Source organism: Temnothorax nylanderi, unplaced genomic scaffold (genome assembly GCF_030848795.1).
Source record: "Temnothorax nylanderi isolate EJ_2023f unplaced genomic scaffold, tnyl_v1.0 TNYL_tig0261_pilon, whole genome shotgun sequence".
NCBI classification, from domain to species: domain Eukaryota; kingdom Metazoa; phylum Arthropoda; class Insecta; order Hymenoptera; family Formicidae; genus Temnothorax; species Temnothorax nylanderi.
The window spans coordinates 1-265,670 of NW_027249323.1; the positions used below are offsets into that span (position 1 = coordinate 1).

General features: G+C 37.2%; 10 protein-coding genes and 4 long non-coding RNA genes across 15 annotated transcripts; 8 read left to right on the forward strand and 6 right to left on the reverse strand.

Moving 5' to 3' along the window:
- Positions 1 to 43,601: 43,601 nt before the first annotated feature.
- Positions 43,602 to 45,785, reverse strand: LOC139780081 (uncharacterized). The gene is made up of 3 exons (XR_011720106.1): positions 44,810 to 45,785; positions 44,126 to 44,347; positions 43,602 to 43,915 (listed from the first exon to the last, which is right to left on the reverse strand). It is a non-coding gene; the product is annotated as an uncharacterized lncRNA (long non-coding RNA).
- Positions 45,786 to 51,968: 6,183 nt separating this feature from the next.
- On the forward strand, positions 51,969 to 54,913 carry LOC139780080 (odorant receptor 4-like). Of its 2 annotated transcripts, XM_071718592.1 has the most exons (9): positions 51,969 to 52,130; positions 52,604 to 52,723; positions 52,792 to 52,909; positions 53,212 to 53,476; positions 53,546 to 53,668; positions 53,780 to 53,870; positions 54,003 to 54,139; positions 54,279 to 54,411; positions 54,492 to 54,913. In XM_071718592.1, the coding sequence occupies exons 1-9, from the start codon at positions 51,975 to 51,977 to the stop codon at positions 54,540 to 54,542; spliced, it is 1,194 nt and encodes a 397-aa protein (XP_071574693.1). In that variant the 5' UTR covers positions 51,969 to 51,974; the 3' UTR covers positions 54,543 to 54,913. The 2 variants fall into 2 exon arrangements, with proteins under 2 accessions (XP_071574693.1, XP_071574692.1); XM_071718591.1 differs by lacking the exon at positions 51,969 to 52,130 and having other exon boundaries at positions 52,169 to 52,723; positions 52,786 to 52,909; positions 53,212 to 53,668.
- Positions 54,914 to 55,016: 103 nt separating this feature from the next.
- On the forward strand, positions 55,017 to 152,777 carry LOC139780078 (odorant receptor Or2-like). Its single transcript, XM_071718590.1, has 9 exons — positions 55,017 to 55,326; positions 58,074 to 58,193; positions 58,324 to 58,441; positions 145,724 to 145,994; positions 146,138 to 146,254; positions 146,344 to 146,434; positions 146,592 to 146,728; positions 146,847 to 146,979; positions 152,730 to 152,777. Exons 1-9 carry the CDS (start codon positions 55,171 to 55,173, stop codon positions 152,775 to 152,777), a joined length of 1,191 nt encoding a protein of 396 aa, XP_071574691.1. The 5' UTR covers positions 55,017 to 55,170.
- LOC139780075 (uncharacterized) lies at positions 61,254 to 114,868 on the reverse strand. Its single transcript, XR_011720105.1, has 2 exons — positions 114,749 to 114,868; positions 61,254 to 62,512 (listed from the first exon to the last, which is right to left on the reverse strand). It is a non-coding gene; the product is annotated as an uncharacterized lncRNA (long non-coding RNA).
- Positions 152,778 to 157,126: 4,349 nt separating the features above from the next.
- LOC139780069 (uncharacterized) lies at positions 157,127 to 158,038 on the reverse strand. The gene has a single exon (XM_071718584.1). It carries the CDS (start codon positions 158,036 to 158,038, stop codon positions 157,127 to 157,129), a length of 912 nt encoding a protein of 303 aa, XP_071574685.1.
- Positions 158,039 to 164,797: 6,759 nt separating this feature from the next.
- Positions 164,798 to 167,597, forward strand: LOC139780073 (odorant receptor 4-like). Its single transcript, XM_071718586.1, has 9 exons — positions 164,798 to 164,953; positions 165,496 to 165,615; positions 165,682 to 165,799; positions 166,027 to 166,291; positions 166,360 to 166,482; positions 166,591 to 166,681; positions 166,925 to 167,061; positions 167,195 to 167,327; positions 167,404 to 167,597. Exons 1-9 carry the CDS (start codon positions 164,798 to 164,800, stop codon positions 167,452 to 167,454), a joined length of 1,194 nt encoding a protein of 397 aa, XP_071574687.1. The 3' UTR covers positions 167,455 to 167,597.
- Positions 167,598 to 168,007: 410 nt separating this feature from the next.
- On the forward strand, positions 168,008 to 172,556 carry LOC139780074 (odorant receptor 9a-like). Its single transcript, XM_071718587.1, has 9 exons — positions 168,008 to 168,234; positions 169,225 to 169,344; positions 169,865 to 169,982; positions 170,955 to 171,228; positions 171,387 to 171,503; positions 171,591 to 171,681; positions 171,861 to 171,997; positions 172,129 to 172,261; positions 172,324 to 172,556. Exons 1-9 carry the CDS (start codon positions 168,079 to 168,081, stop codon positions 172,369 to 172,371), a joined length of 1,194 nt encoding a protein of 397 aa, XP_071574688.1. The 5' UTR covers positions 168,008 to 168,078; the 3' UTR covers positions 172,372 to 172,556.
- Positions 172,557 to 181,774: 9,218 nt separating this feature from the next.
- On the reverse strand, positions 181,775 to 183,754 carry LOC139780070 (E3 SUMO-protein ligase ZBED1-like). The gene is made up of 2 exons (XM_071718585.1): positions 183,496 to 183,754; positions 181,775 to 183,333 (listed from the first exon to the last, which is right to left on the reverse strand). Exons 1-2 carry the CDS (start codon positions 183,752 to 183,754, stop codon positions 181,775 to 181,777), a joined length of 1,818 nt encoding a protein of 605 aa, XP_071574686.1.
- A 12,957-nt stretch (positions 183,755 to 196,711) lies between these two features.
- LOC139780072 (uncharacterized) lies at positions 196,712 to 198,795 on the forward strand. Its single transcript, XR_011720103.1, has 2 exons — positions 196,712 to 198,380; positions 198,568 to 198,795. It is a non-coding gene; the product is annotated as an uncharacterized lncRNA (long non-coding RNA).
- A 4,060-nt stretch (positions 198,796 to 202,855) lies between these two features.
- LOC139780076 (odorant receptor 67a-like) lies at positions 202,856 to 208,386 on the forward strand. Its single transcript, XM_071718588.1, has 9 exons — positions 202,856 to 203,011; positions 205,828 to 205,947; positions 206,034 to 206,151; positions 206,898 to 207,168; positions 207,380 to 207,496; positions 207,574 to 207,664; positions 207,770 to 207,906; positions 208,129 to 208,261; positions 208,331 to 208,386. The coding sequence occupies exons 1-9, from the start codon at positions 202,856 to 202,858 to the stop codon at positions 208,379 to 208,381; spliced, it is 1,194 nt and encodes a 397-aa protein (XP_071574689.1). The 3' UTR covers positions 208,382 to 208,386.
- Positions 208,387 to 209,295: 909 nt separating this feature from the next.
- Positions 209,296 to 213,194, reverse strand: LOC139780077 (odorant receptor 13a). The gene is made up of 9 exons (XM_071718589.1): positions 213,042 to 213,194; positions 212,464 to 212,589; positions 212,265 to 212,385; positions 211,703 to 211,964; positions 211,087 to 211,209; positions 210,673 to 210,763; positions 210,347 to 210,483; positions 209,621 to 209,753; positions 209,296 to 209,550 (listed from the first exon to the last, which is right to left on the reverse strand). Exons 1-9 carry the CDS (start codon positions 213,183 to 213,185, stop codon positions 209,500 to 209,502), a joined length of 1,188 nt encoding a protein of 395 aa, XP_071574690.1. The 5' UTR covers positions 213,186 to 213,194; the 3' UTR covers positions 209,296 to 209,499.
- Positions 213,195 to 233,727: 20,533 nt separating this feature from the next.
- Positions 233,728 to 234,361, forward strand: LOC139780082 (uncharacterized). The gene is made up of 2 exons (XR_011720107.1): positions 233,728 to 233,974; positions 234,051 to 234,361. It is a non-coding gene; the product is annotated as an uncharacterized lncRNA (long non-coding RNA).
- A 19,751-nt stretch (positions 234,362 to 254,112) lies between these two features.
- On the reverse strand, positions 254,113 to 257,332 carry LOC139780068 (odorant receptor 13a-like). Its single transcript, XM_071718583.1, has 9 exons — positions 257,189 to 257,332; positions 256,904 to 257,023; positions 256,570 to 256,687; positions 256,236 to 256,485; positions 256,034 to 256,156; positions 255,768 to 255,858; positions 254,992 to 255,128; positions 254,570 to 254,702; positions 254,113 to 254,353 (listed from the first exon to the last, which is right to left on the reverse strand). The coding sequence occupies exons 1-9, from the start codon at positions 257,330 to 257,332 to the stop codon at positions 254,303 to 254,305; spliced, it is 1,167 nt and encodes a 388-aa protein (XP_071574684.1). The 3' UTR covers positions 254,113 to 254,302.
- Positions 257,333 to 260,933: 3,601 nt separating this feature from the next.
- LOC139780083 (uncharacterized) lies at positions 260,934 to 263,090 on the forward strand. Its single transcript, XM_071718593.1, has 3 exons — positions 260,934 to 261,906; positions 261,995 to 262,199; positions 262,433 to 263,090. The coding sequence occupies exons 1-3, from the start codon at positions 261,605 to 261,607 to the stop codon at positions 262,709 to 262,711; spliced, it is 786 nt and encodes a 261-aa protein (XP_071574694.1). The 5' UTR covers positions 260,934 to 261,604; the 3' UTR covers positions 262,712 to 263,090.
- The last annotated feature ends 2,580 nt before the right edge of the window (positions 263,091 to 265,670 follow it).

Sequence of the window (265,670 nt, forward strand, 5' to 3'; positions counted from 1 at the left end):
ATATTAATGTGACTAATCTTGTCCTATGTACAACCAGATGCACTATATCTGTATAGATATAGATTCGCAAGTCATCTATATGCTGCAGATATTTATCCTAAATTTAAACTTTATTGAATCGTTTTTATATATATATTAAGATATAAATTCAAAATTCGTTACATCAATAGTATATAATTCAGTATTATAAAATAATATTGCAGGTCAGGGTGCGTATGGAACTTGCCCGGAAAAAAAAAATTTCCCATATATAATTATATATAAACTAGCTGGTTACCCGGGCTTCGCCCCGGAGGACAAATGTAATAAGACACGCAAATATTCTCTCTCTCCCTCCCTCTCCCTCTCTCCCTCTCCCTCTCCCTCTCTCTCTCTCTCTCTCTCTCTCTCTCTCCCTCTCTCTCTCTCTCTCTCTCTCTCTCTCTCTCTATCTATCTATCTATCTATCTATCTCCCTCTCCCTCTCCCTCTCCCTCTCCCTCCCCCTCTCTCTTTCTCTCCTCTCTCTCTCCTCTCTCTCTCCTCTCTCTCATCTCTCTCTCTCTCTCTCTCTCTCTCATCTCTCTCTCTCTCTCTCTCTCTCTCTCTCTCTCTCTCTCTCTCTCTCTCTCTCCTCTCTCTCTCTCTCTCGCTCTCTCCTCTCTCTCCCTCTCCCTCTCTCTCTCCCCCTCTCCCTCTTTCTCTCTCTCTCTCTCTCTCTCTCTCTCTCTCTCTCTCTCTCTCTCTCTCTCTCTCCTCTCTCTCTCTCTCTCATCTCTCTCTCGTCTCTCCTCTCGCTCTCTCTCCCTCTCATCCTCTACTCTCTCTCCCTCTCTCCCTCTCTCCCTCTTTCCCTCGCTCCCTCTCTCCCTCTCTCCCTCTTTCCCTCTCCCTCTCCCTCTCCCTCTCTCTCTCTCTCTCATCTCTCTCTCTCTCTCTCTCTCTCTCTCTCTCTCTCTCTCTACCTCTCTCCCCTCTCCCTCCTCTCTCTCCCTCTCTCCCTCTCTCCCTCTCTCCCTCTCTCCCTCTCTTCCTCTTCCTCTCTCCTCTCTCTCTCTCCTATCTCTCTCTCTCTCTCTCTCTCGTCTCTCTCGTGAGTATCTATTGTGTCACGCTGTGTTCTTGCTCCTGCTTTGTTGACAATTGTTGCTGCTGTGATTTGCCTCCGGGCCGTTTTGTTGCAGGCGCATGCAGGCTCTTTCAACTGCTTATGATAGCAGTATAGCAATTCTTCGAGACTTGTCTCCTTTAGATAATTATTCAGGTTGCAAGTAATTGCCTGCTTAACCTCAATTTGAGATCGGCGTGGACCTCTTGCATGTACGCTTTTTACTGTTCCTTCTGCACTCTACTGCCTAGCGGTGCGCGTGGCACGTGTTGATCTGGTCGCGTCTGCGGGAGTTGGTAGGCCTTGCAGTGCTGCTATTGGCTGGGCTGTGTGGCCATTTTTGGACCTTTCCTGTCTCCATCGTGTGACTTTGCCTCTCTGCATGCTGGACATGGAGTCGAATGTGTGTGAGAGATGCAAGAAGCCAATCGTCAACGAATCACGCAGGTGCGAGAAATGTAGGAAGATATTCCACCCTGGCTGCATTAAATCATATGCCGTATACAGGTATGCGGATGCGTGCTGTAGGGCTCTCGCGGCCATACCGAGCGAGCCCATTACACCTGTCGCGGGAGATACTCCCTCCTTCAACTTTGCGAGTGCAGCGTCGGCAACCCTTTCTCCTGTCATTCAGAGAGATAATGTATCTATTGTTGGCGCTGCACACTCTGGTGCGTGTGTGCATCCTGCTGCGAGCGACACTGCGCGCGATGCTGCAAATGACTCAACGAATGAGCTGTTGCGTGGGTTGATTGAGCGGATGACAGGTCAGATGCGAAGCTGACTGCTTTTATGGCAAAATCGGATGCGTTTAATAAGGAAATTACTGCTTTTATGGCAAAATCAGACGCGTTTAATAATGAAATTAGTGATAAACTTAATCACTTGGGTCAGCTTGCGGATACGGTGGCTCAGAATGGTCAGCGCATTGCGCAATTGGAGCTGGACAATGCTAATCTGGTTCGTGAGATCCGTGAATTGAGATCTGCTCAGTCGTCTCACGGCGCTCGTGACGGAAATGAGTTGATTGTAGCGGGCTTGCCATCAGCGACATCCCTTACACCGTTAAGGCTTGCGGAGAACGTGTTGACGGCATTAAATGGCCGGGCTTCACCTGTCATGTTCTCGGCGCTAGATTTGTCAAGAAGGCACCATCTGTGACCCGCGCGCCACTTCGGCTGCTTCATCATCATCCGCGTCATCTTGTTTGATGATCCTCACCATGGCCTCGAGCGCGGTTTGCAATGCGATTATTTCTAAAAAGCGTGAAAAGGGTGCTCTTGGACAGCGTGAAGTGTGTAGCGTCGATTCCGATCGTAATGTATATGTAAACGAACTTCTGCCTAAGTGTGTCTTGACTTACTACAGCAGGTTAAACGCGTTGCTAGGGAGAGGGCGTATAAGTTGTCTGGACCAGGGATGGCCGTATAGTGTTAGACATTCTGATAAGGAGCCTATCATTTACATTGACTCCAATGCTGATCTTGCCAAGCTTGATTGACGTGTCTTGCCGGCCTGTTCCTTGTCCTCGGTCGTTCGGCGTGACTCTGCATGTAGTTCTTCCTTGCTCCGTGTCGCTCAGTTTAATGCGAATTCTCTTGCTGGACATATTGACTTCATTCGTTTACATTTTCATACTTGTTCTCATCACATTATTTCTGTTTCCGAAACGTGGCTTCATGCGGGTGTGCCGGATGATCTTGTGGCTCTGGATGGTTATTTTCTAGTCCGTCATGATCGGGTAGGGCGGATGGGTGGTGGAGTTGCTTGCTACATACATAACTCTATAAAAGTCAAGTTAATTGCTGCTTCCACTGGGGCAGAGTTAAACGCTCCGGAATTTCTTTTAGCTGAGATTCGTCTGCCAAGTAACGAAGTAGTGCTATTTGCGTCAATCTATAGAAGACCTAAGGGCGCCCTTTTAATGACTTCGTTGAATCACTTACCGCTGTTTCTCATCTTTACAATAACATCATCATTGGCGGTGATCTTAACTGCAATCTTTTGAGGAGTGGTTTCGAGGCTAACTACTTACGCGAACTTATGTTAAGCTTATCTTTAAATATAGTCGACTCTGATGCCACTTTTCATACTGCCACGGCTGATTCGTGGTTGGATGTACTGGTTGTGGATGACAGTGACAAAGTCTTATCGTTTACTAAATCCTCGAGTCCATTCATTGCGGGACATGATTTGCTGGAAATGTCATTCTCTCTAATTCGTGCGTTTGACTCTGAGCAGTCTATGCTGCGGCGTAGTTATAGGAACCTTGATACCTCTGCGTTCCTTGAGCATCTTCATTCCATAGCTGTCAATGTTCAAATTTTGAATGTGACTGACGTTGATGAGGCTTGCTCTTGTCTGTCATCTATATTGCTTGATGTGCTAGATGTGTTTGCTCCTGTTCGTAAATCAGTGATTAGGAAGCCTCCTGTTCGTTGGCTCACTGATGAACTTAAATCCCGACTTCGTACACGTAATCAGCTTTATAAGCAAGCCAAACGTTCCAATAGTCTTCTTGGCTATGTTAGATACCGACATTTTCGTAATCAGCTTAACACTGATATCAAGCGCGCCAAGAGTGATTTTCACTTTGCCTCCCTACCAATTTAACCGACTCTGCTAAATTGTGGAGGGAACTTGCTCGTCTTGGGCTTGTCAAGTCTACGTCGGTTTCTCCTCTCCGTTTTTTTCTCACCAGATCAACTGAATTCATATTACGTCTCTGTATCTAACGCTTCATCACGTTGCTCATACATCAACTTTATGTCGGCCATTGCTTAATTTCCAGTCCTTCTCAATGTTCAAGGTTTTCTTCTCTACTATTCAGCCTGATGATGTATACAAGCTTATTATAAATGAACCTCTTCATTCTTTCGCATCTGGCCAAGACGGCATTCCGCTTTACGTTCTCCGCATAGCCTGGCCTGTCATTTCTGAATGGCTCACTTCACTGCTTAATTGTTCACTTCAATCCTCTGTATTTCCTTCACTATGGAAGCGTGCGGTGATCCGTCCTCTCTCGAAAATTCGTACTCCTCTGTCTCCATCTGATACTCGTCCTATTGCTAACCTTCCTGAAATGTCCAAAATCCTTGAACGAATTGTGGCTTCACAGATTACTGACTATTTGAACAAGCATAATCTTTTGAATCCGAGACAGTCTGCGTATCGCTCAGGCTACAGCACGCAGTCTGCACTTTTACGCGTCTGTGATGACATAAAAAAGGGAATTGATGATAGGCTTATCACAATTATGATTCTCTTCGACTTTAGTAAAGCCTTTGATACTGTTCCACATCTTCGTTTACTTATGAAGTTGAAAGAATTGGGATTCTCTGATGAGGTCCTTGTGTGGATATTCTCCTATCTCACTGGCCGCTCTCAGGCTGTAATTGATGATGAAGGTAATTTCTCGGAATGGTTGTTCACTTCGTCTGGTGTCCCTCAAGGTTCTGTGCTTGGTCCTCTTCTGTTTGCTTTATATATTAACGACATAGGCGGTTTTCTGTCGTTTGTGTATCATATGCTTTTTGCTGACGATATACAAATATATCTTCAATGTTCTCGTGCTGACATTCTCCATGGTCTTAAAATGATTTCTACTGATGCGAACGCTATTTTTAACTATGCAAACTTGAACGGTCTCAAACTTAATCCTGCGAAATCTAAGGTGATAATTTTCGGCAGTCATTCTTATGTTAATGATATTGACTGCCATGGCTTACCACCTGTCATTGTTGGCCAAACACCTTTACCCTTTGTTAATGAAGTCAGGAATTTGGGTGTAATTTTTACGTCCAACCTGTCCTGGAGGAAACACATCCTGCACATCTCACAAAAAGTTCATTTTTCTTTGCATAAACTCAAGTTTAATAGAAATTCTCTTTCTACGAGGTTAAGGATGAGGCTGGTATTAGCCCTAATTATGCCACACATCGATTATTGTTGTTTGGTCTATCATGGTTTAAGTGGTGAGTTAAATACCTTATTACAGAGACTTGTAAATTGTTGCATCCGCTTCATCTTCGATCTCAAGAGAGATGAACATATTACTCCGTATAGACGCCAATTAGGTTGGCTCTCAGTTGAAAACAGAAGACTATATTTTCTTGGTTGTCAAATGTATCGCATACTTCATATGTGCTCCCCTTCTTACTTGCGAGAAAATTTCACGTTGCTTGATCCGCTCTTGAGGAGATCTGACCGCCTTCCTCATGCATCACATACATTTCATATTCCTTCACATAGAACAACTACCTACAGAAACTCATTTTATCTTTCTACTATTTATTTCTGGCACTCACTTCCTGTTAATATCACCTCTACTTCATCATTCCCTACCTTTAAAAATCTTCTCAAGACATTTCTGCTTGCTCGAGAAACTGGGTAACTATTCTTACCTATGTCTTCTGTTTTCTCCTGTACTCCTGTTTGTTGGTTCTTTGTTATAACTATACTGCGTATATAACTGGTAGTTGCGTTGGTTATTATCGTATTGTACAAATTGCACTCTATAGTTAAGTTGTCTGTCTCCTATGCGAGCGAGAGCATGCGTATTTCTTTGTACTGCATTACTGTATCATTTTTTATGTTGGTTCTTTGTTATAACTATACTGCGTATATAACTGGAAGTTGCGTTAGTTATTATCGCATTGTACATATTACACTCCATAGTTAAGTTGTTAGTCTCCTATGCGAGCGAGAGCATGCGTATTTCTTTGTACTGCATTACTGTATCATTTTTTGCCCTTTAGCCTTGCTTGGGCATATTATTAAATCAAATCAAAAATCTCTCCCTCTCCCTCTCTCTCTCTCTCTCCCTCTCTCTCTCTCCCCCTCTCCCTCTCTCCCCCCTCTCCCTCTCTCCCCCTCTCCCTCTCTCTCTCTCTCTCTCTCTCTCTCTCTCTCTCTCTCTCTCTCTCTCTCTCTCCCGGCTCCGTACTCGCAATCAGTTGTACAAGCAGGCCAGGCGTTCAAGCAGTCTACTGGGCTATGCTAGATACCGTCATTTTCGCAACCAGCTTAACAATGACATAAAACGTGCTAAAAGTGAGTTTCACTTGGCTTCCCTTGCCAATATTACTGATTCTGCTAAAATGTGGAGAGAACTTGCTCGTTTGGGACTGGTTAAATCTACGTCTGTTTCTCCTCTCCGCTTTTTCACACCTGATCAACTTAACTCTTACTATGTCTCTGTGTCTGGTACGTTATTGCCTTGCACATATGCTGACTTTATCTCTGCCATCACCTCGGTTTCTTGTACTTCTCAACGTCCTGAATTTGTTTTCTCTACTATACAGCTTGACTCGGTTTATAAGCTCATCTTTAATGGACCTCTTCACTCCTACGCGTCTGGCTATGATGGCATCCCGCTTTATGTTCTTCGCATTGCTTGGCCCGTTATTTCTCAGTGGCTCATTCCTCTTTTTAATCGTTCACTTGAAGCTTCCATATTTCCTTCATCATGGAAACGTGCGTTGATTCGCCCACTCTCAAAGATTCGCACTCCACTGTCACCGTCTGATACGCGACCTATTGCTAACCTTCCTGAAATGTCAAAAATTCTTGAACGCATGGTGGCCTCACAAATCACTGACTATTTGAATGAACATAACCTGCTTAATCCTAGACAGTCTGCGTATCGTTCCGGTTTCAATACGCAATCTGCTCTTTTACGTGTCTGTGATGACATTAGAATGGGAATTGATAAAAGACTCATTACAATCATGATTCTGTTCGACTTTAGTAAAGCGTTTGACACGGTCCCACATCTTCGTTTGCTTATCAAACTGAAAGAAATCGGTTTTTCTGATGAGGTTCTCGCGTGGATTTTTTCTTACCTGACTGGCCGCTCTCAAGCTGTGTTTGATAATGAGGGTAACTTTTCTGAGTGGCTTTTCACGTCGACTGGTGTCCCTCAGGGCTCTGTACTTGGCCCACTTTTATTTGCTCTTTATATCAATGATATAGGTGGATTCCTGTCTTTTGTTTATCATATGATATTCGCTGATGATGTACAAATATATCTACAATGTACTCGCGCCGACATTCTTCATGGTCTTGAGTTGATTTCAAGGGATGCGAATGCTATTTTTGATTATGCTACGTTGAATGGTCTTAAGCTCAATCCTGCAAAATCAAAGGTACTTATTTTTGGTAGTCAGGCTTATGTCAATGATATTGACCTCCATTGTCTACCTCCTATTATTGTAAACCATACGCCTTTACCCTTTGTTAACGAAGCTAAGAATTTGGGCGTAATTTTTACGACTAACCTATCTTGGAAAAAACATATCTTGCATGTCTCTCAAAAAGTGCATTATTCTTTGTACAAGCTTAAGTTTAACAAAAACTCCTTGTCCACTAGGTTAAGGATAAGGCTGGTATTAGCTTTAATTATGCCGCACATTGACTACTGCTGCCTAGTCTATCACGGTTTGACTGGAGAATTGAACACCATATTACAGAGACTTGTGAATTGTTGCATTCGCTTTATATTTGATCTCAAGCGTGACGAACATATTGCTCCGTTCAGGCGACAATTGGGGTGGCTTACAGTCGAAAACAGGAGGTTATACTTTCTTGGCTGTCAAATGTTTCGCATTCTTCGCATGCACTCTCCCTCGTATCTGCGTGACAATTTCGCTTTGCTTGATCCGCTATTGAGGAGATCTGATCGTCGTCTTGATGCATCCCAAACCTTTCATATTCCTTCCCATAGAACTACCACCTATAGAAACTCTTTTCATCTTTCATCTATTTACTTTTGGCATTCTCTTCCAGGCAATATTACCTCTGCTTCCTCAATTGTCTCCTTCAAGGGTCTTCTCAGGGCGTATTTGTTGGCAGGTGAGGGTGCATGATATCGATTGCTGGTGCGGGGCTTTTGATGGCGTTTTCCCTGTTATCGGCTTGTAAGTTGTGCAGCGTCTTATTATTCTTAGTATTAGTTTTAGTTTTATTCTACTTACGTTGTTCCTATTTTTAAGTTGCGTTAGTTCTAGTCCTTTTACAGCGTATACTGTTATAATAAGCTACTGGTTGTGCTCTACACTTAACCGATTTGTGTAAGAGAGAGCATGCACATTTTGCTTTCTTTTTGTATTGTTAATATTTGCCCTATAGTTTTTCTTGGGCATAATAAATTTAATCTATCTATATCTCTCTCTCTCTCTCTCTCTCTCTCTCTCTCTCTCTCTCTCTCTCTCTCCTCTCTCTCTCTCTCTCTCTCTCTCTCTCTCTCTCTCTCTCTCTCTCTCTCTCTCTCTCTCTCTCTCTCTCTCTCTCTCTCTCCCTCTCTCCCTCTCTCCCTCTCTCCCTCTCTCCCTCTCTCCCTCTCTCCCTCTCTCCCTCTCTCCCTCTCTCCCTCTCTCCCTCTCTCCCTCTCTCCCTCTCTCCCTCTCTCCCTCTCTCCCTCTCTCCCTCTCTCTCTCTCTCTCTCTCTCTCTCTCTCTCTCTCTCTCTCTCTCTCTCTCTCTCTCTCTCTCTCCCTCTCTCCGGTAACGAAAAATCGGTAACGAAAAATTATACACTTTATAGCACTCCCCGGAAAATTCTACCCCTGTTTGGTCTATAATTCTTTGAGATTCAATCAATTATTTCCCGAAAAATTAAAAAAATTAGAAAACAAAAATTAGAAAAATTAGAAAAATTAAAAAAACCGGTTTCCAGAAAATCAGTAACAAAAAACTATACACATAGTGGCACTCCCCGGAAAATTCTACCCCTATTTCATATACTCTTGATAAAAATTCGGTTCAGGGGTTTAGGCTGAGCGATATTAAAGAATCCGTGAAAACACGTTTTACTCCTTTTCACCCCGTTAGGCCTCGAATTTCTAAAAATCTCTTCTTAGTGGCACTCCCCGGATAATTCTATCCCTATTTCATATACTTTTGGTAAAAATTCGGTTCAGGGGTTTGGGCTGGGCGTTGATGAGTGAGTGAGTGAGTGAGTGAGTGAGTGAGTGAGTCAGGACATCTTCCTTTATATATATAGATATATATGATTATATATAATGCAATTATATATGAATTTTGTCTCTATATGATTATATATAATTATATATAATCATATATAATCATATATGACCATATATAGTCAATATATATTGGAAAAGAACTGTTAACTTCGATAATAAAGCATTGATAAATTAAGATGTATATTTTTTCAAAGGCTATAGAATCAAAAGTAAAATAATTTATTCCATATATTACAACTTGGCACTGCTTGACATGAGACAGTGCCGTGTCTCTTGATACCGTTTTTATACCACCGTCAAATTTTAAATACGAGAAACGAATCCTATCGAATATATATATTATATAAAAAGTTTCACATACATTTTGACATGATTATATATAAGTTCATATAATTTATATATAAAGTATATATATAAGAATTAAGCATTTATCCATGTAGATTATATATGATTATATATAACCATATATAAACTTAAATTCGGATTATCCGATAGATGGCATCCGATAGGATTTATTTCTCGTATTTAAAATTTGACAAACAATGGTATAAGAATGATATCAAGAGACACGGCAGTATCTCACGCCAAGCAGCGCCAAGTTATATGTAAATCATTTCACTTTTGATTCTAGCTTTTGAAAAAATATACACTAAATTTATCAATGCTTTATTCCTTAATCGAAGTTAACAAAATTCTTTTTTAATATATATAAAATATTTATTATGTTAGATACAATCACATCTGATTATATATAAAATCGACATTAGATATAATTAGATATAAAAAATGGCCCGATATAATTGTATATAATTACATATAACCACATACAATTATATATAACCATATATGGTTATATAATTATATGTGGTTATATATAATTATATACAATTATATACAATTATATCGGGCCATTTTTTATATCTAATTATATCTAATGTCGATTTTATATAATCATATGTGATTATATCTAATCATTTTTTCTCGGGTTCTTATAAGAATTCTGAAAAAATAATGAAATTTTCAAAGAAATTCTGATAAATAATATGAAAAATTCTGAGACTTTTTTCCACCAGGGTCATGAATATAAGCTTTTAAATAATAATCCATTTTGTAAGATGTATTTTTCCTAAAATGTTAAGAATTTAATATCTTTTAAAAGATCCATATTTCGACGATCTTATCAAATAAATATTCCGGTATAAAAAGATAGTACTCTGTTAGTCAAATAAAATTTTTTAAAGTTATAGTATCGCTGGTTTCCAACGGCAATCAGAGTTCATTATAAATTCAATTTTAATTATAAATATAAATAAATGACCTAGAAAAAAATCATTAATAATTATATATATAATAATTAAAAGATAAAGATTATAAATTGAATTAAGATTATTATAAATTTCACAATACAATTAGAATTAGAAGAATAAAGATCGAGTTTTATGATATATTCCTCGATAAAATTTAAAATACCTCTAACAAGATGGTCCATCGACACATAATGCTCAAATTTTGATAAGATATTTGACGCATTTTATGAAGAAAAATGGTTTAGAATTCGCAATCCTACATCTTGGCCATCTTGTTCGCCAGATTTGATTTTTTCTCATGTTTTCGAAGAATAACGTATATTCGCAGGAATTTTAATAAGTATCTTGAAAAAACGAATTACAACAATTCTAATGTTCTAATATAACTAATGACAATGTCAATGTTATGAAAACCGTTTAGTGTTTATAGTGTCACAGTGATATATTTGAGCATGTAGTTGAGCACTTAATGCAATAAAGTAATTTTATGAGAAAATGAAATATGTAATATCTAGCAATGTACCGACTATTACCATAATACTTTTATACGCAGAATAATGGGAAGAATCAATTATGCTAAGAAAAGTATAAAAGTATATTCCATTACAAATAAAGTGCAGTTGCATCCTGCAAGTGTATTGGTGTATTATTCGAAAAAATATATAATAATCAGTATAGTAGATTATACTAAACAGAAAGATTTTCCTCTACCACTTTTTTCTATCTCGACTTAGAAAAGAGTTACAACTCAGCTCAATTACTATAATATAATAGATACGCTCTGTATATTTAATTGATTAATATTACATGTAAAAATGCTAAATATCATAGAGCCAATTTCTCGGACGATCTGTTAGCTTTAATCAAACAAAAGAAATAAATCGTCTTAATGTTAATCATAAAGCTTACATGTTTCATACTACTCTTTATCTTATAGTTTTGCTTGATTTATAGCGCAAAGGGTATAGGATGTCAGCCGCAGTCATCGGTTACAAAGGGTTGCGTCAAAGAAAAATACGGCTCGTTACTTAAAATACCCAAGGAGCGCCAATGCGCGTATAATGCGCTTTAAATGTACATTAAACTTTGCATTAAATGCGGGTCGTAAATGCACATTTAAAGCGCATATTTGTCCCGCATTATATGCGCATTTAACGCATATTATGGCAGCGCATACCAAAAAGTGCACCTACGCTCATTGATCGAGAGGCCCAATCGGACAACTAGTGAACTCTGTACTATATTAGAATGCTCACTACAATGTTTAGAGGCCGGACACGAAGAAAAAAGGGATAGGTTGCTCAGTGTCCACTGTGTCCAGACAGAGAAAGAAATGGACGTTGAGAGCAACCTACACTGAGAAAAAACTGTTTCTTCAATTAAAGTGCTATCAAGAGGGGTCCAAAAACATAAGTAGTTTATTCAATTGTATTATTATTAGACCCAATATCTGGATTATTAAACCAATAATTTAATTATTCTAAGCATTGCTGTAAGCATATTCCAGTACAGCTATCACAGAAGAAAAGAACATTCTTATTTAGAGAATATTTTTATTTTTGACATGTAAATCTTGAAATGAGATTATATAACGTATAATCTCGTTTTAAGAATTACATGTCAAAGATAAAGATATTCTCTAAATAAGAATGTCCTTTTATCTGTGTAGAGTTCACTATGAACAACCGAAGCTCCACCAACTTGCTTACCCTATAGGGGATCTAAGAGTCTACACGTGCATCTACACGTTGATGCTTTAAACGCAGAAATAAGAACAAAGATAGTTAGTGGAACTATTTATTTAAAATTCAATTTATATAAAATTTAAAAACTTAAATAAAATGTTTCATAATGAGTAAGAAGCTACTTATTTAAATATAATATAAAACGGTAATTATACAGTTTAGGGGCCTCACCTCAAATCTCGATGAAATTATGCTCAATCGACGCGTTTTTGTACGAAACGAAAGAATCTGGCAGAAAAAAGTGTCGCTCTGCCCCGCGACGCGAGATATTAAACGTTAAAGTTGACAGGAATCAGGTTATGATTCCTGTCATACCGACGCCATGTAGCAACACTGAACATGCCCTGCGGCCACATACGCATGCTCAGTGGCCGCACGCGCATGCAAAACTGCGCCAATTTTAAATATGATGACTGGTCAATCATGCGGAATAATCAAGCGTCTTAATTCAAGCAGTTAGGTATCACGCTGGGAGTTTGTTTAGTTTTATTATGCGGGGGGAACGTGTATAAACAGTACACAAATAATCAAGCGTCTTCATTCAAGCAGTTAGGTTTCACGCTGGAAGTTTTGTTTAGTTTTATTATGCGGGGGAAGGGGTTCCGCCGCAGGCTACTTCTATGTAAAAATCACAACTTCTATAAAGCAGGGCATATACACACGTGTGTGTGCCCTGCTTTAACGAAAATCACAACTTCTATAAAGCAGGGCATACACACGTGTGTGTGTGTGTGTGTGTGTGTGTGTGTGTGTGTGTGTGTGTGTGTGTGTGTGTGTGTGTGTGTGTGTGTGTGTGCCCAGTACATGCGTGGGCGGGGAAATTTTGCTCCCCTGCACCCCCCCTCCCCATGCATGTATTTATAATTTCGCTTTACAACTTAGCATGTACTTTAAGTTGTAAAGCGAGTTCCACGCTTTCAACCACGGGGGGGTGCGGGGGGGGCCGAAGGCCCCCCCCTCGCACCGCCTCGTCTGTGTGTGTGTGTGTGTGTGTGTGTGTGTGTGTGTGTGTCCACGCGAAACGAGGTGCCACATGGGTTCATGACGCTCTTTACAAGCTCGTTTAAGTACATGCGTGGGCGAAGGGATTTTGCTCCCCTGCACCCCCCTTTCCATGCATGTACTTTATAATTTCGCTTTACAACTTAGCATGTACTTTAAGTTGTAAAGCGCGTCATGAACCCATGTGGCACCTCGTTTCGCGTGGACACACACACACACACAGACGAGGCGGTGCGAGGGGGGGCCTTCGGCCCCTCCCCCCCGCACCCCCCCCCCCCCGTGGTTAAAAGCGTGGAACTCGCTTTACAACTTAAAGTACATGCTAAGTTGTAAAGCGAAATTATAAAGTACATGCATGGGGAGGGGGGTGCAGGGGAGCAAAATTTCCCCGCCCACGCATGTACTGGGCACACACACACACACACACACACACACACACACACACACGTGTGTATGCCCTGCTTTATAGAAGTTGTGATTTTCGTTAAAGCAGGGCACACACACGTGTGTATATGCCCTGCTTTATAGAAGTTGTGATTTTTACATAGAAGTAGCCTGCGGCGGAACCCCTTCCCCCGCATAATAAAACTAAACAAACTCCCAGCGTGATACCTAACTGCTTGAATCAAGACGCTTGGTTATTCCGCACGATTGACCAGTCAATAGTCATCATATTTAAAATTGGCGCAGTTTTGCATGCGCGTGCGGCCACTGAGCATGCGCGTGCGGCCACTGAGCATGCGTATGTGGCCGCAGGGCATGTTCAGTGTTGCTACATGGCGTCGGTATAACAGGAATCATAACCTGATTCCTGTCAACTTTAACGTTTAATATCTCGCGTCGCGGGGCAGAGCGACACTTTTTTCTGCCAGATTCTTTCGTTTCGTACAAAAACGCGTCGATTGAGCATAATTTCATCGAGATTTGAGGTGAGGCCCCTAAACTGTATAATTACCTATAAAACCTGTCATTTATAAATCAAATGCTCAATTTGCATTAATTACGCATTTAAATTCACGCATTTTGAACACACAATTAATGTAGTTTTGAAGCCAATGCAATTGTACGCGCATTAAAAGCACGTTATACGCGCATTGGCGCTCCTTGGGTATGTAATGCTTTGTTACGCGGAATCGCGGAATATTACCTCAGAGATGTTTTTTCATGTTACATTCAGTTTCTTTTTAGAAACTGTCTCCAAGGAAATACGAAATAAGCTCTGCGATTAAACGTGAATATTGGACGAGTTATGTGATTGTCTCGTAGAGTATTTCTTTGCTAGCTTGCTAAAACAAAATGTCTTTTTACGACAATCACTACTATCATTTCAACAAAACATCCCTATGCATTATCGGTCAATGGCCGTTTCAATCGCGACTGAGGAACAACGCGATGTTAGCCATTACGATATTTTTTGTTTCTAGTTTGACGGCCTTAGAGGTAGTTAAAGATAGCTTGCGACAGCAAACGTTAGAGTCTGAAGCTGACGGTCTGTTGCTGATTTTCTGCAGCTCTGGGGTTTGCTAGCTGGGATTACGGATTTGAGCATCATCATCGAGAATATTTCGCCGTTGTTAGTGAATACTCTCATCATTACGAAATTAGTCAACTGTTTCATTAATAATTATAAAGTTTGTATATTATGTTCTTACTGTGCGGGAAATTAATCAATTTGTTTAATAATTGTAAACCGTACGATTTCTCCGAGCTGCAGATAAAAGAGCTTCTGGAGAATGTCGAAGAGACTTGGAAAGTAATGCACGTGGGACCAGAGAATGAAATATTACGACAATATGCGGAGGAAAGCAAAATCTTCACAATACTATACGCGAGTAAGTTGCCTTTGTTTGAGTAATTAAGAATTTTTGTCACATAGACTTAGTATCGAAAATCCTTCTCTGGGAAAAATTTGGGGCTCACGATTATAGTAATCAAATTATTTAAATATCGTAACCCTAATTTTACGTATTTGGACTAGAAATAACACCGCGTAACTAAAAATCGTAATTAGCTATTCTATCTATTTCAAAGATTTTTAAGTTATACTAGTCAATTCTCTCAATTTCTGTCGATATTCAGTTACGCCGCTCAAAGATAATTTTCACTTAAGGGGATGCTGGAGTGACGGCCGAACTTCCTCGGTGTCGATAATGTCAACATTTCTAATTTTGTTTTCTCTATATCTGTCTTTGTCTAACGAAATGACATCTGTCCTTTGTTCGATTGCTGCGCCATCTCTCGCTACACGCAATACTACTCCGCACGCATACATACATATGAGATTTTCAGACAAATTTTTCTCTTATACTAAAGCTTCTAGGTTCATTTCTGAAAGCACAACATTGTTCTTTTTTGTAATCCCGAGTGCGCTGCATTCTTATTTTATACGTACAAAGTCGAAATTTTCATGTGCAGCGAATGTTGTCACAACAAAACTATATTTTTTTTATTTTTTTCGTTTTTGATGTAAAATCGACTGCAGCGCACTTCGTTTTTGTGCGTACTTTAATTCTGTAAAAAAGTTTTTTCAATTCCGTAAAGCCAATTCAAAGTTTAGTCTGTTCAAAAAAATGTCGGTAATTCTTGCCACTCCAGCAGCCCCTTAAGGGGCACTAACCAAAATGTTAAAGTGCTTAACTGTGGGTCTAAATCGGTAAAAAATTTTATATTTGAGTGGATTTCTATCCGTGTAAAATTTTTGTGTTAAACTATTAACATCCCTTATGAAAAAGTAGTACTGGATTTAATACTGGAAAAAGTATTGGTGAAAGTACTGGAGACATAAGTACTCAAAGTACTACTAAATTCGACCATACTGACTTCGTCAGTACTCCTTTCCAGTACTCATCCAATACTCATTCAGTACTCCCTTCAGTACTTCCTCTAGTACTCCCTCCAGTACTCCCTCTAGTACTCCCTCCAGTACTCCCACCAGTACTCCCTCCAGTACTCTTTTAGTACTTATTGAATAATCGTGGAATACTAACGTGTGGTACAGGCGCAGTAGGGGAGAGTGGGCACCCTTGAACCACGTTTTTTCAAATCACATTAAAAATAATTTTTAATAACTTCATTATAATATAAATGAGACTATTCGATGTTTAATATAATAAACTTTGTTTGTAAATGATTTAAGAAGTAAATTTTCAGAAATATTTTGCAAAAATAATGATATTTCGAAATGCTGCGTTTGCCACAGTGCGTTTGTCAATTGAGCCATAGCGTAGGGTACACTGTGACATGTAATGTAAAAGGTAGGGTACCCTGCGACACGTAGAAGAGATCTGTTTAAATCCTGTTTATTACAAATTTTTGGTCAAATGAAAAACCAAGACTGTGCTAGAGAACCAATTTATCAATAATCGTGTCATATTTGTTTCATCAGATGACCTAAGAAATTGAAAACTGAAAACAAAGTCCTATAACCTCACTTTTTGTCGTAACCTAGCAGAGATCAACGAATATTGCCTCACAGCGACTCGATTACATGTGATCTGTAACTAAAGGGTGAAAAAAAGAGAAAATGAAAGTGTGGATATGATTATCGATGGAAATTATTTTATTTTATAGGAAAATTTAGGCACTAACATTTACTATTCCGCGATCGAAACACACTACGGACACTCGCGCTGTCACGTAGGTAGGTTAGATAGTTCTGTAAGCGTGGCACAGAGGACCCCATCAACCTGCGTCACATTGGACCCCACTGAACATCGATATTATTTATCGTAAATATTTCAGATACAGAACAATTAAACGTTTTTGTGCGCACGTTGGTATTGAACCTAGATCCCGACGAACGTCTTATGAATTTTTTTTTAACTGTAGAATCCCTAGAAATCCATACATATCAAAAAGTTATGACAAGTAAAAATTTACTTTGCAAGGCTCCAATTACATATATCTGCCTTTAACTAAAGTATATATGCTTATTTCGGCATAATTTTTTGATGGAAGTTATATGTTTTGAAAACGAAAGTTTTCATACCCACCGTCACTATTTTGCAGAACGTTAATACAGAAAACTCGCACTGTCACATTGGACCCCGTGGCTCAAGGGAGCCCACTCTCCCCTACTTACGCAGTACTATCCATGTAGAACAAAAAGTCAAGATGATATCAAAATAACGTCATATTGATAGTTTAGTGTGTTAATTTAGTATTTTATTAATTTAGTATTTTCAAGATACGTTACGAAAAAGTAGTACTAGCAATCAGTACTCAGTACTGACAAGGGAACGGTCGGAAGTGTCCTTACCCGATTTGGATGCGCTTTGGATATGTTGTTGAGCATCAAAAAACATTAGACACGTATTTTTATTTGCGGCGTATCTCGACGTTTAGGGGTTGAAACAACCCCTCAAAAATAACGGATTTTATAGTTTTTTGCGAATATCTTCGAAAATATAAGGCGTAACGACAAAAAATTGTACAAAATGTTTATGGCTTTTTGTGCTCTTTACAATGGCGTAATCAGATTTTTCAAATTTGTCACATTTTTTAATTTTACCCCACCCCCACCTATTATTTTTGCCAAATATAACAATTTTTCCAAAGCAAATTTAAGAGCGTCAAATGCCAATACATCCATGTGTATTTTTATTATGATACCATTATTCGATTTTTGGCAAGACGAGATGATATGTGGTATAGGCGTCGCGCGCTGTAGGTAGGTGTTGCGTTATATCTGTTCAGTTGCGCCGTACGCTTAAAAATTTCCATTTCAACTCCGGGATGACCGAAAGCGTTGATGCGAAGGCCAGCGCAAGGCGCTGACAGCGAGAGGTTAACGCTATTTCGAGAGTCCTGGACTAGCAACGGAATGTTGACTCCGACATTATAAATACCGCCGAATTGTAAGATCGGGCGGGCAGTCGCAAATCATAATCTGAACGAACACGTGCGTCACATTAACCGCTACAATAATATACTATCCCGGTTACGGCACAACAAAATCAACAACCAAATTCACGCATTTGAATATCATTTGCTTGTGTCATAATTCCGAAAAGCAAGCATTTTAGATCATAAGTCTGAAGTGTAAAGAACTGTGTTGTACGCTGTCGTTTTGTGAACATGTAAGTGCATTTTTATTGTTAACTTTTATTGGTTTCTTACGCTTGTTACTTTTTCCTTTGATATTGAATATTTAATATAATTTTTTATTCAGCTCTTACTCAATTCTTTGCCAGTTTTGCCAGTGACTATATAATCTTTTGGGAAAGATGCACTTGGACACGGTCATTTGAACACGATCAATCGGACACCGTTTATTTGGCCACGGTTCATTTGGACACCGTTCATTTGGACACGGTTCATTTGGACACGGTTCATTTGGACACCGTTCATTTGGACACGGGGCATTCGGACACCGTTCATTTAGACACGGTTCATTTGGACACGGTTCATTTGGACACGGTTCAATTGGACACGGTTCAATTGGACACGGTTCGTTTGGACACGGTTCGTTTGGACACCGTGTATTTGGACACGGTTTATTTGGACACGGATTATCTGGACACCGTAAAAAATACGGCCTGTGCAGTTGGACACCGTAAAAAATGCGGCCTGTGTCCAAATGAACCGTGTCCAAATGAACGGTGTCCAAATGAACCGTGGCCAAATAAACGGTGTCCGATTGATCGTGTTCAAATGACCGTGTCCAAATGTACCGTGTCCAAGTGCATCTCTCCCAAAAGATTATATAGTCACTGGCAAAGAATTGAGTAAGAGCTGAATAAAAAATTATATTAAATATTCAATATCAAAGGAAAAAGTAACAAGCGTAAGAAACCAATAAGAGTTAACAATAAAAATACACTTACATGTTCACAAAACGACAGCGTACAGCACACACTTCTTTACACTTTAAACTTACGATCTGAAATGCTTGCTTTCCGGAATTATGACACGAGCAAATGATATTCAAATGCGTGAATTTGGTTGTTGATTTTGTTATGCCGTAACCGGGATAGTATATTATTGTAGCGGTTAATGTGACGCACGTGTTCGTTCAGATTATGATTTGCGACTGCCCGCCCGATCTTACAATTTGTCGGAGTCGACATCCCGTTGCTAGTCTAGGACTCTCGAAATAGCGTTAACCTCTCGCTGTTAGTGCCTTGCGCTGGCCTTTGCATCAGCGCTTTCGGTCATCCCGGAGTTGAAATGGAAATTTTTAAGCGTACGGCGCAACTGAACAGAAATAACGCAACACCTACCTACAGCGCGACGCCTCTACCACATATCATCTCGTCTTGCCAAAAATCGAATAATGGTGTCATAATAAAAACACACATGGATGTATTTAGTATTTGACGCTCTTAAATTTGCGTTGGAAAAATTGTATTTGGCAAAAATAATAGGTGGGGGTGGGGTTAAATTAAAAAATGTGACCAATTTGAAAAATCTGATTACGCCATTGTAAAGAGCACAAAAAGCCATAAACATTTCGTACAAATTTTTTGTCGTTACGCCTTATATTTTCGAAGATATTCGCAAAAAAATATAAAATTCGTTATTTTCGAGGGGTTGTTTCAACCCCTAAACGTCGAGATACGCAGCAAAAAAAATACGTGTCTAATGTTTTTTTATGCTCAACAACATATCCAAAGCGCATCCAAATCGGGTAGGTTCCAAATCGGGTTTTTTCAACCAATAAACGTCGAGATACGCCGCAAAAAAAAAATACGTGTCTAATGTTTTTTGATGCTCAACAACATATCCAAAGCGCATCCAAATCGGGTAGGGACACTTCCGACCGTTCCCTTGAGTGATCAGTACTCGTAGTATTGACAGTATTAGTGTGTTAATACTCATGAATATTGCATAATGGTCAGTACTGTGCCTATTAGTTTCTTACAGTACTGGCAGCACTATCATGATAGTACTCCAAATATTAATCTGATAAAGTACTGACCACTTCAATACTTTGAAGTACTAATGAGTATTATTGCTTGTAGTACTGCCAGTACTGTAAGCACTGACAGACACAGTACTGACCATTCTGCAGTATTCATGAGTATTAACATACTAATACTCTCAATACTACGAGTACTGATCACTCAGTACTGAGTACTGATTGCTAGTACTACTTTTTCGTAAGGGATATACTGGTGTTAATGTAACATATTGTCATTGTGTTATTTTAACTTTTCGGCGTTAAGTTAATATTCAACGTTTCTAAGAGTTAAAATAACATAATTCATATGTAAATGCACGAATTTCTTGGTAACATGTTTTGTATGTTAAAATGAGCACCTAAGTCGTGTTACTTTTCTCTCTATAAAAGTTTCCATCTGTTAAGTCGACATTTTCTTATGTTATATGTTATAAAGAGATATCGCTGTCTTCTATTTTTTGTAAAAAAAAGAGAAGAAAAAATAACATTTAATGTAAAAATGACATTTTATTTTAATTAAATTTAACGTTATAAATATGTTAATTTAACATAAACTTTGCTTCCAGATGACCAGATAGCGTCCAGGTGTTACAATTTTGTGTTAATAATTTTTTATTTTTTTTACATATGTCGTGCCGCGCCGTGAGGTCTGTCTCAGGGCCGGCACCGGGTTGTTGGTTCCGCCGGGTTGGAAAGGAGAACAACACTCGCGAGATTGTGGTTGCAAAGGCGTTTAATTAAACAGATAGTTCTGAGATACACGTGGTTTACTTTAATTCACTACCCTGTCTTGCGGGCGTAATAAGAATACGGACTAACGCGGTTTGTGCTTGAATTGTCGACTGCCCGCCGCTTATCGGAAGAGCGGGCCTTTTATCGCTCGGAGGTACTTCCTCGTTGCCGACTCAGCTGTCAGCGCTTTTGCTTCCGGGCTCGGGTCAGTAGCCTAGCGACCTGGTGAAGTTCGGAATGCCACCTCAGGTGTATTTGGCAATTGCCGGAACTTGCGCTGACAGCTCGATGTTGCAACCATGTCAACTCGTCTTCCGTCTTACAACATCCCTTCCCCCGTGAAAAAAGAAAAACTGAGGTATAAAGTTTTTCGTTAATATTTGTTTTCTACAAAAAAATTTTTTTTTTCTTTTTCCATGGAGGTCACATTCTTTTATAATCTATTTTCCCAGTTGCATGCGGAAGTCGCGTCGCGTTTCCTTATTCGTTTTCCTTTTTACTAACCATATGACCGTGATTACGATCCCTATTATAATTACACCTATGGACACGGAGCCCATGGGATATATTACATATTTGTTAGATAGGAGGCTGACTTGGTTGTTTTCTAGTTCCTCGTTTATTTCTTCTAGGTTCAGGCTTAATTTCGTTAGCTCCGCGGGATCATTAATCACCGGTTCCAATCGTAGTTCTGTTCCTGATTTTTCGTTATTTCCAATATTTTTAGTTATCCTAGCGAGAAATGACCCATCGAATCGACGTCTAATTGACGTCAAAAACGTATATCGAAAAGTAATTGAAATATATCGTCGACTTCGATTGATTTATGGCACAACTTTCGATGACTTTTCGACTCAGAATAAATCGATTTCGACTCGATATTGATTATTATTTCCTCACTGCAGATATGGGCCGATTCACCGTCTCCGATTAACATGATCCTCCGATTAAACTCTTCGGCTCTTTCTAAGGGGGGGAGATCCATAGACTTGCAAGTTGCGAGGAGAAGACGGATGAATTGATGAAGGGGATTATTTAAAAATGGGAGAATATCTCTTGGAGATTGAGGAAAGGTTTCCTCAATGTATTTGACTAAATAAGAAGCTTTACTACAGTACAATCCCTTAGGAAAATTTACTTAAAAAAACTTAAAATAAACTAGAAAGTTTACCAAAGAAATTACTATTGATAAACTATTGATAAACTAGAAGTGATTTCGAACCAAACTTTAAGTATTTCTATAATATACTTTAAAGGTTACTTTAAGTTAACTCATGCAATTACTATTAATCACCCCAAAAAAAATATTCTGTCATTTAGTGGCTCCCGCTTGATTTTAGAGGATTTTCCTCTGAAATACGGTCTCAAGAAGATATTTTAAAATCTAGAGGAATATCCTCTAACCATGAGACACTAGACTTAAGATTACAGTCCTCTTAATACTAGAGGACACTGATTTCCGATATTCACCCGGAATAAAAAAAAATTATTTATTTCGAAATTTTATTACTATTTTATAACTAAATTTGTTTCTTAAGATGCAGTCTATGATTATAAATATTTTGTTGTATTTGAAAAACACACTTACCTTGGTGGGATTCGAACTCGGGACCTCTGGATCGTGAGCCAACTGCCTTACGTGGTAGACTACTTCTTAATTTGATGTAAGTGTTATATATAGTCTACATATGTCATAACCAGCGCAAATATATAATTTTCCAAAAATCATCTTAAGAAACAAATTCAGTTTAAAAAGAGTAATAAAATTTTGAATTGGATATATGATATAATATTTCTTAATGTCTCGTGTGGTGCAAGTGTGGTGAAAAAGGGAACTTGTCTTTTTAAGTATACTGTTGAAACAACACGCATAAGTTAAAATCAGCTTTAAGTATTACCTTTATAAAAAGTAAAGTTAAACTATATTTATAAGTATTACGTTTGTTAAAAGTAAATTTAAAGTATATTTGCGACTTGCTTATAAAGTTTTTATTGAGGTTAATAACTTAAAGAAAACTTTACGCTCGGCTGTCAGTATACTATTAGTCTACTATTATACTATTAGTATACTATTATTACGGCTAGTATACTTTATAATACTTTAAAATACTTTAAGTAACTTTAAAAAACTTTAAGTAAATTTTCCTAAGGGATCCGCAATTAAATATTACATAGTTAATATTTTGCATTGGGTTGCCGCAAGGGCAGCGTTCGGCTGATGACAAAGAACGAGACGTCTGTCGTAGCGTGGACATAAAGTAAAGCATACATAGAAAAACGTAAGACGTAAAAGACTGTAAAATATATAGCCTTTCGCGACTTACGTTATTCTCCACCTTATTTTAGTCTATTAACAACCTTCCGAAGTTCTAATCACGGACTTATATCCAATTGCAGCACTGCTGTTTGGCGCCGTCGGTGCTCAACGAAATATTCAAGTCGTTGCTCGGTTGCCGGGTTGTTTGCGCAGGCGCAGCAAATGGCGGCTCATACATATAACGCAAGTAATAAAAAGCTGTGTTCTCAGCAGAGAAAACTACTTTGCAATTGTTGTAAAATTTGTGAATGTGATTGGTGTATACTTTTAATTTTGGCCGAAACTAAGAGTAATACACCAATCAAATTCACGAATTTTACAACTGCAGTTGCAAAGCAGCTTTCTGCTGAATACAATTATAATTAGTATAATGCCTGTACTTATATATATAGGTGCTTATATATAAAAACTTTTTTACTTTCTGTCTTTAATATTTATTTTTAATTATTTAATTTTTTTATTTAATTTAATTATGTTTAAAAAGTAATGGCAAACACGGCAGGTTTGTCTAGAATTCTTAGATAGGTGAGCGACAGAAAGAGAGTTCCTTTGAAGTCAATTTTGTCTTTATTATGTGTAGTTATCTTTACAAAAAAAGAAAATATGTTGACGTGAAAAAAATTGAGAGTAACTAAAAAGTTTTTACATTAGTTGAAATAAAAGCAAACGAAATCAGTAATCTGTCCTGAAGATAGAATAGAAAATAAATAAACTGAAATAAAAAAACAGATCTTACAGGACGGAATTAAGATGTCTGGATTACTGATTAAAAAATGTGAGTCCGAATGTTTACTGAAACGTAATACCGATTATGAAAAAAAGAAGAAAGAAAAATGAAAAGAGAGGGGGGCCTCTGCATTAATGTCTATAAGATCGGTTCTTGGGCTAGAATTTCAAGCCAGAGCCATAAGAATGAAAGTAATTCTCAGATCTCAAGACGAATATAAACTCTAGCAGAGGCCCTTGTACTTTTTTGACTAATGTCTGTCTTCAAATATGGCGTCCCTATGAGAATCTCTTAAGGGCCCCGCTCGCTGGACCGGACTCCTCGCCTCGATCCTCCCTCTCGGACGCTAGCTGCCGCAGCTCTCCCTTTCCTGGCGGTGAGCTCTCCCTGGTGATCCGACTCTCGCTCGGTTGGTCTCCAGAACACGCGCCGCAACGATCAATCCGTCAAAAAAGAGGTAACGGACTCGACACGTTCGAAGAAACGCAAGCAAGTGCGGCCTTGACACCTAACGAGTAAGGAAGGAGGCGGGGGCTTTTTGAGAGTGGCGACTCGCGCGTCGCGCCATCTAATGTGAAACGATCGGGCGTTGTAAAACGCGAAAAGAATTCGAGCGCAATATCTAAACAAATTATTTAATTTTTGATAAGTCCAATTATTAACATTTATTTTCATAATTGAACTTATTTTTTATTTTGATAAATGTAAATACAAATATCTTATTGTATTAATATTTAATATTAATAATTTAATTAGTTGCTTAATTTAACTTCTTGTTTAATAAATGAGCGGATGTAGTACGGAAAATGTACCTATTATATAATAATTTAATTTTTAAAATTGTCAAATTACAAACAGGAATTTTGTTGTGACTTTTACAGTTATAAAGTAACTAAATGGAAATGGAAGCCTAAAAAAATTAATATTGTAACGCAATTATTATAATGCTCAAATCATAAAATATTTACATTATCCATGTCTGCCAATACAATATAATTTTTTATTCATATTGCATTCTATATATAATGGCAATGTTATTATATATTTGACAGGCAAATCAAAATAGCTTCGAATCGATATCGAAATGATGAAATATCGATGTCTTTACAGAAAATACATAATTTGCCTGTTTACAGTCTGGCGCGATGAATGTATGTCACAAATAATCTCTTTTTTTAAAAAAATGTCATATAGCACAAACATCGAAATAAGCTTCAAATTTCGAGCATTATTTCGATATGATGTAATATCGATGATTTCGACGTCAATTAGACGTCGATTCGATGGGTCATTTCTCGCTGGGATTGTTTTGAAGGTTAAGTTAAACTGTGGTGAATGCATTTGTACGTATTTGATGTATTCTAGTTTTTTTTGTTCGTAGTGTTAAGTCCGTCGTAGTCAGTCTACAGTTTTCATTTAGCTTAATTTTTCCTGTTCTATGTATTTCAATTTTATTTTCAGCCTGATCATTGCATTGTATGGTTACTTGTTGTTTATACGGGGTAGAAAACAGCCATGTCTGCGATTCCGCTAGAGTTATCCAGAACGTCAAGTTCGAGAGAATGTGACGTCGCTCGCAACTATCTCTTTGCGCTCTTATATAGATCTGCACTTCGCATGGTGCATGCGCTGTTACAAAGTACACGGGGTAGTTTATATCGCATACAAATGTCGTGTCAGAATGCGTACATTTGTCTAAATCGTTTTCTTTTAATGTTAGGTAATTTCGATTTTCTTTATTAATAGCCAATAGAGTATGCGAGGTTTTGGGAATTACGAATACATTTTTATTGTCGTACACCGGCAGGGGGGTTACTCGCACGATTTCGTAATTGGGGTATGCGATAATCGGGAAGGTTAGGATCGTGTAGACGTTGGGGTTGTCGTAATATGCGTTTATTTCTACTTTTTGGATGGTATTCCAATTTTCTACTTGTAACTTGAACGGGAAGTGTGCCCCTCGGGATAGGTGGGTCGTCGCTTCTCTTAATTCCGCTACCATGGTTTCGAGTGGCAGTAGTCGTACGAGTATTATACCGTTTTTTGTATAGGTAAGATATTCCAAGGTATCTTCTACGTCGCTTACTAGTTTGGCTATTATCGTGCTTATTACTAAAAGGTGCTCGTCTAATTCTTCGCGGCGTACTAGTTTTGCTACTTGTTGTTGTACTCGTCTCGTGACATTCACTATTAAGTTTTCGTTTTTACTTATTGTTAGTGTCTGCTCTAATGTCTCTATGTGTCCTAACGTGGCGTTTATAATTTTTATTTGGTGCTTCGCCGCGTGCTGTATTGTTTTCTGCTGATTGTGTATTGTTTCTAGCTGTTCTTGTATTCGTTGTGCGTCGTCGGCGTCCATTGTCCCAAATAGGGTTTTACCTATGGTGCCTATTGCGTCTATCAGTCCGCGTCGACTCGTCGTTACTTTATATACGGTCTGTAATCGTAAGAGCAGTTGCGTCAGTTTTGCATTACTGTCTTCTGTTACGCGGAGGATATTGTTACATGCGTCTCGGTTGTCGTCGTCTACGTTATTGCATAGCCCTTTGATCTGTTTGAGGTAATTTTGGAGTAGATGATATCTCACTTCAAATGCCGCGACATCAATTCTGATGACTAGTTTCCACGTTGCTTCCTTTAGTTGCATGCATGGTTCCGATTTTCTCGAAGTAGATTCCAGGTTCGTCGCTAAATGATGTCACCTCGTACGGTGGCATCGGTTCGGGTGTCATCTCTCTCACGAGGTGTAAGATGATGATAGGTATCCTGTAATAGGAATACTTTCTTGGAATTGGTTTTATTTTTATCATATCTTTTGCTGACCACGGCTGTCCGCGGATTGCTACTTTTATATTGCTTGACGAGTCGCTTCAATCTGAGTCTGTTACTGGTCTCGTAAGGTCTTAGCAGACAGTTGTGGGAATTTTTTATAATGTCTCCTCTTAATTTTGTGCCGGTTCGGGCCGCCGTGTTGGGCCCGGAGGAAATTCTGGCTGGCGAGAAGGAGGACGGCCCTACCCTTCCGGCCTTAGTTGTACCGGTGGTGATTTCCGATCCTCCGGTCCATGGTCGGGGTCGCGCTCGCTTTTTTGCCGACTGGCGAGCCTATTTGATCGAGCGTGGACTACCTCTCCCTGCTCCCTTGATTGATGCTCGGTCTTTGCTCGGGCGGGGTCAGGATCTGGCCATGCGTGGAATAGGCCGTGGGCGAGCCCTTATCGGTCCTCCGGTTGAGATCCTCGGATATTGTTTTATCGCTCTCTGGGTCGTGGCCTCCCTCCGGTTGCAGGGGGGCGCGCGCAGTTTGCGGCCACCGTGCGGGCACTTCGGATGGCAGGTCGGGGGCATGGTGCTCCCCTTCGTGAGTAAGGTAAATTTTTGTGTATTTCCGTCTATTCGATAAGTGCTTTAAGTTTAGATGCTTTCGCTTTTCCCGCTTTTATTGTTATCTAAAAGGGCTTTATTCTGCGATAAATGCTTTTAAACGATTGGCGTGGACGCGTAACGTCTTTCGTTTTATTTTGATTGTGTAGTTTACGTCGCTGTGTTTCTCAAGGATTACGTATGGTCCGATCCATTGAGACTTGAGTTTTTTCGATCGTCCGCGTCGCACTGTCTCGTCGTGTAACAGTACTTTGTCACCTACTCTGAACGTTTCCTTGTTACATTTTTTGTCGAATTGTTGTTTTGCTTTTGCTTTTTCATGCTTGGTATGCTCTCTCGCGACTTGATTCGTTGCGCGAATTCGTTCTCGGAGTTCCTGCACGTAATCCTCGTATGAATACGTTAATTTTGGAGGCTTTGTTAATGCTGTCGGCAGGTTAGCTCGGTGTCCATAGACTAGTTCAAACGGCGTAAACCCTGTCGTCGTATGCGGCGTTGTATTGTAAGTAAACATCGCGTAGCGTAACCACTCGTCCCAATCAGTTTGGTCCTCGTTTATGTAGTGCCTCAGGTATTCGGCTAGGGTGTGATGCGATCTTTCTAACGCTCCGTTACTTTCGGGGTGATACGTTGTCGTCTGAATCTTCTCGATTTTTAGCAATTTGCACATATTCTTAAACATCTCACTCTTGAAATTCGTGCCTTGATCCGTGAGAATCTTCTCCGGTATTCCGTGTTCTAATACTACTTTCGTGACGAAAGCTTTGGCGACTGTACCGGCTTCCTGGTTTTCTACGGGTATCGTCTTGCTGAATTTCGTTAGGTTGTCTTGGAATGTGAGGATGTATTTATTTCCGCTATTCGTGACAGTTAACGGACCTACAATATTGAGCGCGCATTTCTCGAATGGTCGCTCGGGTGTATCTGTAATAATCAATAGCATTTTCGTTTTCCGGCTTAGTTTATTTTTCTGGCAGTGTTCGCATTTACTTATGTATGCCTCTACATCTTTCGTCATCCCGCTCCAGTTGTGCTGTAACCAGATCCGGTTCAATACGCGTGACTCCTTGGTGTCCTCCTGTAGGTGAGTCGTGATACTCATAAAGTATCTGCTGTTTTTCTTCTTCCGAATATTCCCTCGAAGTGTCATCTTCTAGCTGCGTCATATGTACAGCTGATGCCTCCGCTATCGGGTTTCGGCTTAACGCATCGGCGTTCACATTATTTTTTCCGGCCTTATGTATGATCTCGTAATCGTATTCCTCCAGCTTGAGTCTTCATCTGATTAATCTCGAGCCGGGGTCGGTTACATTAAATAACCAGATCAGGGGCTTGTGGTCGGTTATTATCCCGGGAAAAAATGGAAGAGATCTGAACAAACTTGATCAGATCTCATCAGATCCGATCCACTCAGATCTGGTTTGATCAAAATATTGGCCCTATCTGATCAGATCCAATCAGACATGAGTAGATCTGATCCGATCCTAGCGGATAGAGTCAGATATGTAACGAGAATAATCTATTATATCTGCTCAGATCCAATCAGACATGAGTAGATCTGATCCGATCCGGTGTCCATCTACTGCAGAAAATTGTTGTTTTTAAATGTTATTTTTTAAATGTGCCACTTTATTATAAAAGTGGACTCCACGATACAAAAGTTGTGCCGTTCCACGATTTACATAACTTGGCGCAACTTAGCACGACACTGCCGTGTCTGATACCGTTCTTATACCACTGTCCATCAAATTTTAAATACGAGAATCAGGTTCCGTCGGATGCCATCTATCGGATACTTTGAGATGCAACATTATGATCTGATCATATATAATCTTATATGACTATATAAGTTTATATGTGATTATATTATTTTATCAGTTTAAATTATTAGGTATGTTTGCAAAATAATTTAAAAGATTTATGTTTTATATATACATATACACATTAATCTTTTATATTTACCTATTATTAATTAATTTTGCATGGTACTTTTTTAATAAAATAATTATAATAAATTCTAAATATGGTGTCGAAATTAACAATTATTATCAAATTGGCAGAGACTATATTTATTATATATGTTAATGTTTCAAAATTGAGAAAACTGTTTTTAATATAAAAATTAATTGATTTTTTGACCAAAAATCATTTAAGCTTCCCCTTTACAGAGTTAATATTATATTTGATATAATGTCCAACATTGGATGTAAAAATTAATAATGGACGATTTGAGAACGAAATTTTTATAAGTTCTATACTGACGAGATCTGCTCAGATCCGGCAAGATCGGAAGAGATCTGATTAGATCAGCAACACAACTTTGTAAGCCAAGATTGGTCTTATCTGGTGAGATCAAGATATGTCTGACTAGGTCTGCTCAGATCCGGCAAGATCGGAAGAGATCTGATTGAATCAGCAACACAACTTTGTAAGCCAAGATTGGTCTTATCTGGTGAGATCAAGATATGTCTGGCTAGGTCTGCTCAGATCCGACAAGATCTGAGGCGTAATGTCTGCTCGTACTTCAGGAGATCTGAAGCAATCAGATAATGTCCGATTAGATCGGAAGAGATCCGATTGGATCTGCGATTCAATATCGAACGGCAGCAATGGTCAGATCTGGTGAGATCGGATTATAGTTCAGCATATCTGGCTGCATGTGATCAGATATGGCCATGCAGATCTGGCGAGATAAAATTGTATCCAATCAGATCTGACTTTACTTGAATTTCAGATCTCGTTGTATCTCATTTTATCAAATCAGACATGGTCAGATCTCCTCCATTTTTTCCCGGGATTTTAAATTTAACGCCGTATAGGTAGGGACGGAAATGTTTTACCGCCCATACGATAGCTAGTAACTCCTTTTCGGTCGTGTTATAATTTTGTTCCGCCTTGCATAACACTCTGCTGGCGTAAGCGATCGGTCGGTCCTGACCTACTGGCCCCTGTGAAAGTACGGCTCCGATGGCGAAATCTGATGCGTCTGTCGTCACCAAGAATTCCTTATCGAAATCCGGGTAATTCAATACGGGTGCCGTCGTTAACTTTTCTTTCAGCAGGTCGAACGCATTTTGCTGTTCTACTGACCAACTTCTCGCCCTTCTTCGGGAGCCTTGTCAAGGGTTTAGCTATTTTTGAGAAATTCTCTATAAACTTGCGGTAGTATCCGGCTAGGCCGATGAAAGATTGAATATCTTTCACTTTTCTCGGGGTCGGAAATTCTCTTACCGCTTGTAGTTTGGACGGGTCCGGCGATATCCCTCCTTCGGAAATCACGTGTCCTAAATAGACGACTTCTTTTCGCAGAAACGCGCATTTATTTGGCTGTAGCTTTAGATTAAATTTCCGGAGTTTGATTAGCACCGCGATTAATCGTTTGAGGTGCTCCTTTAGAGATGCTCCGTAGATTACGATGTCGTTGATGTATACAAAGCATTTTAAGCCTAATAATCCGGCTAGTACTGCGTACATCAGCCGTTGAAATGCTGCTGGCGCGTTTTTTAATCCGAACGGCATTCGGTTAAACTCGAAATGTCCGTCCGGGGTGGAGAATGCCGTCTTACTCTTATGGTCTTCGTGCATCGGGATTTGATGGTATCCCAATGCTAGATCTAACACCGTAAAATATTTCGCGTTGCCTAGTTGGTCGAGTATATTCGGTGATATTCGGCATGGGGAAAGAATCTCCCATTGTTAGGTCGTTTACCTTTCAAAAATCTATCACGACTCGAAATTTTACTTTACCGGACGCGTCAGGTTTTTTAGGAACAACTATTATAGGCGCGTTCCACTGGCTTGCGCTAGGGCGAATTATTCCGTCGTCTAGCATTTTCTGTATCTGCTTTTTTACTTCGGCTTTATGCTTCTCCGGTAACCGATATGGTTTCACGTTCACCGGCGCGCTATCGGGTCGCGTATTTATTTCTTGCTCTATTGCCGTAGTCGCGCTCAGTTTATCACCGTCTAAGTAAAATACGTCGCAAAAATCATCGCAGATTTGTTCTACCGCTTCGCGCTCTTCATTGTTTAAATGATCGAGTTGTATTTGCTCGCGTAATTTTTCGCGTCGCGCGAAATATGGGCTCGCTTTCCTCGGTCGCGTGTAACGTGAGAACATCGGCGGAGTCATTCACTGGCATATCTTCTAGCGTTAGATGTGGTGTGAGTATCTCGACCGGCTTGTCCGTAACGTTTAATATACTTATCGGACATTTAAATTCGACAGGTTTCACCAGACAATGTCCGATGAAAACTCCTGGTGCAGGCTCGCCGCTTTTCACGATACCTACTCTATTGTGATCGGTGACTGCTTCTACAATGGTTTCACTGCGGGGTGGTAAAGTCACTTTCCGATATGGTCGGAGTTTAAATGTGGCCTTACCTATTTTCAATTGCTTAGAAGTGTTCGAGATATCGGCCTTGTGCTTCGTCAGGAAATCGTTTTCAAGTATCCCCTCATACTCGATCGGGAAATCGTCTTTTACCACATACATTGTGTGGCGTATCTTTTTGCTCCCAAGATCCACTGTTGCTTTTATTTTTCCGAGCGTGTGGATCTGGTGTCCGGTTACGCCTATCAGCGCTAATTTTTCTTCTTGCACCATTGTTTTTCCTTTCAGGTTACCTACTTTAATTAACGTCAGGGTCGCTCCTGAGTCTAGTAGTAGATCCATTTTTCCTCTCTCCGCCTCTTGAATGGGCAGAGTTATCATGTCCAACGGGCCTACCTTATGTTTCCCTGTTATCTGCGTCACTCGATACTCCTCGGCGTTGCGTGCCTTATTCTTCCTGGGCCGCTCTTCCTTTTTGCTGCTACTGCCGGATGAAGTTTCGTCGCTCGTTTCTCGCGGACTTATTTTGCTTACAGTGCTTACGGGCGCCTGTTTTGTGGCGTGCGTCTTCGGTCGGTGCGATCGCTCTGGTTTAGGTCGTCCGTTCAGCGACCAACATTCGTCTCGCTTGTGCTCTGCCTTCTTGCAGTAAGTGCACTCGATCGTGTTTATGCCGCCGGGCTTGTCCGCTCTCGGCAGCGAGAATTTATTTGCTTGCCGGCTCGTACGGCAATCTCGCCCGTAATGGCCGGTTTTTCCACATTCGTGGCATCGTACTGCCGCGTTTTCCGCATTTCGCGCGTTTTCTGTGTTGAATTTGTTTTTGTTTACCGGTTGTCCGTTCCGCGAGGAGGGGCCTTTTGCCTTTTCCTCGGCGCTGGCGCCGGTTATTGCCTCCTGTAGGCTTTGATATCGTTGCGCTCGGACTAGCATTTTGATTTCGTCGTGCAACCCTATTTGGAAATTATGTAGGGCTTGCATCTTAATGCTGTCGAAAATCGTTTTTTGCTGCTCTTGCGAGTGCCCTTGGCCTTCCTCCATGGCCTCGTACAATTCTCGTGCTAACTTTTCGACGCGCTGCCCGAATTCCTGCGCGCTTTCTCCCGGTTTTTGTTTCAGGGAGTTAAATTCCAATTGCAGATGAGTCATGCCGCGCTTTCCCAGATATTCCGTTTCTAGCTCGCGCTTTAGCTGCTCAAAATCACGAATATCGCGCGTGTCAAAGTCTGTCATGGCTTTTCCTTTAAATTTCGTGCATAAAATGGCCTCTAAGAGCATCGATTCGTCCGCGGGCTAAATGTTTTTCATTGCGTAGGTACTCGCACTTAGAAATTCGCGGACGCGCTCTCGGGACTCTCCGTTTATTTCGGGTATCATATTTCGGGCTTCCTTTAAGCTGAGGAACCCGATATGGTGTCCCGGTTAATTACGGACGTCGCTATGCGTTCGCCCGTATGTGACGTCTAAGGGGCCGTGGCTGCGTACGCAGCGGACCCTTTCCTCGGAGTGATCGTACATCGCGATTTCTACTCGCGAATCGCGCGTGGAATTTCGTCTAACACGGCGTTTTGTGCGCCTGGGCATGCTCTAGGCGGCTCTGGGGCTCGGTTTCGGTTAATCGCGGGCGGTCGTCTGTTTATAGAGGACCTGAGTCTCGTTATCTCGGCGTCGACCTGCTCTGGGGTCACCGGCTGTCCCTGAGTTTCGTCGCGGGGCGTAATTGCCTGAGCCGCTCTTCCTTGCTGGCTCATATTTTCGTCACATATATGGTTATATATAATTGTATGTGGTTATATGTAATTATATACAATTATATCGGGCCATTTTTTATATCTAATTATATCTAATGTCGATTTTATATATAATCAGATGTGATTATATCTAACATAATAAATATTTTATATATATTAAAAAAGAATTTTGTTAACTTCGATTAAGGAATAAAGCATTGATAAATTTAGTGTATATTTTTTCAAAAGCTAGAATCAAAAGTGAAATGATTTACATATAACTTGGCGCTGCTTGGCGTGAGATACTGCCGTGTCTCTTGATATCATTCTTATACCATTGTTTGTCAAATTTTAAATACGAGAAATAAATCCTATCGGATGCCATCTATCGGATAATCCGAATTTAAGTTTATATATGGTTATATATAATCATATATAATCTACATGGATAAATGCTTAATTCTTATATATATACTTTATATATAAATTATATGAACTTATATATAATCATGTCAAAATGTATGTGAAACTTTTTATATAATATATATATTCGATAGGATTCGTTTCTCGTATTTAAAATTTGACGGACAGTGGTATAAAAACGGTATCAAGAGACACGGCACTGTCTCATGTCAAGCAGTGTCAAGTTGTAATATATGGAATAAATTATTTTACTTTTGATTCTATAGCCTTTGAAAAAATATACATCTTAATTTATCAATGCTTTATTATCGAAGTTAACAGTTCTTTTCCAATATATATTGACTATATATGGTCATATATGATTATATATGATTATATATAATTATATATAATTATATAGAGACAAAATTCATATATAATTGCATTATATATAATCATATATATTTATATATAATTATATATAATTTTTTTTTCCCGGGCAAGTTCCATACCCGAGAAAAAATAATTTTGACTAATCATATATAATTGTATATGATTATGTATAGAATCATAAATGAATATATATGGGTATATTTATGGTCATGTATATTTACATCTTGCTCCTTGTATGATTATATATGGATCCATATATGATTAGATCTGACCATTCCTATGCTGATATGACTAATTTATTCTAATTCGTATGAGTAGGTACAGATTCATATATGATTAGACCTAATCAAGCCTGACTCATACCAGACTGTATATGAATTCATATATGACTATATTTAAATCTATGTATGATTCTATCTAATCATGACTGGCTAATATAAACTCGCACCTGACTATATGTAAATTTATATATAACTAGATATATATCCATATATAATTGTGCGTATTTAGATCTGACCATTTCTATGCTGATATGACTAATATATTCTAATTCGTATGAGTAGGTACAGATTCATATATGATTAGACCTAATCAAGCCTGACTCATACCTGACTGTATATATGAATTCATGTATGACTATATAATATATATATCTTTAGGGTATCATGTACATATATCACATATATACATATACATACACACACACACACACACACACATACACACACGCGGCGCTCATATTTATATTTATATATATATTCAATAAACAACGAAGTTATATATTATATATATATATATATATATATATATACGAGAAAATAAAAACACTTTTACTATATATAAAATTGGTCCAATTAGCTATACGATAAGCCTATTATAGTTAGAACTTGATCCGTTCCATGCCGTACAGTTTTTCAAATTGTTTTACAAATAATTTAAGTAAAATATCTGATTGTTTAAGATCAAACTGTGTAATTTGATTTTGAAGTAAATTAAACAATGCTATAACTAACATCATCCAGTGCTGAAAATATTCATTAGGCAAATGATCAATAAGAGCTATAAGAGAATAAAATAACAAAAGTTGTAATTTTCGGATGCATTATGAAATTGATAATATGTTAAAGGTCTTGGTAATCGACAAAATGATTGAAGTGGTCGTATACTTGTGATAAAATTATCAATATCTTTACTCTTTTTTTTATATTCCAAGGACCTTTTTTATCAAACCACAATTTAATAAGTTGTTTTACTATCCTAAGAAGAACCGAGTGCATGAACTCAGGTAAAACACATGTTCCAATATCAATCAGCGGCACACAAAACAATCTACTACTACGGAAAAAACTACGGAAAAATATAATTTTTAATCCAATTATTTGTTACATTTTTGTGGAATTAAATTATATTGTTAGATAACTATACAATATCTATGTCTGACACCTTCCGTACATCTGCTAACAATAAGTGTAACATATGTAGTACAATACGAAACGTCTTTATTAATTAACGTTGTAGCACAGTACGTAAGGTGACTGACTCAAGATCCAGGGGTTCCAGGTTCAAATCCAGCGGTGGTCAGCAAATTTTTCAAGTACAATATAAATTTAATTAATTAAGCTTGCACATAATAAAGATTTTCGGCAATAAAATAATGTTTAACGAAAAAAATAAATTTTATATTTTTATATTTTAATGGTCAAATATGAATAGATATGACCGTCTATATGATTTTGTATGAGCATGCATGGTCAGACCTGGCCAATTTTCGGATCTGATCATATAAACAATAATGTATGATCATATATAATTAGTCAAAATTATTTTTTCTCGGGTACGCACACATGACCTGCAATATTATTTTATAATACTGAATTATATAATATTATGTAACGAATTTTTGAATTTAATATCTATAATATATATAAAAACGATTCAAATAAATTTTTAAATTTAGGATTAAATATCTGCAGCATATATGATGACTTGCGAATCTATATCTATACAGATATAGTGCTATATCTGGTTGTACATAGGACAAGATTAGTCACATTAATATATCTGGCTATATATGACTTCATATATAGTTGCATATAATGCTATATCTAGTTATATGTAGGGTGCACTACTCATATATCATTATATATCATTATATCTGGCTTCACATACATTTATATACGATTAGATATGGTGCTATATCTGGTTGTATATAGCGCCAAATTAGTCACATTAATATATCTGGCTATATATGACTGCATATATAGTTGTATATAATGCTATATCTAGTTATATGTAGGGTGCACTACTCATATATCATTTTATCTGGCTTCACATACATTTATATACGATTAGATATGGTGCTATATCTGGTTGTACATAGGACAAGATTAGTCATATTAATATATCCGGCTATATATGACTGCATATATAGTTGTATATAATACTATATCTAGTTATATGTCGGGTGCAGTACTCACATATCAACATATCTGGCTTCACATACATTTATATACGATTAGATATGGTGCTATATCTGGTTGTATATAGCGCCAGATTAGTCATATTAATATATCTGGCAATATATGACTGCATATATAGTTGTATATAATACTATATCTAATTATATGTAGAGTGCACTACTCACATATCATTATATCTGGCTTCACATAAAATTATATACATTTATATACAAGTAGATATTGTGCTATATCTGGTTGTATATGGGACCACTGATTGCACATGTGGCCATGTATAATTAGATATGACCCCATATAAAAACATATATAATTATATATAATTATATATATACCAGATATAATTATATATGATTATATCTAATCATTTTTTCCCGGGTTACTGGACCTTTAGATTCGAAAATTCCTTTGAGACAATCTCAGGCTCCTTTTGCGGTCTCAGCTTTTTTTACGTAATTCAGTTGACTGTGTGAAATGCTCAGATTTATTAACGCTAGAGCCTTCGAGTCTTTTCTCATCCATTCGTGTGCATTTTCTGGCGACTTAACCTTTGTGCCGTCAACGTATTGCCACAAATCGTTATATACGAGTACACTTTTTATTTGTACTTTCCACAGTTCGTAATTATTCTCCGTTAATTTTTCGATGTTGGAGAAATCGCGCGCAGTGGAAACGTGCTGTGCCCATAACCTGTTAGAGGTGGGATTGAATTATAACTGCAGTGTAAAGTATTTATTGAGTCTGACACTGCCCGCGTCACGTACAAACACGAAAAATAAAAATGAAAATGTGGCTTGAACAATAAACTTGCATTGTATGCACACGCGGAAGCTTCTTCTTCTTCTTATAATTTGGCCGTCAAGCAATACTGCTCTAAATAAGGCCAGGGCGATCCACTCGTCGTATAAGCCGCAAGCGGCGTAATTACAAAGGTATTAGGCCCCGAAAGGCGTCGATACAAGGTACTGATAGTTAAACAATGCGGACAGTAACAGTCGCAATACTTTCAAAAAAATTTTTCTTCCGGACAAAACACCACACGCGGAAGCTACTGGAAGAAGAAGGAAGTTACATAGAGAAAAATAGGATATATAGAAAGTAAACTCAAAAAGGAAACTAACCCTTCATCTGGCGTTACTAAATTTCATCTAAAGTAACTAGGACCTACTCAGATATATAGCAACGTGTCTGGATTGTTGCTGGCATGTTGCCGACAACATAGTATGTGTTGCTATCAGAATTGTGGCAACTGAGTTTGCATTTGTCGGCAAGTTGATGCCTTCACGATATAACAATTTTGTATAGCAACTTGCCAGCAACTTGTTGGCAACTTATGCTGCGATCTAAAATCGATCGTCTCACTGAGAGAAATTTCTGGTGACGCTATCCAAAATTCAGAATCGGTTTACCAAACAGTATAGTGAATAATCGTGTAACAAGACATTTAGTTAATAATACCAAACTATCTGGTAAGCGCATTGTCTGATTAGAATTACAGCAATGTTTAAATATGTTTACCAAACTGTCTAGTATAACGTACGATTCATTTGATGAGCGTTACGAATAGAGGTATAGAGTATAATAGTAAGACGGAAAAGATTTCATTTACCTAATAATAAGAACCATATTCACCCGACATAAAAAAAATTATTTATTTTGAAATTACTATTTTTTAACTAAATTTGTTTCTTAAGATGCAGTCCTTGGTGGGATTCGAACTCGGGACCCTCGGGACCTCTGGATCGTGAGCCAACTGCCTTACGTGGTAGACTACTTCTTAATTTGATGTAAGTGTTATATATAATTTACATATGTCATAACCAGCGCAAATATACAATTTTTCAAAAATTATCTTAAGAAACAAATTCAGTTTAAAAAGAGTAATAAAATTTTGAGTTGGATATATGATATATATTTTAATATTATATATAATGAAAGAAGACGAATTAGCGAGAAACAAATGACTCGCGGCATCACACGGGTACCACACGTCTAGAGAAGATTACCAAATCTAGATACCTGTCTAGATACCTATGACTAAATGTCTCTGTATCGACTACTATGACGCGTTAAGGCGCCGTTATCAGAATTTTGGATGTATGAACATATCGCATACAAGTTCACTATGCTACGTCCCACAAAACGAGTATAGTTTTAATCACCAAAAAATTTCTCTCTGCAGTGGCTGATTCAAAATTCGAGCTGTTGCTGTCATGTTGCTGTAATAATTCATAGGATCACACAATGCTGTCATATTGTTAGCAACGTAAAGTAAATTTGATGCTGCTCTCTTGCCGACAAATTGCTGGCAATACATATATCCAATGTTGTCTGCGTGTTGCTTCAAATATACTCGAAATCAATTAAAGCAAAATGTACGGCAAGTTGCCAGCATCATAAGCAATCACAGGTTTGCGCGATTTTGCTCAGACACGCTTTGCTATCTGGGTAGGCACAAGCACACATAGATCTACCATATTCTAATATATATAAGCAACCTAACTTTTAGTTGGGAAAATATACCTGTAACGCCTAAACATCCTTAATTTTTAAAAGAATAATATTAGGAAAAAGATGTGAAAGATCAAAAACCTTTCGCGATAATGTATTTTGTAATTTATTTATTTTATGTGTGTAAGGTAACTGGTAAGTACCTGATGAGTAAAGCCCACTTAATTTATTGTATTTTTTCAAAACTGTATTTATAAAATATTTAAGTATACTAAAAGTAAGAATAAAATGTTTACTTCAATCAGTAACAAAGATAAAATATGTGCTTTGCATAGAATAATTATAAAGAACCCAAAAAAATTTTTTTAAACTCTGTCATTGGGCCTTGTATGCTTATGTATATTATAAAATCCAAATCAAAAATAAATTGCAAATGACAAAGAAACTAAACATTATTATCTTCCATATCAATTTTAAAATAATTATTAATCACAAAAAAATTCTTTAGGGTTTACTCTACTCTTAAATATCACAATTATCTTAAATTTGGATTTGGATAATTATTTTTGGAAATATCTAGCCACTTACAATTAGACTCAATTGTTCTAAGCACGTTTTTCTACTTCTTTCTTCTTATTATTAGTTTTGACCATGTATAAATGTTATCTGCAACAGATAAATTGCAAAAGATAAATTGTAATGTGACAATAATTTTAATAAATCCTAATGGCCATATAAGTGGGCCTTATTTGATGAATGCATTGTTAAAAGTATACATATTATATATTCCAAAAAATCGATATATGAATTTGTTATTTTCTACAACTAGGAAGTTAAATAATATTATAATATTGTATAATAAACCATAAAATAAAGTACATTTAAACTATACAAGCACACAAACTATTTAAAATACTTAAGCCCCTTGCACAATAGGCGATAGCGATAGCGATAGCGACAGCGACAAAGTTGCCGACAAAGGTATAGGTTTGTCGGCAAACTTGTCGCTGTCGCTATCGCTATCGCTATCGCCTATTGTGCAAGGGGCTTTACGATCTATGCAATATGGATTTTTATAAAAACGGCACGCACACTCATATTGTCACAAAGTTTTTGTCGCATTGAACAGACGCGTTGTTGCCGGTTTTAATTCTTTTTGTTTTTCTTCACCAGTCTCCATAAAGGTGCGATTTCACGATGACGCTCGACGCTGGATTCGAGCGTCAAATCTGGTCACGTGATAGATTCAGAGGGACGCGAAATATAACCTAACCACTGGATTGGCTGGAATCTATCACGTGACCAGATTTGACGCTCGAATCCAGCGTCGAGCGTCATCGTGAAATCGCACCTTAACAGATCTTTTGAGCATATACTCAAGGTTTCAAGTGCATTTTTAACCGGTAAATTCAAAAGTGGGCCTTATTCAATGGTGGATTTTATTCAGCTCAGGTACCTCTCTTTATTAACGTTTGGAGTATTTAACGATTTAGAAGTCAGTGTCACATATTTGATAGACTGATAAATAAAACTATATAAAAAAATGTATGTATCGAATTTATCAGTTACACCTGCAACTGGTACAAGATTTCATTGAGATCCAGACGTCTCTTGATATTCACATTGATGCATACTGCTAAACCGTGCCAAATAAAAGCTGGAAAAATGTTCTTAATGTCAATGGAGAACTTTAGCGCGGTATGTATGAACGTGATATTACTTCGATGATAATTTCATGAGAGAAAACGTCTTTATAACATTATTTTCAGCTTTTAAAAATGACTATGTCTTATTTCACGATTCTCACGTCATTACAGTAACAATCGTGTATGATGGATAAGTAAAAACGTATTAAATAAATAAGTTATATAATAATTATTATACGTGTTGTATAATAATTGGTATCTTATTTATTTAGCATATCAAATGTAATAATTAAAGCATTTTTCTAGCGCACCAATTAAATGTGTTCTTAAAAATACCTTTCGTTATATGAGTTACTACTTCTTCATACAAAATATAATTTATGTATATAAGATAAATACGTTTATTGACTCCCCTCAGGGTTGCAAGGCGTTTTGTAGGGACGTTCCCAACCCTTTATTCAATTCTCATCCAATACTACCCTTCTCCTCTCACTTAACCCTTTGGACCAACGGCTTAACGTCTCTTTCCGAAAGACGGAGCCCAGTTTGCTCCGCACAAGAGCCTATCTTGCACGGAGGGCGCAGCTTTCGGAAAAAACTTTCCATGTTTACATGGCTCTAGTGGACTCGAACCTGGTTCCTCAGATTACGAGTCTGGCGCTCTACCACCAGACCACACTGCCGCCCATAATTTATGTATATATAACTAGTAAATATATATATATGTATCATTATGTTGTAGTAAGAATTAATAATTTCTTCGAACTTATTTAGTAAACTGGATATACTGTATGTTAATATTTATTTCTTAAAAATAATTATTAATTATTAAGAAAACTATTAACAATTAAAAACTAAAATACTTTAACATTTTTAAAAATATAAAACTACATATTTGTATTGTTTGTATTGTGTTTATCTTTTAGCTGAAAGATATACTGTATATACATTAAAGAGAAAGGCACGTCAAACTGTCAATGTGAGAAAGATTTGCGGATATGGATCTTACAACCCCTTTTACAATAAAGTTTTAAATCGAAATAAAATAGAGGTAGTGGATTAAATTTCTTCTTTGTGCTTCATAGTGATGTAGTTGGTGTATACGTTCCATGAAATCGATCACACTTCTTTTAACACACCGTCATCAGCCATGCAAATTTCCGTCTACCGTTATACGCGGATATTCACCAAGGGAATACGAGATAGACGGAAGAGCTGATCCTTGCCATGAAAGGTTTACTACCTGCCACAGACGCATTCTAGTTTTCGAAAGCGAGTCGGGATGGACGCGCAGCATTATAAAATCAATCAGCTCTTTATGTCGTGGATCGGTCAATGGCCGGAACAGTCTGCCTTCAAGAGATTCTGTCTCTCCTTTCATCTCATCTTCGTCGTTTGCAGCCAATTTTGTTTGCTGGTTTGCGCGTTGACAAATCGCTGATTAATAAAATTAATTTCATAATCATTAATCCAATTACACGATCAGTAGAGAATAAAAGTGTGCAATTAAAGATATTATCTTTATTTTTATATTTTACATATTTTCCAACCTTGACTCCGCGCTGACTAAATTTGTCAGACTTGAAACACAGCTCCGGTTGGAGTAGTAAAATCCCTCTACCCCTAATTAAATCGATTAACTGTAAAGAAGTCGGCGCGCAGTCAAGGTTGGAAAATATGTAAAATAAAAATAAAAATAAAAATAAAAACGTTCGTGCATCATTTACCGCGCTTGGTTCTTAGTTACCTAGCTCGTTTTCTATATTCGTGGATTTCCATTGGAGCCTATACTTTGGATTTTAAAGATATTATTTTTGAATTATCATTAATTTTCATGACAAACCGACATAAAGATCTTTTTACTTATTAAGTATTATTAATTAACAGATTAAATTATTTCTAAATAGTTTCTTATTATAATTCCAGAAAATCATGCAAATATTATTTTTTCTCTTTTTTAATAAAAAATGCTTTTTCTTCTTTCGATAATATTTTACTTTTTAACAAACAAAAACATTTTTTTTTATTTTGTGTCAGATACTCAGCTTAGTGGCGGCATGGCAGGATTGGGATCTCGTCATCGAATGCTCATCCCCTCTTATCATCCACTTATTATGCATCATAAAGTATCTAAATTATTTCCTCAATAATCGCAAGGTACGTGAATCGAAATCTTTATGCACGTATTGCTAAAAGTACATTGTATCATATAAATCTGAACAGTTTAAGATCCTTTTCGCTCAAATGAAGAACAGCTGGAGATTAGCGACGTTTGATGCGCAAATACAAATTTTAACAGCCTACACTAACGAGGGCAAAAAATTGACTAAGACGTACGCAGGTGAGACATCTTGAAAGACGTATCATTTTCATCGATATTTCTCTATATTCGCGTCTAAATTTTCAAGCGCACGCTAAGGCAAACGAGATTAAAGGAATCACACATTCGCACTTTTATAGTTGTAATGTACAGTTCCACATTCATGTATATGACATTGCCTGTCATGCCGTCCATCGTGGCGAGGTTCACGAGCGGGAACCAAACGCAAGTTCACGGGTTGCTGTACAACGTGGGGGCTGTCCTTGACACGGAGAAATATTATTACTTCGTCTTACTGCATTCCTATTACACCACCTTCTTTCTGATGACCATCCCGATCGCAGCGGATTCCATTGCTGATAGCTTACGTGCAACACGCTTGTGGTCTTTTTCAGGCGATAGGGTACGCTTCGCGAAAACGACGCAAAATAATTTAATAGCGACAGCCCGCGTAAAATTCCGGATACGAATATTATTGCAACTCGATTTTACGCTGATGTCTATTTTCGAAACTTTTTGACGGATTCTGATGCTTTTTCGCAGATATCAACTGGAGAATGTGAATGGTGATCTCGATATTAACATTTGCCCACTGCGCGAAGACGATGAACATTATCGCACGATTAGTGATAGTGCCGCAAAGCACAAAGAGGTTTTACAGTAGGTATTACAATTAAGGATATCTCGAGCGGATCGATTTTAATAAGCGAAATACAAATTGCTACGTAATATGGAATTGAATTAAAATATTAAATTGATGAAGCTTTTAATCTTGAATGAAAGAGGAGAAAGGTTCGATACAAAACAAATAAACTGCGATGAGTATGCTCTGCCATCAGGTTTGTCAAATTATTGGCATCTTCATACAGCATCTCCTTTCTTATGCTCACAGTACTGAACGTGGCGGTTATGGCATTCAGCGGAGTGCAGGTTTGTGTGCAAATTATTATTATGAATTGCAACCCAATTGGATACCGAACTGAAATGCACGTTCATTGAGAATTCTAAAGTATTATTTCAAAATTACATAAAAATTTACAAATTTTGTTATAAATATATTGCAGTAAATGTCAATTTTTCAAAAGTCAGTCATTTACTTGAGAAGTATAGATTGAACTTTTCCGTCATTCTATAATTTTTCTATATTGTTGATTATTTTAAAGAGATTGCATTTACCAGAACAACTTACTAGTTTTATTCGACTCCTAATTAGGCACTGAACAATCGTAATCAGCCTGCGGAAGCGTTCAGATTCATAGTGACGGGCTTATGTCTGACAACGCACTTTCTCTTCCTGAGCCTGCCGGGACAGAAATTGATAGATCACAGTTCCAACATGCATGAATCCATGTAAGTGTACAGGTACATATTCTTTGACATACACTCGAAATATCGAACTCTTTTTCTGAAACTGAAAACGGAATCGATATTAGAGATGTGCAAATTATTCGATTCGAATTTCTTTGATTCGAATCTACTTGATCCGAACTACTCGAAAATTTCAAATCCAGATGAATTGAATACGAATTGAATACAAATCATATACAATTGTCAATTTTATAAAATTATATTTTCCGTTAATAAGCAAAAGCACGATCATGTTAATAGGTGCATTCAGTACTGTTAGCCGTTCACTGAGCACACACGCACACACAAAAGAGAGGGTTTGGAGTCGCTAAATACCGTGGAAGTGACGAACCATGGGGTCCTGATCTCTGCTGTGACACACACACACACACACACACACACACACACACACACACACACACACACACAAACACACAAACACACACACGCACGCGCGCACACACACACACACACACACACACACACACGCACACACACGCACGTGAGAGGCAAGGGGATTACTCACTTTAAACCAACACCCCGAAGGGATCAGCTTCCTGCTACGTCCACGTCGTTGATCCTGGATGATGCCGAGAGCAGGACACGCGCACATGGAAAAGTTATGCTACATGAAAATTTATGATTGATTTAGGGTCTTTTCGATTTGATTCTTTTAGCTGAAGGTTCAAGCTTCAATTTAAGCCTAGTTAGAGACTTCTAGCACCTCAGCTTCACTTTCTACATGTCATCAAAAACGGGCAAAAACAGGGTTTTTCGAGTCTTTGAGTCCGTTTTCCTCAAAATCTCGACGTGATGGGCAATTTTCGAGGCCAGATTCGTGTTCAGCGATGAAAAATCTATAAGATAAGCTTATTCCGATGCTTGAATCATTTTGCGTGTCGACTTGTGTTACTTACGCACATAGTATGGATGAGCATGGATAGCGTATATACGGAGGCGTTTGTAATTAATTCTTGAAAATGGTTTATCGTAACATAACTTTATCATATATGGTTGAATTTGTAAAAAAATAACCTCTTATTTGGTGATAAAAAATTTTTAAAATTTCGAAAAAATGTATTGGTGGCGGGGGTATATTTAAAAATAAAAGAAATAAAAAAATTATTTTGTCATTATTTCAAAGTACTTTTGAAGCCATTTAATTTCCATTTTGGAAAAGTTTTCTATCTCGTATAGTTTCGGAGATATTCGGCCCGAAAGAGAAAAACCGATTTTTTCGAAGGGGTGTTTCACCCCCTAAAGATGAATTAGGGCCCCTATAAAAAAATACGTGTCTGTTGGATTTTTGTGTTTAACAACATACTTAAAGGAAATTCAAATCGGAGCCGGACAGTTGTGGTAGTTCCCTTGTCAGTATGTATTTGTCAGGCTTTCGAACGGTGATGTGGCTCTGTAGGTTTAAGAATTCTAATTAATTTTAGTTATGAATATTTGTAATTTAACCTAAACATGATACTTTCTATTTATACTACGGCTGAAGAAGACTCGGTGAAGTCGAAACGTTCCGTTTTTACATATATGTTAATTTAATAATTATATAATTTAACATCCATTACTGCTCGATTACGAGGTCAAATCTTGTCCGATTTGACGTGGAATCGCCCATATATGGTATAACCCTTATGAAAAAGTAGTACTGGTTTTAATACTGGAAAAAGTATTGGTGAAAGTACTGGAGACATAAGTACTCAAAGTACTACTAAATTCGACCCTACTGACTTCGTCAGTACTCCTTCCCAGTACTCATCCAATACTCACTCAGTACTCCCTTCAGTACTTCCTCTATTGTACTCCCTCCAGTACTCCCGCCAGTACTATCTCCAGTACTTTCTCCCCAGTACTTCCCCCAGTACTCCCACCAGTACTCTTTTAGTACTTATCGAATACTCGTGGGATACTAACGTGTGGTACAAGCGCAGTAGGGGAGAGTGGGCACCCTTGAACCACGTTTTTTCAAATCACATTAAAAATGGTTTTTAATAACTTCATTATAATATAAATGTGACTATTCGATGTTTAATATAATAAACTTTGTTTGTAAATGATTTAAAAAGTAAATTTTCAGAAATATTTTGCAAAAATAATGATATTTCGAAATGCTGCGTTTGTCACAGTGGACCCCACGCGTGGGGTCGATTGAGCCATAGCGTAGGGTACACTGTGACATGTAATGTGAAAGGTAGGGTACCCTGTGACACGTAGTCTATTAACTCTTCTCTCTACAAAAAGGAAAAACCAAGACTGTGCTAGAGAACCAATTTATCAATAATCGTGTCATATTTGTTTTATCAGATGACCTAAGAAATTGAAAACTGAAAACAAAGTCCTATAACCTCACTTTTTGTCGTAACCTAGCAGAGATCAACGAATATTGCCTCACAGCGACTCAATTACATGTGATCTGTAACTAAAGGGTGAAAAAAACAGAAAATAAAAGTGTGGATATGATTATCGATGGAAATTAATTCATTTTATAGGAAAATTTAGGCACTAACATTTACTATTCCGCGATCGAAACACACTACGAAAACTCGCGCTGTCACGTAGGTAGGTTAGGTAGTTCTGTAAGCGTGGCACCCCTTAGGAAAAAGTAGTACTAGCAATCAGTACTCAGTACTGAGTGATTAGTACTCGTAGTATTGAGAGTATTAGTATGTTAATACTCATGAATACTGCAGAATGGTCAGTACTGTGTCTGTCAATGCTTACAGTACTGGCAGTACTACAAGCAATAATACTCATTAGTACTTCAAAGTATTGAAGTGGTCAGTACTTTATCAGATTAATATTCGGAGTACTATCATGATAGTACTGCCAGCACTGTAAGAACTAATAGGCACAGTACTGACCATTCTGCAATATTCAGGAGTATTAACATACTAATACTGTCAATACTACGAGTACTGATTGCTAGTACTACTTTTTCGTAACGTATCTTGGGAATATTAAATTAATAAAATACTAAATTAACACACTAAACTATCAATATGACGTTATTTTGTTATCATCTTGACTTTTTGTTCTACTTGGATAGTACTGCGCAATTAGGGGAGAGTGGGCTCCCTTGAGCCACGGGGTCCAATGTGACAGTGCAAGTTTTCTGTATTAACGTTCTGCAAAATAGTGATGGTGGGTATGAAAACTTTCGTTTTCAAAACATATAACTTCCATCAAAAAATTATGCCGAAATAAGCACATACACTTTAGTTAAAGGCAGATATGTAATTGGAGCCTTGCAAAGTAAATTTTTACTTGTCATAACTTTTTGATATGTATAATATGAATTTCTAGGGATTCTACAGTTAAAAAAAAATTCATAAGACGTTCGTCGGGATCTAGGTTCAATACCAACGTGCGCACAAAAACGTTTAATTGTTCTGTATCTGAAATATTTACGATAAATAATATCGATGTTCAGTGGGGTCCAATGTGACGCAGGTTGATGGGGTCCTCTGTGCCACGCTTACAAAACTATCTAACCTACCTACGTGACAGCGCGAGTTTCCGTAGTGTGTTTCGATCGCGGAATAGTAAATGTTAGTGCCTAAATTTTCCTATAAAATGAAATAATTTCCATCGATAATCATATCCACATTTTCATTTTCTCTTTTTTTCACCCTTTAGTAGATCACATGTAATCGAGTCGCTGTGAGGCAATATTCGTTGATCTCTGCTAGGTTACGACAAAAAGTGAGGTTATAGGACTTTGTTTTCAGTTTTCAATTTCTTAGGTCATCTGATGAAACAAATATGACACGATTATTGATAAATTGGTTCTCTAGCACAGTCTTGGTTTTTCAATTGACCAAAGATTTGTAATAAACAGGATTTAAACAGATCTCTTCTACGTGTCACAGGGTACCCTACCTTTCACATTACATGTCACAGTGTACCCTACGCTATGGCTCAATCGACCCCACGCGTGGGGTCCACTGACAAACGCAGCATTTCGAAATATCATTATTTTTGCAAAATATTTCTGAAAATTTACTTCTTAAATTATTTACAAACAAAGTTTATTATATTAAACATCGAATAGTTTTATTTATATTATAATGAAGTTATTAAAATTTTTAAATTCACATTTTTAATGTAATTTGAAAAAACGTGGTTCAAGGGTGCCCACTCTCCCCTACTGCGCCTGTACCACACGTTAGTATCCCACGATTATTCGATAAGTACTAAAAGAGTACTGGAGGGAGTACCGGAGGGAGTACCGGAGGGAGTACTGGAGGGAGTACTGGGGTGGGAGTACTGGAGGGAGTACTGGGGGGAGTACTGGGGGGAATACTGAAGAAAGTACTGGAGGGAATACTGGAGGGAGTACACTAGAGGAAGTACTAAAGGGAGTACTGAATGAGTATTGGATGAGTACTGGGAAGGAGTACTGACGAAGTCAGTATGGTCGAATTTAGTAGTACTTTGAGTACTTATGTCTCCAGTACTTTCACCAATACTTTTTCATAAGGGACAGAGGACTCCATCAACCTGCGTCACATTGGACCCCACTGAACATTGATATTATTTATCGTAAATATTTCAGATACAGAACAATTAAACGTTTTTGTGTGCACGTTGGTATTGAACCTAGATCCCGACAAACGTCTTATGAATTTTTTTTAACTGTAGAATCCCTAGAAATCCATATTATACATATCAAAAAGTTATGACAAGTAAAAATTTACTTTGCAAGGCTCCAATTACATATCTGCCTTTAACTAAAGTATATATGCTTATTTCGGCATAATTTTTTAATGGAAGTTATATGTTTTGAAAACGAAAGTTTTCATACCCACCGTCACTATTTTGCAGAACGTTAATACAGAAAACTCGCACTGTCACATTGGACCCCGTGGCTCAAGGGAGCCCACTCTTCCCTACTTGCGCAGTACTATCCAAGTAGAACAAAAAGTCAAGATGATATCAAAATAACGTCATATTGATAGTTTAGTGTGTTAATTTAGTATTTTATTAATTTAATATTTCCAAGATACGTTACGAAAAAGTAGTACTAGCAATCAGTACTCAGTACTGAGTGATCAGTACTCGTAGTTTTGACAGTATTAGTATGTTAATACTCATAAATATTGCAGAATGGTCAGTACTGTGCCTATTAGTTCTTACAGTACTGGTAGTACTATCATGATAGTACTCCGAATATTAATCTGATAAAGCACTGACCACTTCAATACTTTGAAGTACTAATGAGTATTATTGCTTGTAGTACTGCCAGTACTGTAAGCACTGACAGACACAGTACTGACCATTCTGCAGTATTCATGAGTATTAACATACTAATACTCTCGATACTACGAGTACTAATCACTCAGTACTGAGTACTGATTGCTAGTACTATTTTTTCGTAAGGGAAGTCAAATTAAGGAAACGCCGTTAAACAATCAGGACTAGATCTTGGTTGTCTAATAATATTATTTGCGTGAATTTTACGTGCAATTCTTTGCCTTAGCAAACCACACGCCGTTACTATCGGACTTAAAATGCAGCTTTGGTCTCAACCAAAGCTACAAAAGCACTATCACATAATTAAATTGATAATCAAGGATGAATATCACCACATGCCTCAATGGTCGAATTGGTGAGACGCCCGTCACGGAATGAAAGAGGGCCAGGTTCGAATCCTGGCTGGGGTGTTATTTTTCGCAACAAATTCTATATATCCTGTGTCCTATTATAGGGTAAGTCGGGGGAAGATGCCATGTATAGTTAAGAATTATTATAGAAATATTAACAAACTAATAGTCATAACTGCTTCGGAATTTTTGCAAAATGATATTTAAGCTTTCACATAGCAGTGCTGAAAATAGCCACCCTAAAAGTTATCGTTAAAATACTGTAATTTGATTATATGTTTATCCCTGCAAAACTGGCATCTTACCCCAATGCCTGAGTAAGATGCTATCTGTAATGGGGGAAGAATGCAAGTACTGTGAGAAACATGAATGATGAAACTGTGAGAAAGCATTCAATAAATGTAGTGTAATATATGTACAAAAACATAGATTTATTTTTAACAATAAACTTTAACTATTAACAATTGATAAACACAATGAAATAAATTTATAAACACAATGAACTTTCAATGAAAAGGAATTATGAAAAATCTTAACAAAGAAGAGTACAATATTATAACTGTTATAAGAAGCCTACTCATCATCACTCGGTTTGAAAAGATCTTTCCAGATTCTTCCGATTTAACACAATAAAATTGGAGAATGCATGTGTCACTCGTTGTATAAACAATCTCACGTTAACAAATAGAAAACATTGCAATCTGTCAGATAATAAACAAAGTGGCATCTTTGACTTGCTGGCATCTTCCTTCCCCCGATTTACCCTACACATCGCAAACTTTTCTAATATACTAATGTGATATTAAATTGATTATTAATTTAATTATGTAATAGTGCACTTTTCTAGCTTCGGTTGTGAGATTGCGTTTTAAGTCCGAAAATAACGGCGCGTGATTTGCGAAGAACTGTACGTAAAATTCACGCGAATAATATTATTAGGACCAACCAGTCCTGACTGCGTTTAACAGCGTTTTCCTTAATATGCATAAAATTAATATACTATAAACGTGTAATAACGGTAACGCACAATTGTTTATGTAATAGTCATTTGTGTGTAAATAAATTGTTTTTGTTCAGGTCGTGCAAGCGTCCATGTCTTACTTCACTGTACTAACTTCTGTGCAATAATCCTGATTATGTGCAAAACTATCTCGATGTTGACGACATGGCTATTATATCTGACTACGAGGCTTCTACGCACTACCACACATATACTTCAACACTGACTAGTCTGCCACAGATAATGTTGATTCATAATTAACTTCATAAAATACCGCAGATCAATAACAATAATCAACGATAATATCGCGTTTAGATTTACGAGAGAAACTTGTCATTCATTTTGTATGCGTTATTGCACGTACATAAAAGTGATGATGCATCTATGTTGTTAATTACTTTTCGACCCAATTTTTTTCGTTCAAAACAAATTTTTTTCACATTTTTTTAACAATTTTACTTTCTAAAAAGCCTCAATCTGGATGTGTTTTCATCAATCATTAATCAATTATTAATCAAGATATTTAATCAAGATATAATTTATTATTATTAATTAATTATTAATAAAGATATAATTTATTCCTAGAATATGATTCATGAACAAGTACCTTATATACGTTAATTTTGTTTATAATAATATTTACTACATATTTGTAAACCAAATACGATTTGACAAGCTGCCAAGAAATTAGTTTCAAGTTTGAAAGAGATCCATCACTGACTTCCACGAACAAAAATGTGATGCGAAGAAACTCGTGGCAGACACGATACTATTATCATGATGCGCCGTTAAACTTGACAATATTCCAATAATAACAAAGTTTGTAAGGTATAAGCGCCGACTATAAGATGCACCGGGATAAAATCAAGCGTAAAAGAACAGAGATCTTTCTAAGATAAGTGTTTGGTCGTCCAAGCCTTTCATCATTCTAGTGGGATAATCAGTCACGTAAATATTCGCAATTTCTCGTGACTTACTGCACCTATTACGTTCTCACTCTCTAAGAGAATTTATTATTAGACTGAAAATTGTGAGAGACGATATCGATGCAGTACAGTAGTTGAAACCGAGTGTTGAAGATGGATACATCTAATGATATCTTTCAGTCTCGATTATATAGACTCAATCGTACGCTACTTTCGTTGCTGGGGCAATGGCCCTTCCAAAAGGACAGAGACAGGCGAGTTATACTTGTGACGCTGTCACTCATCGGTCTAACACAAGCCATCGCACAGGTATCACTTCGATATTGTGATTCTTACTATTTTCATCAATCTCTCTCTCTCTATATATATATATATATATATATATATATATAATTCAATGTTATGGCTGACTCATCAACGCCCAGCCCAAACCTCTAAACCTAGAAACATGAAATTTGAAGAGTATATTCCTTCCACGTAAGCACCCTCTAAGAAGGGATTTTTAGAAATTCGACTCCTAACAGGGTGAAAAGGGGAAAAATGTGTGTTACCGTAGCGAAGCACGGGTATCATGCTAGTATTTCTATACTTTTAAAAAGATTTTCTTCCATCTTAATAATATCGAAAATTAAAACTTAGGAAACAAGAAATATGAAAAGACATAAATATTAGAAATTTGAAACTAAAAATAAAGAATTATCAGTGTAGGTCGATCATACTTTTGTATTTTGTGAAACGTATTTTTCGATCTCATTATCTTGCCCGCAAATATTGAATTCAAGGTACTCGCTTTAGTGACGTTACGTGGCGATTTTGATGCAACTATCGAATGTATACCACCACTCATAATAGATTGTGCGTGCATCGTTAAGCTGACGAACCTAGTATGCAATATAGAAAAGGTATGCAGGAAATCGTGATATTAAGTGCGAAATCACATTTATGTAAAAATATGAATTTCAAGCTGTAGATCAAGATACTTCTTATACACATGCAAAGGGATTGGCAATCGTGGACCATCCAAAGTGAATTCGAAATTTTGTATAGGTTTGCGGAGAGTGGAAGAAGCATTACAATCGGCTATGCCAGTAAGAAATTAATAGAAATTAATCTATATAAATTATTATGCATTAAAACTGATAGAACAATCATAAATAAAAATTTTTAGCAAATATTTTGTATTAATAACAATTAATTTTAGGTTTGATGTGACCACCTTTAATTAAGATACTTATTAAAAATTAATTTACATATAACTCAAAAATAGTTTATTTGACGAAAGAATCATTAGCAGGTCCTATTTTTATATAATCAAATTTAATTTCATTATATAAAAGTGCTCAGCAGTTGCACGCAAATATACTTCTATTAAAGTACCTCTCGAATCTAGGTGGCATGTATGCATTTGGCAGCCTCTTTCCGTTTCTCGCGATAATCCCGAAAATAATTGGCAAAAATATGACTTCTGACTATTCGACACGGCCAGTGGGATTTCCATATCACGTGGAATATTACATAGATCTCGAAAAGTACTATTATCTCGTGCTGATTCATAATTACTTAACTACTGCAATTCGTCTTACTACTATAGTCGCGTCCGACACCTATGTAGCTATTCTGGTGCAGCATTGTTGTGCACTGTTTTCAATCGTCAGGTATGTATTCAATAATTTGAATGGCGGCCTAAAAAAATATTCTAAAGGACGTTTCCTTTCTTTTTTCAGATATCGGCTAGAGTATATACGAAAAACCATCAAGCAAGATAAAGAGCTCGCTTTGCTCGAGGAAGATAACAAATTTTATAAAAATTTCGTATATTGTATACAAAAACACAAAGATGCTCTACGGTTAGTGTGTATCTTTGCATAATTGTAAGAGATATCTATGGAAATTTTCTATTTATATACTTCAAGCAAGGAGACCTAATAAGAAATAATTATGAAATTTTCTTGAACAAGATTCGCGAGGTGCTTAGAGATTGTCTACACAAAAGCATTTTTCGTAGAAGTCGGCTTAATTATATTGGCTATGAGTCTGTCGGCTCTCCAGGTTTGTGCTTGAGATATATCGCAATAATATCTATTAAATGTATATATTAATATCAATATATATAACATATTGCGCGATTTTGTGAACAACAAATCACGGTATTGAAATTCACGACTTTTGGAACATATTTAGGCAACCAGTGGTACCCTCAATCCACATCTTGCAATCCGGCATGCCGCATACATTATCGCTCAATTACTGCATCTATATATCGCGTGCTGGTTGGGGCAACAAGTAATTGATCATAGCAATCGCGTGTACACATCGACGTGAGTCAAAGAATACAACTACTTCCCAGTAAATTTAAATTTAACACAAGTCGTGCAAATGTCCTACACAAAGTAAAATTACTTCTCTCTAACAAATTTTTATTTGAGATACAAATAATAATAAAATTTTCGATACAAGTTACCGAGGCGAATGGTATGAATCGTCACCCAAATCCAGAAAGCTCTTGAACATGATAATGCTGAGAAGTACTTCACCTTGTACATTGACTGTTGGAAAAATCATGATTCTTTCTCTTCCCAGTTTCAGCGCAGTAAGACCTGTCATAATTTTCTTTAGATATATGATCATTTTCTTATTAACAATTTCGGTAATTTTACTTTTCTTTTCTAGGTCGTACGTGTATCTGCTTCGTATTTCACAGTCTTACAATCTATACGGTAATACGGAATTTTCGAAATTTCTCTTCTAAAAAAAAATAAAATTATTATCAATATAACAATAATATACATGATATACATGATTTAAATAATGCAGAGCATTGTCTATATTTACGAGAAAACAATTAAATACAAGAATATTAATATTCATGCTTGCACTTTTATCTTATTGATAAAACATCTTTTACATCTATCTTTAATTTAAAAAAGTAAAAAATATTTAATAATGGCAATATGTAGTACAATAGACCTTTGATAAGTTCATACCTCACAAGACTATTATTTTCTAATGTAACCGATTTCAAAGTAGCTATATCTTTTCGTAACAGTCTGGTCTTAGATCGACTGTACTTGCAAATAAAATTTTCATACCTCTTTCGTCTGTATCAAATCGACGAAGACGATATTTTCAGCATGACTGTTCCCCTTCCCTATAATTACGCAATTTCCATAAGATAATCTTGCGACTTTACAATGTGCCGTTTTGGTTTTGCGGCATAAACACGGTAGCGATAAACATGCATTTTAGATTTTACGACAATCAAACATAAAATGGAATTCTTAAGAAACCGACGATCTATATCCTATGATAAGTAAATTTCTATCTTGTAATAGTAGCAGCAGGAGACAGAATGGGTGATATCGAGCAGTTCTTTCGGCATTCGCATTATAACATCATTCGAATACTATTAAGTATCAGTGGCCTATGGCCTTTCCATACGCGAAATAGGCGCTACGCGATATACCTCGCTATGCTACTGATACTCGGATCTGGATTTATATTCGAAGTAAGTTTAATAAAAACGTGTATTATCTTAAAATACTAGTTCATATATATGTACTATTATAGCTTCCATTATTGTTATTTTTCAAAAAGATGTAAAGTGCATTTGATATAATTAATGTAATTTACGACCGGACATACAGTGGGTCAGGAGAGCAGTAAAATTGGTTAATCCTTTGAAGCATACATTTTTCTATCAGACTAATTTCAACATACCTTGATACTCGGGAGATTTTTGGGGTTGCTGATTTTGAATCCAAAATCCAAAGAAAATTTAAAAAAGATAAAAAAAAGATTTTAAAAAGACAAAAAAAACAAAAAATTTGGAATTTGCACATTGCTTCCTCACCATTTTTAAGTGTGCAAATTAGGAATTTGCACACTGCTTTATTTCGCTCATAAAGCTTCCTCTTATGATGAGGAAGCTTGTATTTTATTTGTTGTATAATTATAGTATATTTATTAGTTTGGCTTCCTCATAGAGAAAGCTTTATGAGCGAAATAAAGCAATGTGCAAATTCCTAATTTGCACACTTTTTTATTTTAATTTTTAATTTTTACAATAATTTTACGGGCGCCATCTTCTTCTGAGCGTCATCTCATTGGACTTTAGAACCCGGGTAGAGAGAGAGAGAGAGAGAGAGAGAGAGAGATACTCTACATTTAAAAAAAAATTGAACCCGATATCTCAAAAATTGCGGAAGTTAGTTTTTTTACGAGAGGGGGTAAAAAACCTAATGTGTACTGCCTCCTTAAGATGGAAATCGCGAGGACTTACGTACATCGAGGTTATTAGATTTTTCGATAAATATTGTTTTGTGACATTATTAGAGTAATGAATTAAGGCACATGTCATAGAGATTCAAAGTGCAGGTTTCTAATTTCTACACTTTTTTTATTATATTGGCAATTTTTTCTAATTCTATTATATTCTTCAATCTTTTCAACCCCTAGTTCATATATAATTCTTTAAAATTTGGTTGATTAGTCCTTGAGTTACAAACATTTGAAATTTCGGGGAATCCGTACATACCTATACATGGAAGCCTTATAAAACTGGGTCTAATCAACCAAATCTTAAAGAATTATATGTAAAATAGGGATACAACAGACCGAAGAAGATAATAGAATTAGAAATAGCCTGATATCTCAAAATTTGCGGAAGTTATAGCTACCACAAACATTTCTCAAAAAATTTAAAATTTTATAAAAAATGAACCCCTTTACCGATCTTTAATACCAAATTCAATACCAACCTTTCTTTAATACTCTACATTAAAAAACAAATTGAGACCGATATTTTCAAATGTACGGAAGTTAGAGCATTCACACCCATTTACAAGGTGTACATACATACATATATATATACACACACACACACACACATTTTTTTAAAAAGTGTATTTTTCGACGTTTTAAAACATTCTAAACACATTGGCAGCGACAACTCCAAACAAATTTTTTTCATGAAAACAAAGGAAGCAAAAAAGAAAACCATAAAAAACATAAAAAAAATATAGGACTAGAAACTCGCTAGGTCCTTGTCGTTATTAGTTCTGAGTAATGCTAAAAGCGAGATTTTATATTTGCAATTCTATTCGAAATATTCGAACCTGCTTATAGTAGGGGATACCATGGGAATCACAACTTTATTTATTTTCTATCATGTTTGACTAAAATTTTAAATTTTATTATTGTCAACATATTCGTAATCAGCTACCCAAAAAACCTTCTAACCGGCTTATTGTAAAATATATAAAAATCGTAAAAAACTGAACATTATAGAGATAAGTGATACATGGATATGCTGCAAAGGGTTAAAAGTCAATTCCGGGGATGAGATCAGACAAATGTTTTGTCGTCATTGTTTCAAGTAAATTAGTTCTTTTTAAAGTTTTATTGAGTTAGATCGGCTGCTTTTTATTTGGCAAACAACTTAAACTTTGAAAGTCTATGTATGCAATCATATACCATATGTGTACTAAAAGTTCCGAAACGGCCAATTAGCTCAGAAAGTATTGGTTTATTGAAAAAATGTTTCAGATAAAAGTTGGGGAGTTCAAAGACGGCCAATAGGCGATCTTATTAGATTTTGGGTCCGAGGCCTGTGTTGGGCTCAGTAGAGCCTAAGTTAAATTTTTTAAATAAAAACCCCCATGCATTTTTTATTGTATCATCTAATTTTTGTCTTGAAACATTTTTTTATTTGCCTAATATTTTTTAAAACATTTAAATAAAACTTGGTAACTTTTTCAATATTTAGCTTACAATATCTCGATGATTATTCATCCGAGGGAAAAGTACTACAGGACTTTCTGACTTGATTTGGTCTCAAGAATATGCTGTTGCAATAGTATCCTAACTTTTTTAAATATTTGTGTATACATGAAAGCTCAAAGAAGATGTATATACATTTTGAATTTTGCTTCAGAGAAATTTTTAAATGAGACATAGACATTGCGGGCTAAAAGATCACCATAAACTGTAATTTGTACGCATAACGGGAAATTTTTTTAAAATTTTTCGTGTTATATTAAATCCGTTATTTTTAATTTCGAAATTTTTACATCAGAAATGGAATCAGCGACATCGAAAACCTTGTATAAGTACATTTTTATTAGGCATTTCCATGTGTTTAATGAGACATTGAATTTTGACCACTTTTACTGCTCTCCTGGTCCAGTGTGGAGCGGTCCAATTTAAATTATTTCTTATACGACTTGTCCGCAATGTAATCTATGGAAAATGCAGATGTTGGGTATAATTGAAGTCAAACACGACTCCTTTGAAGTGATCGATGCCCTGCCGTTGTTGCTTTTCGCGATAGTGACTATAAGTAAAACATTTTGCGCGGTATATACATTACCACAGGTGCGTAATAAAAATAATATTGTATAATGTATATAGTAACGCAAACGATTAATTAACGATAAAAACAGTAGCAATAAGTTCGAAAAATAAAATAAAACCTTATTACATTTAAATATTTTTCGAGTGATAGATAAAAGTGCTTCTTATAAAAATGCAAGAGTACTGTCTTTCTCCAAAATCGGACGAGGAAACTAAGATACAGATTTTACACGCGCAATATGGGCGAAAGTTAGGCTACGCTTATACGGGTGACTATAACAATATAATCGGTTTAACAATAATATAGTGAAGTAACAGTAATCAAAAATCAAATATATTAATATAAAAATTTCATTTCTTAAGCGGGTTTGAAATACACTATGTACAGGGTGGGTGCGAAATTGTAGTACAAGTGACAATAAGGTGTTTTCTCGTGCTAAAATAAATTAAAACTGTAGAAAAATTTTTTCGTACAAGACTTTGTATTCGAAATAAACGATTTTAAAAACTTACTAAGTACACGTATTTGACTATGTCTCGATTAACGGATCTTGCTATAGCTATTATTTCTGTTTGTAGACATCGGCAATGTCATGATTTGTTTTCTATCAGTCGTATTATCTTAGCTGTCAGTTTCTGCCAAGTTTTCGCGAATGGCAAAATACAGCAATTGCTAGTATGATATATATGAGAGATGGAATTTTTAATGTAGAGGAGACCGAGGCAGGTTGTCCAATACTTTTCAAATACTGATTTAAAAAAAATTATTTTATAATATTGTATATTACTTTATAATATAGCTACATCCTTTAAGTGTAAGAAAAAAAATACTAAACTTATATACATTTTTTTATTAGTTTAACACAAATATATTATTATAAACGCTGACCTTGTTACGGCTCTATGCTCTTTATATTTTTAATTGATTCTTAATCGTCTGAGCCTTTTATTACTTATATTTATATATATTTATACACAAAAAAGTTATTTAATTCTAAGCAAAATCGTACAAATGTGACAACTTACCCCATACCCAGGGTTGGTTGTCACATGACTCTGGATTGGTTGTCACGTATCTTTCATATAGAGGAAACATACGACAAATAGTTCCTATTTTAATGTTTTATTAAAGTTAGTAACAGTTTTTTGTACATTTTACTTAAGGAGGTTTGGTTGCTTCATCGGGGGGAGTAGTGGGGCGTGGGGGTTCTGGCAACAGCGTACTAGCGTTTGAAGTAGTGGGAGTGAAGGGGATTGCTCTGATTGGTCGCTGCGTGTATAGTGCGTGCTGCTGCTCACGACCGTGGCAGTCTAGCAGACGAAAAATCAAGCAATTTATGCTTTAATAATTAATTTTTCTACGAAATGTGCGGTAACCTTCCCCTTTCTTTCATTCATTTATTTGTAAATTATTAAGTTACATGTGCATATTTTTTTTCCTTATTATTTGCATTTTTTCTTGCACTTATTTCATTCTGAAGGTGTGCAAGATGTCATTTCCCATAAGAACCTATGCTAAAAAGTACAATTTTTGGAGTAGATTTTTTTTCAAAACGAGACTGTGAAAAATTCCCCAAAAAATCACATAATTCTATTTTGCATTCCAGAACAACATATTAAAATTTCATGAAACTGGCTGCATTTTTTTGTAGCGACGGAACTTTCTTAATAACCCAGATAGCCAAATCTGTTCGAACAAATAATGCCAAATACTTGCTACAAATTTTGGTTTCAGAAATGGTACAAATTTGCATCAAAATTTGTTTTATCAAATGTTGTCGACAAACTGCTAGCAAATACGTATCAAAACATGCGTACACAATTGACGCCAAATTGATACCAAATATCGAGCAAAGCATTCCCAGGTAGCAAACACAAGTCATTTTGACGTCAAATTTTGGTCCTTTACTGACCATTCCTGACGTCACTAACTGGCGGCATAATGACGTTAAAATGACGGTCTAATGTCACAGACAATTGACGTCATTTTCTGACGTCTTATTGACGGCAAAAATAGGTCCATTGTACGACATACCGGTTTCTAGAAATGTTTTTTATGAAATTAAAATGTTAAAATGTCTACTTGATAAACGTTTATAAAAAAATGTTCTTTTTCTTTATCTAAGAAAAAAAAAACTTTTTTAACTGTTTCGTTACATGCCATGTGCGTATAGCCGCTCTCAAGGCGGTCACCCATCCTAGTACAGTACCGCGTCCGAGTCGCTTGACTTCGATGATCCAGTGGACAGTGACGATCTTCTCACCCTGATGCTTCCTTATTAACTGTACTTGTCTATAACAGGTACATCTTTAAAGTGTTCAAAAATCTTGTAATGATACTCTTCTTGATAGCTATAACACTGTGTGAAATAGTTATCATAAAACTATAATCACACGCAACTACATCCACTTATACCATAAATTCGCCACTTCAATCATAAAGTTGCTAAACAAACATATTGCAGTTAATTTTGTGGTTTTTATTTTATTATTACTTTATTAAACAATATTAAGAAGTAAAAATAGTTATATTACAAAAAGATCTTATTTGGACGACTTTAAGACGTCTTTAAAATGACGTCTTTAGATGGTCTAAGAAATGACGTCTTATAAACGTCCATTATTAGTCGCCGATGTCATAGACTAACCTAACCAAAAATGACTAAAAATAGACGTCATAATGATGTTATGGAATAACGTCAGTATAATGTCATTTTTAAAGACATAGTCGCTTTTTGGTCATTTGACGTCATTTGTACAAACATGACTAGTATTTGACGTCAAAATGACTTGTGTTTGCTACCTGGGTTAGTAGTACCTGATAACAAATTGGCATCAAATTGCCGCTAAAATTAGTTGACAAAACCTAACACCAAATTAATGCCAAATATTGAGCAAATTTTGGTGACAAAACTTAAGAACAAATTGACGCCAAATACCAAGCGATGTTTAGGGCGTTTCATTCAGATGGCGCGACACGTGAGTCGCCACTTTCAAAGCGCCCCCACCTCCTTCCTCGCTCTTGTTCAGTGTCATGGCCGCTCTTGCTGCGTTTCTTCGGACCAGACGAGTACGTTTTCCTTCTTTCGTAACTGATTGAGCTAAGCGGCACGTATTCTGGAGACCAACCGAGCGAGATTCGACTTCCCAAGGAGAGCTCACCGCCAGGAAAAGGAGAGCTTGAGGGAGGATTGAGGCGAGGAGTCCGGTCCAGCGAGCAGGGCCCTTCCGATATTCTCATTTGGGACGCCATATTGGAAGATCGACATTGATCGTGGTAGTACAAGGGGCTCTGCAAGGTTAATTCTCGTCTTAAGATCTGGAATTGCTCTCATTCTTGTGGCTCTGGTTTATATTCTAGCCCTAGAATTGATCTCGTAGACAAAAGCAGAGGCCCCCCTCTCTTTTCTTTTCTTTTTTTTCTTTTCTTTTCTTACTTTGATTTCAATCAGTAATCCAGACTCCTTAATTCCGCCCTGTAAGATCTGGTTAATTCTCGTCTTGAGATCTTGGAATTGCTCTCATTCTTGTGGGTCTGGTTTATATTCTAGCCCTAATGTAATTTTAATATATGCATTACAATTTTACACTGTCAAATAATAAATAATATCGTTTGATAATAATAACAACAGTATAGATAATAGTAACAATTTTATTACTTGACTTATTTCATTCTATTTTTGACAACTCGTATATACATTAATTGTGGCTAAGGTCTATACTATGTCATAGTGTAGATCTTACAAGGAGAGGACCAGGTAGTGCCCTCACCGATTTAAATAAATTTTTAATATGTTGTAGGGTTAACCCCCCACTAATTAATGGTAAAGTGGCACGATGCAATACTCGAGCATTCGCAAGATATTTGCATCGAAATTTACTTATTTAGTCCATTCGCCAGGTCGATTGAGCATTTTTATCGAGGTTGATGGCTTAAGTTAATGTTTTTTTTATGTTTTTTGGGTCATAGAACAAGAATCTGTAAATAGTTTTTTCGTAAGTCGATGCAATAAAAAGTTATTAACAATTTATTTGTTTAAATTGCCCTAGCGATCAAACTATACATCCTATAAAAAAATAAACTAGAGAAAATTTGTTCCTCTTTTCACGATGAACAAAATGGCGTTTAAATTTTTCCAAAATCTTCATTATTGACGGAAATATGTCAATTTTTAGGTAATTACTGCCTACGCGTCGCGGAGTACCCTAGGCGTGCGCGCTCGCGCTCAATTGTACCACACGAGTTTTACTCCTTTAATTTTAATTTAATTTATTTTTTTTGCTCCTTTTTTATCCTTTTTTGCTCCTAGGGTACTCCGCGACGCGTAGGCAGTAATTACCTAAAAATTGACATATTTCCGTCAATAATAAAGATTTTGGAAAAATTTAAACGCCATTTTGTTCATCGTGAAAAGAGGAACAAATTTTCTCTAGTTTATTTTTTTATAGGATGTATAGTTTGATCGCTAGGGCAATTTAAACAAATAAATTGTTAATAACTTTTTATTGCATCGACTTACGAAAAAACTATTTACAGATTCTTGTTCTATGACCCAAAAAACATAAAAAAACATTAACTTAAGCCATCAACCTCGATAAAAATGCTCAATCGACCTGGCGAATGGACTAAATAAGTAAATTTCGATGCAAATATCTTGCGAATGCTCGAGTATTGCATCGTGCCACTTTACCATTAATTAGTGGGGGGTTAACCCTACAACATATTAAAAATTTATTTAAATCGGTGAGGGCACTACCTGGTCCTCCCCTTGTTAGCTACATTTCTGGCAAGTTAGTCCAAAGTATGCGGCTATGTTCTCTATCCTTTTTATCTGTAGCAATTTTATTTCTTTTTATTTTTTAATTATTTTTTATGTATTATCTCTTATGTATCAGGTTTCTGAAGAAGACTAAGTATATAAAGTCGAAACGTAAAACGTTAATTGTATTTAAAATTTGTTTAATTAAACGAGATTTTGTTTTTAAATTTAAATTGATGACCTTTTTATAACTCGAGAAAATCAGCCAGCCTTCCATCCTATAAGTTTATTTTGTACTGTTAGTTTAATTAATTTAGTTATATTTTTTTCCATTAACATTCCATTTGTTATAGTGATTGTGCAGTAGAAAATCTGAAAAAATAAATGTTTTTAAAGAGTAAAGATAGTATATATTTTGAAATCTATGTATTTTATGTAAACATAACATTTAAATTTATTTGCAGTTTATTTTAGAACATGCCAAAAAACACCGTTTCATAAGCTTTCTAAGAAAGTTAAAAGGCAGAAAGTGAATGTTGAAGTTGTAGAAGAACTCAATTCAACAGATTCTTTAATTAAATTCGATCAGTCGCATATTCAGCAAGCACACCCGGGAAAAAATGATTAGATATAATCATATATAATTATATCTGGTATATATATAATTATATATAATTATATATGTTTTTATATGGGGTCATATCTAATTATACATGGCCACATGTGCAATCAGTGGTCCCATATACAACCAGATATAGCACTATATCTACTTGTATATAAATGTATATAATTTTATGTGAAGCCAGATATAATGATATGTGAGTGGTGCACTCTACATATAATTAGATATAGTATTATATACAACTATATATGCAGTCATATATTGCCAGATATATTAATATAACTAATCTGGCGCTATATACAACCAGATATAGCACCATATCTAATCGTATATAAATGTATGTGAAGCCATATATGTTGATATGTGAGTACTGCACCCGACATATAACTAGATATAGTATTATATACAACTATATATGCAGTCATATATAGCCGGATATATTAATATGACTAATCTTGTCCTATGTACAACCAGATATAGCACCATATCTAATCGTATATAAATGTATGTGAAGCCAGATATAATGATATATAATGATATATGAGTAGTGCACCCTACATATAACTAGATATAGCATTATATACAACTATATATGAAGTCATATATAGCCAGATATATTAATGTGACTAATCTTGTCCTATGTACAACCAGATATAGCACTATATCTGTATAGATATAAATTAGCAAGTCATCATATATGCTGCAGATATTTAATCCTAAATTTAAAAATTTATTTGAATCGTTTTTATATATATTATAGATATTAAATTCAAAAATTCGTTACATAATATTATATAATTCAGTATTATAAAATAATATTGCAGGTCATGTGTGCGTATGGAACTTGCCCGGGGAAAAAAAATTATATATAATTATATATAAATATATATGATTATATATAATGCAATTATATATGAATTTTGTCTCTATATGATTATATATAATCATATATGACCATATATAGTCAATATATATTGGAAAAGAACTGTTAACTTCGATAATAAAGCATTGATAAATTAAGATGTATATTTTTTCAAAGGCTATAGAATCAAAAGTAAAATAATTTATTCCATATATTACAACTTGGCACTGCTTGACATGAGACAGTGCCGTGTCTCTTGATACCGTTTTTATACCACTGTCCGTCAAATTTTAAATACGAGAAACGAATCCTATCGAATATATATTATATAAAAAGTTTCACATACATTTTGACATGATTATATATAAGTTCATATAATTTATATATAAAGTATATATATAAGAATTAAGCATTTATCCATGTAGATTATATATGATTATATATAACCATATATAAACTTAAATTCGGATTATCCGATAGATGGCATCCGATAGGATTTATTTCTCGTATTTAAAATTTGACAAACAATGGTATAAGAATGATATTAAGAGACACGGCAGTATCTCACGCCAAGCAGCGCCAAGTTATATGTAAATCATTTCACTTTTGATTCTAGCTTTTGAAAAAATATACACTAAATTTATCAATGCTTTATTCCTTAATCGAAGTTAACAAAATTCTTTTTTAATATATATAAAATATTTATTATGTTAGATATAATCACATTTGATTATATATAAAATCGACATTAGATATAATTAGATATAAAAAATGGCCCGATATAATTGTATATAATTACATATAACCACATACAATTATATGTAACCATATATGGTTATATAATTATATGTGGTTATATATAATTATATATAATTATATACAATTATATCGGGCCATTTTTTATATCTAATTATATCTAATGTCGATTTTATATAATCATATGTGATTATATCTAATCATTTTTTCTCGGGGCATGCTTCCGTTAAAAGCCAAAGTTCCGTAATACCAGATTTTCTTCATAATCAAAAAGAATCTGAACTTTCTCATTATTCTTAACTTTTTCATCATTCTGAACTTTCTCACCGTTCTGAATTTTCTAATAATTCTGATCATTTTGAGTACTCTGAACACTTTGATTTCGAAAATAACGATAATTATAGAGATATATTTAACATTAACAGACACGCCGGCAACAATAACGAGGCTCATTCAGATGACAACGATGATAATTCTGAAAACTGCGAGAATAGTGATGAGAATAAAAAATATTCGAAATGTTTCGTGAAAATAAGAGTTATAAAGAAGAGTTATAAGAGTATAAAGAGTCATACTCTTATAGTCTTAAAGAAGAGTTATAAGAGTATAAAGAATATGTAATATTATGTAATAAAATGTTTCATTCTACTTGCCGTTTGAATCTGATTAAGGCAAAATTGTAATATTAGTTTGAAATAGAAACAATTTAAAACAATTTAAAATACAAGGGAAATGCTTTAGTTTTATAACTATCATATTCTTGCAATATTAAAAATTTTACATATTCTTTCTTTGATTAAAATATTTCTCAAAATAATCTTGGAACTGTTGATGAAATATCGTGTATTTTTTTATCTGTAAAAGTTTAAAGTTTTGTTTGAATAGTTTAAAAGTTTTGTTTGAACGGTTTAAAAGTTTTGTTTGAACATTTTTTTTCTGCTGTATATTAATTTAATTCTATTACATCAAACACTACAAAATTCACTTCGGTTGCTTGCACCTAAATGATGTATATTATTCTTTTGTTATTTCTTTCTGACAACAGTACTGCATTATTCCATCGTAATCGACGAACTATGCACATTGTGAACATTTGTTTATTTCAATTTTGCATTCTTGCAAATAATAAATCGTGTTTCAAGTTTGAACTAGTTGTTTAAATATGCACGGTAGTTATTATTGTATGATTAAAGAAAGGAAAGTTAGTAGTATTAGGCTTATAAGAATATTGTTTTAGATGCATTTTCATAGAAATTATACTCGTGTTTTTAGTAAGATTCTATAAATCCTTCTTATACCGGCCAATGCATTATCTGCGCACGGAGTATGTGTTCCAGGCATTATATAAGATTCTCGAGTGTTTACAAATATTGTATGTGCTGTTGACAAAGTTAAATGTTTGCATATGTCAGTAAATTCACATTGTATAACATTTACTGTAATTAATATATAATTAATTATTTTATTGCCACCGTTAGATTTTATAAATGTCTTATAATGTTTTATAAATATAAAGATTTCTTTTAACATATGTATAAAATAATTTATTGTAAATCAATAAAAAATTATATGCTTTTTATAATTTAATGCTTTTAATTTTTCCTAAAAAAATATATATTTTAGTATTTATTAATGGCTACGTAACAAGGCTTGCTGCAATTTGGCGTCAAGCTGTGTCATCAAGATTTGCTCTGTATTTGGTGCCAATTTGCTGTTAAGTATTGTTCTCAAATCTTGTTTGATATTTGATATCAATTTGGCGTCGGGTTTTGTCAACAAACTTTGATAGCAATTTGTCAACAATTTGCTGTTAGATTGCTGGCAAGCTTTGCTCGGTATTTGGTGTCAATTTGGCGTCAAGTTTTTTCGTCAAGGTTTGCTCGCAATTTGGCACAAATTTGCTGTCGAGCTTTTGTTGGCAAGCCTTGTTTACAATATGGCGCAAATTTGCCGTTGAACTTTTGCTGCCCTGTTCTGCTCGATATTTGGCGTCAATTTGGTGTCAAGTCATGTACACAAGCTTTGCTAGCAAAACACAAGCGTATTGCAGACACAGATCGCACCGGATTTGTCGACAAGTTTTGCGCGTATTTGGTGTCAAATTGGTTACAATTTGCTGACAAATTGTTTACTGGGAATATAGTGCAGCATGAAGTAAACGAAAAATTAATAATTTTTATAAACTTTGTAATATAATTCTTATAAACTTACAATTACAGTATAAATAAAAGAATAATAATTCTCATAAACTTTGTAATACTTTCATAAACTTTGAATAAATAAAAAAATAATAATTCTCATAAACTTTGAATTTTATCTCATTTGAGACAATTTACCTCGATCGGTCATTTTAAACAAAGAAGATATATTTATAAACAATGTTGCAATAACGGTTAACTAAATACAGAAAAAATTATCTAAAACTATAATATTTATTATGACTAAAGAGAAATTACGATTAGTAATTCCAAAAACCATCGGAACAATAAAAATAAAGTTAAGAAAAAACTCACCACGTCAAAGGCCGTAGCCGGATAAGAAGGGTTAATGTGCCCCCACACGGATCATGCTCATTTTTTTTGCTTTGATTGCTATCAGTGTCACTTACAATTTAGTCAAATATTAGCCCTTAATATTGAACCGTTTTGCTGTAAAAAATAAAAATAAAAATTTCGAAAATATTTCATATCTTTTGATCGGCTTAACCAATTTTGATGAAATTTTAATATGTTGTAGATATCATTGAGACACATTTGTGGAAAATTCGGGAAAGGTTTCTGATGACAGAAACATTGATAAAAAAATAAATAAATGTTCTTGATTTTTTTTAGTCCCGATATCTTTCTTGTACAATTACGAAAAAATTTTTCTAGAATCTTGGAGTAGTTTCTTATCGGACATAATTTTTTGGAAGCAATAAAATGGGTAGGCGGTACTTTTAAAAAATAAGGTATTACTTTTTATTTTTTTTTAATATGATATGCTTTTGGTACGATTGCTATATATTTTATGTAGAATTTTGGGATAGTATTCTACAACAAGTAATTTTTTCGAACCAATAAAATAGGTAGGCGGAAGTTAAAAAAAATAAAATATTGTTTTTTATTTTTCTAAATTATGATATGCTCTTCCCCACACAGCACAGGTAGATCCTGAGAATGTTCTCAGTATATCACAAACGTAGATTGTGTATATCCTGTTGATATTCGAAATACGTCTATGATATTTTGAGAACGTACTGAGGATGTTCTAATGTCTGCCCTAAAAGCTTACTCAGTATATACTGAGAATATTTCTCGGTATATTGTGAGTATATTAAAAAAATATTTTGATCACATTACCAGTATCTATTAGAAAATATTTTGCTTGTTAACAAACCAAACAAATAATTTTGTTGCGTTAATGCAAACAAATTTTTGAATTTTGCTCTCTGTCGACTCTTACCGAAGAAAGTTTAATGCCCTGCAAAGCAGGTATAAACGAAGGCCCCGGATGAGGAGCACACTTCGTAAACAAAAAGGGTTATGTCAGAGGCCCTGCTGGTGAGCACGTCCTGACTGGCAAACTTGAGAACGCTGGAGAAACCCTGCCGAGCTGCCCTAGATATAGGAGTCGATGTTGAATCTTAATTACGCGAAAGAATACTGGCGATGCGCCGCGTAACGGGCGCGAGCCGAACTCTCCTGCCGCGCGAGCTCGCGCTGCCGCCCGCGTGATAAATTTCGAATATTGTTAAAATATCAGTAAAATAATATACTATTCTGATAAATTTAGCATATCCTGAAAATATTCGATAAATAGACCGAATATTACTGATAAATTTCGAATATTCTTAAAATATCAGTAAAATAATATACTGCAAAATATATTATAGAGATATTATCAGTATATCTTGTACATCTATAGTATATTAAGTATTAATTCAGTATATACGAATGATATAATGTGCTGTGTGGGTCGTACCATTGCCATATTTTTTTGTAAACTTTTGAGACGGTATTCTATAACAAGTAATTTTTTCGAACCAATAAAATGGGTAGAAGGTACTTTAAAAAACAAAATATTTTTTTTCAAAATTATCATAATTTTTTGTGATTTCTGCCCAGTGCTCTGAATGTCAACGTGAAGAAATTCAAGCAAGCGCGGGTAAACGGCGGGAGTAACTATGACTCTCTTAAGTGCCGCCTACCTTGAGTGGGGTGGGGGAGGCTGCCACCCTCAGTCTCTTCCTGCCCCGTGGAGCTATGGTTGCTCGTTCGCAAGGAGACGTAAGATCTTACAGCCTCAAGTCTGCCCCACCTCCAAGTTGGTGCTCGCCGGGCACCCGGCTTGCCGGGTGGCGGACGGGGTTCAGGCGATACGGGAGCACACCCTGGGCTCTCGGCTGATCAAAGTGATCAGTGCTATCGGGTAAATTCCCGTCAGGGCAACGAATAGGTATCTTGGGCCACCATGTACCAAATACCTATTAAATGATTAGCTGATGCGATACATGGTAGTGAGTGGCGACACTCACGACGGCGACTCGTCACACGTGAGCTGGGAGCCGCTCGACACGAGTACTGAGGGCGGCGGGGGTGCCCACACCGGAGTATGCTCCGGTGCCCTGCCGAGGAGGTGTTGGACTCTCAGGGGCTGTGGTTGGCTGGATGAGTGGAAGTGTGGGCATCGTGAACGAAAGTTATGCTGGATCTCGTATCCGTGTTGTTTGGGCAACTTGTTGCGCAGAAGAGCGATTCAATTCATACCTGCAGGATCGCTCAGCCAAGTCCCGTTGTTATCAGGAACCGCACTGCCACGAAGCGGTAAGACGCGCCAATGGCGTGATGTAAATAGCCAAATGCCTCGTCATCTAATTAGTGACGCGCATGAATGGATTAACGAGATTCCCACTGTCCCTATCTACTATCTAGCGAAACCACTGCCAAGGGAACGGGCTTGGAAAAATTAGCGGGGAAAGAAGACCCTGTTGAGCTTGACTCTAGTCTGGCACTGTAAGGAGACATGAGAGGTGTAGCATAAGTGGGAGATGGCAACATCGCCGGTGAAATACCACTACTTTCATCGTTTCCTTACTTACTCGGTTAGGCGGAGCGCGTGCCAGACTAGAGTACCATTGGTACAATTGGTACCATCGCCATATTTTTGTTTAGAATCTTGGAATGAAATCCTACAACAAATAATTTTCCGAAATCAATTAAATAAATAGATGCAGGTACTAAAAAAATAATAAAATAAAGTAAGTTGTGTTGGCGAAAATCCCGTATACGACTCGCCATGCGGATTCGGCATTATGGAGGGCGCTCTCTGTTTCCAATAGGGAGCGCGGTGTCGCATCTACTACTGATGTTTTCCTCTCTACTAGTCGCTTGCTGCTTTACTGTATCCGTCACGTAGTCACGCGCGGCCTATATATATCACACGTTCTTCGAAAAATATTGAGTACTAGCACAAAAACTGTTGTATATTGCGCGTCATCCCCATCAGGTTATGGGCCCAGACATTGAGATATACGGTGCGTAGTGTTATTTCCGAAGAAACGGCGAGTACGTACGAGCGCGAGGGAACAGAGAGCGTGCATCGACGTGGGCGCGAAAAGACTGCGAGTGCACCGTACGAGCGCGAAAAGACGGCGAGTGCACCATACGAGCGCGAAAAGACTGCGAGTATACCGTACGAACGCGAGGAGACGGCGAGATACATTGTGCGAGCGCGAGGAGACGGCGAGCGTACACCGACGCGGGCGCAAAGAGACGGCGAGACACACCATACGAGCACGAGAGAACGGCAAGCGTGCATCGGCGTGAGTACGAAGTGATCGAAACAATCGCGAAAGAGACATAGTGCGCGGGAGTCATAGTGAGCGTAAAGGCTAGTCAACTATATCGTGTCGGGCGTGTCGACATAACGGCACATCGTAAAGAAAATGGCCGCGAACAGTGTCGTGCGTATCGAGGCGCTCGGGCGCGACAACTACGATACGTGGAAGCTACAAATGCGCGAGCTGCTAATAAAAAACGACGCATGGGGTTATGTGAGCGGCAAAATAACGAAGCCCGAGCCAACGGCCACTAACGCGGCTGACACACGAGACTGGCGCACCAAGGACGAAAAGGCCAAGTCGGACTTAATTTTATCCATAGGAGCGAGTCAGTTGAAATTAATTAAAAACTGCGAAACCTCGCGTGAGCTGTGGATAAAGTTGGAAAACACGTTCCAATCAAAAGAACCCGCCCGAAAGGCCACACTATTGAAGACTCTCATCCTGAAGAAGATGTGTGAAGGCGGCGACGTGCGGGAGCATCTACATGATTTCTTCGATGCCGTAGATAAGTTGTCAGAAATGGACGTAATTATAAATCCAGATCAACTTGCCATAATGATGCTATATAGTTTGCCGTGAAGCTTTGAAAATTTCAGAGTCGCAATCGAAAGTCGTTACGAGCTTCCAACACCTGAAAATCTACGTACCAAGATAGAGTCGAAGAGTTCGACGCAAGAAAGAGCACAGTGACATCGAATCAAGATGCCTTACTCATCAACAGGAAGAAGCGAAATTATTCGAAGCATAATTCGACTAACAAGGAGGAACAGAAAAAGGACAAGTGTTTCAAATTCTAATGCTACAAGTGTCACGAAAAGGGGCATAAGGCCTCGGAGTGCCCGTCACAGAAAGCGGATGATAAAGGCAAGGTATCTCTTCTATTGACCGAAGACAGATCCGATGTTTGCCAGTTCGCAGACTGCACATCTAAAAATCGGTGGTGTATTGACAGTGGATGCACATCACATATGTGTAAGGATATCAGCCTATTCACCGAAATCAACGAAAGCAAATCCGGCGTTTTGAAGTTGGCCAGTGATTCATCCGCGAAAATTCAAGCAAGAGGTGTGGCGGCGATCGTGACGACTGCGAACGGAAAGAAGAGTGAAGTGACTCTGAATGAAACCTTGCACGTTCCCGAACTACGAATGAATCTATTGTCAGTCTTGAAGATGACAGATAGAGGTTATAAAGTATCGTTCGAAAAACAGGGCCATCGTTACCGACCAAAAGGGACGCACGAGGTTGATTGCTAGGAGGATCGGCGATCTCTACTATATCGACGGAGAGTCACCCGATCATTGTCAAAAAGCCAGCACAATGTCCGAGGAGAGCTGTCATTCGGTGATATCGACGAATACAGGCGAATTTTGGCATCGACGGATGGGCCACCTAAACTATCGCGATCTCATACAGGCATCGAAGGATGGGGCCATCCGAGGTATAGACTTACGGCATGTGCCTGAAGACTTGAACTGTGAAATATGCATTCAAGGGAAGATGACACGACCATTGTTTCCGAAAAAGTCAACACGAGAGACCGAAAAATTGGAACTTATTCATACCGATATATGTGGCCCGATGCGAGTTACATCGAACGGAGGATCGAGGTATTTTATCACTTTTACCGACGATCATACGAGGTGGACGGAGATAAGGTTCATTAAAAGTAAGGACCAAGCACTCGAAGAGTTCAAGGCATACCAAATCTTTGTCGAGAAACAGCATGGCAAGAAAATAAAGGCGATTCAATCCGATAATGGCCGCGAGTACGTCAATAAGGAATTCGACGAATACTTAAAGACTCAGAAAATTCAACGTCGACTCACAACGGCATACAGTCCGGAGCAAAACGGGGTGGCCGAAAGAAAAAATCGGACTTTGGTGGACTCCACGAAATGCCTTCTACTCCAGTCAGGTCTACCTCCATCATTCTGGACTGAAACACTATCCACGGCGAATTACATTAGGAATCGCTGTCCAACCAGAAAGCTCGATGGAAGGACCCCATACGAAGGCTGGAAAGGCAAGGCTCCGACTGTAAGTTACTTCAAGAGTTTTGGATGTAAAGTACCCTGCTGAAAATGACCGATTAAATCCGATTGGTTCCGTATTAAATTTGGTGAAATTGAATCGGAATAAATGCGTTTTCAATCCGGTTAATCGGATGCCCGATTGGAAGTGCACTGAGAGAAAAGAATCGAGTGAAAAGAAACGTTCTAATAACAAATCAATCGGAATCGTTTTTAATTCGGCATTTCCGGATTGATCTGAATCCGCCGTTATCGGTTTCAATCGTATTAATGCCAATCCATTTTAATCGGGTGAATAAAGTGACCACATGAATCGTATTGAATCCGCATCAATCGTAAAATTTTAATACAACACCGGAATCGGATTTAATGCGATATTTCCGGATTCATCTGAATCCGACTGAATCGGTTTCAATCGTATTAATGCCAATCCATTTTAATCGGGTAAATAAAATGACCACATGAATCGTATTGAATCCGCATCAATCGTGAAATTTTAATACAACACCGGAATCGGATTTAATGCGATATTTCCGGATTCATCTGAATCTGACTGAATCGGTTTCAATCATATCTGCGCTTAATCCATTTAAATCGGGTAATGAAAGTAGCTATAATGTGAATCGGATTAAATCCGCTTTAAGGGCTTACATCCGAGTAGACCGCAAGAAAAAAAGGTGAAATTCGGGAATTTTTTATCTTGGAAACTATTAATTCGATTCGATCCGGGTTTTTTTTATTTAAAAGTATCTACATTGAGGCACGTTCACAAATTTTTTTAAGGGAATTTATTCCCTCAGAGCGCTGTTCTCGTGGCCGGCGTTAATGTGTTCCTCGCGGACGGTTCCCAGAATATCTCGAGAACGGCTGGACCGATTTGCTTCAAATTTATACACAATGTTTTGCGATAGTTTTTCTCGTTTCCATCGGGAGATTTTTTTTTACTCAACTAGTTTTTTTTATCAGACTATAAAGGTCGAAATTTTTTTCGACCCAAATTTTCGACCTTTATAGTCTGATAAAAAAAAACTAGTTGAGTAAAAAAAAATTCTCCCGATGGAAACGAGAAAAACTATCGCAAAACATTGTGTATAAATTTGAAGTAAATTGGTCCAGCCGTTTTCGAGATATTCTGGGAACCGTCCGCGAGGAACACATTAACGCCGGCCACAAGAACAGCGCTCCGAGGGAATAAATTCCCTTAAAAAAATTTGTGAACGTGCCTCAATGTAGATACTTTTAAATAAAAAAAAACCCGGATCGAATCGAATTAATAGTTTCCAAGATAAAAATTCCCGAATTTCACCTTTTTTTCTTGTGGTCTACTCGAATGTAAGCCCTTAATCATTAAAATTGTATATAACACATAATTTTTACGTAATAGAGTTCTTACTACAGGATTTCCTTTTGGTAAAGTCATGAGTTCTATATTTGCAAAACTGTAAAATGTTTTCATTTAAATAAATACTGCACATTGTAATAAATTTGTAGTACAAAGAATGGAATTATAATAAAGTAGTAAATAATCCTGTTTATATATCCGGAATTCACGGATTCTATCAGTTTGAATCAGTCAGTCAATCCGTTTAAATTATTATAATTTCGTAATTTCGGGGTTCACGAAATCATAACGATTTAAACGATTGACTAAGACCAATTCAAATCGATAGAAAACGAGTGAAATTACATCCTTGAGTACGAATCCGTTTCAATCGTTTCCAATCGGTATAATCGTTATCATAACGATTCAAACCGATAGAAACCGATTGAAATTACAAATTACATCGTTGAATACTAATCCGTTTCAATCAGTGTAATTGTTATAAAATCATAACGATTTAAATCGATAGAATCCGATTGAAATTACATCCTTGAATACCAATCCGTTTCAATCGTTTTCAGTCGGTGTAATCGTTATAAATCCGTGATTTCCGGATCAAAAATCCAGATTCATGCGGATTCAAAATTTTTAATCGGATTCAATCGGTCATTTTTAGCAGGGTATTCTGTATAAACAAAGTTCCCACGAGAGAAAAACTTGACCCTCGATCCAAGGAGGGAATATTCGTCGGGTATTCCGAGGAATCGAAAGGTTTTCAAATCTGGCTACCGGAATCCAAGAAAATCGAGATTACTCGGGACGTAAAGTTTCTGGAAAACTCTCTGGGAGGAGCTAAAACACCTTTCGAAGATTTCTATTCACAGTCCACGGACATGATCCCGATTGACGGCGTGGACGTCAAATTGTCCTCCGGTTATGATAACACGGAGCGAAGGAACATCGAGGAGATTGCTGTGGAGCCAGAAAAAGCGGAACCAGAAGAAGCAGAACCAAGGGAAGCGGAGCCAGGGGAAGCGGAAATAGAAGAGCCAGAGGGTGAAAACGAGAGACTCGCACAAGTCCGAAGAAGAGGTCGTCCCTGCCTTATCAGAACCGGGCGGCCCGGGAGACCTCGAAAGGAATATAGCCACGAAGCGCTTGAACAAGCGGAAATGGCGTGTGTGGCCGAAATCCCAATAACGCAAGCCATGTCGGATGTGGACTCATCGGAATGGATGGACGCGATGGCGGCAGAGGTGATATCTCTAATCAAGAACAACGCATGGAAGATCACAGAGTGTCCGAAGGATCAGCGAGTAGTTGGGAGCAGATTTGTTCTGCGCAACAAATATAACTCCGACGGATCTATCGAGAAACAAAAGGCACGTGTTGTAGCACGCGGTTTTTCTCAAAGACCAGGGATCGACTATCACGAGACATTCGCTCCAGTAGCAAGGATGAGCTCGATACGAGCCGTGTTGGCCATAGCAGCACAAAGAGACATGAAGATCGAACAGCTTGATGTAGCAACGGCATATTTAAATGGTGAAATTGAGGAGACAATCTATCTGGAAGCACCGGAACATCTAGAGGATATTTTGGAACATATCATTCGTTCCAGAAGCGTGGACAGTTCCATCAGGAGCAGCCGAACGCAGTTTGTCTATTAATCAAGGCGTTGTACGGGCTTCGGCAGTCAGGTAGGACCTGGCACTCTACACTGAAGGAAGTGCTTGAACAACTCGGAGCTGTTTAATCGAAGACCGACCCATGTATTTCTAATCGGACCTATCGAGGACAGAACATTTATCATCGTATACGTCGATGATATACTAATCGCATCTCGTGATACTGCAAAGATCGCGAAAATCAAGAATCATCTCAGCGCTAACTTTAAGATCAAAGACCTGGGCGGCGTCAAATACTGCTTGGGCTTGGAATTCTCAAGAGAGGAGAATGAGATTGCTATAAGACAGAAAGGGTATATCAACGACATTCTCGCAAGATTCGGCATGCTCGACTGTAAGCCGGTGTCCACTCCAATGGATCCGGATGTCAAGCTGATCAAGGAGGAGGTCGGCACGGACTATCATCAGCCCGAGGTTCCCTATCAGGAACTCATTGGGGCACTGATGTATCTGGCGACATTGACACGACCCGATATAGCTCATGCTATCAGTCGTCTAAGCCAATTCAACAACTGTCACACGGAGACTCACTGGAGGGCAGCCAAACGGGTGTTGCGATACCTCAAAGGGACTGATAATGTTGGTCTAGTTTATTCTGTTTTCAGTGATCCTCCCGAGATGTTCGCGGACGCTGACTGGGGTAACTGCAACATGGATCGTAAATCCTACACTGGCTACACCTTTTTATTGAGCGGTGGAGCCATCAGCTGGGAATCAAAGAAACAGCACACTGTGGCCCTATCAACAACTGAGGCCGAGTATATGGCTCTCTCTGAAGCAACCAAAGAAGCTCTATACATGGGAGGATTACTCGGGAAACTCGGGATAACATTGGATGGAATCACCATCAAAAACGACAACAACGGGGCTCTAAAGTTGGCGATAAACCCCGTTTATCACGCTCGGTCCAAACATATCGACATTCGACATCACTTCGTGCGTGACGCCGTTAGCAGAGGTTTGGTTAAAATCCAACATGTATCCACCGACGAGATGACGGCGGATATTCTCACGAAGGGACTGCCTAGAGGAAAGCACGAAGCCTGCATGAGGTCCATTGGACTCAAGACCATCAAATGAGCGGAATCCGACCAGTGCGATTCGAGGGGAAGTGTTGGCGAAAATCCCGTATACGACTCGCCATGCGGATTCGGCATTATGGAGGGCGCTCTCTGTCTCCAATAGGGAGCGCGGTGTCGCATCTACTACTGATGTTTTCCTCTCTACTAGTCGCTCGCTGCTTTACTGTATCCGTCACGTAGTCACGCGCGGCCTATGTATATCACACGTTCTTCGAGAAATATTGAGTACTAGCACAAAAACTGTTATATATTGCGCGTCATCCCCATCAAATTAAAATAATTATGAAAGGATAAACTATAATCGTGTTAAATTAAATGTTTATTAACCCTTAAATGCCACACCTCTCAAGAATCTCGTAAATGACACATGGGGTCTAAAAGACCCCAGCATGAAAAATGTCTCCTTACTTATTAATTTTTTGATATTTAGTTATGAAAATTATTTTCAATGTTGTTCAAGGCTTAGAAAAGAGAATAAAATGCTTATATTGTTAAAATTTCAATTTTAACATAGTATAAAAAATTAAGATCGCCAACAGTTAAAATGTTGGCTCCAAAATAAAAAAAATAAAAAATAATAAATAAATAAATATGAGCTCCATATTTGGCGGGAACATTTGAAAATATATCATTCTAAAGGGTCTGAGGTCCGCTGGACCCCGGGTGGCATTTAAGGGTTAATAAAGTACACATACACGTACACATACATTCAAAATAATGACGTACACATACACATTCGTTCACATAATCACTCTTATACTATTATTTACACTATTTATAGTCATATGGATGGACTAATCTTCATCACTATCTTCATTGATAATAGGCGTGATGCCGTCTGTTTTAAATATTTTTTTATATTTAAATATATTTAAAACAGACGGCATCACGCCTATTATCAATGAAGATAATGGCTGGATCCAGAAGCACGATCGCTCATTGAGCGCTCATTTAGCGCTCACAGGTAGCCGCTCAGTGAGCATTTTTGATGTACTGGATATATGCTCACAACAGTTCACTATACGCATTTATGTGACGTATAAGAAAGCGTCGTCTACAATGGCAGCAGGAGTATACAGTAAGACGTAAGCAGTAACTTATTGACTAATGGGATTTTTACAATTCAAGAATAATTGACTGTGGTTGGTCAATAGCTTACTGCTTACGTCTTACTGCATACTCCTGCTGCCATGGTAGACGACGCTTTATAGATATTTATTTGCATTTATAATAGACATCTACGTCTCTAAAGATCTGCGTAATTATTAATTTCTATCTTTACTATCTGCCACCTGTAAAAATATACAAATGATTTATCTAAGGGCCATTCTACAATACGTCGCAAACGATGGCAACTGCTAGTTGAAAAATGTTATTTCCGATTGCGCTTGTCAATTGCGGTTGTCAAAAAAGAGTTGGCGAATTTTAAACTTTTTTGGCGACAGTAACTGGCAATCGGCAATCAGAAATAACACTTTTCAACTAGCAGTCGCCATCGTTTGCAACGTATTGTAGAATGGCCCTAAATGTTATTAGCTAGAGTGTAAAGATGTAGGGGAGACCGGGGCTAAACCGCCAACGGGGTTGAACCGCCAAATCAAATATCTCGGAACCTGTATATTGTGCGAACTCGCTATTAACATTGTAAACGCTGCTTATGGTACCAATGTGACCAACGGAGTTTCGGCAGGTTACCTGCCGTGTTATGATTTTTACGAGGGCAAACGTGTTTTCGGAAGGTGAAAGTGAAATTTTCTGCGCGTGGAAATATTGTAATATCTACAATAATATTTGCTCTCCAAATCTCGAGGTACGTGATTATAAAGAGTAATGCATGCTGAACACGAATCCAGTGTAGTTTTTTCATTATCGTTGATGTCTAATATTTCGTGGGCGATCAAACCTGAAACTTATGTTTGGGACTTATCCGCCAGTAAGCACCCGGGGCTGGTCCGCCAGTCTCGTCACTGTGGCGCACCGGGCGCACGACTTCAGCTCACGGCGATTTCAGGTTAGGTTTCCCTCGAGCGTGATTCTGTCTTCCCTTGCACGTGCGTCAGTTTGTGTAGGAGGAAAATGGTACGCACGTATCGTCGCAAAACGGGTGTTTTGGCCGACCGAAAAGATGGCGGACCGTTGTTTTCGAGATCGCTCACGCTCACGGCACGTCGGCGAGGTACGGCGAGGCACGGCACGGCTCTGAGATCCCGCGATTTCCGCGCGAGAGTTGACATGCCGCGCGCGCGGTAGATCGTCCCGACTCCCGGCCGCGGTAAATCGTCGTTGTTGGTCGTTGTGTCAGTGACAGTCGCGCGTGCAACCGCATCGTCCAGCGTTCGCCGCATCATCTCGGCGTCATTGTCGCCGCCGTTGTAGTGGTGGTGGTGTCGGTGGTGGTCATCGTCGTCGTCGTCGTCGTCGTCGTCGTCGTCGTGGTCGTGGCCGTCGTCGTCGTGGTGGTCGTGGCCGTCGTCGTCGTGGTGGTCATGGCCGTCGTCGTCGTCGTCGTCGGCGCGTCGAGGAATCGGCGCGAGGACGCCGTCGAGTCGGTAAAATGGTCGCGCTCTACCGCGAGCTTTTCTAACCCCCCTGTCGCTATTTATCGCTCCCCCGCGAGAAACGCGGCTTGGTTAGGTTGCTCGAGGATCCGCGCTGATCCTATGGCACCGGAACGCCGTCACGCGTATTCCCCGTGGTTGCCCGCGTTGACAATGTGACGTGCCGTTGGGGAGTTTACGATTTGGTTAACCTCTGTATTCACGTGCCTAAATTGTTTTATGGAATAGGTAAAACAATTATTTTTTAATAATGTTTTGCATAAAAATTTTAAATAAATTTTTATATTTTTCTCTTAAAAAACAATTATTAAAATGTATCCTATCATTTTTCAGGATTAGATGTACGTATATGTATTGAAAATGCAGTGTGGCGGATTAGCCCCGGGGGGGGGGTGGCGGTTCAACCCCGGCATTTTTGAGTTTTCAAGTTTTCCACCGTTGTCGTTTTTGCTCTATACCGGTTAAACAAAGCAACATAGATAAAAATTTCCTATATAAATTTTGTAGCTAAAGGTTCACTCTTTACAGTGGTATACCACATTTAACTAAAATTATTTATTTTCTTGTTAAAAATCGGCACCGAAAAAAAACTGGCGGTTTAGCCCCGGTCTTTCCTATTCTATATTTTGCATGTTACATAATTATTAAAATTTGTAATTTTGTATAAATATAATTTTCTCTCTTTTGCAGTATAAGCATATTATGTTTTTGTGCCGAGTGTATTATGTTTTCTTTACTAAAAATTAGTAATTACATAAGAAATAAATTGTTTAAAAAAATATAATTACCAGAAAAGTGCGATATAAAAATTAAAAGTATGATAAAGAACAGATATTACACGCACACACGCACACACGCACACACGCACGCACGCACGCACGCACGGACACACACACACACACACACACACACACAACTTTGTAGATTAGATTATTTAAAAAATATATACAAAAAATGTGTACATATAAATAATGTTTAACTAATTAATATGTTAATTTTTTGATTATTTGCAAACAAGAATAACTTAACTTTCCAACTAAAAGATAAAAATTAACAACAGCACAAGAATTATATTAGTTACTAACTTTTAGGGATATTAAATTGGCGCGAAGATTGAAGAGAGAGCGTAAAGTGAGCTGAGTGAGCGATAGAAAACTACGCTCACGAAAGTGGCAAGCGCTCACCGTGAGCAGCTCAGAGAGCGTTTGTATCCAGTAGATAGATCTAGGGGATATACTGAGCGCTCAATGAGCGCCCAGTGAGCGGTCGTGCTTCTGGATGCAGCCAATGTTGAAGATTAGTCCATCCATATGAATATAACTATAAATAGAGTAAATAATAGTATGAGAGTGATTATGTGAACGAATGTGTATGTGTACTTTATTAATAAACATTTGATTTAATACGATTATAGTTTATCCTTTCATAATTATTTCATTTTACTTTATTTTATTATTTTTTTAGTACCTGCATCTATTTATTTAATCGATTCCGGAAACTTACTTGTTGTAGGATTCCATTCCAAGATTCTAAACAAAAATATGGCGATGGTACCAAAAAACTATTGTAGGATTATTAATAAATGCTTGTGGAGTCGGAGTAAATGCTTGACGTTAATATTTATTCTGAGCAAGTTATATATATATAGATTAATTATGACAAAACGATGGAATAAGTAAGTTACGATGCAAAATAAACTCTTAACTCTGTCTTTTCCGATCACTCGTATATAGTCTCGTATCTCGGACGAACGTAACTCTTACAATAATCTCGTATCGCGGGCAAACGTAACTCTTACTGTCTTACAATAGTCTCGTATAACTCGTTGAATACTCTTAGCAAAACGTGCGACGTTAATACTGTCTTACAATCTGATATAATTACTCGCGCGACTCGTTACTTTGGATTGCTCTGTACTGCTCGACTTGCTCTCTCCGACTGACTCTTAGCGATCGGAGCGGTCGACGCGCACAACTTCGCGAAACGTTCGATACGTGATCTTCGATCATCGATTACCTTCTACCCATTTTATTGGTTCGAAAAAATTACTTGTTATAGAATACCGTCTCAAAAGTTTACAAAAAAATATGGCAATGGTACGAAGAGCATATCATAATTTAGAAAAATAAAAAACAATATTTCATTTTTTTTTAACTTCCGCCTACCTATTTTATTGGTTCGAAAAAATTACTTGTTGTAGAATACTATCCCAAAATTCTACATAAAATATATGGCGATCGTACCAAAAGCATATCATATTTATAAAAAAATACTTTATTTTTTAAAAGTACCGCCTACCCATTTTATTGCTTCCAAAAAATTATGTCCGATAGGAAACTACTCCAAGATTCTAGAAACATTTTTTCGTAATTGTACAAGAAAAATATCGGGACTAAAAAAAATCAAGAACATTTATTTATTTTTTTTATCAATGTTTCTGTCATCAGAAACCTTTCCCGAATTTTCCACAAATGTGTCTCAATGATATCTATAACATATTAAAATTTCATCAAAATCGGTTAAGCCGATCAAAAGATATGAATTATTTTCGAAATTTTTATTTTTATTTTTTACAGCAAAACGGTTCAATATTAAGGGGATCCTATAGTGGCAGTAGTTACCGACATTTCTTTATTACAAGAAATCTTTGAATTGGCTTTATAGAATTGCAAAATTCTTTTACAGAATTAAAGTACGCACAAAAATCTACCCCGCGACATACGATTTCATATCGGGAGCGAAAAAAAATTAAAAATTTTAATAATTTGGGCACATACAGTTGTCACCTGACGACAATAACAAAAATACTGCAGTTCATATATGTATATAAAATGACACCCAGGCGGGGTAGGGACAACATGTAGGAACAATATTGTGTAAATAGAACTAAGATTCAATGCCTAGAAAAAAAGATTTTCTCTAATAAAGTTTTATTAAGCAAAAGCACATTCAGGTTGATAAGATAAGCAGTATTGCGTGTAGCGAGAGATGGCGCAGCAATCGAACAAGGACAGATGCCTCTCGTTAGACAAGGACAGATTTATATATATAACATAGAAAACAGGATTAGAAATGTTGACATTATCGACATCGAGGAAGTTCGGCCTTCACTATAGGCAATTGTAAGTGACACTGATAGCAATCAAAGCAAAAAAAATGAGCATGATCCGTGTGGGGGCACATTGACCCTTCTTATCCGGCTACGGCCTTTTTAAAAAGTGTGCAAGTTTCTACTTGCACACTTAAAAACTATGAGAAAGCAATGTGCGAGTTGCTACTTGCACACTTATTTTTATTGTGATAAGCTTTATTGCGACTAATATCTGTTATACTATTACAAAAATTAATTAAATAATTAATGTTTTTACTAAAATGATCCCTACTAATTGCGGATATTTCTTAATTTTTCCTTTTTGTTCAAATTTTTTTATTTATACATTAGTTTTTTATTTCTACTTTAAAATAATTTTTTTAATATGTAAATATATAATTTAAAGTACCTACATATAAATACCTTCTGTTAAATTAATATAAAAATTTACTCCAATAAAAAGCAATTTGGGGCAATTTTTCTAATTTTATTATATTTTTAAATCTTTTCTACCTCTATTTCATATATAATTCTTTAAGATTTGGTTGATTAGTTCTTGAGCTATAACCGTTTGAAATTTCGAGGAATTCGTACATAGGAAGCAAAATGTTCAAGTTTCACATTTGCACATTTTTTTATTATATTGGCAATTTTTTCTAATTCTATTATATTTGGCAGTCTTTTCTACCCCTATTTCATATATAATTCTTTAAAATTTGGTTATCAGTTCTTGAGTTACAGACATTTGAAATTTCGGAGAATCCGTACATACATAGAAGCCTTATAAAGTTTGGTCTAATCAACCAAATTTTAAAGAGTTATATATGAAATAGGGATAGAAAAGACTAAAGAATATAACAGAATTAGAAAAGCTTCCTCATTCCTGGGACTTTTGGCCTGCCTGCGGACATAAAGAGTCCGTCGGGATTGAGCTTCCATCCTCGATCCAAATCTCGCTGGTCTCGTCTCATATCGGCCAATGTTATAGTTCTGTAAGCTTTCTCCATTTCTTCCTTTGTACGCTTCTTCCTCTGTTTTCTTCTTTTTCTTTCTCTCTCTATCTTCCATTTCTTCCTCTCCGACACTCTTAAGGGGATGCTGGAGCCGTCTGTTTTACCGGCATTTTGTTGTCGGCACGTAGCGTCGTTAATATTTGACAGAATTAAAAATCCTTCTCCAGAATTGCAGTACATACATTAATGATTCAGGGGAACTCCGATTTTATATAGAAAACGAGAAAAAATTACGGAAGTACAGATTTCCTTATCTACTTTTATCCCAATATGGCGTCTCGAGTAGCGGCGAGCTGTCAGCTCGTCACAAGATGTATTTCATATAAGAGATATACCATTGGTACGAACGCGAAAACAAGTTCCCCTGAATTGCACAACAATAAAAACATCGATAAACCCCCCAAATCAAGATTTGGAAGCGTAATATAAAAGTATAATGTCGATGTGTATCGTGCGTATGTGTGCGTGCAATGTAGCGTGCTATCCTTGTCTATATCTTTGTCTATACAAGGACAGATATAGTCGGTGAGCACTTCTTTATCGACGCTGATCGAGTTCGCCTGCGGCTCCAGCATCCCCTTAAAACGATCCTTTCTGCAAAGCACAGATCGTCGACCGAGCGTGTCAATTATTTTATACGAGCATAACGGAAGACGGGAGACGCACATGGGTCTCGTGAGGTCTCAGTGTAGCTAATAGTTGTGAGATTATTGCGTGAAATTGCATTGCCAATAATTAATACTAAATTGTTCAAAAACATCAATTTTTAAAAAGTCTCAAGCGGTTGAGACTTGAATAGTCTTTAAGGGTTAAAATTTTATAATATTGGCAATTTTTCTAATTCTATTATATTCTTCAGTCTTTTCTACCCCTATTTCATATATAATTCTTTAAGATTTGGTTAATCAGTTCTTGAGTTATAGAAATTTCGGTAAAGGACCCCGTACAAAATCAATGGAAAAGTGGCCCCAGTCAAATTATAGTACACACATACACACATACACACACACATACACACATACGGACATTTATTAAAATTGCGATTTTTCGACGTTTTAGAATATTCTGAACACATTGGCAGCGGCAACTAAAAAAAATTTTTTTTACGAAAACAAAGCTTTCTCTATGAGGAAGCAAAAGCTGCAAAAGTGCTTATAAATATCACATACGATGTTTTTGCAACAAGTTATTTTGCACACCCGATTAATACGATAGGAGCAACCTACACTATAGAGAAGAATATGCCACTCAGGGCCACTTCGACCAAACTCCGATTAACGTATGTATGTATGTATGTATGTATGTATTCGTTTATTGCGTCCCCTTGGGGTTTACAAGACGTTTTTCCGGGGAACGGTCCCAAACCCCTTACATAGTTTATCATCGCCCCTTTACTCGACCTGGCCATATGCGACCTTTACACTCTATTACCCTCCCACCCTCGCAAACCCTGCCCTCACCCTCCTCCCGCTCCTCCCTTTCCTCTTTCCCTTCCCTTCATTTCTTCCTCACATCCTCCACCTGTCCGCTCCTCTGTCTCTCCACCTCCTTTCCTCTCTTCTCCGATCTGCTCCTTCCTCTACCCCTCCTTTTCTCTCTGTAACTCAAATAATCAAATTAGTCTTCCTCTCCTCTCTCCCCCGACTCCTCTTCCACTACTCCTCCTTCAATCTCCCTTCTCCTCGTCCCAAATTACCTCCCTTCCCTCAATCCAGATTTACCTGTTATCCATAACTACCTTCCTCCCTCTCTCCCTCTCCACCCTTGCCTTCTCCAAAATCTTCCACCTCATCCTTCTTTCCTTTATCGTTAAATCCTCGTCCACACCTATACCCCACCTCTACCTTAGTTCCCAATGTCTCTCCAACAACTCCGCCCTTTCCCTCTCATCCTCCAGCTCCACCAGCACAACCTCCTTCCCTCCTCTCCTTTCCCATACCCTTCTTATCCTCGGCATTCTTTCCATTACCTTTTCCGCCACCCTCTCTATCAAACCCCTTCTTGCCTCCGCATCTCTCCCTTCTAACCCCCTCCAAATAACATTTCTCTTCCTTCTTTCCTTTTGCTCCCTCTCCTCCTCTATCTTCTTCACTCTCTCCCTCATCCTCCTTCTCTTCTCTCTCTCCTCTTTCACTCTCCAATCCGCTTCCCTCTGCCGCCTTTCCACCTTGCCTCTGCGCTCCTCCTTCTCCTCCTCCTTCCTTCCCGGCTTCACCTGCCTCCTCCCTTCGTCCGACCCATCCTGCTCCCTGCCTTCCAATTCTTTCTTTTCATCACTCCCCCCTGCTCCCCTCTTTTCAACTCGCTGACTAACACTCTTCTCCTCTCCTTCCGGGAAAAAAAATCTCTTATAATGTCTTATATGCTCATATAAGAAGCGATCTTATATGCTCATATATGAATTTTGGCCTGATAAGATCTTATATGGTCGTATATGATTATATAAGATTATATAAGGACATATAAAAAATATCTTTTATAATGTCTTATATGCTCATATAAGAAGCGATCTTATATGCTCATATATGAATTTTGGCCTGATAAGAGATTATATGGTCATATATGATTATTGTTGAAAATTGAATAAATGCGAGCTGAAAATTCTCGAACTTCGACGAGACAGCAAGCATTATTCGAGAACGCTTGAAAGGCTCCAAATCGCGACGGTTTCCTCCCCCCCTTTTTTTGTGTGTTTTCGAGCAAACGGCACAGGTGTTTCTCGCGTGATCGCAAGCACCGCGACCAATAGACGATTTGGAACCAACGAGCGTTTCTCACGTCACCGAATTCCTCGACGCAAAGCTCCGGCCGCGATCCCTCGCCTGCTCCGTCCGGGACGGCAGTGAGCCATCATAACTCGCACGCGATACACGATCGACGTCGAGAAAACGGAGGAATGTAGCGAGTGCGAAATCGCGAGTGCGAAGTCCAGTGTAACCCACTTTAATAAAAATGACCATGACTGTTATTTCGTGTACTCATTTTTGTACTTTCCACGGCGCGCACCGCGAACACGTCGAGCGGTCCACTGACAATTATATAAGATTATATATAAGGACATATATATTTAAGTAAGTTTTAGAAAATTGTTATATATTTTCAAATGTTATTTTTTAAGTGTGCCACTTTATTATAAAAGTAGACTCCACGATACAACTGATACAAAAATTGTGCCGCTCCATAGCGCGAGACAGTGTCGTGTCTTTTGATACCGTTCTTATAACACTATTCGTCAAATTTTAAATACAAGAAACAGATTCCATCGAATGCCATCTATCGGATACTTTGAGATGCAATATCTGATCTGATCATATATAATATTATACGACTATATAAGTTCATATATGATTATATTATTTTCAGTTTAAATTATAAGATATGTTTGCAAAATAATACGATTAATATATTTATTTATAAGAACTATAATATATATTATATAACAGTTTTTTTTACGAAGTATTACAAGTAAAATGTCACTGTTTGCGAAAATATTTAATAAAAATTAATGTCAATTAAAAAAGATTAAATGTCTTATGCAAAATTAGAAAAAAAAGGAAAATTTAAAATAATACGAGCAATGAAAAGTGCCGTTTTTGGTCAAAGCGGATCTTGGTGCTTAATAATATTTCACAATATCAATTATTATTAAATACATTTTTCAGTTTTTTAAACTGCGTGCCAATATAGACTTTGTCGGACTTAAAACGCAATTGTGTAAATTGAAACTAGAAATAATATCTCATATTAATTTGATTGTCAAGTAAAATAATATACTAGAAGAATATTTATAACAGTTATACAAACTTATGGATAGATCCGAGTATATGTTCATATATGATTATCTTTAACCTTATAAATAACTTTTACATGATCAGACATGATAATATACAAGCATATAAGACCATATATGGTTATATAAGATTATACTTACAGAGGTTTTATGGAATACATAATCATATATTTTCATATATAGCCATATAATATTGTTCAAGATTATATTTCCATTTTTTATATGACCATATATAATTATATATCTACTAATATGAACAAATAAGAGGTATTTTTTTTCCCGAGTATATAATCATATATGCTCATACATGGCCATATATGTCTAATTATATACTCTTATATATGGCCATATAATATTGTTTAAGATTATATTTTCCATTTTTTATATAATCATATATAATCATACATCTACTAATATAAACTAATATAAACTAATATGAATAAATAAGAGGTTTTTTTTCCCGGGCTCCTTCTCCACCCCTCCTGCCTACTATCCTCCACCCATCCTGCGCATACCCCTCTTTCTCCCTCCAATCTCCGTCAGCTCCTATATATATCGCCGCTTTTCCTCTTTCGCCTTAGTCCTACCCTTCTTCTTACCTCCTCTTCCACCCATCTCTTTATATACTCCCCTCTCTGCCAATCCGTCCCCACCGGTCCCTTTTCCCACTCCTTTATCTCCCCCTTCTCCTCCTCTTCCCCCTTTCTCCTGTTTCTTCCTCACTTCCGGACGACACTTCCTCCATTCTTCTTTCTTTCTCCTCTCTCCTCTTCCCTCCTCTCCTCTCTCTCTCTCTCCTCTTGCTTGCTTTCTACCTTCTTTTTTTCCTCCCTGTCCTTCTCCCCCTTTATCCCTCTCTCCTCCACTGCTTCTTCTTCCGCCTCCTCTCCTCTTCGCCTCCTCTCTTCATCCCTCTCCACCTCTTCCCACCAATCCTCCCCGCTGCTACCTCTCTCCTCCGACTCACTTCCCTTCCCCTTTCCGCCTTCTTTCCAATTCTTCCCCCCGTACCTCTCTTTTTCTCTCGGCACCCCTTCCCTACTCTCCAGCACCCTTCTTATCCTTCCCAGCTATCCTATTCAATACCCTCAGCAACTTTTCTCCTGCTCACTCGCTGCTTCCTTTCCTCGCTTCCTTTCTCCTTGCACCTGCCGTCACGTCGGGAGGCGGCCAAACGCCTGCTTCCTTCCCTCTCCCCTCTATATCTGTAAAACAGTCTCTTTTCAGCTCACACCGCCTGACCTTCCTCTCTAGCCCCTCCTGCCTCTGCCGTGCTCACTCTACTCCTTCTCCTCCCTCTCTCCTACTTACATTCACTCTTCCTTCCGCTCCCTTCTCTTACTTTGCTACCTGAATGCCTCCGTAAACCCGTGTGCTCACTCGTCTGGCTCACACAACCAAATGCCATACGCCATATTCTGTCTCTCACGCCACACTCGCCTCCCTCTACCGGTCCGCTCTATCGATCTTCCTATCGACTCAACGGCTCTTCGCCTCTCTTCCTTATCGACTCGCTCGATCCCCGGTCGAATTCTCACCATCAATCCCTCGTCTCTCCACCTTACCAACTCACCGGCTCCCCGGCTTCCTCTTTCATCCTGTTGCGCTCGATCTCCTCCTCTGCCGCTCCGACGCCTCCACGCCGCTACACCTGCCAGGTAAGCACCCTCGCCTTCTCCTCCTTCTCTTTCTCCCCAATCTTCATCCGTTTTGAATCTTGCTCCCCCCTCCCTGCCTCTCCGCATCCTCCTTCCAAAATCCCTCCGTCATTCTAACCTCTCTCTCTGGCCTCCTCTTCTCCTGCTAATTCCTGGCGCACCGCTTCGTTTTCACCCTCGCCTCCAATCACTCCACCTCCTTTCGACTTCCTTCACTGCACCTTCCTTCCTTCCTCCACCTTCCTTCTCACCCACAACATCCTTTTCAACACCCTTTTCTTCCCCTTACACTTTCCACCTGTTCCCCCGCCGAGGGCTACGGGAAAACTCCTCAACTCCGATTAACGTAATCGTTGATTAAAGGGCCAAAATAATTAGTATGACCATTTGTATTTCTGGCGATATAATCGTCCTAACCCAATCTTTCGTTACATATCTTTCTTTTCTACAATACACGAAAAAATATGTAACGAAAGATTCCCAAGTAGCAGAGTGACGTCAAATTATGTATTAATAACGTCTTAATGACGTCTCTAACGTCAATAAAACGTCATTAAGACGTCTTTAGACGTCATCCTGCTACCTGGATTGGGTCCCAAGTAGCAAAGTGACGTCAAATGACGTCTTAATAACGTCTTAATGACGTCTATGATGTCAATAAGACGTCTTTAGACGTCATCTTTGCTATTTGGGGTTAGAACGATTATATCGCCAGAAATACAAATAATCATACTAATTATTTTGTCACGTTGGCAACCCTTTAATTAACGATTATGTTAATCGGAGTTTGGTCGAAGTGGCCCTTAATCTATTAAGTAAAATATAAGCTTTGTGACAACTAATCCGTGTGACTTCTAGCCCCGGTCTCCCTTACAGACGAGGTCATTAATACCTTCCCACCCAAAAATATAGTCGCGCCCCCGAGTCAAATAATAGCTAGACACATCGCGTTTAGCTATTTGTGCATCATGACTTATATTTTTTTATATTTCCGGACGATCCTTCGTAGTTAAATCTTCTTTTCTCTCATTTCCTTTAACATGGCCTTTATAGCAAACACTATATACAATTAACGATATCAAACTTAATGGCTCCAAAATGTTGCCGGTTTCTTCAAAAACTAACAGACATGATGCACAAATAGCTAGACGCGATCCCAGTGAACACAATATTTCAAGGACTCTCAAAGATGTTATTAAGGCCGGTATTCATAATAGGTTCCTTATATTTAAGACCATCTTAAGTACAATCTTAAGATGTCATCAACCAATCACAGAGCCGTATTAGCATCTTAAGACATCACTTAAAAGATGGTCTTGAAATAGAAATCGACTAGACGTCTTAATGATGTCTTTAAGACGTCATATGTCCCGATCCGAGAATCTTCACGTTATAAACACGATTAGAAATAGCACTTTATAACAAAATCCGGTAAAAGTGCACAATAACGGATCCAGCCCCAATGACCTTGACCTTGACCTTGACATATGTTGTCAAGGTCATCTTCTTGAGTAACCTTCAGAAGGTTTTAACTCATCATTGTTTGTTAAAAAGTTATGAACAAAAAATGTAACTAAAAAATATAACAGTTATGTCAGTGCTAAGAGAATAAGTAATTTGCTGATATGTGTGTAGACAGTACACATGTAGGGACTACCGCCCCTCCCCCGCAAACAGGGGGTGGACCTCGGTTCGGTTTTTCAACTTTTCGCGCGAACCAAGGTCCACCCCTACCCACCCCTGCCTGCGGCAGTATATAGCCCCTCCCTCGCTTACATATATATGTACTATCAAGAGACACGGTAGGGGAGACCGGGGCTATTCGTGACACATTTTTGTTTCGAATTTTTTTCTCGCTTTGTATAAATGTTTAAAAAATTTTTATTAGTGCGATGTAATCGTCCATCTCTCTAGTTTAAAAGAAAAAAATATATAGGTTTTTCTCTCACGAGTCTCGAAATATATCAAGAAATGTATTGCTGTGTCATGTGTCACGAATTGCCCCGGGACCGGGGTAATTCGTGACAGGCCATGGGGTAATGCGTGACACTTTCTCTGATTGAACAAACTATATGGATTTCTTTCGTTTTTGTAATTTTTATCTACTTTATACTTTGAAAAAGCCTTTATTTGTCAAAATTTACATATTATATGTATAAAAAATTATGAGGAAAAAAGTAACGCCTATTCTATTAATCGCCCTCATCGCTCACATTTGATTACGGGGAACCACTTTTCGAAGGCGTCCACGGCCCCTGCGAACTGGTTCTTCCTTTGAACGCTTATTCGTGGTTTTTTTTGGTTGCCCCGATTGCTCGTGTCACGAAATGCCCCGGCGTGGTTTTTCCTTATTCATGATCCGTGACTTACAGATAAGAAAGAATACCATAAAATCTACTCATGCATTATGTTTAGTGAAGTCGAGTGACTGAATACAACTTACCGTTTCGGATCTCTTATTATTTTATTCGGCGAGAAAACAAATTTTCGAGATTTGAAAAATTTTACTTTGAGCACTTGAAATCAGACTTTCTGTCACTGAGAGAGAAAAATGGTTGACACGCAAATGCCATTCCGTTGGTACCTAGAAGACAATAAGAGACATCTGTGTTTGATATTACAGGTTTCTAGCAGCAAGCATTTTAAAGTTAGGCCCGCGACAAAATTTCAGCAGTGTCACGAATAGCCCCGGTCTCCCCTAGTGTCTCGCGCCAAGTACACGCGAAGCGAGACTGCACCGTGACTCTTTTACGCGAACGCACGAGTTGCGAGTACCCGAGATTTTGAGAACTCAATAACCGCTCAACCGATCAAGTTCTAAGTAAGCTTGATCGATAGCTTGGGTTTGAATTATATAATAAGAGTGTTTTTATTTTACTACGTGCCTTACGAGCAAAGATATTACGATGCAAAGTCTGAAATGCTAAATTTTACAATTAAGATACGTCGTCATCGTCGCCGTACGGTTGCTTTTGCATCGATAGATGGCATTTGAGAGTATCAAAAAGAGAATGAAAAGAGACAGCATATACGTGTGCGTCGCGTACGCTCAGTGCAGACAGTGCGTTTAGCGCGTTCAGCGCGCTCGCGCTGTCAGTCAGTTATAACCTAGAAATATATATCGTGCATTACCGTGCACGACGGCCGTCCCTACTTGGTACCTAAGTCGTCTACAGACGATTCCGAGTCTCGACATCGAACTCGCGAAACTCATGTTCGACCGTTAGACGCCGTGCCGTCGTAAGCGGTGAGATCCCGACGACGGGCAGAGGCGCCGTACGGCAAACCGGGCTCGTGCGACGACCGGCCCGCGAGGACCGGCCGCCTAGTAGTGTGTCACATTGTTTTGAGCCTTTCGACTCACGAGACTCCTAGAGATATCATTGCCACTTTTGACTAGAGAGGATACGGCCTTAGAGGCGTTCAGGCATAATCCCACGGATGGTAGCTTCGCATCACCGGCCGCTCGACCGAGTGCGTGAACCAAATGTCCAAACCTGCGGTTCCTCTCGTACTGAGCAGGATTACTATCGCAATGACTGATCATCAGTAGGGTAAAACTAACCTGTCTCACGACGGCCGTCTCTCATCGTTAAACGTTAAATACGATCGTTTAATTCCAAATATCGATCGCGTCACGCAAGGATCGAAGTGTCACGAAATTAAGATGGGCGTCACAAGAGACGAAATATTAGCGGGTCGGATTTATCGGTGTAGTGACAGTCGTAACCATCGTGACAGATAGTGACATAGTGATCTTGACCGCAGGGAGCTGATATACCGAGATCTTTAAGAAGGAAGGTATATCCAAAATTGCATACGTACGTATATGCTGTCTTGTAAAAGTTAAAGAGAACGAGAAAGTTATCTACTGTATCTATATGCACGTGTTTATATGCACGTGTGACAGGCACTATCGCGTAATAAAGATTTTTCCAAAGTATGTTAATTACTTTTTAGTATTACATTTTGTGTAGTAAAAAAGATTCTGAAAAGAAAAATTGTCGCTCATGTTCCGTTTGTATCTAATTAATACTGTTGCGCCCGTGCTGAGACACCCGTTGCGCGCTGAACTTCGCTCACGAGAAGCCTAAACTTCGCTCACGAGTAGCTTCAAGCCGAAGCGCGTTTCCTAACGACGGGATGTATTGATCTGTGTAATAACAACAACGACTGTGTCAGATCTACGGGGAGACTCGGATCGTTCGGACGTGTTCTCCACCTGAAACGCTTGTACAGAGTTCCTAATAAACCCTTGAGTTCCTTTCCTAATAAAGTGTTGTCTCTCTTTTCACGCGAGCCCGGGAGTGCGCGGAGCGAACGCGAGTGTCTCTGAGATAGCGGAGCGCAGCGCAACATTTTTGGGGGTTCGTCCGGGATCGCACGGATCGTTCAGATCAGACGGATCTACTGGAGACGGACGAGCGAAGACACGATGACGAGCACCGAGCCCACGACAGCTCCCTCGACGAGAAAGAGAGCGCGGACGGAGACGCCGGGGCCGAGCGTCTCACGGCCGACGGAGGCGAAGATTCCCCGAGCTAGCCTGAGTGCCCCACAGCTCACGGCAAAGGCAGAAATTTTGCGAGCCATGCTGCAGGAGATGCGGTTGATGCGTGAGGAGCACGCGGCGTTGTTGCGGCAGCGGGAAGCGGAGCCACAGCGTCGAGAACTCCCACAGCTAAGTCTTTCCGATAATAGAGCTTTCGGGGATTCGGGGTCGCAAATGGCGTTCGCGGAAGTGTATCGGGGAGGAGACGACCCGCGTCGCGAAGCGGAGTGTGTGAAATTAAAGCCCGACATGTACGACGGAACGATTCTGTTGCAAGAGTTTTTCTCGCAATTTGAGTTGATTGCCCGAGCGAATAAATAGAGTGACGCGTCGAAAACGGCTATATTAGCCTCAAGTCTGAGGGGAAAGGCACGTTCCGTATTAGAAAACGTTCAAGATCTCGAAAACTTAGATTATTCGGAATTAAAATCTAAACTCGAGTTGCGTCTCGGTGAGAGGCTTCATTCGCAGAATCATTATTCTCAATTTACAAATCGAAAGCAGAAATTTGGGGAAGATCTCGCCGAACTCGGTTCAGATTTCGAGAGATTGGCTTGACTAGCGTACCCCGAATGTCCCTACTCGGTCTGTGATAAAATCGCTTGCGCACAATTCATTTCTGCGCTTTCAAACGATTTTGTGAGGAGGACCCTTCAGTTAGAGGGAGTAACCTCTTTTAAATCGGCCGTAGAGAGAGCAAAGGCGGTAAAAATAATTCAGGGGGACATTTTTTAAAAGAGGAAGGGGAATTTCTCAAGTAATGACGAGAGAGAAGAAAACAAAAGACGCGCGTAAAGAGAATAATGGAGAAAAGAAAGAGGGAGAGGAATAGTAGGGAATAAAATGGTGTTAAAAAAAATAACTCGTTTTTGTGTTTTTTTGTGTTTTTGTGTGTTTTGTGTGAGTTACTACGTTTAATGTTTGTTTTCGCAGAAAGAGAGAAAGAGCGAAAGAACTTTCGACCCGGATGAAGGTGTCTGAGGCAACGAGATCGCCTGAAGTCTTCTTAAAGAAGTCTGCCTCGCCCACGGTTTTCGATCCGTGGTTTTCCGTGGGACTTAGGGCAAATGCCGAGGCGGGGACTGGGGGAGTCTTGCGAGACGCAGGGTCCACGGAAAGTAATCCCCCCCTCCCAGTCCGAAGACTTTCAAGAGGAGCGAGCCAGCGCTGGAAGCAAGGGGTCTGCTCCGAGCCAGAAAGAAGCGAAGTTCCAGCGGAGTCGTCCTGAAATCGGTAAGGGGGAGGAGCCTGGCCAGCTCTCTCCCAGAAGAGGCTGTGACAGGAGACCCGAAGAGAAAGAGGTCGGTCTAGAAGAGACGTAGTTCGGTAATCCGTAACAGCAGCTCGGGGTAGGACGAGAATCCGTCTCAGAGGAAGACCAGAGCTTCCTGAGGAAGAGGACCCGGAAGAGACGTAGCCTGGTAACCCGCAGCAGCAGCTCGAGGTAGGGCAAGAATTCGTCTCGGAGTCCTGGGAACCGTCCGCTTGTACAGCTGCCCTTCCGGACTGTCGGGGCGACAATCTTGAAGAGGGAGGGCAGTGTTGCGCCCGTGTTGAGACACCTGTTGCGCGCTGAACTGCGCTCACGAGTAGCTTCAAGCCGAAGCGCGTTCTCTAACGACGGGATGTATTGATCTGTGTAATAACAACAACTGTCAGATCTACGGGGAGACTCGGATTGTTCGGACGTGTTCTCCACCTAAAACGCTTGTGCAGAGTTTCCTAATAAACCCTTGAGTTCCTTTCTTAATAAAGTGTTGTCTCTCTTTTCACGCGATCCCGGGAGTGCGCGGTGCGAACGCGAGTGTCTCTGAGATAGCGGAGCGCAGCGCAACAATACTTTTAAAATATCACGATGTCAGTAAGTAAGGAAATGATAATTGAAACGATAATTTATGGATCTATATTTCGCTTCTCACTTCAATTAGATCATATTATACTGTCATTTGCAACTTCAATATAGTATCTGATTGATATTTTATATTTAGTAGAACAAATTAATAATAGTCCTTGCTTGCAATTCAAGATGTAATTCCCACACAGAACATAATATTTAATAGATATCTATTAAATATCCCCAATGTATATCCATGATATCTACGAGATATCCAATAAATATCCAAATATCCGCAATACGAGATCTAATAGATATCCATTAAATATCCATGGGGATATCAATTGGATATCCATTAAATATCCAGTGGATATTTATATAAATAATTGCACGTCTAGTGGATATTGATTAGATATTTGCGTGGATATTTATTCGATGTTTTTTATTTTTATATGTGTCCATTATATACAAATAGAACCCCATAAAGCACATAAACGTTGAATCAATATCTCAAAAATATTATTTCTCTAGATTTAAAGAGGAGCCGGGTCCGAAGACCCGCGGATGTCGCGATTTTGCTTCGCCGGGGATCTGCTTATATTTGTTTCCAACAGAAATTTACTTACGAGTTGGTCTTGCCATTATGCGCCGCTTAGCGGCGTCGTTACAAACTAGTAAATATCTGTGGTAGACATGTGGTAGATACTTAGACATGGATATGTGGATAACACGTGGATATCTAATGGATATCCTTGATAGATATTTTGTGGACATGGATATGTGGATAACACGTGGACATCTAATGGATATCTTTGATACACAGTTGGAAATGTTAAATATAACATAAATCACATGTTCCAAACGGTCCACTCATTGTGTTAATTTAACATAATGTAAATATGTCAAATTATGATACAAATATTATGTCTATAATTTAGCACAAAGTAAAGAAAAGTTTGATGATATGTAAACAAAAATTTTATTTTCAACAAACATCTGTATAATGTTAAATATAAATTAAAAAAATATTTTTTTAACAAAACTATATTATTTTTATGTTAATCTTACGATTATCATATATATAATAATGTGTTATTTTAACATTTAATTTACTTTAAAAAAGTCCTTGTTAAAATTTTATTTGTGTTAAATATAAATTTAAAAAGGTCCTTGTTAAAATTTTATTTGTGTTAAATATGAATTTAACACAAATAAAATTTTAACAAGGACCTTTTTTAACAAACTAGACACCACAGACGCGCGCTTCGCGCGCGCTATTTAGCTTTAACATTATGTTATTACTATTACACTATTAACTTCTTGATACACAACTGTCAAAATATACGATGACAGCTGCAAATGAAGTAAGCGCAGCGAGAGAACCAATTGGCATCGCGGAAAAGCGGCAACAATAAACTTCGAGATATGCGAGTATCGACTTAACATGCCTTTTTTTAGAAAGGAAAATATACAAACTTTTTTAATGTGTAGATATTTTGTGGACATGGATATGTGGATACACAATAAAAAATAATACGTAATTTTAACATTTTTTACATGTCCCAGAAAGTCCACTCTAAATTTTAAATTAAAATGACTCATACATCGTGTGTTACTTGTTGACAAATTAGAAATGTTAATTAATTGATATTATACTTTACATTTATATTTGTTCTTTTGACTTTATTTTTCAAGTTATATTAACACATGATATTAATTATTTTACAGATTTTACTTGAATTATGTGTAATAGAAATATTTAATTTTAATAAATTTAATTATTTTGTGTCAAAATTTACGATTATTTAAAAATTTACTTTAACTTTTGTATATGTGTTAAAATAACTTTAAGACGTGTTGATTTTTTAAAGTAATTGTGTTAAAAGAACTCAAAATAATATTTAATTTCTAAATGGACATATATAAAGTGTTAAGTTTATCACGTTGACATAAATGTAACACATGTAAATGTTAAGAAAATAATAACATAGCTGTTGTATGTTAATTTTACATTGAAATAATAATCAAATCTTAGTAACACAAAATTTTAACATATGGACCGCTATGTACACACGATTTTTTACTGTGTAACACGTGGATATCTAATGGATATTTTTAATAGATATTTTGTGGATATGGATATGTGGATAACGTGTGGATATCTAGAGGATATCTTTGGTAGCTATTTTGTGGATATGGATATGTGGATAACACGTGGATATCTAATGGATATCTTTGATAGATATTTTGTGGATATGGATATGTGGATAACACGTGGACACCTAATGGATATCCCTGCTGGCTATTTGAGAGATATGGATATTTTTATATTTATTAGATATCTAATAAATATCCATAATAGATAAGGACGTTATATGGATATGTAGATATCCATTGGATATCTATTAAATATTATGTTCTGTGTGGGACTGGTAATGTGAATACATGGTCCAAATTTATTCGAAAAATGTTTCAGTTTAAAGGATATATCACAATTGAAGCAGACAACAGTTTGTTGCTTCTGGTTAAAACAGATATTACTCTGTATTAATTTCTATATACTATTCTCTGCTTTAACAAAGGTTATAATTCTAAAATATATAATTGAATAAAGTTATAAATAACATATGATTTAATAGTAAGAAGCAAAATATATATCCATAAATTATTATTTCTTCACTTACAGACATTGTAATATTTTAAGTATTAATTATAAACAAACGGAATGAGCTACAATTTTCCTTCTGAGAATCTTTTTTACTATCCAAAATACATAAAAAATTGAAAATTTTAAAAGAATGGGAGAGATGCCGTTATTCTACATATTTACCTAAAGTTTTATTGAATTAGTTATTAGTTACAAAAAATTACTAATTACGTAAAAATTAATAATGTTTAGGTAGAAGTGCATTACGCATTACTTAAACAATTATTAATTTGTTAGAGAAAAATGTCTAATTACTAGTGAAAATTAGTATTTAGGCAAAAAATGAATTAATTTCTTTTTGCAAATTGGTAATTAGTAGAAATAAATTGTTTATTATTAAAATAATTAATAGTTTATAAAAAATGAATTAACTTACTTGAAAATTAATAATTATTAGTGGAAAATAACTACTAATTTTTTCAATAATGAATAATTACTCTCACAATAAATTATATATGGGACATTCCATGTCAACCGGAACATCAGCGCCACGACCAAAATTTGAGAGGGTTTAAAAATTTGTTTTGGGGTGCAAAATTTATGTAAACATATTAGCTTTGGAATACCGAGTGCGCATTTTAAAAAATTCAAAATGGCGGACTCAGTATGGCGCCTAGAATAAAGAGTCACACAATAAAAAGTTATAACTTGAAAAAAAAATTATAAAACCACAGAGTAAAATTTTGTTTTGCATCTAAATTGTGTGTTCATTCGTGTACTTTACGTTAGGTATATTGGATTTAAAAAAATTCAAAATGGCGGATTCAATATGGCGGACGAAAAATCGAAACTTAAAATTTGTAATTGAAAAAAATATGGTCATATTTTGCGTCAAATTTAAAGTATAAATGCCCTCTTGCGATTTTTCGATATAACGCATCCTTTTCGAGATAAAAATTCATTAATATCGAAGTGCTGATTAAACTTGGAAGACACGTAACTTGTGCACGTAATAGTAGGTTTTGGGGTCACTGAAAACAAATCTGATATGATAAATAATATGAAAATTCAAAACGGCGGAGTCAGAATGTGTGTGTGTGTGTGCGTGTGTGCGTGCGTGTGTGTGTGTGTGTGTGTGTGTGTGTGTGTGTGTGTGTGTGCGTGTGCGTGTGCGTGTGCGTGTGCGTGTGCGTGTGCGTGTGCGTGTGCGTGTGCGTGTGCGTGTGCGTGTGCGTGTGTGTTTGTATGCGCGTGCGTGTGTGTGTCTTAGCGCGCGCGAGAGAGCATGTAAATGAGAGCGCATATTGATGTCCTGATGTAAGGACTTCACTCATTGAAACTTACGGCAAAACCACCGATACTATCCAAGAAATATTTTTAGCGAAAACAAAAGTTTAAAAAATTGTTTATGAATCAATAAAATATTTCTTTATGCTGACGTGAAAAATGGCATTTGCAGTTTTCGATAGTATCGCTGGTTTTGCCGTAGGCTTCTGAGTGAAGTCCTTACATCAGGACATCAATATCTTTGGCGAAAATAAGAAGCTTTATAAAGCGTTGACAACCGTTCAATGAGGGTTTTTTGAGAGTTTATACGCTTTCAAACTTTATAAGAACGCTTACACAACGCCGTTGGGTTTTTCAAACGCTGCAGCGTTGCAATTTCCGCTCTACCCGGGAAAAAATGATTAGATATAATCATATATAATTATATCTGGTATATATATAATTATATATAATTATATATGTTTTTATATGGGGTCATATCTAATTATACATGGCCACATGTGCAATCAGTGGTCCCATATACAACCAGATATAGCACCATATCTACTTGTATATAAATGTATATAATTTTATGTGAAGCCAGATATAATGATATGTGAGTAGTGCACTCTACATATAATTAGATATAGTATTATATACAACTATATATGCAGTCATATATTGCCAGATATATTAATATGACTAATCTGGCGCTATATACAACCAGATATAGCACCATATCTAATCGTATATAAATGTATGTGAAGCCAGATATGTTGATATGTGAGTACTGCACCCGACATATAACTAGATATAGTATTATATACAACTATATATGCAGTCATATATAGCCGGATATATTAATATGACTAATCTTGTCCTATGTACAACTAGATATAGCACCATATCTAATCATATATAAATGTATGTGAAGCCAGATAAAATGATATATGAGTAGTGCACCCTACATATAACTAGATATAGCATTATATGCAACTATATATGAAGTCATATATAGCCAGATATATTAATGTGACTAATCTTGTCCTATGTACAACCAGATATAGCACTATATCTGTATAGATATAGATTCGCAAGTCATCATATATGCTGCAGATATTTAATCCTAAATTTAAAAATTTATTTGAATCGTTTTTATATATATTATAGATATTAAATTCAAAAATTCGTTACATAATATTATATAATTCAGTATTATAAAATAATATTGCAGGTCATGTGTGCGTATGGAACTTGCCCGGAAAAAAAAAATTATATATAATTATATATAAATATATATGATTATATATAATGCAATTATATATGAATTTTGTCTCTATATGATTATATATAATTATATATAATCATATATAATCATATATGACCATATATAGTCAATATATATTGGAAAAGAACTGTTAACTTCGATAATAAAGCATTGATAAATTAAGATGTATATTTTTTCAAAGGCTATAGAATCAAAAGTAAAATAATTTATTCCATATATTACAACTTGGCACTGCTTGACATGAGACAGTGCCGTGTCTCTTGATACCGTTTTTATACCACTGTCCGTCAAATTTTAAATACGAGAAACGAATCCTATCGAATATATATATTATATAAAAAGTTTCACATACATTTTGACATGATTATATATAAGTTCATATAATTTATATATAAAGTATATATATAAGAATTAAGCATTTATCCATGTAGATTATATATGATTATATATAACCATATATAAACTTAAATTCGGATTATCCGATAGATGGCATCCGATAGGATTTATTTCTCGTATTTAAAATTTGACAAACAATGGTATAAGAATGATATCAAGAGACACGGCAGTATCTCACGCCAAGCAGCGCCAAGTTATATGTAAATCATTTCACTTTTAATTCTAGCTTTTGAAAAAATATACACTAAATTTATCAATGCTTTATTCCTTAATCGAAGTTAACAAAATTCTTTTTTAATATATATAAAATATTTATTATGTTAGATATAATCACATCTGATTATATATAAAATCGACATTAGATATAATTAGATATAAAAAATGGCCCGATATAATTGTATATAATTACATATAACCACATACAATTATATATAACCATATATGGTTATATAATTATATGTGGTTATATATAATTATATACAATTATATACAATTATATCGGGCCATTTTTTATATCTAATTATATCTAATGTCGATTTTATATAATCATATGTGATTATATCTAATCATTTTTTCTCGGGTACGAACTCTCTACTGACCGTTTCTAAACTCTCAATGAACTTCCGCAAACGCTCACTTCTCATTTTCGTCAGGGATGCGCTCTTATTTACATGCTCTCTCGCGCGCGCTAAGACACACACACGCACGCGCATACAAACACACACACACACACGCACGCACGCACGCACGCACGCACGCACGCACGCACACGCACACGCACACGCAAACGCACACGCAAACGCACACGCACACGCAAACGCACACGCACACACACACGCACACACACACACACACACACACGCACGCACACACACACACACACACACACACACACACATTCTGACTCCGCCGTTTTGAATTTTCATATTATTCATCATATCAGATTTGTTTTCAGTGACCCCAAAACCTACTATCACGTGCACAAGTTACGTGTGTTCCAAGTTTAACCCTTAAATGCCACCCGGGGTCCAGCGGATCCCAAACCCTTTAGAATGATATATTTTCAAATGTTCCCGCCAAATATGGAGCTCATATTTATTTATTTATTATTTTTTATTTTTTTGATTTTGGAGCCAACATTTTAACTGTTGGCGATCTTAATTATTTATACTATGTTGAAATTGAAATTTTAACAATATAAGCATTTTATTCTCTTTTCTAAGCCTTGAACAACATTGAAAATAATTTTCATAACTAAATATCAAAAAATCAATAAGTAAGGAGACATTTTTCATGCTGGGGTCTTTTAGACCCCATGTGTCATTTACGAGATTCTTGAGAGGTGTGGAATTTAAGGGTTAATCAGCACTTCGATATTAATGAATTTTTATCTCGAAAAGAATGCGTTATATCGAAAAATCGCAAGAGGGCATTTATAATTCAAATTTGACGCAGAATATGACCATATTTTTTTCAATTACAAATTTTAAGTTTTGATTTTTCGTCCGCCATATTGGATCCGCCATTTTGAATTTTTTTAAATCCAATATACCTAACGTAAAGTACACGAATGAACACACAATTTAGATGCAAAACAAAATTTTACTCTGTGGTTTTATAATTTTTTTTTTCAAGTTATAACTTTTTATTGTGTGACTCTCTTTATTCTAGGCGCCATACTGAGTCCGCCATTTTGAATTTTTTAAAATGCGCACTTGGTATTCCAAAGCTAATATGTTTACATAAATTTTGCACCCTAAAACAAATTTTTAAACCCTCTCAAATTTTGGGCGTGGCGCTGTTCCGGTTGACATGGAATGTCCCATATATATATATGGGGCATTCTTTCTCAACGAGAGACCCCCCGCCCCCAAAGTTGGTTTTGACGTAAAGAGTTCTAATATGGCTTAAAATTTAGGTAATTATATCTACTTTTAAATGCAAAGTGGCAAAATAAAAAATTCAAGATGGCCGATCCAATATGGCGGACAATGTAAATAAAATTGCTTAAATTCGCTTGAAACTCGTTACTCGGGGGTTTTTGGTGTCGCTGAACACGAATCTGACATTAGATTTTCAAAATTCAAAATGGCGGATCCAATATGGTGGACGATTTTTTAAAATTATATCAAATTCACATGAAAATTTTTACACGGGGGTTTTAAGGTGATTGAATAGAAATGTGACATAAGATATTCAAAATTGAAACAAAGGCGGATCCAACACAATGTTCCCAAAGCATAATAAATAGCAAGACAAGTTTTCAGTCCAATAAGCAAAGGCAAAGCAATATGAAAGTTCAGCCAGTGAAGGCAAGACTAGTTAAGATTCCAACTAGTAAAAGTAAGACACGTTGCTGGTCCAACCAGCAAAGTAATGACTAGTTAAGGGCTCAATCAGTAAAGGCAAGACAATACCATAATCCAACCAGTAAAGGTAAGACTACTGAAGTTTAATCCTGTAAAAGTAAGAGTAGTCGGTTGTCCAACCAGAGAAGGCAAGATGATGATTAACTCTAAAGCACAAGTCAAAATGGCAATAACTATTTTAATATCAAAGTTAATAAGTCAAAACATTAAAAAAAATTATTATAAAAAAAAATTATTATAAAAAAAATTATTATAAAAATAATGCGTAAAATAAATATGCTAAACTATGTTATTGTCTTGCCTTTGCTGGTTGGACCAGCAACGTGTCTTACTTTTACTAGTTGAAACCTTAACTAGTCTTGCCTTCACTGCCTGAACTTTCATATTGCTTTGCCTTTGCTTATTGGACTGAAAACTTGTCTTGCTATTTATTATGCTTTGGGAACATTGTGTTGGATTCGCCTTTGTTTCAATTTTGAATAGCTTATGTCACATTTCTATTCAATCACCTTAAAACCCCCGTGTAAAAATTTTCATGTGAATTCGATATAATTTTAAAAAATCGTCCACCATATTGGATCCGCCATTTTGAATTTTGAAAATCTAATGTCAGATTCGTGTTCAGCGACACCAAAAACCCCCGAGTAACGAGTTTCAAGCGAATTTAAGCAATTTTATGTACATTGTTTGCCATATTGGATCGGCCATCTTGAATTTTTTATTTTGCCATTTTGCATTTAAAAGTAGATATAATTACCTAAATTTTGAGCCATATTAGAACTCTTTACGTCAAAACCAACTTTGGGGGCGGAGGGTCTCTCGTTGAGAAAGAATGCCCCATATATATATATATATATATATGTACTATATATATATCGGACGTCGGAGACAGATCATCGGAGGGTGGTCCGTATTACTTCATAATTACCAAAAGAGAATATATAATGTTTCATGTACATATATATATATATATAAACGAGCTTGTAAAGCACGCCACGAACCCATGTGGCGCCTCGTTTCGCGTGGAAAGTAGAGATTCTATAGTGTAACAGAGATTCGCCAATGATCACGTGATCGTGAGATTACGCTGATTGGTCAGAGTAAACTGTGTTCATGTAGCTGCTGCCATATTGAATTTTATATAGCGACAAATACTACGTTTACGCGAGCGTTACTTCCGTAGTAACTTACGATAATTCACTCGTTTACGCGGAGTAAATTATCGTAAGTTACTACAAAATCCCGTTTACGCGAAGGAATTATCGTAAGTTACTACAGAAGTAACGCTCGCGTAAACGTAGTAAAAGTGTGTGTGTTGTCTTCTTGTAGAGGTTAGTACATTTTACATCGACGTCTTTTTATTATTTATAGACTTTTACTTAATGAATTATTTTTATTACATTATTAAATGCTTTGCATTAATTGTGGCATATTTTTTGCACAGAATTTAGCCTTGTTATGCCAAGTAATTGTACTGCAAATCGCTGTACCAACAATAGTAACAAGGGTTACGCAGTATTTAATTTTCCATCTAACAAAGACGTTCGGAAAAAATGGATAACAGCTCTTGGAAGGAGCCCCGATTGGCGACCCACAGCTTCTCAAAGAATTTGTGAGGTGAGTGATAGGAATTAATTTCTATTAGTTTATTTTCAGCTGTAATAGAACTTTTAATAACTAGTGTTTCTAATCTACATTTGTCCTATTTCTCAATCTGTAATATTTTTTTATATTTCAGGTTCATTTCAATTCAAACGATATAGAGTTTGTTGCTGGACGGAAACAATTACATAAAAATGCCATACCGTGTCACTTCTGTATGTGCCCGTATGATAAGAATCCAAATTAAATGGATATATTGTTCCTCACAATTCTGTGATATTTCTATAATTTTAGTTCCTATTCTTGAGAGTGATATATTATAATTAATTTCAAATGACATATATTATTAAGTATATTATTTGAACTATATTATTAAGTAGATTCCCCATGTTGCGCAATTTCTCTGTAAACGTTAAATAGCTGCACTATTAATAGGATTTTGGTGAAATAAAAAAAATAAACATTTTTTTATTAAGTACCTGTGTATTTTATTTTATATCAGTTCAAAATTATGTTACAAAATCATATTATTTCCATATTTGATTCTATCCGTAATTGCTCCATAGAAATCGGACTCCTCAATAATGAGCAGTGATCAGCATGTGTATTTCTTTTATTATTTACCAAGTCCAATTTTTTCTTTGCGTCACTAGATACTTTTTTTACCAAATACTCCTCATTCTCCTTCCCAGTGTGAGCAAAATAATTATTTTCAGACACATAAGTGCTTGGTAAAGTATTAATAGAGTGGAGCTGCAGAGGTAAAAGCTTCTTTGCTGGACTTTCCGAATAATACGCATGGTCTGCAGTTTTAAGTGTGTTAGTGGACCGCTCAGGTTTTTCGCGAGCGGCGCCGGGGTGGCGAAATAAATCAGTCTCGTTGTTGGAACACTTATTAATTTATTCAGCACACTCTATACAATGCCGCTCTCATCGCGTTACAATGCCACACTCGATATAAGACTCGATATTATATATAATACGACCCCGTTTTCTTGATCTCGACAATCACTCGCCAAATACGCACAAGTGTCGCGTATTAGGTTTGAGGGCTCACTGTCCCTCCCGGCCGGAGCAGGCAAACGATCGCGGCCGGAGCTCCGCGTTTTGCCGCGAGGAATGTCGTGACGTGAAATCCGCTGATTGGCTCCAAATTGTCTAGCGAACAGACTATTGGACTCGGTACGTGCGATCACGCGTTGTACACCTGCGAGCCGTTTGCTCGAGAGAACAAAAAAAGGGGGGAACGTAAACATTCGCGGTTGAAGCATTTCGAGCGTTCTCGAATTATGCTCGCTTTTACTTTACGAACGTTAGATTCTCAATATGCCGCCCGCCTCGTATTCAACAGAATGCAAAACAAACGGGGGTTAACGAGGTCGCATAAGTGCGCACGAGAAGGAAAGCGGACGGCTTATGATCCAAAGCTTTATATACAATATATACATTGGGTAGCTTAACCTATGTTTGTACAATGTCCTTAAATCTAATGAGAAACAAATGATAGCTTAATTTTAACGGGATTCTGCGGGTCCCGGTGGACTGATAGATGCAGGCAACCGACAGATCTGCGTTATTGGTCGTTTAAGCTCGGAATTGGCGGTGCGCAATGTGACGACGCGAACGCGACCGTCAAGTCCGGGATGGACTTGCTTAATCCTTGCGAGCTCCCACTTTGAAGGAGGGAGAAGGTTATTTTTGAGTAAAACTAACTCGTCGACCTTGAGATTGTCGTGAGATTCGGTCCATTTGACGCGCTGCTGCAATGAATGTAAGTAGTCCGACGACCAAGAACGCCAGATCTGTTCAACTATGAATTGCACGTGTTGCCATCGCGACAAACGATTCGCATTGATTTCGAGTAATGATTCCTCCGGTACGCTAGTGAGCGGTCGACCGATAAGGAAATGACCAGGCGTCAGTGCGTTAACGTCAGAAGGATCGTCGCTAAGTGGAGAGATCGGTCGCGAGTTCAAGCAAGCCTCTATCTTGCATAAAAGCGTCAAGAATTCGGAGCGCGACAGGGTACGAGCACCAATCACTCGCTTGAGATGATGCTTAAAGTTTTTAACTCCAGCCTCCCAAAGCCCGCCGAAATGTGGTGCAGCTGGGGGTACGAAATGCCACTTTACACCGTCGTTAGCGAGGATTTCTTGGAGAGAGGGGTCGTTCATAAGCGCGCGAAAGCTGCGTTGGAGCTAGCGGTCCGCGCCCAGAAAATCCGTGCCATTATCGCTGTACATGTCCGATGGCAGTCCGCGTCGACTGACAAATCTTTGAAATGCCGCGAGAAATCCAGCGGTGGAGTAATCCTCTACACATTCGAGATGGATCGCCTTAGTGGCGAGGCAAACGAATACCGCGACGTAGTGTTTGCTCCCCTTTTGACCACGGCCGACAAAGGGGGTGATAACACAGGACCACAAAAAAAAATCGATGAAAGGTTCCTTTGATCAGACCAGGTGTATTATATGTTTTTGGGGTCGCTGAACATGAATCTGAAGTCCGTTTTGCTCCATCACGTCAGGATTTTTTCCTAACCTCAAAAAACATGGCGGATATTGACGGATTTACTTAAATCTTGGTATCCAGGGGTTTTTGGGGTCGCTGATTACGAATTTAAAGTCAGATTTTCAAAATCCAAAATGGCGGCTCAAATATGGCGGTCGAATTTTTAAAATATGATTTAATTTTTATAAAACTTGGTATCTAGGGGTTTTTGGGGTTGCTAATTACAAATCTGAAGCCAGATTTTCAGCGAAACCGTGACCGCCGGGGTCACCTAGCAGGACGGTGGCCATGGAAGTCGGAATCCGCTAAGGAGTGTGTAACAACTCACCTGCCGAAGCAACTAGCCCTGAAAATGGATGGCGCTAAAGCGTCGAGCCTATACTCTGCCGTCAGCGGCAAGTGGGGCGGCCGCGCGGGGAGTCATCTCCGCGCGCCGCCACGAAGCCCTGACGAGTAGGAGGGTCGCGGCGGTGTGCGCAGAAGGGTCTGGGCGCGAGCCTGCCTGGAGCCGCCGTCGGTGCAGATCTTGGTGGTAGTAGCAAATACTCCAGCGAGGCCCTGGAGGACTGACGTGGAGAAGGGTTTCGTGTGAACAGCCCGTTTGCCCTTTTGCTCTACGCGAGGTTTCTGTCCTCGCTGAGCTGGCCTTAGGACACCTGCGTTATTCTTTGACAGATGGCACGGACTAGCGCCCCAGTCAAACTCCCCGCCTGGCAGTGTCCTCGAATCGGATCACGCGGGAGTATTAACGGCAATCGGCCGCGAGGCCTCACGCCACTCTGACACGCTTGGCTCTAGAACACCGTGACCGCCGGGGCACGAAGCCCTCGGGGCACGCGCTCCGCCTAACCGAGTAAGTAAGGAAACGATGAAAGTAGTGGTATTTCACCGGCGATGTTGCCATCTCCCACTTATGCTACACCTCTCATGTCTCCTTACAGTGCCAGACTAGAGTCAAGCTCAACAGGGTCTTCTCTCCCCGCTAATTTTTCCAAGCCCGTTCCCTTGGCAGTGGTTTCCAGAACACCGTGACCGCCGGGGCACGAAGCCCTCGGGGCACGCGTTCCGCCTAACCGAGTAAGTAAGGAAACGATGAAAGTAGTGGTATTTCACCGGCGATGTTGCCATCTCCCACTTATGCTACACCTCTCATGTCTCCAAGTTACCCACCAATGTAGAGCTGCGGTTGCTTGATGACGACGCCTGCGGACCCGCTTTCCCATCCTGACCAGCCGCCGATACTGGGATTCCGTCTCCCTGCATCGTACTTTTTTTTCGTGTGTCTACCATGACGGCATAAAGAGCGTGATCCAGGGACTTTGCCAGATCACGGAACAACTCCGTTGCCCGCCGTCACCACGTGGAGGTGCCCTGGATGCAGACACACGAAAAAAATCTGAGATTCGGGGTTTTGGCCTTACGTGCATGGAATCTGAAAATCTGACTTCAAATTCGTAATCAGCGACCCCAAAAACCCCTGGATACCAAGTTTCATAAAAATTAAATTATATTTTAAAAATTCGACCGCCATATTTAAGCCGCCATTTTGGATTTTGAAAATCTGACTTCAAATTCGTAATCAGCGACCCCAAAAACCCCTGGATACCAAGATTTAAGTAAATCCGTCAATATCCGCCATGTTTTTTGAGGTTAGGAAAAAATCCTGACGTGATGGAGCAAAACGGACTTCAGATTCATGTTCAGCGACCCCAAAAACATATAATACACCTGGTCTGGTCAAAGGAACCTTTCATCGATTTTTTTTTGTGGTCCTGTGTAATCATTGGTCCGGCGTAATCTATGCCCGTGTGAGAGAAAGGAAACGCGGGATTGACTCGGGGAGTCGGGAGATCACCCATTAGTTGCGTCGGAGTTTTCGCGGAATATCGAATGCATGTAACACATTTATGGATGTGAGATTTGATCATGCTTCGCGCAGAAATTAGCCAATAATTTTGACGGGGACATTTAAGCGTGAGTTGAGTCCCTCCATGGAGGGAGCGTCGGTGAGCTTGATCGATCAAAAGTTGGGAAATATAATGTCGAGAGAGTACGACTGGGTGTCGCTCATTGTAACTCAGCGCAGAGTTTTCGAGCCGCCCGCCCAGCCGTATTAATTGATCTTTCCCGATAAAGGGGTGAAGAGAGTGTAAGGGACTTGCTCGCGATACGGCGGCATGAGCATTTAAAGCCTTCACCTCGTCCGAAAAACAAGTTGCTTGTACCGATCGAAGCCAAAAGACAGAAGCCTCGTGGATTTCTTCTGCGGTCAAAGGCGACCTGACGATCGCCGAAGAGGCGACTTTATTTTTTAAGTTTTGAACAAAACGACGAATGTATGCGGTAATACGGAGAAGTCGGATCCAGCTCGAGCAGGAGGTGGGCAGATCCCACTCTGGAGTTGGATCGACAAGGTGAACGGTAGCCTTACGGGCCTCGGCAGACACCGTTTGCAAAATATCTGTTTTGATAGGAGTCTTAAGGGACGGCCACAAGGACGGGGATTTGGTAAGCCACCGGGGCCCGGACCACCACAATTCATGGTGGACGAGATCGGCAGCAGCAGAGCCGCGAGAAGCGCAGTCGGCAGGATTTTCCTGAGATCGCACGTGCTGCCAACGTACGGACGGAAGGCGCGTCTGCACTTCGGAGACGCGATTTGCGACATAGGAATTCCATCGGGATGGATGTTGCTGAATCCAAGCCAATGCGATTTGGGAATCAGTCCATCCGAATAAGAGAGCTCGCGTCAAGCGCAGGGAATTTCTTACCCACTCTAGTAACCGAGTTAATAGAACAACGGCGTTAAGTTCCAATCGTGGAACGCTGACTGTTTTTAACGGCGCGACCTTCGTTTTGGCCGCGAGGAGGGCAACCTGAACGTTTGTTGGGGAATGCACGACTCGGAGGTAAACTACCGCGGCGTAAGCTCGAACGGAGGCGTCCGCGAATCCGTGCAATTCAATATCGAGTTTATCTTGACGCATCCCTGTCCATCGAGGAATGCGTATTTCACTAATATTAGGCAAGTCCAAAACGTAATTGATCCAATGATGCAGAAGATCATCGGGGATGGGGGAGTCCCAATCAATTTTACGGAGCCAGAGCTCCTGCATCGACATCTTGGCCGCGATAACTATCGGTAACGCCCAGCCGAGGGGGTCATACAACTTTGCAATAAATGATAAAACGGAGCGCTTAGTATGAACGGTCACGGCGTATGGCGAGATAACAAAACGAAACGAGTCATCACGCGGAGACCAGGACAGGCCGAGGACCTTGAGCGTGTCGTCGCGATTGATTGGATAATCCGAGGACTCCCGTTGGTCCTCTGGGACGTCCGTCAAAAGTTCGGCTGAATTCGCGGTCCATTTCCGGAGGGGAAAATTTGTTGGACGTTTGATCGTCCGATTTGCAAGACGCGTTAAACACGACGCGTAACTTGGTAGTTGTACTCGATTCGCGTAAAACAAAATGATGCGGGATGTATATCGGGGGGTATGGGGGTCGCTCGTCCGCACGCACCGCCTCCATGTGCCCCATAAATTCGTACTCCTTGAGAAAATCGTGATACTGCGCGGCGATCTCGGGCTTTTGCGAGAGTCGGCGTTCCATCTTGAAATACAGAAAGGAAGCCTTTCGAAAAGTGTCGCCTATTTGAGGGGGGCCGTTTTTAAACGGCAAACGCACAATGTAGCGTCCTTGAGAATCGCGAGAATGCGTAGTAGCGAAATGACTTTCGCATCGTTCTTCCTCTTTGGTGAGAGGAGTTCGAGAGGGGATACCTTCCTCCTCCCAAAAACGTTGAATCAAGGAATTCGTATCCTCGCAGGATACGCAATTCAAAACGGAAGCAGACTCTCCGGCTGGGCGCGCAGTGCCGGCAGGACCGGAGAGGATCCATCCGAAAACAGTAAGCTGACCCGTCGGCGTGCCGACCGGGCCTTGACGAAGGCCGTCGAGTAGCAGAGATCCGTATAAATCCGCGCCGATTAGTACATGAATCGGGTGATTACTAGAGGGATTAGGATCTGCCAATCTGTAAATCGCGTAGATGCGGCCACATTGCGGCCGGTTTCGTTTGAGAGGCTGTATAAGAAGTGAGGCGTTGATATACGTAGCCCGAAAAGGGGAATATCGGTCCCTGTTTGTCGCAGGGCGCGAGCGTGAGATTAACTTGAGACCGCGCGACTCCATTAAATTTTTCTCCGAAACAATGTATTTTCAACGCGGCACGATGACGCCTGGTTCGCATAGTCTGACAAATAGATTCCGATATGAAACTGCATGTCGAGCCCTGATCCAGTAGGGCACGTACTTTAAATGTGCGGCCCTCGATTGTACTTAGACTAACATACGCAGTGGCGAGAAGTACATGAGGCGGCTGCTTTACAAAATCTCGAGCAGCGTGCACGGTTTGAACGGACGCTGAGGGAGCGGCCGGTGGCTCGGAGGCAGCGGCGACTGACACAGCTGACTGCGCTGAGGACGGCGAGTTAATCGCGGGAAGCTCATATTTGGTACCACTTGCTGTACCCTCGCTGTGAAGCAGCGAATGGTGTGCTTGACGGCATCGATTGCAACGTCCTTTACTCGGACAATTCTTTAAATAATGCTCGGTTCTCAAGCAATTAAAGCAACATTTATGCTGTCGCGCGACGAGTCAACGCTGCTCAACCGGCAGACTTAAAAATTGATCACATTTTGTCAGACTATGGTTTCCGAAACAACGGACGCACTTGACGGGCGACACGTTATTAATCGAAGTACGAGCTTTTGGTCCGCGCGCATTACTCGACGCGGATTCGGATTGCGAAGGGTAATCCGTGAGGCCGCGAATGCGTAGAGTCATGAAATCATGAATCTCCTTATACGTGGGGTATGCATCCGTATCGCCTCGTTTCAAATTCCATTCATTGCGCGTTCGCGGACTAAATTTCTGGGATATGATGTACACCAAGAGGTCGTCCCACGTATCGACGGGACGATCGAGATTCGTCAACGCGGCGAGGGACGCGGACACATTATCGCGAAGGTTTTTCAATTCGGCAACGTTCTCGTTTTTCATTCTCGGTAAGTCAGCGAATGAATGGATGTGCGCGTGAATAATCGCGTTACGGTTGTCGTACTCGTCGAGAAGAAGTTGCCACGCTGCCTCGTAGTTTGCGTCAGAAATCTGAATATTATTAATCAACGACGCAGCCTCGCCGGAGAGGCTCGCTTTCAAGCAATGCAACTTTTGAGTTTTCGTTAAAGATTCGTTCCCGGCGACGAGGGACTCGAAAATTCCACGAAAATTTTTCCATTCCGGGAAAGCCCCAGAAAAGTTCGGAAGCGAGATACGAGGCAGATGCAAAGACATTCCGGAGTGCGCGTCGCGATAAGATGATTCATTACCTCGATACGGCGCGTTCGGAGCGTCGTTACTTAATTTACCGATGACCTCGTGGAGGTAGTCCGCTGCGTCGAAGTAGGCTTCCTCGGCGGCAAGAAATTCCTCTTCTTGAAAGTAGGGGGTCGACTTCTTCTCCTCCGCGGTAGCCGTCTGGTGAATCTGGACATGGAGGGCTTGAGTCCTCTCCCAGAGCGCCTCCAGGTTCGTCAGTCTCCCCTTCGTCTTAGGGAGGGTGAACTGAGCCTTGGCAAGTTTTCTGAAGTTGGTCAGCGACCGCTGGAGCGAGGCAATCGCAATGCCTTGGGCGATGAGTAGGTCCGTGAGATCCAGAGACATGTTAGCGAGATGTCTGGATCTTGTAGACAACGATCGGACACCTGTGTGTCAATCGGATTGAAGAGCGAAGACGCTCTTGTCGGACTCCGCGGCGAGAACGATACTCGCGGGAGTCAGGGACGTATAGCACGTCGCAAAAGCAGAGCGCCGTCGGGCGGCGGATGAGTCTCGCAATGAGCACGATACTTTTGCTGGAGGTCACGCAGGAGCCTCCGGAGCAAAGCGAAGCCGGGTAGCACCGGGTTTTTCTTCACAGGGGGCACCGATCTTTAAGCGAGCGGGTGCAGAGCGCTCATGGTCAAACAGGAAGAGCGAAGACGCTTCTGTGCGATTCCGCGGCGAGCAGCAGGACGATACTCGCGGGAGGCAGGGACGTACAGCACGTCGCAAAGCAGGGCGCCCGTCGGGCGGCGGATGCGTATCGCAATGAGCACGATACGGTTGCTGGAGGTCGCGCAGGAGCCTCCGAAGCACTTTACAAAATCACAAGGCACCAATCTTTAGGAGAGCGGGTGCAGAGCGCTCAATGTTCGGAGTGAGCCACGGAGTCGAGAACACGTATCGCAGAGTACCCGATGAACCGGAAATCGGGAATCACTGTCCGATCACGCCGTGACGTGCGACGGTTCGAACGGCGAACTCCGTTTTCAAGCGAGTCGAGTGGGCGCGATGGTCCGTTTGTCTCGGCGCAGCACAACGCGAGCACTATGAGGCGGTCAAACTGTCTATGCCGGTCGTTTGGTATTTATTACAATCCGGCTCGAAGGACCATTAAATGTTAGTGGACCGCTCAGGTTTTTCGCGAGCGGCGCCGGGGTGGCGAAATAAATCAGTCTCGTTGTTGGAACACTTATTAATTTATTCAGCACCCTCTATACAATGCCGCACTCGATATAAGACTCGATATTATATAATACGACCCCGTTTTCTTGATCTCGACGATCACTCGCCAAATACGCACAATTGTCGCGTAGGGGAGACCGGGGCTAGACCGCTAACGGGGTAAATCCGCCAAATCAAATATCTCGGAACCTGTATATTGTGCGAACTCGCTATTAACATTGTAAACGCTGCTTATGGTACCCATGTGACCAACGGAGTTTCGGCAGGTTACCTGCCGTGTTATGATTTTTACGAGGGCAAACGTGTTTTCGGAAGGTGAAAGTGAAATTTTCTGCGCGTGGAAATTTTGTAATATCTGCAATAATATTTGCTCTCCAAATCTCGAGGTACGTGATTATAAAGAGTAATGCATGCTGAACACGAATCCAGTGTAGTTTTTTCATTATCGTTAATGTCTAATATTTCGTGGGCGATCAAACCTGAAACTTATGTTTGGGGCTTATCCGCTAGTAAGCACCCGGGGCTGGTCCGCTAGTCTCGTCACTGTGGCGCGCCGGGAGCACGATTTCAGCTCACGGCGATTTCGGGTTAGGTTTCCCTCGAGCGGCGTGATTCGGTCTTCCCTTGCACGTGCGTCAGTGTCAGTTTGTGTAGGAGGGAAATGGTACGCACGTATCGTCGCAAAACGGGTGTTTTGGCCGACCGAAAAGATGGCGGACCGTTGTTTTCGAGATCGCTCGCGCTCACGGCACGTCGGCGAGGTACGGCAAGACACGGCACGGCTCTGAGATCCCGCGATTTCCGCGCGAGAGTTGACATGCCGCGCGCGCGGTAGATCGTCGTTGTTGGTCGTTGTGTTAGTGACAGTCGCGCGTGCGACCGCATCGTCCAGCGTTTGCCGCATCATCTCGGCGTCATTGTCGCCGCCGTTGTAGTGGTGGTGGTGTCGGTGGTGGTCATCGTCGTCGTCGTCGTCGTCGTCGTCGTGGTGGTGGTCGTGGCCGTCGTCGTCGTCGTCGTCGGCGCGTCGAGGAATCGGCGCGAGGACGCCGTCGAGTCGGTAAAATGGTCGCGCTCCACCGCGAGCTTTTCTAACCCCCCTGTCGCTATTTATCGCTCACCCGCGAGAAACGCGGCTTGGTTAGGTTGCTCAAGGGTCCGCGCTGATCCTATGGCACCGGAACGCCGTCACGCGTGTTCCCCGTGGTTGCCCGCGTTGACAATGTGACGTGCCGTTGGGGAGTTTACGATTTGGTTAACCTCTGTATTCACGTGCCTAAATTGTTTTATGGAATAGGTAAAACAATAATTTTTTAATAATGTTTCGCATAAAAATTTTTAATAAATTTTTATATTTTTTTCTTAAAAAACAATTATTAAAATGTATCCTATCATTTTTCAGGATTAGATGTACGTATATGTATTGAAAATGCAGTGTAACGGATTAACCCCTGGGGGGTGGCGGTTCAACCCCGGCATTTTTGAGATTTCAGTTTTTGCACCGTTGTCGTTTTTGCTCTATATCGGTTAAACAAAGCGACGTAGATAAAAATTTCCTGTAATATTTGTATTACAGGATTCTATAAATTTTGTAGCTAAAGGTTCACTCTTTACAGTGGTATACCACATTTAACTACAATTATTTATTTTGTTGTTAAAAATCGGCACCGAAAAAAAACTAACGGTCTAGCCCCGGTCTCCCCTATTAGGTTCGAGGGCTCACTGTCCCTCCCGGCCGGAGCAGGCAAACGATCGCGGCCGGAGCTCCGCGTTTTGCCGCGAGGAATGTCGTGACGTGAAATCCGCTGATTGGCTCCAAATTGTCTAGCGAACAGACTATTGGACTCGGTACGTGCGATCACGCGTTGTACACCTGCGAGCCGTTTGCTCGAGAGAACAAAAAAGAGGGGGGAACGTAAACATTCGCGGTTGAAGCATTTCGAGCGTTCTCGAATTATGCTCGCTTTCACTTTTCGAACGTTAGATTCTCAACTAAGTGGCTTCATGGATTTCTCTTGGTTTCTTAGTTGATTTTTTCTATTTGGCTTCTTATTATATTTGAAACTGCAGACCATGCGTATTATTCGGAAAGTCCAGCAAAGAAGCTTTTACCTCTGCAGCTCCACTCTATTAATACTTTACCACGCACTTATGTGTCTGAACATAATTATTTTGCTCACACTGGGAAGGAGAATGAGGAGTATTTGGTAAAAAAAGTATCTAGTGACGCAAAGAAAAAATTGGACTTGGTAAATAATAAAAGAAATACACATGCTGATCACTGCTCATTATTGAGGAGTCCGATTTCTATGGAGCAATTACGGATAGAATCAAATATGGAAATAATATGATTTTGTAACATAATTTTGAACTGATATAAAATAAAATACACAGGTATTTAATAAAAAAATGTTTATTTTTTTATTTCACCAAAATCCTATTAATAGTGCAGCTATTTAACGTTTACAGAGAAATTGCGCAACATGGGGAATCTACTTAATAACATAGTTTAAATAATATACTTAATAATATATGTCATTTGAAATTAATTATAATATATCACTCTGAAGAATAGGAACTAAAATTATAGAAATATCACAGAATTGTGAGGAACAATATATCCATTTAATTTGGCTTCTTATCATACGGGCACATACAGAAGTGACACGCATTTTATATGGCATTTTTATGTAATTGTTTCCGTCCAGCAACAAACTATATCGTTTGAATTAAAATGAACCTGAAATATAAAAAAATATTACAGATTGAGAAATAGGACAAATGTAGATTAGAAACACTAGTTATTAAAAGTTCTATTACAACTAAAAATAAACTAATAGAAATTAATTCCTATCACTCACCTCACAAATTCTTTGAGAAGCTGTGGGTCGCCAATCGGAGCTCCTTCCAAGAGCTGTTATCCATTTTTTCCGAACGTCTTTGTTAGATGGAAAATTAAATACTGCGTAACACTTGTTACTATTGTTGGTACAGCGATTTGCAGTACAATTACTTGGCATAGCGAGGCTAAATTCTGTGCAAAAAATATGCCACGATTAATGCAAAGCATTTAATAATGTAATAAAAATAATTCATTAAGTAAAAGTCTATAAATAATAAAAAGACGTCGAAGTAAAATGTACTAACCTCTACAAGAAGACAACAATACACACTTTTACTACGTTTACGCGAGCGTTACTTCTGTAGTAACTTACGATCATTCCTTCGCGTAAACGGGATTTTGTAGTAACTTGTAACGATGCACCCCCAAAGATGCATCGTTCCGGCATAACATCCCGCCGAGACCGCCCGGCCGACCATCCGCCGGGCGAGGAACGGGCACGGTGTGTCCACCGTATTTTAAACCATTCATCGTAGCGTTAGGAAGCCCGCGAACGGACTTGCCGCGGCAACCGCCTCAACGCGCCGAGCGGTGCCGACCGCAACCGAAGACCGCCGAACGCGATCGCGGCGTCGGGACGCCGTATTTTCCGACCGTTCCGCCGCACCATCCCGGCGCTCGCGATCGCCGTCGCTACCCCCGCCACTGCGTAACGCCGCCGCGCCGGGTATAAAAGACGAGCGTTTTTAACGCTAAATGCGATTTCCTGATCACCGCTCCGACCGACCGCACCGATCCTGAATTCCCGCATCTTTCTAGCAAGTCAGAACGAGGGTAGAGCGCCTCCGGCATTCTCTGTCTTCGCCGAGCGATTCTCGAGAGACGACAAGCTTTCTTCCACACCGCGCCCGCACGTCAGAACGAGGGTAGAGCGCCTCCGGCATTCTCTGTCTTCGCCGAGTGATTCTCGATCGACGGCCGGCTTTCTTCCACCGCACCCCCGCGAGTCAGAACGAAGGTAGAGCGCCCCCGGCATTCTCTGTTTTCGCCGAGCGATTCTCGTCAGACGACCGGCGCTCCTACACCCCGCGCCCGCTAGTCAGGACGAAGGTAGAGAGCCTCTGGCATACTCTATCTTCCCCGAGTGCTTCTCGGTACCCGACCGGCGTCCTTGCGCACGAAGTATCCGAACGGGGGCAGAGCGCTTCTCTGCCTCCACCGAGCGCTTCTCACCGGATACGCCTGCCACCGAACGCACCGAATTGCAGCGATCTCGCCGCCTTACCCGCGCCCGTGCGCCCCGCGCCTTACCTCGCGCCACCCATCACACGCCGATCGCCCGTCACGATCACCACCCGCGTGCACTCCCGCGCGCACCGCGTGCGCCTCGACTCTGCGTCCTGCGCTCACCGCGCCGTTGTGCATACCGCGACTGTTACACTGTGCGCTCAATCCGCTGTAAATATCGCGACCGTCCATTATATAATAAATTCTGTCACGTTAGTTGTTAACCACGATACACTTCATTTTGCCGAACCTCACCGCGCGTCCGTTCCTCCGCACCTCCTTCGAACCCAGCCCAGCCGCGAGCTAAATCCGCGTTTCGAACGAAGGTTGTTTTATGGCGCCCGAACAGGGACCTGACCGTAAGGAACGGACCCAGGAAACCGGCAAAATGAAGGAGTATTTCTATAGATTAAATAAGGCCGACTTGATAACCGAACTAAACTCACTCGGACTCGACACCGAGGGCAATCTCGACGATCTACGCCGCCGATTAAATTGATTTATCGACGCCCACCCCGAGCAGTTCCAGGCGGACGCGTCCGACACCCCCCCGCTAACTCTGACCGTGCCCACCGGAAGACCGACAAACGCGTCCGACGCGCCCCCAATAACGCTGACCGTACCCACCGGAATACCGGCATCCCCCGTAACGATAATTCCAGCCGACCGCCCTGGCGGACCCCGCCTCTCCCCCCACCACCCAGATAATGAACCAAATGCGAAAATGGGGCCTCCACTTCGACGGGAAGGACCCATGGGCATTCCTAGAACGGATCGACGAGCTCCGCGCCGCGTACGGATTCTACGATGACCACTGGCTCCGCGGGCTGCCCGAACACCTAAAAGGGGACGCCCTCCTGTGGTACCGTAACAACCGCGACGGATGGGTGACCTGGGGGGATTTCATCGCCGATTTTAAAGAGACATTCCTGCCGCGACGATACCGACTGCAACTGGTAAATGAAATCCGCGACCGCGTACAGAAAGACGGGGAACCGTACGTGAAATACGCGACACAGATGCTGACCCTCATGCGTAGGGCAGGGGGCTACTCGACCGAAGAGCAGGTCGAGCAGCTCTACGAGAACATGCACCCCGATTATCAAAACCGTATTTGGCGAAGCGACGTCTGCGGCCCCCGGGAACTGCAGCAACGAGCAGGCGAGTTCGAACGATTGCAGCAGAATCGCAAAAAGCGCACCGTCGCGAAGAGCACCGCCACCGACCCCCCGGTCACCGCCGCCGTGTACAGTCGAAGCGAGTGCTGCTGGCGTTGCAAGCAACGCGGCCACACGCGCTTCGACTGCCGACGCCCCGCCCGGAAGTTTTGCTCACAATGCGGCAAGGACGGCGTACTGACAAAAGATTGTCACCCGCCGCCGGGAAACGAAACCGGGACCGCGGAAACGCCGGCCGCCCCCCGGTCCTCCCCGTAAGATTCACGCCCCGGCCGCACCTAAAAACGCGCATTCGCGACCGCCCGTTAGAGGCCCTACTAGACACTGGCTCAGACATATCGTTCGTCAACGAGCACACCGCCCGGCTCGCGCAAACCCTCGGTTTCCCCGTAACGCCGGACAAAGGGCAAGTCCAGTTGGCCAACGGGCAACTAATAACGCTACCCGGCCGCGTCCGATTGCCGATTCAGACCGCCGGCAAGACCGTCTGGCACTCGTTCACGATTATGCCGAATCTGAAAAACGCGATGTTACTCGGGGTAGATTTTTGGGCCAAACTCGGCCACGCCATTCCCGCGCCGGCCACCGCGAGTCACCGCAGCCAGACACCCGCCACCGCGATGACCGAGGGCATCGCCCCGCGAACCCCGACCGAGGAGGAGAGGCTCCGAGCGTTCCTTGCAGAAGAACTCCCCCTCTTCGATCAGATAACCGGGCCAACCGACAAAACCGCCCACCACATCCGCGTCAAAACGAACCGCGAGCCGATTAAGCAGCGGTACCGACCGCGCAACTCGGCCATGCAGGCCATCATTAACGCCGAAGTCGAAAAAATGGAACGGGAGAGGGTGATCAAGCGCTCGAAAAGCGCATGGAGTTCCCCGGTCGTCGTGGTACGAAAAAAAGACGGGAGCCACCGATTTTGCATCGATTTTCGCCGGGTTAACGACGCGACCGAGACCGACGCCTACCCCCTCCCCCAAATCACCGCGACGCTCGACAAATTACGAGGAGCGAAATACCTGACTACGCTCGACCTTAAGAGCGGGTACTGGCAGGTCCCCCTCACCCCGGCAAGCCGACCGATCACCGCATTCACCGTACCCGGGAAGGGGCTCTTCCACTTCAAAGTCATGCCCTTCGGTTTACACTCCGCCCCCGCGACGTTCCAACGGCTACTGGATTCCGTGCTCGGGCCGGAACTCGAGCCACACGTGTTCGTGTATCTCGATGATATCATTATAATCACGAAGACGTTCGAGGAACACCTCCGCATACTGCGCGAAGTTTTCCGCCGCCTCCGCGCCGCGAACTTACGGCTCAACCCGGCCAAATGCAAATTCTGCGTAGACAGCCTACAATATCTCGGGCACATCGTCGACCGCGAAGGGATCCGTACCGATCCAGAGAAGGTCCGGGCAGTCGCCCAATGGCCTCGGCCGCAGACAGTTAAGCAAGTACGGCAATTCCTGGGCGTAGCATTGTGGTACAGGCGCTTCATCCAAGATTTCGCGACAGTCGCCGCGCCGCTCACCGCGCTCACGCGAAAACACGCCCGCTGGAACTGGGGGGAAGAGGAAGATACCGCATTTGAGAAGCTAAAAGACACGCTGACATCCGCGCCGGTCCTCGCCTGCCCCGATTTTTCACGGCGATTTGTCCTGCAGACCGACGCCAGCCAACCGGCCTCGGGGCCGTGCTCACGCAGAATTTCCCAGAGGGGGAAAGAGTAATCGCGTACGCGAGTCGCACGTTAAACCAGGCCGAACGAAACTATAGCGCAACCGAGCTCGAATGCCTAGCGGTAATCTGGGGGATTCGCCGGATGCGCGAATACCTCGAGGGCTACCCCTTTACCGTCCTCACCGATCACCAGTCCCTGCGGTGGCTGCAAAAGTTAGACACCCCGACCGGCAGGCTGGGCCGATGGGCATTCGAGCTCCAACAGCACGACCTAGAGATCAAATACCGGAAAGGAGCCCTCAACCGGGTCGCGGACGCCTTGTCTCGGCAACCCACCACCGCCGCCGTCACGATACCTCCCCGCTGTTCGTGGTACCGCCGCATGCTACGGGTCGCGCAAGAAAACCCCCGGGACCACCCTGATTACGACATCCGAGACGGGAAACTATACCGACACGTACTACACGACCTAAACTTTAACGAAACCTCGCCCGAAAATCAATGGAAGGCATGCGTGGCCAAAGAACAGCGCCCCGAAATTCTCCACCAGAACCACGACGCTCCCACCGCCGGACATCTCGGGATCGCAAAGACCATAGCGCGCATCGCCCGACTATACTACTGGCCCGGCATGTTCCGGGAAATCGCGAACTACGTCCGAAATTGCCCCCGGTGCCTAGGACACAAAGTCGCGCAAACCCGACCGGCGGGAACGCTGCACGCCACCGCCGTCACTCGCCCATGGCAGCAAGTTATGCTCGACTTAATCGGACCGCTGCCACGATCGAAACAGGGCCACACGTGGCTCCTGACGATGCAGGACCGCTTCTCTAAATGGCTAGAGATGCGGCCCCTGCGCCGCGCCACCGCTTCCGCCGTAACCACGCACATCGCCGAAGCAATTTTATTCCGCCACGGTTGCCCCGACACGATATTGTCGGACAACGGCACGCAACTCCGGTCCGGAAAACTCGAAAAAATGCTCGCCGCCCATAACGTTCGACATGTATACACGCCGGTCCACGCGCCGCATTGCAATCCGGTCGAGCGAACAAACCGGGTTGTAAAAACGATGATATCGCAGTATGTCGACCGAAATCACCGTAATTGGGATGAGCGCATCCCCGAATTGCAATTCGCCTATAATACGGCCCACCACGAGGCCACGGGTTATACCCCCGCATACCTCGTCTTCGGCCGCGAACCGACCTCCCCACTCAATCGGGAGGCCGCCCCGAATACCGCAGCCGCCCCGCCAGACGAGACGCGACGTCACCTCGAGGAAGCCTACGAGCTTGTACGGATACATTTGGCGCGCGCTTTCCAGCGGCAGGAAAAGTATTACAACCTACGACGCCGTCAATGGGCACCGAAAGTCGGGGAGTGGGTGTGGAAACGCGAATACCCACTCTCCAACAAAGCCGCCGCGTTTAACGCGAAGCTCGCGCCAAAGTTCCGCGGGCCCCTCGAGGTGCGCCGGATAATATCGCCGGTAATCGTCGATCTACGCGACCGAAGCGGCAAATGGAGCCGCCACATACACGTGCAGGATTTAAAACCCGCGCCCGCCGCCCCCCGCCCGCCGACAACGAGGAAAACAGCGACATCGACCACCAGGAGGATAGCGATACCGAGGACGACGATAACAACAATAACGGAGCAAACCCGGAGGACGACGACGACACCGAAACATAAGAGACATTGCCCCACTCCCGAAATAGGCAACAATTACCGGCAATAAATACCGATACCGAAAAAGAGTGCTCACAGACGAGCCATGGAGTCCAACCAGAGCGAGTCGAATACCGAGCGCGATATTCTCGCCGAGATCGAGAAGATCCTGGCAGAGCCGGTGGAATACGACCCGGTCTGCCCAGGATTCGGCAAGACCTGGACAAGGCTATTTACCCCAGGCTCTGCCGCCGCCGCCGCCGCCATCGCCGCCGTCGCCAAGCCCGCAACCGCACCGCCGTCACGCAAAAACGTGCCGACGGTCGGCTGCGCGGTACAACGATCGGACGAGCAGCAACGACGGAAGCTGGAGTGGCTCACCACCCCGCCACCATTACTGACCCGGAAGAAGCCACGGGCCGCGACGCCCAAAATTACCAGCGTCGAGAGAACCAACCTCCGGCTTACGATCCTACCGGGACGGCCAACGATCTCGCCGAGCGTGCCACCGACACCGCTGCCAGAGCCAGCCACCACGAGACCCGACCAGCCGGCGCCTCCGCCGCAACCAGCTCCGGCCAGCGTCCAACCCCTGCGGGCAGAAGGATCCCGACCGCCACCGCCGATCCCGGTGGAAGTGGAACCCGGACATACCATCTGGGTACCCCACTTCCACGCACACGTATCGCGCCAACACAAAATGCGATCCCGGGGGAAACGCTGGCATATTCGCTTTAACGCGACCGGCTCCGTCCGAACTATTCGGGAAATAAAGGCGAAGCCGTAGAGCGCCAAATTCGCGCTTTTCCAGGGAGGGGGGTGATGTAACGATGCACCCCCAAAGATGCATCGTTCCGGCATAACATCCCGTCGAGACCGCCCGGCCGACCATCCGCCGGGCGAGGAACGGGCACGGTGTGCCCACCGTATTTTAAACCATTCATCGTAGCGTTAGGAAGCCCGCGAACGGACTTGCCGCGGCAACCGCCTCAACGCGCCGAGCGGTGCCGACCGCAACCGAAGACCGCCGAACGCGATCGCGGCGTCGGGACGCCGTATTTTCCGACCGTTCCGCCGCACTATCCCGGCGCTCGCGATCGCCGTCGCTACCCCCGCCACTGCGTAACGCCGCCGCGCCGGGTATGAAAGACGAGCGTTTTTAACCCTAAATGCGATTTCCTGATCACCGCTCCGACCGACCGCACCGATCCTGAATTCCCGCATCTTTCTAGCAAGTCAGAACGAGGGTAGAGCGCCTCCGGCATTCTCTGTCTTCGCCGAGCGATTCTCGAGAGACGACAAGCTTTCTTCCACACCGCGCCTGCACGTCAGAACGAGGGTAGAGCGCCTCCGGCATTCTCTGTCTTCGCCGAGTGATTCTCGATCGACGGCCGGCTTTCTTCCACCGCACCCGCGGATCTTCCTTGCTGCGAGGCTTCCGTGGCGGCGCGAGCCGTCGTGGTCGTCCTCTTCGGCCGCCATTCAACGCTCAGCTCAGAACTGGCACGGACTAGGGGAATCCGACTGTCTAATTAAAACAAAGCATTGCGATGGCCCTCGCGGGTGTTGACGCAATCCTCTCTCTTCTATCCTCCTTCGACGTTGAATTTCTCCTCCTCTTGCCCATTTCGCTTGCCAAATTCTTCTTAATACAAATAAGAATATAATTATGTGTGATGACACTGGCACAAAGCGAAAGAATGAAGGAGCTCAGAGGATTATGTTGCTTGAAAAACTGAGCGACGCAAGTAGACTTCTCGCTTCCGTTCATCGCGAAGAATCATTGGCTAGAAAAAGCTTGATTCTGGCCAATCTTAACACGGGCCTAAAAGACACACTTTTGAATACGTCAGTAGATGAATGGCTGTTTAGCGGCAATTTGGAAGGAGTCATCAAGTCAGCAAAGGTTATAGAGGAGGCGTCGAAAACACTCAAGCCACCAGGAAAACCGAGACAGCAAAGGAACACAAAAAACTGGAAGGGCCCGACGCGTCAGTCTTCGTACAGGGGTCGACCGTCGACGTCGGGCAGATATCGACAGTCGTCCAGCGCCCCCAGTGCAAAGAAACCGTCGTATCGGAAGGAATCGTCGCATCATCTTCGGAAGCGTCGATAGTTATGCCAAGAGATGTAGGTAAAATAGCCGGTAGGCTAAAATTTTTTAGCAATGCGTGGTCAAAGATCACTAATGATTCGGTCATTCGGAAATGGATCAGGGGTTTTGAAATCCCTTTCATATCGAAACCCAGACAGGAATGTATACCCAGCGATACTGTATGGTCCAGTTCCGAGAGCGCGGCGATTGAAGAGCAGATAGATAAACTACTTAGTAAGGGGGCGATCGAAAGATGTGTTCCGTTAAAAGATCAGTTTATATCAAACATTTTTTTAGTACCGAAGCCGGATGGAACTTCGAGATTAATACTAAATCTTAAAAAGTTGAACGAGTTTATTATAACAGAACATTTTAAGATAGAAGATTGGAAGGTAGCAAAAAGATTAGTTAGGAAGAACTTTTTTATGGCCACCTTAGATTTAAAGGACGCATACTATCTCGTACCAATAGCAGAAACCGACAGAAAATTTTTAAGGTTCACATACAAGGGAGAATTATATGAATTCACCTGTTTACCTTTCGGGCTAAACGTGGCTCCGTATGTGTTCACAAAAATCTTAAAACCAATCGCAGCGTATTTGAGAAAACGCGGTTTTCTGTCAGTTTTCTATTTAGATGACATGCTGCTCATAGGTAAATCCCAAGAAGCATGCGCGGAAAATATTCGCGAAACTAAAAAGCTCATACAGGAGCTTGGCTTTGTCATTAATAACGATAAGAGCCTTACCGTGCCCACTCAGCGTTGTAAATTTTTAGGTCTTATTTTTGACTCGCTAAAGATGTCAATAGAGTTACCGGAGAACGAGGTGCAACGAACCATAGCACTTTTAAATAAATTCAGTAAAATGTCGAGTTGCACGATAAGGGAATTTGCAGCGTTCGTGGGGACACTAGCTTCGCGTTGTCCTGCTTTAAAATACGGGATGATCCATGTACGTCGCTTTGAAAAAGAACGCACACGAGCGTTGGAAGAAAATAATAATAATTTCGATGCAATTATGATTCTTTCGAGCGTTTTAAACGAGGATTTTACATGGTGGAAATTGCACATTCGTAACGCTAGCGCGCCGATGAACGAGCCCGTGTACGATCTCAAAATTTTTTCTGATGCGTCACGTACGGGTTGGGGCGTGTTTTGTGAAGGTCGTCGCAGTCATGGTCACTGGAATTCAAATGATCTAAACTTGCACATTAATTCATTAGAATTGATGGCAGCATTTTTCGGGCTAAAATGCTTCGCGGAAGACAAACAGGGCAGTAATATTTTACTCCGGATAGACAATACGACAGCGATCGCGTACATTAATCGTATGAGAGATAGCCACTTCGAGAGCCTTAGCTCTCTTGCCAGAGAGATATGGCTGTGGTGTGAACAGAGAGACATTTGGATCTCAGCGTCATATATTCGTTCTTGTGACAATGTTGAAGCAGATAACGAATCGCGGAAATTACAATCGGAAACGGAATTCGAGCTTTCAGACAACGCATTCCAAAATATCGTCAGAGTTTTTAACCGACCGGAGATCAATTTATTTGCTTCTAGGGCGAACGCAAAATGCGATCGATATATTTCTTGAAAAAGAGACCCCGATGCGATAGACATCGATGCTTTCACATTAAGATGGAAGAAGTGGTTTTTTTACGCGTTCCCTCCCTTCTCGGTTATTTTGAAAGTGTTGCAAAAAATCGAACGCGAGGGTTCGAGTGGCATAGTGGTAGTTCCGTACTGGGAAGCTCAGCCATGGTTTCCACTTTTTTTATCATTAATCGATGCTGAACCCATCATTTTTCGACCAAATATTAATTTGATTCGTTCCTCTAGCGGAGAGACGCACCCGTTATGGCACCAGCTTACGAAGGTAGAGAGCCTCTGGCATACTCTATCTTCCCCGAGCGCTTCTCGGTACCCGACCGGCGTCCTTGCGCACGAAGTATCCGAACGGGGGCAGAGCGCTTCTCTGCCTCCACCGAGCGCTTCTCACCGGATACGCCTGCCACCGAACGCACCGAATTGCAGCGATCTCGCCGCCGTACCCGCGCCCGTGCGCCCCGCGCCTTACCTCGCGCCACCCATCACACGCCGATCGCCCGTCACGATCACCACCCGCGTGCACTCCCGCGCGCACCGCGTGCGCCCCGACTCTGCGTCCTGCGCTCACCGCGCCGTTGTGCATACCGCGACTGTTACACTGTGCGCTCAATCCGCTGTAAATATCGCGACCGTCCATTATATAATAAATTCTGTCACGTTAGTTGTTAACCATGATACACTTCATTTTGCCGAACCTCACCGCGCGTCCGTTCCTCCGCACCTCCTTCGAACCCAGCCCAGCCGCGAGTTAGATCCGCGTTTCGAACGAAGGTTGTTTTATTATTAACTTACGATAATTTACTCCGCGTAAACGAGTGAATTATCGTAAGTTACTACAGAAGTAACGCTCGCGTAAACGTAGTATTTGTCGCTATATAAAATTCAATATTACTACGTTTACGCGAGCGTTACTTCTGTAGTAACTTACGATAATTCCTTCGCGTAAACGGGATTTTTTTTCACGTAAACAGGATTTTGTAGTAACTTACGATAATTTACTCCGCGTAAACGAGTAAATTATCGTAAGTTACTACAGAAGTAACTCTCGCGTAAACGTAGTATATGGCAGCAGCTATATGAACACATACTACGTTTACGCGAGCGTTACTTCTGTAGTAACTTACGATAAATCACTCGTTTACGCGAAGTAAATTATCGTTACTACAAAATCCCGTTTACGCGAAGAAAAATCCTGTTTACGCGAAGGAATTATCGTAAGTTACTACAGAAGTAAATCTTGCGTAAACGTAGTAACAGTTTACTCTGACTAAGGCTCTATAAATGTGAGTATTCTCGTCCGCCATTTTTCTTCCAACCATATGTGAAAACATAACCTTTCAAGGAACCTTTTCGTAAACGTCAATACGCTTTTCGGTCTCGTATTTTCTGCTTCCAAAATGACTGGCTGCGTTACAATTAATTGCAGTAATAGAAGCGAAAAAGGGTTTCGACTATTTCCAATTCCAACAAATGTGGCGCGACGAAAAAAGTGGAAAACATAAATCTTTGCCGTGAACAGTGGATATCAAGCAAGTCAGGTTGTGTCTGTGAAGTACGTCCAACGCTGTAAAAGCAAAGCATTATTTGTGCCTCATTAAATTGAAAATTAATTGTTTTCCTTATTACAGGTACACTTTGAGGATTCACAGTTCGAAAGTAGACGTGCCGACGGTTGGAGGAAATTGAAGCCAAATGCGGTTCCTACGTTATTTCATGTTCCTAATACATCTCCCAGGATTGATTCACCTCCAAGGAAGTCGCTATAAATTCTTTAATATATGCAACATATTTGATAGCATATCAATGGTTTTCAGAAGCTACGAAATGAAGTTACTGCCACGTATGAACCCTTTGAAACTGCTTGTTACTCTGTAATAAATATTATAAATAGTCTATAAGTATGTATTGTATGAAATAAAGAATTGTTTTTAAAAACCAATTCCTCTGGAGATATTGTGAGCATGAGTTTTTATTAATCAATGTACATTATTGTTATTATTATGCAGTTACAGTGTTATTTTTGGAGTAACAATCTTTTGGAAAATGAAATTCATTTCATACAGTTCAAAATTATTTTATTTGATAAAGTTTGTACAAAGTATAATTAAATAAATTATTTGACATTGTACTGTTGCAAATATTCAGCAACTTTCGGATAATAAGAGAACATTTTAAAAATATAATGTAACCGTTTTAGCTGACTCTTTAGGTAGAGATTTTCGGCCAACAAGCTTTCAATTTTTTCATCTGTGTAATACTCTTGAAGCTTAGGGTCCTAAAATGAGTGGAAGGAAAGGTCTTTCGTTTACTAATTTAACACTCTATTTATCATCTTTAATATACTTCCTTCCACTCATTTTAGGACCCTAAGCTTCAAGAGTATTACACAGATGAAAAAATTGAAAGCTTGTTGGCCGAAAATCTCTACCTGAAGAGTCAGCTGAAACGGTTACATCATATTTTTAAAATGTTTTCTTATTATGCGAAAGTTGCTGAATATTTGCAACAGTAGGGGAGACCGGGGCTAAAAGGTCAACGGGGTTGAAGCGTCAAATCAAATATCTCGGAACCTGTATATTGTGTGAACTCGCTATTAACATTGTAAACGCTGCTTATGGTACCCATGTGACCAACGGAGTTTCGGCAGGTTACCTGCCGTATTATGATTTTTACGAGGGCAAACGTGTTTTCGGAAGGTGAAAGTTACATTTTCTGCGCGTGGAAATTTTGTAATATCTGCAATAATATTTGCTCTCCAAATCTCGAGGTACGTGATTATAAAGAGTAATGCATGCTGAACACAAATCCAGTGTAGTTTTTTCATTACCGTTGATGTCTAATATTTCGTGGGCGATCAAACCTTGTGTTTGGGGCTAATCGGTCAGTAAGCAGTCCAGATGCATTTCCAAGGCATTTCCGGGCATTTCCAGGCTCATTGCATATGGAATATAGATGAGACGGGAATTACAACCGTTCAGACACCGAATAGAGTCATCGGACGTCGAGGAGTGAAACAAGTCGGGCGAGTGACTTCTGCGGAAAGAGGAACCCTCGTAACTATTTTTTAATAATGTTTTGCATAAAAATTTTAAATAAATTTTTATATTTTTCTCTTAAAAAACAATTATTAAAATGTATCCTATCATTTTTCAGGATTAGATGTACGTATATGTATTGAAAATGCAGTGTGACGTTTAAACCCCGGCATTTTTGAGATTTCAATTTTTCCACCGTTGTCGTTTTTGCTCTATACCGGTTAAACAAAGCGACGTAGACAAAAATTTTCTATATAAATTTTGTAGCTAAAGGTTCACTCTTTACAGTGGTATACCACATTTAGAGCCAAGCGGATGTTATCGTCGTCCGTTTGGATGTCCTCTCTCTCTCGAAGGCTGCGGTATCGCGTTTTCTTGTTTTCGCGGAAAGTGTGATACTATAGAAAAACTCATAAGGGTAGAAAGTTTTAACTTTTAATACCACTTATTTAATGTCGTTCTACATCTTGGTGCGTGCGATTTTCCGGGTATCCGGTGCTGTCGGTTAACTATTAAACGCAGCACTCTCTATTTCACATTTAACTAAAATTATTTATTTTGTTGTTAAAAATCGGCACCGAAAAAAAACTGACCTTTTAGCCCCGGTCTCTCCTACAATGTCAAATAATTTATTTAATTATACTTTGTACAAACTTTATCAAATAAAATAATTTTGAACTGTATGAAATGAATTTTATTTTCCAAAAGATTGTTACTCCAAAAATAACACTGTAACTGCATAATAATAATAATAATGTACATTGATTAATAAAAACTCATGCTCACAATATCTCCAGAGGAATTGGTTTTTAAAAACAATTCTTTATTTCATACAATACATACTTATAGACTATTTATAATATTTATTACAGAGTAACAAGCAGTTTCAAAGGGTTCATACGTGGCAGTAACTTTATTTCGTAGCTTCTGGAAACCATTGATATGCTATCAAATATGTTGCATATATTCAAGAATTTATAGCGACTTCCTTGGAGGTGAATCAATCCTGGGAGATGGATTAGGAACATGAAATAACGTAGGAACCGCATTTGGCTTCAATTTCCTCCAACCGTCGGCACGTCTACTTTCAAACTGTGAATCCTCAAAGTGTACCTGTAATAAGGAAAACAATTAATTTTCAATTTAATGAGGCACAAATAATGCTTTGCTTTTACAGCGTTGGACGTACTTCACAGACACAACCTGACTTGCTTGATATCCACTGTTCACGGCAAAGATTTATGTTTTCCACTTTTTTTGTCGCGCCACATTTGTTGGAATTGGAAATAGTCGAAACCCTTTTTCGCTTCTATTACTGCAATTAATTGTAACGCAGCCAGTCATTTTGGAAGCAGAAAATACGAGACCGAAAAGCGTATTGACGTTTACGAAAAGGTTCCTTAAAAGGTTATGTTTTCACATATGGTTGGAAGAAAAATGGCGGACAAGAATACCTACTTTTTTAGAGCTCTACTCTGACCAATCAGCGTAATCTCACGATCACGTGATCATTGGCGAATCTCTGTTACACTATAGGATCTCTAGTGGAAAGTGTATGCATGAACTATTTCGACATATATATTAGTCATTTATGCCTTCCAATACTCAAAATAGCTGCTATATTTTTTAAACTTTTTTTTGTTAATAACTTTTTAACGAATAACAAGCGACGGCTAAAACTTTCTGAAGGTCACTCGGGGTCATGATCTTGACAACATATATCAAGGTCATTGAAATCGGTGAGGTCGCCCTTAATCCGAAGTTTTACCGAATCATGTGTTCCCTTTTAGACAATATAACTTTTGTCTCAAACATTTTTCCGTATCTTTCATATTTTTTGAGATATTTTCTTGCATCGATTAAAATGACTTACTCTGTATATTCTGAGTAGTATACGAGAATTTATACGAAAAATAATATACTACTGTGAGATATTACAAGTACGTCCTGAGAATTTATGAGAAATAATATACTACTAGAGATGTTATAGAAATGCCCGAAGTATATTATATACGGTGCGTATATTTACAGTACGAGTACAGAACATTCGAATGATATCATGTGCTGTATGCGACAAGTCCGGATCATCGGGTGTCAGTCAACTGTGAGACCTGTTCATGGTCAAACAGAGCAAAATCTGGCTTACCGATAGTGGTACGTCAAGGCACATGACGTATCGACATGATTGGATCACCGATTATATTATCGCCCGATCAAAAACGGCGGAACAGTGGTGCTCGATGGTGAAGAGTGCAGTATTGCCGGCAAAGGGGTAGTGCCTGTTCAGAAACTCGTAAACGGTTTGTGGTGTGACGCTCGAATTGAAAATGTGCTTCACGTTCCCGGGTTGAAGAAAAACTTATTTTCCGTTGTATCCTGCACAAAGGAAGGCTTTGAAGTGATCTTTAAAAATGATCATGTAAACATATAGGCCGCGGAAAGGAAGTAAATCTAATAGTGTAGAATTTCCAACTAATCAATACTTTATCGACATATTAAGTCAGTTTGACGATCTTGTTATAAGACTTTTAGGTCGGTATTCATAGTCGGTTCTTATTTCAAGACCGTCTTAAGTAATGTCTTAAGATGCTAATACGGCTCTGTGATTGGTTCATAACATCTTAAGATCGTACTTAAGACGGTCTTAAATATAAGAACCGACTATGAATACTGGCCTTAGTTAATACAGGTACAATTTTGCCCATAGTTGTATACTGCTTAGTTTGCACATGTCTAAAGAAGTTCATTATTTTAAACAAAAGGACACCTTAAGTAGAATTTATTGCACCTTTTACTTCGTAAATTTTAATTTAGTTCTGAACGCCAACTTCGCCATTTTTATTCCTCACCCATACAGCACAATATGTTTTCAAAAAATATTTCTAAATATTTCTATAAAAATATTGCGAGAAACATTTTAAAATGGTTTTAGGAATATTTTAAAATGGTTTAAAAACCTTTTGTGGTAACATTTTTAAGAATATTTTAAGAATCTTTTAAAAATATTTTTAAAAATGTTTTTTTTTATCACCCAGGCAAAATTTTCTTAAATATTTGAAATATATTTTTAAAATATTAATTTAAATCTACATATTTATTGTATCATAATCTTGTTTCAAAATATTTAAAAAATATTTTTATTTCTTATTGGTTTTATAATTTTTTTTTCAAATATTTTTAAAATGGTAAGACTAACTCGCAAGTAAATTTCAGTTGGGATCTAATATAAGCAGGCCTCCGGCAAAGCAAAATCATGATATTCGCGACACATATCTTCGCCAGCAATACAACGCAAGGCTTACCCAACACCACACACACCACTGCGATGCTATAAATATACAAAATATTTTCCAAAGTAAGATGTAAAGATGTGTATTTTTCAAGTATTAAAAAAATCTTTCAAACGTGAAACAATTATTGCTGATTGGGTCAAACATATTTTATTTTTCGAAGCAATATTTCTAAAAGATTTTACAAATATTATTGAATATATTTATTCGCAATCTTTTAAAAATATTTTTAAAAATATTTTTCTGACATGATCTGGCGGACATAGAAACATTCTAAAAATATTTTTGTAAATTATTTTAATCTTCCTAAAAAATATTTTATGCTGTATGGGCAAACAGGAAGGCAAATAATCCGTGTGCGAGAGTGCGCGAAGGCGCGATTGATGGCGCAAGGAAGACGACCACGAGGAAAGCGGTTCACACAAGTCAAGTACGTATAAGTCCAATAAAATAAGTATATTACAATAAAGTCTCAATATATACAATGGGTACAGTGTTCCTTTACTTTTAGAAAAGCAAGAAGCCGTAAACGCGCGCACAGATGTTAGTACGGCATGCAGCGGTGGAGAAAGCGTGTTCGCGAAGCGCGATAGCGAAGAGCGTACTCAAAGCGGAGTACAGCGGTGTTAACTAGCGTGGTTAAGCGGTTTAGCGAGCGGTGATTCTATGCGATTGACTTTCGACAAAGAGCCCGGTGCGCGACGAAGCAAGCTCTTTTATACGGGAGCTTCTTCTCGCAATAACCAATTGTTTTGAAGCGTTGTCGGTGACCTCCGATTTTCCCTTGTGGTTGGCGGCAAAGGGCTATGACACGCATTGAGTCGCACCTGATTGGCAATCGGCTGCCTACGTCACCGCATCGCGTCGACGCGAGACGAAACATTGCTAACCGGCCGTTAGCAATGTTGTTGTTTGTCACACCGGTGACTGTTTATAGCGTGGGTTTCTCCATCGCGCAAGGACATGAAAACAGCGTTTTGGAAACGTCTTGAAAGGTATCGATTGCGAAATGCCTTTAGAGAAGCCCACGTTATAATGCAAAGTATTCAGAACTTACATATTCGGATTAGGATTTTTATTGAAACGATGAACTTATAATACAGAGAAGGCACGCGCATTGTGCCCTTTCATTTGACGAGACCGATGCACGCTACGATGCACTCGTGATCTCAAACAATCCGCCATTTTTAACATATTTAGATTTATAATTTTTAACGCATTTGGTAGTAATTTAAAGCATTTAAATAATATTTGTTGTTAAAGTTTTGACGGCATGTCTATTTTAAACATAATTTTAATAAAAAAATAAAAATTTACATTTTAAAAATTTTAGTTATTTAATAAAATATTTAGTAAATATGGATTATTTTAGAGAAGGTTCGTCTAATTTCGTCCTATAATTTCCACATTTATCAGTAAAGTGGACTTTGTTATAATTTTTTATTTATTGGTTAGTGTATTTATAACAAAATACAATGTAGTATCAAAGCGTATATTTTACTTCTAAACACCCATTATATTTGTGCCAAATTGATAAGTACGTATTATAAAAAATTCATTACACCAATGCCGTCATATGCATATGGTTCGAACGGAACAACGAAACTACTCCTAAAATATTATAAGTTGTCAAAAAATAATCTCAGGTTGCAATCTAACTCAAACCCAAGTTCAAAAAAATTTACTTACACTAACGTTAAAACTGGTGGAAAAAATGTGACCTCAATTTATACTATAATTTTAACTATAAGTCGGATCCCGGCGTTGATACAACCTAAATTTGATTTCCCAAATTAGTGCAAAAAAAATTGGCGTGACGTTGCAAAAACGTTGGATACCAACGTTAAGTGTGTTTATCTCAACGTCGGGCGAACGTCAAAATGCCGCTTGGGACAAGTGTAGAAATCAGAGTCTGGCCAACAAGTTGTCCGACATTTTTCGTCAAAATCCCTCGAGAGAGAAGCATATAAGAGAGAAAGAGAAAGCGATATACCTACGAGAGGAGAATCCTATAAGCGACTTCAGACCCCCACTATCACCTCCAACATTGCCATATTGGGATCGCTCAAGTTCTATCAGATAGATCAAACTCTACTATCTAATCTAACCAGTAAAGCACCTTGCACAATAGGTGATAGCGATAACGATAGCGACAGCGACAAAGTTGCCGACAAAGGTATAGCTTTGTCGGCAACCTTGTCGCTGTCGCTATCGCCTATTGTGCAAGGGGCTTTAAGGCAACGTTTCGATATTTGCTGCCAGTACTGAAAATCAATAGTTTACGTCACATACTTTTCAGTACTCACAATAAACTTCTCCACTGTGGTCTCAATATGGCTGCTTCAATTAGGAGCATCACCAATCAGAAATCACGACGCCGGAGTCGCTTCTCTGTTTATATTGTAAGATTTTGTTTTGTGCTTAAGTTTCCGATCTGATAAATCTCGCGCCGTGCCTGAATGGGCTGAAAGTTATGTGACTGGCCGCTTGAGATACTGGTATGCGCCGTAGCGCTATGCGCAGGAAGAAGCGTCCGGATTGGCAGAACGGGATGAAGAAGAGTAAGCGGTCGGCGACGACCGGCAGTCGTTGTACAGGCGTCGAACCGAGTAGGCGTCTGAGACTCGGGTGGAATAAAATTAACCTTTCCACATATAAAACTATCTCATTGTGTCTCTCCCAGCAATCCGTCCTTTCCCTGACATTCTCCTCGTGAAACTCGCGGTTAGTACCGTAATCAAGCAACGGTGCATAACAGAAAGTAATAACTTTACAGTTCAGAAGTGGGATCATCGAGTGCCGCCATTATCGTAGTGAAACGATCCGGCTTTCTACCGATTTACCCTTGTTCCTTCTGCTCTCGTTTCCTTCGCTCAGGCGAGTGTTGAATACAGCGTGCAATGCTGTAATATGAAATACGAGTGATATTTTCCGGCCAGTTACGCCGTGATTCGTCGCGGATTTGTGACTGTTATCACATTCGGAGAGAGGCATAATGCTGTCGTGTCGACGCTGAGCTTAATATTGAGGATCGATGGCCAATCAATAGAGTCGTCACGCCGCAAGTCAGTGTCGGTATCAGCGCTCGAACATTCTACCGCCATTTCGGTGCGCTCGAACTTTCTACCGCCATTAGAGTGCTCGAACATTCTACCGCCATTTCGGTGCGCTCAAACTTTCTACCGCCATTACAGTGCTCGAACATTCTACCGCCATTTCGGTGCGCTCGAACTTTCTACCGCCATTTTAGTGCTCGAACATTCTTCCGCCATTTCGGTGTTCGAACTTCATTTTGGAGTGTTTTACCGCGAATAATTATGGATCGTCAACGTCTCGAAGAGATGTCCTACGGTGACTTGCAAGAGGAGGCCCGGCGTTATGGGTTGGATCCACCAAATGATGCATCCCGATGCATTGATCTCATAATATCACATTTGGAAAGAGTCGGTCCAGTGGATCTTTTCAATCGGCAGGATGAAATACTTAATTCAGTGAATCGCATTACAAATGCAGCGCAGTCAACAAGCACTGCACCTTCAAGCGGTTCAGATTTATCACAAATCTGTATATTGATGGCAAGGCAGCAAGAGATACATCAAGAACAATCTCGTAGACAGCAAGAGATACATCAAGAACAATCTCATAGACAGCAAGAGATATTACAAGAACAACTGCGAAGCCAGCAGGAGTTTCAGAGAGAGCAAGCTCGTAATCAACAGGAGCAACAGCGTCAGAGCCAAATGCTGATGCAACAAATGTTAGAGTTTGTGAGTCGTGACGATATTCAGAATCGTGTTCGTCTGGTGATAAATGAAAATGAAAATTCTCCAACAGTTACAGGTGCGTCATTATCGAGACGTCCTACAATTTCGTCGGTGGCAACCGCGCACGCAGTTAAAATGTTGGCTGCGCAAATCCCAGAGTTTGCTGGGTCGGAGGAAGACAAAGTGGAATTGTGGATACAGACTGGAGAACGTATCGCTCAGATCCATGGTGTAACAGAAGATATTTTACTTTTGGCAGCATCCGGAAGACTAGTAAAGAATGCGAAGAGATGGTTCGATCTTAATGTAACTACGTTAATTGAATCGTGGCAGATATTTAAGGACGCCATACTACGCCGTTTTAAACGTAAGATACCGTTCCATGTCGTGATGCAGAAGGTGGAGGCGAGAAGATGGAATTTCCAAAAAGAACAATTCCAAGACTATGCAATGGACAAGTTGGTGCTAATGAAAAATTTAAATTTACCGGAAGAAGATGCTATACATCTTCTGATCAACGGTATTGGCAGCCGATCATTGCGAGAATCAGCAGCTGTACTTCGTTGTGTTTCAGTCGATGAGTTTCTGGAGGAAATGCATCGTATAACGTCGGTGTCAGCCGAACCCACTCGCAAGATTTCTCATCAAGAAATCAGGCATGATAAAGTGAAAAGTAGTGGTGGTACCATACCCAAAGACAATTCAGTGGTGAAATCTGACAAAGATGTGTTTTGTGTTTACTGTCGGGCGAAGGGACATGTCCGTGCCGACTGTTTCAAATTAAAGAAGAAGGAGCAGTCGCCTCCGGCGACAACTACCAAGCCGATTCCAGTGGTATCTGATGTGGATGAAGACACTCAGGCTACAGAGATTGCAGCGGTTGCGGAAGTTCCTGGTAAGAAATTGGAAATTTCCGATTCGCGTATTAATGTAACGTTTCTCGGGTATAATGCATGTAAATTGATTGCGTTAATTGACACAGGGAGTCCTGTATCGTTTATTAAGTTATCGGTCCTTAAAAAATTTTCAGATATTGTTTTGGAAAAAGGTGAAATAATGAAACGATTCAAAGCGGTTAATAATATTCGCATAAATATTTTGGGGGTTGCCCAAACAGTGATTTCTCTGGAGTTGTTACCGGGTTTACTTGTATCTATTTCTCTTTTAGTAATGGATGATAGCTCATTTTCTTCGGATTTAATTGTTGGTTTAGATTTTCTTAAAGAGAACAATATTTCGATTTTGTACAACCCATTTGGTTTTGAATTACGTGAAAGAGTCCAATTATTTCACGAAATAGCTTCAACTGAAATTATTAAAGATAAATCTGAAGATGTTGCTTCATTATTGCATGAGATTGATATTGATTTTGATGAGTCATATAAACAACAATTGATTTCTATGATGCAAGAGGTTCAAAATTTAGACATACCGTTGGTTGACGACGATTATTCCGTTAAGGTTTCTCTTAAAAATGATTCTATTTTTGCATATGCTCCTAGACGGTTTGCTTGGTCGGAAAGAGAGCAACTTAGAAAAATCACTGATGATTTATTGCGTCGAGGTATTATAAAGCGTAGTAACTCTCCGTATTGCGCGCGTGTAGTGCTAGTGCGTAAAAAAGATGGCTCTTTTCGTATGTGTATAGATTTGCGACCTCTTAAGGATGTATTACCTATACCTTTCCAGCCAAAAGTACAGTAACTGAGAAATCCAATTATATCGGTTGTATGCATACTTTAACGGCTTACTACTATTTAATATCATAACAAGGACATTAATGTTACTGATTTAAGTTATTTTAACCAGTTTTTATGATTATTTAACAGCGTATTTGTAAATATTCTTAAGGATGTATGTCCGTTCAGTCAAAATAAAGGGATCAAGCTGAAATTTACAGAGATTGTGCACTTATATGTCCTAAAAACCTGTGTTAAATTTCAGATCGATTGTCTGACTCGTTTAAAAGATATTAATTTTTTAAATAAATTTTTTAGGTTAGGTTAGGTTTTTGTTTAAATTTTTTAATTAAAAAATTAATATCTTTTAAACGAGTCAGACAATCGATCTGAAATTTAACACAGGTTTTTAGAACATATAAGTGCACAATCTCTGTAAATTTCACCTTGATTCCTTTATTTTGACTGAACGGACATACATCCTTAAGAATATTTACAAATATGCTGTTAATAATCATAAAAACTGGTTAAAATCACTTAAATCAGTAACATTAATGTCCTTGTTATGATATTAAATAGTAGTAAGCCGTTAAAGTATGCATACAACCGATATAATTGGATTTCTCAGATTACTGTACTTTTGGCTGGGAAGGTATAGGTAATACATCCTTAATCAAAGGGTGAATAAACAATGTTTTCCTTTTCCGGTGATAGAAGACTGTATAGCGCGTATTGGTAATAGGAAGGTATTTACGACATTAGATTTAAAGGATGCATTTTACCAAATTAAGGTTCATCCTGAACATACGAAATACTTTGCTTTTGCGACTCCGGAGGGTCAGTTTGAGCAATTATATATGCCTTTCGGGTGGTGTGAATCAGCTGCAGAGTTTCAAAAACGTTTAGAACAAATATTAGATAGATTGGCAAAGTTGAATATGCTTATCGTGTATATGGATGATGTCATAATTCCTTCCGATACACCAGAAGAAAATATAAAAGTTCTTAAAAAGGTTCTCATAATTTTTAAAAGTTATGGTTTCAAATTAAATTTAAAAAAATGTAACTTCTTAAAAACATCGGTTGAATATTTAGGATATATTGTGAACCCCGACGGGATAACCATTAGTTTCAGGCATACGGAGGCGGTTAGAAATTTTCCTGAACCTAAAAAGGTAATAGAAGTGCAAAGGTTTTTGGGTTTGACAAATTACTTTAGAAAATTCGTAAAAGATTACGCTGTCTGTCAAGGCCAAGCCATTACAAAAACTTTTGCACAAAAACGCGGTGTTTAACTTTGACGAAGAGTGTCGTCGCGCTTTTGAATTATTGAAACGGGATTTAACATCATACCCTGTTTTGCGAATCTATAACCCGAAGGCAGAAACTCAACTTCACACGGATGCGAGTGCAATTGCAATAGCAGCAATTTTATTGCAGAAGCAAGATAATGGTCAATGGGCGCCAGTAGCCTATTTCAGTCAAAACACTAATAAAGCTGAGGCCAATTACCATAGTTTTGAATTAGAAATGTTAGCAATGGTTAAAGCTGTGGAGCGATGGCATATATATTTATATGGCATCGAATTTACGATTATAACAGATTGTAATGCACTGGTATTCGCAATGAAGAAAGCGAATATTAATCCGAGAATTGCTCGGTGGTCTCTTCGGCTTCAAGAATATAATTTTGGAATTACACATCGAGAGGGTAAACGGATGGCCCATGTAGACGCGTTGAGTAGGGCTGTTGCATATGTAGAACCAATGCCTCTTGAAAAAGAGTTAGAGTACAAACAGTTGCGTGATATAAAATTAAAAGATATTGCGGAAAAATTAGAATTCGAACATCATGAAAAGTTTACTCTGATTGATGGCCTTGTTTTTCGTAAAGGTAATGATAAGCCTAGATTTGTAATTCCAGAAGTTATGATTAATAATGTCATTCAGGTATATCACGATGATATGGCAGATTGCGGTGTCGAAAAAACCCTTCAAGGTATTTACGTGAATTATTGGTATCCTGCTTTACGAAAAAAAGTAGTAGATTATATTGACAATTGTTTGGTTTGTCTGATGGCGAATGCGTCTGTCAATTCGCGCGAAGGAGAAATGCAAATGGTAGATAGCCCTGAAGAACCGTGTCAAATTTTGCATATTGACCATTTTGGGCCTATCTCAGAATCGGTTGAAAGATTCAAGCATATTTTGCTAGTAGTGGATGCATTTACACGATTTACTTGGTTATTCCCTGTTAAATCTACTAGTTCTAAAGAAACTATTAAACATTTAGTATGGATATTTAATACATTTGGAAATCCTAGTGTTTTAGTGTCAGACAGGGGTACCGCATTCACTTCAAGCGAATTTGCAGAATTTTTACGATCGCGTAATATCAAACATCGACAAGTTGCTGTAGCAGCACCGTGGGCGAACGGTATTGTAGAACGAGTTAATAGATTTTTAAAAGCATCGTTAAAACGAATTGTTGAGGAACAACAAGCATGGAGTTCCGTGATTGGAACCATCCAATACCCTGGCGAAAATAGGAAGTTTTATAAGCGTTTGTTAAGCGTTTACGTGAGCGTTTGCGGGAGTTTGTTGAGCGTTTAGAATCGGTCAGTAAAACGTTTAAAAAGCAGAAATTGCAACGCTTTAGCGTTTGAAAGACGTTTGTATTAAGCGTTTTGAAAGTTTGCACAGCATTCTCACAGCGTTTGCACAGCGTTTACGGGAGTTTGTTGAGCGTTTGAAAACGGCCAGTAATCCGTTTGAAAAGCGGAAATTGCATCGCTTTAGGGTTCTTCTTGCGGTCGAAGAATAATTAACTGTGATTGGCCAATTCTTACGACTTACGACCTACAATACATTTATTGTAGACCGGGCCTAAAACATTTAGAGATCCTCTGTTAATAAGTCGAAAGCGTTTGCTTTCATCATTGGAAACTGCGTGCAGCCTCTATTGAGCGTTTAACAAGCGTTTACTCTTGTCGTTAGAAGAAACGGCGGAAAGAGCGTTAAATGTTAAAATCTGCTTTTCGCCTCGCAGAGGGTCTGCTTATATACGCGGCTAGATGTATTTTAAATGCGAGAAAGATGCGCCGCCTAGCGGCATTGTTAGAAGAACGTTTGTTGAACGGAAGGAAAACGCTTGTCTTACGGCGCCGGATAAAGCGTTTCTTAAGCGTTCTCAAACCGTTTGCACAAACGCCCTACAATTCGCCGCGTTAGAAGAGCATTTGCTGAGCAAAGGGAAAACGCTTGTCTTACGGCGTTGGGAAAAGCGTTTGATAAACGTTTGTAAAGTCTGACAGCAAACTCTCTATACGAAGTTGTATTAGCGTTCACTAAGCGTTCTCTGAAAAGCGTTGGCTTAGCATTACAGAATTTTCACGAAACGTTTTATACAGCGTTTGATAAGCGTTCCGAAAGCGTTTACAACCCAACAGCGTTGTGTAAGTGTTCTTACAACGTTTGAAAGCATATAAACGCTCAGAAAACCCTCACCAAACGTTTGTCAACGCTCTATAAGGCTTCTTATTTTCGCCAGGGTATGTAATGAATAATACGTTTCATTCGTCAGTGAAGGCTTCTCCTTCAAAATTATTTTTAGGTTATGAGCAACGTAATCACTTGAATAGTGAGTTGGTAAAAACTTTAAATCATTTGGCTGAAACTGAATTAAAGGTATTAGAAGAGCGAGATGTTTCTCGTAAGTTGGCTTTAGAAGTAACTGAAAAAATAAAAACTTACAATAAGGCTTATTATGATAAGCAGCATAAGAAACCAAGTCAGTATAAAGAGGGCGATTATGTTATGATAAGAGATACTACTCTAAAGCATGGTGAAGATCGAAAATTAAAACCGTGTTATAAGGGTCCGTATATGGTTGCAAAGGCCTTAAATAATAATAGATATGTGATTCAAGACATTCCAGGTTTCAATGTAACTTCCAGGCCATAACTCTATACTTTCCCCAGATCGATTAAAACATTGGATTAAACAACCAGAGTTGTAATTTTATTTGATTGTATATTGTAAGCAAAGTGTTTATTTCGTGCGAAAATTATAAGTTTAATTAGTGTAAGTTTTGCGTGCGTTAAATTTAAGATTACAGTCATATAAGAATGAAAAGTCTGAATAAATAATTATAATAATTTTGTGATTTATGCCAAAGAATAATGATTAAAGGTTTATTTGAATGTTTTGATTTGTATTAACAATTGTATTTTGTTTAAGGCATATTTTATTTTGTTATTTGAGATTAAAATCCCATTGTGAACATTCGGGACGAATGTATGCGCAGAATGGCCGAACTGTAAGATTTTGTTTTGTGCTTAAGTTTCCGATCTGATAAATCTCGCGCCGTGCCTGAATGGGCTGAAAGTTATGTGACTGGCCGCTTGAGATACTGGTATGCGCCGTAGCGCTATGCGCAGGAAGAAGCGTCCGGATTGGCAGAACGGGATGAAGAAGAGTAAGCGGTCGGCGACGACCGGCAGTCGTTGTACAGGCGTCGAACCGAGTAGGCGTCTGAGACTCGGGTGGAATAAAATTAACCTTTCCACATATAAAACTATCTCATTGTGTCTCTCCCAGCAATCCGTCCTTTCCCTGACATTCTCCCCGTGAAACTCGCGGTCAGTACCGTAATCAAGCAGCGGTGCATAACAGAAAGTAATAACTTTACAATATATAGGACTCTATACCACTCTATACCAGAGGATATACATTTATATCGCTTTCTTTTTCTCACTTATATCTCTTTCTCTTTCCGTTTCTCTTGTTTTTGACGAGAAATGAAGAACCAATTAAAAGTTGCTACCGTATAGCCAGACTGCCCATACAGCACCAAATATTTTTTAAATATATTTTAGGAAGATTAAAATGATTCACAAAAATATTTGTAGAATGTTTCTATGTCCGCCAGATTATGTCAGAAAAATATTTTTAAAAATATTTTTAAAAGATTGCAAATAAATATATTCAATAATATTTGTAAAATCTTTTAGAAATATTGCTTTAAAAAATAAAATATGTTTAAATTAGAATCAGCTATACGGTCCAAGTTTAGATCTTTGACAGCCTTATATTAATTTTTGTGTATATATATATATATTATATAATATATATATACATATATTTCCAACTTATTTTACTGCGCGCCGATTATTTTTCGATTATTAATTCCAACAATAACTGTGTTTCAAGTCCGACAAATAATCGGCGCGCAGTAAAATAAGTTGGAAATATATGTATATATGTATATATATATGTATACTATATATATACACGAAAATTAATATAAGGCTGTCAAAGATCTAAACTTGGACCGTATGGCTTTTGATTCTAATTTGATTGTATATCATAACGCGGTCCTATTTCTTTTATTATTATTTATTCACGTCGCCTGAGAAAGACGTTTCAAACTATTATTAACCGGTTATTGCGATAAATATTACCACATGTCTCGGTAGTCAAATTGGTACGACACCCTTCACGGAATGAGGGAGATTCCAGGTTCGAATCCTGGCTGAGGTAATATTTTTCGCAATAAATTCTTTACAGTTTTTAGATAATTAAATCGAGTCGATTTAATTCCGGGGGAGGGAAGGGTTTTAATTCCAACAATAACTGTGTTTCAAGTCCGACAAATAATCGGCGTGCAGTAAAATAAGTTAGAAATATATGTATATATATATATACATATATGTATACTATATATATACACGAAAATTAATATAAGGCTGTCAAAGATCTAAGCTTGGACCGTATGGCTTTTGATTCTAATTTGATTGTACATATATCATAACGATCCTATTTCTCTTATTATTAAAATATGTTTAATCCAATCAGCAATGATTGTTTCACGTTTGAAAGATTTTTTTAATATTTGAAAAATATAAATCTTTACATCTTATTCAGTAAGCAAGGAACATTAAATTAACGTTTAGAAATATTATAATTTTATGTTAATTTTTATAACGTTCTGACATAACGTTTTATAAATATTGTAAACATATTATTTTATAATATAGTATTTTTGAGTAAGATAGAAACGTTTTCAAAACATAATTTTAATTATTTGTTCAATGTTAACTTAACACATTTATTTACAGTAAGTTCAACATAACTGCAATAGTTTTAATTTGTTACAAATTTTATTTTTAGAATAACGTTTTATCAATAAAGATTTAGAGTTATTATAATGTTTTTTTTTTGTATTATTGTAGAAAGTATAAAGTGTCGAGTGATAATAATTATAAAGTGATAACAAGAAAGTGAGTGATAATTATAAAGTGAGAGTTACTTGTACGACAAACCTCAAATTTACAGGTAAATAGTACCAAAATTCTTAAAAATTTAAATAAAATTATTGAAATAATGATATCCATTATACTTTGGAAAATATTATTTTGTATATCTATATTACCGCAGCAGTGTTGAGTGAGCCTTGCGTTGTATTGCTGGCAAAGATATGTCTTGCGAATGTCATAATTTTACTTCGCCGGAGGCCTGCTTATTGTATTAGGAACTCAATCCTTATATTAGCTTATATTAACATATATAAACCTTAGCACCCACAACGTGTACTTACGAGTTAGCCTTACCATTATGCGCTGCCTAGCGGCGTCGTTGCAAACTAGCACGGAAAGATGCATCTTTCTTAATTAAAAATATTTTATAATATTTCAAAAATATTTAAAAAAAGATTATAAAACCAATAATAAATAAATTTAAAATATTTGTTTAAACATTTTGGAACGAGATTATAAAACAATAAATATGTAGATATAAATTAATATTTCAAAAATATATTTCAAATATTTAAGAAAATATTGTCTGGGTGATAAAGAAGAACATTTTTAAGAATATTTTTAAAAGATTCTTAAAATATTTTTAAAAATGTTACCACAAAAAATTTTTAAACCGTTTTAAAATATTCCTAAAATCACTTAAAAATGTTTTTTGCAATATTTTTAAAGAAATATTTAGAAATATTTTTTGAAAACATTTTGTGCTGTATAGGGTGATTATAGAATCTCTAGACAAGTATATATACGTGATAGATTTTCAAAATTGTTTATTTCGAAAAAAAAGCTTTTTACGAAAAAAATTATCCTACAATTTCGACTTGTTTTGGCATGAGAAATCACCTTCTCGCCGCTTGTACTACGATTTCACACTCACCCTGTATATTACAGTATCTTTAAAAAATATGTTTGAAAACGTTTAACGCTTTTTAAAACATCAAAATATTATGTAATTTTTTAACGGCAATAACTGTCAATTATGTAACAATTATTCTGTAAATTAGGTTTCTTACTAGGTCACAGTGTCCTTTATATACTTTCGACATTACTGACAAGAATTTTATACACGGAATCCGAGAAGACTGAGACATTAAGTAAAGTGCAAATAGGACTGCCTTATCGTGTTAATTATATGGTTGATCTAGACACATATTACGTTCCAATTTTTATACACAGCGCCATATGCGATTTTTCTTACACAGTTTTACTAGTTGTATTCGATGTTCTGTATCTAACACTTGTCGAATACTGCTGCGGTTTGTTCGCGGCTTTGAGGTGAGTCTAATAAACGATCATGGTTTAAGTGCATGGATTCTATAAAGATGCCACGCGAATAATGGGATAATTTATTTGTTGCGGAAATACTTTTATTCCGAGAGGCGGCATTTAAAATTTTTTTTTGATAATATTGAGCTTAGATACCGGTTGGAAACCGCGTTAGTCCTCAAAAACGACAGATTGACGATGACGACTACAAAAGATAAATCTTATGCGAATATCGCGTACAGTATTCGCAGACACACGGAAACGATGCAGTGAGTATACGGTTGAACGCTTGGCATTAATTTTATCTTCGTACGAGCAACAAAGTAACAAAATAATATGTTTGTGTATATTATATTAGATTTGTTGCCGTCATAGAATCAGTATATAGCTTACCTCTCTTTATACATATTGGACTGACCGTACTTATTTTAAGTGTCCTGGGATATCAGGTATATCTGATAAAAATTCTCACAAAATTTTAATAGTTTTGGATGTGCTTTTACATCGCATGTATAAATTACTTAATAAAATATTTAGTAAAGCTAATTAATTTAACTATATTTACTATATTTGATTAATTATATATCTTGTCTTTTTGTCGTGTAGGTGATAACCAACACGGAAAATATTAATCGCCTTTTAAAACCCACTGCTTATCTAAACGGACTTTTAATTAACGTCTTCTTCGAAAACTGGCAGGGTCAGAAAATCATAGATTCCAGCGAGAAAGTGTTTGAATCTGCGTACGTTTTGTATGATATAAGCAGTAATTTGCTAAATCATATAATCTATGAAAGCGTAACAAAATAGCAAGCAGATAAATAAATAATAAAATTTTAAAATTTTTTGCAAAAATTGTAGGTATAATTCAGAGTGGTACAATATGCCGATAGCAGCGAGAAAGCTTCTTATAATGATGATGATAAGAAGTGAGAGGCCATCGATACTAAGAATGGGTAAAATCATTGTACTGTCATATGTAACTTTCAATACGGTAAGTGTAATTGTTTTATAGAATGTATATGCAATGTATATAGAATGTATATGTATGTGCAATTACCATAGACGTGTATAATAGACTGAGCATTCCTATTGGAGAGCTGTAGGGAAGATATAAAAGACAGAGATATGTTTGCTGAGACGCTTTTCTTGTCTAATTGTGTAGTTGGTGTGAAGAAGGTAAGGTGGAGAAACAAAGAAACAATCTCAGGGTTCATTGTTTGATATTGCTTTGTAAATAGTTAGTTAGTAATCATTAGTTGATAAGTTCGTCTTGTACATTTATTGTCTCGCGAAACGTCGGCGGATCGCGATTGATAGCTTCGATTGATATGCCTACGCGTGACTCACCAATCGGTGCTGCCATCGCTCATCCGCCGACGGATAGCGATAACGAGGAGCCGATTACTCGCTCGCGACACGCTTGCAGAATCGCTCCGAAAATCAGTTCAGAACTGATAGCCCTACCAATTATTAGCGTATACTGAATAAAAGAACGAAACAAGGGTGAAGTACTTGTAATACAACTCTTTATTCTGACCAGTACATAAGTCACGACTCGCGAGAGCAAAAGCTATTACAAACGTTATTATAGAAAGGAAACTTAGAACAGTGTTGCCAAAACTAAAAGCTCACTAGAGTGAAGTGAATGATAGCGCCATATCACGCCAATGTATGTTACTAAAAGAAAAGAAACTTTCAATTTATCTTGATTATATATAACTCTAACACTTCTCCTTAATCAATATAAATTAAATTACAGCGATCTCTTAATGTAATGAACTTATTTTTAGCTAAACCTTTGGTTAGTAAATCGGCTAGCATAGTTTCAGACGGACAATATTCGCATACGATATGCTTTTTATCAATGTGGTCCTTTACAAAGTGAACTTTTGTGTCAATATGTTTTGTTCTATTACTTAATTTTTCGTTGATAATCATCTTCAAGACGCTTTGATTGTCCTCGTAAATCTTGGTATAAGTTTGTCCTCTCCATTTAAAATCCTTCAGAAGTCTTTGTATCCAAATCGATTCTTTGCATGCTTCAGAGAGTGCGATAAATTCCGCTTCGGTTGATGACAAAGCGATGCAGTCCTGTTGTTTGCAACTCCAACTAATCGCCCCTCCGAGCATGAATATGAAACCGGAATTAGATTTCCTTGTCTCTCGATCTTCAGCCCAACTTGCATCGGCAAATCCAATTAGACTCTCGTTGTCCTTAACATCGCCCAGTTTTAAACGTAACGATGAGGTACCCTTAAGATATCTAATTAATTTCTTAACTTGATTCCAATCAGACGTTGTTGGTTTAGATACCTTTTGCGATAAGATACAAGTTGCTGCCGCAATGTCGGGACGTGTGTTTGTTGAAACATATAGTAAATGACCAATTGCACTACGATACTTGTCGTTATTTGGCATAATATCTTCGTTTGGCTCCTTTTGATATGATGGACTCAACGGTATATCTGAATCTTTAGCATCGCTCAATTGAAATCTCGCAGTCACATTTAAGATGTACTTTTGTTGGTCGAGTAGAAAACAATCATCTTGCTTCGCAACTCTGATCCCTAAATAACTCGTTACTTCACCGAGATTTTCAATATCGAAATTTGCTTTAAGCATTTTCTCGAACTTGATTATTTCTTCAATCGAGGTCCCAGCTGCTAATACGTCATCTACATATACAAGAACGTATACTGTTTCTTCACTTCCATAATATATATATAGACAATTATCGGTCTTGCTTTGTACAAACCCTGCTTTGGTTAAAGTCTCGTGTAACGTTTCGTTCCAATTGCGTGCAGACTGTTTTAACCCGTAGATGCTCCTCATTAATAAACATACCTTGTCCTCAGCTCCTTCTTTCTCGAAACCGGGTGGCTGACGCATAAAAATCTCCTCCTCCAGCACATCGTTCAAAAAAGCAGTCTTTACGTCGAAGTGAAAGACTAGCATTCTTCGACTTGCAGCAACGGAAAGGAATATCCTGAATGTTGTCTGTCGGGCTACAGGTGCGAACACTTGATCGTAATCGACACCATACTTTTGACTAAAACCCTGAGCTACAAGTCTTGCTTTAAATCTTTTTGTGTTTCCGCTTGCATCTGATTTCAGCTTGTACACCCATTTACAGCCAACTAAATTTTTGCCTTCGGGTAAGGTGACCAACTCCCATGTTTTATTAGCTTCTAATGAACTTAGCTCCTCCTGCATAGCACGAATCCAATCATTTCTTTGATGACATGAAAGCGCTTCGTTCAAATTTGATGGTTCACCATTCATTACAACGCTTATTTGTTCGATTAATCGTTGAGGTTGAATGCCTTTATTCGGTCTGCTGGAACGCCTCACTGGAGTAGGCTGATAGGTGACATCGTTGGATCCCTCAGTCGAGTTTGAATCTTCGGCTATATTTTCATCCTTCGGAATATTTTGGGCCGGAAATCCGTCGTCAGAAGGTACAATCTCAATAGCATCCTCATGAGTAACAGACTTCTTCGCCTCAATTGATTGCTTACTAGCAGGATTTTCTTCCTCAATAAACTTAACATCTCTTGATATTAAAACCTTCCTAGAACTTGGTACGTAGACTCTGTACGCTTTTGACTCCATGTCAACACCGAGTAAAATTCCTTTAAGCGCCTTTAGATCCAACTTTCTTCGATTCTCATCAGGAATTTTGACATAACAGTCTGCACCGAAACGTTTTAAGTTTGTATAAATTGGCTTTCTATCGTGCCAATACTCGAACGGCGTTTTATCTACATTTTTCCAAGGAAGTCTGTTCTGCAGGAAATTTGCTGTTGTAACTGCTTCGCCCCAGAACCTATATTCCATGTTTGCATCAAGTAGCATGCATCGAGCCATTTCGATTAAGGTCCTATTTTTCCTTTCAGCGACCCCGTTCTGCTGAGGCGAGTGTGGTGCTGTGCGTTGAGACTTGATACCATTTTCGTTCAAATAATTTACGAACGACTTGCTGAGGTATTCTCCTCCTCTATCTGTGCGAAGACATTTAATTTTTCTACCAAATTGATTTTGTACCAACTGATGGAATTCCTTAAGCTTCTGGAATACCTCTGATTTCTCTTTAATTAAGTAGATTGTGGTATATCGCGAGAAATCATCAATAAACGTTAATAAATAACGATAACCTGAGGCAGTTTTTGTCTGCATGGGGCCACAGACATCACTATAGATTAAATCCAATATCGTAGACGAACGATTCTGTGATTCCTTTGCGAAAGGTACACGTGTTGCCTTCCCTTGGATACATACTTCGCAATTTCCCTTATTACATCCCGAACCACAGCCTGCCAGTTCCATTCCAGTTACAAAGCCATTTGACGGAATCCTTTTGACAATGTCAATATCACGATGACCCAGAACACGGTGCCATTGATGAATGCATAGCTTTTGACAATTGGCAACTGCATTTACTTTGTTTGCTATTCGCATCTGATACAAATTTCCGACGATATTGCCCACAGCAACTTGACGTTTGCCATCGCAGGTACGGATTTCACAGGTGCCTCCACTGAATCCTACTTTGAATCCTTTCTCTGTCAATCGCTTTACGGAAATTAGGTTTCCTCCAATTGATGGGACGTACAGGACATTTTCAATCGTTACTCTTGTCGTGTCACCGCTGCTGTTTATAAATACTACGGCCACTTTGCCCTTGCCGGATGCTTTGACTTCTTGTCCATTTGCCACCGACACCTTTTCGCTATGTGCGCCGTCAAACTCAAAGAAATTTTCACGTCTGCAGCTGACATGACACGTTGCCCCAGAATCAAGGATCCAACCATTGGCCCTGCCAACCAAAAATAACAATTCATCAGAGGCATCATCGTTCTTAACTACATTAGCTTTTGATTTATTTTGATTACCTGTTAATCCTTTCTTCGCCTTCCATTTCGCATAATCCTCGCATTTATTGCGATGATGTCCTTTGCGCTTGCAGAAGTAGCATGCCGTAGACTTCTTAGTGCCATCATTCGAGAATTTTAGTACATGTGAATCGCCTTGGCCTCCATTATCCCTATCCTTACGCCGTCGGTACTCTTCAATAATCTTAGAACGCACAAAAGATGACGATAATTCGGTTTCCGATCGTGCCTCTAATGCTGTGATCAAACCATCATAACTGCTTGGTAATGAACCGAGAAGCGTTGCGCTCATAATAAATTCTGGATTAAGCTCTTCCCCGAGGGCCAACAACTGCTGGAACAACTCATTCATGCGATTCACATGGGCTTCCATATCGCTGTTCTCATCGGCACGTTGTCGCATGATGGTGCGAAGAACTCTAACCTTAGTACCGGGCGTGTCACGTTCGTGGAATTCTTTCAACGCGGTCCATGCGTCCTTAGCATATTTGCAGGTTCTAATATGCTGAATCTGATCATCGTCGATCATCAAAGATATTGTAGCCAGTGCTTTTTCATCTGCTTTCGTCCAATCGGAGGTGACTGGTGACGGTCTGCCCTCACAAATTGTATGCCAGATACCTTTTTCTTTTAACAGCATCTCCGTACGAAACCGCCAATTAAAATAGTTAGTGGCATTGAGCCGCGGGATAACGTATTTGGTTATGGCGTCCGTCGACGTGGCCATCCTTTATCCTTTTTTAAATGAAATCCACGAAACACGTTCTTATTCAGTAAATAACTGGGCCCATAACCTGATAGCCCTACCAATTATTAGCGTATACTGAATAAAAGAACGAAACAAGGGTGAAGTACTTGTAATACAACTCTTTATTCTGACCAGTACATAAGTCACGACTCGCGAGAGCAAAAGCTATTACAAACGTTATTATAGAAAGGAAACTTAGAACAGTGTTGCCCAAACTAAAAGCTCACTAGAGTGAAGTGAATGATAGCGCCATATCACGCCAATGTATGTTACTAAAAGAAAAGAAACTTTCAATTTATCTTGATTATATATAACTCTAACAAGAACGACGAGTTCTCGGAACCACAAGTCCGAGACTCACTTTTGGAACAGTTAAGAACGACGAGTCCTCGGAGCCACAAGTCCGAGACTCACTTTTGAGAATCAGTTCTGATAGACAAGTCCTCAGAGTCACAAGTCCGAGACTCATCTTTTGAGAGCACAATTGAGACGGCACTCATACGCTACGACCCGGTGCTAGCACGAAAAGCCTGTCTGCTTGCTGTATGGTTTTTGCCTGCCTGTTTGAGTCTGCTTTGCTTGCCTGCCTGCGTTATTGCTTTGCTGCCTATTGACTGCTTGTTTGCTGCCCAATATCGCGGACGCAAGAGATTACCAGGCCTTGCCGAGCGGAATACAAGGTACGTGCCGAGCGGTGAGTCGCCTTTTAATTTGTTTGCTTTGCTTTTCGCTTTTTCGCGCCTCTAAAGGCGAGGAAGAACTCCGATACTCTCCCTCTGGTCCTTCGAGTCACTTCATAGTTTTCTCGCAAACGAGGGGACATAAGACAACCCCTTCTACCCATATTCTGTACACGCCTATACCGACAACTATCGGTTCGATAAGCGTCGTTGCGCAGATTTTTCATATCGTATAAAAGTTGCGCCGATACCGTTAACGACACCGACAATTATCGGTAAAGCGTGTTTTAGCGTGTACAGAATTGGGCCTCAGCAAGCATCTCTGTCCTTTAGATTTTGCCTATAGCTCTCCAATGGTAATGTTCAGTCTATCCATATACATCTATAGCAGTTACTTTGTAAAAATAAAATTTTGTTTAAGGTGTTGCGTACATCATCGTCATACTTCATGTTGCTACGGTCTTTGTAATGAAAATTTTAGAATGTAACTAAGAATATCTACATTTATTTATTATCATTCATCACACGATAGTAACAGATAAAAATGAGATCTTGTAAGATCGCACATTTGTAAGCTAACTTTCCTTCCAGTGCCTTTTCTGTAGATAATTAAATAAAGCTATGAAAAACCCATTAACTTCTAAAGTAAAGAAAATTCCTTTTCTATGAGGAATCCACGATGCTCTGTCAAAAACTATCATACAAAATATTTATCAATATAAAGAAAACATTTTTTTTACATTTTTTATTATTAAAGAACTTTGCAAGTGTTAAAATCTTGATAAATAAATTATTAATGTCCAACAGTAGTCTATAATAAACAAATATACATATACCATATGTAAAAAATTGTTGTAGCAATTAACATTAAAACAAAATATTTAAAGCTTCTTATTATTAATAACATTTGTCGCAGTCATCCCAACATGTCTTATTTTTCAGAAAGAAAAACATAAAAAATATTTCGCTCACAAAGCCCCTCTTATGAGGAAGCTTGTATCTTATTTGATGTATAATTATTAGTATATATATAATAATAAAGGCTCACATGATTAGAAATCAAACGAAGAAAAATGGAGCGTTGAGCCGTAACAAGGTGTTGGTGTTCATATATTCTATACCCAGTAAGCAAGAAACATCAAGAAACATTTTAACTACATTACAGCAACGTTTTAACATTAATGCAATGTAGTTGAAATGTTTCTTGACGTTTCTTGCTTACTGGGTGTTATATATGTACCTCGGATATCAGACTCTACGGTTCTGTACTTTTGGAATAGTAAACTGGGGTTAGTGTTTCACTTTAATTAAGTGAATATCTTTATTGTGAGTCTCGATACAACAAACGTTTTCACTTAAGTCCGAGATCAGAGAGTGTCTCAACGGTCATGACAAGAGAGAATATATAGAGCTGACACGTTGAGTCGCGCCACCTTTTTGGGTGCGTCCGCATGTAATGTTAAATGCTTAAAGTGCTTAAACTATTCTTATGAAATATATAACATTTTCCTTCCTTCTCAAAGCTTATAACTATAGTCTTACAAATTTAATCTAGACGGTGGTTTTACAATTCTGCCCGAACGGGTTGTCGCTACGTTATCAGCGCTGACTTTCTTAGGTGTGTCCACTAACTTCTTCTTACATGGTTGAACGGGTGATTCTATTTTCGAGTTCCCCTCATCCACCACGCTATCAGTAATTGCAGTACGATTTGATTCGTTATTAACAATAGTTTCAACTACTGGTCTAATTGACTCTTTAGTGTTACCTACTGGGGTAGTAGCTAGATGTGGAGAACTCATATTGCTCGCATTATTTGTATCATATAATTGGTTCGGATAACTTGTAGCCGTACTTAGTGTAGCATTATTTGGACGTATATCGTTAGCATGTACAAATTTGATTCCCTCCTCTACTTGGACCAAATAAGTACAATAACTAAGAACTTGTATAACTGTGCCTCGTTGCCACAGTTTTGACCGGATATTCTTAACAAATACCGTTTGATTTAAGGTATATAATTTTTTTTATTTTTATTTAACTGACTCTGATTGTTGGACTGTTGTCTGTAGCAGGATGGTTTAATCAGATCGAATCTCGTTCTCGGTCGCATTTTAAAGAAACCCTGAGCAGGCGATATCCCTGTTGTACTAGATGGTGTGACTCTATATGTAAATAGAAAACTCAATAATTTAGACAGTAATTCTTCTTTACTCAACATCTTCCCCCGCTCAAGTGATATAATTTTTTCCAAACCTTTTTTTACTGTTTGAACCCCGCGTTCCGCAATACCATTGCTTTGCGGATGGTATGGAGGTGATTTGATCGGTGTGATACCATTGGCCTGACAAAATAAAATAAATTCCACAGAATTAAAAGGTGGGCCATTGTCTGAAACCAATTCCACTGACAATCCAAAAATAGAAAAAATTTCTTTTAATTTCAATATTGTCTTTTTTGCATTTGTACGTTCAGACATTATTTTAACTTCTAACCATTTAGACCGACTATCAACCAAAATCAAAAACGTATAACCATACTTGTGAAAAAAGTCAATATGAACTCTGTGAAAATTAGTAGGTGCTGTAGGCCAAGGAACAAGAGTACTAGAGTTAGAAAAATTTTGTCTTTGCTGGCAGATCTCACATGCAGTGATAAACTTCTCAATTGCCTTATCTATTCCTGGCCACCAGCAATACGTCCGCATGAGCATTTTAGTTCGCACTATTCCCACATGTTGTTCATGAAATAAACTCAAGACTTTACTTCTTAACATTGTTGGAATTACCACTTTTGTACCTATTAATAAACAATTACCTTCTACAGAAAGTTCATGACGTTTTTGAAAATATGGTTTCAATTCTTGCTCAATAGCACCGTTTGGCCATCCTATCAATGTTAATTCAATTACTTTTGCCAATATTGTATCTTTCGTAGTTGCTTTTGCAATTTCGTCTGCTTCCAGGGATAACTCGTTAGTTAAATTAAATGAGCATAAAAATCCTGCTATTTCCGTTTCCGTCGACAGTGGTAGTCTAGATAGGCCATCTGCATTTGCTACCATTTTACTTGGTTTATATTCAATCTCATAATCGTACGCTGATAGTGCTAAAGCCCAACGAGTAATACGCGCAGCTGCTGTCACTGGAATACCTTTATTTCTACCAAAAATAAATTGTAACGGGCGATGATCTGTTTGTAATACAAATTTCCGTGCGTAAATATATTTATGAAATTTTTTTAACGCTACAATGAGCGCTAATGCCTCTCTTTCTAAATTTGAATATCTCTGCTCTGTTGTGGATAATGTACTTGATGTAAATAATACAGGACGAAGGTCATTACCAACTTTGTGACTCAAGACTGCCCCCACCCCATAACTGCTAGCGTCGCATGTTATATATATAGGTAAATTAGGATTGAAATGTACAAGAACTGAGTCAGACGTAAGTAACTTTTTACTGAATTGGAAGATTTGTTCGTGTTTATCCGACCATTGAAATTCTACTCCCGATTTACAAAGATCGTATAATAATCTAAGTTTGGCTGAAAGCATAGGAATGAACTTTCCGTAATAGTTCAATAACCCTAGATATGATTTTAATTGAGTAATGTTTTGGGGTGATGGAGCCTTGTGAATACTTTCCACTTTATCATCTAATGGATGGACTCCTTTTGAGTCAATCCGATGTCCTAAAAATTCAACGTTTTCTTTATAAAATTTACATTTAGCCTTATTAACTTTAACATTGTACTGTTGTAAACGTTCTAATACAGCCAAAACATTTTTATGGCAATCCAGTAAAGATGACCCATAGATTAGAATGTCATCCAAATAACATTTGACTTTCGGAATGCCAGCGAGAATTGTTTCCATACAAGTTTGGAAAATGCCAGGCGCTGAGCTTACACCATACGTAAGGCGGTTATACCGGAATAGACCCATGTGTGTATTAATTGTAAATAGCTCACGTGACTGTTCTCCTATCTGCATTTGTTGATATGCCCCTTGTAAATCTATTACGCAAAAAATTTTATTTCCTCCTATACAAGCAAAAATATCTTCAGGCAATGGTAACACACAATGATCACTGTCAATTACTCTGTTCAATGTTTTCTTAAAATCTACACAGATCCGAATGCCCGCATTATTTTTTTTTGGAACTACTACTATGGGGCTTGCCCACTTACTATGCGCAATTTTTGTTACGATTCCCGATTGCACCATCATTGCTACTTCCTCTTCTACTTTTAATTTTAACGCATATGGCATACTATATGCTCGATGAAATATAGGTTTAGCATCGTCTTTAAGTTTAATTTCCGCCTTAAAATGTTTAATGACCGCCTCTGGTTCTTCTTCGAAAACCTTCCGAAATCTATTTTTAAGTTCAATCATCATTATTTTTACAGTCTCTGATTCATGTGTAAAGACTTTATTTAAGCTAGTGTGTTCAACTAACATGTCAGTATCTAAAATCTGTCTCCATTGTGGGTTGAGAATATCCAGCCAGTTTCTACCAAGTAATGGTATAAATTTAGTTTTACTATCTATAACAATTAGCGGTAAGGTAAATATTTTCTTTTGATACTCTACAGAAACAGTTATTTGACCTATGATATTAACTTTTTCACCTGTGACTACTCTCAACTTAAAAGTAACTGATTCTACTCTTATACTAGGAAATAACTTCTTATAATCATTTATATGCATTACAGACTTACATGCACCCGAATCGACTTCCATTACAATAGTTTTACCTTCCACTGGTATTTGAGTATATAATGTTTCATTTCTTTTGGACTGTCTTAAAGTGTTTAAAAGTATGTATCCTCAGACTCCTTTAACCATCCTACCGTCGAGGAATCATTTCCAGCCGCGTTTGGTTCCTCTTGACTGGCTTCCTCCGACGTTACTTCATTGATTCTATTCTTGCACCATGTTGATTTTGCTGTATGTCCAGTTTGATTACATGAATAACATTTCCAGTTAATAGCTGGACACTTATTGTTATCCCAGTGAATTTTGAGACACCTTCCACATCTTGATTTGCTTGTACTGTTCGTAGGTTGACCGGCTTTACTGGTTTGACTGACATCTTGACTGGATGTAGCTTTATTTTGCCACGCTGGTCGACTGAACTTCCTGCCTTTGTTAAATTTGGCGGTGCTTACTTTATTGACAGCTGCCGCCTCGGTACCCATGGCTTTAATTTGTCCTTCTGCCATCTCTACACTTGTGGCAATTTGGAACGCTCGTTCAAAAGTTAGGTTATCTTCCGTCAATAGTTTTCGCTGCACAATCTCGGAACGAATACCGCATACTAATTTGTCTCGTAAAGCTTCGTTTAGAAATGTACCAAAAGCGCAGTGTTTAGCTAGATTCTTTAAACGCGCTACATAAACTTTAACATCCTCGTTAGTTTCTTGCATAGCTGAGTAAAATTTATAACGTTCTGCTATAACTAACCTTTTAGGACTATAATGGCTCTCTAGTTCTGAGCGAAGACGTTCGAATGTTAATGTAATCGGTAAAGTTGGTGCCAATAAATCTTTTAGCACTCCATACGCCTCTCCTCCTATTAATGTTAGTAAAAGAGACACCTTTTTATTGCCTGTTACTTCATTGCAAGCGAATAACATTTCAATTCGTTCCATATACGAGGTGATATCTGTCTCCCTCGGATTGAAGGCTTCTATGGATCCTATTGGCATACGATCTCGAGACATTCACGACATCTGTTGTCCGGAACTAGTTTAGTTATTGCTTGGCGTTAGCGTCGCTACAATCGAGTTACTCTTTAGCTGGCGCCCCTCTTGTTCATCTCACTTCCTTCCGAACCTTCGCCTGTGTAACGCACGCTGTACACTTATCTTTACTGAATATATTATAGTCTTAATAGTAATACGAGTGTTATATTTATTTCTCTCGCAATCGGGCACGTTTTATCCAACAAAGGTTATGGGCCCAGTCTAGCCCATTCGCGGGTGAAGTAATAGTTTCTGAGAACAAAAACTTTTATAGTTGTGTGTGCAAGTCGCGAAGCAAGATGTCCGACATGAACGCGAGCACGTTTCTTCCCGTCGCAAGATTGAGAGGCAGGGAGAATTACACAACGTGGAAAATAGCCATGGAAAACCTGTTAAGTTTGGATGGCTTATGGAAATCAGTCTTCGGAGACGAGACAAGCGCAGAGAAGATTGCGAAGGCGAAGGCGAAGATAGTCCTGAGCGTGGACGAATCACTGTATATACACGTGGCGAAAGCGGCCACGGCGAAGGAAGCATGGCAAAATCTTCAAAAAGCATTCGAAGATACAGGGCTCACTCGGAAGGTCGGTTTACTTCGAAAAATGACCACTACAAGGTTAGAAAACTGTGAATCCATGGAAAAATATGTAGGCGAAATCATGTCAGCCGCGCATCAGTTAACCGCCATCGGATTCGAAATAAATCAAGAGTGGCTTGGCACGGTGCTATTGGCGGGCCTCCCTGACCAGTATCAACCAATGATCATGGCGCTGGAAAGTTCAGGAATGCCAATAACGGGAGACTCAGTGAAAACGAAGCTTCTGCAAGAGTCGAAGTGTGTCGATAAATCGAAGCCTTCATCGAGCGGTGATACAGCCTATCACGTGAAAAGAAAAGACGTGAAGCACAAATCAAGATCGAGAAACGTTAAGTGTTGGTCGTGCGGTAAATACGGTCACATCGTGAGTGAGTGCAGAGACAAAAAGAAGGTCGATAAAGAAAATAAAGACAGTAAAAGTCAAGACAGTGAAAAGAAGAAAAGTGGCACGAACACTAAAGTAGCTTTCCTCGCTAACAGTTATTCAAGTGCCAGTGATACTGCCTGGATAATAGATTCGGCGGCGTCGATGCACATGTCACCGTATAAAGAAAACTTTACCTCTCTAGTGAAGTTACACGAATCAAAGGTGGTCGTCGCGGACAGTAAGAAATTATGTGTCGAAGGGAAGGGCACGGTGTCGGTATCGGGATTAGTAAATGGCGCGATTCGCGAAATAGTCGTGGAAGATGTGTTGTACGTTCCCGAGCTCAGCGTAAACTTGTTGTCAGTGCGCAAAATAACCGAAAAAGGTTATGTTGTAAAATTCGACCGAGACGCCTGTCAAATAATAAACGCGAACGGTAATATGATAGCAGTGGCTAAACCGATGGACAATATTTACAAGTTAATACAACCGATGAATACCGCATTCAGTTGCAAAGAAGACAATAGTTCGGTATGGCATAAAAGGCTCGGCCATCTAAATAGAGCGAGCATGAAACTTCTTCGGGACAAACACGCGTTCGGTTTAGAATTTGATGATCCGGACGATCGCCCGTGTGAAGTTTGCGTGAAGGGGAAACAGGCGCGTCAGAGGTTCTCTATGAATGAAAGAAGAGCGTCGAAGCCCCTGGAACTTGTGCATTCGGACGTCTGCGGGCCGATGGAGGAAGCATCTATCGGAGGCTCAAGATACTTTGTATTGTTCATCGACGACTACACGCGAAGATTGAGTATATATTTTCTGAAGAATAAAAGCGAGGTTCTTGACACCTTCAAAACTTACAAGGCATACGTCGAGAAACATACGGGCCACCGAATCCTGGCGTTGCGGTCTGATAATGGACGTGAGTACGTGAATGAATCATTTAAAGAATTTTTACGTACAGAGGGAATTCAGCATCAGTTAACAATTCCCTATACGCCGCAACAAAACGGCTTGGCGGAGCGTAATAACCGCACAGTTGTAGAGAAGGCACGTTGCTTGCTTGGGGATGCTGGACTTCCAAAGAAATTTTGGGCAGAGGCTTGTTCGACAGCGGTATACCTCATCAATAGATCGCCGGCAAAGCGGCTCCAGGGCAAGACTCCACACGAAATTTGGTCGGGAAACAAACCCGATTTGTCTCACTTAAAAGTTTTTGGTTGCAGAGCTCTTGCGCATATTCCGAAAGAACTTCGTCACAAATGGGATCAAAAGGCAAAATCCTGCTTGTTCTTGGGATATTTAGAACACACCAAAGGGTACCGACTGTACGATGAAGAAACAAAGAAAATCTTTAGGAGCAGGGACGTGGTCTTCTATGAAAATTCAGCAGAAATCGAAAAGACAGCCTGTATGATACCAATTGTCAACGACTCGGAAGAGGTTAATGACAACGCAATGCCAATTGCCAACGACTCGGAAGAGGTTAATGACAACGCAGATTCAGTGGGGGACTCCAACGATCAGGAAGAAAGCTATGAGACGCCAACTGAAGATGATGAAGACAACGAATTAACAGAAGATGATGACGATCATGAAAGTGCGTCGGCGCCACGCCGTAGTAGCCGAACTCCGAAGCCAAGGAGCTGGCTAGATTTCATTACATATAAAGTGTCTGTAGAGCCCACAGGAGCTGAACCTACAAGTGTCAAGGAGGCGCTAGAAGGCCCAAACAGTAAGGAATGGCGCTTAGCAATGAAGGAGGAGCTCGATGCATTAATGAAAAATAAAACATGGGAACCATGTTCTCCACCGAAAGGAAAGAAGATTCTCAGAACGAAGTGGGTCTTCAAACTGAAACAAAATCCTCAAGATGGATCACGACGTTTTAAGGCAAGACTGGTGGCGCGAGGTTACGAACAAATACCAGGCGTGGACTACCACGAAACATTTTGCCCGGTGGTGAGATTCAATACCTTGCAATGTCTGTTTGCTGTAGCAGCCAAGAAGGATTACGATATTGATCACTTGGACGTGGTGACAGCCTTCCTCAATGGCGAGCTCGACGAAGAGGTGTACATCGAGTTGCCGGATGGACAGATCGGCAGACTCAAAAAGGCACTATATGGTTTGAAGCAGGGAGCTTACGCTTGGAACAAGAAATTGGACGAGGACCTGAAAAAGTTAGGATTCACACGATCAGAAGTAGATCTTGGTTTATATATCAGAAAAGAAAAGGATGGAAGCGTAATATATATAGCTGTTTATGTGGACGATCTATTAGTATTTTCGAACAACAAGAAATTAAAGCAATGGATCATTGAACAATTAGAGCAGAAGTTTAAAATGAGGAATCTCGGTCCAGTTTCAAGGATTTTGGGCATCAATGTGCAACGAGACAGAAAGAACAAAGAGATTATTCTTGACCAGAAGAACTACGTAGAAGAAATCCTGAAAAAGTACAACATGGAAGATAGCAATCCGGTTAAGACCCCACTTGACATAAACCAGAAATTAACAAAGGAGATGGCACCGAAGAACGAAGAGGAAGCGGAGACAATGAAGAAAGTTCCGTATAGAGAAGCGCTAGGGTCTTTGATGTATGCGTATCAAGCTACTCGGCCAGATTTAGGTTGTGCGATCACAACTCTCGGATCATTTGCAGAAAATCCGGGAAGAGCCCACTGGAATGCACTAAAACGGGTATTACGTTACCTTAAAGGGACAAAAGACTATCGATTAAAATTCAGTGATTCGAAAGAACTGAAATTAGTAGGATATAGTGACGCGGATTGGGCTGGGGACATAGACAATCGGCGTTCCACGAGCGGATATATATTTTTGTTGGGCGGTAGCGCTATTTCATGGTGTTCAAAGAAACAACAAACAGTCTCGCTCTCAACGACAGAGTCGGAGTACATTGCAATAGCTTTAGCAAGTCAGGAGTTGTTATGGTTAAGTAAACTATTGAATGACATTGAAAGTTCGAGCGTTAGTAGCCCAATAAAACTTTACTCGGATAATCAAAGCGCGATAAAGCTTATTCATTCGAACAATTATCACGCAAGGTCAAAGCATTTTGATACGAAATATAACTTTGTCAAGGATAAGGTAAAGGATAAAGTTATTGATTTGTTGTATGTTTCCAGTGAGGAAATGGTTGCAGATGCGCTCACAAAGGCTGTAACCAGCGAGAAGATTAAATTTCTTAGTAGCAGCGTAGGCTTAAGCGCATAAATTTTGTTTAATTAAAAGTTTTTTTTTTTCGATAGAGTCTCGAGCTCGAGTGGGGGAATATTGGCATACGATCTCGAGACATTCACGACATCTGTTGTCCGGAACTAGTTTAGTTATTGCTTGGCGTTAGCGTCGCTACAATCGAGTTACTCTTTAGCTGGCGCCCCTCTTGTTCATCTCACTTCCTTCCGAACCTTCGCCTGTGTAACGCACGCTGTACACTTATCTTTACTGAATATATTATAGTCTTAATAGTAATACGAGTGTTATATTTATTTCTCTCGCAATCGGGCACGTTTTATCCAACAGATCCAATGAGCGCCATTTCGAGAATGCTAATTTCCACGTATTTCTCGATGTAGGTTCACAGACTCGTCGCCAATTTATGTTATATATGTACCTCGGATATCAGACTCTACGGTTCTGTACTTTTGGAATAGTAAACTGGGGTTAGTGTTTCACTTTAATTAAGTGAATATCTTTATTGTGAGTCTCGATACAACAAACGTTTTCACTTAAGTCCGAGATCAGAGAGTGTCTCAACGGTCATGACAAGAGAGAATATATAGAGCTGACACGTTGAGTCGCGCCACCTTTTTGGGTGCGTCCGCATGTAATGTTAAATGCTTAAAGTGCTTAAACTATTCTTATGAAATATATAACACTGGGTACTTAAGTAAAGAAGTAACGAATTGTAATGTACATACTGTACATATACATATATTCCAACTTAGTAGACTGCACGCCGCAAATTTGTCGGACTTGAAACACAGCTATTTTGGAACATTAATACCCTTCCCTCCCCGGAATTAAATCGACGCGATTTAATTGTTTAAAAACTGTATGTTTAAAAAATCGCGTTGATTTAATTCCGGGGAGGGAAGGATATTAATGTTCCAAGATAGCTGTGTTTCAAGTCCGACAAATTTGCGGCGCGCAGTCTATTAAGTTGGAATATATGTATATGTACAGTATGTACATTACAATTCGTTACTTCTTTACTTAAGTATAGAATATATGAACACCAACACCTTGTTACGGCTCAACGCTCCATTTTTCTTTGTTTGATTTATAATTATTAGTATTTATTAGTTTGGTTTCCTCATAGAGGAAGCTTTATGAGCGAAATAAAATAAGAGTAATGGTAGCGATCTGTAATGATGAGGAAGCAATGTGCAAGTTTCTAATTTGCACACTTTTTTCACTTTAAATTTAACCTTTTTATGAATTGAAAAAGGGTCAGCTTAGTAGCACAAGTGGGGTTTTACAATTGACGCAAAGTCAAATCGATGTTGACTTTGGGTCAACGTAGATGTCACATATGTCACGTAGATTATCACTCAATTACTATATTTATTTATCGTGTACTGGTTGGGGCAAAAAGTAATGGATCATAACGATCGCGTGTTGACATTGACGTAGTTAAAACATACAACTACTACCCAATAAATTTAATACAAATCGAGCAAATATTTTACACAAAATTAAATTATCTCCTTCGTAAGAAATGTCTGACATTATACATAATAATACAGTTCCGTTTGTACAAGTTACGAAAACGAATCAATTCTAAATAATTTTTAAACATATAATAATGCTGAGGCTGAGGAGCACTTTACCTTGTACGTGTTGAAAAAAAGTATGATAAAAGCTCTTTCTAGTTTGAGTACAATAAAACTTGTCATAATTTCCTTTATATAATCATTTTCCTATTGATATTTTGAGTAATTTTACTTTCCTTTTCTAAGTCGTACGTGCATCTATTCCGTATTTCACAGTCTTACGATCCGTACGCTAATACAGAATTTTTGAAATTTCTCTTCTAAAAAATGTAAAATTATTATTAACATAAAAATAATGTAGATATATTACTATTTAAATAATAGCAGAGCGTTGTCTATATTTACGCGAGAGAAGAATTAAATATAATAAGAATATCAGTACTCATGCTTGCACTTTTATCTTATTGATAAAACATCTTTTATGTCTATCTTTAATTTAAAAGAACAAGAAAAATCTTTAATAATGGAAATATGTAATACAATAGACACATAGACCTTTGATAAGTTCATACGTCATAAGACTATCATTTTCTAATGTAACCGATTTCAAAGCTTTTCGTAACAGTCCTGTCTTGGATCGACTCTACTTGCGAATAAAATTTTCATACCTCTTTTGTCTGCGTCGAATCCACAAAGACGATATTTTCAGCATGACTGTTTCTCTTCTCTATAATTGCGTAATTTCCATAAGATAATCTTGCGACTTTACAATATGCCATTTTGGTTTCTGCGGCATAAACACGTTAGCGACAAATATGCATTTTAGATTTTACGACAATCAAATATTAAATGAAATTCTCAAGAGACCGACAATCTATACCCTATGATAAGTGAATTTCGCTTTTGTAATAATAGCAGCAAGAGGTAAGAGACAGAATGAGTGATATCGAACAGTTCTACCGAATTTTTTATTAGACTGAAAATTGTTAGAGGCGATATTGATCCAGTGCAGTAGTCGAAACCGAGTGTTGAAGATGGATACATCTAATGATATCTTTCAGTCTCGATTATATAGACTCAATCGTACGCTACTTTCGTTGCTGGGGCAATGGCCCTTCCAAAAGGACAGAGACAGGCGGGTTATCTTTGTGACAGTGTCGGTTATCGGTCTAACACAAGTCATCGCGCAGGTATGTTTTCTACATTGTGATTCTTATTAACCCGAGAACGGTCATTTGGGGTGATTTTTGCACTCCTGTGTCCAAAAAATAAAGCTCACGTCACATTAATTTTAATGCTTCTTTCGTTTTTTAAATATTTTTTTGTTTTTTTCTTTTTCAGAAAATATTGATATTATTACATATACTGTCCACAAATACTAATAAATTATAAAACAATAAAAAATATGCAATATGTAATTAATAACAGTGACTTTTGATTGGGGTCTCAAAATCATCCCAGGCGACCGTTTATGCAAAAGAAAATAAGATGACATGGTTCCCAAGTTAATCATCAATCGATCAATATTTCAATATTTTTAAAAAGATCATCTTCTATTTTAATAATATCGGAAATTAAAACTTAAAAAACAAGAGATATGAAAAGACACACAAATACTAGAAATTCGAAGTTAAAAATATTTGAAATTATCAGTGTAGGTCGAACATACTTTTATATTTTGCGAAACGTATTTTCCGACCTTATTATCTTGCCGGGAAATGTTGGATTCAAGGTACTCGCTTTAGTGACGTTACGCGGCGATCTTGATGCAACCATCGAATGTATACCACCACTCATAATAGATGGTGTGTGCATCGTTAAGCTGACAAACCTGGTGTGCAATATAGAAAAGGTATGCAGAAAATCACGATATTAAGTGAAATCACATTATTTAAAAAATATGAATTTCAAGTTGTAGATCAAGATACTTCTTATACACATGCAAAGGGATTGGCAATCGTGGACCATCCAAAGCGAATTCGAAATTTTGCATAGGTTTGCGGAGAGTGGAAGAAGCATTACTATCGGCTATGCCAGTAAGAAATTAATAGAAATTAATCACTATTATATTATGCGTTAAAACTGATAGTATATATACAATCATAAATAACAATTATTAGCTAATAATTTGTAATAACAATTAATTTTATGCTTGCCTGATGTGATTTCTAATTAAGATATTATTAAAAATTAATTTATATATAACTCGAAAATAATCTATTTAACGAAAGAATCATTAGCAGATCGCATTTTTCGCATCTAGGTGGTATGTATGCATTTGGCAGCCTTTTTCCTTTTCTCGCGATAATTCCGAAAATAATCGGCAAAAATGTAACTTCCGACTATCCAACGCGGCCAGTGGGATTTCCATATCACGTGGAATATTATATAGATCTCGAAAAGTACTACTATCCCGTGCTGATTCATAATTACTTAACTACTGCTATTCGTCTTAATACCATAGTCGCGTCTGACACCTACGTGACTATTCTGGTACAACATTGTTGCGCACTATTTTCAATCGTCAGGTATGTATTCAATAATTTGAATGACTAAAAAAAAATACTTTGAGATATTCGGTCGTTTCCTTTCTCAGATATCGGCTAGAGTGTATAAGAAAAACCATCGAGCAAGATAAGGAGCTCGCTTCGCTCGAGGAAGATAATAAATTTTACAAAAATTTCGTATATTGTATACAAAAACACAGAGATGCTCTACGGTTAGTGTGTATCCTTGCATAATTGTAAGAGATATAGAAATTTTCTATTTATGTACTACAAGAAAAGACTTAATAAGAAATAATTGTGGATTTTTTTTATTAAACAAGATTCGCGAGGTGCTTGGAGACTGTCTACACAAATGCGTTTTTCGTGGAAGTTGGCTTAATTATATTGGCTATGAGTATGTCGGCTCTACAGGTTTGTGATTGATACATCGCAATAATATATTGAATGAATATAATAATATTAATATATATATATATATATATATATATATATATATATATTGATATATATATATTGATATATATATATATATTGATATTATTTATATATTCATTAAATATATTATTGCGATTATACATATGATATAAAACATATTACGCGATTTTGTGAAATACAAACCGGTATTGAAATTCACGGCTTTCGGAACATTTTTAGGCAACTAATGGCACCCTCACTTCACATCTTGCAATCCGGCATTCCGCGTACATTATCGCTCAATTACTGCATTTATACATGGCCTGTTGGTTCGGGCAACAAGTAATCGATCACAGCGATCGCGTTTATACATCGACGTGAGTCAAAGAATACAACTACTTTCCATTAAATTTAATACAAGTCGTGCAAATATCCTACACAAAGTAAAATTACTTCTCTCTAACAAATTTTTATTTGAGATACAAATAATAATAAAGTTTTTAATATAAGTTACCGAGGTGAATGGTATGAATCATCACCCAAATCCAGGAAGCTCTTGAATATGATAATGCTGAGAAGCACTTCACCATGTACATTGACCGTTGGAAAAATCATGATTCTTTCTCTTCCCAGTTTCAGCGCAGTAAGACCTGTTATAATTTCCTTTATATGATTATTTTCCTATTGACATTTTCAGTGATTTTACTTTTCTTTTCTAGGTCGTACGTGCATCTGTTTCGTATTTCACAGTCTTACGATCTGTACGGTAATACAGAATTTTCGAACTTTCTCTTCTAAAAAATGTAAAATTATTCTGAATATAAAAATAATGTAGATATCTTACTATTTAAATCATGCAGAGCATTGTCTATATTTACGAGAAAATAATTAAATACAAAAATATTAATATTTATGCTTGCATTTTTATCTTATAAAACATCTTTTACGTCTATCTTTAATTTAAAAAAAAATCTTTAATAATGGCAATATGTAGTACAATAGATCTTTGATAAGTTTATACCTCACAAGACTATCATTTTCTAATGTAACCGATTTCAAAGCATGCAGCTATATCTTTTCGTAACAGTCTGGTCTTAGATCGACTGTACTTGCGAATAAAATTTTCATACCTCTTTTGTCTGTATCGAATCCACGAAGACGATATTCTCAGCATGACTGTTCGCTTTTTCTATAATTATGCAATTTCCATAAGATAATCTTGCGGCTTTACAATGTGCCGTTTTGGTTTTTGCGGCATAAACACTTTAGCGGTAAATATGCATTTTAGATTTTACGACAATCAAACATAAAATGGAATTCTCAAGAGACGATCTATACCCTATAATAAGTGAATTTCGCTCTTGTAATAGTAGCAACAGGAGATAAGAGACAGAATGGGCGATATCGAACAGTTCTTTCGGGATTCGCATTATAACATCATTCGAATACTATTAAGTATCAGTGGCCTATGGCCTTTTCATACGCGATACAGGCGCTACGCGATATATCTCGCTATGCTACTGATACTTGGATCTGGATTTATATTCGAGGTAAGTTTAAGAAGAACGTATATTATCTTAAAATACTATTGCTGCATGTATATGTACTATTATAGCTTCCATTATTGCGTTCTTCCAAAAAGATGTGTGGTAATTAAATCTTTCTTCTTATATCATTTCGTCAAGATATCTATGCGTACGAAAATCCATATTCACTTTTAAGTGTATTTAATATAATTAATGTAATTTGCGATCGGGTGCACAGTGGGCCAGGATAGCAGTAAAATTGGTCGAACTGTTGGAATCGATTTTGGAGATGCGATAGGACAAATATATTATTGTCATTTTGATAAGTTAGACTAATTATTTTTAAAATTCCATTGAGTTTAACGCTGCTTTTTACTCGACAATAACTTAAACGTTTTGAAAATCATGTATGCAAGCATGACTTTACTTTTTACATATTTCATTAGTATTGTTGTATTGAAAAATATTCTATTGCTTCTCATCCATCGTTATACTTGGACAAATCACTGTAATAGTGCAAAGTGCAAAAGAAAAAAATAGTGGAACGTTATACTCATGTATTATTGAATTTCAATGTGATCATACTTTGGAAACATATTGCGTCCTAAAGTGTTACTACTTATCATAACGAGTGAAGTCTCATTGGATATCTTAAGCGGACTACACACACACAGAGATATGTATCAATAAAAGGTATCGTATACCGTCTCTCATCGTGTGTAAGTACGTCTCCGAAGGTTTCATGCGGTATCAATAAGTATCGATACATGAATCTAGTTTCCCGCTGTATTAAATCCGTCATTTTTAATTTCCAAAATTTTACATCAAAAATGGAATCAGCGACATCGAAAACCTTGTATAAGTACTTTTTTATTAGGCCATTTATTAGGCCATATGTTAAATGAGATATTGAATTTTGACCACTTTTACTGCTCTTTTGTCTTAGTGTAAAGCGGTTCAATTTAAATCATTTGTTATATGACATGTCTACAATGTAATTAACGGAAAATGTAGATGTTGGGTGTAATTGAAATCAAACACGACTCATTCGAAGTGATTGATGCCCTACCGTTGCTTTGTTTCGCGATAGTGACTATAAGTAAAACGTTTTGCGCGGTGTATACATTACCACAGGTGCGTAAATAAAAATAATATTGTATATAGTAAACTAAACGATTAACTAATAATAAAAATAAGGTAATTATTTAGTTTAGGGGAGCAACCTTCTGCGACTTTGACCTTGACATATATTATAGAGAGCACTCTCCTGAGAGCATTAACCTTCTAAAGGTTTCAGCTACTCGTTATTGATTAAAAAGTTATTAACAAAAAGTTTGAGCAATATAACAGTTTGTGTCAGTGCTAAGGGAAGTAATTTGCGTGTATAGACAGTACATATGTAGGCGGAAGAGGGGCTACGCCCCTACCTTGCTTCAGGTGTTATATGTTATATAATAACTTTTTAATAAATAACGAACGATGGCTAAAACCTTTAGAAGGTTACTCACAATCAGGAGATGCTCTCTATAATATATGTCAAAGTCAAGACCGCAGGAAGTTGCTTCCCTAAACTAAATAATTACCAAAAACAGTAGCAATAAGTTCGAAAAATAAAATTAAATCTTATCACATTTAAATCTTTATCGAGTAATAGATAAAAGTGCTTCTTATAAAGATGCAAGAGTACTGTCTTTCCCCAAAATCGGATGAGGAAACTAAGATACAAATTTCGCACGCGCAATATGGGCGAAAGTTAGGCTACACTTATACGGGTGACTTTAATAGTATAATCGGTTTAACAATAATTTAGTGCAGTAACAAAATTTTAAACACATTAATATAACAATTTTATTTTTTAAACGATTTTCAAATATACTATACAGGGTGTTACTTAAGTAAGTACACAAACTTGATGGGGATATTTCTTTGCTTATTTTAAGAAGAAAAGGTCTTATAAACATGTGTCCTAAATTGATTTGTTTTCAAAATACAGGGTGTCAAAGATGCACGCTCCTTAAAAATGCATTATCGGTATTAAATGTTTTATCGATACTAGAAAATGGTTCTTAACACCACATGTACGCAAATTTGAATAAAATATCTTTAAATGTTTTCCAGATTTTCGAAGTTTTTATTTCTTTTTCTCAACTTTGACACTCTGTATTTTGAAAACGAAGCAGTTTAGGACACATGTTTATAGGACTCTTTCTTCTTAAAATAAGCCAAGAAATATCCTCTTCAAGTTTGTGTACTTACTTATGTAACACCCTGTATATATTATATATCTTTAACCCTTAAATGCCACCCGAGGTCCAGCGGACCCCAGACCCTTTAGAATGATATATTTTCAAATGTTCCCGCCAAAAATGGAGCTCATATTTATTTATTTATTATTTTTTATTTTTTTTATTTTGGAGCCAATATTTTAACTGTTGGCGATCTTAATTTTTTATACTATGTTGAAATTGAAATTTTAACAATATAAGCATTTTATTCTCTTTTCTAAGCCTTGAACAACATTGAAAATAATTTTCATAACTAAATATCAAAAAATCAATAAGTAAGGAGACATTTTTCATGCTGGGGTCTTTTAGACCCCATGTGTCATTTACGAGATTCTTGAGAGGTGTGGCATTTAAGGGTTAAATACGTTTGAAGACGTTTGACGCTTTTTAAAATGTCGAAGTATTATACATAACTTTTTGGCAATAATTGTGAATTATAATAATTATTCTGCAAATTAGGTTTAATACTAGGTCACAGCATTATTTATATACTTTCGACATTACTGACAAGATTTTTCCATACCGAATCCGAGGAGATTAATGAGACATCAAGTAAAGTGCAAATAGGACTGCCTCATCGCGTTAATTATATGGTTGATCTAGACACGTATTACGTTCCAATTTTTATACACAGCGCCATATGCGATTTTTCTTACACAGTCTTACTAGTTATATTTGATGTTCTATACCTAACACTGGTCGAATACTGCTGCGGTTTGTTCGCGGCTTTGAGGTGAGTCTAATCAGTCTAATGAACAATCATGATTTAAGTACATGGATTCTATAAAGATGCGAGCTCAACGCAAATAATGGGATAGTTTATTTCTTGCGAAAATACTTTTATTTCAAAAGGCGTCGTTTTTTTAAATTTCATGATAATATTGAACTTAGATACCGGTTAGAAACCGCGTTAGTCTTCGAAAACGACAGATTGACGATAACGACTACGAAAGATAAATCTTATGCGAATATCGCGTATAGTATTCGCAGACACACGGAAACGATGCAGTGAGTATACGTTCAGACGTTAGTATTAATTTATCTTCGTGTGAGCAATAGTAATAAAATAATATGTTTGTGTATGTTGTATTATAGATTTGTTGCCATCATAGAGTCAATATACAGCATACCTCTCTGTATACATATTGGACTAACTGTACTTATTTTAAGTGTCCAGGGATATCAGGTATGAATCTGATGAAAATTCTCACATAATCGTAATATTTCTTGGATATACTTTTGCATCGCATATATAAATTACTTAATAAAGTATTTAATAAAATTAACTACTTCAATCAACTGTATTTACCATACTTTATTAATTATACTTCTCATATATTAATTATATTTCTTTTGGTTGTACAGGTGATAAATAACACGGAAGATATTAATCGTCTTTTAAAACTCAGTGCTTATCTAAACGGAGTTTTAATTAACGTTTTCTTCCAAAATTGGCAGGGTCAGAAAATCATAGATTCCAGTGAGAAAGTGTTTGAATCCGCGTACGTACAATATAAATATAAGAAGTAGCATTTTTGCAAAATCTTGAGTCATATAACTTATGATAAACGTAACAAAATCGCAAGCGGATAAATACATAATATAATTTCGAAATGTCTTGCAAAATTTCCAGATATAATTCAGAGTGGTATAGTATGCCGATAGCAGCGAGAAAGCTTCTTATAATGATAATGATGAGATGTGAGAAACCATCAATACTAAGAATGGGTGAAATCGTTGTATTGTCATATGTAACTTTTAATACGGTAAGTGTAATTGTTTTATAGGATGTATATGCGTGCAATTACTCTGTAAAAATATGTTCAAGGTGTTGCGTACATCATCGTCATACTTTATGCTACTACGGTCTTTGTAATGAAAATTTAGAACGTAACTAAGAATACCTACGTTTATGTAGATATTATCTCATTACATGCTAGTAACAGACAGAAATGAGATCTTGTAAGACCGCACGTTTATGAGCTAATTTTCCTTCCAATGCTTTTTCTGTAGATAATTAAATAAAGCTGTGAAAAACCCATTAATTTCTAAAGTAAAGAAGATTCGTTTTTTTTGTGAGAAATCCACGTTACTCTATTAAAAACTATCATATAAAATTTATCGATATAAAGAAACCATTTAATTTCAAATTTGTTATTATTACGAAACTTTCCATGTGCTAAAATCTTGATAAATAATTATCGCCGGTATTCAGAGTCGGATCTTATTTCAAGACTGTTTTGGCTACGTCCGAAAACTTTATTCGGGTGCACACCGCATCGTTCTATCTTTGCTACTTACTAAAAATTGAACAAGGACAGAATGACGCTTGTGCACCCGAGTAAAGTTTTCGAAAGCAGCCCTTAACCCTTTCGGTACGGAGAGTGACTATATAGGCCAGTAAAATTAGGTCTGAAAATGGCAAAACGGATTGACAAGCCAATTTTTTGAAGGTGAGTAGAGGGTCATAGGAAATGCCCGAATTCACAAAGTTCCAACAAAATTTCCCTGTGCGTCGGCGGCCATCTTGAAAATAGGAGTAAGTTTGAATATCTCGGCTCCTATAATTGGTCGAATTTTTTTCTTTTTTTTAGTTTTGTAGGGAAAAATATTTGCTACAACTTTTGTTTGAAAAAATTTTTAATAGCTATCAAGGAAAAAAAGTTACAACCAAAAAAGTGCTGTCAATTTGAACATTTTTATTGACAATCATATTGCCCCCTGTTGGTTTTATAAAAAAAATGTTCAAATAAAACTTGTAGAGGATTCAATTCTCTACAATTTTCGTATATGCGCTTTTGCGGTGACTCGACAAATATCTTTGGCGCCCTCTATATCTGGTATTTGTTGAGTCACCGCAAAAGCGCATATACGAAAATTGTAGAGAATTGAGTCCTCTACAAGTTTTATTTGAACATTTTTTTGATAAAACCAACAGGGGGCAATATAATTGTTAATAAAAATTTCCAAATTGACGGCACTTTTTTTGTTGTAACTTTTTGCTTGTACCTAAGTCGTCTACAGACGATTCCGAGTCTCGACATCGAACTCGCGAAACTCATGTTCGACCGTTAGACGCCGTGCCGTCATAAGCGGTGAGATCCCGACGACGGGCAGAGGCGCCGTACGGCAAACGCTCGTGCGACGACCGACCCGCGAGGACCGGCCGCCTAGTAGTGTGTCACATTGTTTTGAGCCTTTCGACTCACGAGACTCCTAGAGATATCATTGCCACCTTTGACTAGAGAGGATACGGCCTTAGAGGCGTTCAGGCATAATCCCACGGATGGTAGCTTCGCACCACCGGCCGCTCGACCGAGTGCGTGAACCAAATGTCCGAACCTGCGGTTCCTCTCGTACTGAGCAGGATTACTATCGCAATGACTGGTCATCAGTAGGGTAAAACTAACCTGTCTCACGACGGTCTTTGACAGCTATTAAAAAATTTTTCAAACAAAAGTTGTAGCAAATATTTTTCCTTACAAAACAAAACAAAATGAAAAAAATCTGACCAATAGGAGCCGAGATATCCAAACTTACCTCTATTTTCAAGATGGACGTTGACGCACAGGGAAATTTTGTTGGAACTTTGTGAATTCGGGCATCTCCTTTGACCCTCTACTCACCCTCAAAAAATTGGCTTGTCAATCCGTTTTGTAGATATTCGGTGTTTTTCGAGCTAATTTTACTGGCCTAATAGTCTTTTACTACGTTTACGCGAGCGTTACTTCTGTAGTAACTTACGATAATTCCTTTGTGTCCCCCAACGGGATTTTGTAGTAACTTACGATAATTTACTCCGCGTAAACAAGTGAATTATCGTAAGTTACTATACAGAAGTAACGCTCGCGTAAACGTAGTAACTGTCCATTATACTTACTACGTTTACGCCCTTAGGAAAATTTACTTAAAAAAACTTAAAATAAACTAGAAAGTTTACCAAAGAAATTACTATTGATAAACTATTGATAAACTAGAAGTGATTTCGAACCAAACTTTAAGTATTTCTATAATATACTTTAAAGGTTACTTTAAGTTAACTCATGCAATTACTATTAATCACCCCAAAAAAAATATTCTGTTATTTAGTGGCTCCCGCTTGATTTTAGAGGATTTTCCTCTGAAATACGGTCTCAAGAAGATATTTTAAAATCTAGAGGAATATCCTCTAACCATGAGACACTAGACTTAAGATTGCAGTCCTCTTAATACTAGAGGACACTGATTTCCGATATTCACCCGGAATAAAAAAAAATTATTTATTTCGAAATTTTATTACTATTTTATAACTAAATTTGTTTCTTAAGATGCAGTCTATGATTATAAATATTTTCTCGTATTTGAAAAACACACTTACCTTGGTGGGATTCGAACTCGGGACCTCTGGATCGTGAGCTAACTGCCTTACGTGGTAGACTACTTCTTAATTTGATGTAAGTGTTATATATAGTCTACATATGTCATAACCAGCGCAAATATATAATTTTCCAAAAATCATCTTAAGAAACAAATTCAGTTTAAAAAGAGTAATAAAATTTTGAATTGGATATATGATATAATATTTCTTAATGTCTCGTGTGGTGCAAGTGTGGTGAAAAAGGGAACTTATCTTTTTAAGTATACTGTTGAAACAACACGCATAAGTTAAAATCAGCTTTAAGTATTACCTTTATAAAAAGTAAAGTTAAAGTATATTTATAAGTATTACGTTTGTTAAAAGTAAATTTAAAGTATATTTGCGACTTGCTTATAAAGTTTTTATTGAGGTTAATAACTTAAAGAAAACTTTACGCTCGGCTGTCAGTATACTATTAGTCTACTATTATACTATTCTAGTATACTATTATTACGGCTAGTATACTTTATAATACTTTAAAATACTTTAAGTAACTTTAAAAAACTTTAAGTAAATTTTCCTAAGGGCGCGAGCGTTACTTCTGTAGTAACTTATGATAAATTACTCGTTTACGCGAAGTAAATTATAGTAAGTTACTACAAAATCCCGTTTACGCGAAGAAAAATCCTGTTTACGCGAAGGAATTATCGTAAGTTACTACAGAAGTAAAACTCGCGTAAACGTAGTAACTGTTCGCTGCGGCCGAGCAGTGACTATAGTCAATTCACTGTCCACATACTGCTTATTGCGGCCGAGCAACTTAAAATGTTAACTTGAAATATTTTTGTTAATAAATTTTTTAAATGTTTTTGTTATTGAGTTTTATTACATATAATAATTGAAGGCGTTGAACGTCGAGTGCCTAGCTCTCTCCGCCAAATCGCGTATATCGACGCAGATCGACGCTTCGGCCACTAGAGGGCCGTTCGCATCTCGGTCGCTTTGTACCGAAAGGGTTAAGTAATGTTTTAAGATGCTAATACAGCTTCGTAATTGGTTCATGACATCTTAAGATCGTACTTAAGATGTACTTAAGCTTAAATACACCCAGATAGCAACGTGTCTGTACCCACTCGGCATGTAATATTTCAGAAACATTTCTGCAAAATTTCATTTGAAATATTACACCTTTCATCAATATTTCAGAAATATTTCACGACCGTTTCTGCAACATTTCTGCAATGTTTCAATCGGCACAATTATTTCAAATGCAACTTTGCTGAAAGATTTCGGCAATATTTCGGTAATATTATTGAAATATTTCTGAAATATATCTACGAAATATTGCAGAAACACTTCAGAGATATTTTAAATACATTTTACACTGAGAAAAATGTTTTGTATTAGCAAACAAAATTTTGTTACTGACGCAAAAACTATTTGTTGATATGTGAAAAATGAAATATTTTGTTACCGGAACAAAAAAATCAAACTAGCACAGTAAACAACTGTGCCGCAAACACGTAGAACTACGTCTACTACACAGTATGGGCACAGCAACAACTGTGCCGCAATCAACACATAGCACTACGTCAACTGTCAATGATGATGATTGACGTGATCAAGGAAGGCCAAGGCCCACACCGGGATGTAGCGCCGAGTTCATCATCAGTGACAGTTGACGTAGTTCTACGTGTTTGCGGCACAGTTGTTACTGTGTCTGTTTGATTTATATTTTTGTTTATTTTTTAAGCAACAACGTAGAACTACGTCAACTGTCACTGATGATGAACTCGGCGCTACATCCCGGTGTGGGCCTTGGCCTTCCTTGATCACGTCAATCATCATCATTGACAGTTGACGTAGTGCTATGTGTTGATTGCGGCACAGTTGTTGCTGTGCCCATACTGTGCAGTAGACGTAGTTCTACGTGTTTGCGGCACAGTTGTTTACTGTGCTAGTTTGATTTTTTTAAACATAAATTTATTTTAAAGAAATAAAACAATACATGTTTTTCTATATTTACTTTTATGTCAGAAAACATAAGATACTCATATAATTCAAGTTAGAATGCCCACGCTACTTGAATAATAAAGCTTACAGAATGCTCGCATGTTAATCTTTGTCCAAACTCGCTGTACACTTTATGATGTTTTTTTTTTTGAAAGAATTGTATGATCGTTTGTTCTTTTCTCGTTATAGCTGTCTCACAGTTAACATATTAATCAATATCTGAAAAACGATATTTTTCAAAACTTCAAATATTGTTATATTTTTCGTCTATATTAATTTTACTTACATTTCAAAAGGGAATTAAAGATATAAGAACTCATTGCGATATTCCAGTTCTCCCCAATTTGTTGCAAATTTCGCCAATCTATATAAAGTATTCGATGTTTAGAGAAATCAAACATGAATCGCAAGATGCTCGAAGAAGATCAATGGCAGAAAACGTAGTATACTCTCAGTAATTTTCGAAAAAAATTGTGTGTGTGTTTTTGTTTGTGTGCACGCGCGGGCGAGTGTATATAGGGGTGTGCGTGCGTACATGCATATTTATGCAAAATTAAATATTTTTCTTCAAAACCATGCTTAATATTTTGTCAATCCTCTTTATTATTCTTATCGCTGAACTCTAAATTTTAATTTGTGTGTGTGTGTGTGTGTTTGTGTGTGTGTGTGTGTGTGTGTGTGTGTGTGTGTGTGTGTGTGTGTGTGTGTGTGTGTGTGTGTGTGTGTGTGTGTGTGCGCGTATATGCTACTATATCTAAACGATAAAAATAAAGAGTTCGGACTCGTTTTATCATAAATAGGAACTTCTTACGCTTTAAAATGAGATGTCAACATTTATTTTTATCAACGTCGCCTAAACTTCTTAAAGCGTATTTGTGTTTGTGAATTAGTGTGTGTGTGTGTGTGTGTTTTTGTTTGTGTGCACGCACACAACCATGCTTAATATTTTGTAAATCCTCTTTATTATTGTTATCGCTGAATTCTATATTTTGATTTGAGAGTATGTGTGTGTGTGTGTGTGTGTGTGTGTTTGTGCGTGTATGTAAGGGTGTACGTACGTGAATACATGTGTGCGCAAAATTAAATATTTTATCTTAAAAACCATGCTTATTATATGTATAAATTAATTTAAGAATATTTTATGTATAAAATAGCCGAGAAGGTAATAAAGCTATTCTCTCTCTCTCTCTCTCTCTCTCTCTCTCTCTCTCTCTCTCTCTCTCTCTCTCTCTCTCTCTCTCTCTCTCTCTCTCTCTCTCTCTCTCTCTCTCTCTCTCTCTCTCTCTCTCTCTCTCTCTCTCTCTCTCTCTCTCTCTCTCTCTCTCCTCTCTCTCTCTCTCTCTCTCCTCTCTCTCTTTCTCTCTCTCTCTCTCTCTCTCTCTCTCTCTCTCTTCTCTCTCTCTCTCTTCCCCCCTCTCTCTCTCTCTCTCTCTCGGGAGTTCTTAAGCTTTAAATTGAGATGTCAATGATTACTGTACGATTATTAGTTTCGAAGATATAAACGTTCAAAGTGTGACATGTTTTCGTTGCATCTACAAGAAATTTAACTAAACTTTCTAACGCTACTGTATCTAAACGGTAAAAAATAGAGAGTTCGGACTTGTTTTATCATAAATGGGACTTCTTAAGCTTTAAAATGAGATGTCAATGATTACTCTACGATTATTAGTTTCGAAGATATAAACGTTCAAAGTGTGACATGTTTTCGTGCATAGTCGCGTTCAATTGTTTCATCCGTGGGTACCCTCCCTACCGCGGAGAAAGACGTAGTTCTACGTCAAAAATATATTAAGCCATGTGCGTATAGCCGCCGCGCGTTTGTCCGAAGTCCGGTCTCTCAGCCGGTCACCCATCCAAGTAGCATACCGGCACCTTGTTGCTTGACATCGATGATTGAACAGGGTAGTGGTGATCCTTTGACTCTGACGCTTCTTTCTTTCTTATACTTGCTTATTTTGATGAGCATAAAGCTATCGCATAACAATATTAACAATACAGATATACGAATAAATCTTTTTTGCCAGTCAACGTCGAATATTATTTTATATTAAATATTATTAAATATTTTATATTAAAAATGCTGTTCAGGAATCGCGAAATATCTCTCGCCCCATCCGTTGATTTCGAGCGTTAGATTGTATTGCTCGCCGTGTTTTCGTTCCCGTTGTTGATCTGCGAGACCTTGTCGGACCCGACGTATTCCGCGACAGCTACCTGGTACCAGAATTTCTCCTCGGAAATACTCGCGTTATTCGGCGAACCTTCCCTCTCTTCGCGCGCTCGCAATTACCGCCTAGATACCTATTGTGAATACCGCTCGCCTCAGAACTTCTTGATACCTCGACACAGTAACACATTAAATTTTCGATACCACCAATACCGCATCTCTTCGTAGTCGTTCCTCACCAATACCTTGATTGCCGAGTCCTTTTTACAAGGCTGTACCAGCCAACCGCGCTCGCGAATCGAAACCCGATCGCGGAGTGCACAAATGCCATATGACAAAATTTGGAATATCAGAAAATTCTTAATAAAAGAGAAAAAATGCAATAAAATGCAATAATTATATAATAATAAATTTAATTTTTTATAAATTCTAAAGTCTGTCAGCAACTTTTCGGAAATATTACAAATGCAATGTTGTATGTGAAACATTCAAAAATATAACGCGTGCAATGCAAACGTAATAATAGTTTTATCATGTATCAGAAATGTTTCTAAACCATTACATCTGCAATATTTCTCCCGCAATATTGTAGAAATTCACTGCCTGCAATTCAATTTTTCATTACCTACGCAATCTTTCAGAAATTTTTCACAAATATTTTAAATGCAATGTTGCGTTTGATATGTTATAGAAATATTATTCGTGCAATGCAAACGTAATATTACTTTTATAATGTTTCAGAAATATATCTGAAATATTGCATCTGCTACATTTTTTTGCAATATTACAGAAACTTACAAATATTGTAAACAACTTTCTGAAAGATTTCAGAAATATTGTTAATGCAATATTATAAAAAACATGATGCAGGTACATTTCTGAAATATTTCCGATGCATAGTTACAAATGAAATGTTAACGAAATATTTCTGCACCATTTCCGAATATTTCAATATTTCAGCAACATAACATGCCGAGTGGGTATTGTTGCTGGCATGTTGCCGACAACATAGTATGTGTTGCTAGCAGAATTGTAGCAACTGAGTCTGCATTTGTCGGCAAGTTGATGCCTTCACGAGACAACAATTTTGTATAGCAACTTGCCAGCAACTTGTTGGCAACTTATGCTGCGGTCTAAAATCGTCTGATTCAAAATTCGAGCTGTTGCTGTCATGTTGCTGTAATAATTCATAGGATCACACAATGCTGTCATATTGTTATAGCAACGCGAAATAAATTTGATGCTGCTCCCTTGCCGACAAATTGCTGGCAATACATGTATCCAATGTTGTCTGCGTGTTGCTTTAAATATTAAATTACTCGAAATCAATTGAAGCAAATGTACGGCAAGTTGCCATCATTATAAGGAATCACAGGTTTGCGCGATTTTGCTCAGACACGCTTTGCTATCTGGGCAAGATCCGACTATAAATATCGATAGTTATTTAAGATTTTAACACATGGAAAGTTTCTTAATAATATGAAATTCATATTATGAATGTGTTAACAGTAGTCTATAATAAACAAATACGAGGTGTGATCAAAAAGTTCGTGGAAAAATTTTTTTCTGCCGACGTGGCAACACTGTAGGCTTCTATGGTGGTTTGGCGTCTAAGGGGAAGCCTTACGAGTCATCAGTGCAAATTTGGTCACAATCGAGTGCATACGTATTTTTCTGTGCCAGTATTTGTAAACGCAGTTTTTTTGCGCGGTCGAAATGGAGCAACCCAAGGAACATATCGCAATCAAAATGACGTCATTTTAACGTCACATTGACCAAATAATTCACATCATTTTTTGGTTAATATAATGTCAAAATTACGTAATTTTTTAATTGCAATGTAGTTTCTTGGGGAGATGTTTTATCCGAACAAAGAACCAACATTCTCGTGAAATTCGCTAAAAGCATTCGCCTGATTTAGCCCCTTGCGACTTTTTTTGTTCCCTAAAGTTAAAACGATTATGCGGGATGAACATTTTGAGGATGTGAAGAGCATTAAAACATCTCGCTCCATTTCAACTAGAGATGGGCGATGTTGGAGGAATAATCGATTATTCTCATAATCGATTATTGAGAAAAATAATCGGAAAATAATCGATTTTTTTGAACTGGTTATTTAAAAAATGGCACATAAATGGTTTTTATTGTTTTTCGATTTGTTTAATTGTTTATTTTGAGCATTTCACATTTATGTAAAATATATATAATATTATTAAGAAAAATTTCAAAAATTATTATTTATTGGCTAACTGAAACTGAAATAACTAGATTTTATGCCGATAACGTGTTATTTTTTTCTTGACTTATTTATAGTCGTGAAAGGGGCCCGTACAGATATCTGTAATATAAATCAAAACATATTTAGTAAACAGTTTAAATAAACAAACACATAATTGAATAAAGCATACTGTACCTGAGCATCTCCAATTCTCCAAATAAACAAAAATAAAATGGAAAGAAATTAGGATAGGAATCAGGACAAATAAAAATTCATACAATCATACATTCCCATCACGTTTAGTAACGAATCGTTACTAACGATGTACAACTTGTACAATGTACAAGTACAACAGGATACAGAAAATGTTTACACTGTTGACTGTACGTTAATAGAACGTTTACAAATTTATGAGAATACAATAAAGCTAACTAAAGTATTTAGCACAGCCAAAAACAAAACTAGATATAAACATACAAGGCATACAATTACAAGCCTTGTACTTTGTACTACAAGGGAAATTGAGGCGTGAGTTGCAAGCGTAGCTATGCGAGCCCCCAGTCTTTTTCGGATAATGACCCTAGGAATAGCAGCATATTGAGTCGCTTACCCGACAATCTGTTGCGCCGTTCTGTTTTCAATTCCCCAGCCTTCGAAAACAAACGCTCTGATGAAACTGAGGTCGCGATGACATTTAAGTATTTTACTGCTAAAACGTGCAGTTTTGGAAACGCGTTTTTCACGTTTTGCCAATATTCAATTGGATTTTCTTGTCTCGAGATAACGGACTGGTTGAGGTACTGACGCAATTCGAGGTGAAGTTCTGAAGAATCGCTGTTTGACTGCATATCATTGGCGACCAAATTGTCGTGAAAGTCCCATACGCTTATTGAGTGAGTAAAGCTTTCTGAAGGTTTCGGGTTCGGCGCAACGCTTATCGCGGGATGAGAGCTAGTCGATTTCATCTCTTCATTTATGTTTGCAATAGCGTTTGATGCCGTCAACGCAGATCGAAAATGAATTTTTTTTAAACGTGGATCAAGAATTGTTGATATTGCCAATAATTCGCACATTTCGATTTCTTTAAACTTATCCTCAACTTTAGCTATGATTTTCGATTTCATATTTTGTCCGATTTTCGTCACGGGTTTGCAGTTGTTCAATGCAATCTCCATGCATCGAATTATTGGGATAGCCATACTGCCTGTCGGATATGTTTCGCCGCTGATTTCGGTAATTACATTTTCAATCGGTCGTAAAAGTAGTACGCAATCTTCGAGAACTTGGATTTGCTCCCGCGTTAACATTTCTGGGGCAGTCGGGCATTTCATTAGAACCGGATAAATATATTCGCGGAGATCAAGGAATCTTTCGATCATATAAAATGACGAATTCCAACGCGTAGGTACATCTTGCTTCATCTTTAAAGCCGTGCCCTCTGTCTTCCCGTTACAAATTTGGAGCCGTTTCAATTCATCGGCCGCAACAACGCTCCTTTTTGTTATCGTCACTATGCTTTTTACGCGAGTAAAGATACTCTCGACTTCCGGTAGACGTCTCATGACGCTTGGTACTACGTGGGATAGGGTGTGCGCGAAACACAGTATGTGCTTCGAAGCACCAAATGTGTCGATAGCTGCCTTTTTAATATTCGCGCCATTATCGGTAACCATCGCCGTAACATTGGACGTTTTTATACCAAATGATTCGAGACAATCTCGTAAATTTCGCGATATATAATCCGCGGTGTGACGCTCGTTCAGTGGTAATACGGCCAAACAACCGTTCTTTATCTCGAGCTCTGTCGTCAAGTAATGATCGGTGATCCCAAGGTAACTTTGATTGCTTGTATCTGTCCATATGTCGCATGTCAACGTGTGAGTAGTAGCGGCGGTTATATTATCTCGAAACGCGTTCTTCATCTGGTGGTACCTTAACTCTATTTCTTTTGTGATGGTTTTCCGACTAGGAATGTTGTAGAGCGGGGACGTAGTCTTCATGAGCGCTCTGAATCCTCTGTTTTCCACGATCGATAGAGGACAGTTGTCGGCGGCGATCATGAAAAGAATCGCGTTGGTTATCTTAGCAGCAGATAAACCCCCATCTACAACATACAATTATTATAAGTAAAAATAAGTAGAAAATAGATGAATGTAATCATTGCAATCTAAATACAATGTGTAAAGAAAAAGGCAGAGTATATTCATTTTTGAACATGAGCGCACAGATTATAAATGTATCTGATCATATATACAAATAACCTTACCTTGAAATGAGCTTATTCTCCAGAACACTTTGTCGATCTTCTGGGATTTAATTGATTTCGCCGGCGTCTGGAGACGTTGGACTTTTGGTGGTGGGTCATCAAAACATCTTCTGAAGCTGAAGAGAATGAAGCTGTTTGGCTCGTACGTTTCCTTGTTGACGGTAATGAGGGTACATGCATCCAATGAGAGCGCCTTTGGTGCTGCATCAAATTGGTTGTGTTGCCTCTGTTCATAATAGGTTTCATACAAATGTTGCATCGTGCCGATATACTATCTATCTTTGTATAGTACTGCCATACTTCGCTCTTTGCAGCTTTGCCTGTATCTTTTGCAGATTTCCTGTGAGGATTCAATAAGAAATACGTAAATAAAAATATTGTGGCAAATCAAATCTCACATCTAACGATCTAACTGGTATAACTTACTGAGCGTAAGCGTTTACTCTGTCTCTCGTCACTGTTTGTTGTGAATCGTCTGACTGGATACGTGGGTTTTGATCTTGATTTTGAGATTCACCAGTATTAAGTTGGTTAGTAGTTTTATTTGTGCCTAATTCAGGACAATCAGGACTAGAATAAGACAATAACAATTACTTTTGTACAATATATCATATAAATAAAGCTCATTTAAAATAAAATAAAAATAGATCGGTCATAATACTCATAATTTAATAACTCGATTAACATACTGAGATTTTCCGAGATCATAAAACGAACAAGATGATTGTAGAGATTCGGCTCGTTCGGTGTTTGCATATGACGAACTTGATGACGCTATAGAATCCATCTCCAATATCTAATTCCGAAATATTCCGAATCTTTGCAGTTGCGGATGTCGATTAGCTTGTCAAGTGACAGGTTACCACTGTTACCAGGTTAGGATTTGCTTAAATTCATATGTCGTCATTTATTTGTATTGTACAAGGAAATTCTTATTATTCTTAATTATTATATTTGTAAAATTCTTATTTCTTACCTTTCGAGAGTTTCGAGTATCACACATTGACATTGACAGTATTGACACGTATGAGTATATGAGTATGACAATAATGACAACAGACAATATTATAAAATTTATATGCGAAAGCCAAAAAGAACGACAAAAAGAAATTACATGACTTCACTTGTTCACGTGCTCTGCAATGTAAATTTACCCGCGGAAATCGCGGGATAGATAAGATAGACTGCGTTCACTGCGTCTACGTGACCGCAACCGGCCAATCAGGCGGTTGGACCTCGGGCCAATCCGGTGAATCCGGCCAATGACAATAATCGACATAGCCCGATGCAGCAGGCTAAAATAATCGATTAATCGGTTCACAAATAATCGAATAAAAATAATCGATTATGACAAAAATATAATCGATTTTCGTTAAAATCGATTATAATCGCCCATCTCTAATAAGGACCGGAGAACGTCCTTAAGGGGATCCTAAAGCCGTCTGTAATACCTACACTCGTACTTTAACAATATTTGCTTCGTATAAAAATTCTACAACTTGATGTTACAAAATGAGGGTGCAGGTCCATTCAGTAGACATCAAGAAATATCATACCGTTTGTAGAATTAGGCTGAGACTCCAAACAAAAAAGTTAAACGAAAAGTACGATTTAGAAAGACCTTTACGTTCACGTAATCGTACTTTTTGTTTAACTTTTTTGTTTGGAGTCTCAGCCTAATTCTACAAACGGTATGATATTCCTTGATGTCTACTGAATGGACCTGCACCCTCATTTTGTAACATCAAGTTGTAGAATTTTTATACAAAGCAAATATTGTTAAAGTACGAGTGTAGGTATTACAGACGGCTTTAGGATCCCCTTAAGATACGCCAAAGCTTGTGCGTTAGGGCCAAAGCACATAACATGGCGTAGCGATATACGACGGTCGTAGTCCTCGACCCGACAAATCAGGATACGCCAAAGCTTGTGCGTTACTTACGTCCACGACTACGACTGTCATATGTGCTTTGGCCCTAACTGTGTCGTGACAAACGCCAGATCTACTATCGCCGTCGATAAACATGCGCTCGACCTGCCACTGGTATCGACACGAGCGCCTTATGTCATATTTTCACGAGTATTTATTAGTCAAATATCACTAAAACCTTATATCAAATTGTGGCTTATTAATCGCAAAACATGATAAACATGCTTTTCGAAGATGAATTACTTAAAACTTCTGACTAGTTTAATAAAAGTCCGCGAGTGGTCACAGATATGATCAGGGTCACAAGTAGGTGCGTTTACCTTAAATTATCTTCTTCGTAAAAAATTCCTGATGTACGTAATAACCAGTGATCGGCAAAAATTCTGTTTTTAGAAATGATATCGGCGATTATTTTCAATTAATCAAAAATAAAATATTTGAATGTTTTTAATTTTAATTAACAAAAAATTGGTAATTAATAAAATACTAAGCTCTAAATGTAAAATAATTATTAATTGATTAGAATAATCATACTTTGTATGAGAAATTAAAAAATAATCATAAATATATTGCTCATGATTTAAAAAATTGCCAATTATATTAAAATAGACTGTCGGTTTTTTAAAAAATTACTCGTTCAGAAAAAAATATTTCTCATTTTTTGAAAAATTAGTAGCTTTTAAAAAGTATATTATTTGTTCCTTAAACAGTTAGTAATTGTTAAGAAATATATTACTAATTTTTTAGAAAATTAGCATTTATTGATTTGTAAAGTATCCGTTTTTAGGAATATATCAGTTGCAGGAGAAAGGAAACGATGAAGTTAACTATACTATACAATTTTTTCGTACTGAAAATTTACATTCAAATCCGCATTTAAATTTTTTATTTGCTGTAATTTTTCGTGCACAATTATTTTTTTAGTTGTCTAAATAATAATGGTATCCTTAGAACAATTTTCCGCTTTATCATTAACGTGTGAAATAAGTGTATCGCCTTCGCCTTCGGCTCGGGCGGAAAACTTCACACTCGTCTGAAAAACGCTACTTTCGCCCCTTCGTGCACAATATACTATTATTTAATTGTTAATTTTTTGAAAAATTAGAAAATATTTAATTACTAATTTTTTGGAAAATTAAAAATTATTTCTTTTCCATTATTATTTTTTAGAAATAGAGAAAAAAAAAACAATTTTTGTAGAAATAATCTTTTTTTGAAATTGTTTACATATTGCTTGATAAATAAAAATAAATTAAAAATTCTTTTTTTTTTCTTAGTACTTAATACTGTATTTTTGCTTATTAATGATTGCTTTGATATTTAAAAAATAAATAATAAAATTTTTTTGCCGATCACTGATAATATAACACAGTTCTTTTTATACAAATTACGAAAATAAATCATACCCAATTCCAAGTAGTTCTTAAATGTAATAAGGCTGAGGAGCATTTCACCTTGTACGTTGACCGTTGGAAAAATCATGATTCTTTCTCTTTCGAATTTTAGCGCAGTTAAGCCCTTATGAAAAAGTAGTACTGGTTTTAATACTGGAAAAAGTATTGGTGAAAGTACTGGAGACATAAGTACTCAAAGTACTATTAAATTCGACCATACTGACTTTGTCAGTACTCCTTCCCAGTAATCATCCAATACTCATTCAGTACTCCCTTCAGTGTACTTCCTCTAGTACTCCCTCCAATACTTTCTCCAGTACTCCCCCCAGTACTCCCTCCAGTACTCTTTTAGTACTTATCGAATACTCGTGGGATACTAACGTGTAGTACAGGCGCAGTACTTGCGCAATACTATATATCCAAGTAGAACAAAAAGTCAAGATGATATCAAAATAACGTCATATTCATAGTTCAGTGTGTCAATTTAGTATTTTATTAATTTAGTATTTCCAAGATACGTTACGAAAAAGTAGTACTAGCAATCAGTACTCAGTACTGAGTGATTAGTACTCGTAGTATTGACAGTATTAGTATGTTAATACTCATGAATATTGCAGAATGGTCAGTACTGTGCCTATTAGTTCTTACAGTACTGGCAGTACTATCATGATAGTACTCCGAATATTAATCTGATAAAGTACTGACCACTTCAATACTTTGAAGTACTAATGAGTATTATTGCTTGTAGTACTGCCAGTACTGTAAGCACTGACAGACACAGTACTGACCATTCTGCAGTATTCATGAGTATTAACATACTAATACTCTCAATACTACGAGTACTGATCACTCAGTACTGAGTACTGGTTGCTAGTACTACTTTTTCGTAAGGGAGGGCTGCGCACAATGAAAGGAATAGGGAACAGGGAACAGAGAATAGGGAACAGTTCAATATTAATATATGAATTTTATTAACATATGTGATTTATTAACACAGAATAGACGAACAGAGGAATAGTGCTAAGAAACAGTAATGAAATTTTATTCTACATTTTATATGCCATGTACCTACACAATGCATATATTAATATTAAGCTGTTCCTCTATTCCCTGTTTCATGTTCCCTATTTCTTTCCTTGTGTGCAGCCCTTAAGGGGATCCTATAGTGAAGGCCGAACTTCCTCGATGTCGATAATGTCAACATTTTTAATCCTGTTTTCTATGTTATATATCTATATCTGTCCTTGTTCGATTGCTGCGCCATCTCTCGCTACACGCAATACTGCTTATCCTATCAACCTGAATGTGCTTTTGCTTAATAAAACTTTATTAGAGAAAATCTTTTTTTCTAGGCGTTGAATCTTAGTTCTATTTACACAATATTGTTCCTACATGTTGTCCCTACCCCGCCTGGGTGTCATTATATGTATATATATAAACTGCAGTATTTTTGTTATTGTCGTCAGGTGACAGCTGTATGTGCCCAAATTAGTAAAATTTTTAATTTTTTTTCGTTCCCGATATGAAATCGTATGTCGCGGGGTAGATTTTTGTGCGTACTTTAATTCTGTAAAAGAATTTTGCAATTCTGTAAAGCCAATTCAAAGATTTCTTGTAATAAAAAAATGTCGGTAACTACTGCCACTATAGGATCCCCTTAAGGTGATGTTGGAGCCGTCTGTTTTACCGGCATTTGTTGCTGTGACGTAGCGTCGTATTAACTTGACAGAATTAAAAATCCTTTTCCAGAATTGCAGTACATACATTAATAATTCGGGGTAACTCCGATTTTATATAGAAAAGGAGAAAAAATTACGGAAATACAGATTTCCTTATCTACTTTTATCCTAATATGGCGTCTTGAGCTGTCAGCTCGTCACAAGATGTATTTCATATAAGAGATATATCATTGGTACGAACGCGAAAATAAGTCACCCCGAATTGCATAACAATAAAAACATCGATAAACCCCCCAAATCAAGATTTGAAAGCGTAATATTTGGAAAAATAAAGTCGACCTTGAAATAGTGCTTTAACCTTGACCCAAGGTCAAACAAAGGTCATCCTCAAATGACCCTCACAACACTAAACAACTCTTGTCTAGCAAATTTTCTTCTTAAACTTACGACTTTTGAAATTTGAGTGAATTAATTAAAATAAACTATATTGTATATTGTTACACATATAACAATACAGCTATTTCTTACATGATAATATTGAGGCAAACTTTGGTATATTTAAGCGAGACATAAGGAGCACAACCATTTCAATTACCAACTTTGTTTGTTAGTAACTTTTTCATTATTATTCTGGAACATGATCTTTACAACACATCCATATATATATATATATATATATATATATATATGGGGCATTCTTTCTCAAAATAGCCACCCCTCTGCACATTTTATTTTTGAAGATAAAATGCTTTGCGAGATCTCAAAATTTCCGTCGAAAACTCAATTTTTGGATGCCGTATGCCGATTTTTATTTACATTCAAGGGTGGGGCAGTATGACCAAAATATCGCTCAAACCACCCTAAAAAATAGGAAAGTATGCAAATAACATCTAAAATCTTAGCAGTTTCTATCAAATTCGATGCAACTTTGAAACAAAATGGTTTATGACATCCAATTAAATAGTTTCCAGACGTTACCCCCCATTATAATCAAAATCCACCCTTCAAAACCACCCCTGAATCATCATTTCGACAAATTGACAATTATTCTAAAACAAATAGAGTAAAAAAATTTAAATAGAGTTCACGGGCCGTGAAATTCTTTCAGAATATATTTCAATCAAATTCACTTCCATAAGGATCATAACCAATCAATAAAAATCATCCCCTACACATCATTTAGACAACTGGGCAATTATTCACAGGCAATTAAATATAAAACTTTTTTATTAAGTCTACAGGCCATAGAATTCTATCAGAATGTATTTTGATCAAATTCACACCCATGATGATCAAAATCAGCCCTTAAAAATCATCCCCTAAAAATCATATCAACAACTTTGGAATTCTTTTTAGACAATAAGTCATGTTATATTTTTTTTACTAAGATTCAGACATTCTGGAATTCTTGCAGAATATATGCCGAATAAATTCACCTCCAAGCCAATGAAATACAACCCTAATGAATCAACCCTTAACGCTATTATGCTGGAAAATTTGTAATTATTCTTATACTACTTAACTACAAATTGTATTTATGGTAACTAAAGGCCATAAAATTCTATCAGAATATTTTGATCCAATTCAACCTTATGATGATCGTAACAAACCCTCAAAAATCATCCCCTAATCAACATTTCTAAAACCTCCCTTAGGAAAATTTACTTAAAAAAACTTAAAATAAACTAGAAAGTTTACCAAAGAAATTACTATTGATAAACTATTGATAAACTAGAAGTGATTTCGAACCAAACTTTAAGTATTTCTATAATATACTTTAAATGTTACTTTAAGTTAACTCATGCAATTACTATTAATCACCCCAAAAAAAATATTCTGTCATTTAGTGGCTCCCGCTTGATTTTAGAGGATTTTCCTCTGAAATACGGTCTCAAGAAGATATTTTAAAATCTAGAGGAATATCCTCTAACCATGAGACACTAGACTTAAGATTGCAGTCCTTTTAATACTAGAGGACACTGATTTCCGATATTCACCCGGAATACAAAAAAATTATTTATTTCGAAATTTTATTACTATTTTATAACTAAATTTGTTTCTTAAGATGCAGTCTATGATTATAAATATTTTCTCGTATTTGAAAAACACACTTACCTTGGTGGGATTCGAACTCGGGACCTCTGGATCGTGAGCCAACTGCCTTACGTGGTAGACTACTTCTTAATTTGATGTAAGTGTTATATATAGTCTACATATGTCATAACCAGCGCAAATATATAATTTTTCAAAAATCATCTTAAGAAACAAATTCAGTTTAAAAAGAGTAATAAAATTTTGAATTGGATATATGGTATAATATTTCTTAATGTCTCGTGTGGTGCAAGTGTGGTGAAAAAGGGAACTTGTCTTTTTAAGTATACTGTTGAAACAACACGCATAAGTTAAAATCAGCTTTAAGTATTACCTTTATAAAAAGTAAAGTTAAAGTATATTTTCACAACACCTACACGGAAAGTTCGACTTTCCATGCCTGTAGAGAGGGGCAAAAGCGGTCAATTTCACGCCAAGGCGGCATAGCGGGCGGAAAGTAACCACTTTCCTCCCTAGGGCGGAAAGTGACCACTTTCCACCCGCTAAACAGGGAGGAAAGTGGTCACTTTTCTCCCTAGGGAGGAAAGTGGTTACTTTCCGCCCGCTATGCCGCCTTGGCGTGAAATTGACCGCTCTCGCCTCTCTCTAGGCATGGAAGTCGAACTTTCCGTAAAGGTATTGTGAAAAATATCGTGTGCACCTCGGGACAAAAGCTTTTTCAGACTCGTGTGATTTGCCGCCCTCGCCTTCGGCTCGGGCGGCAAACTTCACACTCGTCTAAAAAACGCTACTTTCGCCCCTTGGTGCACAATATACTATTATAAGTATTACGTTTGTTAAAAGTAAATTTAAAGTATATTTGCGACTTGCTTATAAAGTTTTTATTGAGGTTAATAACTTAAAGAAAACTTTACGTTCGGCTGTCAGTATACTATTAGTCTACTATTATACTATTAGTATACTATTATTACGGCTAGTATACTTTATAATACTTTAAAATACTTTAAGTAACTTTAAAGACCTTTAAGTAAATTTTCCTAAGGGCTGACAGATATTCTTGTACCATGTGACTTAGAATTATATTTATAGTGACCACAGGCAATACATATCTGTGAGAATATATTCCGATCCAATTCACTCTTGTGACGATCGTAAAGAACCCAAAAAATCATTCCCTAATCATTATTTCGACAACTTGACAATTATTATTTAAAAAATTAGAATTAAAAATTTTTTATTGAGTCTACAGACCACAGAATACCCCCAGATTGTATTCCGAGCAATCACCATACGGAATCGAAATGAAATTTCACACGCATATTTTGTTGATTCCCATAATTTCAGGGTAAATTTTAAGAGAAAATTCTCTCCGTGCATGGTACCTCTGTCTGCCTTACAAAAAAATCTATAAAAATTCCCAAATTTTCTGCGCAACTTCGGACCGGTCTTAAAATTTTTCTAATACTCCCCAGAATATTCCTTATAAATTAAAAAAAAAATAGAAAATGGGGTTTTTAAGATATTCAAATTTTTTGTGTTTTTTACTCTATTTGTTTAACAATATTATTATAAAAATTTTGAGTAATTTTTTTAAAAAACATGATTGAAATAGCGTTATTTTATGTTGAATGAATTTTTTTCTTAGACGTTGTCTAATAGGCGAAAAAATTCATTGAAAATCTTGCAGTCCTCATTTTGCGCAGGCTCTATTTCGGAAACGCTACATTTATTATAGAAACGCTCTTACATGGGTATAGTACTCGTAAAGACCTGCTAAAAAACGAGCCGCCATCAAAAATAAAAAGGTCGGGGTTTGACCCTTCGCGAATTGGCGTGGAATGCCCCATATATATATATATATATATATATATATATATATATATTTGGAAAATTATTATGTTATTGCAAATGAAAAATTCATGTAATATAAATATTAAATTAATATTAAATAAATGTTAAATATAAATGTTTTTTAAAATTATTATTGCAAATAAATAATTAATGTAAAATAAATATTAAATTAATGTCAAATAAACGTTAAATTAATGTTTTCTGAATTATTATTGCAAATAAATAATTAATGTAAAGTAAATAAATATTAAATTAATGTCGAACAAATGTTAAATAGATGTCTTTTTAAATCATTATTGCAAAAAAAATTTATGTAACATAAATATTAAATTAATGTGAAATAGATGTTAAATAAATGTTTTTCTCCAATTATCAGTGTAATCATCCATTATGATAAAAGTTCCATCATGGTATAACCAGAGAGAAACCTCTCTCTGAGAGGTTTCTCTCTGGTATAACTAATGAACATTGTACAAACATTGTGCGTGCTGAGGGCTCGGAATAAATTTTAATTCATAATTCTCAAGTAAACAAATGCAGTTGGCTTCAAAATATAAAAAACGCATACATTTTCTTTGCTGAAAAAGTGTAATAAGATTTAATATTAATTTCTATAATATTACAAAACATAAATAATTTCCACAAAAGACAATAAAATTCCAATAAAAGGACATTACCAATGTAAGAAAAAACATATGCCAATTAGTATATAAAATAATACAAATTTGTATATTATTAATTTCTACAAAAAGTAGTGAAATCCTAACAAAAAGTTTTTACAAAAGAAAAAAAATACGCCAAGTACATAACAAACCAAAGTATATATGTAGATTTTGGACAAAATAGATGTCTAAAATTAACTTCGTTCAAAAATAGACGTAAGATCAATGCAATTAACCAAGTACATAATATATAGTATCAATGTTATAATCTAAATTACAATTTTTAGTACTGCTATCTATATATTAAGTAAAAAGTACTCAGCTCTCTCATTTACACTTTGTTGTATTAATTCGTTGGTTCTCTGCATGTACCTATATTAATAATAAACGCTGAAATATCCAGGTGAGAAGTTAAGGAAAAACTTAACATCGAGACTCAAAAACTTGGCGTGCCCAAATAAATAAATTGACCTTCACTATAAATGTTAAGAATGCTATTAGTTTTTATAAACATTATTGAATATGTATGTCTATACTATGGTTCTAGGAAGAAATCTCCCCGGAAAAAATCTCTTCATTCAAAAATCCCTCCGGAAAAATCCTACACTATTAGGACAATGAAAAAAATTTGTAATTAGGATATGAATTAAATCTATTGTTGCATTCTGTGCAACATGTAACAGCATATTATAATTTATATTATAATATTTAGTGAGTTATTAGAGTTCTATATCTTAGTTTTAATGTTAAATTTAACATTTTTCTTTGTGCTGCTCTTTTCATTCAAAGAATTAGCATACATAAATTTATTATACATATATTGTATATTTATTTATCATAAGTTTGAATGTATTTCAATATGCCCAGGGCACGCCAAGTTTTTGAGTCTCGATATTAAGTTTTTCCTTAACTTCTCACCTGGATATTTCAGCGTTTATTTTTAATATACATGCAGAGAACCAACGAATTAATACAACAAAGTGTAAATGAGAGAGCTAAGTACTTTTTACTTAATATATAGATAGCAGTACTAAGAATTGTAATTCAGATTATAACATTGATACTATATATTATGTACTTGGTTAATTGCATTGATCTTACGTCTATTTTTGAACAAAGTTAATTTTAGACATCTATTTTTTCCAAAATCTACATATGGAGGGGTAAAAACCACAGTGGTGTAAGTCAAATTTTTAAAAATATTTTTTTGTGTGCATAGATGCAATTTATATATTGTATAGATTGCATCTATGCACGCGAGAAAAAATTTTAAAAAATTTGACTTACACCACTATGACTTTTACCCCTCCATATATACTTTGGTTTGTTATGTACTTGGCGTATTTTTTTTCTTTTGTAAAGACTTTTTGTTAGGATTTATAACTTTGTAATAAAGCATTTCTAGCCAAATTTCACATAACATTTTTTTCTTATTTTTACTTGTAGAATATGTTCCCGCAGTTTGTCGGGTAAAACCCGAGACACTCTGTATATAAATATGTATATATAAAATATACACATCTATATGTATGTAGATTTATTGTGTATCCCCGTAGGGTTTACAAGGCGTTTTTTTTTTTATGAGGAACGTACCCAAACCTCTTACAAATCACTCCCTTACACGCCCTGGCCATATGCGACCTTACAATTCATTCTATTTCCCTCTCCCTCCCCCCTCTTCCTTCATCCCTCTGTTTATCTTCTTCTGCTTCCTCCGGTTCCGCGTACCTTCGCCTTCCTCCTTCCTGTCTCAACTGTTCCCTGTCCTCGTCCGTTTCCCTCAGCCACCTCTCCGCTTCCCTCCTATCCACCACTGCTCTCCTTTCCCTCCGTCTCTCACCCTCCTCACGCTCACCACACCCCTCTATTTTATTCTACCTTCTCTCCTCCTTTCTTCCCCTGAACTTCGTCCTCGTCCGTTTCTCCTCCATCCTTCTCGTGATCTCCTTCTCCACACGACCTTACAATTCCTTTCCCCTCCTTTGCGACCTTACATTTCATTTCACCTCCCTTCGTCTTCCATCCGTCCATCTCCTTCCGCCTCCCTTACTTCAACCACCTCTTTGCTACCCTTCTTTCTGCCAATGCTCTTCCCCTTTCCTTCCGTCTCTCTCCCTCCTCTCGTTCGCCGCCTTCACTCCTTATTCCACCTTCTCTCTGAAAATAAACTGTGTTATAACATCATCTTCCCTTGCGACCTTATATTTCATTTCCCCTCCCTTTGTCTTCCATCCGGCCGTCTCCTTCCGCCTCCCTTGCTTCAGCCACCTCTTTACTTCCTTCCTTTCTGCCACTGCTCTTTCCTTTTCCTTCCGTCTCTTTCCATCCTCTCGCTCGCCGCCTTCCCTCCTTATTCCACCTTCACTCTCTTTTACCTCCGCCTTTACCTTTAACTCTTCCAAACAGACTCTCCTCCATCCTTTCCGTAATCTCGTCCTCCTCCGTCCCCTTCTAACTCCTCCATTTCTCCTCTCTCCTCGCTTACCTCTTTCACCTCCGCCTTTACCTTTAACCCTTCCGAACAGACTCTCCTCCGTCCCCTTCAAACTCCTACATTTCTCCTCTCTCCTCTTCTTTCTCCTTTCCTGCTCCTCTCTCTCTCTTACCCTCCTCGTATCCACCAATTTATCCTCGTCCATCTTCACCCTTAATCTACTCCCTTCCTCGTCGCTTTCTCTCCTTCTCCTTCTATCACCTGTCTATATGGCCGGCCCCTTCGATCGTTCGATCCATCGACCCGTCTCGATGACTCCCTACTCCGTTTCGCACCTGCCGCGCCACCATCGACAATCCCTCTGTCTCGCGACAGGTCGATCGATCGCTCGATCGAAACTCCATGCTGCCAACTCGCTCAGCTTCCTCATCGTGTAACCTGGCCCCTTTATCTTCCTGCTTCTCATCCTAACCTCTCAAGCGTTCCCTTACTTTCTCTCATCACTACTCTTCAACCACGCTATCCTCGACTTTTCCTCCACTTTCACGGCTTCCTCCGAACCTCCTTAACAAGCTCCGCCACCCTACTTCATCTTCCCTTACTCTTTACCTTCTCTCAAAACCCTTTTCTTACTCCTCTCCACTCCGGGCCAACTCGTCCACTACGTCTCCCCCTTATACACATCTATATAATATATGAAGGGTACAGGGGGAAACGATCAATGAGTAAGTTCAAGAAAAATTTTAAGTTTTAAGACATTACATATCTTAGGAAGCTATTGAAAAAAGTAAAGGAAAGTCCCCTATTATGAGACACCACATCTTGTGTGATTATCGGAAGTCTATGGACAGAATTGAAAAATGTAGTAGGTCATTTTGAAGGGAATTTAATAAGCTTTATGATGCTGAAATGTAAAATCTAATTTAAATATTAATTTTTCTGAAAATTAGAAAATGTAAAAAAATGAGCTTCATGCAAAATCGAAACCAGTGTGCGCCCAGCATGAGCATGCGATCACCATCAGCACACTTTTATAAGTTTGTATGAACCTTCCCTTAACTTTAACATAGTATTTTCTCTCTTTTTATTACTGTACAATAACCTTCATACTCTAGCAATGATCGTCACCCTGAATATCTCATATTACCCCAGATAGCCAAATCTGTTCGAACAAATAATGCCAAATACTTGCTACAAATTTTGGTTTCAGAAATGGTACAAATTTGCATCAAAATTTGTTTTATCAAATGTTGTCGACAAACTGCTAGCAAATACGTATCAAAACATGCGTACACAATTGACGCCAAATTGATACCAAATATCGAGCAAAGCTTAGTAGTACCTGATAACAAATTGGCACCAAATTGCTGTTAAAGTTTGTTGACTAAACCTAACGCCAAATTGATGCCAAATATTGAGCAAATTTTGGTAACAAAACTTAAGAACAAATTGACGCCAAATACCAAGCGATGTTTAGGGCGTTTCATTCAGATGGCGCGACACGTGAGTCGCCACTTTCAACGCGCCCCCACCTCCTTCCTCGCTCTTGTTCAGTGTCATGGCCGCTCTTGCTGCGTTTCTTCGGACGAGACGAGTACGTTTTCCTTCTTTCGTAACTGATTGAGCTAAGCGGCACGTATTCTGGAGACCAACCGAGCGAGATTCGACTTCCCAAGGAGAGCTCACCGCCAGGAAAAGGAGAGCTTGAGGGAGGATTGAGGCGAGGAGTCCGGTCCAGCGAGCAGGGCCCTTCCGATATTCTCATTTGGGACGCCATATTGGAAGATCGACATTGATCGTGGTAGTACAAGGGGCTCTGCAAGGTTAATTCTCGTCTTAAGATCTGGAATTGCTCTCATTCTTGTGGCTCTGGTTTATATTCTAGCCCTAGAATTGATCTCGTAGACAAAAGCAGAGGCCCCCCTCTCTTTTCTTTTCTTTTTTTTCTTTTCTTTTCTTACTTTGATTTCAATCAGTAATCCAGACTCCTTAATTCCGCCCTGTAAGATCTGGTTAATTCTCGTCTTGAGATCTTGGAATTGCTCTCATTCTTGTGGGTCTGGTTTATATTCTAGCCCTAATGTAATTTTAATATATGCATTACAATTTTACACTGTCAAATAATAAATAATATCGTTTGAGATAATAATAACAACAGTATAGATAATAGTAACAATTTTATTACTTGACTTATTTCATTCTATTTTTGACAACTCGTATATACATTAATTGTGGCTAAGGTCTATACTATGTCATAGTGTAGATCTTAGCTACATTTCTGGCAAGTCAGTCCAAAGTATGCGGCTTTGTTCTCTATCCTTTTTATTTGTAGCAATTTTATTTCTTTTTATTTTTTAATTATTTTTTATGTATTATCTCTTATGTATCAGGTTTCTGAAGAAGACTAAGTATATAAAGTCGAAACGTAAAACGTTAATTGTATTTAAAATTTGTTTAATTAAACGAGATTTTGTTTTTAAATTTAAATTGATGACCTTTTTATAACTCGAGAAAATCAGCCAGCCTTCCATCCTATAAGTTTATTTTGTACTGTTAGTTTAATTAATTTAGTTATATTTTTTTCCATTAACATTCCATTTGTTATAGTGATTGTGCAGTAGAAAATCTGAAAAAATAAATGTTTTTAAAAAGTAAAGATAGTATATATTTTGAAATCTATGTATTTTATGTAAACATAACATTTAAATTTATTTGCAGTTTATTTTAGAACATGCCAAAAAACACCGTTTCATAAGCTTTCTAAGAAAGTTAAAAGGCAGAAAGTGAATGTTGAAGTTGTAGAAGAACTCAATTCAACAGATTCTTTAATTGAATTCGATCAGTCGCATATTCAGCAAGCACATGCTTCCGTTAAAAGCCAAAGTTCCGTAATACCAGATTTTCTTCATAATCAAAAAGAATCTGAACTTTCTCATTATTCTTAACTTTTTCATCATTCTGAACTTCCTCACCATTCTGAATTTTCTAATAATTCTGATCATTTTGAGTACTCTGAACACTTTGATTTCGAAAATAACGATAATTATAGAGATATATTTAACATTAACAGACACACCGGCAACAATAACGAGGCTCATTCAGATGACAACGATGATAATTCTGAAAACTGCGAGAATAGTGATGAGAATAAAAAATATTCGAAATGTTTCGTGAAAACAAGAGTTATAAAGAAGAGTTATAAGAGTATAAAGAGTTATACTCTTATAGTCTTAAAGAAGAGTTATAAGAGTATAAAGAATATGTAATATTATGTAATAAAATGTTTCATTCTACTTGCCGTTTGAATCTGATTAAGGCAAAATTGTAATATTAGTTTGAAATAGAAACAATTTAAAACAATTTAAAATACAAGGGAAATGCTTTAGTTTTATAACTATCATATTCTTGCAATATTAAAAATTTTACATATTCTTTCTTTGATTAAAATATTTCTCAAAATAATCTTGGAACTGTTGATGAAATATCGTGTATTTTTTTATCTGTAAAAGTTTAAAGTTTTGTTTGAATAGTTTAAAAGTTTTGTTTGAACGGTTTAAAAGTTTTGTTTGAACAGTTTTTTTCTGCTGTATATTAATTTCTATTACATCAAACACTACAAAATTCACTTCGGTTGCTTGCACCTAAATGATGTATATTATTCTTTTGTTATTTCTTTCTGACAACAGTACTGCATTATTACATCGTAATCGACGAACTATGCACATTGTGAACATTTGTTTATTTCAATTTTGCATTCTTGCAAATAATAAATCGTGTTTCAAGTTTGAACTAGTTGTTTAAATATGCACGGTAGTTATTATTGTATGATTAAAGAAAGGAAAGTTAGTAGTATTAGGCTTATAAGAATATTGTTTTAGATGCATTTTCATAGAAATTATACTCGTGTTTTCAGTAAGATTCTATAAATCCTTCTTATACCGGCCAATGCATTATCTGCGCACGGAGTATGTGTTCCAGGCATTATATAAGATTCTCGAGTGTTTACAAATATTGTATGTGCTGTTGACGAAGTTAAATGTTTGCATATGTCAGTAAATTCACATTGTATAACATTTACTGTAATTAATATATAATTAATTATTTTATTGCCACCGTTAGATTTTATAAATGTCTTATAATGTTTTATAAATATAAAGATTTCTTTTAACATATGTATAAAATAATTTATTGTAAATCAATAAAAAATTATCTGCTTTTTATAATTTAATGCTTTTAATTTTCCCTAAAAAAATATATTTTAGTATTTATTAATGGCTACGTAACAAGGCTTGCTGCAATTTGGCGTCAAGCTGTGTCATCAAGATTTGCTCTGTATTTGGTGCCAATTTGCTGTTAAGTATTGTTCTCAAATCTTGTTTGATATTTGATATCAATTTGGCGTCGGGTTTTGTCAACAAACTTTGATAGCAACCCTTACGGAAAGAAACTACAGCGGATTACAGAAAATTATATTACAGGAACTACATAAAAGTATTACACAAAATTACAGACTGAAGTATTGTAATATACTGTAATATTTTCGTACTATACGCTCGGATTACAGGAAAATATTACAGGATTACAGGACTACAAGATTGCAGTCCTCTTAATACTAGAGGACACTGATTTCCGATATTCACCCGGCATAAAAAAAAATTATTTTTTTCTTAGTTTTATTACTTTTTTATAACTAAATTTGTTTCTTAAGATGCAGTCTATGATTATAAATATTTTCTTGTATTTGAAAAACACACTTACCTTGGTGGGATTCGAACTCGGGACCTCGGGACCTCTGGATCGTGAGCCAACTGCCTTACGTGGTAGACTACTTCCTAATTTGATGTAAGTGTTATATATAGTCTACATATGTCATAACCAGCACAAATATATAATTTTTCAAAAATCATCTTAAGAAACAAATTCAGTTTAAAAAGAGTAATAAAATTTTAAATTAGATATATGATATAATATTTCTTAAAGTCGGGTGAATGTCAGAAACCAGTGCCGGCTCATTATGAAATTACTTATAAAATATGAAATTAAAAAATAATAAAATGTGGTTAAAAAGTGATACATTAAATCTAATAAATTTCAAACAATATTTATAGAAATAATTTATATATATACAGCTGCATTGAAGTAAAAGTATACTATATATGGAGGTGGAGGGGTAAAAACCACAGTGGTGTAACTCAAATTTTTAAAAATATTTTCTCGTGTGCATAGATGCAATCTGTACAATATATAAATTGCATCTATGCACACGAGAAAATATTTTTAAAAATTTGACTTACACCACTGTGGTTTTTACCCCTCCATATATAATAAGACTCGCTATTTCAAATTTTATGGATTACTGGTAGCATTACGTTTAATACACATGTGTAGTAGTGTATTACACATTTTGTAGATTACATGTGTAGTCTACTACACAAGTCACTTACCACACGTGTAGTATATTACACATATAATGGATTACACGTGTAGTCTACTACACAAGTCACTTACCACACGTGTAGTATATTACATATATAGTGGATTACACGTGTAGTGGATTTCACCCTTCATGATTAGACGTGTATTCCATATTACAGGGATTTCACGCACTAAGTAATTACAGCGTGTAATAACTACAGATTATTGTGTTCCTTTCTGTGATAACTACAGGTGGTCCTGTAGTAACTACACAAGTGTACTATTTACTGGCTGTAGTTTCTTTCCGTAAGGGAATTTGTCAACAATTTGCTGTTAGATTGCTGGCAAGCTTTGCTCGGTATTTGGTGTCAATTTGGCGTCAAGTTCTTTTGTCAAGGTTTGCTCGCAATTTGGCACAAATTTGCTGTCGAGCTTTTGTTGGCAAGCCTTGTTCACAATATGGCGCAAATTTGCCGTTAAACTTTTGCTGTCCTGTTTTGCTCGATATTTGGCGTCAATTTGGTGTCAAGTCATGTACACAAGCTTTGCTAGCAAAACACAAGCGTATTGCAGACACAGATCGCACCGAATTTGTCGACAAGTTTTGCGCGTATTTGGTGTCAAATTGGTTACAATTTGCTGACAAATTGTTTACTGGGTACGGACCCCACGCATTGCGGTTTTGCGATCACCAAATCTATCCTATACAATTAAGCAACTCAACATATCCTGTATTTTCCTATTAATACGACCTTACTCTATCGCTGCATACAGAACTCATTGTCAAATATTTATTTATTATAGAGGACAGTCCCCTATTATGAGACAGGATCCTAATATGAGATATGTTAAGCTAAAAGGCCCTATATAGGCCCCATCTGTTGATCCCACCATGAAAAAACTCCGCCATCTCATATTAGGATCCTATCTCATAATAGGGGACTTTCCTCTATAATAAACAAGGTTCAAAGTCTCACCTTCATGGAACTTGACAACACATCCAAATTCACAATTTCGATATTTGTAACGAGTGCATGCACGATCAAACAATGAATTTTCTACTAAATAGGTTTTACACCAAGGGCAAAATGTTTATGGTGGAACCAACAAATAGAACCTATTTGTTTAGCAGAAACCCCGCTATCGCATATTAGGAGCTTATCTCATAATAAAGGACTTTCCTCTACTGGCAATGAATATCGGAATGTAGTATAGTGTTACTTACAATTAGTGTTACATTGTACGTTGGACTCTGATGGTTCTTCCCCACAAGCGCGTGGATTATGATCGTTTTTCCCCCAGCACGGTACATCTCTCGGTCTTATTTCCAATAAATTGTAACTATTCTTAATTAAAACAGATAAGAATTATGAAAGTTCTTTAAAAATGTTATAAGATTGCATGATCAGATCAATTTCGACAAAAAGTGGACTTTGATAGTTTCTCTCCTGTACCCTTCGTACGTATAACATATATTAATTTATGTTATATATATATATATATATATATATATATATATATATATATATAAACTAAATGTATGAGCAGAGTTTTTATCTCCTTGGCATTATGGCATTAACGCTGGGACGAGTTTGACAGTTTTCATGCCATACCAATATATGGAGCAAATCAATAAGAGTTCTTTTACTGGTATTACCAAGAGAACTATCGTCTTTCGATGTATACTCTTTTGACAAAACCCGCAAGAAAGGCAATATTTTCAATCGTATAGACGTGCAGTTTTACAATCTCAATTTCGCAATCGATCACAAATGACAGCGTTAGTGGTTTCGTAGAAGAAACGTTGACAGCGCGTGCAGTTACACATGGCAATCAATGTTAAACGGAATTTTCTATGAGAGAATAAACAACGTGATCTATATCTCTCATGAGTCGAATGTGAATTTCATTCGCACAAAGTAGCATCGGCGATCGGGGAAAAGATGCATCATGTCGACCAGTTCTTTCGGAAGTCGTGCTATAGCAATATTCGCATTCTGTTGCTCGCGTGCGGTATATGGCCCTTCCAAGCGTTAAGCAAACGTTACGCGTTGTACATCTGGTTCACGCTGCTCTTTGGATCCGGAATTTCGTTCGAGGTACTTACAAGAAAGACAAAGAAATAGAGGGCGAGTGTTCCCTGACAGCACCGTACGTAGCAAGCACGTCGCTATCACTATGACGTGCAAACTCGTCGCACGTAACGTTACAGCGACGTCTCAATTAGGGTTCGAAACGTGATTAACATGTCGTTGTCACGTAACTAACAGCCAAATTCCTGGTGACAGAGATGTCGCAGTAACGTGTAGTATTTGTGACTTTATGCGACGTGTTGAGTACCTACTGGTTGACCGGTTTTGAAAAATTAAATTTGGTTTTACTATATTATGTACATAAAATACACTTGAGAGACAAAATGCATTAGATGTACCTGGTTGTAGCAAAAATTAAAACAAACAAGCATACGTCAAAGTAACGTCAAAATTTGGTTATAAATGATCAAAAATGACCAATGTAGATGACCAAAAATGACAGGCTAATGTCATAGACCGACATTTCAAGATGTTAAAAAAACGTGATTTTATGACCTTTTGGGCCTTTTAGTGACGTTTTAATGACATTTTAATAACGTAGAGGATTGTGAAAATCAAAATTATATACAAAATTATAATTAATTACGGGATTTATTGTAAAATATATATTTATTTGTTTATCTATTTACTAGTTTTATGCTTTGTGTTTATTTAATTATTATCAGTCTTTAAAAATAAAGGTACCATTAACTAAAATAAGGTTACATTAATCCAAAAGTTTGCCACACATTATTATAAAAGTGGACTCAACGATACAACTGATATAAGTCCCGTCATTTATATATCGTTCTTATACCATTGTTTGATCGCCATATGTTAAATACGAGAAATGGGTCCCATCCGGATGCCATCTATCGGATGACCCAACACTTATATGTAATCAGTAAATATTAAAAAATACAATACAATTTATATATATAGATATTTATGAAAAGTTAATTTTGTAATACTTTATAATGTTCTATAACAACTGATAATATTCTCATATTTTTTTCAATTATATTACAAAAAAATTATTTATAAAAATAATTTAAAAATCGCTATATTATAACGTTTTTGTATAACGTTAAGATATCACAAAAAGACGTTTTAAATTAGATATTATTTGGTCATCTTGACATCATTGGACCAGTAATCACCAGTTTTTTAATTTTTGCTACAACCAAGTAATAATGCATTTTAATCTGTCAAGTATTTTATCTAAATAATATAAAAAAACCAGTCTTACTGTTAGTTTAAAAAAAATTTTTAATTATATTTATAGAAAATTGGTTATTACTGTATCATGTACGTTGAATAATTAAACTTATTGTATTACCCTTAAGAAAAAATGCAGTCAAAACTGATAAAAAAACTGGGCACTAACTGGTGGATAACTGATTATTGAAACTGATGACAGCACGATCAGTTTATTGAAACAAGTTACTGATAAAAGAAACAGTTATACTAGTTACTGATTAAAAAAACTGGGCACTAACTGGTGGATAACTGATTATTGTAACTGATGACAGCACGATCAGTATATTGAAACAAGTTACTGATAAAAGGAACAGTTGTACCAGTTACTGTTAAAAGAACTGGTCAATATTGGTCCAGTTTTATTCAGTTTTATATTGATCAGTAACTGATAGAACTTCCATGTTGTTCGGTTGATCAATTGAATCAATTGAACTTTCACCAGTTCTATAAACTTGCCTGAAGAACATAATCAGTATCTGACAAACCGTTAAAAAAAACTGAGGACCAGTCATTAGTTACTGATGGCAACACTCAGTGTCTAACTAGTTTTTTAGATTAATATAGAAACTGATTATTAAAACTGGGCGTCAACTGAAGAACATAATCAGCATCTGACAAACCGTTAAAAAAACTGAGGACCAGTCATCAGTTACTAATGGCAACACTCAGTGTCTAACCAGTTTTTAGATTAATGTAGAAACTGATTATTAAAACTGGGTGTCAACTGAAGAATATAATCAGTATCTGACAAACCGTTAAAAAAAACTGAGGTCCAGTCATCAGTTACTGATGACAACACTCAGTGTCTAACCAGTATTGTAGAAACTGATTATTAAAACTGGACGTCAACTGAAAAGCATTACCAGTAACTGACTCTCGTATTCAGTCACTGATAGAACATCACAAGTTACTGATTCAACTTCATCAGTTACTGGTGCAACTGCTCAGTTCTTTTTCTTAAGGGTATGTACGTTGTACCAATCTTTTACATTTGTACTTAACTTGTTATATAACCGAATTTAACTAACGTTTATTTATATAATATAACATGTACAACAGTGTAAACATAACACAAAAAAATATCAGTATCATCAACTTTAAAACATTATTCTATGCAACGTCTGCAACGCAACAGTTACGTGTAAAATTTGAATTTATAATAAGAAACAAAATATTATTTATTTCCGAAATATCAATTATAAAACCGCAACAGACAGCTAATTAAAATCTGATTATTTTAGTTGTATGTTACGTCGCTGTGACGTGCAAAAGACGTATAATAAATTCTGCGACTTTGCAACCAAAATAACACGTCTCTCTCACGTATAGTGCTGTCAGGGTTAATTATTCCAAGAAACTGATATGTACAGATTTGTAAAAAAAAATATGCGTTGCGGTCCTCCTGGTTCTGGATTAATCTCCGTTTCTCATTCCCGAACGATTATACAGCATACCTTCCTTCTTTTTTTCTTCTTTTTTCCAGCAAAGGAGAAGCAAAGATTCGTCTAAAAAGATCGCAACACATAATTTTTTTACATTTTATACATATTTTTATCAAATTTACTAATCTGTGGCAAATACAGATGCTGTGTATGATTAAAGTTTGGCCAGATTTTTTCGAGGTATTTGATTGCTTGTCAATGCTATTTTTCGCCATAGCGTCAACGATTAAATTAATCTACACGGTGTATAAATTACCTAAGGTGCGTAAATAAAAGTGATCAAATGCCATCTTAATTAAAACACAAAGTAGGTAATATAACAGTGTTAAGAACGAAGATGTTCACAGATCAAAATGCTTCTCATGGATATACAGGAACACTGGTGTTCTCCTAAGTCGAATCAAGAGGCTAAAATCTTGCGCTCGTATGTATTATTTGCGCGAAGATTCGGTTACGTTTATTCGGGTAAGTTATCGATTCGTACAGTAATAATATAGAACTATCGCAACACAGAACTTTTTCTAGAATTTTTTATTTCTAGTACGAACTATGTAGCATATAGCGTATTTTTTATTTCAATTGAATTATGTAAATACCTTCAAGAATTAGCCGAATAATATATGTAACTTTACATTTAGAGAATAATACTTGCTCAAGAAAATTTATGTCTAATACATCTTACATAAAGAAGAAAGATTTGCTCGTACAGCAAGTATGTAATTACTGCAGCAAAATTTATTAGATATCATATAGACAACAAAAGAAGACCAATTTTATTTGCTGAAATAATTTTCTTAGATTGTATATTATTGTGCTCCAATTTTGTTGTAATAGCAAAATGTATTTGCGACGGACAGACATTGCTGTTTGTTTTAACAGCAAATAAACATGAACTTTACTTACATTTTATTAACATGAAATTTACTTACAATTTTTCTATTTTGTCAGCAAAATAGATCTTACCATAGCATAAAGTAATTAATTATGATTATTGCAAAATAAGTTTGCTTTCATATCAAGTATACAATAGCAGCAATGATTTTGCTACGATAGCTAAATTATTTTTCTCCGTGTGCATTTGATGCATTATTAATTTTAGAATATTAAATCTAAATATAATTATATACAAATATATTTTATATCTCTTTTTGTAATCGTACGTATTATAATTATGTATTTACTAATGCCTATAAACCTGATGCTTTCGTTAGCTATTATACTTGGCCACGCCGTGCTTTTCGCGTTCACACCTTTGATGACCAGATTTTCCTACAATAAGAAGGACACGTCAAATAAGACGCAGGACGCACAAACAGAATCGGCTCATCACATCAATTACATGCTTGATTTGCAAATGCAATACATTCCTCTTCTCATACAGGGCGGCCTATGTGAATTCTTTTATACGTTGATATTGACTTCGTTCAACATCCTGTATTTAACGTGCGTTCAGCATTGTTGCGGTTTGTTTGAAGCTCTGAAGTAAGTTCGGCGAATACATGACAATTAAATATTAAGTTTAATCTTTAACCTTTACAGTTTTAAAAAATCTATATTAAGTACACCTGTCTCAAATTATTCATTCAGCACTTAATCAAAATATAATATACATAATTAGACATAGATATATCTATGTATCAATAGCATATGAGATATTCTTGTTCAATAGATACTATATAATATCGAACTTCAGATACCATTTGGAAAACGCATTTAAATTTGAAAATAATGACGACGACATAATGACCATGCAAAATAAATATTATTCAAATATCGCATATAGTGTTCGAAGGCACACAGAGGCAATACAGTTAGTATACGATTCCACAATAATTTTCATAAATAATAATCAATAATAAATTAATGTCTTCGTGCATATTATGTCAGATTTGCTACAGCCATAGAATCGCTGTATAGGCTACCATTTTTTATGCAGATGACAGTTAACGTGTCCCTGTTAAGCATTGTAGGATTTCAGGTAAATTACTTAATAATTATATGCAGTGAGCTTGAAAGTACAATCAAATATATATATATATATATATATATATATATATATATATATCAATGACAAATTTTTTAGGTTATAACAAATACGGAAAACATCAATCGCCTTATGCCGTACGGAACTTATCTGAGCGGGCTTCTGCTTAACACGTTCTTTGAAAACTGGCAAGGTCAGAATATCATAGACTGCAACGAAAAGGTGTATGACTCCGCGTATGTTTTACAAAATATCCACAAAACGTTTAACAGCAATTATGCATTTTTCGTAATGGCCGCTATATAAATATCATGAATTTACAAACAATTCGCTTGATTTAACTTAACTCTTTTTGCCGGTAGTCATCTCGAAAATTAGTTTATTTTTCAAACTGAATTAAGATCTTAAAATTACTTTTCAGAATAGATGTATAAAGAGTGTAATAATCGTATTTGCAGGTACAAAATAGAATGGTACAAGATGCCGATAATGTCGCAAAAACTTCTAATAATGATCATGATGAGAAGTAGAAAACCACTGACAATAACTGCAGGGAAAGTTCTTGTTCTGTCCTATGTGACTTATAACATGGTAAGTGTACTTAATGATACCGTAAGGCAAGTACAATGCCGCTGTCAATAACGTGAAATTTTATTTAAGGCAATGCGTACAGGCTTCTCGTACTTAATGCTTCTACGGTCCATGCAATAAAAACTTGAATGTAATAGGAGCAATTTCAGAGATATGTAATGGCCCTCGTGATTTAGTAACAAATAACTCATTCATTGACTAGAAGATACGTATCTCCTTATATAATAAAGCTTTGTATCTTCCATCAAAATTTTGGTAAATGTGTAAGGGGTAGAAAAGGTCACCGATTTTATCGCCATCATTAAAAATGTTATAGGGGAGGTCTTTTTGAGTAATTCTACGCAAGAAAAAAGTGGGGGACGGTATTAGTTTAGATTGTTTAGAAGATACAACAAATTGAAGTTCGACATTAAAGTTTGTATATGCTGTAATAATATATTTTTTCAGTACTAAGGGAAGTAATTTGCTGATGTGTGTATACTGTGTATAGACAGTACACGTGTAGGCGGGGGAGGGGCGGTAGCCCCTCCCCCACAAGCAGGGGTGGGTGGACTTCGGTTCGCGAAGTTATGGATATTTTGTCCACAATCGAATTGACCGACTTATTTTATTATCATTAACGAGGCTGAGAAATTCGTGTAGTTGCATGATGAAAGCTTCTAACGAATTGTGCAAAATCGGTCAATTCGATTGTTGACAAAATACCCATGATTTTCTACGCGAACCGAGGTCCACTTCCATCCACCCCTGCTTGCGGGGAAGCCGCAAGCCCCCACCTACATGTGTGCTGTCTATACACACATATATCAGCAAAGTACTTCTCTTAGAACTAATACCTAAAAAAAGTTAAAATTGTGAAACTTCAATTTGCTATTTCTTCTAAATCAATGCCGTCCCCCACTTTTTTCTTGCGTAGAATTATTTGGAAAGAACCCCTACAAACATATTTAAGTAGCAATATAAAATCGGTGAGGTTTGACCTTTTATACACATTTACCCAAATTTTTTATGTAGCTAAATAAAATTAGGAAAAAATCGCAATTGGTGTATCAAAGTGTTTTTAACTCTTTTTCTCGCAAATATTTTAATGACGCCTTATAGAATATTTTATATCAATTTTACCAAGTCATCTATCATCGTCACTGTAACTCACAAGTCATCATAAAAAGAGCGGTAAAGGCTCAGTTACTTGTAGCTGTTGTCATCAATAATTGCTTTTGAGTTGCAGCGAGCCTCACTCATTGCATAGAGCAGAGGACAGTGAAGTAAGAAAACGACGTGCGTAGGACCTTAAAATGACGATATATCAATCTTTACGGCAATACGATATTAGATGTCATTTTGGAAAAAAAGTCTTACAGCAGAAAAATTTGCTAGGTTTAAGGTGTATAGATTGCCCGCAGTTATTTTAACTGGCACGTAACTCCTCATCAGCATAATGCTGATCACTTTTCTCACTCTCAGCGAAGACTGATACCATTGTCCATTAGTTCTAAAAGATAGACGTGTTGGATTAATTTTTTTAGTTAAAAACCCTGGTGAAAAAATATCTCAGAATTTTTTGCAATATTAATCATAATTAGTCAAAATTTCTTTAAATTTTTTAAGATTTTCTCGGAATTTTTCAGATTATTTATACAAATTAAAACGTTTTTCAGAAAGACTCAGACAAAATAAAAATGACATATTTCAGATTTTTCCTGCCAACACTTTATAGAAATCTGAATAATATGAGAAAATTCGCGCAATTTATCAGAAATGTTCATACATATATATAGGTACTGAAATATCCCAAAAATTTTCATCCAATTATTTCTGAAAGTATCTGAAAAATTTTATATATTTTTTTCAGAACTTTTCATAAATCTAGAACATAAAAGATTCTTAGAAAATTTCTGAGAATGAGTAATTTTTTCACCAGAAAATCACCTATTTATATACAATTATTCCTGGCAAACGTGTGTTTATAAAGCGGTTGCATAAACCAGATGTGTGAATATCTGAACAGCTGTTATTGGACATTAATCGTTTTCAGAAATTGGCTATATGAACTGCAGCAAAATGCTTCCACTACGAGATACTTACGTGTACGCGAAAATTTTGTCAGCATAATCTGATAACTGCTGACCCGGCCAGGTTTCGAGGAAAAGAACGGAAAGCAGAGTCACCGTGAACGACGCATATCGCAAAGCTTCGTTTGGATCGCTCAACTTTACCACTGCCTAATTCGTAAATATAAGTTTATTTTGTCATACTCTCACATGTATAATTACAAGAGTGTTAAAAAAATGTTGTTTAATCTTAAGCATGACATCATAAAGAAAACGAAGCTTTTAATAGACATAAAGTTTATCAGTGATAATAATTATAGTCGCATGTGTGTTTTTATAATATTTGTATTCAGCACTAACCTGGAATATTGTGAACGTCATGCCCATCATATTGCAACCTAGTTGAAAAAAATACGATGTCGTATTCGCAACCTCAATACGCCTAGCATATCTTCATGTCCGAAAAAAGTTAATAAAGTTAATAAAGATATATATATATATATATATATATATATATATATATATACCATATACATATATATGCTAAAATAGGTATTCCATGGAAAATATATTTTAATACTGGGCGGGGGGGTCGACATAAAGAAATTAAATTATTAAATAAAGTACATAATGCAAATAAATATACATAAATTGAATGGAATATGTACACACATAAAAAATATCAATTGACATATAATTTACATTAAAAACGCTATAATGCACATGAAATTATCAGCAACAAAGGATATAATGTAGTTATTCAGAGATACTAACTCTATTATGTGATTGTGCATGATCACACAATTCTTAACATGTTTGTACGATGCAGCCTCCTCTTTATCTGAATGCAAATTTATGTCTAAAGTATCTGCGTCAACAATCCGTGCTAGCCGATATCTAAAAAATGCTCATTGATAAATGTATCTTAAACATAAGTCGGATCCAAGGATGTTGCAATTCGATCGAGTGATGTAGATGAAATACGTTAATATTTTAAACTTAATATCGTCGTCTCTACCTTGGGTAATCATATATCGTTCTATCTTCACGACGTGGTGTATGGATGAAACGAATTCGGGTAACGTACGCATTAATAAGACACTCAATGACCAATGACAAATATTTATTCCACAGTCACTCTTTCTCTCCCGCTCAATAATAATCGATTTACACAACAAAAAAATGTATATATATTTCTATGTATCAAAGATTTAATAAAACGTGTAAGAAATATGTGACAGTATGAAATAGTTCAGTACGAGATGAGATAAACACCGATCAGATTTCTCGCAAGTAACATATGTAGACGCGGGTATACCAAACACACGAGAATGCGTTTTGAATGAAAAATGTTGTTCAGTCTTACAAAGTGCCATTATTGCGGAGTTACCCTAGGATCTCGCACATCCCACATTCATGTTGAACGTGAAACACCAACATCGTGTCGATCGCCACGACGATCGTGACGAATCCGAGGGTGCCAATGTACGAGTGCACCAGCAACGGGTAGTAATACTTCTCGGAGTCTATAAAGTATTCCGTGCGGAACATCAGGGGTCTACCCTCGGAAATGTTGTACAACCCCATGTAGCCGGCTGTGTTTAGTATAACCGGTACCGCCAGAAAGGGAGCCATTGAGCCATATAGGGAGACTGTAAATAATGTATCAATCAAAAGTCGAACCTGGCTTGTAACTATTTAGCTTAACGTACGGGATATATTTTAGCTTCATTTAAAAAGTATCTATATCCTGTATAAATTTCAATTTAATTATAATTATACATATAAATTTAAATATTACGTATATTGTACATAAATTATATATATGTATATGTTTAAAATTTGTACAATTTACATATTATTTTATATGTACTAAGTTTTTTCGCAAAATTAATCTAAATTTAATCGCGGTATTTTAAAGAAAGCCTTTAAACTTTCGATATAATTTTTACCTGCGTAAGCAAGCGTGACTTTTCTACCCATCGCATAATTTTTACAAAGAATATGATACTCGTGACTAAGCTTTGAATAGATATTCCAATCGTCCGCCATTGTGAGGGCGAGCCTCTTCATCTACGTTTAATATGACGAATAACTACGATTAGTATCAGAAAATCGATTATTCTCGCATCTTCAAGAAAAAGAACATACCTGCTCATGATTGTACGTATAATTAATATGTTTACAGACGCACATTAAACTAATTACAAAAGGCGACGAACCCTCCATAAACGCGTCGATGTCATCCGCAAACCAAGCAGTAATCATGCCGCCACCCTGCAAAATTTCTCAAAATGCATGGCCACATCTAATTTAAGATATCATATAGTTAAATCAATATTCTCCGAAAAAAGAATATAAGCTTGCAAAAATATAATACACATGTCTTCTTGCGATTTCGAACTGGTTCAAAAATGTATAATCTTATATTACGCTGTCGTCCTGACAAGCTGTTAACAATTCTAATTTAAAATTGAGAATGTTAAGTATTGTTATTTTAATAGTATATTATTTGTTATAATTATAAATGTGACTTGTTATTCATCAAAAAGATAAAAATATAATTTCTAATTTAATAGTCTAATTTAATAGTAATTTACTTCCATCTCAATCACCGTTGACCTTTTATATATACGCACAATTAATTATTAGCTTGTTCTTTGTTTCACGATTAATTTATAAAAACTTATCTTTTGCGTTATTTAAGGGAAATTCAAAGAGGAGTTTACCTGAACAACTGCCTGAGCGAAAACCGCGGGCACGAAGACGAATTGTATGAGAAATTTTTCCCAACTCTCCTGGTATGGCCACTGACCGATGAGGCACATCAAGATATGATTGATACGCATATATTGACTTTGAACACTGTCCATCTTGACGGTTTCGTGGCGGGTATAGCACTGACGCTTGCCAAACCTTACCAAGCGGAAAACATCCACGCGTGGGGAGGAATTCATTGGCTTCGTCAAGCATTCCGTTTGGACGGCGCGTAATTGAGAAAAATTGCACCGCGGAAGGAAATCAAATCGATATGATGTAGCACGCACAAGGTGCACGATATAACGTGTGCACGAGGCAGCTAAAAGAAAGAGATAAATTCTCTGTGCACTGTCTTTTTCGTGACCGCGCAATGCGAGGGGTTGAGTTAAGCGTCGAGTATTGCGGAAAGTTAAAAGTGTATACGCAACGTTTCGCTTAAACCTCCCGGTTGTTTCTTATACAGAAGGAAGAGATCGGCGTGAATTTCACGTCAATTCACTTCCTTCCGTTGTAATATATCGTTCGCAGAGCCTACTCTACTTTCTTTTCATACGTTCCGAGGTAATACGCTTTACACGACGATACTTCTATAGTGCCTGTTAGATATCCCGATAACGCTGTACGTGTAATGTTAAAAGAGTTATTTTTAATTCGACCACGCGGAAGTCAAAGACAGTCTGAGAGAGATGGAGATATACCATCTATAAAAACCAAATTGTACGCGTTGCTTTCGAAGAAGACATCCGATACAAGACTAATCATTTCGATATATTACTTAATATATTGAATACTAAATAGTAACGGCACTATATAGAATATTGTATATATATATATATATATATATATATATATATATATATATATATATATATATATATATGATACTGATATTAAATATATAGTTCGCATCCATTTAGTAACTTCGATATAAGATACAATTTTAGTAACTATAGCGATTGCTTTCAATTTCAAATCAAAATTTCTAGTCAGCCAATGCTAGTCGGGGCTAGATCTAACTAATGGATTGTTGTTGCCTCTTGATATCATGATTGCATCAAGACTCGGAAAGCTGTGCCCATCAATGTGCGCCGAGCGTAAGAAAGTAAAATATAACACAGCAGTCTTCAAAATCTTGAAGAAGAACGGACAACATTGTAAGTATAGTATTTAAATGTAAAATTAATACAATTGCGATTGGCAACATAATGAAGAAATGTGTTATATTATAAATATGTACATACATACAAACAGTCATATAGATATGTATTTCAATTGAGGCATGCGACACGATACATTTTTTCCACGTAAACGTTAAACCGACATACCCTTTTTATTCCCCTATAAATTCAGAGCAAATTACCGTGGCCAATGTTTCCATGCACAAAACAAACATATACCGCCGGCCGTTAATACGCAAGGCGGCTGTATTTTCATCATCATAAAAAGGACAAGTTTTTTCATTCTGGGCGACGCATCTCGTACCAGTTCAAATTTATTCTGCAATTATAGACATGAGATTGCTCGCGTTTTGCTATGCTTCTAAATTTATATTTATATCCCAGTAAACACAATATCCCAAATTGGACATAAGACATCTTAAAGACATCATATCATAAGACGTCTTAAAGATGTCTTAATGACGTCTTGAAGACATCTTTAAGACGTCATATGTTCCGATTTGAGACATGCGTGTTGACTGGGATAATTCATTGATTATTAAATTAATTGTTATGTTCAACTATTAAATTAATTGTTATGTTCATATATGTACTTCTAACAATAATATTAATTATCTTGTTTTTAATGCTTACGCGAGATACGTAACATACGTACAGATTAGTATGAAGATATCCACTATTATCTATCAATCTCTGAGCATTAATACATTCGAAGCATAGATGAAATGATAACGCACACGTTACCGCTACTAGTCTAAGAAGCTCAGATAGATCGTCCGATTTTGACACAGCCTAAACGACATTACATTGATTACATTAATTGTGGTCGGATAATTAATCAATATTTTAATTGTAGGAGAGCGACTATACACATATTATTTTGTAAATTTGGATTACACAATAGACTTTCTCCACCCCCCCCCCCAAATATTTCTATTCATATAATTGCGATAAAAATGTATATCTTTCAACAAAACGTTTTTTAGAGGGGGTTTCCACATACGGCAAAAAATACCACTATAAAATCAAAATTCAAATTTGCTTGTTACATTTAAACAAGGAGAAAATTCCAAGAAGCAGACTAGCATCTTGAAATTTTGTCACAGATATATGACAATCCTAGAATTAAGCATCCAATCAAACATACAATACAAATTTAGTAATAGGTATATTTACATATCCTTCCAACATATTTGAAAATTTTTTATTCTAAACAAAATAACGGATGTTTAAAACTGACGTATCAATGTTATTCATATCACTGATTATGTAATTACAGACGAATATATAAAATAAAAAACTCGACGCTAAGAGCATTTTAATGTGTAGAATAAATATGTGAGATTTCAGATATATCGATGTAATATCTTTTCGATTTTAAAGACAGATTCGAAAGAAACCGCATTTAAAGTAATGTTTAAATAACTGATTGAACGATCAAGTGTTTTATGCAGATTGATTTAATGATTTACTCTTAGAGTGCAGTGCTATTAAGGAGGTTCGCCTACTATTCTGAAATCAAAAATGCGATTGAATAATAATGTCATTACAGCGATCCCTAATTATATGCAATATTAGTATAATGAATTGTGGATGCTAGTTATGTGCTATAATATTTTTCGTAAATTATTAGTGTATAGAATATTAACAAATATATGCCGAAGTATGAGAGCATCAACGACTCGGGAATCGTTGTCAAATACTTATTATCCAGCATTATGAAGTAAAAGAAAAATCACAAATAATTTATAAAAACCTATATGAACAATTGTCAGAGAATACTAAAGACTTAAGGACGTTCTCCGGTCCTTATACTAGAGAAAATCGATTTTCTTTAGATTTTCTTGAAACTGTAAATATACGTTAATTTAGGTGTGCTTTATGCGTGGTATAAATTTCAGTACCTTTTCCGGTATAAAAAATAAAGATACTGAGCCTCAAAGTTTCAACTTTTACTAATGAAAAGGTTTTCCAGGCCAAACGGTAAGAGATACGAGGTTGGTCAAAAGGACCAAAGTTGCTCCTCTCGTCGAGTTCTATAAGGGAAAAATGCCAAAATTAAAAAAAATTAAATTAAAAAATTTTTTTGGGTAAAAATTGAAACTTTGAGGCTCAGTATCTTGATTTTTTATACCGGAAGAGGTACTGAAATTTATACCACGCATAAAGCACACCTAAATTAACGTATATTCACAGTTTCAAGAAAATCTAAAGAAAATCGATTTTCTCTAGTATAAGGACCGGAGAACGTCCTTAAAATGATTAATACATTGATGATTCCGTGTCGTGAATTCATGATTAGTGGTTAAACACTTGTTTGTAAGGTTGGGTTCGCATCAGCTGTTGCGTTGCCAATGGCAACGTCTGTCATTACTAATTTGATCTACGAGGTAAAAGTAAACTTTGTGATAATAAAGCTTTAAATCTACACAGTAAAATTCTATTTTTAAAGTTTTTATGCAATCCTTGATGTTTCATCTGTCAAATGCTAGTTTTTCAAAGTCCTAAGTTGGCTAAGTGTGTACTAAATCAGTGATCATTTACCTCAGAGCGACCGTTTCTCTAGGCTCAAAGTGGTCAACTTTTGAATAATATTACAAAAAAACTATACGGTCAATATTGCTCAACTTTTGGGATTATTTGTGTAATGTGTTTATGTAAATTATATACAAAAATTAAGACTCTAAGTTGACTTTCGACTAATAGGCGAACCTCCTTATAGACGGAGAGCTGGCTACAGAGAAAGCGACATGCCTCGGTCCACGAAATATCTTACCTGGAAAAGGTTCGATTGCTGCCGGCAAAGCGAAAGCCCGATCGTCAGAAGGCGCGCTGGAAGCTAAGTGGGTGGGCCGCCCGCCCAAACGTGTAAATTTTCCGACCAAAAAAACTGTCGATCGGCACGGCTGAAAATTTACATAGGTATCGAGGAGTATGAGAAAAAGCAGGGAAAAAATTGTCAGAAAAGTAAGTAGAAGATAAAGGGTTGTCAGAAGCTGCCAAAGTTGCGAAAAATCTCGGCAAATTTACATATTAAGAAGTACTTCTGACAATTTGCATTTGTATTGTTTACGTATAGAATAAACTAAGTGCAAAGTGTTAGAAGGCAAAGTGGAAGCGATCGTGAGAAAATCGGGTGCAAAGTGAGAGAGCGTCTTTCGGCGCGCGGCGCAGCGCCCAGTGGACCGATCGCTTTTCTCTTGATTTTCACACCGTACATATTTCATAGCACTTCTGACAATTTATCTGAATATTCATAAAGGACTAAAGGAACTATTATTAAAATGTCAGAAGTCAATTGAGAAGAATTAATAAATTTAATTAATTTTTTATCGTAACCTTAGCAACATTTTGCGTGATTTTTATTATCTTTAATAAAAGTATATTGATGTTTTTTTTTTTAATCGATAGAGTATCATGTATGGAAGGTTGGTATTGAATTTGGCGATAATCAGTAAAAGGGTTCTTTTTAAAAAAAATTTTGAATTTTTTTAGAAATGTCCGTGGTTGCTTTAACTTCCGCAAATTTGGAGATATCGATCTATTTCTAATTTTATTATATTTTTCAGTCTTTTCTACCCCTATTTCATATATACCCGAGAAAAAATGATTAGATATAATCACATATGATTATATAAAATCGACATTAGATATAATTAGATATAAAAAATGGCCCGATATAATTGTATATAATTGTATATAATTATATATAACCACATATAATTATATAACCATATATGGTTATATATAATTGTATGTGGTTATATGTAATTATATACAATTATATCGGGCCATTTTTTATATCTAATTATATCTAATGTCGATTTTATATATAATCAGATGTGATTATATCTAACATAATAAATATTTTATATATATTAAAAAAGAATTTTGTTAACTTCGATTAAGGAATAAAGCATTGATAAATTTAGTGTATATTTTTTCAAAAGCTAGAATCAAAAGTGAAATGATTTACATATAACTTGGCGCTGCTTGGCGTGAGATACTGCCGTGTCTCTTGATATCATTCTTATACCATTGTTTGTCAAATTTTAAATACGAGAAATAAATCCTATCGGATGCCATCTATCGGATAATCCGAATTTAAGTTTATATATGGTTATATATAATCATATATAATCTACATGGATAAATGCTTAATTCTTATATATATACTTTATATATAAATTATATGAACTTATATATAATCATGTCAAAATGTATGTGAAACTTTTTATATAATATATATATTCGATAGGATTCGTTTCTCGTATTTAAAATTTGACGGACAGTGGTATAAAAACGGTATCAAGAGACACGGCACTGTCTCATGTCAAGCAGTGCCAAGTTGTAATATATGGAATAAATTATTTTACTTTTGATTCTATAGCCTTTGAAAAAATATACATCTTAATTTATCAATGCTTTATTATCGAAGTTAACAGTTCTTTTCCAATATATATTGACTATATATGGTCATATATGATTATATATGATTATATATAATTATATATAATCATATAGAGACAAAATTCATATATAATTGCATTATATATAATCATATATATTTATATATAATTATATATAATTTTTTTTTTCCGGGCAAGTTCCATACGCACACATGACCTGCAATATTATTTTATAATACTGAATTATATAATATTATGTAACGAATTTTTGAATTTAATATCTATAATATATATAAAAACGATTCAAATAAATTTTTAAATTTGGGATTAAATATCTGCAGCATATATGATGACTTGCGAATCTATATCTATACAGATATAGTGCTATATCTGGTTGTACATAGGACAAGATTAGTCACATTAATATATCTGGCTATATATGACTTATTCATATATAGTTGCATATAATGCTATATCTAGTTATATGTAGGGTGCACTACTCATATATCATTATATATCATTATATCTGGCTTCACATACATTTATATACGATTAGATATGGTGCTATATCTGGTTGTATATAGCGCCAAATTAGTCACATTAATATATCTGGCTATATATGACTGCATATATAGTTGTATATAATGCTATATCTAGTTATATGTAGGGTGCACTACTCATATATCATTTTATCTGGCTTCACATACATTTATATATGATTAGATATGGTGCTATATCTGGTTGTACATAGGACAAGATTAATCATATTAATATATCCGGCTATATATGACTGCATATATAGTTGTATATAATACTATATCTAGTTATATGTCGGGTGCAGTACTCACATATCAACATATCTGGCTTCACATACATTTATATACGATTAGATATGGTGCTATATCTGGTTGTATATAGCGCCAGATTAGTCATATTAATATATCTGGCAATATATGACTGCATATATAGTTGTATATAATACTATATCTAATTATATGTAGAGTGCACTACTCACATATCATTATATCTGGCTTCACATAAAATTATATACATTTATATACAAGTAGATATGGTGCTATATCTGGTTGTATATGGGACCACTGATTGCACATGTGGCCATGTATAATTAGATATGACCCCATATAAAAACATATATAATTATATATAATTATATATATACCAGATATAATTATATATATGATTATATCTAATCATTTTTTCCCGGGTAATTTTTTAAGATTTGGTTGATTAGACCCATCTTTATACGCGATCAAAGGTCTATAATTTTGATCGCATATAAAGCTAAGTCTAATCAACCGAATGTTAAAGAATTATATATGAAATAGGGGTAGAAAAGATCGAAGTAAAAATTGTTTTTTAAGTTTTCGCTGCCAATGTGTTGCTTATGTTCGAAAACGTCGAAAAATCGTAGAGTATCATTAAAGGTAGGTTGGTGTTGAATTATCTTTTTTTTTTGTTTATGGTATAACTTCCGTAATTTTTTAGATATTGGGATGTTTTTTTTTTAATCGATAGAGTATCATTCAAGGAAGGTTGGTATTGAATTTGGCGATGATCGGTAAAGGGGTTGTTTTCTAAAAAATTTTGAATTTTTTTAGAAATGTCCGTGGTTGCTTTAACTTCCGCAAATTTGGAGATATCGATCTATTTCTGATTTTATTATATTTTTCAGTCTTTTCTACCCCTATTTCATATATAATTTTTTAAGATTTGGTTGATTAGACCCATCTTTATACGCGATCAAAGGTCTATAATTTTGATCGCATATAAACCTAAGTCTAACCAACCGAATTTAAAAGAATTATATATGAAATAGGGGTAGAAAAGACCGAATTAAAAATTGTTTTTTGAGTTTTCGATGCCAATGTGTTGCTTATGTTCGAAAACGTCGAAAAATCGTAGAGTATCATTAAAGGTAGGTTGGTGTTGAATTATCTTTTTTTTGTTTATGGTATAACTTCTATAATTTTTTAGATATTGGGATGTTTTTTTTTTAATCGATAGAGTGTCATTCAAGGAAGGTTGGTATTGAATTTGGCGATGATCGGTAAAGGGGTTCTTTTTTAAAAAAATTTTTAATTTTTTTAGAAATGTCCGTGGTTGCTCTAACTTCCGCAAATTTGTAGATATCGATCTATTTCTAATTTTATTATATTTTTCAGTCTTTTCTATCCCTATTATATATATAATTTTTTAAGATTTGGTTGATTAGACCCAGCTTTATACGCGATCAAAGGTCCATAATTTTGATCGCATATAAAGCTAAGTCTAATCAACCGAATTTTAAAGAATTATATATGAAATAGGGGTAGAAAAGACCGAAGTAAAAATTGTTTTTTAAGTTTTCGCTGCCAATGTGTTGCTTATGTTCGAAAACGTCGAAAAATCGTAGAGTATCATTAAAGGTAGGTTGGTGTTGAATTATCTTTTTCTTCATACCTCGGTCGAAAGTACGTACTTTCGTCCCTAATAGCAGGGACGAAAGTTTAACATTTACTCCCTGTGAGAAGTACACGCGCGCCCTCTATAACCTTAAACCTTAACGCCCTTTAACCTTAAAAATAGTCATCAATATTGTTCTGTCGTCAGTTAATTTAATATTGAAATATTATTAAAGTCAATTCAATAATCTAGCAAAAATGAACAATATGTCATCTGATGAATCCGTAGACGAGGAAGAAGTTATACGAAATTTCGATGCAGAAGCGCGATTGATAATAAATACAGATACGTTGCCAAAGAAGTCTGTTGATCGATACAATCTTGTTTACAACACGTATAAAAAGTGGCAGATAGAACACAAAACTTCACTGTCAAACTGTGAAGAAAATAATTTGATTGTGTATTTTAAGGACCTATCTAAAAAATTAAAGCCGTCAACTTTATGGAGTGTTTGGTCAATTTTGAAAAGCACATTAAATAAATACATTTTTGATAGAATGGAATTAATTTATTTTTACAAAATATGACAAGACTTGACTCTTCGAATGTATTTGATGCCTGCCCCCACGACCAGCAGCACTCGCTTCGCTCGTGCCGCAAATGTCGGGGGCAGGCATCAAAAACATGCTTATTAACATTTAAAGTTAAAAAAAGTAAAATTAATAACGTACTTTCGACCGGCTATGAAGAAAAATCGTATACACTACGCGGGCCAAAAGTTGAAATCTCGGTCCTGCTCGTCATGATGCCCTCGGCTTCGCCTCGGGGCATCATGACGCGCAGGGCCGAAAATTCAACTTTCGGCCCTTGTAGTGTAATATACTATTTTTTTGTTTATGGTATAATTTCCGTAATTTTTGAGATATTGGGATGTTTTTTTTTTTTAATCGATAGAGTATCATTCAAGGAAGGTTGGTATTGAATTTGGCGATGATCGGTAAAGGGGTTGTTTTCTAAAAAAATTTGAATTTTTTTAGAAATGTCCGTGGTTGCTTTAACTTCCGCAAATTTGGAGATATCGATCTATTTCTAATTTTATTATATTTTTCAGTCTTTTCTACCCCTATTTCATATATAATTTTTTAAGATTTGGTTGATTAGACCCATCTTTATACGCGATCAAAGGTCTATAATTTTGATCGAATATAAAGCTAAGTCTAATCAACCGAATTTAAAAGAATTATATATGAAATAGGGGTAGAAAAGACCGAAGTAAAAATTGTTTTTTGAGTTTTCGATGCCAATGTGTTGCTTATGTTCGAAAACGTCGAAAAATCGTAGAGTATCATTAAAGGTAGGTTGGTGTTGAATTATCTTTTTTTTGTTTATGGTATAACTTCTATAATTTTTTAGATATTGGGATGTTTTTTTTTAATCGATAGAGTATCATTCAAGGAAGGTTGGTATTGAATTTGGCGATGATCGGTAAAGGGGTTCTTTTTAAAAAAAATTTTGAATTTTTTAGAAATGTCCGTGGTTGCTCTGACTTCCGCAAATTTGGAGATATTGATCTATTTCTAATTTTATTATATTTTTCAGTCTTTTCTATCCCTATTTCATATATAATTCTTTTAAATTCGGTTGATTAGACTTAGCTTTATATGCGATCAAAATTAATAAAATTAGAAATAGATCGATATCTCCAAATTTGCGGAAGTTAAAGCAACCACGGACATTTCTAAAAAAATTCAAAATTTTTTAGAAAACAACCCCTTTACCGATCATCGCCAAATTCAATACCAACCTTCCTTGAATGATACTCTATCGATTAAAAAAAAAACATCAATATGCTTTTATTAAAGATAATAAAAATCACGCAAAATGTTGCTAAGGTTACGATAAAAAATTAATTAAATTTATTAATTCTTCTCAATTGACTTCTGACATTTTAATAATAGTTTCTTTAGTCCTTTATAAATATTCAGATAAATTGTCAGAAGTGCTATGAAATATGTACGGTGTGAAAATCAAGAGAAAAGCGATCGGTCCACTGGGCGCTGCGCCGCGCGCCGAAAGACGCTCTCACACTTTGCACCCGATTTTCTCACGATCGCTTCCACTTTGCCTTCTGACACTTTGCACTTAGTTTATTCTATACGTAAACAATACAAATGCAAATTGTCAGAAGTTCTTCTTAATATGTAAATTTGCCGAGATTTTTCGCAACTTTGGCAGCTTCTGACAACCCTTTATCTTCTACTTACTTTTCTGACAATTTTTTCCCTGCTTTTTCTCATACTCCTCGATACCTATGTAAATTTTCAGCCGTGCCGATCGACTGTTTTTTTGGTCGGAAAATTTACACGTTTGGGCGGGCGGCCCACCCATTTAGCTTCCAGCGCGCCTTCTGACGATCGGGCTTTCGCTTTGCCGGCAGCAATCGAACCTTTTCCAGGTAAGATATTTCGTGGACCGAGGCATGTCGCTTTCTCTGTAGCCAGCTCTTACAAGGGAACGGTCGGAAGTGTCCCTACCCGATTTGGATGCGCTTTGGATATGTTGTTGAGCATAAAAAAAAACAGACTCGTATTTTTTTTTTGCGGCGTATCTCGACGTTTAGGGGTTGAAAAAACCCCTAAAAAATAACGACCGATTTGGATGCGCTTTGGATATGTTGTCGAGCATCAAAAAACATTAGACACGGGTTTTTTTTTGCTGGTTATCTTGACGTTTAGGGGTTGAAACAACCCCTAAAAAATAACGGATTTTATAGTTTTTAGCGAATATCTTCGAAAATATAAGGCGTATGAAAAAAAATTTGGTACAAAAGGTTTATGGCTTTTTGTGCTCTTTACAATGGCGTAATCAGATTTTTCAAATTTGTCACATTTTTTAATTTAACCCCACTCCCACCTATTATTTTTGCCAAATATAACAATTTTTCCAACGCAAATTTAAGAGCGTCAAATTCCAAATACATCCATGTGTATTTTTATTATGATACCATTATTAGATTTTTGGCAAGACGAGATGATATGTGGTATAGGCGTCGCCCTGTAGGTAGGAGTTGCGTTATTTCTGTTCAGTTGCGCCGTACGCTTTTATGTTTGTTATGCGCCGTACGACTTTAATCGCTAGGGTCGTATTACATTAATGAATAATTATACCGTTGTGCGCTCACAACAATTTACTTCGACGCGTATTTATAACACTGTTTTGCGCACGCGCCATTTGAACTTCGGATGACGTGATATCTTTTCCTCTGCTTGGAATTTCATCGCATATTATGTCGTAGTATATAGTAATGGAAATTTTTAAGCGTACGGCGCAACTGAACAGAAATAACGCAACACCTACCTACAGCGCGACGCCTATACCACATATCATCTCGTCTTGCCAAAAATCTAATAATGGTATAATAATAAAAATACACATGGATGTATTTGGCATTTGACGCTCTTAAATTTGCGTTGGAAAAATTGTTATATTTGGCAAAAATAATAGGTAAGAGTGGGGTTAAATTAAAAAATGTGACAAATTTGAAAAATCTGATTACGCCATTGTAAAGAGCACAAAAAGCCATAAACCTTTTGTACCAAACTTTTTTTCATACGCCTTATATTTTCGAAGATATTCGCTAAAAACTATAAAATCCGTTATTTTTTAGGGGTTGTTTCAACCCCTAAACGTCGAGATAACCAGCAAAAAAAAACCCGTGTCTAATGTTTTTTGATGCTCAACAACATATCCAAAGCGCATCCAAATCGGTCGTTATTTTTTAGGGGTTTTTTCAACCCCTAAACGTCGAGATACGCCGCAAAAAAAAAATACGAGTCTGTTTTTTTTTATGCTCAACAACATATCCAAAGCGCATCCAAATCGGGTAGGGACACTTCCGACCGTTCCCTTGTTAGACTATTAAGCACGGATCGGAATGACGGATCGGATTTCTCACTAAAATTGAGCGGTCCGTTCCAGTTCCCTTCCGTAACAATTTTCTCTACCAGTCCCAAGTAGCAAAAACGGAACGGAATCTGGTTACAAAATATATTTCACTCTTACAATTCAGTGTTTCAGAGTACTCGCAACAATGTTATCGGCAAGATAATTGCACAAATTATGTATGTTATTGCTTCAGTCGCATCAAAATAACGAAAAATCGACGAATCAAGCACATTTACCTACGACCGAAGCGACATTCCGATCCGTTTTTGCTACATATATGGGACTGATAGAGAAAACTGTTACGGAACGGAACTGGAACGGACTGCTCAATTCTAGTGAGAAATCCGATCTGTCATTCCGATCCGTGCTTAAGGTGGTTCAAGCAGTAATTTGAAGTCACAAAAACAACTATTGTTACTAGTGACAAATATGAATAATTTAGTATGTAAAAATCAGCATACATTTAAATTAATTATTTCGTAAGGTGTTTTCTCATTTAACCGTTGCTATAAACTGAAAATATCAGAGCAAAGTCATAAATTTGACTAGAGTTGGTGATATAACCATAAATATGATCACGCCGGTAAAGAATAAAATATACTAAAATAGAAAAAATATACATCACAATTTCTACAATTCCGCGATAGTGAATATATTCATACAACTGCCGAAAAAAATATGTTATCCTTATAACCTCCATTCAACGGTGGGAGAATGGTAGGACACGCGTCTTGTGCGTCAGCTGACGCGTGCGACGTTGCCAAGCAGCCACTCAAGACGGCCGCCATGACTCTCGTGTCGTGTCGAAACGTCGAAAGTTGCCGAAAGTTTGTCGAAAGTTTCGCTTTATTTATATACGGTACGGTCAATCAGTTTGGTGTCGCGTCAGTATCTTTAGAAATGTTTATTGCATCGATTAAACAGTTTTTTATTCGTTTATCTACTCGAGAAGTATGAACGTATTCCATAAATGTGCGATCTGACCCTCCTTTCCCTATTATCACCATGTAAAATTGGCAAAGTTTACGGACATATATCTCCGGAACCAAGCGGTAAAAAAATTCGAAATTTTTCAGACACACTCTAGGAACGTTAACCTTTCATTTAATATCATATTTTCCGGGCTATCTACATTTGACCTAAATGCTTGAACCACCTTAAGACTGCACCCTTAGACCGTACAGTCAACTTTCAGCACTAAAAAATAAGAACATCAAAGGTTAAAAAAATATGAAGATTCAAGAATCAATTTGCTTCCTATAGGTATATGGTAGACCGAGGCAAATCGGATCAATTTTTCTTTCTCGGTAAAAGAGTAGGGGAGACCGGGGTAAATCGTGACATTTTTTGGTTTTGAATTTTTTCTGAGATAAGTATTTGAGATAAAAATACGTTTTAGCCGGTTTTTTCATCGTGCAACCTTCTAGTTTTCAAAAAATATTTATTTGTGTCTTTTCATCACATTACTTTTAAAGTAGAACACGAAATGCCTCACTCTGTCTCGTGTCACGAATTGCTCCAATACCGGGGTAAATCGTGACAAGGCACGGGGCAATTCGTGACAATTCTTCTTTCAACGGGTTTCAATATCCGAATTCGTCCTATTTTCATGATTTATATTAAAACGTACACTTACTCACTCAAAAAGGGTTTTTATTAATCAAATTGTACATTAAATGGAATAGGAAGGGCAAAAAATCGTTAGGCTTCGCTTTCGTCGTCTTCCGAACTGCGAGTAACGACCTTTCTCGGGCGTCCACGTCCTCTGCAAGCTGGCTGTTTCTTGGGGGGCTTGATCCTTATATTCTTTTTTTTATTTTGTACTCTTTCGTCATTTTCGTCAACAAGTGCATCGAGTTCATTAGCGTCAGTCAAAATTGCACTTCTCTTTCGTTTTCGTCCTCTTGTCGTGACTTTCCTTTTGCCCGCTTTTGGAAACGATCGAAGAGATTGTTTGAGGCCCTTGACACATCATTTTTAGTTGAGGTACCTGGCTGTGGTTGGTCATCTCCATTCCATGCTCGATCAGTGACTTGACCGGGTAAAAAATCGATTTCACCAAAAACGTCAGGATTGAAAAAAAAGATTCCTGCTGCTTTGAATCCGGCCCTGATGTTTGTACTTGTTGTGGCTAAAGGCAAAGAATCGGTGACGATCGAAGGGATGTCATCGTTTTCCCAGGATTGTTCACGCAATGTGTCACGAATTACCCCAGGCGGTCATGTCACGAAATGCCCCAGCGTCCCTTTTTATCTTTCGTGGTCCGAAAAACCCAGACAAGAAATAAATGCTTGCAACCTGCGTTACACATGTGTGTGTAAATGCCAGGTGAACAAGTAAAACTTACCGTTTCAAATCTGGTAGCAATTAGGAATGTTCAGTGTAAAACTCGGGGCAGATGGCGCCATGGCGTTCTGTCCTGTAGAGTCCCTCTAATAAGAGTCGCGACACGTTGAAGTTTCAGCAAAATTCTGCGAGAGAGATAGAGATATACGCCATCTTACTTTAGACAAACGCATGCGCATAACGGTGCTGCGTATGTCACGTATGTCATGTATGTATATTCTCTATTACGTTACGTATGAAGTGTTCACCACGTGTTCAATGTCCCATATCCGAGTTTTAATAATTTTAAAGAACAATTGTGAGAATGGTTGGGTGTGCTGCGCCTTTTTGCAATAACTCTGCAAAAAAAGGTTACATTATGAAAGTGTTTCCGAGAGACCCGGAACGTCGGGCTTTATGGCAACAAAATGTTCCACGCGAAAATTGGACAGCGACGAATACTTCGTATCTCTGCGAGGTAAAGTAATGGTTTTTGCTTTTATTGCTATACAATGTCCATAAAAACTAACCTGTCTCACGGTCTAAGTTAGAGACGTCATTAAGACGGAATTAATATGTCATTTGACGTCACTGTGCTATCCGGGCATATATAATATATATTTTGTATTTTCAGATGCATTTTTCTCCAGAAATGTGGGAACAAAGATGTGACGGAAAACGAAAATTAAAACCAAATGCGGTCCCAACAATATTTGGGTTTTTTATGAAAAAGAAAAATACAGATACAAGCAGAAATGAACAAATATCAAAGGAACATGCTAAAGAAGAGCAAGTGAGTATTGATAGATACATTAAAATTATTAGGCAAAAATATATATACACTTACACGTATTTCACGTATCAATAATATATTGCAGCTAAACATTGAAGATTTGGAATGTAATACAATAAAGAACACTGCGGAGTATATTTCAGTAAATGACATTCCAGAAAGCAACATTGTAGATGCTGTACTTTCTACTACAGCTGAAAATAACACGGCAGAATGCATATTGACGACATCTACTTCTGATACATGTATCTCTGAATCTGAAAACTCAAACAACGAACAATTATGTAAAGAAAAATGTAATGAAGTAATTAAAAAAGCAAAGCTGCGTATGATAATAATGCAAAAGAAAATGAAAGTGATGAGATTAAAACTACACTCATTAGAACAAAAAATAAATAATGATAAATACAAGAAGGCTCTACAAAGAATATTTAACGAAGATCAAATAGCAGTATTATGTACAAAATGTCAACAAAGTAAAAATTGGTCTAATGAAACTGTACAGCGTGCTCTAAAATTAAAGCTGGCATGTGGAACCAATGGTTATGAAGAAGTTCTTCGTCAAGGTATGCCATTTCCATCTTTACGAACAATACAAAGACGATTGGAAGATTTCAAATTTGAGCCCGGAATTTCGGAGAAGATGTTTGACTTCTTAGCATATAAGAAGTCTTACTTTTGTAAAGATACTGATGTAGAATGTGGACTGGTATTCGATGAAATGGCTATCACACCGCGAAAATCCTATGATCCTTCCACCGAAGCAATTGTAGGAGATATAACATTTCCAAATGAAACAGGTATTGCTACGCATGCTTTAGTTTTCATGCTTGTTGGTATAGTTAATCGTTGGAAACATATAGTGGGATATCATCTTACAGGTAACAGTTTTAACAGTAAAATAGCAAAAGAAATAATATTTCAGATAATACATAAAGCAGAAGCAGTGGGCTTCCACGTGAATTTTATAACATCAGACATGGGTTCAGGAAACCTTGGAATTTGGAAACTGTTAGGTATAAGCTCAGGAAAATATAGTAACACAGTTAATCGTATCATACATCCTTGCGATATAAATAGATATTTGTATGTTATTGCCGACCCACCTCATCTTCTCAAAAATCTGAAACAAGCTTTGATTAATAACAAAGTAATAACCATTTCTGAAAATACCGTACACAAATATAAGTTACCGACAAACAAAATATATTTAAAAACACTTCGATGAACTGCTAACTATTCAAGAAAATTCGGAACTATTATTAACGCCTAGATTTAAAGTCTCTGATATCAAATGTACGAACAATTTCAGTAAAATGAGGGTAAACAAAGCTAAAAATGTTTTTTCGAACGATGTTAGCAGTTCATTTCAATTATTAGAGCATGAACGTAATAAAGATGATTTTTATACTACTGCGTGGTTTGTCAAACTTATATGTAAATGGTTTAGTCTGGTTACATCAAGAACTTGTAAACTAGCGCTTGGTAAAAAAGTAGAAAACATATATACTGAGAATATCGAATTTTTACGAGAAGTTATTGATATTTTTACAGAGTTACAAATAGGAAATGGTGAATTTAAACCTGTACAGAGAGGCATTATTATAACTACTACATCCATACTTCAATTAACTGACTATCTCCTTGAACACAGAAACGTGCAATTTGTTTTAACTTCTCGATTTACTCAAGATGCCGTAGAAAATCTTTTTTCACAAATCAGACTAAAGCATGTGATACCGCATCCATTACAATTTATTCAAGACTTAAAACTTATTTCCATAGCCATGTACATGAAATATATTTATAGTAGTAGTTACGATAATGATGGGGGAAATTATTTACAAGGATTTCTAGAATACTTAAATAAGGACAAAAAAACAAAAAAAAAACAAAAAGGCATAAGTATTGCGGAAAATAATAATAATGTAATAAATATAGATACACTTCCCCCTTTCAATCCTTACATAATACAACTGTCTAATCTTGAATTGAATTCGTTGTATAATATTGCCGGATACATTATTAATTCAATTAGCCGAAGGTGTAAAATTTGTAACAAGTGTTTGCTTTCTGTAGGATCTAAGAGTAAATTATCTTATCATTTTACAAAATTAGTACAACTGAAAGCTTACACTGAGAATTCTTTATATTTTATTAACAAACTTACATTCGGCATTTTTTTACGATTAGAACAGATGTTCAGATATTATTCAAAATATTTTTCGGATATAGGAAATACCAACATCAAATCATTTCTTATATCTAAATTTCGTGATGTTTCTGCTAATCATATTTTAAACTGTCATCAGTTGTATTTCAAAATTATTAAAAGATTTGTCGTTTTACGATTACATATTTATCAAAGAAAAATAACGATAGCAAATCGACGGTATGATAGCAAATCCATGGCTATGCATAATATTTTTTCTTAATAAGCTTCAATATGTCTTGCTTTTCTAATAATTTATAAAACTATACAATAAAAATTTTTCGTTTATTATTATATATTCTATATTTTTTATTTTATAAAGTTTATTATGTATTCCATAATATTTTTTTTTTAATACAAGTGTCTTAATACAATAAATTATAAAAATATTTCGTTTATTATTATATATTTTATATTCTTTATTTTATATAGTTTATTATGTATTGCATAACATTTTTTTTTAAATACAAGTGTCTTAATACAATAAATTACTATCATTGTAATATTTTCGTTCTTTCTTTTTCCCTTTCTTTTTATTTCCTTACTCAAACTGTTGATTCTTCACACAGTTTTTGTACAGAGAAAATTCTTATGTATGTTTTGCTTTTATCATATATATTTTTAATTTCCTTTGCCACAATTTACTGTTACTGTCATTTCCACAATTCAAATATTGGCGGGAGTTGTTGAAAAATGCCGGACCAATCAAAAGTGGCAGCCACGTGTCGCGACTCTTATTAGAGGGACTCTAGCGCGGAGGTCCTGTCATGGCGGCGTCACTAACACTAACTCAATATACATGTGTGTGTTGGTGTATCTGTGAGCACATCCGTGAGATATAAGGTCTGTTTTCTGTTGCTGCACTGCTGAACTAGTGCACTCTAGTACACTAGTTCTGTACTAGTTCAGCAGTGCAGCAACAGAAAACAGACCTTATATCTCACGGATGTGCTCACAGATACACCAACACACACATGTATATTGAGTTAGTGTTAGTGACGCCGCCATGACAGGACAGAACGCCATGGCGCCATCTGCCCCGAGTTTTACACTGAACATTCCTAATTGCTTCGTATTGAATACAAAATATCCGTGGATTCAAAAATTTACTTTTACACGAGGTAAACACTTTTTCCGCCACTGACAACGAAACATAGTAGATACGCACACCGAATTTTGTTCTAATATAGAGGACCATTAGACCCATCTATGGTCTGTAATACAGGTTTCTACCAGCAAATGCATAGAAGTTATCCGCGCGGGAAATTTTTCGTATTGTCACGAATTGCCCCGGTCTCCCCTACCTAATCGGTAAAAGATACCTAATCAAAAACAAATTTTGTTATTTAATTTTATTATAGATTCTTAATCTTTATAACTTTTGGCTTGGGTTTCATATAATAAAACAATACATAAACATGATATTTCTTATTGCACAACAAAAAAATAAAAAGAAGAGAATTATCCGATTCGCCTTGAAATTGAGGGCGAAGCGGATTACTAGTTTAGGTCCAAAAGAAATAAAAATAAATCAACAAATTCTTTGAAATAAACTACTTACATTAGACAAAAATAATTTACAAAAAGAATTAATTTGTCCGTCAGTGATTACAAACCAAGATATTTTATTTATTCAACTAACTAGCAATAGAGAAAAACAATTCACGACGTTTCGAGCCTTGGTTTGGGTCTTTTTCAAGTGAAAATCTATAACGCAGATATAAAATTTGTACAAATTGAAGATAGAACAAAATAATTTATTTAACACAGAATTCGGAAGTAAATGGACCTTTTTTTACCTTTTCTATTAGTACAGTTCTCGTGACACCATTCTTCACATTTGTTGCACTAAATTCAGTCTTTGGCCGGTATTCATATAGTCAGATCTTATATTTAAGACCGTCTTAAGCACAATCTTAAGATGTTGTATCACTGTGCCGTATTAGCATCTTAAGACATTACTTAAAATATTACTTAAGTTCTTGAAATAAAAACGGACTGTGAATACGGGCCTTCGACAGGTGCATGGACAGACGAATTTTTCATTGCAATAGATGTGATGCCAGTCCCCGAAACCTTACAGCAATCAACAACTCAACGCAAAGTCATTTTTCCAGACTTTACTTTCTGCATAGCCTCGTTCATTGTTTCTTGAGATCATGACTCATTAGTTGATTTGCAAACTATTTAGGAATAAAAAAAATACACTTTTTTGTAATAGCTATAAAATGTTGAAAAAATGTATGATCCAAATTACCCCGAAAAAGATGATTCAATTAAACTATCATAATAATATTATTTAAACTACTTATTAAAATGATTTAGCAAACTATATACACTGTATAAAAATCATTTGCATAAGTTTTAATACATCTTTTCATTACAAAGTCACAAAGTTGAGATCGTGATTTTACATTAGCGCCAAAATTTCTTTGTTTACTCACGATCTCTAACGCTATTGTTTCCGGTGCGGGGAAAACGCACGGAGGTAATTGGTACGATAAAACGGCTCATTTAAAACAATCCGATTCGCCCTGTGATCCGATTCGCCTCGGTCTACCCTATGTACTCTTTAACTCTGATACAATTTCTGGAAGCTAATAACATCGAATGTACTTCGAAGAAACTATGATTTTTGTCAACATTTTGGTTAGGTCGTATGTTCTTTAATTAAAAATGATGAAGCTGGCGCAAAGTTATGCGTATAAAGATGCAAGAGTAATGTCTTTCCCCAAAATCGGACAAAAAACTAACAATAAGATACAGATTTTGCTCGCGCAATATGAGCGAAAGTTAGGCTACGCTTATACGGCCAATTGGATCCCATTAGTTTGAATTAGTTGGATAGGAGTTATTTAGATTTAATAAAGGTTCGTGTGGTCCGTTTGGATCACCAACACAAATGCGATCGGTAGAAAAGAACGGCGGCGGGACACTTTGCACCCGGGCGTTAACAAGCCATTAAAACGGCCCTGCATATGTGTTTTTTAAATATTTGTATTCTGCACTAACTTGGAATTTTATGAACGTCATGCCCATCACATTAAAACCTAGTTGAAAAAAATACGATGTCGTATTCGCAATCGTAATCGCGATATGTCTAGCATATCTTTATGTCCGAGAAAAGTTAATAAAGTTAATAAAGAGATACATATGTCAAAACAGATATTTCAGAAAATATATTCTAATACAGAGCGAGGGTCGACATAAAAAAAACTAAATTATTAAATAAAGTACATAATGCAAATAGATATACATAAATATAATAATAAAGGCTCACAAGATTAGAAATCAATCAAAGAAAATGGAGCGTTGAGCCGTAACAAGGTGTTGGTGTTCATATATTCGAGTTAAATTAGAGCTCTAAAAAAGGTATTCTCGTCCGCCATTTTTCTTCCAACCGTATGTGAAAACATAACCTTTCAAGGAACCTTTTCGTAAACGTCAATACGCTTTTCGGTCTCGTATTTTCTGCTTCCAAAATGACTGGCTGCGTTACAATTAATTGCAGTAATAGAAGCGAAAAAGGGTTTCGACTTTTTCCAATTCCAACAAATGTGGCGCGACGAAAAAAGTGGAAAACATAAATCTTTGCCGTAAACAGTGGATATCAAGCAAGTCAGGTTGTGTCTGTGAAGTACGTCCAACGCTGTAAAAGCAAAGCATTATTTGTGCCTCATTAAATTAAAAATTAATTGTTTTCCTTATTACAGGTACACTTTGAGGATTCACAGTTCGAAAGTAGACGTGCCGACGGTTGGAGGGAATTGAAGCCAAATGCAGTTCCTACGTTATTTCATGTTCCTAATCCACCTCCCAGGATTGATTCACCTCCAAGGAAGTCGCTATAAATTCTTGAATATATGCAACATATTTGATAGCATATCAATGGTTTTCAGAAGCTACGAAATAAAGTTACTGCCACGTATGAACTCTTTGAAACTGCTTGTTACTCTGTAATAAATATTATAAATAGTCTATAAGTATGTATTGTATGAAATAAAGAATTGTTTTTAAAAACCAATTTCTCTGGAGATATTGTGAGTATGAGTTTTTATTAATCAATGTACATTATTATTATTATTAGGCAGTTACAGTGTTATTTTTGGAGTAACAATCTTTTGGAAAATGAAATTTATTTTATACAGTTCAAAATTATATGACTTTGAAGTTTGCAACGTTGCTAAGCAACGAAAATAAAAATCTTTTAGATTCTGTTAACAGCCAATTTTTTATACATAATTTTATCAAAAAAACGAAAAGAAAGACGCGATTCTCCGAAATTTTTTTGTTTTAAAAATTAACAATCACTCTCAAAAGAAACCACCATCAGTTTGGAATACTTTCGAGAGGGGGAACCTCCCCTAACAGAGGGATGATAAGTTTGAGAATTTTATATCTCCCGTGTTTACGCGATTCTCCGAAATTTTTTTGCTTTAAAAATTAACAATCCCTCTCAAAAGAAACCTCCATCAGTTTCGAGTACTTCCGAGAGGGGGAACCTCCCCTAACAGAGGGATGAAGTGTTTAAAAATTTCTATCTCCCGTGTTTACGCGATTCTCCGAAATTTTTTTGCTTTAAAAATTAACAATCCCTCTCAAAAGAAACCTCCATCAGTTTCGAGTACTTCCGAGAGGGGGAACCTCCCCTAACAGAGGGATGAAGTGTTTAAAAATTTCTATCTCCCGTGTTTATTCGATTTAAAATAAATTTCTTTTTTTAGACGCCATCAAAATAACTAAATCTTTTTTTTTAATGCTATACAGCTTGTTTGATTTAAGGTTGTCAAATGTAACTGAAGGTAGATTGAATCAAACCGAAAAGAAAAGTTATGTATCATTTTGCAATATTCCTATTAGTTATAGAGTAAAAATAGCTTTTTTCCAAATTTACAATTTCAATTTGTTTAAATATAAAGCTAGTTGAATTTTATGTATATAATAGTTACAATATATTCTAAAACCTTAAAATTAATTGTGAATTATTTTTATTTTTATTTAGCTTATAATTTAACCTTTAGAGGACGGGACTAGTACATATTTGAGCCATATATCATTTTTTATATTTCTAATTATTTTTATTTAAGAATATATACATTTCCGTAATGGATATGATGTACATATCCACCTTAAATCAAACAAGCTGTATAGCATTAAAAAAAAAGATTTAGTTATTTTGATGGCGTCTAAAAAAAGAAATTTATTTTAAATCGAATAAACACGGGAGATAGAAATTTTTAAACACTTCATCCCTCTGTTAGGGGAGGTTCCCCCTCTCGGAAGTACTCCAAACTGATGGAGGTTTCTTCTGAGAGGAATTGTTAATTTCTAAAACAAAAAAATTTCGGAGAATCGCGTAAACACGGGAGATAGAAATTTTTAAACACTTCATCCCTCTGTTAGGGGAAGTTCCCCCTCTCGGAAGTACTCCAAACTGATGGAGGTTTCTTCTGAGAGGAATTGTTAATTTCTAAAACAAAAAAATTTCGGAGAATCGCGTAAATACGAGAGACAGAAATTTTTAAACACTTCATCCCTCTGTTAGGGGAGGTTCCCCCTTTCGGAAGTACTCCAAACTGATGGAGGTTTCTTCTGAGAGGAATTGTTAATTTCTAAAACAAAAAAATTTCGGAGAATCGCGTAAACACGGGAGATAGAAATTTTTAAACACTTCATCCCTCTGTTAGGGGAGGTTCCCCCTCTCGGAAGTACTCCAAACTGATGGAGGTTTCTTCTGAGAGGAATTGTTAATTTCTAAAACAAAAAAATTTCGGAGAATCGCATAAACACGGGAGATAGAAATTTTTAAACACTTCATCCCTCTGTTAGGGGAGGTTCCCCCTCTCGGAAGTACTCCAAATTGATGGAGGTTTCTTCTGAGAGGAATTGTTAATTTCTAAAACAAAAAAATTTCGGAGAATCGCGTAAACACGGGAGATAGAAATTTTTAAACACTTCATCCCTCTGTTAGGGGAAGTTCCCCCTCTCGGAAGTACTCCAAACTGATGGAGGTTTCTTTTGAGAGGGATTGTTAATTTTTAAAGCAAAAAAATTTCGGAGAATCGCGTAAACACAGAAGATATTAATTTTTTTTACTTTTATCCACAGTTTAGGGGTAGTTTGGGGGTGTTAAGTAATTAAAAACTGTATATTATTCTTTCTTTTCGTTTTTTTGATAAAATTATGTATAAAAAATTGGCTGTTAACAGAATCTAAAAGATTTTTATTTTCGTTGCTTAGCAACGTTGCAAACTTCAAAGTCATAAAATTATTTTATTTGATACAGTTTGTACAAAGTATAATTAAATAAATTCTTTGACATTGAACTGTTGCAAATATTCAGCAACTTTCGGATAATAAGAGAACATTTTAAAAATATGATGTAACCGTTTCAGCTGACTGTTCAGGTAGAGATTTTCGGCCAACAAGCTTTCAATTTTTTCATCTGTGTAATACTCTTGAAGCTTAGGGTCCTAAAATGAGTGGAAGGAAGTATATTAAAGATGATAAATAGAGTGTTAAATTAGTAAACGAAAGACCTTTCCTTCCACTCATTTTAGGACCCTAAGCTTCAAGAGTATTACACAGATGAAAAAATTGAAAGCTTGTTGACCGAAAATCTCTTCCTGAAGAGTCAGCTGAAACGGTTACATCATATTTTTAAAATGTTCTCTTATTATCCGAAAGTTGCTGAATATTTGCAACAGTACAATGTCAAATAATTTATTTAATTATACTTTGTACAAACTGTATCAAATAAAATAATTTTAAACTGTATGAAATGAATTTCATTTTCCAAAAGATTGTTACTCCAAAAATAACACTGTAACTGCATAATAATAATAATGTACATTGATTAATAAAAACTCATGCCCACAATATCTCCAGAGGAATTAATTTTTAAAAACAATTCTTTTTTTCATACGATACATATTTATAGACTATTTATAATATTTATTACAGAGTAACAAGCAGTTTCAAAGGGTTTATACGTGGCAGTAACTTTATTTCGTAGCTTCTGAAAACTATTGATATGCTATCAAATATGTTGCATATATTCAAGAATTTATAGCGACTTCCTTGGAGGTGAATCAATCCTGGGAGGTGGATTAGGAACATGAAATAACGTAGGAACCGCATTTGGCTTTAATTTCCTCCAACCGTCGGCACGTCTACTTTCGAACTGTGAATCCTCAAAGTGTACCTGTAATAAGGAAAACAATTAATTTTCAATTTAATGAGGCACAAATAATGCTTTGCTTTTACAGCGTTGAACGTACTTCACAGACACAACCTGCCTTGCTTGATATCCACTGTTCACGGCAAAGATTTATGTTTTCCACTTTTTTCGTCGCGCCACATTTGTTGGAATTGGAAAAAGTCGAAACCTTTTTTCGCTTCTATTACTGCAATTAATTGTAACGCAGCCAGTCATTTTGGAAGCAGAAAATACGAGACCGAAAAGCGTATTGACGTTTACGAAAAGGTTCCTTGAAAGGTTATGTTTTCACATATGGTTGGAAGAAAAATGGTGGACGAGAATACTCACATTTATAGAGCCTTAGTTAAATAATATAATAAATAGGGGAGACCGGGGCGAAGTCGGCCCCGGGGCGGAGTCGTTTTTGCAATTATCTCGAAATCTGTATGTTGTGTAAACTCACCATTAATACTGTAAACGCGGCTTATGGTGCCCACGTGACCAACTGAGTTTAGTGAGGTTACGTGCCATGTTGTGATTCTTATCGAAGCAAACGTATTTTCGCAAGTCAAAAGTAAAATTTCTTTCGCGTCGAAAGTTTGTAATATCTTAAGTATTATTGTCTCTCCGAATCTCAAAGTAAGTGATGCTAAAGAGTAATGCATGCTGAACACGAATCCAGTGCAGTTTTTTTATTTTTATTGATTTCTATTATTTTATAAGCGACCAAACCTAAAACTTGTGTTCGGGGCGAAGTCGTGACCAAGCCAAAACGAAGTCAAGAAAGCTAAATAACATGTGCTGCGTATGCAGAGAACTTTATCATAGTGTTTTGAAAACGTCTCAACGAGATCTACAACTTTTATTTCAAGGAAAAAATCAAGTCCAATTTAAGAAATTAGTCGCATTTAAAATTTCTTGAAAACGACAACATCTACGACATGACTCATATCAGAATCATCAAGAGACACGGTAGTGTCTCGCGCCAAGTACGCGCGGAGCGAGACGCACCGTGACTGACTCTTTTACGCGAACGCACGAGTTGCGAGTACACGAGATTTTGAGATCTCAATAACGAGTAAACGGATCAAGTTCTAAGTAGGCTTGATCGATAGCTTGGGTCGATTTACGAATAAGAGTGTTTTTATTTTTCCGCTACGTGCCCTACGAGCGGAGATATTACGATGCAAAGTCCAAAATGGTAAATTTTACAATTAAGATACGTCATCGTCGTCGTCGTCGCCGTACGGTTGCTTTTTTCCTCGATAGATGGCATTTGAGAACTTGTCGAGCGTTCCCCCGGGTCCCCCCCATGACAGTGTTGCTACATTGAAAAGAGACAGCATATACGCGTACGTACGTGCGCTCGTCGCTCAGTGCGTTCGCGCGGACAGCGCGCTGTCAGTCAGTCATATAACCTAGAAATATTTATCGCGTTCGCGCGTAACACCGTGGTCTCTCATCGTTAAATATTACTAACAAGGGAACGGTTGGAAGTGTCCCTACCCGATTTAGATGCGCTTTGGATATGTTGTTCAGCATCAAAAAACATTAGACACGTATTTTTTTTTGCGGCGTATCTCGACGTTTATTGGTTGAAAAAACCCGATTTGGAACCTACCCGATTTGGATGCGCTTTGGATATGTTGTTGAGCATAAAAAAACATTAGACACGTATTTTTTTTTGCTGCGTATCTCGACGTTTAGGGGTTGAAACAACCCTTCGAAAATAACGGATTTTATATTTTTTTGCGAATATCTTCGAAAATATAAGGCGTAACGAAAAAAAATTTGTACGAAATGTTTATGGCTTTTTGTGCTCTTTACAATGGCGTAATCAGATTTTTCAAATTGGTCACATTTTTTAATTTAACCCTACCCCCACCTATTATTTTTGCCAAATATAACAATTTTTCCAACGCAAATTTAAGAGCGTCAAATGCCAAATACAACCATGTGTATTTTTATTATGATACCATTATTCGATTTTTGGCAAGACGAGATGATATGTGGTATAGGCGTCGCGCTGTAGGTAGGTGTTGCGTTATTTCTGTTCAGTTGCGCCGTACGCTTAAAAATTTCCATTTCAACTCCGGAATGACCGAAAGCGCTGATGCAAAGGCCAGCGCAAGGCACTGACAGCGAGAGATTAACGCTATTTCGAGAGTCCTAGACTAGCAACGGAATGTCGACTCCGACAAATTGTAAGATCGGGCGGGCAGTCGCAAATCATAATCTGAACGAACACGTGCGTCACATTAACCGCTACAATAATATACTATCCCGGTTACGGCACAACAAAATCAACAACCAAATTCACGCATTTGAATATCATTTGCTCGTGTCATAATTCCGGAAAGCAAGCATTTCAGATCGTAAGTTTGAAGTGTAAAGAACTGTGTGTTGTACGCTGTCGTTTTGTGAACATGTAAGTGTATTTTTATTGTTAACTTTATTGGTTTCTTACGCTTGTTACTTTTTCCTTTGATATTAAATATTTAATATAATTTTTTATTCAGCTCTTACTCAATTCTTTGCCAGTTTTGCCAGTGACTATATAATCTTTTGGGAAAGATGCACTTGGACACGGTACATTTGGACACGGTCATTTGCACACGATCAATCGGACACCGTTTATTTGGCCACTGTTCATTTGGACACCGTTCATTTGGACACGGTTCATTTGGACACGGTTCATTTGGACACCGTTTATTTGGACACGGTTCATTTGGACACGGTTCATTTGGACACGGTTCATTTGGACACCGTTCATTTGGACACGGGGCATTCGGACACCGTTTATTTAGACACGGTTCATTTGGACACGGTTCATTTGGACACGGTTTAATTGGACACGGTTTGTTTGGACACGGTTCGTTTGGACACCGTGTATTTGAACACGGTTTATTTGGACACGGATTATCTGGACACCGTAAAAAATACGGCCTGTGCAGTTGGACACCGTAAAAAATGCGGCCTGTGCAGTTGGACACCGAAATACGCGACCTGTGCAGTTGGACACCAGAATGCGCGGCCTGTGCAGTTAGACACCAAAATGCGCGACCTGTGCAGATGGACACGAAAATGCGCGGCCTGTGCAGTTGGACACCGAAATGCGCGTGCATGGGGGGTGCAGGGGGAACGAGGCCTCCCCCGCCCACGCATGTACTTTGATATATTATATAGAATATATTGACGAGTAAGGATGCAACAATATTAACATAATTTATGATTAACATGTCTATCATTTTTGTGTCCATCTGCACAGGTCGCGCATTTCGGTGTCCAACTGCACAAGTCGCGCATTTTCGTGTCCATCTGCACAGGTCGCGCATTTTGGTGTCCAACTGCACAGGGCGCATTTTTTACGGTGTCCAACTGCACAGGTCGTATTTTTTACGATGTCCAGATGATTCGTGTCCAAATAAACCGTGTCCAAACACACGGTGTTCAAACGCACCGTGTCCAATTGAACCGTGTCCAAATGAACCGTGTCCAAATGAACCGTGTCCAATTGATCGTGTCCGAATGATCGTGTCCAAATGAACGGTGTCCAAATGCACCGTGTCCAAATGAACGGTGTCCTAATGAACCGTGTCCAAATAAACGGTGTCTAATTGATTGTGTCCAAATGATCGTGTCCAAATGAACGGTGTCCAAATGCACCGTGTCCAAATAAACATTGTCCAAATGCACCGTGTCCAAATGAACGGTGTCCAAATGAACCGTGTCCAAATAAACCGTGTCCAAATAAACGGTGTCCAATTGATCGTGTCCAAATGACCGTGTTTAAATAAACGGTGTCCAAATGAACCGTGTCCAAATGAACCGTGTCCAAATGAACCGTGTCCAAATGAACCGTGTCCAAATGAACGGTGTCCAAATGAACCGTGGCCAAATAAACGGTGTCCGATTGATCGTGTGCAAATGACCGTGTCCAAATGTACCGTGTCCAAGTGCATCTCTCCCAAAAGATTATATAGTCACTGGCAAAACTGGCAAAGAATTGAGTAAGAGCTGAATAAAAAATTATATTAAATATTCAATATCAAAGGAAAAAGTAACAAGCGTAAGAAACCAATAAAAGTTAACAATAAAAATGCACTTACATGTTCACAAAACGACAGCGTACAACACAGTTCTTTACACTTCAGACTTATGATCTGAAATGCTTGCTTTTCGGAATTATGACACAAGCAAATGATATTCAAATGCGTGAATTTGGTTGTTGATTTTGTTGTGCCGTAACCGGGATAGTATATTATTGTAGCGGATAATGTGACGCACGTGTTCATTCAGATTATGATTTGTGACTGCCCGCCCGATCTTACAATTTGTCGGAGTCGACATTCCGTTGCTAGTCTAGGACTCTCGAAATAGCGTTAACCTCTCGCTGTCAGTGCCTTGCGCTGGCCTTTGCATCAGCGCTTTCGGTCATCCCGGAGTTGAAATGGAAATTTTTAAGCGTACGGCGCAACTGAACAGAAATAACGCAACACCTACCTACAGCGCGACGCTTATACCACATATTATCTCGTCTTGCCAAAAATCGAATAATGGTATCATAATAAAAATACACATGGATGTATTTGGCATTTGACGCTCTTAAATTTGCGTTGGAAAAATTGTTATATTTGGCAAAAATAATAGGTGGGGGTGGGGTAAAATTAAAAAATGTGACAAATTTGAAAAATCTGAATACGCCATTGTAAAGAGCACAAAAAGCCATAAACATTTCGTACAAATTTTTTGTTGTTACGCCTTATATTTTCGAAGATATTCGCAAAAAACTATAAAATCCGTTATTTTCGAGGGGTTGTTTCAACCCCTAAACGTCAAGATACGCCGCAAAAAAAATACGTGTTTTTTTTATGCTCAACAACATATCCAAAGCGCATCCAAATCGGGTAGGGACACTTCCGACCGTTCCCTTGTAAGTACGATCGTTTAATTCCGAATTTCGGTCGCGTCGCGCAAGGATCGAAGTGCCACGAAATTAGGATGTGGGTGTCACAAGACAAGAGGCAGAATATCAGCGGGATATGTAGTGATAGTCGTGACCGTTTACTATGTTTACGGGAGCGTTATTTCTGTAGTAACTTACAATAGTTGCTTTCCATTTACACTCAAGTGATCTGAGTCACTCAGATGTTTATTTTATACTCAGGTAAGATATGACATTTTGTATTTACCTGCTTATTTTGGTGACAAAGCTATCGCATAATAATACAGATCCATAGCCTCACTTTTGATGTGAGTTTATTAGATTCATTAAAGCACATGGTCTCGATTGTGGATAAAAACTCAGTTGAATCTCACTTGCCAGCATGCAAAAAGAACGTGCATTTAACTGAGTTATGACGTCACAAGTAAGAATTATCTGAGTTTTGATGTAAATGGAAAGCAACTATTAATTCACTCATTTAGAGGCAAAGCACATAACATGACGTAGCGATATACGATGGTCGTAGTCCTCGACCTGATAAATCAGGATACGCCAAAGCTTGTGCGTTACTTACATCCACGACTACGACTGTCATATGTGCTTTGGCCCTTACGTGGAGGAATTATCTTATAAGTTACTACAAAAGTAACGCTCGTGTAAACGTAGTACGTGACAGATAGTGTGTGTGTATGTATGTGTGTGTGATCATCAATATATCATATAATATTATATATTAGAAGGTGCATCCAAAATCACACACGTATGCATATGCTGTCTTGTAAATGTCTTGTAAATTGCTGTCTTGTAAAAGTTGAAGAGAACGAGAAAGTGATCTGTAGCGCAATTCGTATTGTAGGCAAGTTAAAATATTAATTGAATCAAGTTCATCATTATATTATTTATGATAGACGTTAATTTTATATCTTAGTGTCTGGAAATATTAATTATTCACGAAAGCAATAACAACAAAATAAATTTTGATAAATTTTATATTCGTATTCAGCTATCTCTAACATTTTAAAAAATAATTAAATTAAATATGTTCTTCTCACACACAAAAAAGATTATATTCTAAAAGAATTAATTAATATTTAATCTAAATATATCTATCATAATAAAAATTATAATAGCAAAGTTTTTGGAAGTGGTGGACAAACCAGTTTATATTTTTAATGCAAACTTTACCTTGAATTTTTATATTCGTTGTCAGTCATCAAAGAATTTTTTCTGCAGATATTTGAAAACTGGTGGATAATGGATTTTCTCGTGATTGAGCGCATACACGATTCTCTCTATTTAGATACTAACTTTCTGAATTCTTACACTAAGACTTTACTTTGGAGTATGGCAAACTCTTTGGTAATGAAGTTCTTAACAAGGTAAGATTTAAGATTATGCAATATAATTATAATTAAATTATCGTTTGGGAATATTATACATAACATTAACATAACTATTTTTTAAGGCAATTAACAAAGTTTTAACAAAGTTACAGCTGCTTGAATTTTGCCTATTTTTAAAGATAAATTTAGTGTTCCTTTAATTTTTGTGAGAAGTGTATAATTTACTTTTACTTAAATATTATTAATTTTTATGTAAATAGTAATTTTTTGTAACTAATTACTAATTTGCTAATTCAATAAAAATTTAATTTGTTGTTATTGCTAATTTCGTGAATAATTAAAAAATAAAAAATTTTTTACAGATCCTTGCTTAACACTACAAAATGGGTGATATCAGTACAAAATTACATTTTTCAAAAAAGGTAAAAAAAAGGCGCCAAGTACACGCAATGTATTTTGTAAATTCAAAAATCCCACCTAAGTGGTAGCTTTATTTCTCCTTGACAAAATTATATTACCTAACTTAACTCAAGTGACATGTATTTCAAAAAAAGATATGAAATCTTTAAATTAAATTGCGCCAATTGCAAAGAGAATATGTATATTGCTTTGAAAGATAATTGTTGTGCAACTACTTTAAAAAAATAAAACCCAAGTGGTATCTTTGTATTCCTATTCAAGGGTCTTCCTATAGCTTCTTAATTCTCTTTAACAAATTTTTAATATTACAAAGAATCATTTTAATTACAAAGAATTAAAGGTCGATTCAGACACAGCCGTGCCGTACCCGTACCGTATCACGGACAGAAACATTAGACAAGGATTCCTATTGTCTCCATCCTTGTCTAATGTGTCTCCAGCCTTGTCTAATGTTAACGATACGGATACGGTACGGGTACGGCACGGCTGTGTCTGAATCGACCCTAAAAAAGTAACAGTACCTACAAAATAAAAATATTTAATTAAAACAAAATAAATAAATTTTTCTTGTAAAAAAACTTGGCGCTGCTTTTTTACTCCTGTCGCATTCTTCCCTAAATTATGTTTATTGTTTTTTTATTCAATCAAAAATCTTAGTACTAATGTTTAAATTTTAATGTTTAAATTTCAAAGTCTAGCAGCGCCAAGTTTTTTTTACAAGAAAAATTTATTTATTTTGTTTTAATTAAATATTTTTATTTTGTACTGTTACTTTTTTAATTCTTTGTAATTAAAATGATTCTTTGTAATATTAAAAATTTGTTAAAGAGAATTAAGAAGCTATAGGAAGACCCTTGAATAGGAATACAAAGATACCACTTGGGTTTAATTTTTTTAAAGTAGTTGCACAACAATTATCTTTCAAAGCAATATACATATTCTCTTTGCAATTGGCGCAATTTAATTTAAAGATTTCATATCTTTTTTTGAAATACATGTCACTTGAGTTAAGTTAGGTAATATAATTTTGTCAAGGAGAAATTAAAAATTTTACATCTTTTTTTGAAATACATATGTCCTCCTTTAGACCATACAACTTTTGTCCAAAACATTTTTCCATATCTTTCATATTTTTCGATATATTTGCTTGCGTCTATTAAAATGACTCACTCTATATTCTGAGTAGTATACGAGAATGTACGAAAAATAATATACTACTGTGAGATATTACAAGTACGTCCTGAGAATTTACGAAAAATAATATACTACTGTGAGATATTACAAGTATGTCCTGAAAATTTATGAGAAATAATATACTACTAGAGATGTTATAGAAATGTTCGAAGTATATTGGTACGTATATTTACGGTACGAGTACAGAACATTCGAATGATATCATGTGCTGTATGGGAAAGTATATTCTATTATTTTTTATGATCAAAATTATGTATCTTTATTTAAAATCCAGTCCGAGAATGAAGACACGACTCCGCCCCGGGAATTTTGACTTTTCGATTTTTGCACCTTTGTCGTTTTTACTCTATACCGGTTGAACAAAGCGACGTAGACCAAAAATGCCTATATAAATTTTGTAGCCAAGGGTTTACTCTTTACACAATAGTATACTATATTTCACTAAAATGATTTATTTTGTTGTTAAAAATCGGCACCGAAAAAATAGGGCCGACTTCGCCCCGGTCTCCCCTATTATTTAATAAACTTTCTACAGTTTTCTAAAATAATTAAATCGCGTCGATTTAATTCCGGGGAGGGAAGGGTATTAATGTTCCAACGATAGCTGTGTTTCAAGTCCGACAAATAATCGGCGCGCAGTCTATTAAGTTGGAATATATATGTATATGTATATTATGTACATTTCTTTACTTAAATATAGAAAATATGAACACCAACACCTTGTTGCGGCTCAACGCTCCATTTTCTTCGATAGATATACATAAATTGAATGGAATATGTACACACATAAAAAATATTAATTGCCATAATTTACATAAAAAACGGCTATAATGCACACGAAATTATTAGCAACAAAAGATATAATGTAATTATTCAGAGATACTAACTCTATTATGTGATTGTGCACGATCACACAATTTTTAACACATCTATACGCAGCCTCCTCCTTTAATTATTCCCTAACAGCAATAATATCCAATATCTGTATATCTATAGAATATACTAAGGATGTACTTAATATACTGAGAACATCCTCATAAAATCTTATACTTTACGATATCCTCTGAACATTCTTAGAATATACATTTGCTGTTAAAGTTTGGATACAAATTTATGTCTAAAGTTAATCTGCGTTAACAATCCGTGCTAGCCAATTTATCTAAAAAATGCTCATTAATAAACGTATCTTAAACATAAATCGGATCCAAGGATCTTGAATTTCGATCGAGTAAAGTAGATAAACATTAATATTTAAATTTAATATCACTATCTCTACCTTGTGACCATATATCGTTCTATCTTTACGGCGTGATGTATGGACGAAACGAATTATTATTATCATAACGTACGCATTAATAAGACACTCAGTGACCAATGACAAATATTTATTCCATCACATTTGCCCTTTCTCTCTCGCTCAACAATAATCGATTTACACGATAAAAAAAAATATATATATACTTCTACGTATCAAAGATTTAATAAAATGTGTAAGAAACGTGTGACAATATGAGATAGTTCAGTATGAAATGAGAGATGAGATAAACACTGATCAGATTTCTCGCAAGCAACATGTAGACGCGAATATACCAATTAAATGCACGAGGATGCGTTTCGAATTAAAATGTTGTTTAGTCTTACAAAGTGCCATTATTGCGGAGTTATCCCAAGATCTCGCACATCTCACATTCATGTGGGATATGCGAGATTCTGGGGTAACTCTGCAATAATGGCACTTTGTAAGACACATGAACGTGAAACATCAACATCGAGTCGATCGCCACGATGATTGTGACGAATCCGAAGGTGCCAATGTACGATTGCACCAGCAACGGGTAGTAACACTTCTCAGAGTTTATGAAATATTCCGTGCGGAACATCAGGGGTTTACCCTCGGAAATGTTATACAACCCCGTGTAGCCGGCTGTGTTTAGTACCGTGTTTAGTACAATCGATACCGTTATATACGGAGTCATATAGGGAGACATAAATAATATATATCAATCAAAAGTCGAGCCTACGGCTTGTATTAACTGTTCAGCTTAATATACGCGAGATATTTTAGCTTTATTTGAAAAGTATCTATATTTTGTATATGTCACCTAACCTGACCTTGCGCGCGTATTTTCTTTATTTTCAGGGATCAAACACTATCCGGCTGTTAACCCCGTTTTTTCGAAAACTACAGTTTTCAAGGATTTTTATATAAATAATATATAAAAATACGATACATGCAAGTAAAGTATTTATAACAGCAAGTGCATTCATTTCTGTGCAAAACACACGTATCATGTTCATCCTTTACAGAGAAACCTATACGAATCTAGGGGTGTATTGAAATTAATGAGCGGTAGTGTATATATACACAGAGTGTCACCAAATTCGCGCCCACTATTTACACTATTCCTTATTAAAAATTGAGTCGAAAAGTCCTAAACCATTTTCTTTTTATAATGATTAGTAAAATAGTAATTATTAAGCAAAGTCAATCCACTCAGCGCCGTCTTTTAGCTGGCCGTACGTCAGTGAGCCGCGTGCCTGGTAGTGTGTGCTCACTCATACTATCAGGCGCACGCTTCACTGACGTACGGCCGGCTAAAAGACGGCGCTGAGAGCCAATTTCACCAACTACGGTTAGCTTAACCGACGGTTAAAGTTAACAGGATTGACCAATAGAAATGAATCCACCCTGCTAACTTTAACCGTAGGTTAAGCTAACCGTGGTTGGTGAAATTGGCTCTTGAGTGGATTGCCTTTGCTCAATAATTACTATTTTACTAAGCATTATAGAAAAAAATGGTTTAGAACTTTTCGACTCAATTTTCAATAAAGAATATCGCTGTGTAAATAGTGAGCGCGAATTTGATGACATCTATATATATATATATATATGTATATATATATATATATATATGTATATGTACAGGGTGTATCAAGACGATACAGAGCGGTACGGCGGGTTGCCCATTCGAGCAGGCGCGCATGGTCGTTCACAATTGCGTTGACTTCGGTGCATCACCTATAATCACTCGCATATCTTTTTTACAATAAAATGAACTTTTTAGCGCCCGAAGTTGCAATACAATTGTGACGGATTTCCGTAGCAGTAAAGTTAAAACAGAAGTCGAGATGACAATACAGGTTATGAAATAAATTTTATTAAGAAAACGAAAGACATATTCTCTCTTACGAAAAAAGCTCGTACCATAAACCATCATAATCATTATATATTATAATTTTATTACTTAAATTATTTTTTGCACACAATGTTTATGCACAGGACAAAAGTCAGCAATTAGCATATGTGTGCAAATTTAAATTATAAGTCGGCTAATAAATTTCATTCAATGTAAGTTTAAATAATGGCAGAAATCACCATTAACAAATCTTACAATATTCATTTTGTTTAATTAATAAATAATTTATCATTAAATTGATAATCAATTTAATATATCAATACTAATGAGCATTATATAATTCTTTATATAAATGATGCTGCTGCATCTTAAAAATCTTAATCTTAATCTCATAAACAAGAGGTTTATTAGTATAAAATATACATTTTAAATATGATGCTAATGAATAGTTTATATAAGGCAAATTATCATAATATTTAATGAATACTTTTCAGTAATAAATTTCTTGTAGATTTATATGAGATTCAGTAGCATTATTTACATAAAGATGCTTATTAGCATCAGTATATTGAATTAATTATTAATGTTAATGATGAAATATTAATATTCTGAAATAAATGTTGTTAGACATAAGATCCGCTGATAATCGTTTTTATCGTTATAAATAACGATGGAAACGGTTATCAGCGGATCTTGTGCCTAATAACATTTATTTCAGATTATTTATATATATATATATATATATATATATATATATATATATTGTATATATATAATTTATATTAATTTTTGTATTAAATATTTTGTTCCGTGCAAAATAAAATAATTGAAATAATAAAATAATAATGTATAATAACTATGATCGACTATGATCCAGCTTTCTTGGTAAGAGAAAAATAAGGCATCCCTCGTTTGTCACGTTTACTTTATAAAATGTATTTTCATACCTTGTCACTTTGGCTTCTGTTTTAACCGATCAATGTTGAAGTCTATTAAAATTGAATGTTTTGCATAATTTAAGTGAATGTCTCGTATGTCTGATGGAAATTTGTCGAAAGCGCAGAGATTAAACAAAAATCATCAGTAATCAGTAATATAAATATTAAGATATAAACTCGTTTCTACAAGGTGGCAGTGTCTCATAAACCTGATCTCGTATGTAACCCCATACAAAAAAATCCATAGGTGTTAGAGGTCAGGAGAGCGTGGGGGCCATTCATGCAGAGTACTATGGATGCCTATCCATCTGTTAGGAAATCTTTGATTTAGTATATTACGAACGAGAAGGGATGTATGAGCAGGATGGCCATCTTGTTGAAAGATAATATTTGGTAATACAGCCAATGGAATATCTTCTAATAAATTAGGTAATGTTTCCTCCAGGAAAGCGGAATAAACTTCTGCTGTGACGTTAATATTTTCCGGAAAAAAATACGGCCCGATAACTTGATTATCTAAAATTACCATCCAGACATTAATATGGAATTGGCCCTGGATGTGTGTTTCCTTTCGGCAATGAGGATTTTCCTCCGCATAATGATGTTCATTATGTCTGTTTATGTCTGATAATGGAGCGTATTAATTGTTATTAATTTTTTATTAACCATTTATTCTCTCGCGGTCGATAGCATATATTTTACATAGGATATAACTGCGGGGAATATGCTACTCGTTATGTTTAATAAACCTACGGCTAAAAGCGCTTCTGTAAATACCATGAAATTGTTCATAGTTCTATATCTGACGTTTTGCTTAAGTTTTGTTTATTTCCTAGCAATATTATAGTTGTCGTTCTATTAGTATTGGTTAGGATGAAAGTATTCAGTACGTCGCTGATTTGTTTTATTGACAGCCGTATTGTACAGGCTCATTACAATATAAAACTGCCTCTTGGGAGAATATGGTAATACATATATAGGTAGGGGTAAAATGCCAGTACTGTTTACAGCTTTCTACTGCTAATAGATTAGGAAGTTGTAAACTGTATAAACAAATATTTTCGCGTATAAATGTTAAAAATAAATAGACCTAAATATAATATTTCATGCGCTATAAATAAGCTACGTACTTTAATATTTTGCAAAATTGTATTCCGGATAATTTAGACTACTTGTAGTAACTAGTACCGGGGTGAAGTCGTCACTATTTTTACGGTGCCGATTTTTAACAACAAAATAAATAATTTTAGTAAAATGTGGTGTACCGTTGTAAAGAGTGAACCCTTGGCTACAAAAATAGGGACATTTTTGGTCTACGTCGCTTTGTTCAACCGGTATAGAGTAAAAACGACAAAAGTTCAAAAATTGAAATGTCAAAATTGCCGGGGCGGAGTCGTCACACCATCTCGGGCTGGATTTTGAATAAAAATACATAATTCCGATCATGAAAAATAATAGGATACATTTTATTAATTATTTTTTAATAGAAAAATGGAAACATTTATTAATTAAAAACACGATGACGGAAAATAATTACAAGAAAAGCGCACGCACTTGTGTGCCCTATGCTCGAACGAAATGCACTGTTTCTCGTCAGCTCTGTTCTTTGTCATCTCTAAGCACACGCAGCACATATTATCCAAGTCCTCATCGGAATCCGACCACTGCTGCTTCCTTAACTTTGATTTTCGCCCTTTGATTTTTGAAGCTTCCATAATATCGTACGGCCACGTCATCCAAATGTACTATTTCATCATTATTCTTCTTCGGCCAGTCGTTCAACGTAGTTCTCGGGACTCCAAATTGTTTTGCGGCTACTTTTGTCTTAATTTTATCTGTTTCATTATTTTTATCTTTTTTTACCGCAAGAATTGCCTTCCTGAGTTGCTTCTTGTCGACGGGAGTCGTTTTTTGATGGTACGTGCGTATCATTTTCTTGCAATTGAGAAATATAATAACGAATTTGCAACGAAAAATAGAGTGAAACCACCTAAAGTCGTCACAGTGACGAGTCCGCCCTGGACTTGGTAATGGTGACGACTTCACCCCGGACACAGATTTTGATCGCTCATAAAATATTAGAAATCAACGAAAATAAAAAAAAACTTCACTGGATTCATGTTCAGCATGCATTACTCTTCAGAATCACTTATCTCAAAATTTGGAGAGAAAATAATATTTAAAATATTAAAAATTTTTGACGCGCAAAAAATTTCACTTTTGACCTCCAAAAACACGTTTGCCTTAATAAAAATTACAACATGGCACATAATCTCACCAAACTCCGTTGGTCACATGGGCACCATAAGTAGCGTTTACTATATTAATGGCGAGTTCACACAACATACAGGTTTCGAGATAACTGTAGTGACGACTCCGCCCCGGTGATGACTTTGCCCCGGTCTCCCCTACACAACACTATTGAGGTACAAAGAAAGTAATAAAAACATTTTTTTACATGTTCTAAACAAGAATGCCTCGAATGTGCACAAAAAACAAAAAAAAATGTAGCTGAAAAGTTATAAAATTTTAAAGTTTATAAGGTTTCAAAATTTATAAAGTTTAAGGTTTTAAAGTTTTTAAGATTTATTTTTCATTTTAATTTCAAATGTTGCAATCCAATATTACAATAATTTTAATATTACAATTAAATTTCAAAATTTTATTTTTTATTTAAAAAACTATTTATACTGACTTATTTTAAAGACTATCTGTACTGTTTTTATGAATAAAGTAACTTTGGATGTTAAATTACTACATGTTTGTACGTGGTATATTACCTTATACTATGTGACACATGGTTGAGTAATATGCCAATTTGCAAAACTGTATTTCTTTCTTTTTAATAATAAAAACAATCAAAATATTGATAATTATTCACTTTAGGGGAAGCACTTCCGATGACCTTGACCTTGACAAATGTTGTCAAGGACATGATTCTGAGTAATTTTTCCTTATAACTTAATCGTCGCTCATTGCTTGTTTAAAAGTTATGAACAAAAAAAGTTTGAGAAATATAACATTTATTTTGAGTATTGAAAAGGCACAAACGACTAATATGTATGTGGAAATTATAAGAGGCGTGGAACCTACTGTCCCCATGCATACACTTTCCATGCGTTTCCATAGTTTGTGTCAGTACTAAAAAAAAAGTAATTTGCTGATATATGTATGTATAGATAGTACACATGTAGGCGGAGGTGGGTGGAGATGGACCTCGATTCACGTAGAAAGTTGAAAACCCTAACTGTAAAATAATAAACCTTGTTTCACCTTATAAGCAGGGTTGGTGTGGGGTGTGGTGGACCTCGCTTTGCGTGGAAAGTACAATACTGTCTAGAGAAACATTCACGAGAAGCGAGGTCCACCCTACCTCATCTTACCCCAACTCTGCTTATAAGATGAAACGAAGTTTATCATTGTACGGTTCGGGTTTTCAACTTTCCATGTAAACCAAGGTCCATCCCCACCCTCCCCTGCCTGCGGAAGAGGGGCGGCAGCCCCTCTCCCGCCTACATGTGTACTATTTATATATACACATATCAGCAAATTACTTACCTTAGTATTGACACAAACTGTTATATTTCTCAAACTTTTTTTGTTCATAACTTTTAAATAAGTTATAAGCGACGATTAAGTTATAAGGAAAAGTTACTCAGGGTCATGTCCTTGACAACATATGTCAAGGTTAAGGTCTTCGAAGATGCTTCCCTTAAAGTAAATAATTACTAAAATATTTTATTAAAATTATATACTAATAACAGATAAAAGAAGGAAACAGAAGCCTAGTATGCAAAAATATTTCAAAGAGAAAAAAGAATAGAAAAAAATCAAATTTTTGTTAAGTGTGACGTATTTCTCCCAGTTATCCTAAATTATATAATGTATACCTATAATGTATATACCTATGTATATACAGGGTGGGGCACTTATAACTTACACACCTCGAAAAACTTGTAAATTATAAGTAATTATAAGGGGGGTCATGTAATGACCCCCTCGAAATCATTTGTATATGTATAACAATTTTTCGTATAACTTATAATTTACAAGTTTTTCGAGGTGTGTCAAATGATAATTTTTAATCATCATTTAATCACCTTTTTCCTTTTTCGAGAAATCGAATTTCTCTTTTTCAACGGCACTATAGCTCAAGATCAAGCCATGGCCTCCTGAAGTTCGGCCTGTATAAAATCCTAGGCCTCCCTTCTGCTTTCTTAGAGATACACTCTCGGCGGGTTGCCATTAACCCTTCCACTTATAAAAAATGTACACATAGTGTATACATTTTTTATAAGTGGAAGCGTTCAAAAATTTTCAAGGACAACTTCGTTTTTTTTTTTTAAGTTAGAGACAGTTCGAGAGAGATGGAGATACACCATCTCCAAAACCAAATTATACGTTGCTTTCGAACAGATGACATCTGAATCAGATGACCTGATACAAGACTAATCATTTTGATATATAATACTTACTTACTTATTATTAATAGTAATGGCACTTTATAGAATATTATATATACATATATATATATATATATATATATATATATATATATATAATATATACACACACACACATATATATGACACTGATATTAAATATATAGTTCGCATCAATTTAGTAACTTCGATGTAAGATACAATTTTAGTAACTGTAGCGATTGTTTTCAATTTTAGATCAAAATTTCTAGGTAACCGATGCTAGTCAGTGCTAGATCTAACTAGTGGATTGTTGTTGCCTCTTGTTATCATGATCGCATCAATTATCTCGGAAAGCTGTGTCCATCAATGCGCCGAGCGTAAGAAAGTAAAATATGACACAGCAGTCTTCAAAATCTTGAAGAAGAACGGATAACATTGTAAGGACAGTATTTAAGTGTAAACATAATATAATTGCGATTGACAACATAATGAAGAAATGTGTTTCAGTCATATACAATAGATAAGATATGTACTTCAATTGAGGCATACGACACGATACATTTTTTTCACGTAAACGTTATGTCGACGTACCCTTTTCATCCCCTTATAGATTCAGAGAAATTATCTTACCGTGGCGAATGTTTCCATGCACAAAACGAACATACCGCCGGCCGTTAATACGCAAGGCGGCTGTGTTTTCATCATCATAAAAAGGACAAGCTTTTTTGTTCTGGGCGACGCATCGTACCAGTTTAAATTTATTCTGCAATTATAGACATGAGATTGCGTTTTTCTATGCTTCTAAATTTATATTCATATCCCAGTGAACACAATGTCCCAAATTGGACACAAGACATCTTAAAGACATCATAAAACGTCTTGAAAATGTCTTAATGACGTCTTTAAGACGTCATATGTTCCGATTTGAGACATGCGTGTTGACTAGGCTAGTTCATTGAATCCATTAAATTAATTGTTATGTTCATATACTTCTAACAATAATATTAATTATCTTGTTTTTAATGCTTACGCGAGATACGTAACATACTTACAGATTAGTATGAAGATATCCACTATTATCTATCAATCTCTGAGCATTAATACATTCGAAGCATAGATGAAATGATAACGCACACGTTACCGCTACTAGTCTAAGAAGCTCAGACAGATCGTCCGATTTTGACACAGCCTAAACGACATTACATTAATTGTGGCCGGATAATTAATCACTATTTTAATTGTAGGAGAGCGACTATACACATATTATTTTGTAAATTTAGGTTACACAATGGACTTTCTCCACCTTTCGAATATTTTTATTCATGTAATTGTGATAAAAATGTATATTTTTCAACAAATCTTTTTTTAGAGGGGGGATTCCACATACGGCAAAAAATACCATTATAAAATCAAAATTCAAATTTGCTTGTTACATTGCGAAATACAAACATTTAAGAAAGGAGAAAATCCCAAGAAGCAAATTAGCATCTTGAAATTTTGTCACAGATATATGACAATCCTAGAATTAAACATCCAATCAAATATATAATAAATTTAGTAATAATATGATTAAAAGAGTAATAAAGAGTGTCTATCCTTTGTGTAAATCAATGTAAGATCCCAGACAGCACGCGTGTCTAAAATCGAGACATAAGACGTCTTATGTTCCGATTTTAGGCACGATGCTGTCTAAGATGTAAAATAACTTTAGATTTACGAAATTACTTATCTCTGCAATCGTTCATCTGCCGGTACATTACTAAATTAGTTGACATCAATCCTCGATACTATCGCAATTAGCATAATAATATGTACAAAACGCACATACCCCAACGCTCGTAACGCTCATAGCTATCATATTCAGCCCAGAATGAAACAGAAAGTGCTTGGAGTACACAATTTCCATGAGATTAACAAACCTTGATTCAAATATATTTCAATAAAAATGAATGAACACGTCGTGATACCGGGAAAATTAGACAATTAATTAAATCATATATTTGTATAAGACTACATAAATTTCTATTTTTATTCCAAAACAAGCAGTGTTTAGATATCTAGATTACAATAATCGAGGTGTAAAACGACACAAACCTTATAGCCGCTCTGTGATCGTGAATGCATTGTATCATATTTCGATATGCTGTATCTTTCGTAATTGGGGGATTGACATCTCCGGTCAGGTATACCTCCTGTATCGCTTGTTCTATTCGCGAGCTTCAAGGATAACGAAATAAAATTGAGAAAGAAGAGGGCCCCCTCGTTAAATCTTCTCCCGTGAGACGCTGTTACTCACCCAGTTATGATAAATAGCCCGCAAGCGTGTTGCACAAATATGATAAATATCGCATCAGTTGCGACGATGGACGTAACGCAAATTATAGCGGTAAAATATCCGTGAATCAAAATTGGAAAATAAAATTGATCCATGTCGACGTAATATTCGACTCTGTGCAACATGGGCCGAGTCGTGGCGTTGGCGACACGAAGGATTAACGGTTGGAAGGGCATCAACATAAATACTACCGTTAGCGAATATAGCACACCTAAAGAAAAGTTATTTGAAGATATATAGGCCTAATAAATTAATTAAACGAATATGAAAATTTCGTTCTCGGACTAATACTCACAAACGTAAATAGTCGAGGATTTTTTGCCACTATCCGCGTATTTTTTAAGAATCTTTGTATCATTGGAATTTTTCAACGAATAAAAATCATCTCGTATTCGATCGAGTAATGCCCTGATCTATAAATTTATTTGCATAAATTATTTAAGTATACGTTCAAAGTATACCAATACGTTGCTTGAGGTTTTATGTTTTGTTGGAGTTAAATGTTTGGCGGTACGCTTCGTAAATTGACACATTGAAACAATTCGCGAGCAGAAAAACATTTTTATCACGACAGGATGAATGAAGTTAATTACTCAGATACATATCACAGAGAAAATGATCCCACATACCTCATTCACGCACAGTGTGGAATTCATTATTTTCGTCATACCCGATACATCAACCATTATCGGAACAAGACACTCGATCACGATGTCCATATCGTAAATGTAGGGGAACATACCACATAGCTTGAAAGAATTAATTATTATCATAGTTATGCAAAAAAAATTAAATCCACGATTACGACTCGTCTTTTTAATATAAAGTTTATTCTACACCATGAAGGAGAAGCGTGAGTTGAATGAATTTATTTCTTCGAAATAACGCAATGGAGTAGGTAGTCGTCGTCGTACCTTAGTAAGAATTTGCAAGCAAACTATAGTTACTATGACGAAGACTATTGCGTGGCTCGTCCTGGACGATTGGTAAGGCCATTGGCCGATTGCCGACAATAGAATTTTGTTGACTCTGTAGTTGTACCCGTCGAAGAAATCCATTTTACTTATATTAGTGGCGTACTAAGGGCATCACGGGTCTTTTCGATCCTTACCATATCGTCCAGTCATACGCAATATCTCGCAATATTAACAATTCTTTGTGTAACACAACTCTTGAAACAATTGTTCCTATTAGGTACTTATAGCTGATGCCGAATGATTGCTGAAAGGTATACATCTAATTCTGCGGCTTGATGTTCGTTGCAGAGCGACGTATCGTAATTACAGGACGCAATTTGCTTTGTATTATCTGTCATTTCGAAAGTATGAATTTTCAAGACGCTTCTCTGAATTCCCCATCTCGCAACGACTTTCTGTCTTATCAAGTCCTTTCTGTTTATTTTATCACGAATCGGTAATAGAGTGCCGAGTAAGAATAGAAATAAGGAAGTATATTATCGATGTTTTTAACATCGCGTATCTACGATATTTTCGATCTGATCTTGCAACCCTGTTGCAAAGATTTTCGGAAAGTGAACGCTTAATAAATAGTGTCATTTCAAACGCTATGAAACGGATATGGAATATTGCAACTCGGTACATATAATTGCTTATCGCGCACATATTTACAGAAATAGAGATATTTTTTTGTTAAATTAAATAAACTTATACATATATCTAATAATTGTTACGTTAGTATGTTACGTTTTGCATACGTTCTTCCGATATTAATACGTTACACATATGTGCATATATTTTAATTATATAAAATTATTTCATTAAATTTTCTTGAAATATATCTTGAAACGTACATGTAATACGATTTTGAGCGTCATAAGAAAAATTAGAGGATGCGTCGAGGATTTCGCTACGCGCTTGCAATGCCATATGGCTCTCAAATACGTTTCAGATTCGTTTCCAAAAACGGCGGAGTGTTGAAATTGCAAACAGCAATAGTCGATCTATCATACGCTCGTCACGCGCTCCATCCCTCGAATGGAGTTTCTAATTGGATGTGGATGGAATTGAATATGAGCTGACGAAAAGTTAATTATTATATGACGAGGGTACGTTCTCAATCATGACCATAGTCAAATTTATCCAAAGTCAGAAAAAAATTGTTGCTATAGAATATTCGCCAATATATCTCTATAGTTACCTAAATAGCTTAAAATATTTTCTCATTGTTGTTAGAGCCTATAGCATATCGATCATCCTATGCTATTAGCGCCTATAAGCGCTCGGCAATTATTTTATCAACGATTGCTTAGCAACTAAAAAATATTGTTAATAATTTTAAAACAATTCAGCAACAGTTTCAACAATTGTTATAAAGAACATGCGCTGGCAAAAAGTTACTCTGGCCGTTCACAACGTCGTTCATTGTGTTGAGCGTCTATCATCTACAGTGCACGTTTTGTGCCAAAGTTTCCCGCAGTGAAAAGATGATATCGAAATTAAACATTAACGGGACGTAATTGTTTATATCGAACGCGTTTAAATGTCTACTCGGCAGTATCTATTGATTAAACTACTCACCCGGTTGCGCAAGGTGTCGTTCCTCCCGAGTGCACTCTTCTCCTCGGCTGCTATCACGAGATCTCCCGCCTTCAGTCACCAACACCTTACACCTTCTTCCCACTGTATCGCGATTCTTAATACAAGGTTATTAAAAGTCCCTTATCAACGGCATCGCTTTACGAGAGAGATAGAATTAACCTTCACCCAACGCCATTTCACTTTTATTTCATTTTCAACGAGGAAATCGAAAGACAGCTGCACGTCACTTTTAGCAAAACATTCAATTTTCTCAAATTTCAGTATTTCATCGCAATTTCACAAATTTTGGATTAACATTTAGTTTACTATTTTTTACAATTTCCATCATATAGTCTGAATAATTCACACTTTAGTAATTATTATAAATATTTGTCGTTATTATACCATTGTTCATCTCGTACGAATACAAAAGAGAGAAAGTGTTTTATTATCTCGAAAATAATTGTAAAGCCTCGTCGCCATCACGTCACACTTTAGCTCGCGTCGCGCTTTAGCGTCTTTTAAAGTTCTGGCACTGTTGACAACATTAACACACGGTTCAACGTTACGGTAGGGTACCGAACGGCGGGAATTTCGACTCGGGCGCAATCACTCTCGAAGGCTTCCTTCCGGCGCCGCGCGCGTCTTTATCCTGAGATCTCCCGCCCTCGGCTGGCCGACACCTTGCGGCACTTCTCGTTATACGCTTGTAGACGAATGCCACGCGCGCCGAGTCTGGGCCCGTTCCGTTCCGTTCCGTACGAGGGGTAGAACTCCACAGGAGATGGATATCGCTAATTGTCTTAAGGCGAAGGGGTCCGCAGTGGTAGTAGCACGCGACCGTTGTATTTTACTACCTTCCCTCCCTTCCCTTTCGGTCGGCATTCGTATCAACCTTCGTCGGCGCGTACGATTCGCCCACAGAGTGTCCACGACTCGGTCACAAATCGATCAATATTACGTGAATATTGTTCGAACCATTTCAACGGTGCGTTATCAAAAATCGTAAAAGACTAAAATTGATACGACTTTGATAGACACGATTCCCAGACAGCACGCATGTGTTGTCCAAAATTGGGACATAAGACGTCTTATGATATAATGTCTAAAAGACGTTTAATGACGTCTTTAAAAGCAAAAATGATTCTAATCATGTCTAATTGCTATAAAATTAATCATATGAAAACGCACGGAATTATTATTTTGTATGTAATTACTTCAATATATTTCTTAAAATAATAAAGAAATTCACACATGTCGAAGTAAAATGCAACATCTGGTAGTTTAAATACGACATTTAAAAAAAAATTGTCAGTCTCATCTTACAATTGAATTTGAAACTACTAATTGCACGCCTTTATTTCGTTTTTAGATTATAGACGACGGAAAACCGCATTCACGAGAATCATAAATGCTTGGTTTCCTCTCTCCGTCGCGTTACGTCTTCGTTGTTCTTTTGATGCTACCTATACAAAAATGCGACGATATAACATGGTTATTACACGTGGAGTGGCTTCTATTGTGAAAGCATCTGTCGTTCTGCCGTCGGTCATCGTGACGATCCGAGCACTAAGCAGGAAGAAAGACGGGAAATCGGAAATTGGAAATTAATTTCTGCACGTCACCGCCACTGCCACCGCTGCCACGGTTAATTCGTCGTCTGATAAGCGCCGCAAAATTCAGAAACATCATCGCGATATTGTAATGGACCGCATGAGTTTTCAATGAATTCATAATAGCACTCAATAAATCAGCATAGACAAAGTTCGACTTTAAACAATTTCTTATCAAGACAATATATAGAAATAAGACTTTCAATTTTAGAGTTTCTTGTTTATCATTCCGCTGATTACAATAGAAAAGTAAACTCTTCCTTCGCAAAGAACATCCGCGAGCTCTTTCTTTCAGGCCGCCGCGCCGGTCATTTCTCAGCGGGTCGCGGAGCGGAGGTAGGATGGACTTGCGGCGCGGGCGTGCCTGCGGAGCGGATGTCGAAGAACCTGAGGAGAAGAGGGGTAGATACAGAAGGAGCCCGAATGAGCCACTGCCAGGTGTACGTATCGCCCAGAGGGATAGGTAGAAAACAAGGTGGGAACCATATGTTGATCTGCTGACGGGCGCTCTGGCACGCGCCAGGCGCACTCAAACTCGAACCTTTACACCGCGAGGATCAGGATTGTGGTGTCCACCTTGGCGTCCTTCCGCCGACTTGATCGAATGCCTGACAGTTCGGTCTCGATGTTCCTTTCTCGGCCTCACGGCCCACGCGTACAAGAATTTCGATACGAGGAACGCAGTGAACTAAGACACTATCAGCGAGGACAAAGTTCGCGCGAGAATTCGATCGGGTTGATTTCGCGTAGGTGATGTGTCGAATAGTACATGCGGTATTCCTGACGCACAAGAAGTCCATCTCTCAATGTTATATCGGATATATTTTATTAGATGCGATAAAATTGTTTAATGCGGTGTGTATTAAGCAATAGCATAAGAATAAGTCGCCTAAAAGCCATTACTTAGCTGTGTTGACAAACTCAATGGAATGTGAATCAACGCTGACGAACCTGGTGCTTCAGCCCTTTCTTCTGTGTGACGTCGGGACAATTTGACAAAGATCATAGAGATGTAAAAAATTCGCTTACACAAGAATCTCGACCTTGTATATAAAAAGAAAATTACTTTAGCTACACTTCACCTTGATGTGACACAACTCTGATGAGGCTCCGTATGTGTTACGCATAGAGATATATTCTTGTTGTGCCAAGTCAATCAAATAACTTTTCCAATCCGATCATGGCCCTGCTATCGAACCATCACTGCAACTATCAGAACACGCAATCCGACATGTTAACACCCGCATACCCGAACTCGGCGAGGAGCTACGACCCCCTGTATCCGTCGCCGTACAACTCCCCGAACTACGAGTCCACGAGAATCGCGTATCAAGACAATTGCACGCACGAGAGCGAGCTCACGCCGCGAAGAGACATCGAGACGCTGGACTACGCCAAGGACATGGTGTCAGAATATACGAAGACTCCGGAGGGATACGATCGAGGACCTTACGGGGTCCTGACGCCCGTCACTCCGCAAAGGTAAAAACGTAAGGTGCTAAGGATTTCACCGAGAGTCTTATCGACAAGATTAGATTACCGACTTCGGGGTATCCTTGCAAATTTACAGATACGAACCGCCGCACTCGATGGATCAGACCACGTCACCGCGATCGACATTGTACGAGGAAAGCTCAATGGATTATCAGCCGCCGTCATATTGCTACGAGACGTCTCCTCAAGAACCGAGATATCAACCCCTGGAGAACAGCAAGCCGATCCTCACGATTGTCGAACCTCGCGCCAATTGTTGGGAGCCCATCATCTCGACGCAGGTAAATATATACTCGACTTTCGCGTTAAGAATTGATTCAAATTGCAATTTAAGCTCGACCGAGTAAATAAAGCTAGTAATTAAATTCTAATATAGATGATATATATTTAACCTAATTGTTAATAATTAATAATAATAATAATAATTGAAATAATAATAATAATAATTGAAAGTGCACCGAGTCCGATTCGTCTCCGATCGAGCTGCAATTTTTATTTTTTTTATTTTTTTCAGAGAATGCCGACGACGCCGCCGGTGAGTCCGCGGAAGGGCAGACGGAGATCTCGCGACGTGCCGCCGTCGCCGACGGTACTCAAGCGTCGGCGTCTCGCCGCAAACGCGCGCGAACGACGTCGCATGAACGGTCTGAACGACGCCTTCGACAAGCTGCGCGAAGTCGTGCCGAGTCTCGGGACCGACCACAAACTCAGCAAGTTCGAAACCCTGCAGATGGCACAAAGCTACATAGCTGCCTTGTGTGATCTTCTACAAAGACACGACAGCAAGAGATAGATCTCGAAGTCGAAAACGCAAGTATCATATGCACAGTATCACTCTAACACTGTTACCTTGAAGACGCATTTACCTAATCCAGTTTTCGGCAAATCCTGGGGTCGCAACAATGACCTTTAATTATAATTTTTCCTTTTTTTTTTAAATTAATCTAAATACAGTTTAAATTATTTTGATTTCAAAATTAATTTTCCCAGATTTTAATAAGTTAAACCATTGTTGTACTGAACTCTTAAATTTAGAATGTTGAGAAATCATCAATCATTAAAGCTTAATGTGTTGGAACTGCGATACTTGTATATTATGAGTAAAATTAACTGAAAAAAGGACGAATAATTGTTAGTCAAAATTATTTATCATATGATCTTAAGATATAAAATTAATAACAAAACGCACAGATAATATTTCAATACGTATCTAAAGCGTAACAAGATATTTATAATGGTTGTTGTAAAAATGTAAAGACTGAACTGCACAGACGGTACAGAAGGCCTTCTCAGTACTTAAGTAGCAAAGTGACGTCAAATGACGTCTTAATGACGTCTATGACGTCAATAAGACGTCTTTAGACGTCATCTTTGCTACTTGGGTACTATCACATATAATTTAATCTAAATAATTATATATATCTAAATAATTATATATCTTTATAAGAATTAAACATTTTTGCTGATAATTATTTCTATTGTTATTATGCGAAAAATGATTTTAAATGGCAATAAGTTATATAATTACGATTTTAACATGTATATGATACTGATAATTTTTTCAAATATATATATTTTTTATATTATTTGAAATATTTTTAATATATTTTCGCTTTAAATTAAGACATCGAGAATAATGTTAACTATAATATCTTTTTACTTGAGTGTGCATCGCAAATGCAATAAGGAACACGCGTGTCTGTGTATTTTTTATATATTTTAGTATAAGAAGAAAAAAGAAACAGCTAAAGATCCAAAGACTAAGCGCGATAGTAGCAAAAGAAGCCCATTGTGTTTATGCTTATGCGTTTGCATGTGTATGTGATAGTTTTTTAAATATATTTTATAAACGTATTGTGTGTGTAAGACACAACGAATATATTATATTACATATCATTTTTAGCATGGCTGAGATTTAATTTTTTTTACTATTTCTATCGAACGAAATGAAACTATTATCATTGTACATTATTATATTAGTCGTGAAATAGCTTTCTTTTTCCTGTAGCTAGTGGAAGTGGACTTGAATTTAAGATTAATACTGTTCTTTAGCGAATCACAAAAATTAATTCTCATTAATTGTGAATTTGTAATTACTGTCGTATCTAGTCAAGATTACAATTATCAACTTTGATCATTTTTAAGTGAAAAAGCGCCAAAAATCTGAAGAACATTGTAAAGAACAATAATGAATAAGTCGCGCAATCGCGGAAATTTAGTGTATAATCGGCCAAAGATTTCTATAAATAAGAAGCGTTATGTATTAAACAAGTATAATATTCATCATTAATTTGTAAGTTCCGACGAATTCATTATATGATGCAAATAATAGTAATATCAATTGTACCAAATAATATAATCTTGTACACTATTGTAAATAAAGAACAATGTTTGTAAAAAAGAGAAATAAATAAAAAATGCGATGTATTGTTAATAATGACACTTTCTATAAAGAATAGAATACTAGAAGAAAGATTCCATAAATAGTCACATTCCTATAGGTATAGGGAAGACCGGGGCAAACTTGGCACCAGGGCAAACTTGACACTAGGCTTTTTGCCAATTTAAATCTATCGTAGAAACTTGCATTTCTTATTGTAAATGCGTCTTTATGTGTTAGTGCTGTCAACAGAATTTTGTGACATTCAGAGTTATGGTGTAATTTCTAATGCGACATAAGCGTTTTCAATAGCGAAAAGTAATTTTTCTGATCTCTCGAAAATTGCTACTTTTTCATCGAGCTTTACTCTTGCGAATCTACAGACAAGTGATTTTGATGGGAAATTCGATGCTCTATACGAATCCGATAATCGCTTTTGTATATTTTCAAAATTTTTATGTTTTTGGAGTGACAAAAGTGAAAAACAACATCCGGGGCAAAGTCGACACCACGTCGTTTCGTCGGCTCCCAATAACAAACGATGCTTGTCATGCAGCCGTATGGCTCATGACAAATGTGTGCGCACGCGTCCGATCGCGAGTTTACCTGCATTAATTGTTTTTCAGACATGAGTTTAGATGAAGATAATTGTAAAAATTCAACTTTTTTTTTCTCATTATTTCCAATGATTGTTTTACTTTATTCCGAATTTTTGTACTTTATAAATGCACGATAAACAATATATTTTTATTTTCAGACAATAAAAAATAAGTTTTAGATCAAATTGTGTCGATCAGGCAAAGTGTCGAGTTTGCCCCGGCATTTTTCAATTTGAAAATTTGTTTTTGCGTCACTTTTCCTTTCCTGAGGGCAAAACTTCCTTAAGCAATTTTGTACCTGAAGGAACACTCTTTAAATGTGTACCATTGAATTCTCTTGAAAATTTTAATTAATTGTTGAAAATTGCCTTTGAAAAAATCGTGTCGAGTTTGCCCCGATCTCCCCTACGTTATGCATGAAATTAATTGCAAAAGAAGGCAGATATTAAAAATATTTTTTATAATAAATTGAAACATTTAAAAATACTTACTTCCATAAATATTTCCAAACGATTTTTTGTGCCACAATATAAATCTCACAGAAGTTCGTTTTATATCACTAATTGGGATATAAGTAAATACTGTTAAATGCTCTGCTTGTATAACAAAATAATAAATTTAAAAAATGTTTGCAAATTGTTCGCCAATTTGATACGATCAGTTTCCTAGCTGTGATGTAGATTTACGTTTAAAATGAAAGAAAAGAAAAGACAGATGACTTTACTTTGTTTCGTGGACTATTTCGAGCCGTATCAGCTGTGCGGATTTGGTAT

Bases quoted from the DNA above. Each gene is read 5' to 3' on its own strand.
- LOC139780076 (XM_071718588.1), top strand. From the start codon at position 202,856: ATGCATCATGTCGACCAGTTCTTTCGGAAGTCGTGCTATAGCAATATT. The intron at 207,497-207,573 runs GTTAGTATACGA...ATATTATGTCAG, and splicing joins AGGCACACAGAGGCAATACA to ATTTGCTACAGCCATAGAAT. The intron at 207,665-207,769 runs GTAAATTACTTA...CAAATTTTTTAG, and splicing joins TAAGCATTGTAGGATTTCAG to GTTATAACAAATACGGAAAA.
- LOC139780077 (XM_071718589.1), bottom strand. From the start codon at position 213,185: ATGGACAGTGTTCAAAGTCAATATATGCGTATCAATCATATCTTGATG. The intron at 211,210-211,702 runs GTAACTCCGCAA...AGCATTTTTTAG, and splicing joins GGGATGTGCGAGATCCTAGG to ATATCGGCTAGCACGGATTG. The intron at 209,551-209,620 runs GTAAGACTTTTT...CGTCATTTTAAG, and splicing joins ACCTAGCAAATTTTTCTGCT to GTCCTACGCACGTCGTTTTC.
- LOC139780070 (XM_071718585.1), bottom strand. From the start codon at position 183,754: ATGCAACATTTGTATGAAACCTATTATGAACAGAGGCAACACAACCAA. The intron at 183,334-183,495 runs GTAAGGTTATTT...TGTATGTTGTAG, and splicing joins GAGAATAAGCTCATTTCAAG to ATGGGGGTTTATCTGCTGCT.
- LOC139780073 (XM_071718586.1), top strand. From the start codon at position 164,798: ATGGATACATCTAATGATATCTTTCAGTCTCGATTATATAGACTCAAT. The intron at 166,483-166,590 runs GTTAGTGTGTAT...TTATTAAACAAG, and splicing joins AAACACAGAGATGCTCTACG to ATTCGCGAGGTGCTTGGAGA. The intron at 167,062-167,194 runs GTGAGTCAAAGA...TTTTAATATAAG, and splicing joins GATCGCGTTTATACATCGAC to TTACCGAGGTGAATGGTATG.
- LOC139780083 (XM_071718593.1), top strand. From the start codon at position 261,605: ATGGCCCTGCTATCGAACCATCACTGCAACTATCAGAACACGCAATCC. The intron at 261,907-261,994 runs GTAAAAACGTAA...GCAAATTTACAG, and splicing joins ACGCCCGTCACTCCGCAAAG to ATACGAACCGCCGCACTCGA. The intron at 262,200-262,432 runs GTAAATATATAC...TATTTTTTTCAG, and splicing joins AGCCCATCATCTCGACGCAG to AGAATGCCGACGACGCCGCC.
- LOC139780069 (XM_071718584.1), bottom strand. From the start codon at position 158,038: ATGTCTCGAGATCGTATGCCAATAGGATCCATAGAAGCCTTCAATCCG.
- LOC139780074 (XM_071718587.1), top strand. From the start codon at position 168,079: ATGGGCGATATCGAACAGTTCTTTCGGGATTCGCATTATAACATCATT. The intron at 168,235-169,224 runs GTAAGTTTAAGA...CGGAAAATGTAG, and splicing joins GATCTGGATTTATATTCGAG to ATGTTGGGTGTAATTGAAAT. The intron at 171,504-171,590 runs GTGAGTATACGT...GTTGTATTATAG, and splicing joins AGACACACGGAAACGATGCA to ATTTGTTGCCATCATAGAGT.
- LOC139780068 (XM_071718583.1), bottom strand. From the start codon at position 257,332: ATGGATTTCTTCGACGGGTACAACTACAGAGTCAACAAAATTCTATTG. The intron at 257,024-257,188 runs GTACGACGACGA...AATTCTTTCAAG, and splicing joins GCTTGCAAATTCTTACTAAG to CTATGTGGTATGTTCCCCTA. The intron at 254,354-254,569 runs GTAAGATAATTT...TTCTTCTTCAAG, and splicing joins GCATGGAAACATTCGCCACG to ATTTTGAAGACTGCTGTGTC.
- LOC139780078 (XM_071718590.1), top strand. From the start codon at position 55,171: ATGGGTGATATCGAGCAGTTCTTTCGGCATTCGCATTATAACATCATT. The intron at 146,255-146,343 runs GTGAGTATACGG...ATATTATATTAG, and splicing joins AGACACACGGAAACGATGCA to ATTTGTTGCCGTCATAGAAT. The intron at 146,980-152,729 runs GTAAGTGTAATT...ATTTTGTTTAAG, and splicing joins CATATGTAACTTTCAATACG to GTGTTGCGTACATCATCGTC.
- LOC139780080 (XM_071718592.1), top strand. From the start codon at position 51,975: ATGGATACATCTAATGATATCTTTCAGTCTCGATTATATAGACTCAAT. The intron at 52,724-52,791 runs GTATGCAGGAAA...TTCAAGCTGTAG, and splicing joins TAGTATGCAATATAGAAAAG to ATCAAGATACTTCTTATACA. The intron at 53,871-54,002 runs GTTTGTGCTTGA...GAACATATTTAG, and splicing joins TGAGTCTGTCGGCTCTCCAG to GCAACCAGTGGTACCCTCAA.